The sequence below is a fragment of the Dendrobates tinctorius genome, unplaced genomic scaffold, assembly GCF_039654945.1.
Source record: "Dendrobates tinctorius isolate UK_male_01 unplaced genomic scaffold, ASM3965494v1 ptg000275l, whole genome shotgun sequence".
In the NCBI taxonomy this organism is placed as follows: Eukaryota; Metazoa; Chordata; class Amphibia; order Anura; family Dendrobatidae; genus Dendrobates; species Dendrobates tinctorius.
In genome coordinates, this window is record NW_027361942.1 from 155,001 (window position 1) to 437,500 (window position 282,500).

The 282,500-nt window shown below is 48.1% G+C and overlaps 1 protein-coding gene and 1 long non-coding RNA gene across 3 annotated transcripts; one reads left to right on the plus strand and one right to left on the minus strand.

The window, feature by feature from the left end:
- Positions 1-72,298: 72,298 nt before the first annotated feature.
- LOC141072546 (uncharacterized) lies at positions 72,299-201,617 on the minus strand. 2 transcript variants are annotated; one of them, XR_012226697.1, is made up of 8 exons: positions 201,569-201,617; positions 176,384-176,464; positions 120,535-120,632; positions 120,377-120,455; positions 120,183-120,280; positions 119,942-120,059; positions 77,472-82,130; positions 72,299-77,391 (listed from the first exon to the last, which is right to left on the minus strand). XR_012226697.1 is itself a non-coding variant. In XM_073559811.1 (7 exons), the coding sequence occupies exons 2-7, from the start codon at positions 176,433-176,435 to the stop codon at positions 80,815-80,817; spliced, it is 1,761 nt and encodes a 586-aa protein (XP_073415912.1). In that variant the 5' UTR covers positions 176,436-176,464; positions 201,569-201,617; the 3' UTR covers positions 72,299-80,814. The 2 variants fall into 2 exon arrangements, 1 of the variants encoding a protein (XP_073415912.1); XM_073559811.1 differs by having other exon boundaries at positions 72,299-82,130.
- Positions 201,618-223,442: 21,825 nt separating this feature from the next.
- On the plus strand, positions 223,443-227,511 carry LOC141072547 (uncharacterized). Its single transcript, XR_012226698.1, has 2 exons — positions 223,443-224,036; positions 226,325-227,511. It is a non-coding gene; the product is annotated as an uncharacterized lncRNA (long non-coding RNA).
- Positions 227,512-282,500: the final 54,989 nt, after the last annotated feature.

Genomic DNA, 282,500 nt, shown 5'->3' on the forward strand with positions numbered 1-282,500 from the left:
GAAGAGTGCAGTGTGGCACTTTTTTGAACTAAATCCTCATGATCAGGCCAAGGTTATCTGTAAGAAGTGCGCAAAGACCTTTAGCCGAGGGAAAAATCTGAAAAATTTGAATACCAGTTGCATGCTTAGACATTTAACCAGCATGCACTTGCAAGCGTGGACACAACACCAAACCTCAAGTGCCACATGTGCAACTGATCACAACGAAGGTAGTCAGCAACGCTACATTGTTTCCCCCACTGTAAGCCCACCGGTTAGCACAGCAGCAAATGTTGAGGTGTCGTTGCAAGACCACAGCAGTCAGGGAATCCCACTGTTATATCAACGAAAGACTGAATCTAGGCCATCAGAAAGAACACCAACTCCATCACCATCATCAACCCTCTCTCAGTCCGCCCTGTCCACCGCTACTTCCACCATATGCAGCTCTCAAGTCCAGCTCACCCTCCCAGACACTATGAGTAGGTCAAGAAAGTACTCAGGCTCTCATCCGCGTACACTGGGTTTGAACGCCCACATTGCCAAACTAATCTCGTTTGAGATGATGCCCTTTCGGTTGGTGGAAAGCGCAGCTTTCCGCGAACTCATGGCCTATGCAGTACCACCCTATGACCTACCCAGTCGCCACTTCTTCTCTCGCAAAGCCATCCCAGCCCTGCACCATCATGTGAAAGACCGCATTGTCCATGCACTCAAGCAGTCAGTGAGCGGAAAGGTGCACCTCACAACTGATGCATGGTCCAGTCGGCATGGCCAGGGCCGTTACGTGTCCATCACTGCGCACTGGGTTAATGTGGTGGATGCAGGGTCCACAGGGGACAGCGGTGGTGGGACAGTGCTGCCTAGCCCACGGTATAGGAAACAGTTGGCTGTAGGCGTTCGACCCTCCTCCTCCTCCTCCTCCAGAAGCGAAAGCTCGTCCACAGAGCGCAGTCGTACGAGCACTCCATCTGCAGCTGCCACTGTTGCACACGATGTGTCCCCCTATCGAGCAGCTAGTGGAAAGCGTCAGCAGGCTGTGTTGCAGATGATGTGTTTGGGCGACAGACACACCGCCGAGGTGCTGGCCGAGTACTTGAAGCGACAAACTGAGTCATGGCTGGGCAGTGTACATCTTGAGGCAGGCAAGGTAGTTAGTGATAACGGCCGTAATTTTGTGGCAGCCATAGCCCTTTCAAAACTCAGCCACATACCTTGCTTGGCTCACACCTTGAACCTGGTGGTGCAGTGCTTCCTCAAAAATTATCCGGAGTTAACAGCCCTGCTCCAGAAGGTGCGAAGACTGTGCGCGCACATCCACCGGTCGCCTGTACACTCCGTTCGTATGCAGAAGCTGCAGCGATTGCTCCACCTTCCCAACCACCGCCTCATTATCGACATTGCAACAAGGTGGAACTCCACCCTGCACATGGTGGAGCGGCTGTGCGAGCAGAGGCAGGCCATAATGCATTTGTGGGAGGATACACGGCCAGGCACTTTGAGAGCAGACATGGAGTTGACAGGTGTGCAGTGGTCGAAGCTGAAAGACCTTTGTAAAGTCCTTCAGTGTTTTGAGGAATGCACATGGCTGGTAAGCGCAGACGACGCCATCCTAAGCATGAGCATCCCACTTATGCGTCTGCTCATGCAAACTTTGACGCACCTTAAGGAGCAGGCGTCTGCAGCCAATGTTGATGAGGAGGAAGAGGAGGAGGGAATCCTTGATGACATTCAGCCATTGTCTGCTCAGGGACCTCTCCTGGACGAGGTGGAGGAAGAAGAGGAGGAGGAGGATGATGATGGGGATGATTACTTAGGGGAGGAGGATGCATCTCGTGGGGCAAGTGAAAATGTTGGCGTGGCAAGGTCTGGTACAGGGTTTGTGCGTGACTGGAGGGATGTGGATTTGCCAGAAAGTGCTCCTCCACCCAGCACTCGCAGTGCATCATTGACACCGGGAACATTGACCCACATGTCAGATTATGCCTTGCGGATCCTAAAAAGGGACCCCCGCATTGTCAAAATGATGAACGATGACGACTACTGGTTGGCCAGCATCCTGGATCCACGCTATAAAGACAAATTACAAAACATCATGCCACAGGAGAACCTTGACCTAATATTGGCTAATAAACAAGCAACTCTGGAAAATCGGTTGCTTGAGGCATTCCCAGCACACAGCAGCGGTGATGGTTCTCACACGAGCCGTACGGGCCGGGGGCAGCTTGGCAGAGGTGTTCGTGGTGCACACAGCAGAAGTGGCGTTGGAGACAGGGGTTTCATGACAATGTTGTGGACTGATTTTTCAAATACCGCTCACACAACTGGTAATACTGCATCGATGGAAAGTGACAGGAGACAGCAGTTGTCAACTATGGTTACAAACTACTTTTCCTCCCATATCGATGTTCTTCCACACAGGTCATTCCCCTTTGACTATTGGGCCGCTAAACTGGACACCTGGCCTGAATTGGCGCAATATGCCTTACAGGAGCTCGCTTGCCCAGCTGCAAGTGTGCTATCGGAAAGAGTCTTCAGTGCAGCTGGATCAATCCTGACAGAAAAAAGGACCCGTCTGTCAACCCAAAATGTGGATGATCTAACCTTCATTAAAATGAACCACGCATGGGTTTCCAAGGATTTTGTCCCACCTTCCCCTGATGACACATAGGGTGACAGAAAAATGGCTTGCTTTGGTCCACCTCTTCCTGGTACTTCACCTATTTCGCCTTTTGCATCAGCTGAATGTCCAACATCAACATATGCCACTTTCTAAAACTCCATAACTGTGCTGCCTCCCCCCCCATGGCCGGGGTCACCACCTAGCGCACGACACCGTGCGAGTGCCGTTGCCCTGGACAGGTGGGTAGGCCGACTCTTGGGCGCGGGCACTGGCACAGGGTCCCTCATAGTGCAATCAAGTGTCTCTGACGGTGGTGGTGCACACCCGCCGTCAGACACACCGCCGTACTATGAGGGGCCCAGTGCCAGTACCGACGCCCACGAGTGGGCCCCCCTTGCTTGGGCAGGGCCCCAGCATTTGCAATCTTTACCTCTCCCTGCTCCTCCGCTGTGTAATCTGGGCCGTCAAATCCATACTGTGCCTGACACCGTCTGAGCCTGCCTCCTGATGTATAGACATATACTTTGAATGTGAGGAATGTGGAAAACCACAGAAGAAATGCGACTCTGGATCCGTAGTATAAACATATTAAGCATCTTTATTAGACAAGGACAAAAAGAGGACAACTAGAGGACATGTGCAAATAGCAACCAAAGTGCAAGTAGTGCAAAGTACAGATCAAGCAATCCAGCCCTGGTCAAACCCAGTACCAGAATAAACCATTGTTCATATTCATGATTAACAGAAAATGAGGAGGTAAATACAGCACATAAAAAAACTTAACCATGAGAGGTGAGTAAGGCTGTTCACATATATGAAAAACCAAAAGGGAAGGTCCCAATATACTCAAATATACACACAGCCTCCCCCCCTCTCGAGCTGTGGTGTCATTGACCTTTTTGTTAAAGTAGTTAGCAATGAATTTCTCAAGTTGCCGCAATATATTCAGAGGGACAGAAACGTTTGAGTTATCTGAAGAGTCTCCCTGATGTTGTGATTAAGCCGGCGGACAAGGGGGGAAACATCGTGCTGTGGCCCAGACCAATGTATGAAAGAGAAGCCATACGTCAGCTCTCTAACACTACTTGTTACAAGAGACTGACTTTTAACCCCTTGTCCGCCTACTGTGCACGACTGAAGGGGATCCTTACTAGAGCTAGGGATGCCGATGTTATTTCTGGGGAACTCTTCACAGCATTAACTGTTGCTGAACCTATGATACCAACCTTTTATCTCCTCCCCAAGATTCACAAAAACATACAGTGTCCCCCAGGTAGACCCATAGTCTCTGGGCGGGGGGGCTACTTGGAGTGTATTAATCAGTGGCTGGATTTTCTTTTCCAGCCACTTGTGGAAGATTTGCCATCCCACCTCAGAGATACAAATCAACTGTTACGGAAAATGGATGGTCTTACTTTGGAGGATGATACATTTCTGATCACTATGGACGTTGAGTCGTTATATACGAATATCCGCCATAGTGACGGATTACGTGCAGTTGATTTCTTTCTCTCCACATCCAATTTTTCGCCACGTTTCAGGACTTTTGTCCTGGAAATTCTAGAATTTGCCCTTACGCATAATTTTTTTACGTTCAGGGGGTCTTTCTTCCTGCAGCTCCAAGGGACTGCGATGGGGGCGGCCTTTGCGCCTTCGTACGCCAACCTGTTCCTGGGGCTGTGGGAGAGAGACCTCCTGATGTCAGACCGTCTGTCATCTATGGAGCGCGTCCCATTGTGGACGCGCTACATAGATGACATTTTATTGATCTGGCAAGGGGATATAGGGTCACTGGAAAAGTTCATTTTGGAATTAAATGGTAATGACCTTAATATTCACCTTACGGCTTCGTATGATCTAGGTAGGGCAGAATTTTTGGATGTTCTGTTGAGGAGGGGTCCGGAAGGGAGGATACAGACCACTATCTACAGAAAACCTACTGCTACAAACATGGTCCTACATGCATCCTCCTCACACCCCACCCATATGGTACGCTCTGTACCGATAGGTCAATTTCTACGCCTTAGACGCCTATGCTCAACAGAAGAGGAGTTTGAGGTTCAAGCAAAGGATCTGAGGGGTCGTTTTGCAGAAAGGGGTATAGTAATAGGTCAATTAAAAGGGCCTATCTGCGGGCTAAACATAGTAATAGAGATACTCTCTTGTATAAAATCGATGATGAGGTTGGGAAATCAGAGATAGCGAGATTTATTACAACCTTTAATGCCCAGTCTGATCAGGTACGTGAGATTTTAAAGAAATCTTGGAATATCCTGCAGACGGACCCCATCTTAGCGAGGATCATCCCAGACAAACCACAAATAACTTTCAGGAGAGCGAGAAATCTACCAGACCATCTTGTACGGAGCCACTACGTTGGAGATCCACCTAAGACTTTCTTGGATAATTTTATTCGTAGTAAGAAGGGTGGTAGTGCGGCCTGTTGTCACTGTGTGGCGTGTGAAAATATGATCAGTGATAATAAATTTACGGATTCTACAGGGCAGAAAAAATATAAGATTGAGAAAAATATCAACTGCCTATCCCGTAATGTGGTATATTATGCCACATGCCCGTGCTCCCTGATCTATGTAGGTCTTACGACCAGACAATTGAAGGTTAGGATCAGGGAGCATGTGCTGGGCATACAGGCCGCAGCCAATGAGGAGGAGGTGCACTTGTTGAAGACTCTACCGAGACACTTCAAGTTGCACCATAATTGTGACAGCAGTGGTCTTAAATTTAAGGGTATTGACATGGTAGATATGGGGATTCGGGGTGGTAAAATCTCCCAACGTCTAGCTCAAAAAGAAACGCGTTGGATCTGGACGCTAAATACGGTACATCCCAATGGATTAAATGAAAGTTTATCGTATGTTTCATTTCTTTGATCTCAGTCTCGCGTTTCGGGACTGTGCTTTGGTATACCATGATGTGGTAGTTTTTATGTATTGGTTTTAATTTTGTTTTCTTTTAAGTTTATTATTAGGATCGGGTGTACGGGGTCGTTTTGGGATATAAATCTATCGCTCAAGATTACTAAGAAGGCATCTTATGGCACTCACGGAAGAATCTTGAGAAAAGTTCTGCTTGCATTCATCTTGGATATGGATTGGGGGCCGTAGACGTTCGGGAGATGGATGATGTGTTCATCGGTTGTCTCTTTTTTTGAAGACTTCGCATGGACTATTGATGATAGGGCCTTTTTTATATATAGTTTGGCTTTGGTTTTTCTCCTCTTTTTTTGTTTGTGTGTATGTGTATATGTATATTTGTATGTATATATGTATGTGTATGTATACATATGTGTGTGGAGTATATTGTATTATGGGGTGTTTCAATTTTTTGTTATATATATCTATACAGATTTCATAAGGTTTTATTGACCTTTAAATTATGGTCAGTATATATTTATAAGGGCTACATGTATATCCAATGTGATTGTAAATGTATATTGTGGCTAGTTGATATTCTCCTAATGATAGTATATGCAAGAATACTGTTATTCTGATTAGATATTATGTTATTCATGGGGTATAAGATGGTCCTGGTTTTTCCCTCCCCTCTCCCTCCCTCTTTTTCTTTTTCTTCTTCCCTTTTTCTTTCCCCCTACCTCCCCTTTTTTAATTTTTATTGTGATGTGGTTTGTTTGAAGATGTTTGTTTGGGCCTTTGCCCTATTGTAATATGTCCGCCGAGGTCACAAGTGCCGCGCATGCGCGCCCGCGGCTCCTGCTGTATGACGTGCCCAGCCAATGTCGGGCTTTGGATCACGTGGGCCCGTGTGTTTCCGGCCGCGTCAGTGGTGGGAGGCGCTTCTGCAGCGGCGCTGCGGGCGGCGCGTCCGCGGCACTTCCGGTGTGCACATATAAATGTGGGCACCGTGTATCCTTCACTCATGCCCCCTGAGGAAGGAGCTTTAGAGCTCCGAAACGCGCGTCGGGGAGTCGAGTAGTCCGCCCGGTCATCCTGAACTAGTGAGGTAATGTTTTGATGTGTAGTAACCCTTTGAGGGTAGGCTGTGTGTATATTTGAGTATATTGGGACCTTCCCTTTTGGTTTTTCATATATGTGAACAGCCTTACTCACCTCTCATGGTTAAGTTTTTTTATGTGCTGTATTTACCTCCTCATTTTCTGTTAATCATGAATATGAACAATGGTTTATTCTGGTACTGGGTTTGACCAGGGCTGGATTGCTTGATCTGTACTTTGCACTACTTGCACTTTGGTTGCTATTTGCACATGTCCTCTAGTTGTCCTCTTTTTGTCCTTGTCTAATAAAGATGCTTAATATGTTTATACTACGGATCTAGAGTCGCATTTCTTCTGTGGTTTTCCACATTCCTCACATTGTAAGTTTTGAGCGACTGATCCTTGATGGTCCGGTGTTTGCTGCACCTGTGTGTCAATCCATGACATACAGGATGCAACACTTTATCATTGCTGTTTTGTGTTATATATTTTGAATGTGTACGCTATCCATACATGTTATCTGGGGATACGGTACCCTTTCTAACCTTTGTGCAATCACGTGCAATCCATACTGGGCCTAACACCGTCTGAGCCTGCCTCCTGAGACATATATTTTGAATGTGTACGCTATCCATACATGTTATCTGGGGATACGGTACCCTTTCTAACCTTTGTGCAATCACGTGCAATCCATACTGGGCCTAAGACCGTCTGAGAATGATAGATGGGGCCCACCATACACTGGAACATTCCAAAGGTGGACATCAGACACTGGAGCAGCATTTACAGGGCCCATTATACACTAGAGCATTAGAAATGGGGCCCATTATGTTTGGAGCATTATTTGGGCCCATAAGACAGTAGAGCTTCATCCATGGGGACCAACATATACTGTAGCATTATGTGGAGCTCATCATATACTGTTTCAAACATTATATGGGACCAATGATTCTGTATGGAGAAATAGATGGGCCTCGTCATGAGATGTAAAAAGTGAGGTATTTTTCATTGTACTATACCGCTATTTCTCTGCCGTATCGGAGCATGATGAGTTGTGGTATTATGTGTTAAAGGGGCGCTCTTTCGCCCAGGGCACATGAAAACCTGCAGCCAGCCCTCCCCCCCACAACTTTAGCCAAATAACCCCCATTTTTCAGTGCGTAACTTGTATTATGAAGTTAATTAAGGTTGACAAGCTTAAGTAAGAAGAATTGATGCTTTTGGCATTCAAATGGGCACTGTAGGTGTGTTTCCTGTCCTCTCACTGCCGACTTTTATTCCCCATTGACTTACATTGGGTTTCGTGTTTCGGGACGACCCCGACTTTTCCCTATAATCGGACGATCTTGCTCGACCCGACTTTTGGAAAAGTCGGGTTTCACGAAACGAAACGCGACCCTAAAAAACCAAAAGTCGCTCAACTCTAGTCTTTAGGCTATGTAGTTCTCCGGCTGTGATCGAGGGGTCTAGGGCACTGTAGGAACCCCCCACGGCTACTGCTAGTTGTTGTGGATAGGTTCAGGTGTTTGCAATCCGATAGCTGCCAACCTCTCTGTTTTTTTCTGGACTTAGCTAGTATTTTGTTTTTTTCCTCCTTTGGTGACTCATCATAACAGAACTTTTTACCAAGGTGTAACGGGGTCTACGCAAGCTGGGGTACCTCTTTCAGTACCACCCCATGTTTTCGGAGGTCCGCTCTGCGTTGGCTGGAGTCTGAATGAATGACGCCGGCTGGATTTCCTTGGTTACATGGGCGCATATAAAAGATCACTGCTTCTCCACGTATTTCCAGTCTGACAACACTTCACTCACAGGGCACAGAATATATCACACAGATACAGAGGGCAGGCCAATAGAAAAGCGATATTTACTGTGGGAATTACAAAGGTGGGGGGAGGGCAGACAAAAGGAGAATATCATGTCCCTTCTGCCCAGGGGTGCAGCCTGTGGGCTGATGCACTAGAGATATGCATCTCCCATGGAACCTATTATACATACATATAACTGCACAACATATTCTGGGTGCTGAGTGGTTCTGTAACACGTAACACGGCTTCCCTTTTCAGCGACGCGATCGGCATACACAGTCTGATCCTCAACGGATCGGTTTGGGGATGACCCAAGTTTATGGGGTTGGTAAAAGTTCCGTTTGTCGACTTAGTCCATCGGCGTTACCATTTTGTTTGCCGGGTCTGTGGTGGATGGTGAAGTCCAGAGGTTGTAGGGCTAAACTCCACCGCAGCAATCTGGCGTTGTCTCCGGAGACCCGATTAAGCCAGACTAGGGGATTATGGTCCTATAGGAGGGAAACTGTCGTCCATACAAATATGGTTGCAACTTCTTGAGTGCCCATACTACCGCCAGGCACTCCTTCTCGATGGCCGCATAGCTTACTTCATGGGGCAGTAGTTTCCGACTCAGGTAAGCTACCGGGTGTTCTTGGCAGTCTGGCCCGACTTGGCTCAGTACTGGCCCCAATCCAAAGATAGAAGCGTCTGTGTGAACAAGGAAACGTTTAGTTGGATCGGGTGCGGCCAATACAGGGGTATTGGTGAGGGCGTCCTTTAGTTGGCGGAAGGCTTCCTCACACTCTGAGGTCCAGGTTACCTGGCGGGGTTGGTTCTTACGGGTCTGATCAGTGAGGGGCTTGGCTATGCTGCTGTAATTGGGAACGAATTTCCTGTAATACCCCGCTGTCCCTAGAAACGCCATGACCTGGGTTTTAGTGCGTGGGATGGGCCATTTGGCTATGGCCTCAATCTTGGCTGGTTCTGGTCGCTGTTTCCCACTTTCCACCCAATGCCCTAAATACTGAACCTCTGCTTTGCCCACGTGACACTTGTTTGGGTTCAGAGTGATTCCAGCCTGGTGGATCCTGTCCAATACTGTCTCTAGGTGATTTAGATGCTCTTCCCATATCGCACTGTAGATGGCGATGTCGTCCAGGTAGGCACAAGCATAGTCCTGGAGACCATCCAGAAGCCGGTCAGCCAGCCTTTGGAAGGTCGCCGGGGCATAACTCGAAACTGGAATAAGTCGAACGGGGTGACAAATGCCGACTTGGGAATAGCGTCAGGACTAAGGGGAATCTGCCAGTAGCCTTTGCATAGATCGATGGTGGTCTGCATAGATCGATGGTGGTCAAATACTTTGCCCCCGCCAGCCGGTCTATCAACTCATCCACACGCGGCATGGGATATGCATCCGTCACTGTTTTCTCATTGAGCTTACGATAGTCTACACAAAACCGTGTAGTCCCATCCTTCTTGGGCACTAACACTACGGGGGATGTCCAGGGACTATCTGACTCTTCTATGACCCCTAAACGCAGCATCTCTTGAATCTCTTGTCACATCCCCTCTCGTACAGACTCAGGGACGCGGAAGGGGTTTTGTCGCAGGGGGGTCTGATCCTGGGTCTCAACCTTGTGTTGTGCCAGGCGAGTGTACCCCGGTCTCTCTGAAAACATCCTCTGTCGCAGCCTCAACAACGCCTCCGCCTGCTGTCTCTCCCGGGGGCCTAGGTCTTCGCCCAAGTGTACCTGGTCCCATGTTTTAGACTGAGTTCTTTCCCCTAAGACATCCGGCAAGGGAAGTCCGGCTAAATCCTCTGCTTCAGGTGCACAGATGGCCACTACCTCTTCAGGGCGCTCCCGGTAGGGCTTCAGCATATTCACGTGGAACATGCGGATAACCCTGGGGTCGTTACAATCAGCGACATTATAGGTTGTGTCGGCTATTTTCCCCACTTCCTGGTAGGACCCCTGCTGTGCAGCTTGAAACTTATTCTGCTTAGTAGGCTCTAACACCAGGACCTTCTGTCCTATTTCCAAAGTGCGCTCTCTGGCCCTCCGTTCGTACCATATGCGCTGGCGCCGCTGGGTAGGTCCTGGTAAAAGTCCCAATGAGCTGTTTTAATGTCCCATTAAAGCGTTCACATAACCCATTGGTTTGTGGGTGGTACGGGCGCTTCTAATGAACTTTACGCTGCACAGCTTCCACAGTTGGTTGGTCACCTCTGCTGTAAACTGGGTACCCTGGTCCGAGATAATCTCCCGGGGAAATCCAACCCGTGAGAAAACCTGGAGCAGGGCGGCCGCCACCGTCTCTGCCAGTATGTTAGGTAATGCAACCGCCTCTGGATACCGTGTGGCATAATCTACCACTGTCAATATATACTTTTTCCCGGGCGGACTGGATTTGGCTAACGGCCCTATCAGATCGACCGCTACTCGGCTAAATGGTTCCTCCACAATAGGGAAGGGGCGTTATTTGGCCTTGCATCGATCCCCCCTCTTGCCAATTCGCTGACAACTGTCACAGGTCTGGCAGTACTGACGAATATCATAGGTTACCCCGGCCAAAAGAAGTTTTGTGTCAGACGATGCCTGGTGCGACTGACGCCGAAGTGCCCGGCCAAGGGTATATCATGAGAGATTCGCAGTAACTCCTGCCTATACTTCTTGGGAACTACCAGCTGTTGTTTTATAGTGGGGCTCTTCCCTGTGTGGTGCTGCTCTGTGATCCGGTAGAGGAGTCCCTGCTTCCATACAAACTGTTCCCCTTCCAGTACTCCTCTCCCCTCCTTCGCCTTCCCACGATATCCCTCTAATGAAGGATCCTCAATTAACTCCCTCTTAAATTCATCTGGGGTGGCCCAAGAAATGTGTCTGGCTATGGGAATACATGTAGGGCTGGGATGTCTTACCTGGGCCTCCTCTGAGTGTGATTCCGCCTCAGCAGCTCGAGCTTGTCTCCGGGTGGTCACAGGATAGGTCTCAGCCAGAGGGGCCACCGAGAATGCAGACAACGTGGGCCCCAAGTCATTTCCCAGCAAGACGTCTGCAGGCAAATCCTCCATCAAGCCGACCTCAACAAGGCCATCCCCGACTCCCCAGTTCAGGTGAATCCTGGCAGTAGGTAGTCGATGTATAGCTCCCCCTGCTACACAGACTTCCACTGTCCGGTCCGTCTTCTCTTGGTCCCGGACGAGATGAGGCTTCACAAGGGTCAAAGTTGCTCCGGAATCTCTTAGTCCCTGCATACGTTTCCCATTAACCCACACGACCTGTCGAGGTTGTTGTCGATTATCTGCCCGGGCTGCCTGCACGGGGTCTACTTCATGCAGCACTTCCTCCATCTCTTCCAGCCCTTGGTTAGTCGTAGCCCCCAATGCCGGGTCAGCTTCGCCTTGGTAGCAGTGTACAGCAGCCCGGCTGAAGGGAGCTGTTCCCGCCTTTGGCCACTGGGTATGCTGAGTCCGGTTGGGACATTGTCTATGCAGGTGGCTCAGCTGACGACAGGTGTGGCATCGCTCCCCAGGGGGACTGTGGTAGGCTGGGTTTCTAGCTGGTCCCCCTACAATCTTCGGTGGTTTGGGGCACTCCAGGTCCATGGGCGGGCCCCTAGTGACCACCTTTGATCCGGACAACTGCGGCCTCCTGGCATCATGATGTTCATCGGCCAGACGAGCGCCTTCCTCCAGAGTCATTGGCCGCCTGTCCCGAAGCCATTCCTGTGTCTCGGGGGTTAGTCCATTAAAGAATCGTTCTAACAGGAATTACAAAGGTGGGGGGAGGGCAGACAAAAGGAGAATATCGTGTCCCCTCTGCCCAGGGGTGCAGCCTGTGGGCTGATGCATTAGGGACATGCATCTCACATAGAACCTATTATATATACATACTGTATAACTGCACAACATATTCTGGGTGCTGAGTGGTTCTGTGACACGTAACACAAGGCACATCAGCTCTATGTTCACAGACAGAAAAATGAAGCATATCAAGAAAAAAACACTGTCCCTACTGTGAAACATGGAGGAGGCTCTGTTATGTTCGGGGGCTCCTTTGCTGCATCTGGCACAGGGTGTCTAGAATCTGTGCAGGGTACAATTAAATCTCAAGATTATCAATGGATTCTAGAGAGAAATGTGCTGCCCAGTGTCAGAAAGCTTGCTGTCTGTTGCAGGCCATGGGATTTGCAACAGGATAATGACCCAAAACACATAGCTAAAAAGACCCAAGAATGGCTAAGCGGAGAACATTGGACTATTCTGAAGTGGCCTTCTATGAGCCCTGACCTAAATCCTATTGAGCATCTTTGGAAAGAGCTGAAACATGCCATCTGGAAAAGGCAACCTTCAACCACGAGACAACTGGAGCAGTTTGCCCTTGAGGAGTGGCCAAAATACCTGTCGAGAGGCGCAGAAGTCTCATTGACAGGTACAGGAATCGTCTGAATGCAGTGATTGCCTCAAAAGGTTGTGCAACAAAATATTAAGTTAAGGAACCATCATTTCTGTCCAGGCCGATTTCATGAGGTTTATTTATTTTTTAAATTCTGTGGAAGCCTGGCTGAAAAGCAATGTCTGACTCTCATCTGTTCAATTTCACAGATTTTTTATTTATTACTAGCTGAAGAGCCCGGCGTAGCCCGGACATAGTAACTGACTGTGGTTAGTTATAACAAATTATAATGATCATATTGCACATAAAAACATTTCACATCATATATTCAACACTACAGATCTGCAAAACAAATTAACTAAACGATTACCCAAGTATTGATAGGATTTTATTTTCAATTCATTCAAGATTTTTGGTTTTTCCTTTCGGTCCAAAGATGAACAGATTTTTGGCCGTTCCATTTTTGGCAGTAGAGATGCTTCTGTCTAGGAAGTCTTCATTTTCTTTGAGTTTCAAAGTTGCAATTCTTTCTTCCAGACCCCGCATCTTTTCTTCTAAAAGGGCCAGTAGTCTACACTTCTGGCAGGTGAAGTTGGATTCTTCATCTGGTCCATCTGTGAACATGTAGCACATATTGCAGCTCACCATGTAAGTTGCCATGTTGCTCCTAGATCCTGCTGACTTGCTGTGTAATCTGCTGTGTTTTTTCCTTCTTGTTTAATCTACTCAATCAGCCATGTTTTCTTGCAATAATGTCCTAGAGGCAAAAATTTGCGCGCCTTAAGGCACGCGGTTAGGTGATGCTTTCCAAGCAGCTGTCCCGGCTGTACCCAACGATCTTCTTGCTGAGGGAGGCTCTTCGCTTATCCCAGAAGGCACCTGGAATATGCAAATTGGCCTCCTCAAGCTTCAATTCCTGCTTTCATAAGTCCTGGTGTGATAAGCCCGGGTGAGGTATGTCCTTTTGCTTAGTCTGGGACAACACAGTACGCACTTGGTGCAAATCACACTTGTGGAGTGAGCACAGATGAAGGACCTCTGCGCCCTTCTGCACAGTTTCGACATGGCTACTAAAATAGTTAGCGCTGACAATGCCATCATCAACATCACTATTCCGGTCATCTATATGCTGGAGAAAACCTGGAATAGTCTGCGGGAGGAGGCAGTGGTCCCAGAGGAGTGGATGCAGAAGGGATAACAATATCTCTAAGGTCCGGACTGTCGTCATACAGGTGGGTGCCATGGGAAGGTGGTTTACAGTGATTGCTGGGGGGTCATGGTACTAGACAATCTGTTAGTGAAGGTGCAAAAGCCGAGGAACAAATGGAGGAGGACGACGAGGAGGAAGAGATGATGGGCATACAACAGTTGAGATATGAAGAGGATAATGATCCCCTCTATGTTGTCCATTGTTGGCGGGAGGGGGACTGGGGAAGCAAGCTAGAGTGTTACCCCACCACCAACACTATGGACTTGGACCTCATGGAAATGCCAGACACATGATGGTCTTCTTGTCACACTATCTGCAACTTGATGATGTTAGGATTTAAAATAGTGCTGACTACTGGGTTGCCACTTTGTTAGATCCACAGTACAGGAGTAAATTTTTCCAGATGCTTCCCCACTGGAAGCAATTTTAAGAGTGTTTTTCCTCAAAACAGCAGTGAGGAACACAGTGTGCATCGCAGTTATAGACTTTCAACTCCGGGAATGTTGGGTCATTAATGCAAAAACAATAGCAGCAGCAGTGTACTAGGCAGAAGCAATTTCTTTAAATGTTTTCACAAATTGTTTAGACCGACCTGTGCACCAGCAGAAGGTAGCCAGTACAAATTTGACACGCTGTGAATGAATGGAGAGGATGGTGCAGGAGTACCAAGAGCTCAATATCAAATGCCTAATCAATTGTTTAGCATACTCCATTCCAGTAATCTATTTCTGATGATGGTGCTTTCATGATAGAAAGTAGAGTCATCAGAACAGGTTTGTCTGGCCCGTAACAATTCTCCATAAAGAATGGCTCGCGTTGCTTGTTGCGGATGACAACTGGCACATGGTAGAATTGTGTTGTCAGAAATATCTTTTCTGTAAAGTGATGTTTCTACTGTGCCAAAAGATGGGTCTCCTGTTTATAAAAGGTCATAAAAAGACACCTGGCTACCAGGGGGACCTGGGATGAAATGCAAATTGTACTCATTAGTGTTCAAGAAGGTGAGAAAATTTGGGACTATCAATGTGTCGCCAGACCACATGAAAAGGAGGCCATCCATATATCGGCCGTGGCATATCAGATTGGGAAAAACGATTGCTGGTGTTGAACATGAAGGTTTCTTCCCACCAAGCCATGAAAATAAACACTGGAGAAAGTATGTATGTCGAATCCATCAGGGCACCCTGTGTTTGTACGAAAAACTCTGAATTAAACATGAAAAAATTATGGCAAAATTGTTTGAGCTCTTTTGTATAATTACTGTAATGATTTAAGTGATGAGGTATGGCTATCATGGCTACTGTATAGGGGATTGCTATCATGGCTACTGTATGGGGATTGCTATCATGGCTACTGTATGGGGAATAGCTATCATGGCTACTGTATGGGGAATAGCTATCATGGCTACTGTATGGGGAATGGCTATCATGGCTACTGTATGGGGGATTGCTATCATGGCTACTGTATGGGGAATAGCTATCATGGCTACTGTATGGGGAATAGCTATCATGGCTACTGTATGGGGAATAGCTATCATGGCTACTGTATGGGGAATAGCTATCATGACTAGTCTATGGGGAATAGCTATCATGACTAGTCTATGGGGAATGGCTATCATGGCTACTGGCTATCATGGCTACTGTACAGGTGAATGGCTATCATGGCTACTGTATGGGGAATAGCTATCATGACTAGTCTATGGGGAATGGCTATCATGGCTACTGGCTATCATGGCTACTATATAGGAAATGGCCATCATGGCTACTGTATGGGGAATGGCTATTAGAGTTGAGCGACTTTTGGTTTTTTAGGGTCGCGTTTCGTTTCGTGAAACCCGACTTTTCCAAAAGTCGGGTCGAGCAAGATCGTCCGATTATAGTGAAAAGTCGGGGTCGTCCCGAAACACGAAACCCAATGTAAGTCAATGGGGAATAAAAGTCGGCAGTGAGAGGAGGACAGGAAACACCTACAGTGCCCATTTGAATGCCAAAAGCATCAATTCTTCTTACTTAAGCTTGTCAACCTTAATTAACTTCATAATACAAGTTACGCACTGAAAAATGGGGGTTATTTGGCTACAGTTGTGGGGGGGAGGGCTGGCTGCAGGTTTTCATGTGCCCTGGGCGAAAGAGCGCCCCTTTAACACATACCACAACTCATCATGCTCCGATACGGCAGAGAAATAGCGGTATAGTACAATGAAAAATACTTCACTTTTTACATCTCATGACGAGGCCCATCTATTTCTCCATACAGAATCATTGGTCCCATATAATGTTTGAAACAGTATATGATGAGCTCCACATAATGCTACAGTATATGTTGGTCCCCATGGATGAAGCTCCACTGTCTTATGGGCCCAAATAATGCTCCAAACATAATGGCCCCATTTCTAATGCTCTAGTGTATAATGGGCCCTGTAAATGCTGCTCCAGTGTCTGATGTCCACCTTTGGAATGTTCCAGTGTATGGTGGGCCCCATCTATCATTCTCCAGAGTATAGTGCTCCCCAAAAATTGCTGTCCCAACATTGAAAACAATCAAATAAGTCTCCTCGCTAGGGAATCCCTGTACTTGTCTGGACAGGTGCTGTAGCTTGCTTAACAGCTCGCCAGCCGTTCTCACGCCCAGTATGGATTACACGTGATTGCACAAAGGTTAGAAAGGGTACCGTTTCCCCGGATAACATGTATGGATAGCGTACACATTCAAAATATATGTCTCAGGAGGCAGGCTCAGACGGTGTTAGGCCCAGTATGGATTGCACATGATTGCACAAAGGTTAGAAAGGGTACCGTATCCCTGGATAACATGTATGGATAGCGTACACATTCAAAATATATGTCTCAGGAGGCAGGCTCAGACGGTGTCAGGCACAGTATGGATTTGACGGCCCAGATTACACAGCGGAGGAGCAGGGAGAGGTAAAGATTGCAAATGCTGGGGCCCTGCCCAAGCAAGGGGGGCCCACTCGTGGGCGTCGGTACTGGCTCTGGGCCCCTCATAGTACAGCGGTGTGTCTGACGGCGGGTGTGCACCACCACCGTCAGAGACACTTGATTGCACTATGAGGGACCCTGTGCCAGTGCCCACGCCCAAGAGTCGACCTACCCACCTGTCCAGGGCAACGGCACTCGCACGGTGTCGTGCGGTAGGTGGTGACCCCGGCCATGGGGGGGGAGGCAGCACAGTTAGGGAGTTTTAGAAAGTGGCATATGTTGATGTTGGACATTCAGCTGATGCAAAAGGCGAAATAGGTGAAGTACCAGGAAGAGGTGGACCAAAGCAAGCCATTTTTCTGTCACCCTATGTGTCATCAGGGGAAGGTGGGACAAAATCCTTGGAAACCCATGCGTGGTTCATTTTAATGAAGGTTAGATCATCCACATTTTGGGTTGACAGACGGGTCCTTTTTTCTGTCAGGATTGATCCAGCTGCACTGAAGACTCTTTCCGATAGCACACTTGCAGCTGGGCAAGCGAGCTCCTGTAAGGCATATTGCGCCAATTCAGGCCAGGTGTCCAGTTTAGCGGCCCAATAGTCAAAGGGGAATGACCTGTGAGGGAGAACATCGATATGGGAGGAAAAGTAGTTTGTAACCATAGTTGACATCTGCTGTCTCCTGTCACTTTCCATCGATGCAGTATTACCAGTTGTGTGAGCAGTACTTGAAAAATCAGTCCACAACATTGTCATGAAACCCCTGTCTCCAACGCCACTTCTGCTGTGTGCACCACGAACACCTCTGCCAAGCTGCCCCCAGCCCGTACGGCTCGTGTGAGAACCATCACCGCTGCTGTGTGCTGGGAATGTCTCAAGCAACCGATTTACCAGAGTTGCTTGTTTATTAGCCAATATTAGGTCAAGGTTCTCCTGTGGCATGATGTTTTGTAATTTGCCTTTATAGCGTGGATCCAGGATGCTGGCCAACCAGTAGTCGTCATTGTTCATCATTTTGGCAATGCGGGGGTCCCTTTTTAGGATCCGCAAGGCATAATCTGACATGTGGGCCAATGTTCCCGTTGTCAATGATGCACTGCGAGTGCTGGTTGGAGGAGCACTTTCTGGCAAATCCACATCCCTCCAGTCACGCACAAACCCTGTACCAGACCTTGCCACGCCAACATTTTCACTTGCCCCACGAGATGCATCCTCCTCCCCTAAGTAATCATCCCCATCATCCTCCTCCTCCTCCTCTTCTTCCTCCACCTCGTCCAGGAGAGGTCCCTGAGCAGACAATGGCTGAATGTCATCAAGGATTCCCTCCTCCTCTTCCTCCTCATCAACATTGGCTGCAGACGCCTGCTCCTTAAGGTGCGTCAAAGTTTGCATGAGCAGACGCATAAGTGGGATGCTCATGCTTAGGATGGCGTCGTCTGCGCTTACCAGCCGTGTGCATTCCTCAAAACACTGAAGGACTTTACAAAGGTCTTTCAGCTTCGACCACTGCACACCTGTCAACTCCATGTCTGCTCTCAAAGTGCCTGGCCGTGTATCCTCCCACAAATGCATTATGGCCTGCCTCTGCTCGCACAGCCGCTCCACCATGTGCAGGGTGGAGATCCACCTTGTTGCAATGTCGATAATGAGGCGGTGGTTGGGAAGGTGGAGCAATCGCTGCAGCTTCTGCATACGAACGGAGTGTACAGGCGACCGGCGGATGTGTGCGCACAGTCTTCGCACCTTCTGGCGCAGGGCTGTTAACTCCGGATAATTTTTGAGGAAGCACTGCACCACCAGGTTCAAGGTGTGAGCCAAGCAAGGTATGTGGCTGAGTTTTGAAAGGGCTATGGCTGCCACAAAATTACGCCCGTTATCACTAACTACCTTGCCTGCCTCAAGATGTACACTGCCCAGCCATGACTCAGTTTGTCGCTTCAAGTACTCGGCCAGCACCTCGGCGGTGTGTCTGTCGCCCAAACACATCATCTGCAACACAGCCTGCTGACGCTTTCCACTAGCTGCTCGATAGGGGGACACATCGTGTGCAACAGTGGCAGCTGCAGATGGCGTGCTCGTACGACTGCGCTCTGTGGACGAGCTTTCGCTTCTGGAGGAGGAGGAGGAGGAGGAGGAGGGTCGAACGCCTACAGCCAGCTGTTTCCTATACCGTGGGCTAGGCAGCACTGTCCCACCACCGCTGTCCCCTGTGGACCCTGCATCCACCACATTAACCCAGTGCACAGTGATGGACACGTAACGGCCCTGGCCATGCCGACTGGACCATGCATCAGTTGTGAGGTGCACCTTTCCGCTCACTGACTGCTTGAGTGCATGGACAATGCGGTCTTTCACATGATGGTGGAGGGCTGGGATGGCTTTGCGAGAGAAGAAGTGGCGACTGGGTAGGTCATAGCGTGGTACTGCATAGGCCATGAGTTCGCGGAAAGCTGTGCTTTCCACCAACCGAAAGGGCATCATCTCAAACGAGATTAGTTTGGCAATGTGGGCGTTCAAACCCAGTGTACGCGGATGAGAGACTGAGTACTTTCTTGACCTACTCATAGTGTCTGGGAGGGTGAGCTGGACTTGAGAGCTGCATATGGTGGAAGTAGCGGTGGACAGGGCGGACTGAGAGAGGGTTGATGATGGTGATGGAGTTGGTGTTCTTTCTGATGGCCTAGAATCAGTCTTTCGTTGATATAACAGTGGGATTCCCTGACTGCTGTGGTCTTGCAACGACACCTCAACATTTGCTGCTGTGCTAACCGGTGGGCTTACAGTGGGGGAAACAATGTAGCGTTGCTGACTACCTTCGTTGTGATCAGTTGCACATGTGGCACTTGAGGTTTGGTGTTGTGTCCACGCTTGCAAGTGCATGCTGGTTAAATGTCTAAGCATGCAACTGGTATTCAAATTTTTCAGATTTTTCCCTCGGCTAAAGGTCTTTGCGCACTTCTTACAGATAACCTTGGCCTGATCATGAGGATTTAGTTCAAAAAAGTGCCACACTGCACTCTTCCTACTTTGGCAGACATTTTGCGGCCTAGCACGCTGTGATCTTTTGACCCTCTGGACAAGCTGTCCAGCAACTCTTTTGATGTTTGGAACCTGTCTTTGGAGTGCTCCGGGCCTGCCAGATAACAGCTGTTGCGATGTCGATGTCTGCTGTGGATGCTCCTCATCTGAGCTATTGGAAGCAGCACCCTCTTCCCCCAATGGATGCCAATCTGGGTCAACAACTGGGTCATCCATCACCTCCTCTTCTATGTCATGTGCACCTTCCTCTGTGTCACCGTGTATGGTGGTATAGTGTGCGGGAAGGGGCACCTGAGTCTCATCAGGGTCAGAATCTGGCTCTGTACACTGCGAGGACAATGTAGTGCTCTGAGTGAATGTACCAGCAGAATCATCCATCAGCGGCTGTGCATCAGTGCACTCCATGTCAGATTCATCTTGGCCTGGGTAATTCACCATTTCACTTGATAATCCAGGCATGGTATGTGAAAACAGCTCCATGGAGTAATCAGTAGTATGGCCTGCGTCATCCTTCAATCTTGGTTGGGCTGAAGGACACAAGGAAAAGTGTGGTTCATGAACATGAGCCTCCAATGACGACTCAGTGCTTTTACTTTTTACAACTGAAGAAGAGGAGGCGATAGAGCTGGAGGCTGAGTCAGCAATGTAAGACAAAACTTTTTCCTGATGCTCTGGCTTTAAAAGCGGTTTGCCAACTCCTAGAAAACTAAGCGTTCGAGGCCTTATGTAGCCAGACGATGACGCAGGGTCAGCACATCCTGCATTCGGTCCTATTTTGCTCTTGCCACTACCATCAGATCCACCACCAACACCATCATTACCAGCTGCCAACCCCCGCCCAATTCCACGGCCTCTTCCACCAGCCTTCCTCATTTTTTGTAGAAATGTAGACAAAATCCAACAAACTATAAAGTAATGTAAAACAAGGTACAAGGTGTCTATAGGACAGGGGAGATTTTGAATTTCTGCACACACTTTTGGACACTGGACACTTTTGGATTGTGTGAGGCCCACTGATATCTGAGCGCTATGTGACAGGCTCGATGGCACAGCTGTGACAAAAGTGACTAGAGGATAAGGGAGATTTTGAATCTCTGCACACACTTTTGGACACTGGACACTTTTGGATTGTGTGAGGCCCACTGATATCTGAGCGCTATGTGACAGGCTCGATGGCACAGCTGTGACAAAAGTGACTAGAGGATAAGGGAGATTTTGAATTTCTGCACACACTTGTGGACAGTGGACACTTTTGGATTGTGTGAGGCCCAATGAATATCTGAGCGCTATGTGACAGGCTCGATGGCACAGCTGTGACAAAAGTGACTAGAGGATAAGGGAGATTTTGAATTTCTGCACACACTTGTGGACAGTGGACACTTTTGGATTGTGTGAGGCCCACTGATATCTGAGCGCTATGTGACAGGCTCGATGGCACAGCTGTGACAAAAGTGACTAAAGGATAAGGGAGATTTTGAATCTCTGCACACACTTTTGGACACTGGACACTTTTGGATTGTGTGAGGCCCACTGATATCTGAGCGCTATGTGACAGGCTCGATGGCACAGCTGTGACAAAAGTGACTAGAGGATAAGGGAGATTTTGAATCTCTGCACACACTTTTGGACACTGGACACTTTTGGATTGTGTGAGGCCCACTGATATCTGAGCGCTATGTGACAGGCTCGATGGCACAGCTGTGACAAAAGTGACTAGAGGATAAGGGAGATTTTGAATTTCTGCACACACTTGTGGACAGTGGACACTTTTGGATTGTGTGAGACCCACTGATATCTGAGCGCTATGTGACAGGCTCGATGGCACAGCTGTGACAAAAGTGACTAGAGGATAAGGGAGATTTTGAATCTCTGCACACACTTTTGGACACTGGACACTTTTGGATTGTGTGAGGCCCAATGAATATCTGAGCGCTATGTGACAGGCTCGATGGCACAGCTGTGACAAAAGTGACTAGAGGATAAGGGAGATTTTGAATTTCTGCACACACTTGTGGACAGTGGACACTTTTGGATCGTGTGAGGCCCACTGATATCTGAGCGCTATGTGACAGGCTCGATGGCACAGCTGTGACAAAAGTGACTAGAGGATAAGGGAGATTTTGAATCTCTGCACACACTTTTGGACACTGGACCCTTTTGGATTGTGTGAGGCCCAATGAATATCTGAGCGCTATGTGACAGGCTCGATGGCACAGCTGTGACAAAAGTGACTAGAGGATAAGGGAGATTTTGAATTTCTGCACACACTTGTGGACAGTGGACACTTTTGGATTGTGTGAGGCCCACTGATATCTGAGCGCTATGTGACAGGCTCGATGGCACAGCTGTGACAAAAGTGACTAGAGGATAAGGGAGATTTTGAATCTCTGCACACACTTTTGGACACTGGACACTTTTGGATTGTGTGAGGCCCACTGATATCTGAGCGCTATGTGACAGGCTCGATGGCACAGCTGTGACAAAAGTGACTAGAGGATAAGGGAGATTTTGAATTTCTGCACACACTTGTGGACAGTGGACACTTTTGGATTGTGTGAGGCCCACTGATATCTGAGCGCTCTGTGACAGGCTCGATGGCACAGCTGTGACAAAAGTGACTAGAGGATAAGGGAGATTTTGAATCTCTGCACACACTTTTGGACACTGGACACTTTTGGATTGTGTGAGGCCCAATGAATATCTGAGCGCTATGTGACAGGCTCGATGGCACAGCTGTGACAAAAGTGACTAGAGGATAAGGGAGATTTTGAATTTCTGCACACACTTGTGGACAGTGGACACTTTTGGATTGTGTGAGGCCCACTGATATCTGAGCGCTATGTGACAGGCTCGATGGCACAGCTGTGACAAAAGTGACTAGAGGATAAGGGAGATTTTGAATCTCTGCACACACTTTTGGACACTGGACACTTTTGGATTGTGTGAGGCCCAATGAATATCTGAGCGCTATGTGACAGGCTCGATGGCACAGCTGTGACAAAAGTGACTAGAGGATAAGGGAGATTTTGAATTTCTGCACACACTTGTGGACAGTGGACACTTTTGGATTGTGTGAGGCCCACTGATATCTGAGCGCTATGTGACAGGCTCGATGGCACAGCTGTGACAAAAGTGACTAGAGGATAAGGGAGATTTTGAATCTCTGCACACACTTTTGGACACTGGACACTTTTGGATTGTGTGAGGCCCAATGAATATCTGAGCGCTATGTGACAGGCTTGATGGCACAGCTGTGACAAAAGTGACTAGAGGATAAGGGAGATTTTGAATTTCTGCACACACTTTTGGACAGTGGACACTTTTGGATTGTGTGAGGCCCACTGATATCTGAGCGCTATGTGACAGGCTCGATGGCACAGCTGTGACAAAAGTGACTAGAGGATAAGGGAGATTGGATTGCTTTTAAAAAAGCAGTTTGTGGAGCAGTGGGTAAACAGCAATGCAGGAATGTCAGGAAGCCTTAGAAGGCAGCCCAACAACCAACACCACTGATACACCACTATATAGCCTCCCCTTGCACTGCACATACAGTGACTGGTGTGTTGTGCAGGCCAAATTGCTAGCAGCAGAAGCAGGTTTTTTTTCTTCTCAGCAGGACAAAAAAAAAAAATTGGGATTGCTTTTAAAAAAGCAGTTTGTGGAGCAGTGGGTAAACAGCAATGCAGGAATGTCAGGAAGCCTTAGAAGGCAGCCCAACAACCAACACCACTGATACACCACTATATAGCCTCCCCTTGCACTGCACACACAGTGACTGGTGTGTTGTGCAGGCCAAATCGCTAGCAGCAGAACCAGTTTTTTTGTCTTCTTCCCTGCCTAACGCTCTCCCTACAGAATCAGCAGCAACCTCTCCCTATACTAAGATCGGCAGAAGTAAGATGGCGGTCGGCGTGCACGCCCTTTTATACCCCCTGTGACGCCCACCAAAGCAAGCCAATCACTTGCATGCCCTTCTGAAAGATGGTGGTGACCCGTGCCTATGTCATCACGTTGCCCACAGTGTCCGTGGATCCTGATTGGCTGAAAAAGAGCGCAAAACAAACTTTTGAAACGCGACTTTGGCGCGTAAGTCGCCGACCTCGTGGCCGACCTCATCCTAGGGTCGGGTTTCGTTTCATGAAACCCGACTTTGCCAAAAGTCGGCGACTTTTGAATTTTTTCGACCCGTTTCGCTCAACTCTAATGGCTATCATGACTAGTCTATGGGGAATGGCTATCATGACTAGTCTATGGAGAATGGCTATCATGGCTACTGGCTATCATGGCTACTGTACAGGTGAATGGCTATCATGGTTACTGTACAGGTGAATGGCTATCATGGCTACTATATAAGAAATGGCCATCATGGCTACTATATAGGAAATGGCTATCATGGCTACTGTATGGGGAATGGCTATCATGGCTAGTCTATGGAGAATGGCTATCATGGCTACTGTACAGGTGAATGGCTATCATGGCTACTATATAGGAAATGGCCACCATGGCTACTGTATGGGGAATGGCTATCATGACTAGTGTATGGAGAATGGCTATCATGGCTACTGGCTATCATGGCTACTGTACAGGTGAATGGCTATCATGGCTACAATATAGGAAATGGCCATCATGGCTACTGTATGGGGAATAGTTATCATGACTAGTGTATGGAGAATGGCTATCATGGCTACTGTACAGGTGAATGGCTATCATGGCTACTATATAGGAAATGGCCATCATGGCTACTGTATGGGGAATGGCTATAATGACTAGTGTATGGAGAATGGCTATCATGGCTACTGGCTATCATGACTACTGTACAGGTGAATGGCTATCATGGCTACTATATAGGAAATGGCCATCATGGCTACTGTATGGGGAATAGCTATCATGACTAGTCTATGGGGAATGGCTATCATGGCTAATGGCTATCATGGCTACTGTACAGGTGAATGGCTATCATGGCTACTATATAGGAAATGGCCATCATTTCCATCATCACACCTTTGGCCTGGGACAGCTCATAGAATCTCATGGCTTTCAGTATCATCTTTATGCTGATGACACACAGATCTACATCTCTGGACCAGATATCACCTCCCTACTAACCAGAATCCCTCAATGTCTGTCCACTATTTCATCCTTCTTCTCCACTAGATATCTGAAACTCAACATGGACAAAACAGAATTCATCATCTTTCCCCCATCTCACGTGACCCCCCCTACGAACCTATCAATTACAGTAAATGACTGCCCACTCTCCCCAGTCCCACAAGCTCGCTGCCTCGGAGTAATCCTTGACGCTGATCTCTCCTTCAAACCACATATCCAAACCCTTTCCACTTCCTGCCGACTTCAACTCAAAAATATTTCACGCATCCGTTCATTCCTCACCCAAGAATCTGCAAAAACCCTAGTCCATGCCCTCATCATCTCTCGCCTTGACTACTGCAACCTCATGCTCTGTGGCCTCCCCTCAAACACTCTCGCACCCCTCCAATCTATTCTAAACTCTGCTGCCCGACTAATCCACCTGTCCCCCCGCTATTCCCCAGCTTCTCCCCTCTGTCAATCCCTTCACTGGCTCCCAATTGCCCAGAGACTCCATTACAAAACCCTAACCATGACATACAAAGCCATCCACAACATGTCTCCTCCATACATCTGTGACCTCGTCTCCCGGTACTTTCCTGCACGCAACCTCCGATCCTCACAAGATCTCCTTCTCTACTCCCCTCTTATCTCCTCTTCCCACAATCGCATACAAGATTTCTCTCGCGCATCACCCCTACTCTGGAACTCTCTACCACAACATATCAGACTCTCACCTACCATCGAAACCTTCAAAAAGAGCCTGAAGACCCACCTCTTCCGACAAGCCTATAACCTGCAGTAACCACCGATCGACCAAACCGCTGCACGACCAGCTCTACCCTCGCCTACTGTATTATCACCCATCCCTTGAAGATTGTGAGCCCTCGCGGGCAGGGTCCTCTCTCCTCCTGTACCAGTTATGACTTGTATTGTTTAAGATTATTGTACTTGTTTTTATGTATACCCCTCCTCACATGTAAAGCGCCATGGAATAAATGGCGCTATAACAATAAATAATAATAATAATAATAATAATAATCATGGCTACTGTATGGGGAATAGCTATCATGACTAGTCTATTGGGAATGGCTATGGTGGCTACTGTATGAGAAATGGCTATGGTGGCTACTGTATGGAAAATGGCTTCATGGCTACTGTATGAGAAACGGCTATCATGGCTACTGTTTGATAAATGGCTATGGTGGCTACTGTATGATTGGCTATCATGGCTACTGTATGGGGGATGGCTACTATATGGGAAATGGACATCGTGGCTACTGTATAGGGGATGGCTATCATGGCTACTGTATAGGGGATGGCTATCATGGCTACTGTATAGGGGATGGCTATCAAGGCTACCGTTTGGAGAATGGCTATCATGAATACTGTATGACAAAATGACTATGGAGGCTACTGTATGGAGAATGGCTTTCATGGATACTCCATGAGGAATGGCTAAAGAGAAGATCTGAAGTTGGAGGTTGAAAGATTCACCTAGGCAGGTTAATGATGCAACTATTTTTTATTCCATACATCCATGGTTTTTCAACAAATCTAGGCAAATAGCCATAATACATTGCCCCCCGTCCACAAGACCCTTTCCACAGGGCCGGTAGTCCCACTGCCCACATACAAGGCGATACTGACTGTCTCCCAACTTTTGTTTGGCCTACAGATTTAGTATCTCCCACCAGTATAGTCTGTAGTCATAGTCCACGCTACTCTAGACGACAAATAACACAACCAACGCCCATGTATCCAGGATCAACAATCCTTAAGAAAGTTCATGAAATCCAGATGACAGATCCCTCAACCATAGCCATGGGATCCAGCCACGCCAGCAACGGATTTCCAAAATTTCATAGACCATCCATCTTCCTCAGCCAGGATCCTCTCCCTTCGAAGTCCTCGAAAAAAAAACGCCCGACTAAACCTTTTTCTTCCCCCTTAAACATTTTCCTTTAGCTCACGGTAAGAAGCATATTCCATATGACCACCTTGTGGCATTCCATGTGAGACCCCCTGTAGTGACAGATCCCCTGGGTCTACAATCCCCATCCACACAACGGGCCTAAGGCTGGAAGAACAATTGATTGAGACCCTGAGATACAGATGTGATTGATAGGATGATTGCTTTACATTTATCTTTGGCAACCTCCTGTGTGGCCGTAAGTATACATAAGATCCAACCTGTTCACCTTCCTGTGCTTACTGTCACTGAATGGAAACACTGATTCCTGAGGCTAAACTGACGAGCAAGAAAATCTCTAATAAAACACAACAATATTAATGCAACGGGAGCTCCGTGTGGAAAAAGTCTGCATCTCGTAGAACTGTGAACTCCACTCTACGGGCATTGGTCCAATAGTCTTTAGTAAGCAGATCGCTTCTCAAACTCCTGCCCCACTCTTTCAGCATGGGCTGTGCCCCACTACACCTAATACCTGGTTGTGTCTCCCTACACCTAATACCTGGTTGTGTCTCCCTACACCTAATACCTGGTTGTGTCCCCCTACACCTAATACCTGGTTGTGTCTCCCTACACCTAATACCTGGTTGTGTCTCCTTACACCTAATACCTGGTTGTGTCTCCCTACACCTAATACCTGGTTGTGTCCCCCTACACCTAATACCTGGTTGTGTCTCCTTACACCTAATACCTGGTTGTGTCTTCCTACACCCAATACCTGGCTGTGTCCCCCTACACCTAATGCCTGGCTGTGTCCCCTACACCTAATACCTGGTTGTGTCTCCTTACACCTAATACCTGGTTGTTTCTTCCTACACCTAATACCTGGCTGTGTCTTCCTACACCTAATACCTGGTTGTGTCTCCTTACACCTAATACCTGGTTGTGTCTCCCTACACCTAATACCTGGCTGTGTCTTCCTACACCTAATACCTGGTTGTGTCTTCCTACACCCAATACCTGGCTGTGACCCCCTACACCTAATACCTGGCTGTGTCCCCCTACACCTAATACCTGGCTGTGTCTCCTTACACCCAATACCTGGCTGTGTCCCCCTACACCTAATACCTGGTTGTGTCTTCCTACACCTAATACCTGGCTGTGGCTCCTTACACCTAATACCTGGCTGTGTCTCCTTACACCTAATACCTGGTTGTGTCCCACTACACCTAATACCTTGTTGTGTCTCCCTACACCTAATACCTGGTTGTGTCTCCTTACACCTAATACCTGGTTGTGTCTCCCTACACCTAATACCTGGTTGTGTCCCCCTACACCTAATACCTGGTTGTGTCTCCTTACACCTAATACCTGGTTGTGTCTCCCTACACCTAATACCTGGTTGTGTCCCCCTACACCTAATACCTGGTTGTGTCTCCTTACACCTAATACCTGGTTGTGTCTCCCTACACCTAATACCTGGTTGTGTCCCCCTACACCTAATACCTGGTTGTGTCTCCTTACACCTAATACCTGGTTGTGTCTCCCTACACCTAATACCTGGTTGTGTCCCCCCTACACCTAATACCTGGTTGTGTCTCCTTACACCTAATACCTGGTTGTGTCTCCCTACACCTAATACCTGGTTGTGTCTCCCTACACCTAATACCTGGTTGTGTCTCCTTACACCTAATACCTGGTTGTGTCTCCCTACACCTAATACCTGGTTGAGTCCCCCTACACCTAATACCTGGTTGTGTCTCCTTACACCTAATACCTGGTTGTGTCTCCCTACACCTAATACCTGGTTGTGTCCCCCTACACCTAATACCTGGTTGTGTCCCCCTACACCTAATACCTGGTTGTGTCTCCCTACACCTAATACCTGGTTGTGTCTCCTTACACCTAATACCTGGTTGTGTCCCCCTACACCTAATACCTTGTTGTGTCCCCCTACACCTAATACCTGGTTGTGTCTCCTTACACCTAATACCTGGTTGTGTCCCCCTACACCTAATACCTTGTTGTGTCCCCCTACACCTAATACCTGGTTGTGTCTCCTTACACCTAATACCTGGTTGTGTCCCCCTACACCTAATACCTGGCTGTGTCTTCCTACACCCAATACCTGGCTGTGTCCCCCTACACCTAATACCTGGCTGTGTCCCCCTACACCTAATACCTGGCTGTGTCTCCTTACACCTAATACCTGGCTGTGTCCCCCTACACCTAATACCTGGTTGTGTCTTCCTACACCCAATACCTGGCTGTGTCCCCCTACACCTAATACCTGGCTGTGTCCCCCTACACCTAATACCTGGCTGTGTCCCCCTACACCTAATACCTGGCTGTGTCTCCTTACACCTAATACCTGGTTGTGTCCCCCTACACCTAATACCTGGTTGTGTCTTCCTACACCCAATACCTGGCTGTGTCCCCCTACACCTAATACCTGGCTGTGTCCCCCTACACCTAATACCTGGCTGTGTCCCCCTACACCTAATACCTGGCTGTGTCTCCTTACACCTAATACCTGGCTGTGTCCCCCTACACCTAATACCTGGCTGTGTCCCCCTACACCTAATACCTGGCTGTGTCTCCTTACACCTAATACCTGGTTGTGTCCCACTACACCTAATACCTTGTTGTGTCCCCCAACACCTAATACCTGGTTGTGTCTGCTTTCACCTAATACTTGGCTGTGTCTTCCTACACCTAATACCTGGTTGTGTATTCCTACACCCAATACCTGGCTGTGTCCCCCTACACCTAATACCTGGCTGTGTCCCCCTACACCTAATACCTGGTTGTGTCCCACTACACCTAATACCTTGTTGTGTCCCCCAACACCTAATACCTGGTTGTGTCTGCTTTCACCTAATACTTGGCTGTGTCTTCCTACACCTAATACCTGGTTGTGTCCCCCTACACCTAATACCTGGTTGTGTCTCCTTACACCTAATACCTGGCTGTGTCTTCCTACACCTAATACCTGGTTGTGTCTTCCTACACCCAATACCTGGCTGTGTCCCCCTACACCTAATACCTGGCTGTGTCTCCCTACACCTAATACCTTGTTGTGTCCCCCTACACCTAATACTTGGTTGTGTCTCCTTACACCTAATACCTGGTTGTGTCCCCCTACACCTAATACCTTGTTGTGACCCCCTACACCTAATACCTGGTTGTGTCTCCCTACACCTAATACCTTGTTGTGTCTCCCTACACCTAATACCTGGTTGTGTCTCCTTACACCTAATACCTGGCTGTGTCCCCCTACACCTAATACCTGGCTGTGTCCCCCTGCACCTAATACCTGGCTGTGTCTCCTTACACCTAATACCTGGCTGTGTCTTCCTACATCGATGACCTGGTTGTGTCTTCCTACACCTAATACCTGGCTGTGGCTCCTTACACCTAATACCTGGCTGTGTCTCCTTACACCTAATACCTGGTTGTGTCCCCTACACCTAATACCTGGTTGTGTCTCCTTACACCTAATACCTGGTTGTGTCCCCTACACCTAATACCTGGCTGTGTCTCCTTACACCTAATACCTGGTTGTGTCCCCCTACACCTAATACCTGGTTGTGTCCCCTTACACCCAATACCTGGCTGTGTCTCCTTACACCTAATACCTGGTTGTGTCCCCTACACCTAATACCTGGTTGTGTCTCCTTACACCTAATACCTGGTTGTGTCCCCTACACCTAATACCTGGCTGTGTCTCCTTACACCTAATACCTGGTTGTGTCTCCTTACACCCATTACCTGGCTGTGTCTCCTTACACCTAATACCTGGTTGTGTCCCCTACACCTAATACCTGGCTGTGTCTCCTTACACCTAATACCTGGTTGTGTCTCCTTACACCCAATACCTGGCTGTGTCTCCTTACACCTAATACCTGGTTGTGTCCCCTACACCTAATACCTGGCTGTGTCTCCTTACACCTAATACCTGGTTGTGTCCCCTTACACCCAATACCTGGCTGTGTCTCCTTACACCTAATACCTGGTTGTGTCCCCTACACCTAATACCTGGTTGTGTCTCCTTACACCTAATACCTGGTTGTGTCCCACTACACCTAATACCTTGTTGTGTCTCCCTACACCTAATACCTGGTTGTGTCTCCTTACACCTAATACCTGGTTGTGTCTCCCTACACCTAATACCTGATTGTGTCTCCCTACACCTAATACCTGGCTGTGTCTTCCTACACCTAATACCTGGTTGTGTCTTCCTACACCCAATACCTGGCTGTGTCCCCCTACACCTAATACCTGGCTGTGTCCCCCTACACCTAAAACCTGGCTGTGTCTCCTTACACCTAATACCTGGTTGTGGCTCCTTACACCTAATACCTGGCTGTGTCTTCCTACACCTAATACCTGGTTGTGGCTCCTTACACCTAATACCTGGTTGTGTCTCCTTACACCTAATACCTGGTTGTGTCCCACTACACCTAATACCTTGTTGTGTCCCCCAACACCTAATACCTGGTTGTGTCTGCTTACACCTAGTACCTGGTTGTGTCTCCCTACACCTAATACCTGGCTGTGTCTTCCTACACCTAATACCTGCTTGTGTCTTCCTACACCCAATACCTGGCTGTGTCCCCCTACACCTAATACCTGGCTGTGTCCCCCTACACCTAATACCTGGCTGTGTCTCCCTACACCTAATACCTTGTTGTGTCCCCCTACACCTAATACCTGGTTGTGTCTCCTTACACCTAATACCTGGTTGTGTCCCCGTACACCTAATACCTTGTTGTGTCCCCCTACACCTAATACCTGGTTGTGTCTCCTTACACCTAATACCTGGTTGTGTCTCCCTACACCTAATACCTGGTTGTGTCTCCTTACACCTAATACCTTGTTGTGTCCCCCTACACCTAATACCTGGTTGTGTCTCCTTACACCTAATACCTGGTTGTGTCTTCCTACACCCAATACCTGGCTGTGTCCCCCTACACCTAATACCTGGCTGTGTCCCCCTACACCTAATACCTGGCTGTGTCTCCTTACACCTAATACCTGGCTGTGTCTTCCTACATCGATGACCTGGTTGTGTCCCCCTACACCTAATACCTGGTTGTGGCTCCTTACACCTAATACCTGGCTGTGTCTCCTTACACCTAATACCTGGTTGTGTCCCCCTACACCCAATACCTGGCAGTGTCTCCTTACACCTAATACCTGGTTGTGTCCCCTACACCTAATACCTGGTTGTGTCTCCTTACACCTAATACCTGGTTGTGTCCCCTACACCTAATACCTGGCTGTGTCTCCTTACACCTAATACCTGGTTGGTCCCCCTACACCTAGTACCTGGTTGTGTCCCCTTACACCCAATACCTGGCTGTGTCTCCTTACACCTAATACCTGGTTGTGTCCCCTACACCTAATACCTGGTTGTGTCTCACTACACCTAATACCTTGTTGTGTCTCCCTACACCTAATACCTGGTTGTGTCTCCTTACACCTAATACCTGGTTGTGTCTCCCTACACCTAATACCTGGTTGTGTCTCCTTACACCTAACACCTGGTTGTGTCCCCTACACCTAATACCTGGCTGTGTCTCCTTACACCTAATACCTGGTTGTGTCCCCCTACACCTAATACCTGGTTGTGTCCCCCTACACCTAATACCTGGTTGTGTCTCCTTACACCTAATACCTGGTTGTGTCCCCCTACACCTAATACCTTGTTGTGTCTCCCTACACCTAGTACCTGGTTGTGTCCCCTTACACCCAATACCTGGCTGTGTCTCCTTACACCTAATACCTGGTTGTGTCCCCCTACACCCAATACCTGGCAGTGTCTCCTTACACCTAATACCTGGTTGTGTCCCCTACACCTAATACCTGGTTGTGTCTCCTTACACCTAATACCTGGTTGTGTCCCCTACACCTAATACCTGGCTGTGTCTCCTTACACCTAATACCTGGTTGGTCCCCCTACACCTAGTACCTGGTTGTGTCCCCTTACACCCAATACCTGGCTGTGTCTCCTTACACCTAATACCTGGTTGTGTCCCCTACACCTAATACCTGGTTGTGTCTCACTACACCTAATACCTTGTTGTGTCTCCCTACACCTAATACCTGGTTGTGTCTCCTTACACCTAATACCTGGTTGTGTCTCCCTACACCTAATACCTGGTTGTGTCTCCTTACACCTAACACCTGGTTGTGTCCCCTACACCTAATACCTGGCTGTGTCTCCTTACACCTAATACCTGGTTGTGTCCCCCTACACCTAATACCTGGTTGTGTCCCCCTACACCTAATACCTGGTTGTGTCTCCTTACACCTAATACCTGGTTGTGTCCCCCTACACCTAATACCTGGTTGTGTCCCCCTACAACTAATACCTGGTTGTGTCTCCTTACACCTAATACCTGGTTGTGTCCCCCTACACCTAATACCTGGTTGTGTCCCCCTACACCTAATACCTGGTTGTGTCCCCCTACACCTAATATCTGGCTGTGTCTCCTTACACCTAATACCTGGTTGTGTCCCCTACACCTAATACCTGGCTGTGTCTCCTTACACCTAATACCTGGTTGTGTCCCCTACACCTAATAACTGGTTGTGTCCCCCTACACCTAATACCTGGTTGTGTCTCCTTACACCTAATACCTGGTTGTGTCCCCCTACACCTAATACCTGGCTGTGTCCCCCCTACACCTAATACCTGGTTGTGTCCCCCTACACCTAATACCTGGTTGTGTCCCCCTACACCTAATATCTGGCTGTGTCTCCTTACACCTAATACCTGGTTGTGTCCCCTACACCTAATACCTGGCTGTGTCTCCTTACACCTAATACCTGGTTGTGTCCCCTACACCTAATAACTGGTTGTGTCCCCCTACACCTAATACCTGGTTGTGTCTCCTTACACCTAATACCTGGTTGTGTCCCCCTACACCTAATACCTGGCTGTGTCCCCCTTACACCTAATACCTGGTTGTGTCTCCTTACACCTAATACCTGGTTGTGTCTCCCTACACCTAATACCTGGCTGTGTCTCCTTACACCTAATACCTGGATGTGTCCCCCCTACACCTAATACCTGGCTGTGTCTCCTTACACCTAATACCTGGCTGTGTCCCCCTACACCTAATACCTGGCTGTGTCTCCTTACACCCAATAACTGGTTGTGTCCCCCTACACCTAATACCTGGTTGTGTCTCCCTACACCTAATACCTGGTTGTGTCCCCCTACACCCAATACCTGGCTGTGTCCCCCTACACCTAATACCTGGCTGTGTCTCCTTACACCTAATACCTGGATGTGTCCCCCCTACACCTAATACCTGGCTGTGTCTCCTTACACCTAATACCTGGCTGTGTCACCCTACACCTAATACCTGGCTGTGTCTCCTTACACCCAATAACTGGTTGTGTCCCCCTACACCTAATACCTGGTTGTGTCTCCCTACACCTAATACCTGGTTGTGTCCCCCTACACCTAATACCTGGCTGTGTCCCCCTACACCTAATACCTGGCTGTGTCTCCTTACACCTAATACCTGGCTGTGTCTCCTTACACCCAATAACTGGATGTGTCCCCCTACACCTAATACCTGGTTGTGTCCCCCTACACCTAATACCTGGTTGTGTCTCCCTACACCTAATACCTGGTTGTGTCTCCCTACACCTAATACCTGGTTGTGTCTCCCTACACCTAATACCTGGATGTGTCCCCCCTACACCTAATACCTGGCTGTGTCTCCTTACACCTAATACCTGGCTGTGTCACCCTACACCTAATACCTGGCTGTGTCTCCTTACACCCAATAACTGGTTGTGTCCCCCTACACCTAATACCTGGTTGTGTCCCCCTACACCTAATACCTGGTTGTGTCTCCCTACACCTAATACCTGGTTGTGTCTCCCTACACCTAATACCTGGTTGTGTCCCCCTACACCTAATACCTGGTTGTGTCTCCCTACACCTAATACCTGGTTGTGTCCCCCTACACCCAATACCTGGCTGTGTCCCCTTACACCTAATACCTGGCTGTGTCTCCTTACACCTAATACCTGGCTGTGTCTCCTTACACCTAATACCTGGTTGTGTCCCCCTACACCTAATACCTGGTTGTGTCCCCCTACACCTAATACCTGGTTGTGTCTCCTTACACCTAATACCTGGTTGTGTCTCCCTACACCTAATACCTGGTTGTGTCTCCTTACACCTAATACCTGGCTGTGTCTCCTTACACCTAATACCTTGTTGTGTCTCCTTACACCTAATACCTGGTTGTGTCTCCCTACACCTAATATCTGGTTGTGTCTCCCTACACCTAATACCTGGCTGTGTCTCCTTACACCTAATACCTTGTTGTGTCTCCTTACACCTAATACCTGGTTGTGTCTCCCTACACCTAATACCTGGTTGTGTCTCCTTACACCTAATACCTGGATGTGTCCCCCCTACACCTAATACCTGGTTGTGTCTCCTTACACCTAATACCTGGTTGTGTCTCCCTACACCTAATACCTGGTTGTGTCTCCTTACACCTAATACCTGGTTGTGTCCCCTTACACCTAATAACTGGTTGTGTCCCCCTACACCTAATACCTGGCTGTGTCCCCTACACCTAATACCTGGTTGTGTCTCCTTACACCTAATAACTGGTTGTGTCCCCCTACACCTAATACCTGGCTGTGTCCCCTACACCTAATACCTGGCTGTGTCTCCTTACACCTAATAACTGGTTGTGTCCCCCTACACCTAATACCTGGCTGTGTCTTCCTACACCTAATACCTGGCTGTGCCCCACTACACCTAATACCTGGTTGTGTCTCCCTACACCTAATACCTGGTTGTGTCTCCCTACACCTAATACCTGGTTGTGTCTCCTTACACCTAATACCTGGTTGTGTCTCCCTACACCTAATACCTGGTTGTGTCTCCATACACCTAATACCTGGTTGTGTCTCCCTACACCTAATACCTTGTTGTGTCTCCTTACACCTAATACCTGGTTGTGTCTCCCTACACCTAATACCTGGTTGTGTCTCCCTACACCTAATACCTTGTTGTGTCTCCTTACACCTAATACCTGGTTGTGTCTCCCTACACCTAATACCTGGTTGTGTCTCCATACACCTAATACCTGGTTGTGTCTCCCTACACCTAATACCTGGTTGTGTCTCCCTACACCTAATACCTGGTTGTGTCTCCCTACACCTAATACCTGGTTGTGTCTCCATACACCTAATACCTGGTTGTGTCTCCCTACACCTAATACCTTGTTGTGTCTCCTTACACCTAATACCTGGTTGTGTCCCCCTACACCTAATACCTGGTTGTGTCTTCCTACACCCAATACCTGGCTGTGTCCCCCTACACCCAATACCTTGTTGTGTCCCCCTACACCTAATACTTGGTTGTGTCTCCTTACACCTAATACCTGGTTGTGTCCCCCTACACCTAATACCTTGTTGTGTCCCCCTACACCTAATACCTGGTTGTGTCTCCTTACACCTAATACCTGGCTGTGTCCCCCTACACCTAATACCTGGCTGTGTCCCCCTGCACCTAATACCTGGCTGTGTCTCCTTACACCTAATACCTGGCTGTGTCCCCCTGCACCTAATACCTGGCTGTGTCTCCTTACACCTAATACCTGGTTGTGTCTTCCTACACCTTATACCTGGTTGTGTCTCCTTACACCTAATACCTGGCTGTGTCTCCTTACACCTAATACCTGGCTGTGTCCCCCTACACCTAATACCTGGCTGTGTCTCCTTACACCCAATAACTGGTTGTGTCCCCCTACACCTAATACCTGGTTGTGTCTCCCTACACCTAATACCTGGTTGTGTCCCCCTACACCCAATACCTGGCTGTGTCCCCCTACACCTAATACCTGGCTGTGTCTCCTTACACCTAAAACCTGGCTGTGTCTCCTTACACCCAATAACTGGTTGTGTCCCCCTACACCTAATACCTGGTTGTGTCTCCCTACTCCTAATACCTGGTTGTGTCCCCCTACACCTAATACCTGGTTGTGTCTCCCTACACCTAATACCTGGTTGTGTCCCCCTACACCCAATACCTGGCTGTGTCCCCCTACACCTAATACCTGGCTGTGTCTCCTTACACCTAATACCTGGTTGTGTCTCCCTACACCTAATACCTGGTTGTGTCCCCCTACACCTAATACCTGGTTGTGTCCCCCTACACCTAATACCTGGTTGTGTCTCCTTACACCTAATACCTGGTTGTGTCTCCCTACACCTAATACCTGGTTGTGTCTCCTTACACCTAATACCTGGCTGTGTCTCCTTACACCTAATACCTTGTTGTGTCTCCTTACACCTAATACCTGGTTGTGTCTCCCTACACCTAATATCTGGTTGTGTCTCCCTACACCTAATACCTGGCTGTGTCTCCTTACACCTAATACCTTGTTGTGTCTCCTTACACCTAATACCTGGTTGTGTCTCCCTACACCTAATACCTGGTTGTGTCTCCTTACACCTAATACCTGGATGTGTCTCCTTACACCTAATACCTGGTTGTGTCCCCCTACACCTAATACCTGGTTGTGTCTCCTTACACCTAATACCTGGTTGTGTCTCCCTACACCTAATACCTGGTTGTGTCTCCCTACACCTAATACCTGGTTGTGTCTCCTTACACCTAATACCTGGTTGTGTCCCCCTACACCTAATACCTGGTTGTGTCTCCCTACACCTAATACCTGGTTGTGTCTCCCTACACCTAATACCTGGTTGTGTCTCCCTACACCTAATACCTGGTTGTGTCTCCTTACACCTATTGCCTGGTTGTGTCTCCTTACACCTAATACCTGGTTGTGTCTCCTTACACCTAATACCTGGATGTGTCCCCCCTACACCTAATACCTGGTTGTGTCTCCTTACACCTAATACCTGGTTGTGTCTCCCTACACCTAATACCTGGTTGTGTCTCCTTAGACCTAATACCTGGTTGTGTCCCCTTACACCTAATAACTGGTTGTGTCCCCCTACACCTAATACCTGGATGTGTCCCCTACACCTAATACCTGGTTGTGTCTCCTTACACCTAATAACTGGTTGTGTCCCCCTACACCTAATACCTGGCTGTGTCCCCTACACCTAATACCTGGCTGTGTCTCCTTACACCTAATAACTGGTTGTGTCCCCCTACACCTAATACCTGGCTGTGCCCCACTACACCTAATACCTGGTTGTGTCTCCCTACACCTAATACCTGGTTGTGTCTCCCTACACCTAATACCTGGTTGTGTCTCCTTACACCTAATACCTGGTTGTGTCTCCCTACACCTAATACCTGGTTGTGTCTCCTTACACCTAATACCTGGTTGTGTCTCCTTACACCTAATACCTGGTTGTGTCCCCCTACACCTAATACCTGGTTGTGTCTCCCTACACCTAATACCTGGTTGTCTCCCCCTACACCTAATACCTGGCTGTGTCCCCCTACACCTAATACCTGGCTGTCTCCCCCTACACCTAATACCTGGTTGTGTCCCCCTACACCTAATACCTGGTTGTGTCTCCCTACACCTAATACCTGGTTGTGTCTCCCTACACCTAATAGCTTGTTGTGTCTCCCTACACCTAATACCTTGTTGTGTCTCCTTACACCTAATACCTGGTTGTGTCTCCCTACACCTAATACCTGGTTGTGTCTCCCTACACCTAATACCTGGTTGTGTCTCCTTACACCTAATACCTGGTTGTGTCTCCTTACACCTAATACCTGGTTGTGTCCCCCTACACCTAATACCTGGTTGTGTCTCCCTACACCTAATACCTGGTTGTGTCTCCCTACACCTAATACCTGGTTGTGTCTCCCTACACCTAATACCTGGCTGTGTCTCCCTACACCTAATACCTTGTTGTGTCTCCCTACACCTAATACCTGGTTGTGTCCCCCTACACCTAATACCTGGTTGTGTCTCCCTACACCTAATACCTTGTTGTGTCTCCCTACACCTAATACCTGGTTGTGTCCCCCTACACCTAATACCTGGTTGTGTCTCCCTACACCTAATACCTGGTTGTATCCCCCTACACCTAATACCTTGTTGTGTCTCCCTACACCTAATACCTGGTTGTGTCTCCCTACACCTAATACCTGGTTGTGTCCCCCTACACCTAATACCTTGTTGTGTCTCCTTACACCTAATACCTGGTTGTGTCTCCCTACACCTAATACCTGGTTGTGTCTCCCTACACCTAATACCTGGTTGTGTCTCCCTACACCTAATACCTGGTTGTGTCTCCCTACACCTAATACCTGGTTGTGTCTCCCTACACCTAATACCTGGTTGTGTCTCCCTACACCTAATACCTGGTTGTGTCCCCCTACACCTAATACCTTGTTGTGTCTCCCTACACCTAATACCTTGTTGTGTCTCCTTACACCTAATACCTGGTTGTGTCTCCCTACACCTAATACCTGGTTGTGTCCCCCTACACCTAATACCTTGTTGTGTCTCCCTACACCTAATACCTTGTTGTGTCTCCCTACACCTAATACCTTGTTGTGTCTCCTTACACCTAATACCTGGTTGTGTCTCCTTACACCTAATACCTGGTTGTGTCTCCCTACACCTAATACCTAGTTGTGTCTCCTTACACCTAATACCTGGTTGTGTCTCCCTACACCTAATACCTGGCTGTGTCCCCCTACACCTAATACCTGGTTGTGTCTCCTTACACCTAATACCTGGTTGTGTCTCCCTACACCTAATACCTGGTTGTGTCTCCTTACACCTAATACCTGGTTGTGTCTCCCTACACCTAATACCTGGTTGTGTCTCCCTACACCTAATACCTGGTTGTGTCTCCCTACACCTAATACCTGGTTGTGTCTCCCTACACCTAATACCTGGTTGTGTCTCCTTACACCTAATACCTGGTTGTGTCTCCCTACACCTAATACCTGGTTGTGTCTCCCTACACCTAATACCTGGTTGTGTCTCCCTACACCTAATACCTGGTTGTGTCTCCCTACACCTAATACCTGGTTGTGTCTCCCTACACCTAATACCTGGTTGTGTCTCCCTACACCTAATACCTGGTTGTGTCTCCTTACACCTAATACCTGGTTGTGTCTCCCTACACCTAATACCTGGTTGTGTCTCCCTACACCTAATACCTGGTTGTGTCTCCCTACACCTAATACCTGGTTGTGTCTCCTTACACCTAATACCTGGTTGTGTCTCCCTACACCTAATACCTGGCTGTGTCCCCCTACACCTAATACCTGGTTGTGTCTCCTTACACCTAATACCTGGTTGTGTCTCCCTACACCTAATACCTGGTTGTGTCTCCTTACACCTAATACCTGGTTGTGTCTCCCTACACCTAATACCTGGTTGTGTCCCCTCACACCTAATACCTGGTTGTGTCTCCCTACACCTAATACCTGGTTGTGTCTCCCTACACCTAATACCTGGTTGTGTCTCCTTACACCTAATACCTGGTTGTGTCTCCCTACACCTAATACCTGGCTGTGTCCCCCTACACCTAATACCTGGTTGTGTCTCCTTACACCTAATACCTGGTTGTGTCTTCCTACACCTAATACCTGGTTGTGTCTCCTTACACCTAATACCTGGTTGTTTCTCCCTACACCTAATACCTGGTTGTGTCCCCTCACACCTAATACCTGGTTGTGTCTCCCTACACCTAATACCTGGTTGTGTCTCCCTACACCTAATACCTGGTTGTGTCTCCCTACACCTAATACCTGGTTGTGTCCCCTCACACCTAATACCTGGTTGTGTCTCCCTACACCTAATACCTGGTTGTGTCCCCCTACACCTAATACCTGGTTGTGTCCCCCTACACCTAATACCTGGTTGTGTCTCCCTACACCTAATACCTGGTTGTGTCCCCTCACACCTAATACCTGGTTGTGTCTCCCTACACCTAATACCTGGTTGTGTCCCCTCACACCTAATACCTGGTTGTGTCCCCTCACACCTAATACCTGGTTGTGTCCCCCTACACCTAATACCTGGTTGTGTCCCCCTACACCTAATACCTGGTTGTGTCTCCCTACACCTAATACCTGGTTGTGTCCCCTCACACCTAATACCTGGTTGTGTCTCCCTACACCTAATACCTGGTTGTGTCTCCCTACACCTAATACCTGGTTGTGTCTCCTTACACCTAATACCTGGTTGTGTCTCCCTACACCTAATACCTGGTTGTGTGCCCCTGCACTGGTCATCTGTTATTAGGGACCATGTCATATCTTTAGCCTGTTATTGGGTCAGCAAGAAAAGGCCCAAAAAATAACCAGATACAAATAAATAAATTGTAAAATTATGCAGAATCTGCTCTATATAAAACCATAACTATTGTGATATGGTGGATAAAACTGACAGCCCCGTGTGCTGCGCTCTACCTCTACTGAACCCAAGTTAGTCAGTGACTAATAAGGAAAGTTCCACAGTAAATGATACAAATGAGTTTGGCTCCTGATCCCCAGAAGCATTGCCCGGGAGGCCCAGCACCCTGTGACTTCTGTGTACACAGCAGACATTTCCTCTTGGGCCGGGCACAGGAGGAAGCTGCCACCGATGGGTAAATACAGGAAAGCTCTCATGAGCACGTCTACCTCCGTCCTTCACATTCATCGCCCCTGGCATTTCCATGTGCCAGACATTAAGAATGATCTGCATCATTTCTGTGTATCCAAGCCTCATACAATGTCAATACAGGAAGAGGACAGCATGTATGTCCTAGCACAGACTGATCTTCATGCCAGGATAAGGGGCCTTCATCTGAAATTGAAGACCATCAGACTTAGGCTACTTTCACACATCAGGTTTTCGGCGTCAGGCGCGATCCGGCGTCGTGCCGGAATGCCGGATCCGGCAAATGTTTTGTAAAACCTGATGTGCCGGATCCGGTTTTCTGCCGGATCCGTCTTGTTCTTGACAGACAAAACCGGATCCGTCTCATCCGGTTCATCCGTTTTTCTATCCGTTTTTCGACGGATTACGCCGGATCTGGTTTTTAAAATTGACCCTTGTGGCCTTCCGAACGGGATTGGCTACTGGAAAACTATATATAGCATGTTCCTACAGCCCTTCTTTGACAGGTTGTAGTGGGCAGAGCTACTGAGCATGCTCAGACCAAAAAAACCGGATCCGGCCACCGGATCCGGCTTTCGCCGGATAAGGCGCATTGCGGCGCTCATAGGCTTTCATTGTGTGAAAAAGAAGGACGCGCCGGATCCGGCGTGTCCGGCTTTTTCGCCAGAGACAAAAAACGTTACAGTAGCCGTTTTTTCCAGACGCCGGATCGCGACACATTGCCAGATCCGGCGAAAACCGGATGAAACGCATGGCCATCCGGCGCGATCCAGCGCAAATGCAAGTCAATGGGGGGGAAACCGGATCCGGCATTGCATTTCGCCGGATCCAGTTTCTGTCAAAAGCGCCGGATCGCGCCTGACGGCGAAAACCTGATGTGTGAAAGAGGCCTAACCATCTCTCTACATGTCTGTACAGCGTCATTCTTCATACATCTCATGATCAGTTGTCCATCACACCGTCCTCTCTACATGCGTACACAGTATCAGCCCTCATACATCACCTCCTCACTATGTGTCCATCACACCGTCCTCTCTACAAGTGTACACAGGATCAGCCCTCATACATCACCTCCTCACTATGTGTCCATCACACCGTCCTCTCTACAAGTGTACATAGTATCAGCCCTCATACATCACCTCCTCACTATGTGTCCATCACACCGTCCTCTCTACAAGTGTACATAGTATCAGTCCTCATACATCACCTCCTCACTATGTGTCCATCACACCATCCTCTCTACAAGTGTACATAGTATCAGCCCTCATACATCACCTCCTCACTATGTGTCCATCACACCGTCCTCTCTACAAGTGTACATAGTATCAGCCCTCATACATCACCTCCTCACTATGTGTCCATCACACCATCCTCTCTACATGTGTACATAGTATCAGCCCTCATACATCACCTCCTCACTATGTGTCCATCACACCGTCCTCTCTACAAGTGTACATAGTATCAGCCCTCATACATCACCTCCTCACTATGTGTCCATCACACCATCCTCTCTACATGTGTACATAGTATCAGCCCTCATACATCACCTCCTCACTATGTGTCCATCACACCGTCCTCTCTACAAGTGTACACAGTATCAGCCCTCATACATCACCTCCTCACTATGTGTCCATCACACCGTCCTCTCTACAAGTGTACATAGTATCAGCCCTCATACATCACCTCCTCACTATGTGTCCATCACACCATCCTCTCTACATGTGTACATAGTATCAGCCCTCATACATCACCTCCTCACTATGTGTCCATCACACCATCCTCTCTACATGTGTACACAGTATCAGTCCTCATACATCACCTCCTCACTATGTGTCCATCACACCGTCCTCTCTACATGTGTACACAGGATCAGCCCTCATACATCACCTCCTCACTATGTGTCCATCACACCGTCCTCTCTACAAGTGTACATAGTATCAGCCCTCATACATCACCTCCTCACTATGTGTCCATCACACCGTCCTCTCTACAAGTGTACATAGTATCAGCCCTCATACATCACCTCCTCACTATGTGTCCATCACACCATCCTCTCTACATGTGTACATAGTATCAGCCCTCATACATCACCTCCTCACTATGTGTCCATCACACCATCCTCTCTACATGTGTACATAGTATCAGCCCTCATACATCACCTCATCACTATGTGTCCATCACACTGTCCTCTCTACATGTGTACACAGTATCAGCCCTCATACATCACCTCCTCACTATGTGTCCATCACACCGTCCTCTCTACATGTATACACAGTATCAGCCCTCATACATCACCTCCTCACTATGTGTCCATCACACCATCCTCTCTACATGTGTACATAGTATCAGCCCTCATACATCACCTCCTCACTATGTGTCCATCACACCGTCCTCTCTACATGCGTACACAGTATCAGCCCTCATACATCACCTCCTCACTATGTGTCCATCACACCGTCCTCTCTACATGTGTACACAGGATCAGCCCTCATACATCACCTCCTCACTATGTGTCCATCACACCGTCCTCTCTACAAGTGTACATAGTATCAGCCCTCATACATCACCTCCTCACTATGTGTCCATCACACCGTCCTCTCTACAAGTGTACATAGTATCAGCCCTCATACATCACCTCCTCACTATGTGTCCATCACACCATCCTCTCTACATGTGTACATAGTATCAGTCCTCATACATCACCTCCTCACTATGTGTCCATCACACCATCCTCTCTACATGTGTACATAGTATCAGCCCTCATACATCACCTCCTCACTATGTGTCCATCACACTGTCCTCTCTACATGTGTACACAGTATCAGCCCTCATACATCACCTCCTCACTATGTGTCCATCACACCGTCCTCTCTACATGTGTACACAGTATCAGCCCTCATACATCACCTCCTCACTATGTGTCCATCACACCATCCTCTCTACATGTGTACATAGTATCAGCCCTCATACATCACCTCCTCACTATGTGTCCATCACACCGTCCTCTCTACATGTGTACATAGTATCAGCCCTCATACATCACCTCCTCACTATGTGTCCATCACACCGTCCTCTCTACATGTGTACATAGTATCATCCCTCATACATCACCTCCTCACTATGTGTCCATCACACCGTCCTCTCTACATGTGTACACAGTATCAGCCCTCATACATCACCTCCTCACTATGTGTCCATCACACCGTCCTCTCTACATGTGTACATAGTATCAGCCCTCATACATCAACTCCTCACTATGTGTCCATCACACCATCCTCTCTACATGTGTACATAGTATCAGCCCTCATACATCACCTCCTCACTATGTGTCCATCACACCGTCCTCTCTACATGTGTACACAGTATCAGCCCTCATACATCACCTCCTCACTATGTGTCCATCACACCATCCTCTCTACATGTGTACATAGTATCAGCCCTCATACATCACCTCCTCACTATGTGTCGATCACACCGTCCTCTCTACATGTGTACACAGTATCAGCCCTCTTACATCATCTCCTCACTATGTGTCCATCACACCGTCCTCTCTACATGTGTACACAGTATCAGCCCTCATAAATCACCTCCTCACTATGTGTCCATCACACCGTCCTCTCTACATGCGTACACAGTATCAGCCCTCATACATCATCTCCTCACTATGTGTCCATCACACCGTCCTCTCTACATGTGTACACAGTATCAGCCCTCATACATCGTCTCCTCACTGTGTCCATCACATCGTCCTCTCTACATGTGTACACAGTATCAGCCCTCATACATCATCTCCTCACTATGTGTCCATCACACCATTCTCTCTACATGTGTACACAGTATCAGCCCTCATACATCACCTCCTCACTATGTGTCCATCACACCGTCCTCTCTACATGTGTTCACAGTATCAGCCCTCATACATCACCTCCTCACTATGTGTCCATCACACCATCCTCTCTACATGTGTTCACAGTATCAGCCCTAATACATCACAACCTCACTATGTGTCCATCACACCGTCGTCTCTACATGTGTACACAGTATCAGCCCTCATACATCACCTCCTCACTATGTGTCCATCACACCATCCTCTCTACATGTGTTCACAGTATCAGCCCTCATACATCACAACCTCTCTATGTGTCCATCACACCATCCTCTCTACATGTGTACACAGTATCAGCCCTCATACATCACCTCCTCACTATGTGTCCATCACACCGTCCTCTCTACATGTGTACACAGTATCAGCCCTCATACATCACCTCCTCACTATGTGTCCATCACACCATTCTCTCTACATGTGTACACAGTATCAGCCCTCATACATCACCTCCTAACTATGTGTCCATCTCACCGTCCTCTCTACATGCGTACACAGTATCAGCCCTCATACATTACCTCCTCACTATGTGTGCATGACACCATCCTCTCTACATGTGTTCACAGTATCAGCCCTCATACATCACAACCTCACTATGTGTCCATCACACCGTCCTCTCTACATGTGTACACAGTATCAGCCCTCATACATCACCTCCTCACTATGTGTCCATCAAACCATCCTCTCTACATGTGTTCACAGTATCAGCCCTCATACATCACAACCTCACTATGTGTCCATCACACCGTCCTCTCTACATGTGTACACAGTATCAGCCCTCATACATCACCTCCTCACTATGTGTCCATCACACCGTCCTCTCTACATGTGTACACAGTATCAGCCCTCATACATCACCTCCTCACTATGTGTCCATCACACCATTCTCTTTACATGTGTACACAGTATCAGCCCTCATACATCACCTCCTAACTATGTGTCCATCTCACCGTCCTCTCTACATTCGTACACAGTATCAGCCCTCATAGATTACCTCCTCACTATGTGTCCATCACACCGTCCTCTCTACATGTGTACACAGTATCAGCTCACATACATCACCTCCTCACTATGTGTCCATCACACCGTCCTCTCTACATGTGTACACAGTATAAGCCCTCATTCATCATCTCCTCACTATGTGTCCATCACACCGTCCTTTCTACATGTGTACACAGTATCAGCCCTCATACATCACCTCCTCACTGTGTCCATCACACCTTCCTCTCTACAAGTGTACATAGTATCAGCCCTCATACATCACCTCCTCACTATGTGTCCATCACACCATCCTCTCTACATGTGTACATAGTATCAGTCCTCATACATCACCTCCTCACTATGTGTCCATCACACCATCCTCTCTACATGTGTACATAGTATCAGCCCTCATACATCACCTCCTCACTATGTGTCCATCACACTGTCCTCTCTACATGTGTACACAGTATCAGCCCACATACATCAACTCCTCACTATGTGTCCATCACACCGTCCTCTCTACATGTGTACACAGTATCAGCCCTCATACATCACCTCCTCACTATGTGTCCATCACACCATCCTCTCTACATGTGTACATAGTATCAGCCCTCATACATCACCTCCTCACTATGTGTCCATCACACCGTCCTCTCTACATGTGTACATAGTATCAGCCCTCATACATCACCTCCTCACTATGTGTCCATCACACCGTCCTCTCTACATGTGTACATAGTATCATCCCTCATACATCACCTCCTCACTATGTGTCCATCACACCGTCCTCTCTACATGTGTACACAGTATCAGCCCTCATACATCACCTCCTCACTATGTGTCCATCACACCGTCCTCTCTACATGTGTACATAGTATCAGCCCTCATACATCAACTCCTCACTATGTGTCCATCACACCATCCTCTCTACATGTGTACATAGTATCAGCCCTCATACATCACCTCCTCACTATGTGTCCATCACACCGTCCTCTCTACATGTGTACACAGTATCAGCCCTCATACATCACCTCCTCACTATGTGTCCATCACACCATCCTCTCTACATGTGTACATAGTATCAGCCCTCATACATCACCTCCTCACTATGTGTCCATCACACCGTCCTCTCTACATGTGTACACAGTATCAGCCCTCATACATCATCTCCTCACTATGTGTCCATCACACCGTCCTCTCTACATGTGTACACAGTATCAGCCCTCATACATCACCTCCTCACTATGTGTCCATCACACCGCCCTCTCTACATGCGTACACAGTATCAGCCCTCATACATCATCTCCTCACTATGTGTCCATCACACCGTCCTCTCTACATGTGTACACAGTATCAGCCCTCATACATCGTCTCCTCACTGTGTCCATCACACCGTCCTCTCTACATGTGTACACAGTATCAGCCCTCATACATCATCTCCTCACTATGTGTCCATCACACCATTCTCTCTACATGTGTACACAGTATCAGCCCTCATACATCACCTCCTCACTATGTGTCCATCACACCGTCCTTTCTACATGTGTTCACAGTATCAGCCCTCATACATCACCTCCTCACTATGTGTCCATCACACCATCCTCTCTACATGTGTTCACAGTATCAGCCCTAATACATCACAACCTCACTATGTGTCCATCACACCGTCGTCTCTACATGTGTACACAGTATCAGCCCTCATACATCACCTCCTCACTATGTGTCCATCACACCATCCTCTCTACATGTGTTCACAGTATCAGCCCTCATACATCACAACCTCACTATGTGTCCATCACACCGTCCTCTCTACATGTGTACACAGTATCAGCCCTCATACATCACCTCCTCACTATGTGTCCATCACACCGTCCTCTCTACATGTGTACACAGTATCAGCCCTCATACATCACCTCCTCACTATGTGTCCATCACACCATTCTCTCTACATGTGTACACAGTATCAGCCCTCATACATCACCTCCTAACTATGTGTCCATCAAACCATCCTCTCTACATGTGTTCACAGTATCAGCCCTCATACATCACAACCTCACTATGTGTCCATCACACCGTCCTCTCTACATGTGTACACAGTATCAGCCCTCATACATCACCTCCTCACTATGTGTCCATCACACCGTCCTCTCTACATGTGTACACAGTATCAGCCCTCATACATCACCTCCTCACTATGTGTCCATCACACCATTCTCTTTACATGTGTACACAGTATCAGCCCTCATACATCACCTCCTAACTATGTGTCCATCTCACCGTCCTCTCTACATTCGTACACAGTATCAGCCCTCATAGATTACCTCCTCACTATGTGTCCATCACACCGTCCTCTCTACATGTGTACACAGTATCAGCTCACATACATCACCTCCTCACTATGTGTCCATCACACCGTCCTCTCTACATGTGTACACAGTATCAGCCCTCATTCATCATCTCCTCACTATGTGTCCATCACACCGTCCTTTCTACATGTGTACACAGTATCAGCCCTCATACATCACCTCCTCACTGTGTCCATCACACTTTCCTCTCTACATGTGTACACAGTATCAGCCCTCATACATCACCTCCTCGCTATGTGTCATCACACCGTCCTCTTTACATGTGTACACAGTATCAGCCCTCATACATCACCTCCTCACTATGTGTCCATCACACCGTCCTCTCTACATGTGTTCACAGTATCAGCCCTCATACATCACCTCCTCACTATGTGTCCATCACACCGTCCTCTCTACATGTGTACACAGTATCAGCCCTCATACATCACCTCCTCACTATGTGTCCATCACACCGTCCTCTCTACATGTGTACACAGTATCAGCCCTCATGCATCACCTCCTCACTATGTGTCCATCACACCGTCCTCTCTACATGTGTTCACAGTATCAGCCCTCATACATTACCTCCTCACTATGTGTCCATCATACCGTCCTATCTACATGTGTACACAGTATCAGCCCTCATACATCATCTCCTCACTGTGTCCATCACACCGTCCTCTCTACATGTGTACACAGTATCAGCCCTCATACATCACAACCTCACTATGTGTCCATCACACCGTCCTCTCTACATGTGTACACAGTATCAGCCCTCATGCATCACCTCCTCACTATGTGTCCATCACACCGTCCTCTCTACATGTGTACACAGTATCAGCCCTCATACATCACCTCCTCACTATGTGTCCATCACACCATCCTCTCTACATGTGTTCACAGTATCAGCCCTCATACATCACAACCACACTATGTGTCCATCACACCGTCCTCTCTACATGTGTTCACAGTATCAGCCCTCATACATCACCTCCTCACTATGTGTCCATCACACCGTCCTCTCTACATGTATACACAGTATCAGCCCTCATACATTACCTCCTCACTATGTGTCCATCACACCGTCCTCTCTACATGTGTACACAGTATCAGCCCTCATACATCATCTCCTCACTATGTGTCCATCACACCGTCCTCTCTACATGTGTACACAGTATCAGCCCTCATGCATCACCTCCTCAATATGTGTCCATCACACCGTCCTCTCTACATGTGTACACAGTATCAGCCCTCATACATCACCTCCTCACTATGTGTCCATCACACCGTCCTCTCTACATGTGTTCACAGTATCAGCCCTCATACATCACAACCTCACTATGTGTCCATCACACAGTCCTCTCTACATGTGTACACAGTATCAGCCCTCATACATCACCTCCTCACTATGTGTCCATCATACTGTCCTCTCTACATGTGTACACAGTATCAGCCCTCATACATCATCTCCTCACTGTGTCCATCACACCGTCCTCGCTTCATGTGTACACAGTATCAGCCCTCATACATCACCTCCTCACTATGTGTCCATCACACCGTCCTCTCTACATGTGTACACAGTATCAGCCCTCATACATCACCTCCTCACTATGTGTCCATCACACCGTCCCCTCTACATGTGTACACAGTATCAGCCCTAATACATCACCTCCTCACTATGTGTCCATCATACTGTCCTCTCTACATGTGTACACAGTATCAGCCCTCATACATCACCTCCTCACTATGTGTCCATCACACCGTCCTCTCTACATGTGTACACAGTATCAGCCCTCATACATCACCTCCTCGCTATGTATCCATCACACCATCCTCTCTACATGTGTACACAGTATCAGCCCTCATACATCACCTCCTCACTATGTGTCCATCACACCGTCCTCTCTACATGTGTACACAGTATCAGCCCTCATACATCACCTCCTCACTATGTGTCCATCAAACCTTCCTTTCTACATGTGTACACAGTATCAGCCCTCATACATCACCTCCTCACTATGTGTCCATCACACCGTCCTCTCTACATGTTTACACAGTATCAGCCCTCATTCATCACCTCCTCACTATGTGTCCATCACACCGTCCTCTCTACAGGTGTACACATTATCAGCCCTCATACATCACCTCCTCACTATGTGTCCATCACACCATCCTCTCTACATGTGTACACTATCAGCCCTCATACATCACCTCCTCACTATGTGTCCATTACACCGTCCTCTCTACATGTGTACACAGTATCAGCCCTCATACATCACCTCATCACTATGTGTCCATCACACCGTCCTCTCTACATGTGTACACAGTATCAGTCCTCATACATCAAATCCTCACTATGTGTCCATCACACCGTCCTCTCTACATGTGTTCACAGTATCAGCCATCATACATCATCTCCTCACTATGTGTCCATCACACCGTCCTTTCTACATGTGTACACAGTATCAGCCCTCATACATCACCTCCTCACTATGTGTCCATCACACCGTCCTCTCTACATGTGTACACAGTATCAGCCCTCATACATCATCTCCTCACTATGTGTCCATCACACCGTCCTTTCTACATGTGTACACAGGATCAGCCCTCATACATCATCTCCTCACTATGTGTCCATCACACCGTCCTTTCTACATGTGTACACAGTATCAGCCCTCATACATCACCTCCTCACTATGTGTCCATCACACCGTCCTCTCTTCATGTGTACACAGTATCAGCCCTCATACATCATCTCCTCACTATGTGTCCATCACACCGTCCTTTCTACATGTGTACACAGGATCAGCCCTCATACATCATCTCCTCACTATGTGTCCATCACACCGTCCTCTCTACATGTGTACACAGTATCAGCCCTCATGCATCACCTCCTCACTATGTGTCCATCACACCGTCCTCTCTACATGTGTTCACAGTATCAGCCCTCATACATCATCTCCTCACTGTGTCCATCACACCGTCCTTTCTACATGTGTACACAGTATCAGCCCTCATACATCACCTCCTCACTGTGTCCATCACACCTTCCTCTCTACATGTGTACACAGTATCAGCCCTCATACATCACCTCCTCACTATGTGTCCATCACACCGTCCTCTCTACATGTGTACACAGTATCAGCCCTCATACATCACCTCCTCACTATGTGTCCATCACACCATCCTCTCTACATGTGTACACAGTATCAGCCCTCATACATCACCTCCTCACTATGTGTCCATCACACCGTCCTCTCTACATGTGTACACAGTATCAGCCCTCATACATCACCTCCTCACTATGTGTCCATCACACCGTCCTCTCTACATGTGTACACAGTATCAGCCCTCATACATCACCTCCTCACTATGTGTCCATCACACCGTCCTCTCTACATGTGTACACAGTATCAGCCCTCATACATCACCTCCTCACTTTGTGTCCATCACACCGTCCTTTCTACATGTGAACACAGTATCAGCCCTCATACATCACCTCCTCACTGTGTCCATCACACCTTCCTCTCTACATGTGTACACAGTATCAGCCCTCATACATCACCTCCTCACTGTGTCCATCACACCGTCCTCTCTACATGTGTACACAGTATCAGCCCTCATACATCACCTCCTCACTATGTGTCCATCACACCGTCCTCTCTACATGTGTACACAGTATCAGCCCTCATACATCACCTCCTCACTATGTGTCCATCACACCGTCCTCTCTACATGTGTACACAGTATCAGCCCTCATACATCACCTCCTCACTTTGTGTCCATCACACCGTCCTTTCTACATGTGAACACAGTATCAGCCCTCATACATCACCTCCTCACTATGTGTCCATCACACCTTCCTCTCTACATGTGTACACAGTATCAGCCCTTATACATCACCTCCTCACTGTGTCCATCACACCTTCCTCTCTACATGTGTACACAGTATCAGCCCTCATACATCACCTCCTCACTGTGTCCATCACACCTTCCTCTCTACATGTGTACACAGTATCAGCCCTCATACATCACCTCCTCACTATGTGTCCATCACACCGTCCTCTCTACATGTGTTCACAGTATCAGCCCTCATACATCACCTCCTCACTATGTGTCCATCACACCGTCCTCTCTACATGTATACACAGTATCAGCCCTCATACATTACCTCCTCACTATGTGTCCATCACACCGTCCTCTCTACATGTGTACACAGTATCAGCCCTCATACATCATCTCCTCACTATGTGTCCATCACACCGTCCTCTCTACATGTGTACACAGTATCAGCCCTCATGCATCACCTCCTCAATATGTGTCCATCACACCGTCCTCTCTACATGTGTACACAGTATCAGCCCTCATACATCACCTCCTCACTATGTGTCCATCACACCGTCCTCTCTACATGTGTTCACAGTATCAGCCCTCATACATCACAACCTCACTATGTGTCCATCACACAGTCCTCTCTACATGTGTACACAGTATCAGCCCTCATACATCACCTCCTCACTATGTGTCCATCATACTGTCCTCTCTACATGTGTACACAGTATCAGCCCTCATACATCATCTCCTCACTGTGTCCATCACACCGTCCTCGCTTCATGTGTACACAGTATCAGCCCTCATACATCACCTCCTCACTATGTGTCCATCACACCGTCCTCTCTACATGTGTACACAGTATCAGCCCTCATACATCACCTCCTCACTATGTGTCCATCACACCGTCCCCTCTACATGTGTACACAGTATCAGCCCTAATACATCACCTCCTCACTATGTGTCCATCATACTGTCCTCTCTACATGTGTACACAGTATCAGCCCTCATACATCACCTCCTCACTATGTGTCCATCACACCGTCCTCTCTACATGTGTACACAGTATCAGCCCTCATACATCACCTCCTCGCTATGTATCCATCACACCATCCTCTCTACATGTGTACACAGTATCAGCCCTCATACATCACCTCCTCACTATGTGTCCATCACACCGTCCTCTCTACATGTGTACACAGTATCAGCCCTCATACATCACCTCCTCACTATGTGTCCATCAAACCTTCCTTTCTACATGTGTACACAGTATCAGCCCTCATACATCACCTCCTCACTATGTGTCCATCACACCGTCCTCTCTACATGTTTACACAGTATCAGCCCTCATTCATCACCTCCTCACTATGTGTCCATCACACCGTCCTCTCTACAGGTGTACACATTATCAGCCCTCATACATCACCTCCTCACTATGTGTCCATCACACCATCCTCTCTACATGTGTACACAATCAGCCCTCATACATCACCTCCTCACTATGTGTCCATCACACCGTCCTCTCTACATGTGTACACAGTATCAGCCCTCATACATCACCTCATCACTATGTGTCCATCACACCGTCCTCTCTACATGTGTACACAGTATCAGTCCTCATACATCAAATCCTCACTATGTGTCCATCACACCGTCCTCTCTACATGTGTTCACAGTATCAGCCATCATACATCATCTCCTCACTATGTGTCCATCACACCGTCCTTTCTACATGTGTACACAGTATCAGCCCTCATACATCACCTCCTCACTATGTGTCCATCACACCGTCCTCTCTACATGTGTACACAGTATCAGCCCTCATACATCACCTCCTCACTATGTGTCCATCACACCGTCCTCTCTTCATGTGTACACAGTATCAGCCCTCATACATCATCTCCTCACTATGTGTCCATCACACCGTCCTTTCTACATGTGTACACAGGATCTGCCCTCATACATCATCTCCTCACTATGTGTCCATCACACCGTCCTCTCTACATGTGTACACAGTATCAGCCCTCATGCATCACCTCCTCACTATGTGTCCATCACACCGTCCTCTCTACATGTGTTCACAATATCAGCCCTCATACATCATCTCCTCACTGTGTCCATCACACCGTCCTTTCTACATGTGTACACAGTATCAGCCCTCATACATCACCTCCTCACTATGTGTCCATCACACCGTCCTCTCTACATGTGTACACAGTATCAGCCCTCATACATCACCTCCTCACTATGTGTCCATCACACCGTCCTCTCTTCATGTGTACACAGTATCAGCCCTCATACATCATCTCCTCACTATGTGTCCATCACACCGTCCTTTCTACATGTGTACACAGGATCAGCCCTCATACATCATCTCCTCACTATGTGTCCATCACACCGTCCTCTCTACATGTGTACACAGTATCAGCCCTCATGCATCACCTCCTCACTATGTGTCCATCACACCGTCCTCTCTACATGTGTTCACAATATCAGCCCTCATACATCATCTCCTCACTGTGTCCATCACACCGTCCTTTCTACATGTGTACACAGTATCAGCCCTCATACATCATCTCCTCACTATGTGTCCATCACACCATTCTCTCTACATGTGTACACAGTATCAGCCCTCATACATCATCTCCTCACTGTGTCCATCACACCGTCCTCTCTACATGTGTACACAGTATCAGCCCTCATACATCACAACCTCACTATGTGTCCATCACACCGTCCTTTCTACATGTGTACATAGTATCAGTCCTCATACATCACCTCCTCACTATGTGTCCATCACACCATCCTCTCTACATGTGTACATAGTATCAGCCCTCATACATCACCTCCTCACTATGTGTCCATCACACTGTCCTCTCTACATGTGTACACAGTATCAGCCCTCATACATCACAACCTCACTATGTGTCCATCACACCGTCCTTTCTACATGTGTACACAGTATCAGCCCTCATACATCACCTCCTCACTATGTGTCCATCACACCGTCCTCTCTAAATATGTACACAGTATCAGCCCTCATACATCATCTCCTCACTATGTGTCCATCACACCGTCCTTTCTACATGTGTACATAGTATCAGTCCTCATACATCACCTCCTCACTATGTGTCCATCACACCATCCTCTCTACATGTGTACATAGTATCAGCCCTCATACATCACCTCCTCACTATGTGTCCATCACACTGTCCTCTCTACATGTGTACACAGTATCAGCCCTCATACATCACAACCTCACTATGTGTCCATCACACCGTCCTTTCTACATGTGTACACAGTATCAGCCCTCATACATCACCTCCTCACTATGTGTCCATCACACCGTCCTCTCTAAATATGTACACAGTATCAGCCCTCATACATCATCTCCTCACTATGTGTCCATCACACCGTCCTCTCTACATGTGTACACAGTATCAGCCCTCATACATCACCTCCTCACTGTGTCCATCACACCTTCCTCTCTACATGTGTACACAGTATCAGCCCTCATACATCACCTCCTCACTATGTGTCCATCACACCGTCCTCTCTACATGTGTACACAGTATCAGCCCTCTTACGATGGACTTCTCGCAAGAGATGGGATACACCTCACAAAATCTGGGAAACACACATTCGCCAGAAGACTTGCCACACTCATCAGGAGGGCTTTAAACTAGAAGAAGAGGGGACGGGAGGAGAAACAGCCGACAAGAACATGCAGCAGAAGGACAAACTAATCAAGGATACTAGATGTGGTAAAGAGGACCCAAGACAGGGCACTCAGAAGGAAGCTAAGAAAAAGGAAGCAAAACTTCTTTCCTGCATGCTGACCAACGCAAGGAGCCTGACCAATAAGAGTGAAGATCTGGAGTTGGTAATGTATGAGGAAAAATACGACCTAGTAGGAATAACTGAGACATGGTTAGACGACAGCTATGACTGGGCGGGTAACTTGCCAGGATATGATTTGTTTAGGAGGGATCGTAAAAAAAGGAAAGGGGGCAGAGTCTGTCTATATATAAAGCCCACACTAAGAGAAGATATACAAGAGGGAAATGAAGAGGTGGATTCTCTATGGGTGGAGATACAAGGAGGGAAAAGTAATAAAATCCTCATAGGGGTTTGTTATAAGCCTCCAAATATAACAGAAACCACTGAGAATGTATTATTGAAACAAATAGACAAAGCAGCAAATCCCAATGAGGTGATTATTATGGGGGACTTCAACTACCCCGACATAGACCGGGAAACCGAAACCTGCGGATCTCAGAAAGGAAACCAATTTCTGTCAGTGACCAAGGATAATTATCTGTCACCACTTGCGCAGGGCCCAACTAGAGGGACGGCCCTTCTGGACTTAATGTTAAGCCACAGGCCAGATAGAATAACAGAAGTCCGAGGCGATGGCACCGAGGGAACAGTGACCACAATATAACACAATTCCACTTGTCCTTCAGTAAGGTGCCCTGGAAGGGGGTCACGAAAACGCTGGATTTCAGGAAAGCAAAGTTTGATCAGCTTAGAGAGGACCTTCCCCGAACTGATTGGGACAATGTCCTCAAAAATAGGAGCACAGAAAATAAATGGGAAATATTTAAATCAGTTTTACACCCCCACTGCGAGCTAGCCATACCGTACAGAAATAAAAGGGCTAGGAACAGGAGAACACCAATGTGGCCAAATAAGGGTGTAAAAAGGGCAATAAATAACAAGAACAAGGCATTTAGGAAGCTAAAACAAGAAGGCAATGAAGAAGCATTAAAGAGTTATAGAGAAAAAAATAAAATGTGTAAAAAACAAATACATTTAGCAAAAGTGGAAACTGAGAGACTCATTGCTAAGGAAAGTAAAACAAACCCCAAACTATTCTATAATTATATAAACAGTAAAAAGATTAAAATTGATGGTGTCGGCCCTTTAAAGAACAATGAGGGTGAAATCATAGAGAGCGATGTGGGAAAAGCTAATGTTTTAAATACTTTTTTCTCAACAGTGTTCACACAGGAAAAGGATTTGCCAGAGGAAATGCAGAGTGATAATGTAAACTCCCCATTAAGTATTACCTGCCTAACCCAGGAAGAAGTGCAGGACCGCCTTAGTAAGATGAAAAGGGACAAATCACCAGGCCCTGATGGCATTCACCCTCGGGTATTAAGGGAGTTAAGTAATGTGATAGACAGGCCTCTATTCCTTATATTTATAGACTCTATAGAAACAGGATCTATTCCTTTTGATTGGCGGCAAGCAAATGTGGTACCAATATTCAAAAAGGAGTGTAAAAGGGAACCTGGAAACTATAGGCCGGTAAGCTTAACATCTGTGGTGGGTAACATTTTTGCAGGGTTTCTAAGGGATTCCATTATGGAATATCTCAATGTTAATAAATGTTTAACTCCATATCAACATGGATTTATGAAGGATCGCTCCTGTCAGACTAACCTGATCAGCTTCTATGAGGACGTAAGCTCTCAAATGGACCCAGGAGAATCATTGGATGTCATTTATCTCCACTTCTCTAAAGCATGTGACACTGTCCCACATAAAAGATTGGTCAGTAAGAGGAGAAAGCTTGGGCTAGGGGAAAATGTGTGTAGATGGGTAGGTAGCAGGCTGAGTGATAGAAAACAAAGAGTGGTTATTAATGGGGCATCCTCAGATTGGGCCAGGGTTACTAGTGGGGGACCACAGGGGTCTGTATTGGGCCCCCTACTATTTAATATATTTATTAATGATCTAGTGGATGGCTTACACAGTAAAATATCAGTATTTGCAGATGATACAAACCTATGTAAGGTGTTGTGAGTTCATTTTTCCCTTCACCATTGAGGTCTGATGAACTCCCTCCTCTGGTGAAGGAAGGTAGTGAGGCTGATTACCAAATACCTGGGCAACTAGATGATGACTGGGTGGCTGGAATTGAGGACTGGATATAAGGCAGCCGACGCCCTTCTTTCTGGCTGGTGATCCTGCTGGATTCTTGGAGACCAGTCTGATTCCTGCGTCTCAAAGCTAAGTTTGTCTGCTCTGCTTTGTACACTTCAGTTTTGATTTGGTTTTGCCTTGTTTTTTGGAAATTCTGCCATCCCTGGCTGGGGGTGAGCTGAATTCCATTTTTGTCTCTGATCTGTTGATCTTTTGCTCTGTCTTCAGAATATACCTGAGTGCTGATATAGTCTTTTGAAGCCTAGCGACTTCAGGGCCTGTTTTTCCTATCAGTCGGTTGGCACATTTTGGATAGGGTTTTTGCGGGTGGCAGACAGCACCTTTCCTATCCTGTCCTATTTAGTTAGCTTGGGCCCCATCATTTGCTCAACCTATCTTTCTATCTGTGTTAGTGTTTTCATCTTGCTTCACCGTCATTATATGTTGGGGGCTGCCTATTGCTTTGGGGTCTGCTCTGGGGCAGTTTAGTTTTTCCCCTTTCTGTCTTTAGGCTATGTAGTTCTCCGGCTGTGATCGAGGGGTCTAGGGCACCGTAGGAACACCCCACGGCTACTGCTAGTTGTTGTGGATAGGTTCAGGGGTCTGCAATCCGATAGCTGTCAACCTCTCTGGTTTTTTCTGGACTTAGCTAGTATTTTGTTTTTTTCCTCCTTCGGTGACTCATCATAACAGAATCACCAGCCATACCACAGATCCTAGGGTACTCAATAGCAGGAGAGAATAGTAAAAAAAAAAAAAAAAGTGCCAGAATTTTTTTTTTTTTTGCATATTTTTTCCTATATATCTCTGAGGCCGTAGGGGGAATTTTTCTCTCAATGGAGATGAAGCAATTGCCTGATCATGTGGAGCAGCTCGCTGCTGAAGTGCGGGGAATTTCCGCCTATCTTGCTCATTCACATGCTGCTGAACCAAAGATTCCTACTCCTGATGTGTTTTTTGGGGATCGGTCTAAATTCTTGAATTTCAAGAATAATTGTAAATTATTTTTTGCCTTGAAGCCTAACTCGTCGGGGAACTCCGCGCAGCAGGTTAGAATTGTCATCTATTTGCTGCACGGCGATCCCCAGGATTGGGCGTTTTCTTTGAAACCTGATGATCCTATTCTGAATAATGTGAACACAGTTTTTCAAGCCTTGGGGTTGTTGTATGATGAACCTAATGCTATTGATCAGGCTGAAAAGACCCTGTTGGCATTAAGCCAGGGTCGAGATTCGGCAGAGTTGTACTGTCAAAAATTCCGAAAGTGGGCGGTCCTTACTACCTGGAATGATGGTGCCTTAGCAGCCCTCTTTCGGAAGGGTTTGTCAGAAACTGTAAAAGATACTATGGTGGGATTTCCTGTTCCCTCTGGTCTTGACGATTCTATGTCATTAGCCATTCAGGTGGATCGGTGTTTACGTGAACGCAAAACTACACGAGAGATGTTGCCACCTGTTGAACAAATGCCTGAACCTATGCAATGTGATAGAGTTTTGTCTAGGGCGCAACGTCAGGAGTTCAGAAGGCGTAATTAGGGATGAAGGAAGCAGTAAGCCTCCGAAACGCGTAGGATTGGTTGTTGGTTCTGTCAGTCTTTCTAAGCCGGTCACGTGACTCAACACGTGACTGTGACGTCATGCAAGGTCCTGTACCTTGCCGGCATTAACTGCGTCCCCCGCTGTATGTTCCACTACTAACTGGTAGCGCAACAACTGGGGGAATTGGGCGACTGCTACCGGCCGGAGCATCGCCCGGTATCATAATAGAGGTGACCCCTTTTTGGACTTTACCCAGCACTAGCCTGCATTCTTTCGGACCGTGCATTTTTGGACTGAGAAATATACCACCACTGGTATTCATCAAAATCTATTAGGAGAGAAGTTGCTATGTGCTGAATCCAAGACCGCCATTATCGCCCATGGTATGAACAGTAACCTGGACGGTCAGTATGATGTCTTTTCCTTGGTGATAGATGCATTCATGTATATTGGACATTGCGATTGAGTGTATTTTTTTAAACTGTTATATAGTTTTTATAGCGAGATATATATTTATAATACACCCCCACAGTTATTAAGGGGTATTATTATTATTTTTGCGTACAGACGTATATATAAATTTCTTGGCATTTATTTACTTTCTTTAGAAGAGAGTGGTTCTATGTGGCTATCACTAGCGCAAATTCCTGCTTTATTTTTAATTGTTTTAATATTCAGACAAATAGGTGGCATAGTCTGTCAATTTGCAGCTGTCATACCCCCACTCAGCGCCGTTGGTTGTTAAAAAACTATTTTTTCTTCTGGCAATTACTCTGATCTGCTCCCTGTCCACATTTTCCGCCAAGGCTTTTGTGGATTCGGGAGCAGCTCTGAACCTGATGGACTTGGATTTTGCTAAACGTTGTGGATTTCCTATGACGCCTCTGCGGACGCCTATCCCTTTGAGGGGTATTGATGCTACTCCTTTGGCGAAGAATAAACCTCAGTTTTGGACCCAGGTGGTAATGCGGGTCGCCCCAGACCATCAAGAAAATTGCAGATTTTTGGTGTTGCATAATTTGCATGATACCATTGTTCTGGGGTTTCCCTGGTTGCAAATCCATAATACAGTTCTGGATTGGAAATCTTTGTCTGTGGTGAGTTGGGGTTGTCGGTGTGCCCTTAGTGATGCTCTTGTTTTCTCCACCTCTCCCCAGTCGCATGATGTTCCTGACTATTTGGCGGACTTTTATGATGCATTTAGTGAGAATGAGTCTGCGTCTTTGCCTCCTCATAGGAGTTATGACTGTGCAATTGAGCTGAACCCGGGGTGTAAATTCCCCAAGGGTCGGCTCTTCAATTTATCTGTACCCGAGCACGAGGCTATGCGATCCTATATTAAGGAGGCATTGGAGAAGGGTCATATTAGACCATCCTCTTCACCCTTAGGTGCTGGGTTTTTTTTCGTGGCTAAAAAGGATGGTTCATTAAGGCCTTGTATTGACTATCGTGCCCTCAACAAAATTACTGTTAAATATCAGTATCAGGTACCCCTGATTTCTGATCTATTCTCCAGAGTTAAAGGTGCTTTCTGGTTTACCAAGCTTGACCTCAGGGGGGCGTATAATCTTATTCGCATTAAACATGGGGATGAATGGAAGACGGCGTTTAATACTCCAGAGAGACATTTTGAGTACCTGGCGATGCCTTTTGGGCTCACTAATGCCCCTTCTGTCTCCCAGTGCTTCATGAACGATATATTCCGAGACTTTGTGGATAAATTTTTGATTATCTATCTGGATGATATTTTGATCTTCTCCTAGAATTGGGACTCTCATGTGGAACATGTTCGGACTGTGTTCCGGATTTTGAGGGAGAATTCCCTGTATGTCAAGGGATCGAAATGCCTTTTTGGGGTACAGAGGATTTCATTTTTGGGATTTATTTTGTCTCCGTCAACTATTGAAATGGACCCGGCCAAGGTACAAGCCATTTATGATTGGGTTCAGCCCACTTCTTTGAAGGCCCTCCAGAAGTTTTTGGGTTTTGCTAATTTTTATCGGAAATTTATAGCTAATTTTTCTGGTATTGCCAAGCCATTGACTGATTTGACTAGGAAGGGTGCTGATGTGCTGAATTGGTCTCCGGAGACTGTTTCTTCCTTTCAGGAGCTGAAGCGAAGATTCACTTCTGCTCCGGTTTTGCGGCAACCTGATGTCTCACTCCCGTTTCAGGTGGAGGTGGACGCTTCTGAGATTGGTGCAGGAGCGGTGTTGTCCCAAAAAGATCCTGTGACATCTAAAATGAATCCTTGTGCTTTCTTTTCCCGAAAGTTCTCCCCATCCGAACGTAACTATGATGTGGGGAATCGGGAACTGTTGGCCATGAAATGGGCATTTGAGGAGTGGAGACATTGGTTGGAGGGAGCCAAACACCAAGTCGTGGTCCTTACTGACCACAAGAATTTGATTTACCTGGAGTCGGCCAAGCGCTTGAATCCTAGATAGGCTAGGTGGGCCTTGTTTTTCACACGTTTTGATTTTGTGGTCTCTTTTCTTCCGGGCACTAAGAATGTCAAGGCAGACGCCCCCTCTAGGAGTTTCCTTGCTGATTCCCCTGTTGTGACTAAGCCTGCTACCATCTTAGGTTAGGGGGTAGTTCTTTCTTTCTGCCATCTCGCCCGATTTGAAACGTGCTCTGGAAGAGTTTCAGGAGGACAAACCTGAGCGTTGTCCCAGTGGAAAGTTGTATGTTACTGGCCAGTGGAGGAAGAGAGTGATGTCTGAAGTTCATTGCTCTGCATTGGCTGGTCATCCAGGTATTTTTGGTTCTAGACATCTGGTGAGTCACTCTTTTTGGTGGCCCGCCTTGTCTCATGATGTCAGGAATTTTGTGCAGTCCTGTGGGACTTGCTCCTGGTCTAAACCTTGTTCTCGCTCTAGTGGCTTGTTGATGCCTTTGCCGGTGCCCAGGAGTAGAGTTGAGCGACTTTTGGTTTTTTAGGGTCGCGTTTCGTTTCGTGAAACCCGACTTTTCCAAAAGTCGGGTCGAGCAAGATCGTCCGATTATAGGGAAAAGTCGGGGTCGTCCCGAAACACGAAACCCAATGTAAGTCAATGGGGAATAAAAGTCGGCAGTGAGAGGAGGACAGGAAACACACCAACAGTGCCCATTTGAATGCCAAAAGCATCAATTCTTCTTACTTAAGCTTGTCAACCTTAATTAACTTCATAATACAAGTTACGCACTGAAAAATGGGGGTTATTTGGCTACAGACTGTGGGGGGGGAGGGCTGGCTCCAGGTTTTCATGTGCCCTGGGCGAAAGAGCGCCCCTTTAACACATACCACAACTCATCATGCTCCGATACGGCAGAGAAATAGCGGTATAGTACAATGAAAAATACTTCACTTTTTACATCTCATGATGAGGCCCATCTATTTCTCCATACAGAATCATTGGTCCCATATAATGTTTGAAACAGTATATGATGAGCTCCACATAATGCTACAGTATATGTTGGTCCCCATGGATGAAGCTCCACTGTCTTATGGGCCCAAATAATGCTCCAAACATAATGGGCCCCATTTCTAATGCTCCAGTGTATAATGGGCCCTGTAAATGCTGCTCCAGTGTCTGATGTCCACCTTTGGAATGTTCCAGTGTATGGTGGGCCCCATCTATCATTCTCCAGAGTATAGTGCTCCCCAAAAATTGCTGTCCCAACATTGAAAACAATCAAATAAGTCTCCACGCTAGGGAATCCCTGTACTTGTCTGGACTCCTCGTCGTCCCCATCTTCCATCTCACTGCACAGTATTTCAACCTTGCAAGTGCTGTGATCCTGAGCAAGCAGGGGGGGCCCACTCGTTGGCGACGGCACTGGCACAGGGCCCCTGATAGTACGGTGGTGTGTCTGATGGCGGGTGGGCCGAACCTGCACTTTCATCTGCAGCTTCCTCTTTGTCACTGTGTAAGATGGAACTGTATATGGGAAGGGTAACCTGAGTTTTATCAGGGTCAGATTCAGGCCGTGTAGCGTGCGAGGGGAATGTAGTGGTCTGGGTCAATGTACCAGCAGATTCATCGAGCAGTGGCTGGGCATCAGTGCACTTGTGTCGCCCCCAGGAGTACGGTCGCCACAGTGGCATTACCTTCTTCCTAGGGAGTGTGATGTCATGCTTGGGAGCAACGAACGATCTCTCTAGCAGGTTAACTGATTGGGCGGCATTATTCCCACGAGTCATGACCCTCCAAACAGCGTTCATGAAGGCAAAGTGTTTGTTTTACGTGGGCAGTATGGTTGCAAAGCTGAACCTTAAAGGAATGTCCAGAAGGGCACCACCAGGAGTGGAGCCTACGGTTAAATTCGACTCCACCTGGGAAACCTCAACCATGCCAGCTACAGAACAGATGCACACATTGCAAGCTTAATTCCGTTAACGAACGAGACTCCGTCATGCCCCGCGGTCCGAGTCCGGCTTACTAGAGGGACACGTGAGGCTCTGGAACATGAGATTGGCCAATAACTGGTGTGTCATGCCCTTACATGTCCGTGGCTGCATGTGCGCTACACTGCAAAGGCCAGCGTTTGTCGCTTACAGGTGCAGATAACCCGCTGAACAACGTTAGTGATGGGGATCACTGATTACAATTATTACCCGCGAACAATGATTTCCCAGTAAGTGCAGGTCAACCGCAGTTCCGGAATTAGGCCTAACCGTCATTCCTGAAAAAATGAAAAACTTACGTGTGCAAACCACAGGTGCTGTAGCTTGCTTAACAGCTCGCCAGCCGTTCTCACGCCCAGTATGGATTACACGTGATTGCACAAAGGTGAGAAAGGGTACTGTATCCCTGGATAACATGTATGGATAGCGTACACATTCAAAAGATATGTCTATACATCAGGAGGCAGGCTCAGACGGTGTTAGGCCCAGTATGGCTTGCACGTGATTGCACAAAGGTTAGAAAGGGTACCGTATCCCCGGAAAACATGTATGGATAGCGTACACATTCAAAATATATGTCTATACATCAGGAGGCAGGCTCAGACGGTGTTAGGCCCAGTATGGATTGCACGTGATTGCACAAAGGTGAGAAAGGGTACCGTATCCCCGGATAACATGTATGGATAGCGTACACATTCAAAATATATGTCTATACATCAGGAGGCAGGCTCAGACGGTGTCAGGCACAGTATGGATTTGACGGCCCAGACTACACAGCGGAGGAGCAGGGAGAGGTAAAGATTGCAAATGCTGGGGCCCTGCCCAAGCAAGGGGGGCCCACTCGTGGGCGTCGGTACTGGCACTGGGCCCCTCATAGTACGGCGGTGTGTCTGACGGTGGGTGTGCACCACCACCGTCAGAGACACTTGATTGCACTATGAGGGACCCTGTGCCAGTGCCTGCGCCCAAGAGTCGGCCTACCCAACTGTCCAGGGCAACGGCACTCGCACGGTGTCGTGCGGTAGGTGGTGACCCCGGCCATGGGGGGGGAGGCAGCACAGTTAGGGAGTTTTAGAAAGTGGCATATGTTGATGTTGGACATTCAGCTGATGCAAAAGGCGAAATAGGTCAAGTACCAGGAAGAGGTGGACCAAAGCAAGCCATTTTTCTGTCACCCTATGTGTCATCAGGGGAAGGTGGGACAAAATCCTTGGAAACCCATGCATGGTTCATTTTAATGAAGGTTAGATCATCCACATTTTGGGTTGACAGACGGGTCCTTTTTTCTGTCAGGATTGATCCAGCTGCACTGAAGACTCTTTCCGATAGCACACTTGCAGCTGGGCAAGCGAGCTCCTGTAAGGCATATTGTGCCAATTCAGGCCAGGTGTCCAGTCCACAGCATTGTCTTGAAACCCCTGTCTCCAACGCCACTTCTGCTGTGTGCACCATGAACACCTCTGCCAAGCTGCCCCGGCCCGTAAGGCTCGTGTGAGAACCATCACCGCTGCTGTGTGCTGGGAATGCCTCAAGCAACCGATTTACCAGAGTTGCTTGTTTATTAGCCAATATTAGGTCAAGGTTCTCCTGTGGCATGATGTTTTGTAATTTGCCTTTATAGCGTGGATCCAGGATGCTGGCCAACCAGTAGTCATCATCGTTCATCATTTTGGCAATGCGGGGGTCCCTTTTTAGGATCCGCAAGGCATAATCTGACATGTGGGCCAATGTTCCCGGTGTCAATGATGCACTGTGAGTGCTGGTTGGAGGAGCACTTTCTGGCAAATCCACATCCCTCCAGTCACGCACAAACCCTGTACCAGACCTTGCCACGCCAACATTTTCACTTGCCCCACGAGATGCATCCTCCTCCCCTAAGTAATCATCCCCATCATCATCCTCCTCCTCCTCTTCTTCCTCCACCTCGTCCAGGAGAGGTCCCTGAGCAGACAATGGCTGAATGTCATCAAGGATTCCCTCCTCGTCAACATTGGCTGCAGAAGCCTGCTCCTTAAGGTGCGTCAAAGTTTGCATGAGCAGACGCATAAGTGGGATGCTCATGCTTAGGATGGCGTTGTCTGCGCTTACCAGCCGTGTGCATTCCTCAAAACACTGAAGGACTTTACAGAGGTCTTTCAGCTTCGACCACTGCACACCTGTCAACTCCATGTCTGCTCTCAAAGTGCCTGGCCATGTATCCTCCCACAAATGCATTACAGCCTGCCTCTGTTCGCACAGCCGCTCAACCATGTGCAGGGTGGAGTTCCACCTTGTTGCAATGTCGATAATGAGGCGGTGGTTGGGAAGGTGGAGCAATCGCTGCAGCTTCTGCATACGAACGGAGTGTACAGGCGACCGGCGGATGTGCGCGCACAGTCTTCGCACCTTCTGGAGCAGGGCTGTTAACTCCGGATAATTTTTGAGGAAGCACTGCACCACCAGGTTCAAGGTGTGAGCCAAGCAAGGTATGTGGCTGAGTTTTGAAAGGGCTATGGCTGCCACAAAATTACGGCCGTTATCACTAACTACCTTGCCTGCCTCAAGATGTACACTGCCCAGCCATGACTCAGTTTGTCGCTTCAAGTACTCGGCCAGCACCTCGGCGGTGTGTCTGTCGCCCAAACACATCATCTGCAACACAGCCTGCTGACGCTTTCCACTAGCTGCTCGATAGGGGGAAACATCGTGTGCAACAGTGGCAGCTGCAGATGGAGTGCTCGTACGACTGCGCTCTGTGGACGAGCTTTCGCTTCTGGAGGAGGAGGAGGGTCGAACGCCTACAGCCAACTGTTTCCTATACCGTGGGCTAGGCAGCACTGTCCCACCACCGCTGTCCCCTGTGGACCCTGCATCCACCACATTAACCCAGTGCGCAGTGATGGACACGTAACGGCCCTGGCCATGCCGACTGGACCATGCATCAGTTGTGAGGTGCACCTTTCCACTCACTGACTGCTTGAGTGCATGGACAATGCGGTCTTTTACATGATGGTGGAGGGCTGGGATGGCTTTGAGAGAGAAGAAGTGGCGACTGGGTAGGTCATAGCGTGGTACTGCATAGGCCATGAGTTCGCAGAAAGCTGCGCTTTCCACCAACTGATAGGGCATCATCTCAAACGAGATTAGTTTGGCAATGTGGGCGTTCAAACCCAGTGTACGCGGATGAGAGACTGAGTACTTTCTTGACCTACTCATAGTGTCTGGGAGGGTGAGCTGGACTTGAGAGCTGCATATGGTGGAAGTAGCGGTGGACAGGGCGGACTGAGAGAGGGTTGATGATGGTGATGGAGTTGGTGTTCTTTCTGATGGCCTAGATTCAGTATTTCGTTGATATAACAGTGGGATTCCCTGACTGCTGTGGCCTTGCAACGACACCTCAACATTTGCTGCTGTGCTAACCGGTGGGCTTACAGTGGGGGAAACAATGTAGCGTTGCTGACTACCTTCTTTGTGATCAGTTGCACATGTGGCACTTGAGGTTTGGTGTTGTGTCCACGCTTGCAAGTGCATGCTGGTTAAATGTCTAAGCATGCAACTGGTATTCAAATTTTTCAGATTTTTCCCTCGGCTAAAGGTCTTTGCGCACTTCTTACAGATAACCTTGGCCTGATCATGAGGATTTTGTTCAAAAAAGTGCCACACTGCACTCTTCCTACTTTGGCAGACATTTTGCGGCCTAGCACGCTGTGATCTTTTGACCCTCTGGACAAGCTGTCCAGCAACTCTTTTGATTTTTGGAACCTATCTTTGGAGTGATCCGGGCCTGCCAGATAACAGCTGTTGCGATGTCGATGTCTGCTGTGGATGCTCCTCATCTGAGCTATTGGAAGCAGCACCCTCTTCCCCCAATGGATGCCAATCTGGGTCAACAACTGGGTCATCCATCACCTCCTCTTCAATGTCATGTGCACCTTCCTCTGTGTCACCGTGTATGGTGGTATAGTGTGCGGGAAGGGGCACCTGAGTCTCATCAGGGTCAGAATCTGGCTCTGTACACTGCGAGGACAATGTAGTGCTCTGAATGAATGTACCAGCAGAATCATCTATCAGCGGCTGTGCATCAGTGCACTCCATGTCAGATTCATCTTGGCCTGGGTAATTCACCATTTCACTTGATAATCCAGGCATGGTATGTGAAAACAGCTCCATGGAGTAATCAGTAGTATGGCCTGCGTCATCCTTCAATCTTGGTTGGGGTGAAGGACACAAGGAAAGGTGTGGTTCATGAACATGAGCCTCCAATGACGACTCAGTGCTTTTACTTTTTACAACTTCAGAAGAGGAGGCGATAGAGCTGGAGGCTGAGTCAGCAATGTAAGACAAAACTTTTTCCTGATGCTCTGGCTTTAAAAGCGGTTTGCCAACTCCTAGAAAACTAAGCGTTCGAGGCCTTATGTAGCCAGACGATGACGCAGGGTCAGCACCTCCTGCATTCGGCCCGAATTTTGCTCTTGCCACTACCATCAGATCCACCACCAACACCATCATTACCAGCTGCCAACCCCCGCCCAATTCCACGGCCTCTTCCACCAGTCTTCCTCATTTTTTGTAGAAATGTAGACGAAATCCAACAAACTATATAGTAATGTAAAACAAGGTACAAGGTGTCTATAGGACAGGGGAGATTTTGAATTTCTGCACACACTTGTGGACACTGGACACTTATGGATTGTGTGAGGCCCACTGAATATCAGAGCGCTATGTCACAGGCTCGATGGCACAGGTGTGAAAAAAGTGACTACAGGATCACAGAGATTTTGAATTTCTGCACACACTTGTGGACACTGGACACTTATGGATTGTGTGAGGCCCACTGAATATCACAGCGCTATGTCACAGGCTCGATGGCACAGGTGTGAAAAAAGTGACTACAGGATAAGGGAGATTTTTGAATTTCTGCACACACTAGTGGACACTGGACACTTTTGGATTGTGTGAGGCCCACTGAATATCAGAGCGCTATGTCACAGGCAGAAATTGGCTAGTGTATCACAAACTACAAGGTGTATGTAGAATTGGGCAGAATAGGAATCTCCCTAGATTGTAGGTCTGTAAGAACGGAACAAGTCCTCCACTTATCCTTCCACAGTGACACACAGATAGCTTCACTGTGGCCGTGATAACAGCCGTTACACGGTACTGAGAGGAGCGTGCACGTACACGGCTGTCCGGTGTACGTAAAATTGTCAAGCTCCGTGTTTTTTTAAGTATACGGACTGACACACGCTGTCTCTCTCTAGTTTTGAATGTGATCAAACAGCAAATATATTTAACTGTTTGAAAGCTAGACAAAACTAGTAGGTGCAGGTCTGTAAGAACGGAACATGTCCTCGACTTATTCTCACAGAGTGACACACAGATAGCTTCACTGTGGCTGTGATAACAGCCGTTACACGGTACTGTGTGAGGAGCGTACACCGCTGTATGGTGTGAAAAAATGCACGCTCAGTACCTCAGCAGGACAAAAAAAAAAAATTGGGATTGCTTTTAAAAAAGCAGTTTGCAGAGCAGTGGGGAAACAGCAATGCAGCTGTCAGGAAGCCTTAGAAGGCAGCCTAACAACCAACACCGCTGATCCACCACAATATAGCCTCCCCTTGCACTGCACACACAGTGACTGGTGTGTTGTGCAGGCCAAATTGCTAACAGCAGAAGCAGTTTTTTTTTCTTCTTCCCTGCCTAACGCTCTCCCTGCAGAATCAGCAGCAGCAACCTCTCCCTATGCTAAGATCGGCAGAAGTAAGATGGCGGTCGGCGTGCACGCCCTTTTATAACCCCTGTGACGCCCACCAAAGCAAGCCAATCACTTGCATGCCCTTCTGAAAGATGGTGGTGACCCCTGCCTATGTCATCACGTTGCCCACAGTGTCCGTGGATCCTGATTGGCTGAAAAAGAGCGCAAAACAAACTTTTGAAACGCGACTTTGGCGCGTAAGTCGCCGACCTTGTGGCCGACCTCATCCTAGGGTCGGGTTTCGTTTCATGAAACCCGACTTTGCCAAAAGTCGGCGACTTTTGAAATTTTTCGACCCGTTTCGCTCAACTCTAGTAATGAAGCTGTTACCAGTCGGGGGAGCACAGCTGCGTCTTCTGTAACCGAGCTCCGCGCTGATGACTCTGGGCGGGATGACTCAGGGACGGGGGCAGGGGCCTCGCTCAACTCTGCGTACACCATAGGACCCTCCGCGGCCAGACCTTCCGATACGCTGGAGGCTGCGTGCCGCGGCAGAATGGTGGGGGCCGCTTGTGAAGCCACCGGCAGGGCCAGGGGAACTCTCACCTTCCCCGGCTCCGCGGCCTCCATTACGTCACCACGTGGCTCTTCCCGCAGTCTCTGCTCCTCAACTCGTTGTCCCGCGGGGCTAGCCTTCAGGCTCAGGGACTCCGCGGGGAAGTTCTCCGCCGGTATCAATGGCGGCCGCTCCTTCTGGCTCCGCACAGGCTCCGCTTCCTGCCCGTGGATCTGAAGATGACGTCTTCTGGCGCAGCTCAGTATCCCACCGCCATTGCCACTCCAGGCGGCCGATGCTCCAACACCCGCAGCGTCTCATACCGTCCGGTGGGCAGCAATCGAATGGCGCCAAGCAGCCACACCCAAGCTTTTCTTCGGTGTCACTCCCTCTGTGGGGTGGGGTGTCGGCAGGCCTCTCCACCCACCTGTCAGGGTCCAATATATGGAAGTGTTGGTCTCTGGGCACATTCCGCTTCCCTTTGGGGTACGTTGGAGGGGGTCCCAGTCCATTCTGAACAACTGCGAACACCCGGACCTCTCCTCTACGCTGAAGCATTACCGCCATACTGCACAGTACCTGGTACCGCCCCGGATTCTCTGCTGGCCACACAGATCAGCCACAGCGCTCCCCATTTGTATTCCACAGGTAGGTAATTTGTAATCCACAGGTGACTGTAATCCAAGCAGAGTAATCCAAGTCTTTTTCCATTCTTTGAGGCAGGTCTGCAGCAGAAGATGACGTATTAGCGGCGTTGATCCTGCCAACTACGCCAAGTGTAGGGTCGGTGGGCCGAGCTGGGGGTGGTCCCTCTCTTAGCGTGCAGAGATGTAACAGAGACACGATGGAGGCAAATGTCGGGTACAACAGGTCCAAGTTTTATTCTCTCTTGCCGCCCACTTGACGGCCTCCGCAGTGCACTGCACTTCAATGCACTTCTTCACTTTACTTATCGGTCCTCCGTACCCAGAGCCGCTTCCCGCACACCGTACTTTACACTGGGGACGTGTATGTATACACCGTTCACTCTTCAATGCTCCTGTCAGATCCGTCACTGTGGCCGCCTTAGGCCCGTAAACCAACAGTACTTCTACTGATCAGTCATCTCTCTCAATACGGTATGCTTTACCTCCGTGCCTTGTCTTTTCTGCGGTACTTTCCTGTCAGGACCACCCCCCTGATGTTCTCTCTCCTCAGTTCCCCCTGCTTTGGTTTTCCTCAGAGTGCACAAACTGTCGTAGTCCTCCTGTCACTTGAGCTCCCCCTGGGGACTGGAACTTTCTGGAACCCTCCCTCAAATTTATATTTTTCCTGGTTCCCTGTAACTCCGCCCCCATGACCAACGGTTTCCTAAGCCTCAAGCTGATGTCAAGTCCTTTGCTCGCACTCCTCCCTGCCCTCTAATGGTCAACCCAAGGTACTGCATGTCCACTACACTTTCCTAGCTGTTTCCCCACTGTAGTAACTGACAACTATCTGAACTGTGCAAACCTTTCCTTCTCTATACTGACAGGACCGTCCGTCCGGTCACCTTCCCTACATACACATCTCCAATCATACAGACGTCTGTGGTGGTCACACATCCCTGATCATACAGACAGACCATTGACCTCTGTGGTGCAGTTATTGAACTCCGCACACATTTATACATTTTCTACAGTCACAATGTTCTATAATAAAGAGAAAACTAATAAAAAATACAGAGCTGTTTTCTGGGGTTCAGAGACATGATGCTGCAGAAGAGACATTGTTGATCTCCACACATCCACAGCGGGAATGCTTCAACATGACGAAGGAAAAAAAGATATTGTGTCGACATAAGAGTCTGTTATAATCAGATGGGGGCTATAGACTGGAGACCATGGACAGATATGACAGTTTATCAGTTGGGTGTCATCACCATCAATGCATCACAGTATACCCAACCAGTCAATGGTAGTAGCCAGATTCTGACCATGTGACCAAGTCTCCCATCTTGGCATGTGCAATGTGACCATGTCTTCCCTCCCACCTGTTGTGAGGAATGTGACTATGTCTTCCCCTCAGATATGGCCAAAGTGACCATGTCTTACCTTGCCCCCTGGTATGAGCAAAGTGGATGCTTTCACCTACCCATCCAAGGGGTATGGACAATGTGACTGTCTCCTTACAACCCTCCATGTCTGGGTAATTTGACAGGGGCCCCCCTTCAGGTATGGGCAATGTGACCATTTCTCCCCCCTTTGGTATGGACAATGTGACTGTCTCCTTACAACCCTCCATGTCTGGATAATTTGACAGTGTGTCCCCTTTCAGTTATGGGCAATGTGACCATGACTACCCACCAGGTTTATTGGCAATATGACATCTCCCCCTTGGGTATGGGCAATGTGACCACATCTCCCTCTTGGGTATGGGCAATCAATGTGGTGATTCCTGCCCCTCCGGTATGGGCAATGTGACCATGATGCCCCACCTCTGTTGTAGTCAATACGACCATTTCTCCCGCTCCAGTATGGGCAATGTGACCATTGTTACCCCCTTTCATATGGGCAATCAATGTGGTCATTCCTGCCCCTCCGGTATGGGCAATGTGACCATTTCTCCCCCCTTTGGTATGGGCAATGTGACCATTTCTCCCCCCTTTGGTATGGGCAATGTGACCATTTCTCCCCCCTTTGGTATGGGCAATGTGACCATTTCTTCCTCCGCTCTTAAGGTACGGTCACACTTTGCGATGTATCAGTGATCCCGACCAGTGATATGACGCGGTCAGGATCGCTGGTGCATCGCTAAGTGGTCACTAGTGAGCTGCCACACAGGCAGACCTCACCAGCGACATCGCAGGGGTCGGGGGTCGCTACTTACCTGTCAGACGCGGAGATCCTGCGTCCTCCCGCCCGCGTCCACGTGTCGCTCGTCTCTCCACAGGAAGCGCCGCAGGAAGCTGACGACGAGAAGCGGTCCTGGACGTTCTCGGGCGATCAGCGATAACCAGCGGGGAGCGGTCGTAGGTAAGTATCACACACAGCGATGTTGCTAGCAATGTCGCTATAACGTCACAAGTTATAGCGATATTGCTAGAGATATGCTTAGTGTGACAGTACCTTTAGGCTGGTATCACATTTGCGTCTGTGTGTGCAGCGTTTGATCCGCATAGATCTGCATGCGTCATGCGTACATATATTTAACATGGTGTACGCAGGGACATGCGTTTGCATGCGTTCGCTTATGGATGTGTACGCATGCACCATTTCGTGGTCTGTGGTGGGGTCCGGCGAACGCAACATGTTGCATCTTTTGAGGCGTCAAAACTCCATTAAATATGCGCAGGCATGCGCATGCAAATGAGTGCATAAAAAAACGCATTACTGTCTACAGGAACGCATTGGTATGCAATGACATGCGTACGCTTGCGTTCGATACGCATGCGTTATTCAGAATGAGCAGGTCCAGGAAATGGTTTATTCCACCCCCAAAACAAAGCTGTATAAAAAAAAGGGTGTGGGCACTGGAAGTCCAGCACTCTCCAGCCTCTGGAGGCGATAGTTACTGCTTTGCTGATCTGAAGACTCTGGATTTCACTCTGGATGTGAGTATAGGAGCTATGAAATGTCTGTCTGTTTCTCTCACTGCAGTCCTCACGTCTGTCTCTCTTGCAGCATTCCTCATCAAGATGTCCTCCAGTGAAGAGCAGACCTCCCAGAGTGGACAGGACTGATGAAGTGAGGACATTTGCTACTGATTGGTAAGTATTGACTGTCAATATGACACATGTGGTAAAATCATGTATTTTTTTACAGAACAGTTCCAGTTCGGCAGAGCAGGAGCTGACTCAGGCCCAAGTTCAGGTGGAAAGACGGCGTGTAAGTATTCTTGCCGGTTTTTGTTTTATCTTTACAACTATATTAATGTGTTTCTTTGATTTGTAGGTTCCACATCATGAAGCCACCATTGACAGTGACCTCCTAATCACATTGGTGCATGATCGAGTTCCGTTGTGGGACACCTGGGATCAGCGACACTCGGACACTGTTGTCATTCGGCGGCTATGGGATGACGTGGCCAGATCGCTGTTGGATGATTGGGACCATGCCAGGCCACAAGTCAGAAAGGATTTTTGTAAGTATTGCAATGTGGTCTGATGCGGCAGTGAACCTGTAAAGGTGCATTGTTTTACAATTTCTTTTTCCCCCTTCACAGTGAAGAGAGTCAAAGTCCGGTGGCATTCGATGAAGGATCGCTTCAATAAGGACATGAGAGAGGAGAGTCGGGTTCGAAGTGGTGCTGCTCAAACTATTTCAAAATACAAGTACCATCGTAGTCTCTCCATCCTGAGGCCTGTGGTTGGTCATTGAACGTAAGTATTTTTGTGCTGTATTCCGTGATATAACATCTGAATTTTTCTTTTCCTCGGGATATGTTGGCGCTTTAAATATTTTTTTTGTAGTAATGTTTTTCATTTCTTTTTCAAATAGAACCTGGAGCAGCACCGCTGAAACACGATCGTCCTCTGTTGGAGTGGCCACTCATCGAACAGCCACTGAACAGTCCCAATCATCCACCAGCGATGCAGCAAGTGGGCAGGCTTCACAGGCTGGAGAACAGGAAGCTGGTCCTTCAGGTTTTCCCCTGTTCCAGTCCTCTGCCACAGGTTTTTTTTTGCTCTTCTCGCCAGCGGCAGAAGGCCTGGAACTGGCCACTCATGTCCAAGTTTGTTGACATAGGCTTGGTCATACAGAATAGCCTAAAGGCCATTGGAGACAGACTGAAAAGTGGGTTCGCGCATGTAAACTCACTTTTCAAGGAAGTCAACCTTCGCCTTGACCGCCTGGAAGCCGACCTTCAGAGACCGGCACAACATTTTTTTGGCTATAGAGAGTGGCATGTCGGAAAACCTTACACCTGATCTCTAGCTGAATGTGCTGCAGGCCTGCCATGCTGCTTACAGCCAGGCTGTGCAGACTCGGTACTTTCAGCAGCCACACATGGCATTTCCGGCTGTTCCACCAATATCCAGGTTCACCACCATGCCGAGTCCTGCTGCACACCTGTCTCAAGCCACCACCATGCTGAGTCCTGCTGCACATCATTCTACCTCCACCACCATGCCAAGTCCTACTGCATACCAGTCTACCTCCACCACCATGCCGAGTCCTGCTGCATGCCTGTCTACCTCTACCACCATGATGAGTCCTGCTGCATGCCTGTCTACATCCACCACCATGGTGAGTCCTGCTGCACACCAGTCTGCCTTCACCACCAGGCCGTCCTGCTGCACACCAGTCTACCTCCACCACCTTGACGAGTCCTGCTGCACACCAGTCTACCTTCACCACCATGACTAGTCCTGCTGCACACCAGCCTCAAGCCATCACTCCCACCCTCCAAAATAAACAAACAGAAGGCCAGTACCAGTTCAGCACAGCAAACCAAGAAGACTACAACCATCAAACGTACCCCCAAAACTCTCCTACCACCTCCACCCTCACCTTCCCATGTGTCTGTTTTCTAATTTGTCTCTCTCTTCCCACGATTCCATTTCTAATCTGTCTACTTCCATCCTTGACCTCTCCCACACATTTTTTAGGGCCTTCCCCTGGAACTCCTTCATCATCCACACGTTAGCCAATCATCCCAGCTCCACACCCATGTCCATAATATTTCACCCTCCCACATGCCCTAAAGCTAATTTTTTATTGTTTGCACATTCACAGTGTTCTTTATCTCTGTATGCGCCGTCGCCGCAAACACACACTTATGTGTATTGTATTGTTGAGGGAATTTGGAACAGGTGTTTCACTATAGGTTTTTTATTATTAAAGTTAGCAAACATTACAGGAAAATTTTAACATTACAGGTACATTTTAGCAGCTTAAACCATTTGGTCTTGCCATGCCAGACGTCCATTATCAGAAACAAAGTATGCAGCAAATGTTTCCCTCATTTGGGCAACTTCCACTGAAGTCCTCAGAGGGTGATCTTGGTAATCACGCAATGTGGTAGTAACAGGTTCCTCTAGTTCTAAGTTTGATCGCTCTTTGTGCAGAATAACACACGCTTTCACAACCTCATTTATAGTATCATTTTTTAGATTAATGGCTGTTCCCAAAATGCACCATTTAGAGACCAGCAATCCAAAGGCAAACGCCACAGTTCTTCGTGCCCTTGTCAAGTTGGTAGTTGTAAATGTTTTTTGTGTGATTTAAGTCCCGACTTGAGTAAGGTTTTAGGAGGTTGGCACACATTTGTAACGCTTCATCCCCAACCACAACAAACGGCATTGGCCGTCCTTCAGTGTTCGGAAGAGGTCATGGCTGTGGAAAATTGAAATAATTTCCATAAAAACATTGGCCCATGTCAAAGTTTTTAAAAGTCTGAGAGTCATTTCTTCGTCAAAATGAGCCAATGTTGTCTACAGTCAGCATCTGCAATCGCCATCAGAACAATAGAAAAGTATTTTTTATAATTAAAACACTCGGAACCACTTCCAACTGGTTTCTTAATGCGAATGTGTTTGCCATCCACAGCCCCCAAACAGGAAAATTACAAATGTCCATAAATTTTGCAGCATTTTCCAGCCACAGTTCAGTTGTGGGTTGGGGGAGGAATTCTGCATGTAGAACGTCACATAACGTACAGCAGGTGTCTGCAACAATCCCAGAAAGGGTGGACACTCCAATCCGGAATTGGAAATGGAGAGAGGATAAGGTCTCTCCGGTAGCCAGGAATCTGCGGAACAGAAAATGGAAAAATCAATAGATGGCTTTTAGAACAATAATGACAGGTGTTTCTTTTTCAAAATTACGTACCTTAGAGTCACCAACAGACGTTCCTCAGCAGGAATTGCTCGCCGTAGCTGTGTGTATCCTGCCTGGTGATGGATCCTCGCACACGTTGCAGCAACTCATCGAATCTCTCTTCCGACATCCTCGTGTAGTTGAAAAACTTCTCAGGGTTTGCACGCAGCTAGTGTACGAGTGGTAGGCTCCACGGCTCTCTTGGACTTCAACGATGGGGTGTTGCCAGTCGTCTTCTCCGTCTTTCTCTTTTTCTTTCTTTATAACAAGCCACAGCAAAGGCATAAGCCAAATTCAAATCCAAATCCAGATTACGATATAAGCTGTCCATGCGAAGATCCATCTTGCAGCAGGATACTGCAGCAAAAGATGAGGATTTCATCTGTACAAGGGTCTATATATAGAGAACGTCTATGAGACACACCCATTGGATGTGGCTTGTGTCAAGGAAATTCTCCTGGAAAAGCATTGTCCTATCAAAAGCATGCGCATAATTAACGCAAACGCATGCAAACGCGTTTTTTGACGACGTATGTAAGATGATGATGAAAAAAATGCCGCTTTAGCATGCGTTTTGACATGCGTTTGCGCATGCAGATGATACGCTGCGCACATATACGTAAATGTGAACCAAGCCTTATAGGCAAAGTTACCATTTCTCCCCCCTTTGGTATGGGCAATGTGCCCATTCCTCCTCCCTTTTGTAGGGCAATGTGACCATTTCTTCCCCCTTTTGTATGGGCAATGTGACCATTTCTCCCCCCTTTTGTATGGGCAATGTGACCATTTCTCCCCCCTTTTGTATGGGCAATGTGACCATTTCTCCCCCCTTTTGTATGGGCAATGTGACCATTTCTCCCCCCTTTTGTACGGGCAATGTGCCCATTCCTCCTCCCTTTTGTACGGGCAATGTGACAATTTCTCCCCCCTTTTGTATGGGCAATGTGACAATTTCTCCCCCCTTTTGTATGGGCAATGTGACCATTTCTCCCCCCTATTGTATGGGCAATGTGACCATTTCTCCCCCCTTTTGTATGGGCAATGTGACCATTTCTCCCCCCTTTTGTATGGGCAATGTGACCATTTCTCCCCCCTTTTGTATGGGCAATGTGACCATTTCCCCCCCTTTTGTATGGGCAATGTGACCATTTCCCCCCCTTTTGTATGGGCAATGTGACCATTTCCCCCCCTTTTGTATGGGCAATGTGACCATTTCTCCCCCCTCTGCTGTGGGCAATGTGACCATTTCTCCCCCTTTTTGTATGGGCAATGTGCCCATTCCTCCTCCCTTTTGTACGGGCAATGTGACCATTTCTTCCCCCTTTTGTATGGGCAATGTGACCATTTCTCCCCCCTTTTGTACGGGCAATGTGCCCATTCCTCCTCCCTTTTGTACGGGCAATGTGACCATTTCTCCCCCCTTTTGTATGGGCAATGTGACCATTTCTCCCCCCTTTTGTATGGGCAATGTGACCATTTCTCCCCCTTCTGCTATGGGCAATGTGACCATTTCTCCCCCCTTTTGTAGGGGCAATGTGACCATTTCTCCCCCCTTTTGTATGGGCAATGTGACCGTTTCTCCCCCCTTTTGTATGGGCAATGTGATCATTTCTCCCCCCTTTTGTAGGGGCAATGTGACCATTTCTCCCCCCTTTTGTATGGGCAATGTGACCTGTTATGTGTTACGGAACCACTTAGCACCCAGAATATGTTGTGCAGTTATATGTATAATAGGTTTCATGGGAGATGCATGTCCCTAATGCATCAGCCCACAGGCTGTGCCCAGCCCCCCCCCCACCTTTGTAATTCCCAGTGTAAATATCGGCAGGCTCCGGCCACCTGCGGCTATTGTAATGTATGTCTGGCCTGCCGCATTTCTATTGGCCTGCCCTCTGTATCTGTGTGATATATTCTGTGTCCTGTGAGTAAAGTGTTGTCAGACTGGAAATACGTGGAGAAGCAGTGATCTTTTATATGCGCCCATGTAACCAAGGAATTCCAGCCAGCGTCCTTCATTCAGACTCCAGCCAAAGCAGAGTGGACCTCCGGAAACACGGGGTGGTACTGAAAGAGGTACCTGAGATTGGAAGACCCCGTTACATTACCATTTCTTCCCCCTTTTGTATGGGCAATGTGACCATTTCTCCCCCCTTTTGTATGGGCAATGTGACCATTCCTCCCCCCTCTGCTGTGGGCAATGTGACCATTTCTTCCCCTTTTTGTATGGGCAATGTAACCATTTCTCTCCCCTCTGCTATGGGCAATGTGACCATTTCTCCCCCCTTTTGTATGGGCAATGTGACCATTTCTCCCCCCTCTGTTATGGGCAATGTGACCATTTCTCCCCCCTCTGCTATGGGCAATGTGACAATTTCTCCCCCCTTTTTTTGGGCAATGTGACCATTTATCCCCTTCTATTATGGGTAATGTGACCATTTTGACCTCTCTGGGATGGGCAATGTGACCATTTCTCCCCTTTTGTATGGGCAATGTGACCATGTTGACCACTCCGGGACGGGCAATGTGACCATATTGACCTCTCTGGGATGGGCAATGTGACCATGTTGACCTCTCTGAGGTGGGCAATGTGACCATGTTGACCTCTCTGAGGTGGGCAATTTGACCATGTTGACCTCTCTGAGATGGGCAATGTGACTATGTTGACCTCTCTGGGATGGGCAATGTGACCATGTTGACCTCTCTGGGATGGGCAATGTGACCATGTTGACCTCTCTGGGATGGGCAATGTGACCATGTTGACCTCTCTGGGATGGGCAATGTGACCATGTTGACCTCTCCGGGATGGGCAATGTGACCATGTTGGCCTCTCTGGGATGGGCAAAGTGACCATGTTGACCTCTGTGGTATGGGAAAAGTGACCATGTTGACCTCTGTGGTATGGGCATGGTGACGATGATTCCCTATAGTTACTTGCAATGTGACCATTTCTCACATAGTGACTCATTTTGTTAAAGTGTTTCTATATTTTTAATTTTCGTTTGTTCTCTTCCATTTCTTCCTGGAGTTTATAGTTTGTGTATGTCCTCTCCAAAGACTGTCAATAAGTGGCTACACAGAAGTCACCCTCCTACGTGGATGGTGTAATAATACAGCTATGGCATCTTAGACGTCACCCCGGAACTAATGGTACATAGGTCTGGATCCCAGTCACACACTCAGGTGTAGTGTCCTTCTCTATAAAAGTGCATATAGTCTGTATGTGACAATCACAATGAGGAAGTTTCACGGTGGCTGATCTGACCGCGCTGACGGATGACTACCGACACTTGGACTGCATGCCAGGCTTCAGATGCATGCTGCAGATGTCATAGGTCTTTCACTCTTTGTTGGACCGCTACATGTAGGAGTTTTCCACAGAGTGGGTCTTTTGATGGGTCACAAGCTGATAGCTCCAGCAGAAGCTCCGCCCACATTCAATGCAGGTGTACGGTTTCTCCCCAGTGTGGACACGCTGATGTCTGACGAGCTGATAACTCCAGCTGAAGTTCTTCCCACATTGCAAACAAGTGTATGGCTTCTCCCCAGTGTGGGTTCTCTGGTGTTTATTATAATCAGAGTTGCGACTAAAGTTCTTTCCACAGAGCATGCACTGGAAAGGCTTCTCGTCACTGTGGGTGACACGGTGTCGGTCACAGCCCACCTTATCAATGAAACACTTTCCACATTCTGGGCAGGTGTATGGTTTTTCCCCTGTATGTATCCTCTGGTGAGTAACCAGCACAGACCTCTGGCTGAAGCTCTTCCCACAAGCAGTACATGTGTATGGCTTCTCTCCAGTGTGTATTCTCTGGTGCATGACCAGCTTGGAGCTCTCGCTGAAGCTCTTACCACACTCATTGCAGGTATACGGCCGTTCCCCGGTGTGAGTTCTCTTGTGTGTGATGAGATGGGAGCGTACACTGAAACTCTTCCCGCAGTCACTACATGAATACGGACGCTCTCCGGTGTGCGTTCTCTGATGAATAACCAGCTTAGAGCTTTCACTAAAGCTTTTTCCGCACTCGATACATGTGTATGGCCGTTCACCCGTGTGGGTCCTCTGGTGGCGGACTAGTTGGGAACTTTCACTGAAGCGTTTGCCACAGTCTTGACAAGTGAACGGCTTTTCTCCTGTGTGTATCTTATGGTGCCGAATGAGCAGCGAGCAGGACGTGAAGCCCTTGCCACACTCCATACATGGGTACGGTCTCTCCCCTGTGTGGTTTCGGTGATGCTGAATAAGCAAAGACTTTTGGCTAAATCTCTTTCCACACACAGTGCAAAGGAATGGCTTCGCCTTTGCGCTGTTTCTCTTTTGTGAGCTCAGTGGCCGATCTGTAGGTTTTGGCACATGTGATGCCACAGAAGAATCCTCACTAACACTGTGAGTCTCTGTCTTCATAGATACCGGGGTGCGACCCTTAGATGTACTTATTATGGGGTCATGTCCCCCGACTGGTTTCCCTTCAGTGAGCATAGACCCCGCAAGGCTGGAGTGCACATCGCTATCGTGAAGGTGGTTGAGGAATTCATTACATTTTAGTAGATGTAAGGAAAGTCTCTCTGGGGAGCTCGTGGTCAGCTTGCGATGGGTTTTGGCTGGTTTCCGTCGTCTCCTCGGTGGCTCTCTCTTCAGACATGTGCTGCCAGCTCCATCAGTAGCGAAGGTTTCTGTGGGATAAACATGATAATTATTATCATCCAGGCAGTAATGAGCCAGCACTAAGAACCGTGTCTATGGGATGAGTGTAATGGCGGAGTGTCCTGGAGAAGACATCTGAGACTGCCGCTCTAATGAGTCACCACATCAGTGACCGGCGACATCTGGGACTATAAAGCACAAAAGAATTAAAGCTGCAGTCTGTAACACTATAGTATGAAAACATGGAATATATGAAATCCTAGAAAATAGTAAAAATGGAGATACTTAGCACATAAATTGGCCAATTCATGAGGACCCAGCAGCCAGCGACAAGGCGATCTTCTCTGCTGAGAACCTATCTAATGTGATTCCTCTCCCAATTACATGGGTAGGAGAGTGCAGCTTTAATATTTCAGTTAAATATAGAAGAAGCTCTCTTAGATTGTATCTGTTCACACCTGTTTAATCGTTTGGAAGTGACGGTCAGTTTTTGATCTTTAGACAATAAAGCACATATATATTCTGCATGGAAATGTGATGACCCATGGCACATCCACACATGGCTGACGATGTACACAAGCTCCGGTACAGGATGGAGGTCTGTGTCACGTACTTTATATCTCAGGCCCTGTTCACACTGCGCTTCTTAGTGTTTTAATGGATTCAAGGATTATGCAACAAGGCCATAGACTGCAATGGCACCACCAGAATTTCATCCAAAAAAGAGTCTGTAGTTATCAGTAAGGGTGGCCTGTGGGGGTGGTGATGCACTGCTCCACGTGGGGGTATGGGTAAGATTTAATGGAGCCATATTGTCTTGATCTTAAAGTCGTACACACACCCTTGGTTATAAGAGAGCCTTTTGCTATTGATGTTATCTTCCTTAATTATGAAGTTATGACAAATTGTATATCTGGCATCTGAGGTTACTTCGGTGGCTACACGGAGTGAGATGGCAATGAGTATAGTGGCACGGGCACTTTATGGCGGCTCTGGTCATCCATTTGACTTCCCACCACTAACAACCATTTGTGGCCAGTGCATTCTTTATACCTGTTATACCTGTCAAGTACGTTCTTTGAAGTTCTTTATAACTTTTTACGTTCTTGTGAGGATATGGTCACTTACTAAAAACAATAGGACAAATGGGCGCAGAGCGGAGTTCTCTAAAAGATACACTTTTTCCAGCACAGAGCACTGGTTGCATCGATATTGTTGTGTTTTATTAGATACTAAAGTAGATGGGGAGGGCGGTAATGTCCCGATGGGGGCAGGCTTTCTCTCCCCCCATGTGGTCACCCACCTATCCACGCTCTCTCTCCCCATGTGCTGACTTCTCCTGTCTGCGCTCTCTTCTGTGACCTGTCTACCCCATGTGCTGTCCCCTTGTCTGCTGTCTCTCTCCTTCCTGTGCTGTCCCGTTTGAGCTGTCTCCCCCTGTGCTCCGTCTCTCTCCCCCATCTGTTGTCTTCCCCTCACATGTCATCTCTTCTTTGATCTGTGTACCCCATGTGCTGGCAGGGGAGGAAGCAAAAGACAATACTGACATTACAGCAGGGGATCACAGAGGATACATTTTGTGAGATAATCAGATATTGTTTAAAAACGGTGAAATATTTTACCCCACAAAATGAATCCTCTGTGATCCCCTGCTGTAATGTCAGTACTGTCTTTTGCTTCTTCCCCTGCCCAGGAGATGAGGTATGCTCCGCACACAGACAATTTCTAAAAAGGAACTTTCGTTCGTGGGAGCACTCCTTTAATGGGACCGGCTTCCTCTGCCTGTAGACACGTCACGCATCTGCCGTCGGGATCAACCGAATGATTCACTGCGCCTGCGCTCCTCCTGTACAAAGATGGCGGCGGTCAGTTAATCATTCGGCTGATCTCGCCAGTGGCATGTTCGCGACGGTGTTCTATTGGTGGTACCGCACAAGAGGCTGTGTATGTGTGTGGTGCGTACGACGTATATAGTGTGTGTGTGTACAGCGTATACAGTGTGTGTGTGGTGCGTACGACGTATATAGTGTGTGTGTACAGCGTATACAGTGTGTGTGTGGTGCGTACGACGTATATAGTGTGTGTGTACAGCGTATACAGTGTGTGTGGGGTGCGTATGGAATATACAGTGTGTGTGGTGCGTACGACGTACAGTGTGTGTGTGTACAGCGTATAGTGTGTGTGTGGTGCGTACGACATATAAAGTGTGTGTTTACAGCGTCTACAGTGTGTGTGTGGTGCGTACGACGTATAAAGTGTGTGTGCACAGCGTATACAGTGTGTGTGTGGTGCGTACGACATATAAAGTGTGTGTTTACAGCGTCTACAGTGTGTGTGTGGTGCGTACGACGTATAAAGTGTGTGTGCACAGCATATACAGTGTGTGTGATGCATACGGCGTATACCGTGTGTGTGTGTGGTGCGTACGACGTACATAGTGTATGTGTACAGCGTATACAGTGTGTTTGTGGTGCATACGACGTATATAGTGTGTGTGTACAGCGTATACAGTGTGTGTGTGTGGTGCGTACGACGTATAAAGTGTGTGTGTGTACAGCGTCTACAGTGTGTGTGTGGTGCGTACGACGTATAAAGTGTGTGTGCACAGCGTATACAGTGTGTGTGGTGCATACGGCGTATACCGTGTGTGTGTGTGGTGCGTACGACGTACATAGTGTATGTGTACAGCGTATACAGTGTGTTTGTGGTGCATACGACGTATATAGTGTGTGTGTACAGCGTATACAGTGTGTGTGTGGTGCGTACGACGTATAAAGTGTGTGTGTGTACAGCGTCTACAGTGTGTGTGTGGTGCGTACGACGTATAAAGTGTGTGTGCACAGCGTATACAGTGTGTGTGTGGTGCGTACGACGTATAAAGTGTGTGTGCACAGCGTATACAGTGTGTGTGGTGCATACGGCGTATACGCGTATACAGTGTGTGTGTGTGTGGTGCGTATGGAATATACAGTGTGTGTGTGGTGCGTACGACGTACATAGTGTGTGTGTACAGCGTATACAGTGTGTGTGTGGTGCATACGACGTATATAGTGTGTGTACAGCGTATACAGTGTGTGTGGTGCGTACGATGTACAGCGTCTACAGTGTGTGTGTGGTGCGTACGACGTATAAAGTGTGTGTGCACAGCGTATACAGTGTGTGTGGTGCGTACGGCGTATACAGTGTGTGTGTGTGGTGCGTATGGAATATACAGTGTGTGTGTGGTGCGTACAACGTACATAGTGTGTGTGTACAGCGTATACAGTGTGTGTGGTGCATACGATGTATATAGTGTGTGTGTTGTGTGTACGGCGTATACAGTGTGTGTGCGGTGTGTATGGAATATACAGTGTGTGTTGTGCGTACGGCGTATATAGTGTGTGTGGTGTTTCCATATTGAGACATCCATCACTTGGGTGTCCCAATATGGCGGCCGGTGATCTTCTGCCGCTTGGAATCCTGGGATCCGGACACATCTGGGCGGAACAGGATGTGAAGACATTACATGTATATACTGGATTTTCTTTCTTGTCAGTCCACACTCGGGAATCAAAGTTTCTATTCAGTGACAGTAAGTAGAGGAAGACGAGCAGGTGACATCTTATGTGCAGCTAAGGCCAGACAGGAGATTGCCAACGGTAAATGTAAAGCACTCATCCTATCACAGTCACATCCGTATCTCAGGGTCTCCCTTCCATTGCGCTCCCAACCCTAGACCCATTGTGTGGATGGGGATTATAGACCCCGGGGAGCCGTCACCACAGGGGTCTCACAGACAGCCCCAGCTGATGGAAGAGGCTTCATTCTGTGAGCCAAAGGAAAATGTTTCAGGGGAGAGAGAAAAAGACACCAGGGATGAATCAGGCAGTTGTTGGAGGGAGTTCGAAGGGAGAGGATCCAAGCTGGGATGGATGGATGGTCTATGGAGTTTTGGAGACCTGTCGTCAGCTGTGCTGGATCCTCCTGCTACAGTTGAGGGATCTGTCATCTGGATTTAACAAATTTTCTTAAGGATTGTTGATCCTGGATACATGGACGTCGGTTGTGATATTTGTCATCTGGAGGATTCTGGTCTGTGACTACAGACTATACTGGCGGGAGATACGAAATCTGTGGGCCAACCAAAAGTTGTGAGACAGTGAGTATCACCTGATACCTGGACAGTGGGACTGTCAGCCCTGGGGAGGGGATCTCATGGACTCAGGGACATTGTATGTTGGCCATCTACTTGGATTTGCTGTACAACCATGGATGGATGGAATAAAAAAATAGATGTTTTTGCAGCATAAGGATGGCTCGTTTCACCTGCATGGAGAGCTCCTTTGACCGCATGTTTCCTTCACACCTTCCAAATGCAAGCACCACACCTCAAATCAACTCCAGGCCTTCTATCTGCTTAATTGAGAATGACATAACGAGGGGATTGCCCACACCTGTCCATGAAATAGCCTTGGAGTCAGTTGTCCAATTACTTTTGGTCCCTTTAAGAACAGGGTGGCACATGTTAAGGAGCTGAAACTCCTAAACCCTTCCACCAATGTTAATGTGGATACCCTCAAATGAAAGCTGAAAGTCTGAACTTCAACTGCATCTGAAGCGTTTTGTTTAGAATTCACTGTGGTAATGTCTAGAGCCAAAATTAGAAAAATGTTGTCTCTGTCCAAATATATATGGACCTAACTGTACCTTTATACCGGTTATACCTTTTATACATTCTTTATACCATATTATCACAAATATTCCCCAAGAAAAATTATGGCTATAACAATGACACCTCTGTAACTCTAGATGCAATACTATGGTACATAATTCTTCTAGCTAATTCATAGCAAAAAGAAACAACGAGTGTTTAGGAAAAATATGAAAACAATTTTATTGGAATACGTTAAAAATACATATTAGACAGAGTTTCCCACTATGCAGGGAACCAAGGGGTTAATCCAAGAATTTCACGCCTCCTGAGGAAGAAGCGGTGAAACGCGCGTTGGGGCGGCAGGCCTGGGGAATCCTTCATTACATATCAGTTGTAAGTACAGTGCATTGCACATTTACATGCATCTTTACTTGGGCCACAGTTCTAGCACTGGCAATAATATATTGCTGTCCATTTACAATGGGCTTTTCTAAATTGTACTATCCAGTTTGTATAGCTTTTCTTGCCGGCACTGGAAGATGGTATGATATGTCATTGTCAGTATAGTGATTAAGCTTTATTTGCACAAGCACTTATGGCACTTTAAACGGGGCCCTATTATGTAAAGAGCTTTTTTCTTAGTGGAGAATTTGCATTACATATACTAACATTGAAAAATATCACAGGAAGCCTGTATGTTGATATCATATATTTTTAGCTAGTTCTTCACTATTTGTACTGCCTATTCTTGGATTAACTCCTTGGTTCCCTGCATAGTGGGAAACTCTGTCTAATATGTATTTTTAACGTATTCCAATAAAATTGTTTTCATATTTTTCCTAAACACTCGTTGTTTCTTTTTGCTATGAATTAGCTAGAAGAATTATGTACTATTCTTTATACCAGTAATACCTTTATACCTGTGATATAGAAGGTTTGCCTTCATATCCCTTTAACTGCCTTTAATTCTTCATTTGCCTTTTGCCTTTCATTTATTCTTATGACGCTGCAGTTTGGCTGTCTCCTCTTCAAGGTAAATACGCTTCTTATCATATATGTTCTCAATAGTCAGCCACAACGTGTTCTGGGTACATTGTAAACAAGGTATGACCCTGAGGTGATGGTGGGTGATGGTGGGGGCCACATGAGCTCCATAGAATCACATATTGTTATAAATGGTATAAATGATTGCCTTGTATTTCATTACGTCAGATAAAGTGATTTGCGTACGGCCCGTGTGCAGTCTCCTTTGTCTCCAAGCGCTTGTAAATTAAGGGCGTAAACTCCTAATTCGGCCTCACTGGTGATCTGGCAGATCTGACTCTGGGTCAGAACGAAAACAGCTACGACAGTTTGACGCCCAACGGGGACCGTGGAAACCAGCCTATGCGGAATCCGTATGTGGGAGCTGCCTGGGAGGTTGGACATGCGGAATCCGTATGTGGGAGCTGCCTGGGAGGTTGGACATGCAGAATCCGTATGTGGGAGCTTCCTGGGAGGTTGGACATGCAGAATCCGTATGTGGGAGCTTCCTGGGAGGTTGGACATGCAGAATCCGTATGTGGGAGCTTCCTGGGAGGTTGGACATGCAGAATCCGTAGGTGGGAGCTTCCTGGGAGGCTGGACATGTAGAATCCGTATGTGGGAGCTTCCTGGGAGGTTGGACATGCAGAATCCGTATGTGGGAGCTTCCTGGGAGGTTGGACATGCAGAATCCGTATGTGGGAGCTTCCTGGGAGGTTGGACATGCAGAATCCGTAGGTGGGAGCTTCCTGGGAGGCTGGACATGTAGAATCCGTAGGTGGGAGCTTCCTGGGAGGTTGGACATGCAGAATCCGTAGGTGGGAGCTTCCTGGGAGGTTGGACATGCGGAATCCGTATGTGGGAGCTGCCTGGGAGGTTGGACATGCAGAATCCGTATGTGGGAGCTGCCTGGGAGGTTGGACATGCAGAATCCGTATGTGGGAGCTTCCTGGGAGGTTGGACATGCAGAATCCGTAGGTGGGAGCTTCCTGGGAGGTTGGACATGCAGAATCCATATGTGGGAGCTGCCTGGGAGGTTGGACATGCAGAATCCGTAGGTGGGAGCTTCCTGGGAGGTTGGACATGCGGAATCCGTATGTGGGAGCTGCCTGGGAGGTTGGACATGCAGAATCCATAGGTGGGAGCTTCCTGGGAGGTTGAACATGCAGAATCCGTAGGTGGGAGCTTCCTGGGAGGTTGGACATGCAGAATCCGTAGGTGGGAGCTTCCTGGGAGGTTGGACATGCAGAATCCGTAGGTGGGAGCTTCCTGGGAGGTTGGACATGCGGAATCCGTAGGTGGGAGCTTCCTGGGAGGTTGGACATGCGGAATCCGTATGTGGGAGCTGCCTGGGAGGTTGGACATGCAGAATCCGTATGTGGGAGCTTCCTGGGAGGTTGGACATGCAGAATCCGTAGGTGGGAGCTTCCTGGGAGGTTGGACATGCAGAATCCGTAGGTGGGAGCTTCCTGGGAGGTTGGACATGCAGAATCCGTAGGTGGGAGCTTCCTGGGAGGTTGGACATGCAGAATCCGTAGGTGGGAGCTTCCTGGGAGTTTGGACATGCAGAATCCGTAGGTGGGAGCTTCCTGGGAGGTTGGACATGCGGAATCCGTATGTGGGAGCTGCCTGGGAGGTTGGACATGCAGAATCCGTAGGTGGTAGCTTCCTGGGAGGTTGGACATGCAGAATCCGTAGGTGGGAGCTTCCTGGGAGGTTGGACATGCAGAATCCGTAGGTGGGAGCTTCCTGGGAGGTTGGACATGCAGAATCCGGCTGCAGCAGGTGAGAACATTTATTCTTACACTGATTTTGCAATCTCTCTCTGGATTTCTACATATCTCTGGGTCTTGCTGATTACTGTTATATGTCTTATTGCAAGGTATTTTTGCACATTTGTCATTCTGTGCTTTTTGTTTGTATATCTCTGGGTAAGGCAGTACAACACGGTTCAAAAGAACCCACATCGCCAGAGAGCGGTGAGTATGTCCGTAGGAGAGTTGAATAATAGAATAATAATAATTGTCATCTGTATTATCTGTCAATCTGTTCTGGCAATATACTAATATACAGTGGCATTTAAAAGTTTGGGCACCCCTGGTCAAAATTACTGTTATTGTGACCAGTTAAGCAAGTTGAAGATGGAATGACCTCTAAAAGGGCTAAAGTTAAAGATGACACATTTTCTCTGTATTTTAGGCCAAAAAAATTATATATTGTCATTTTTTACATTTTAAAAATTACAATAAGGAAAATAGGCCAATGCAAAAGTTTGGGCACCCTGCATAGTTAGTACCTAGTAACACTCCCTTTTAAAATATCACAGCTTGTAAACGCTTTTAGTAGCCAGCCAAGAGTCTTTCAATTCTTGTTTGATGGATTTTCATCCATTCTTCCTTGGAAAATTCTTCCATTTCTGTGAGATTCCTGGGTCGTCTTGCATGCACTGCTATTTTGAGGACTAGCCACAGATTTTCAATGATGATCGAATCGGGGGACTGTGAGGGCCATTGAAAAACCTCTAGCTATCCCCTTTTGAGCTAGTCTATTGTGGATTTTGATGTGTGTGATCATCATCCATTTGTAGAAGCCATCCTGCTTTCAAATTCAGCTTTTTTACACATGGTGTTATGTTTGCATCAGGGGGAGGGGGAGACAGGGCAAAAGCTTAGAACAAGGATGAATGCTCATCGTCACACAATAAGAGAAAAAAGAATGGATCTACCTGTGGCAAAACATTTCTGTATCCCTGATCACAGCAACATGGATATGAAATTACTGGTATTGAAAGGTAACTTCAAGTCTCAGAGAGAGAGAAGAGTTTGGGAGTATAAATTTATGACGAACTTTGACACTCTCAGTGCTGGAATGAATGTGTCGCATGGATTTATGTCTTTTTACATCAATTAAGGAATTTCCTTTTAAAACCTTGCGGGGCAACACAGAACTAGACCCCAATCAGAGGACCATAAAACATCCGGACTCCTTATCTATGAACTGGTCCAATGTTTATATTTATGTTTCTCCCTCTCCCATATTGATAGCTCTGCTTCACGTCACTTGTCTTATCTATTGCATTTTTTCTAGGCTGTATTGTGCATAAATATGTGACTTCAGATTTTGTATTAGTCTAGCCTGATGAAGAGACCTGAGTAGTCTCGAAAGCTTGCAATGTATTATCATCTTTTCAGTTAGCCATTAAAAGGTATCAACTACTGAGGACTCTCAATTCTGAGTATTTTTCATGTTTGCATCAAGAATTTGTTGAAATTTCATTGACTCCATTCTTCCCTCTACCTGTGAAATGTTCCCTGTGCCATTGTCTGCAACACAACTCCAAAGCATGATTGATCCATCCCCATGCTTAATGGTTGAAGAGATGTTCTTTTCCTGAAATTCTATGCAATTTTTTCTCTGCACATACCTTTGATCATTGCGACCAAAGAGTTTTATTTTAACTTCAATGATTCACAGGACTTGTTTCTAAAATGCATTGGGCTTGTTTAGATGTTCTTTTGCATACCTCTGATGCTATATTTTATGGTGAGGGTGCAGGAGAGGTTTTCTTCTGATGACTCTTCCATGAAGGCCATATTTGATAAGGTGTCTCTGAACAGTAGAACAATTACCACAATTCCAGAATCTGCTAAATCTTTCTGAAGGTCTTTTGCAGTCAAGTGGGGGATCTGATATTCCTTTCTAGCAATCCTACAAGCAGCTCTCTCTGAAATTTTGCTTGGCCTTCCAGACCTTATCTTGACCTCCACTGTTCCTGTAAACTGCTATTTCTGAATTACATATTGAACTGAGGAAAGGACAATTTGAAAACGCTTTGCTATCTTCTTATAGCCTTCTCCTGCTTTGTGGGCCTCCACCATTTTCATTTTCAGAGCGCTAGGCAGCTGCTTAAAAGAACCCATGGTGGCTGTTTTTTCGCACAAGGTTAGAGGAGGCTATGTGTTTTTAAACCTGTGGAATCTGCATCAGCTGGCCTTTCCTAACATTGAGGGTGAACAAGCCATATCCCTTACAGGCTAAGTAAGGTCTGAAACCTTGGTCAAAGTTATCTGAGCACACAAATCTCCAAAGGTGCCCAAACTTTGGCATCGGACCATTTTTCTTTTTGTAATTTTTAAAATGTGAAAAAATTACAATGTGTATTACTTTTTAGCCTAAAATACAAAACAAATGTGTCATCTGTAACTTTAGGCCTTTTAGAGATCATTTTATCTTCAACTTGCTTAACTGTTCACAATAACAGTAATTTTGACCAGGGGTGCCTAAACTTTTGCATGCCACTGTACTAACTGGTTGTGTACTGGTGTACTGTGTAGCACAGAGCTGAGATAGACTCCGTGCAGTGTTGATTTTGGATTGGCAGTAAATCATATGAGGCTGTATTTTGCATAGGGCTGTGGCTTTTGGTTGTTTTGGTTTTTGTTGATTCTTGTTGTGTAAGAAGTTCGCTTTGGTGTTCTCAGAGTGTCAGTGGACACTGCTGTAGTTTAAGGTGTCAAATCCAAAGTGCAAGATAGGCAGGCTGTGTGAATCCTTGTATGTATGTCTATGAGAACCTCTGAATGAGATGAGAGATGAGTAATTGAGTATAAGGGATAAACATAAATCCCCAATTGATGAGGGGTTCCAATTAGGATTGGTCCTCTGTGTGTGACAGAGGACATTATTCAACTCACTTTGAGCTGAATCAGGCGGGGTGATTGAGATAAGGGATTTTTGTTATCTTCTCTTTGTACAATTAAATGACCACTGAAAAGTGAAAGGAAAATATCACTGAATGAGCACGCATGAATGAATCATCACACATCATTTTGTGTCCAGAGATTGTTACCTTTCTAGTTCTTGTGGGAGATCCCGGACAGATGCGTTACAGATATTTCAATCTACATCTTAGACTGAATGAATTGAGGAATGATATAGCTCGTGTTATATGTGACATTACATTGTAAAGGTTCCTGGATGCATTTGGCCAGAGAAGGGCAAGGCTCGGTTACTCACATTATACAGTTACCTGCTCTTACAGTGAAATCCCGTGATTTTGAGGGTTTTTGTAGAAATTGATTTTGATTAAGTCTAAAGAACTACTGCATTCTGTTACTGTGTGAAGGACACTACATTTCTAAAATTCTGATGGGAGGGGGGAATGATGCCCCTGCGCGGTTCTCCTCTCTTATCTACGCTGAGTGTCCAAAGGGAGGATTCACGGAGCTGCGCTCAAGATTCTCTGTAGCTCTGTCCTTGGTGTAATGCTCCCTAGGAGATTTGTGCATTTTAAAGCAACAGTACTTAATTGAAGTGGAATGAAATTTTGTAAGTTGAAGTTGGAAGTTGAAAGTAAAATATGGTGCCTAAATTAGAAGGAAATTGTAAGTGATTGTTTGATCATGAATGTGTTTGAACCTGCTTCTAGTTGTGTGATTGATTTATAACAAATTGTGTATCAACAGAGGAGGTAGCCGACTGCACGGCTGATAAAGTAGGTCAGAGGCCTATCACACCTGGGCCTTCTAACTTTAGTCAGCGGGTTTTTGGTTGTGGGTGAGAGGCGAGGGCGAGGAGCCCTCTGGATATACCTTGGCAGGCTCACTCTGACTTGCTATGTGTGGCCTGTAAGACAGAGGTCCAGACACACAGAAGGGCATTTCAGAAGAAAGGTGAGCTGTGTAAGTTGAAGCAGCCTTCCCACAATCCATGGACCTGGGCTGGAAGGAAAAAGGCCTATTCCTATTCTAGCCAGCTGATCTAATGGGTGAGAGGCAGAGAGCCTTCTCGTTACATCCTGTAGGTCTACCGGGTGAGAGGCAAGGAGCCTTCCCACTACACCTTGGCAGGCTCTCTCTGACTTGCTACATGTGGCCGCCCGTAGATAAGGTTAGGCACACTAGAGGGGCATTTCAGAATAAAGGTGGGCTGTCGGAAGAAAAAAGTTGAAGCCATGGGCAACGTTTTTCTGTGTGCAGTCAGGGCCTCCCAATGGGATTCCACCGATATGCAGATTGTAAAACACAGAGAAGAAAGGAAGCAGTAAAACAGGTAGAACCAATATTGAAAAAGGCCAAAATGCCAGAGTGTGAATGTTTGGATGTACAAAAAAAGGCACAGACAAGGGAAGAAAATAGCAAGTGAATGAATGATGCTTAAGAATGTGCAGCAGTGTGGAAGGTGTATTATGAATGTTTTGATTGACAAAGTTTAACCAGAGACCCAGACAAAACAGATGGACTTGTAAACACTGTGATCAGACTCAGACAAACCCAGACTGAATAGCTACTTGTGTGACCTGTGCTACTGACCTAAGCGAATTGCACTAAATCCTATCCCGACAAGATCATAAGAAGCTGACATAATAGTGTGGATATTGGGTAGTGGGGACATTGACCTTCGAGGAGTAAGCTGACAGTAGACATCAGACGACAAACCCCATCAGGACCTAGAAGGGCGACTAGAATAAGAAAGATGCAGGTGTATTATCCCTGGAGCCCCTCTGACCAGCTAGCTTTGCTGAAGCAGTTGCCTGACCCTGAGGACCAACCATTCCCGATTTACAGACACATAAAGGAAGTACAGCAGACATGTAAGTGTACCTGGGCAGACCTAGAGAGGTTGGTGAGTTTAAAGGCAGGTGACGCACTAGGACATATAATTAAGACACACACAGATGTGACAAAGAATCAGGCTTGGGGCATGGATGATAAATCTGCACGGTCTGGGGAGACGTACTGTGAGTCACTAAGACAATGGGCTACAGTGGAACAATCAGAGCAGTCCGTACTCCTGACTAACGAGACACAGCAAAAAGGAGAGAGGGTAGAGATGTACTTTGGACGGGTCCAGCTGAAATGGGCAGACATGGGGTACAGTGGAACAATCAGAGCAGTCCGTACTCCTGACTAATGTGACACAGCAAAGAGGAGAGAGGGTAGAGATGTACTTTGGACGGTTACAGCTGGAATGGGCAGACATGGGGTACAGTCACATAAACCCACTTGATGTTAGAATACTGGTGAATGCATTCATTGACGGTATGAACAAAGACTTACGAGACGCAGTACAGACAGCCAGACCTGAATGGAGACATGTAGATCCGAAAAGACCTCCTTAAGGTGGCTAAAGAAGTTGAGCAAACAAGGACAATAAGACGACCTGTCATGTATGCTGGAGCACAAGGAAAAAAGTGGAGACGTAATAAGGGACCTAGGGACCTAGAAACAGTGAGGTGCTGGGATTGTGGTACTTACAAAACTTATTGTTAGTGACAATACCCCTATGAATTTACTGGGAGCAGATGTGCTGAGTGCGATCCCGGCCACCATACAGTACTCTCCTGAGGGTATTACAGTCACAAGTCCCCTCTCAGATAAACATTTGGGTAAGATTGCGGCAATAGTATATATGACAAAAGCGGTGAAACTAACACCTGACACCAAAATGCCTGAGGATGAGGAAATGGGACAGGGGCCCGACACTGTTTGGGCAAGGGGGGAAAAACTGATGTGGGTCGGCTGCCCATTCCCCCTGTCATGATTAAAATGAAAGAAGGAACCACTCCCCCTTGTTTAGAGCAATAGCCCTTGAGCCTAGCCAAATCAATGGCCCCGAGCAGAGATATTAGAGAGTATGTTAAGGCCAGGGTTCCCCTGCGACACCACTTTGTATCCCATTATGAAAAAGGACCGAAGGGTTCCCCTGACACTCACAGGATGGTTCCTGACTATTAATGATGATACAGTGAGTGTGACCGCAATCCTCCCTGATCCACACACACAATACTGTCACAGATCCCAGTGATGTCAGAATGGTTCACAGTCATTGATTTAGCAGGTGCATTCTTCTCTGTACCCCTGCACCCTGACTGTCAGTATCTTTCTCCTTTACTCATAGAGGTGAACAATATTGTTGGAAAATCCTCCCACAAGGAGGAAAGAAATCCCTGTCATCTATTCAGCAGCAATGGCAGGGGTCCTTGAGTAGTGGCCATCACCTCATGCACAGGTAGTACTTTTGCAGTACGTGGATGACCTTTTGCTGTTCTGCCCGGACCAGAGGTCCTTCAGGGAAGCCACAGTCTCCTTGCTATGTTTTTTGGCACAAAAGGGTTGCAAGGTCTCACGTGACAAATTACAGCATTACAAACAAAAGGTGACATTTGTTGGGACATTGTATTGCCGAAGGGACGAGACAGCTGACAGGAAACAGGCAATTCAAGATCTCCCTCTACCCAGGTCACATCAGCATCTACGCACCTTCCTAGGCTTGGTGACCTACTGCAGGCCTTGGATAAGGTCCGCTTCACAAATATTCCAACCACGTTATGACTGCTTGTCATCAGACCCATATGACCTCACTCAAGAAGCAATTGATTCCTTCCATTCTCCAAACTGCTCATTGTGTGAGCCCCAGCCTTAGGCATTCCCAACTATGACCAGCCATTTTTCCTGTTTTGCACAGAGGAGGGAGGACATGCTACCGCAGTACTGACACAACAACATGGAGGTAAACAGAGACCAATAGCTTACTACCCAGCACAATTAGACCCAGTGATCAGAGGGTCACCTACGTGTGTCCGTGCGGTAGGAGCAGCGGCACTACTACTAGGAAAGGCATGTGAGATCACACTGACGTGTCCTTTGACAATCTATTCCCCACATGACATCCATGCCATACTCGTACAAGTTCTACCAAAACATCTGTCTATGGCCAGACAGCTCCGACTTGAGTGCGCTCTACTAATTCCTGAGTATGTCACCCTCAAAAGGTGTAACGTTCTGAATCCAGCCGCCCTCCTGCCTGTGGAATCAGAAAACGGGGAATTGGTGACCGTACTAGCGAGTGAGGAAGGATACTTTGACATGACGCATGAACATGTCTGCATAGAACTGTTCCTAATGCAGATTTTGAGTTTTTTGTAGATGGCCCCAGATACCACCAGGATGGACGATTCTACACTGGATATGCAGTAATATCCTCACATGAGGTAATCCGAGCGGAACCACTCTCTCCTCACATGTCCGAACAGGAGGCAGAGTTGAAGGCACTCACTGAGGCGTGTAGAGTGCCTGACTTCTATACCAGGAAAGATCTTTGAACAAATTATTAAACAACATGTATGTCAGTACCTGGATAAGAATGAAGTGATCAAACAGAGTCAGCATGGGTTTGTAACTAATAAGTCATGTCAGACTAACTTAATTTCCTTCTATGATGGAATCACTGATTGGGTGGATCAAGGAAATGCTGTAGATATAGTATATCTTGACTTCAGCAAAGCATTTGACAAAGTCTCTCATACAATCCTTATTGAAAAAATGACTAAGTATGGAATGGACAAGGCAACTGTTAGGTGGATTCATAGCTGGCTTAGTGATCGGACCCAAAGAGTGGTCGTAAATGGCTGCACATCCAGTTGGAAGAATGTCTCAAGTGGAGTACCACAGGGCTCTGTCCTGGGCCCTGTATTGTTCAACATCTTTATCAACGATTTAGATGAAGGAATTGAGGGTAAACTGATTAAATTTGCTGATGACACAAAGCTAGGAGGGATAGCTAATACTAGAGAAGAGAGAGAGAGGATTCAAAAAGATATAAATAAACTGGAGAAGTGGGCAGCAACTAACAGAATGGTTTTTAACAGGGAGAAATGCAAAGTACTACATCTGGGCAATAAAAATGAAAAAAGCATATATAGAATGGGAGGAATAGGGCTAAGTGACAGCACATGTGAAAAAGACTTGGGTATACTAATAGATCACAGACTGAATATGAGTCAACAGTGTGATGCAGCAGCAAAAAAGGCAAATGCAATTCTAGGATGTATTAACAGAAGCATACAGTCTAGATCACGTGAAGTAATTATTTCCCTCTACTCCTCTTTGGTCAGACCTCATCTGGAATATTGTGTCCAGTTTTGGGCACCACATTTTAAAAAAGACATCAACAAACTGGAGCAAGTTCAGAAAAGAGCGACCAAAATGGTGACCGGTCTGCAAACCCTGTCTTATGAGGAAAGGTTGCAGGATTTGGGAATGTTTAGTTTGCAAAAGAGAAGACTGACAGGAGACTTAATAGCTGTCTACAAATATCTAAAGGGCTGTCACATTGTAGAAGGATCAACTTTATTCTCATTTGCACAAGGAAATCTAGAAGCAATGGGATGAAACTGAATGGGAGGAGACACAGATTAGATATTAGAAAAAACTTTTTGACAGTTAGAGTGATCAATGAGTGGAACAGGCTGCCACGAGAAGTGGTGAGTTCTCCTTCAATGGAAGTCTTCAAACAGAGGCTGGACAGACATCTGACTGGGATGATTTAGCGAATCCTGCTTTGAGCAGGGGGTTGGACCAGATGGCCCAGGAGGTCCCTTCCAACTCTACGATTCTATGATTCTATGAGGTAAAGTCGCTCATATTTACACCGATTCGAATTATGCATGGAGAATAGCCCATGATTATGGCCCTATCTGGAGAAGCAGAGCGTTCCTTACATCAGCCGGTAAGCCCATTGACCCCTTCACGACCAATGACGCCACATAGGTGTCATGAAAGTCGATACCAATCCGACCAGTGACGCCTATGTGGCATCATGAGAAGACCGCGCTCCTGCGGGTCACCGACCCGCCGTTGCAGGGCGACCCAGACTTCACCCCGGGGGGATGGCGTCGTCCCCCCGGGGATACGATCACTCCTAGTGACCTTTTAGTCAACCCCCCTCAGATCTGATTGGAGCTAGCGTCCTTGTGACACTAGCCCTCCAATCAGATGTGGAGGGGCGGAGTATAATGATGGCTGCCTCCTTCCTCAGCTTCATCCCGTCTGTGGAAGCTGAGGAAGGACGTGACTGACCGCTGTTCTGCCCCGTGATTGCCGCCGCCGCTGACGCCAATCTAAGTATACACCGGCTCTCCCCCACCGCCTGTTTCCATCCCCCCAACCTCTGATCACCACCCCCCTGCACCACTGATAATCTCACCTGCTGCTGCCAGCTCCTCAGCCCCTTTCTCCTGTGCCTGACTGCCCCCTCCTGCCCCCCCTCCCGTGATCACCTCTCAGCCCCCTGATTTAACCCCTGCCTCCCTGGTTAACCCCTGCCTCTCTGATCAACCCCTGCTGCTGCTGCATATCCACCTCCAACTCCTCAGCCCCCTTCTGCCCCCCCCACGCCTGTCAGCCCCTTTCTGCCCTGGTGATCATCCCTCAGCCCCAGTGATCACCCCTGATCACGCCCTGCCCTCCTGATCACCCCCCAGATCTAGCTCCTCAGCCCCCTCCTGCTCCCCTGCACCTGACAGCCCCCTTCTGCCCCCTGATCATCCCCTGCCCCCGGTGATCATCCCCCTGCTGCTGCTGCATCTCCTCTGTCCCGCGCGCTCCTGACAGCTCCCTCCTGCCCCCCGCGCGCCTGACAGCTCCCTCCTGACAGCCACCTCCTGAAGTAAAGTTTCACCAAACACTCGCACACTATAATAAAGCTTCTTTACACACGCACACACACCACACGCACAATGTCCCAGTCATCCCAGTCCCAAAGGGTCTACTCGGTTGAGGAGGCATATGAAATTATTGCCTCCGAAACTGATAGTGAGAGGACCCCACCTTTCTCTATTCCTCCCACTCTTCCTCTTCCAGCGACACATACTCACTACCACCAAGATGTCGCAGGACGAGAAATCGTCCAGGGCCCAGGGAGGAAGAATTGGAGGCCTTGGAGGAAGAGTCGGGTACCTTGGAGGAAGTCCCACAGCCAAATGTGAGTTTTCCCCAACCTAGTGCTAGTCACGCCCAACCTAGCACTAGGTCTCCCTCCTGGACCCCCGTCCCTGAAAATTTTGCTCCACGGATTCCTGATTTTCTTCCCCAATCAGGAATCCAGTTCGAGACTGCCAACTTCAGGGAAATAGACTTTTTCAAAGTCTTTTTCTCTGAGTCAATCGTCAGTCTCATGGTGGAGCAAACAAACTTGTACGCACAGCAATTTTTGGCCCAACACCCAATTTCTTCATTCTCTACTTAGAGTCCCGTGGACTCTGTAGAAATGATTAAATATTGGGGACTGGTCCTTCTGTGAAGAAACCAGAAATTTGCCAATACTGGAGTACTATATTTTATATCAAACTCCAGTATTTGGCATGGTTATGAGTCGCAGACGTTTTGAGGCAATTCATAAATTTCTTCATTTCAGGGACAACACTGACAGCCTTCCCCGCGAAGACCCGAATTTTGATAGACTGTTCAAAATTCAGCCGGTCATCGAACACTTCAGCAACAAGTTTTCTGAAGTGTACATTCCCGAAAGAGAAATTTGTGTGGATGAATCCTTCGTCCACTACAAAGGGAGGCTTCAGTTCCGTCACTACCTGCCCAGCAAACGGGCGAGGTACGGGATGAAACTCTACAAGCTGTGTGAGAGTACCTCAGGGTACACTCTCAGCTTTAGAGTTTATCAAGGAAAGGACCCCAAGATCCAGCCCCCAGAATGTCCACCTGCTCTGGGGGTGAGTGGGAAAATAGTGTGGGATTTGGTCCACCCAATGCTTGATAAAGGTGACCATCTGTACATTGATAACTTTTATACAAGCTTCACACTATTTCAATCCCTCTCTGCCAGAGCTACCGTCGCTTGCTGTACCGTGTGCAGAAACCAGAAGGGTCTCCCTTTGTCGCTAGTTGAGCAGCCTCTCCGAAAGGGTGAGAGCCGAGCCCAATGTAGCGGCAACATGCTTGTGGTCAAGTTCAAAGACAAAAGAGAAGTCTTTATCTTGACCACAATCCATGGTCCACGCACCACGGCCACCACCGTTCGAGGTACCCCAGCACAAGTCCACAAACCAGATTGTGTCCTGGCGTACAACCAACGCATGGGGGGAGTTGATCTTTCTGATCAAGTCCTCCAGCCCTATAGTGCCATGCGGAAGGCGAAGGTGTGGTACAAAAAACTGGCTGTGCACATCGTACAAATGGCACTGTATAACGCATGCGTGCTATCACGATGTGCAGGCCAGAACCACGCCTTCCTCGAGTTCCAGGAGGCGGTGATAAAGGCCATGATTTTTGGAGACGAGAACGGAGCGCAGCCCAGCACTCCTGGAACTCAAGTTTCCCGTATGGTACCAGGGCAACATTTTCCCCTTGAGGAGAGAAAAAAAAAAAAAGGTGCCAGGTGTGCTATAAAAGGGGGACAAGAAGGGAAACTCGTTTCCAATGTGAAACGTGTCCTGACAAACCTGGACTGTGTTTGAATGAATGTTTCAGAATTCATCACATGTCCGTGGACTAAACCATCCTGACATTCCCCTACAGAACTCGCCCACACCAGCCTGACATACACAACACCACACACACCTCCCTGACGTACACTACGCACACCAACCTGACGTAGTGTACGTCAGGTTGGTGTGTTTGGCGTAGTGTACATCAGTTTGGGGTGTGTGTGTGGTGTATACTATACCACACACACCAACCTGACGTACACTACATACTTCCCATAAGCGACATGGTGTCCGCTAATGATTGGAGCGAGTTTTCTATTCAAAAAGTCAAACGGCGCTCCATCCTTTCTGAGCCCTGCCGTGCCCCCAAACAGTGGTTTATGACCATATATGAGGTATCGGTGCACTCAGGAGAAATTGCCCAACAAACTTTAGGATCCATTTTATCCTGCTGCCCATGTGAAAATGAAAAAATTGAGGCTAAAACAAAAATTTTGTGAAAAAAAAAGTACTTTTTCTTTTTTACGGATCAATTTGTGAAGCACCTGGGGATTCAAGGTGCTCACTATACATCTAGATATGTTCCTTGGGGGGGTCTAGTTTCCAAATACACAGATTAGATATTAGAAATAACTTTTTGACAGTTAGAGTGATCAATGAGTGGAACAAGCTGCCACGAGAAGTGGTGAGTTATCCTTCAATGGAAGTCTTCAAACAGAGGCTGGACAGACATCTGACTGGGATGATTTAGCGAATCCTGTTTTGAGCAGGGGGTTGGACCAGATGGCCCAGGAGGTCCCTTCCAACTCTACGTTTCTATGATTCTATGAAAATGGGGTCACTTGTGGGGGAGCTCCAATGTTTAGGCACACAGGGGCTCTCTGTTATGAGCTCATTTTCTGCTCCACCAGCTGGGAGTTCCCCTTCCGTTCTCCCTCTGGTGGTGACAGGAGGTAGGGAGGTTGGTTTAAGTGGTAGTGATCTGCCACCTGACGAGGAGGATAATGATTGGATCTCTGGAGTATCAGACTGGATATAAGACAGCCGACGCCCTATCCTGTTGCTGGTGATTCAGTCTGTTTCTCAGGTCTTGGACTTCAGCTCTGCTCCAGTCATCTCAAGTTAAGTTTGTTTTTGCTAATGTTCACACTTGCTCTTGTTGGTCAACTCAGTTTTCTGTGTGGTCAGCCTGCCCGGCTGGGGGCTATGCTGAACTTCCACTCTTCTTTATCTGTATTTGGCAATTTGCCTTTTTGTCCCTTATTAGATTGGCCTCTTTTTGCTCTGTCTCAGAATATTCCAGAGTGCTGATATAGTTACCAACCTCTCTGGTTTTCTGCGACTTAGTGTGTTTTGCTTTTTTTCCTCCCCGGTGACCCATTCATAACAGCTTTCCAAATGCGACATGGCAACAGCTAACAATTGGAGCTAATTTTCCATTCAAAAAGTCAAATGGCGCTCCTTCCCTTCCGGGCCCTGTCGTGCGCCCAAACAGTGGTTTATGACCACATATGAGGTATCGGTGTACCCAGGAGAAATTGCCCAACAAATTTTAGGATCCATTTTATCCTGTTGCCCATGTGAAAATGAAAAAAATTGAAGCTAAAACAAAATTTTTGTGAAAAAAAGTACTTTTTCTTTTTTACGGATCAATTTGTGAAGCACCTGGGGGTTCAAATTGCTCATTATGCATCTAGATAAGTTCCTTGGAGGGTCTAGTTTCCAAAATGGGGTCACTTGTGGAGGAGCTCCAATGTTTAGGCACACAGGGGCTCTCCAAACGCGACATGGCAAGCGCTAAATATTCCAGCATATTTTCCATTCAAAAAGTCAAATGGCGCTCCTTCCCTTCTGAGCCGTGCCGTGCGCCCAAACAGTGGTTTATGACCACATATGAGGTATCGTTGCACTCAGGAGAAATTGCCCAACAAATTTTAGCATCCATTTTATCCTGTTGCCCATGTGAAAATGAAAAAATTGATGCTAAAAGAAAATTTTTGTTGGAAAAATTAAAATGTACATTTTTTCCTTCCACGTTGCTTTAGTTCCTGTGAAGCACCTGAAGGGTTAATAATCTTCTTGAATGTAGTTTTGTGTAGCTTGAGGGGTGCAGTTTTTAGAATGGTGTCACTTTTGGGTATTTTCTGCCATATAGACCCCTCAAAGTGACTTCAAATGTGAGGTGGTCCCTAAAAAAAATGGTTTTAAAAATTTTGTTGTAAAAATGAGAAATCGCTGGTCAACTTTTAACCCTTATAACTTCCTAACAAAAAAATATTTTGTTTCCAAAATTGTGCTGATGTAAAGTAAACATGTGGGAAATGTTACTTAGTAACTATTTTGTGTCATATAACTCTCTGGCTTAACAGAATAAAAATTCAAAATGTGAAAAAACTGCAAAATTTTAGCCAAATGTCTGATTTTTTCACAAATAAACACAAAAATTATCGACCTAAATTTACCACTAACATGAAGCCCAATATGTCACGAAAAACAATCTCAGAATCGCTAGGATGCGTTGAAGCGTTCCAGAGTTATTACCTCATAAAGGGACAGTGGTCAGAATTGCAAAAAAAGGCCAGGTCATTAAGGTCAAAATAGGCTTGGTCATGAAGGGGTTAAAAATGCAGAGCTGGTGAAACAATTGATGGAGGCATTGATGTTACCAGTCCAGGTTGGCATTGTCAAGGTAAAAGCACACACAAAGGTGACTCCGTGGAGGTAGAGGGCAATAGAAGGGCGAACGAGGCTGCTAAAGTAGCACAAGGCGGCCTAGAGAGAGCAGTGGACGGTGGCGGGGAGTCAGCGTATTCCAGCCACATTGGGTCTAGATGTCCTGAAATCCCTCCGGCAACAGGCTGCTCAAACAGAGAAGGTACACCGAGGGAGACTGGGAGCGGAGCTGAACTCAAATGGAGTATGGGAGAATAAGGATAAATTGTGCCCACCAAAGTCCCTGTTCCCAATCATGGCACAAGCAGCTCATGGCCCCACTCACACCTCAAAAAGTCACATGTGTGCCATGGTAGATGCCTTCTGGATCGCTCCTGGTTTGTTACGTAAACGCGAACCTTGTACAATCATGCCTCATCTGTGCACAGCACAACCCAGGTAAAACAGTAAAAGTCCCTAAGAAAGCGACACCTAGGCCTCTCTACCCGTTTCAGAGACGGCAGATTGACGACATACAGCTACCAAGGTAGGATTGTATGCAAATATCCTAGTATGTGTAGATCTCTTCTCTGGTTGGCCGGAAGCCTATCCGGTAAAATGTGCAAATGATAAAACGACTGCAGACAAACTGATGAAAGAACTGATCTGCAGGTATGGTGTCCCAGAAGCCACAGAAACAGATAGGGGTACACACTTCACGGGAGAAATAATGAGGGAAGTCATGCAGGCCCCGGGTGTACAGCAAACATTTCATACACCATATAGGCCACAAAGTAGTGGGAAAGCGGAAAGACTAAATGGGACACTGAAAATTCAAAAGGCCATGGCAGACACAGGAAAGAGCTGGGTAGAGCCATGGCAGACACAGGGAAGAGCTGGGTAGAGCCACGGCAGACACAGGAAAGAGCTGGGTAGAGCCATGGCAGACACAGGGAAGAGCTGGGTAGAGCCATGGCAGACACAGGGAAGAGCTGGGTAAAGCCATGGCAGACACAGGAAAGAGCTGGGTAGAGCCATGGCAGACACAGGGAAGAGCTGGGTAGAGCCATGGCAGACACAGGAAAGAGCTGGGTAGAGCCATGGCAGACACAGGGAAGAGCTGGGTAGAGCCATGGCAGACACAGGGAAGAGCTGGGTAGAGCCACGGCAGACACAGGAAAGAGCTGGGTAGAGCCACGGCAGACACAGGGAAGAGCTGGGTAGAGCCACGGCAGACACAGGAAAGAGCTGGGTAGAGCCATGGCAGACACAGGATAGAGCTGGGTAGAGCCATGGCAGACACAGGAAAGAGCTGGGTAGAGCCATGGCAGACACAGGATAGAGCTGGATAGAGCCATGGCAGACACAGGGAAGAGCTGGGTAGAGCCATGGCCGACACAGGGAAGAGCTGGGTAGAGCCATGGCAGACACAGAATAGAGCTGGGTAGAGCCACGGCAGACACAGGATAGAGCTGGGTGGAGCCACGGCAGACACAGGATAGAGCTGGGTAGAGCCACGGCAGACACAGGAAAGAGCTGGGTAGAGCCACGGCAGACACAGGATAGAGCTGGGTAGAGCCATGGCAGACACAGGAAAGAGCTGGGTGGTGCCATGGCAGACACAGGAAAGAGCTGGGTAGAGCCATGGCAGACACAGGAAAGAGCTGGGTGGTGCCATGGCAGACACAGGAAAGAGCTGGGTAGAGCCATGGCAGACACAGGAAAGAGCTGGGTAGAGCCATGGCAGACACAGGAAAGAGCTGGGTAGAGCCATGGCAGACACAGGAAAGAGCTGGGTGGTGCCATGGCAGACACAGGAAAGAGCTGGGTAGAGCCATGGCAGACACAGGAAAGAGCTGGGTAGAGCCATGGCAGACACAGGAAAGAGCTGGGTAGAGCCATGGCAGACACAGGAAAGAGCTGGGTAGAGCCATGGCAGACACAGGGAAGAGCTGGGTAGAGCCATGGCAGACACAGGATAGAGCTGGGTAGAGCCACGGCAGACACAGGATAGAGCTGGGTGGAGCCACGGCAGACACAGGATAGAGCTGGGTAGAGCCACGGCAGACACAGGAAAGAGCTGGGTAGAGCCATGGCAGACACAGGAAAGAGCTGGGTAGAGCCATGGCAGACACAGGAAAGAGCTGGGTAGAGCCATGGCAGACAGGAAAGAGCTGGGTAGAGCCATGGCAGACACAGGGAAGAGCTGGGTAGAGCCATGGCAGACACAGGATAGAGCTGGGTAGAGCCACGGCAGACACAGGATAGAGCTGGGTGGAGCCACGGCAGACACAGGATAGAGCTGGGTAGAGCCACGGCAGACACAGGAAAGAGCTGGGTAGAGCCATGGCAGACACAGGATAGAGCTGGGTAGAGCCATGGCAGACACAGGGAAGAGCTGGGTAGAGCCATGGCAGACACAGGATAGAGCTGGGTAGAGCCACGGCAGACACAGGATAGAGCTGGGTGGAGCCACGGCAGACACAGGATAGAGCTGGGTAGAGCCACGGCAGACACAGGAAAGAGCTGGGTAGAGCCATGGCAGACACAGGAAAGAGCTGGGTAGAGCCATGGCAGACACAGGAAAGAGCTGGGTAGAGCCATGGCAGACAGGAAAGAGCTGGGTAGAGCCATGGCAGACACAGGGAAGAGCTGGGTAGAGCCACGGCAGACACAGAATAGAGCTGGGTAGAGCCACGGCAGACACAGGATAGAGCTGGGTGGAGCCACGGCAGACACAGGATAGAGCTGGGTAGAGCCACGGCAGACACAGGAAAGAGCTGGGTAGAGCCATGGCAGACACAGGATAGAGCTGGGTAGAGCCATGGCAGACACAGGAAAGAGCTGGGTGGTGCCATGGCAGACACAGGAAAGAGCTGGGTAGAGCCATGGCAGACACAGGAAAGAGCTGGGTGGTGCCATGGCAGACACAGGAAAGAGCTGGGTAGAGCCATGGCAGACACAGGAAAGAGCTGGGTAGAGCCATGGCAGACACAGGAAAGAGCTGGGTAGAGCCATGGCAGACACAGGAAAGAGCTGGGTAGAGCCATGGCAGACACAGGAAAGAGCTGGGTAGAGCCATGGCAGACACAGGGAAGAGCTGGGTAGAGCCATGGCAGACACAGGAAAGAGCTGGGTAGAGCCATGGCAGACACAGGAAAGAGCTGGGTAGAGCCATGGCAGACACAGGAAAGAGCTGGGTGGTGCCATGGCAGACACAGGAAAGAGCTGGGTAGAGCCATGGCAGACACAGGAAAGAGCTGGGTAGAGCCATGGCAGACACAGGAAAGAGCTGGGTAGAGCCATGGCAGACACAGGAAAGAGCTGGGTAGAGCCATGGCAGACACAGGAAAGAGCTGGGTAGAGCCATGGCAGACACATGAAAGAGCTGGGTGGTGCCATGGCAGACACAGGAAAGAGCTGGGTAGAGCCATGGCAGACACAGGATAGAACTGGGTAGAGCCATGGCAGACACAGGAAAGAGCTGGGTAGAGCCATGGCAGAGACAAGAAAAAGCTGGGTAGAGGTATGGCAGACACAGGATAGAGCTGGGTAGAGCCATGGCAGACACAGGATAGAGCTGGGTACAGCCATGAAAGACACAGGAAAGAGCTGGGTAGAGCCATGGCAGAGACAGGAAAGAGCTGGATAGAGCCATGGCAGACACAGGAAAGAGCTGGGTAGAGCTATGGCAGACACAGGATAGAGCTGGGTAGAGCCATGGCAGACACAGGGAAGAGCTGGGTACAGCCATGGCAGACACAGGGAAGAGCTGGGTAGAGCCATGGCAGACACAGGATAGAGCTGGGTAGAGCCACGGCAGACACAGGATAGAGCTGGGTGGAGCCACGGCAGACACAGGATAGAGCTGGGTAGAGCCACGGCAGACACAGGAAAGAGCTGGGTAGAGCCATGGCAGACACAGGATAGAGCTGGGTAGAGCCATGGCAGACACAGGGAAGAGCTGGGTAGAGCCATGGCAGACACAGGATAGAGCTGGGTAGAGCCACGGCAGACACAGGATAGAGCTGGGTGGAGCCACGGCAGACACAGGATAGAGCTGGGTAGAGCCACGGCAGACACAGGAAAGAGCTGGGTAGAGCCATGGCAGACACAGGAAAGAGCTGGGTAGAGCCATGGCAGACACAGGAAAGAGCTGGGTAGAGCCATGGCAGACACAGGATAGAGCTGGGTAGAGCCATGGCAGACACAGGAAAGAGCTGGGTAGAGCCATGGCAGACACAGGATAGAGCTGGATAGAGCCATGGCAGACACAGGGAAGAGCTGGGTAGAGCCATGGCCGACACAGGGAAGAGCTGGGTAGAGCCATGGCAGACACAGAATAGAGCTGGGTAGAGCCACGGCAGACACAGGATAGAGCTGGGTGGAGCCACGGCAGACACAGGATAGAGCTGGGTAGAGCCACGGCAGACACAGGAAAGAGCTGGGTAGAGCCACGGCAGACACAGGATAGAGCTGGGTAGAGCCATGGCAGACACAGGAAAGAGCTGGGTGGTGCCATGGCAGACACAGGAAAGAGCTGGGTAGAGCCATGGCAGACACAGGAAAGAGCTGGGTGGTGCCATGGCAGACACAGGAAAGAGCTGGGTAGAGCCATGGCAGACACAGGAAAGAGCTGGGTAGAGCCATGGCAGACACAGGAAAGAGCTGGGTAGAGCCATGGCAGACACAGGAAAGAGCTGGGTGGTGCCATGGCAGACACAGGAAAGAGCTGGGTAGAGCCATGGCAGACACAGGAAAGAGCTGGGTAGAGCCATGGCAGACACAGGAAAGAGCTGGGTAGAGCCATGGCAGACACAGGAAAGAGCTGGGTAGAGCCATGGCAGACACAGGGAAGAGCTGGGTAGAGCCATGGCAGACACAGGATAGAGCTGGGTAGAGCCACGGCAGACACAGGATAGAGCTGGGTGGAGCCACGGCAGACACAGGATAGAGCTGGGTAGAGCCACGGCAGACACAGGAAAGAGCTGGGTAGAGCCATGGCAGACACAGGAAAGAGCTGGGTAGAGCCATGGCAGACACAGGAAAGAGCTGGGTAGAGCCATGGCAGACAGGAAAGAGCTGGGTAGAGCCATGGCAGACACAGGAAAGAGCTGGGTAGAGCCATGGCAGACACAGGATAGAGCTGGGTAGAGCCACGGCAGACACAGGATAGAGCTGGGTGGAGCCACGGCAGACACAGGATAGAGCTGGGTAGAGCCACGGCAGACACAGGAAAGAGCTGGGTAGAGCCATGGCAGACACAGGATAGAGCTGGGTAGAGCCATGGCAGACACAGGGAAGAGCTGGGTAGAGCCATGGCAGACACAGGATAGAGCTGGGTAGAGCCACGGCAGACACAGGATAGAGCTGGGTGGAGCCACGGCAGACACAGGATAGAGCTGGGTAGAGCCACGGCAGACACAGGAAAGAGCTGGGTAGAGCCATGGCAGACACAGGAAAGAGCTGGGTAGAGCCATGGCAGACACAGGAAAGAGCTGGGTAGAGCCATGGCAGACAGGAAAGAGCTGGGTAGAGCCATGGCAGACACAGGGAAGAGCTGGGTAGAGCCACGGCAGACACAGAATAGAGCTGGGTAGAGCCACGGCAGACACAGGATAGAGCTGGGTGGAGCCACGGCAGACACAGGATAGAGCTGGGTAGAGCCACGGCAGACACAGGATAGAGCTGGGTGGAGCCACGGCAGACACAGGATAGAGCTGGGTAGAGCCACGGCAGACACAGGAAAGAGCTGGGTAGAGCCATGGCAGACACAGGATAGAGCTGGGTAGAGCCATGGCAGACACAGGAAAGAGCTGGGTGGTGCCATGGCAGACACAGGAAAGAGCTGGGTAGAGCCATGGCAGACACAGGAAAGAGCTGGGTGGTGCCATGGCAGACACAGGAAAGAGCTGGGTAGAGCCATGGCAGACACAGGAAAGAGCTGGGTAGAGCCATGGCAGACACAGGAAAGAGCTGGGTAGAGCCATGGCAGACACAGGAAAGAGCTGGGTAGAGCCATGGCAGACACAGGAAAGAGCTGGGTAGAGCCATGGCAGACACAGGGAAGAGCTGGGTAGAGCCATGGCAGACACAGGAAAGAGCTGGGTAGAGCCATGGCAGACACAGGAAAGAGCTGGGTAGAGCCATGGCAGACACAGGAAAGAGCTGGGTGGTGCCATGGCAGACACAGGAAAGAGCTGGGTAGAGCCATGGCAGACACAGGAAAGAGCTGGGTAGAGCCATGGCAGACACAGGAAAGAGCTGGGTAGAGCCATGGCAGACACAGGAAAGAGCTGGGTAGAGCCATGGCAGACACAGGAAAGAGCTGGGTAGAGCCATGGCAGACACATGAAAGAGCTGGGTGGTGCCATGGCAGACACAGGAAAGAGCTGGGTAGAGCCATGGCAGACACAGGATAGAACTGGGTAGAGCCATGGCAGACACAGGAAAGAGCTGGGTAGAGCCATGGCAGAGACAAGAAAAAGCTGGGTAGAGGTATGGCAGACACAGGATAGAGCTGGGTAGAGCCATGGCAGACACAGGATAGAGCTGGGTACAGCCATGAAAGACACAGGAAAGAGCTGGGTAGAGCCATGGCAGAGACAGGAAAGAGCTGGATAGAGCCATGGCAGACACAGGAAAGAGCTGGGTAGAGCTATGGCAGACACAGGATAGAGCTGGGTAGAGCCATGGCAGACACAGGGAAGAGCTGGGTACAGCCATGGCAGACACAGGATAGAGCTGGGTAGAGCCATGGCAGACACAGGGAAGAGCTGGGTAGAGTCATGGCAGACACAGGATAGAGCTGGGTACAGCCATGGCACACACAGGAAAGAGCTGGGTAGAGTCATGGCAGACACAGGATAGAGCTGGGTAGAGCCATGGCAGACACAGGGAAGAGCTGGGTAGAGCCATGGCAGACACAGGGAAGAGCTGGGTAGAGCCACGGCAGACACAGGAAAGAGCTGGGTAGAGCCATGGCAGACACAGGGAAGAGCAGGGTAGAGCCATGGCAGACACAGGGAAGAGCTGGGTAGAGTGCTTGCCTCTTGCACTCTTTTCAGTCAGACACACTCCAAATAGAAAGACAGGCTTGTCTCCTTCTGAAGTCCTGTTTGGTAGTGCACCAAAGACTGGTCTGTACTTCCCACAGGTGCTACAAATGCCACTCGGTTCTATGACAGCCTACGTCCAGGCCTTGCAGGAAAGACTTAATGTGGTGTATAAACGTGTTCTCATACATTCCAGATCCTAACGCCAGTGCAGATGTGCACCAGCTGAATCCAGGTGATTGGGTGGTTATACGCAGACACGTGAGAAGGAGCCTGGACCCACGATTTGACGGCCCCTTCCAAGTCCAGCTGACCACATCCACTTCAGTAAAACTTGAGGGAAAGTCCACCTGGATCCACGCCAGTCACTGCAAGAAGGTCCTGTCAACAGCAGAATGACTGTACTCCTCATCACCTTGCTGGCAGTGACAGGGTTACTGCACTCTACAGAGACACAGGACAAACTCTTAAATGCTGACTGGGACAACAAACTTATTCGGCATCATGCTCTTCTTATAAAGGACAGAAACCGAAGGACTGTTGGATCTGTCCACACAGCCCAGTATCTGCGAGGACCATGACGTACTTGACCTTACCTCTGGAGCCACGGGAGGTATTAACCCCACACTGCATACATGAGACTTGGACTCAATCTAGGTGTGCCCCGTGATATATCTGCCTCATTGGCTGTAATCGGATGGGCCACTAATCCCTGGTTTCAGTTTAATATAACGCGGCCTAAGGTACAAATGGGGTGGCGGGAATATGATTCAGATATCGGAGATATGGTCGCCAGGAGGAGGACTGAGATCCCTCACTCAGACCCAATTCCCAATGATGGACGGTGGTTCAGTCTTCAACACACTGGAGCAGACACCTGTGGTGAGGACAATAATTGCTTCCGCATATACACTCGCGATCAGACACAGGTTAATGATACGGTGTACCAAGATGGTGTTGAAGGCTGTAAATCATCTACAGGTAAAATAATAAGGAAAGAAAGGGGTAAATGTACATCTGGTATAAGGGGAAAACAAATGAATAATACTCGGTGCGCCCATAAGCCCTTTCTTGGATTTTTGGCATTTTGCAGACTTGTATGCAAATTTTGTTGTTTTGCTTATTGTTTTATGTAGCCGTAAAAGCGCTAATATATGTATTACTTAAGCTACTGGATAATGTATGCATAAAAAAAGAATCTAAGGCTGAATCTTCTGTAGTGTATCATAGACCCCAGGTGGCCATTGCTGATGGGGAAGGTGAATGTCCACACTGAGGGTGGATGGGAGAAGCAGGGAGGAAGCTCCCTTACGGGTACTAGACCCATGAGACAGTAGCTCCTTTGTGGACGTCAGCTGACCCTGTGGCAAAGGTTATACCATTTACAAAAGGGGGGAATTGATATAGAAGGGTTAATGGTTTGCTTTTATATCCCTTTAACTCCCTTTAATACTTCAATTGCCTTTTGCCTAATAATGCTAGAATTATTCTTGTGTAGACTAGTAGTCTCTGTTTCAAGGAGACTATACTTGTTATCATATTTGTTCTCAATAGTCAGCAACAACATGTTCTGGGTACATTGTAAACAAGGTATGACCCTGAGGGGTGGAGGCTACATGAGCCACATAGAGTTACATATTGTTGTAAATGGTATAAAGTGATTTGCGTACGGCCCATGTGTGTGCAGTCTCCTTTGTTTCTAAGAGCTTGTAAATTAAGGGCGTAAACTCCTAATTGTCAGGAACACCACACTGTACTTGCTCTCTGAGCCAGTGCGCGTGTCCTGAGTGTCAGCACCGGCGTGCAGCCTCCGCTGAGCAGTGACTCACTCGCAATGTAGGGGTACCGGGGTCAGGTACAGCCAGAAAGTACCGATGCACAGGACCTGTGGATGCTGAAGTTTAGGAAGCCAGCATAGGACCTATGGTCATGTGAATGGTCATGTGACTGCAAGGGGGCGGGGCTTAGCGTCCTGCACACAGAGAAGGAAGAGAACTCAGAGTCCAAGCAGAAGTCATGCACAGTACAGACCAGCGAGGTACAGGAGAGATAAACAGACGGGAGGTCAGACAAAGCCAAAGGTCATACACAGGGTCACAGTACAGTACCAGGGAGGAGACAGAGCGGATAATCAGGGCCAAGCAGAGATCAAAACCAAACAGACATAGGAGGTACCAGGCAGAATCCAAAGCAATATCCAGGGAACAGACCGAGTCATACACAGAGAATCAAGTAACCAGAACACAGCACTAACACACTCAGGGGTCACCACACAATGCCAAGGGCGAAAGTATAACTGACAGGGATGGGAGCGTCCTGAGGCTATAAGAAGCCTCCCCCAGAACCAGGGAGAGGCCACAATCATAGCCCCAGGTGTGCAGGTAAGCCTGCACCGGGATCACAACCTTTAACCCCAGAAATGCCAGTCATCAGCACTGGTTCCAAACATTAACCCCACGTGTGCGAGTCAAACCCGCACTGAGATCATGACAGTACCCCCCTCTCAACGGGGGGCCTCTGGACCCCCAGGCTTGCCCGGGTACTTAGCATGGAAAGCCCGCACCAGGCGATCAGCATGCATCAACCGGGCTGGTACCCAGGACCTGTCCTCCGGTCCATACCCCTTCCAATGAACCAGGTACTGTACCGACCGCCGTACCAACCTGGAATTTACGATATGACCAACCTCGTACTCCACCTGCCCCTTGACCAAAACCGGAGGAGCAGCAGACTCGGAGTCTCCCCGGACTGCTTCAAAAGGTTTCAGTAGAGATTTGTGGAAGACGTTAGGGATCTTGAAAGAGGGTGGAAGGCACAGCCTATACGCCACTGGTTTGATTTTTTCCACAATCTTGTACGGGCCAATGAATTTGGGTCCCAACTTGGCTGACGGAATCTTTAACTTAATGTTTCGCGTGGAGAGCCAAACTTTCTCTCCCACCCGAAACATGGGACCAGGTGTTCGTTTCCTGTCCGCGAAATACTTATACCTGCCTTGAGACCTAGATATACTCCGCTGAACTTCTGCCCATGTATCTTTTAACCGCTGAACAGAGTCCTCAGCCCCGGGGCACCCCGAATCCAGACGAGAAAACTCACCAAAATGAGGACTGAACCCATAGTTAATCAAGAAAGGGGACCTACCAGTGGATTGACTCACCCGACTATTGAAGGCAAATTCAGCCAACGGCAGTGCATCACACCAGTCATTCTGTCTAGCAGAGGTTAGACACCGGAGGATCTGTTCCAGGGACTGGTTAGTGCGCTCCGTCTGCCCATTGCTCTCAGGATGGTATGCAGACGAAAAGGACAGAGACATACCTAATTTTTTGCAGAAAGCACGCCAAAACTTAGCCACAAACTGCACACCACGATCAGACACCACATTCAGGGGTACCTCATGCAACCGGATGACATGCTGCACAAACAACCTGGACAACGTCTCAGCTGACGGTAGTGCGGACAGGGGTACGAAATGAGCCTGCTTAGAAAACCTGTCCACCACTACAGATTGGTAACAAAATCCATGGATAAATGAGTCCATGGCCTTTTGGGCACTGCCAAGGGTATCAGCTCCCCTGCCGGCCGGCTATGAGAGCTTTTAGAACGAGCGCAGACCCCACAACCAGCAGTGCGGATTTATCACATAACTCAAAATCATTAAACCCCCATTGAACAATCTCCCCTGTTTTCCAGTTAATAACTGGGTTATGGCGTTGGAACCAGGGCATGCCCAACACCAACCCTGCAGGTAGATTGTCCAGCACAAAACAACTTATGTTTTCCACATGAATAGCGCCCACTCTGAGTGAAAACATATCAGACATAAAGAGAATTCCCTCCTTAGTGAGGGGAGATGAGTCAATGGCCATCACCTTGATCGGAACCTTGAGCCTAACTGTCCCTATCTTGCAGTGTGTGACCAATTGGGAGTCAATGAGGTTAATAGATGATCCACAGTCGACGAAGGCTGTAGAGGAAAAAGAACTACCGTCCACAAATAGTTCCACAGGCAGTAATACTTTAGAAAACGAGGAAAATGGTACCTGAGGGTCTGAGCAGCCTCCCCGTTGACTACCCAGACCTAGTCGTTTCCCGCCGACCGGGTTTGAAGACGGGCAATTCGGGCACTCCCTTTTCCAATGTCCCGTTTTACCGCAGTAAAAGCATAACTGCTTGTCCTTCCGGCGTTTCCTCTCCGTATCCTTCAGGGAGAGGGCGCCTACATCCATGGGCTCAGGGGCAGTCTCTTTTCCACTGGGGAACAATGGAGTATCCACCTGCATCACCCCTCTGGCCCGCAGCCTGCGGTCCATCCGGACGGCCTGGGTCATGGTGTCCTCGAGAGAGTTAGGTGGGGGATGTAACGCCAAGGCATCCTGCAGCTGCTCGGACAAGCCTCTGCGAAAGAGTCCTCGGAGTGCGGCGTCGCTCCAAGAGACCTCTGCGGCCCAGCGGCGGAATTCAGTACAAAACCACTCAGATGAGTGTTTCCCCTGACAGACACTCATCACCATGTCCTCTGCCAATCGCTCTCGGTCAGGTTCATCATAAATGTGCCCGAGGGCCTCAAAGAATGCGTTCACTGACATACGTTCAGGAGCAGAGGAAGACAGAGAGAAAGCCCATGCTTGCGGAGCCCCCCGAAGTAGGGAAATAATGACCCCCACCCTCTGGAACTCATCCCCGGAGGAGCGGGGCCTTAGAGAAAAAAAAAGCTTGCATCCTTCTCTGAAAGACCGGAACTCCTTTTTATCCCCTGAGAAAAGGTCTGGTAATTTGACCGGAGATTCGGGGGACGCTAATGACACATCCCTACCCCCAGAACCAGAAGCCCCTGCATCGACAGCCCCCTGCACAGTAACCACCAACTGTTGCTGGGTCTGGGCCATCGTGCGCTGTTCCACATTGAGCTTATGGAACATTTGGGTCAGGTGCTTGACCTGATCAGACAAGGCTTGTATGGGATCCATGAGGATAACACACACTTTTTTTTTTTTTCTGAAGAAAAAAAAACTGAAATGGTCAGTTATAATGTCAGGAACACCGCACTGTACTTGCTCACTGAGCCAGTGCGCGTGTCCTGAGTGTCAGCGCCGGCGTGCAGCCTCCGCTGAGCAGTGACTCACCCGCAATGTAGGGGTACCGGGGTCAGGTACAGCCAGAAAGTACCGATGCACAGGACCTGTGGATGCTGAAGTTTAGGAAGCCAGCATAGGACCTATGGTCATGTGAATGGTCATGTGACTGCAAGGGGGCGGGGCTTAGCGTCCTGCACACAGAGAAGGAAGAGAACTCAGAGTCCAAGCAGAGGTTATGCACAGTACAGACCAGCGAGGTACAGGAGGGATAAACAGACGGGAGGTCAGACAAAGCCAAAGGTCATACACAGGGTCACAGTACAGTACCAGGGAGGAGACAGAGCGGATAATCAGGGCCAAGCAGAGATCAAAACCAAACAGACATAGGAGGTACCAGGCAGAATCCAAAGCGATATCCAGGGAACAGGCCGAGTCATACACAGAGAATCAAGTAACCAGAACACAGCACTAACACACTCAGGGGTCACCACACAATGCCAAGGGCGAGAGTATAACTGACAGGGATGGGAGCGTCCTGAGGCTATAAGAAGCCTCCCCAGAACCAGGGAGAGGCCACAATCATAGCCCCAGGTGTGCAGGTAAGCCTGCACCGGGATCACAACCTTTAACCCCAGAAATGCCAGTCATCAGCACTGGTTCCATACATTAACCCCACGTGTGCGAGTCAAACCCGCACTGAGATCATGACACTAATCTGGCCTCACTGGTGATCTGGCATATCTGACTCTAGGTCAGAACGAAAACAGCTACAACACCAGTTATACCTTTATGCATTCTTTATACCTGTTATATGGTTATACGTTCTTTATACCTGTTATACCTTTATGCATTCTTTATACCGGTTATATCTTTATACCCGTTTATACGTTCTTTATACCTGTTACACCTTTATACGTTCTTTATACCTGTTACACCTTTATACGTTCTTCATACCTGTTATACCTTTATGCATTCTTTATACCTGTTATATCTTTATACCTGTTTATACATCCCTACCAATCAATCTACTGGAGATCAGAGCAATCTACGTCTCCCTTCTGCACTGGCAGGACCTCCTCGCAGGACATCTGGTTAGCATTCAGTCAGATGCCACGGCATACTTAAACCACCAGGGTGGAACAGGCAGCAGATCTGTTTTGGAGGAGGTTTCCAGGATCCTAGTCGGGGCAGAAAATCACGTAACAGCAATCTCGGCTGTTCACATTCTGGGAGTAGAAAACTGGGCCGCCGACTTTCTAAATCGCCAGGGTCTTGCCTCAGGCGAGTGGTCAAACAACCCCAAAGTTTTTGACCAGACCTGTCAGAAATGGGGCACCCCCCAACGTAGATTTGATGGCATCTCAGAAGAACACAAATGTGCCCCACTTTATAGTCAGGTCTCACGATCCTCTGGCAATTGGTCAGGATGCCCTGGCCCCTTCTTGGTCTCTCTTTCGCCTTCTATATCTCTTCCCTTAATTCTGCGGGTCATCAAGAAGATAAAGTCAAAAGAAGTACCCACAATTCTGATGGCTCCAGACTGGCCCAGACATGCCTGGTATGCACAGCTAGCAAACATGCTCGCAGACACCCCTTGGAAACTTCCAGACCGTCTGGATCTTCTTTCGCAGGGTCCCCTCTTCCATCAGAATTCTCATTTGCTGAGGCCATCGTTCTGAAGGAAGCAGGGTTTCCACCTCAGGTCATACAGACCATGAACTGTGAAAATGGAAAAAAATATATTTTTCCCACAAAAATGTTGTTTTAGCTCCAATTTTTTTTTCACTTTCTTAAGTATAGCCAGAGAAAGTGGACCCCAAAATGTGATGTGCAATTTCTCCTGAGTACACCGATACCCCATATGTGGGGGAACACTACTTTTGAGGCACAGTGCAAAGCTCAGAAGGGAAGAGGCGCCACATTGGAGTTCAGATTTGCTGGAATGGTTTGAGGGGGCCATGTCACCCTGGCAGAGCCCCTGAGGGGCCAGAACACCAGAAACCCCCCATATCTGATACGATTTTACAAACTATAACTCTCAATGTATTAATCTAGGGGTGCACGGAGCATATTGACACCACATGTGCCTCACAGAATTTTATAAAATTAGGCAGTGAAGAAAAAATAATTACAATTTTGCCACAAAAATTTTGTTTTAGACCCAGATTTTACATTTTCATAAGAGGAAATGGGTGAAAAATAGCACCAAAATTTGTCACGCAATTTCATGCTGAACGTGGAAATAACCCATATGTGGCTTTACACTACTGCTTAACCATATGGCGAGACTCGGCAGGGACGGAACGCTATTTGGAGAACTCCATATACAGAGCCCCTAAGGCAGTGGTGGCGAACCTGTGGCACGCGAGCCCTCCCGGTGTGCACAAGCGCCGTCTCCTCCAAATTGGCGCCATCACCACTATCCTCAGCCTGCTCGTCATGTCACTCACCACTAGCGCCACGGCCACTCTCCTCTGTCTCCCATCAGCTGAAGGTGGAAATCATCTCCGTCACTGAGGGGTTAAGTCTGTTTTACTTTTTTTTTTCTCGCTTTATTTTTTTTCTTATTCTAAGGGCTCGTTCACACTAGTGTATAACTTGGACCAGTGTTCTACAATCTGCCGATTTATTCTCAGCTCATTTGTCCCTGAAATCTGATGGGTGCAAGAAAAAGCTTCGATGCCAAACGGAGAATCAGGAGAAGGTCCGATGGGTCCGGTCACGAGCAGGAAACTGTAAATGGCCGCGTGAAGGGTTAATAACTGTACCGATTGTACACGACCCAAGGATGGGACGAGCACCAAAGAGACTCGCTTGGACTGATCAGACCAGTGGTTTCCTTTCATGGACCTCATCTCAATCACAATGTGGCCATATTATAACAAAGTACACAGAAATGGTTTGTGGGGTTTTTTAAATTTTGACCGTATAACGCATTTTTCCATCTGTCCTGTGCTGTACATGTCAGCCCCTAATTACGCCCCTCCGGGTTCTATCTACCCTCCAAACAAAAAACACAAAAACTGAGCTTGGTTTGAGTTGGTATACAGGCAGCACATAAAGCATAGAAAACCTACAAGAAGCAAAATGGACATAAAGCTGCTGGAACTCATTAGGTAAAACCACAAGGGCATTTAATGCCACAGGGCTCCTAGTAACACTGTGATGAAAAATAACAGCGTAACCGCCATCTCGCTGTCGGCAAGGTGCAGGACCAGGGTCTCCTCGCCGACGGTGGGACGGCTTTTGTGCTGTTTCTGATCAAAAACAAAGAACCCTGTGTTATTGAAATTCACTTTTGCGTTTGACTTATTTAGTTACAGCAGGGTTTATGTCCATTTTGCTTCTTGTAGGTTTTGTCCATTTACCCACCAGTTACCGCGTGAACCGATATGGGTTTAGAGGCGCTGCGTGCTATGTACCAGGGGTACAGGGTGGCTACAGATGTTTCACACCTCTTTGTAGATACAAGATCGGAATTCTGTTTACGATAAAGCAATTCTCCACCCCAAAACAGAGGAGTGACTAAACATTTGTCACGTACTGTCACCTACCTGGTGTCCTCTGCTGTCCTCCAACTGTGTTCTGATTCTCCTACATCCAAGATGGCCTCCATAGCGACAGGCGACAGCCGTATGTCTGACCCACACCTCCATAACATGGCACTTCCTACTTACCACAGGGCTGACTGGATGTAGAGGGACCAGAATGCCGGCTTCAGTGTAGGAGTCAGTGGGAGGTAAACAGAGGAGACAGGTAGGACGACTCTACATGTGACATGTGTCATCACTCGTCAGCACCAGGCAGAAGCTGCTACATCACCAGGATCCAAAGAACAGGGAGATTCATTACCTATAACACAAGCTCAGTCATTTATATGTCAGCACAGGACTCGTGGAAGTAAAATATGGACGGAAAGGCTGGAAGGAATATTAACAAAAGGTAAAGAAACTAAATCTGTGCTTCCAAAATCATTAAGAAGAGGTGTGAAGGCGGCCTCGTTATTCATCAGTGCACCGCTGGACTCCACAGGAGCAGCCGCGCCATCACCGGACGCTTCTGCTGTGATGTGGACAGCGGATAAAGCTTCACTGCACCAGAGACTCCACACGATATCACATGCCCGTCGTCATCCCATGCCCATCGTCGTCGTACGCCCGCCATTATTACATACCTGTGGAAACATTTACCGGAATGTCCTCCTTCCAGTCACGCACACATGGCTGATCCCCCCTCGTCATCGCTTCTTCTTCTGTCTCATCCTTCACTTTATTCTTAGTCGGATATTTCTCCTGATATATCAGATGTAACAATCAGCACAATACAAGAAACCACCAAAATCTATGACATCTATGACCTCGATCAGAAATGTCCCCCTCATATACAGATCCGGTACAGGGCTCAGCGCCGTCTACCTGATGATCCTTCATGATGCTGTGATTCTCCTCTGGACAGTCCCGAGAATACAGAGAACGGGAACATCTCTCTGGTGGATTCCTTTCCACAACTCCATCTGTAAAGAAAACACAGTAACGGAATAGATTGTGTCATGAGATGATGGAAGTAGTAGCAGGTGACCACTGAACACATGACAGTCTCCCCTCCTCACCCTGCTGATCGGTCCATATAGCAATCGCCTCTTGTTCTCCATCTATAGGTTCAATCTTAATATCAATCAGATCTTCACCCTAAAAAGTAAAATGTAAGATGAACTCAGATCCTATCACTTCATGGTCAGATGTTGGGGGGGACTTCAGTGTCATCTACCTGATGACTCTCCGGGATGTTGCGATTGTCCTCTGGACTGTCCTGGGGATACAAAAGACGGGGACATCTCTCTGATGGATTTCTCCTCCTGGATCCATCTGTGGAGACACACAGACTGAATACATGACCTGCCATGTATCTGTTTATATATGAGACACGTCTCTCAGAACCGGTAACTATAGGTTTATGTATCAGGGACTAAACTATATTCTTGTGATCCTCACCACCGGTACCGAGGTCCCAGCACATTGTGGAAACAAACATGAAGTGATAATCAGTGAGGCCAAAGCCTAATGGTCTCTGCTCTGCACTCAGAGGATGAGGACCCTGAGGAGAGGGACAGAGAAGACCCTTATCAATCAGATGGAGGAGCCGTACCGAGAAACAGAACTTCTCCAAGTTTCGTCTCCACCAGGGATGGAACCACAGAGGAGCTGGAGAAAGCTCCACATTTCGATCCATCTGTTTCTTCTCTCCTAATTCACCATTATGGAGATGGGGGAAGGACGGTTACCATTTATCAATGATTGTTTTTTGAGACACTCATGATGTCACCATGAGGACACGGCCTCCCTCCTGGACAGGATACTCTGGGATCATTAAGAGGAGAGAACCTGCCGCCATCATATTAAAAGACGAGTTACTAAGTTTTTATTACTAAGGGCAGCACGGTGGCTTAGTGGTTAGCGCTGCAGCCTTGCAGCGCTGGAGTCCTGGGTTCGAATCCCACCAAGGACAACATCTGCAAGGAGTTTGTATGTTCTCCCCGTGTTTGCGTGGGTTTCCTCCCACATTCCAAAGACATACTGCTAGGGAATTTAGATTGTGAGCCCCATCGGGGACAGTGATGATAATGTGTGCAAACTGTAAAGCGCTGCGGAATATGTTAGCGCTATATAAAAATAAAGATTATTATTATTATTTATTGTGCTTTAACCCTTTCACTACCTATAACATATAGGTACGCCCTGGCAATTGTGACAGCACAGGAGCTATACTCTCGCAATCTCCGCTGGGAGCTCGGTTTACGTGATAGCAGAGATTGTTCTATAAATGCCAGGAGCGGTGCCCGTACGGCAACATTTAGGAGGCTGGGAGAGGGAGTTCCCTCTCTCTGTTCCGATCGGTGCCACCGCAACATCAATGCAAGAGCCTGATGGTCGTCATGGCAACCTCAGCGTGTGTGTGACGTCCGTCTGGTATGAGTCTGGGCTGCAGTAAGACAGCACCCCGAGCAACCCTGAGACCCTTTACCCCTATACAGGGATCTGGAATTACAGCAGAGCCCAGGAGGTAGCTGTCTGTATAAGAGCAGCGGACCAGAGCAGGATGGACGCCAGGAAGGGGTTAAAAAACGGGACCAAAAGCGTAGTCAGGAGTCCAAGTCTAAACCAGGCGGGCAGCAGAGGTACAAAAATGGCAGACAGTAGCAGAGTCAAAATCCAGGCCAAGGTCAGAGTCATAAACCGGGAGGGAGGCAGAGGAACAAAATCGTTAGGCAGGAGCAGAGTCAGAAATCCAGGCTAAGGTCAGAGTCAAAGATAGCAAATAACACACTAGCACATCGGGGAAACCAAGACTATATCTGGCGGGCTGCAGGCCAGGCCCCAAGGTATTTGAAGGATCAGGCTATCCCTCACAGGCTCACAGTCTGATGACGCCATTCGGACCGCCCCCAGGACCAGGCCAGATGGTGATGCACCAACTCCTTCATGACTGACAGAGGAGCGGAGCCTGCATCCACCAGATGTCTGCGCAGGAGCCCCTTCTCTGCCACCACCACCCACAGGCGAACCACGGCGCCCCCTAGTAGTCGAGGCAGGAACAGCCGTCCTCGAGTCTGACGGCGACATGACAGTCCGGCGCCTCCCAGTGGCTGAGGCAGGAACAGCAGTCCCTGTGTATGACTGCGACGTGACAGTACCCCCCCCCCTTCTAAGAGGGGCCTCCGGACCCTCAAAACCTGGTTTGTTAGGGTGAAGGTGAAATTTCCTGATCAACCCTTTGGCATGAATGTCACCAGCAGGGACCCAGGACCTCTCCTCCAGACCGTAGCCCTTCCAGTGCACCAGATACTGAACAAACCCTCTCACTAAGCGGGAATCAAGGATACACTGGACTTCATATTCCAAGGCACCCCCGACCAAAACTGGTGGAGGAGGGGACTGGATTGGATGAATTGGAGAGCGGTACAATTTGAGGAGAGACTTGTGGAAAACATTTGGCAGTTTGAATGATTGAGGGAGTTTCAGACGAAAAGCTACTGGGTTAATCACCTCAATAATTTCATATGGACCAATGAACCTGGGACCCAGTTTGGCAGACGGCACTTTAAGCCTAATATTCCTGGTAGAAAGCCAGACTTTGTCTCTAACTCCCAGGTGCGGCCCTTTGGATCGCCGTCTGTTAGCAGCCGAAGCTTGTCTAACCTGAGCCCCTTTCAAGTTTGTGTTCACTTCTGACCAAATCGTCTTTAACTGATGTATAGATCTTTCTACCCCAGGGAGCTCTGACATTTTAGCAGAGAATGAACCAAAGCATGGGTGCAAACCAAGATTGCAGAAACATGGATTTTTGTGAGTACTCACCGTAAAATCCTTTTCTCCGAGACGCTCATTGGGGGACACAGATACTGTGGGTGCATGCTTCTGCCGCTAGGAGGCTGACACTAAGTGAAAAAAAGAGGTTAGCTCCTCCTCCGCAGTATACACCCTCGCCCCTATTGCGGGCGGAAATCAGTTTGGTGCCAAAGCAGTAGGAGGACAACAAATCAGCCTTAATACAGGTACAACATGTCCAAAGGAAAACACCACCCTTATATCAAATAAGTAAACGCATATTCATTTAAACAAGAGCCAACTGGCTAATAGGGTGGGTGCTGTGTCCCCCAATGAGCGTCTCGGAGAAAAGGATTTTACGGTGAGTACTCACAAAAATCCATGTTTCTCCTTCGTCTCATTGGGGGACACAGATACTGTGGGACATCCTAAAGCAGTCCCTCGGTGGGAGATTGACTCACCGATCCAAGCTACATTCACCTCCTGTTTAATGGTGCGCCACCGTTGCTTGGAGAATCCTTCTACCCAGGCTTGCATCCGCCGAGGTCTGAGCATGGATATTATGTTTGGCAAATGTGTACAGGCTGGACCAGGTTGCTGCCTTGCAAACCTGTTCCGTCGAAGCCTGATGCCGAAGCGCCCAAGAGGCGCCCACTGCCCGAGTAGAGTGCGCTCTGATCCCTGCTGGAATCGGCGTGCCTCTAATGCAGTAGGACTCCTGAATAGTCAAACAAATCCATCTGGCTATGATCGACTTTGAGGCAGCGAGTCCCTTCCTGCGTTCTTCAGGGAGCACGAAAAGCGTGTCCGTCTGAGGAAAGGGTGCCGTCCGTGACACGTACCTCCGGAGGGCTCTTACCAGGTCTAACGTGTGAAGAGCCTTCTCCCACACGGTGCACCGGTGCTGGAAAAAAATGAAGGCAAAACAACATCTTCATTGATGTGAAAAAGAGGACACGACCTTCAGCAGAAAAAGAGGGGCTGGTCTGAGGACCACCTTATACCTATGGAAAGTGAGGAACGGAGCTCGGCAGGATAGAGCCGCCAGCTCTAAAACCCGCCTGATGGAAGAGATGGCCACTAGGGGAACAACTTTCCAGGAAAGGTATCCTGAAACAGTTCCAGTGGAGCTTCCTGCAGAACGCTTAAGACCATGTTAAGAACCCAGGCGTCTCTCGGCGCCATATAGGGAGGTATCAAGTGGAACACTCCCCGGATGAAAAGTTTTCACCTGCAAATTGGTAGTAACCCTGCACTGGAACTGGACGGATAAGGCCGACATTTGTCTCCTGCAGAAACCTGGGCAAAGCCTGAGTCCAATGCTCTACCGACTGAGCTATCCGGGCTCTCTGAGCCCGGCTGGAGAAAAACCAAGACGTTGGAGATCCAGAATCTTAGCGGAGAAACACCGCGCCTCGACATCAAGCAAAGAACACCTTCCAGGTGTGGTGGTAAATTCATGCTGAAGCAGGCCTCCGGGCACTAATCATTGTAGCGACCACCTTGCTCCCGAACCCTGCCTGGGTTAGAATCCGAGATTCAACGGCCCTGCCGTCAAACACAGGGTCCCCGAGTTCGGGTGGCAAATTGGCCCTTGAGACGGTAGATCTGGACGCTCTAGCAGGCGCCCAGGAACGTCGGCGAGCAGCTGCCTTAGATCTGCGTACCACGCTCGACGGGGCCAGTCTGGGGCCAGCAGAATCGCCGGCCCCCCTTCCGTCTTGATCCCTTTGCTGACTCTCGGGAGTAGTGGCAGTGGGGGAAATAGATATGGGAGGCAAAACTGGTTCCATGGCAGAACCAATGCGTCCCCCGCGAATGCCTGCGGGTCCCTGGCCCGAGAGACATATGTGGGCACTTTGGCATTCACTCTGGAAACCGTCAGGTCCACATCCGGAGCTCCCCACAGTTGACAAATCTGTTGAAGAACTTCGGGATGTAGAGACCACTCTCCGGATGCAAGACCCTGCCGGTTGAGGAAGTCTCCCGCCCAATTTTCCACTCCCGGGATGTGGACAGCCAAAATCACCGAGTGGTTTGCTTCGCCCCACTGAAGAATGTGCTCCACCTCGCGCATGGTTGTTCTGCTGCGGGTGCCCCCCTGACGAATTATGTAAACCACCACCGTGGCGATGTCCGATAGAATCCGGACGGGACGGCATGCTAGCAAGTGATGAAACCTCTGCAGAGCCAGCCGAATTGCTCGTATCCCCCAATAAGTTGATCGGGAGGCGTGCCTCCTGTGGCGACCACCGTTTCTGGGTTGTGTGGTGGCGAAACACCGCTCCCCAACCGAGGAGACTGACGTCAATTGTCATTATCAGCCCATGACATGGGGGGAAAGGTTCCCCTAGGCCAGAGAGGAACTGGTTATCCACCATCCGAGCGACTGCCTGACTTGAGAGGACAGTTTGCACCGCCGATCGAGCGTGAAAGGATTCTTGTCCCAGGCTGACACGAGGCGTGCTGCAGAGGGTGAAGGAAGGAACTGGACGAAAGGTATCGCTTCGATTGCTGCCACCATTTTCCCTAGGATCCTTATCGTGGATCGGATGGTATGAGGGACTGGTTGGCGTAGTGTCCGGACTCCCTGCCGGAGACTAGCGCCCTTTCCTGAGGGAGAATTATCAACCCTCAACAAGTGTCGAAGATCATCCCTAGGAAGGAGATCCTCTGAGCTGGCACAAGGGATGATTTCTTTGCATTGACCAACCATCTAAGCGGCAAGAGTATCTAGCGTGATGTTGACACCTTCCTCACATGCCCGTATTGACGGGCCCTTGACCAAGAGGTCGTCCAGATAAGGCAAGACGACTATGCCTCGAGAATGCATTGTGGCCCTGACAATTGCCAAAACCTTTGTGAACACTCTGGGAGCCGTGGCTAGCCCGAAGGGTAGCGCTACGAACTTAAAATGCTGAACGCTGATGGCGAAGCGTAGCCGCCTCTGATGAGGAGGAAAAAATGGGAATATGCAGAAAAGCGTCATGGCTGTCAATTGAGGCCAAATATTCTCACTGTTCCATGACCGCTATGACTGAACGGAGAGACTCCATCCGGAAATGTCTGATCCTGATAAATTTGTTCAGGAGCTTTAGGTCCAAAACAGGCCTGACAGACCCGTCCTTTTTGGGGACCGCAAAAAGGTTTGAATAGAACCCCTGAGCTCTTCCATGTTCCGGCACTGGAACAATCACTCCGTTGTGCAGGAGCGGCTTGATGGCACCCAATAGAGCCCTTACCTGGGTATCCACCCTGGGAAGCCGGGAAGGAAAAAACCTTCTTGGAGGGTATCTGACAAATTCTATTTTGTAACCTGAGGACACCAACTCTTTTACCCATGCGTCGTGAGCAATGTTGGCCCAGACGTGGTGAAAACAGAGTAGGCAGCCGCCCACTTGCTGGTGTCGTCTGGTAAAGATCTCAAGTCATTTGGCCGATGATCCTTAGGATCTGGGTCCCCTCGATCTGGCCTCTTGAGCACGCATTCTCCCCAATGGGTTGGGTCTATATGACCTGCCGCTCCCTATCCTGGTTGGGGCGGCCTGAGGTGGCGGAATTGGGCCCCGTAGTCCACCCGGAGTCTTTTAACACATGACCCCAGACTGTCTCCTATTCGGGTCCCGGACCAGGCTCAGGCTGCTTAGCGGCCGCCACCTGACCAATGCCGTCACACCCGGCCTAGAATGGCCGGTGGCACTGCGAAAGGCCCGAAAACGTGCCTGAACCGGGTGACGAAAAAATGATCTAACCTTCTGTTGGAGGAGAAACACGCTCCTTCCTCCTGTGGAGTCGGAGATAAGTTGATCCAAAAATAGTCAGCCGCACTGATCAGGCAGGGACGTCAAGGACTTCTTGGAAGTAGAATCGGCCCGCCATGTCCTCAACCATTGGGCTCTTCAGATAGAGATTGCATTAGCGGCAGCAAGTGCTGAACAATTGGCCGCATCCAAAAACGCATTCATTACATAATCTCCGGCTATCGTCATCTGACCTGTGACCTCCGAGATCTCTGCAGGTAGGTCCTGCTCCTGCGCGACCTTGTTTAATGTTTCTGACTATGATATCATAGCCTTGGCTACCCAAGTTGCTGCGAACGAGGGAGCGAGTGCAGACCCTGACGCCTCATATACTGAACGAGCTAGGCTCTCAATAAGGCAGTCCGTGGGATCTTTAATCGAGGAAACCCTAGGGACAGATAACAGGGTCTTAGTGGCCAGGCATGAAACCGGAGGATCCACTATTGAGGATTCCATCCATTGTTTACGGAGGTCTGGAGCAAACGGATAACGCATTTCGAGTGCCCTTTAACCCGTGAAAAATGCCTTTTTGGACGTTCTCTGTGCCGCTGTACTATGTCCTCAAACTCAGGGTGAGAGGAAAAAATTCTGTGCGGCTGCTTCACTCGTTTACATACAACTTTATGCCCCGTAGCCGCTGCGGTATCATCCTCAATCCCCAGGGTCTGATTGATGGCTTCTATGAGGCTGTCCACTGTTTCACGTGACTCTGGAGTGTCCAGGTCAATGGGCTCGTCTGAGTTGCAATCTGAGGTCTGCTTGCTATCATCCACTGGTGACAGGGAGCGAGAAGCAGATCTTACGGATGCCAAAGGCACCGGATGGACTGGGAGACACCGTGTGGATTTGTTTCCCCCGAGTCTGCCTGGAGTGAGGGCGGCCCCTGCAGGCCGGAGGCTCCTGTGAGGTGGATGTTCCCCCTAAAGGCGGCGAAACACTGTCCCTGCCCCTATCTGGGGCCTGAAGGGATTCTATTGCTCTCATAAGCGACACCATGTACTGTGACAGTGATCGGGCCCACTCCGGGGGCACCGGATGGACTGGGCGACACCGTGTGGATTTGTTTCCCCCGAGTCTGCCTGGAGTGAGGGCGGCCCCTGCAGGCCGGAGGCTCCTGTGAGGTGGATGTTCCCCCTAAAGGCGGCGAGACACTGTCCCTGCCCCTATCTGGGGCCTGAAGGGATTCTATTGCTCTCATAAGCGACACCATGTACTGTGACAGTGATCGGGCCCACTTCGGGGGATTTGACACATTGGTCGCGGTCGCAGGGGAGGGCTCCTTGGCGCGTTTGGATTCGCAGACTTCGCATAAACGCTGCTCTGCGCCCGCGGAAACGCAGTCCGACAAGAGATGCATGCCGCGTAAAAGAACGTGTGCGTCTTTGCTTTTTTCGGACATGCTGTATCTGTCCACTGCCGGGGATATGGGGAAGAGGTAGCTCCTCGTTTTTCCCTAGCATGGCCTCTCGGGCAGCACATACCCCAGTCCTGCGCCCCCCCGACCAGGATGCTTACTTTAAATCGTGCGCCGAAGCCGGGGACTCGATTTTTACCGCCGCCGAGTGCGGGGCGGGCTGCCGGAAGTGACACGCGGCCCCGAGGGCGGAACTTTCGGCCGCAGCCTAGCTCCGGCCGAAGCTGCGGCCTCAGTTTTTCCCCTACCCGACCGGGGTGGGGGTGGGGGGGCGCAGTACCAAAAAATGGTGCTACTGACCGGCACAGCGTTCCTGTCCTGACGGATCCAGTCCTTCTCTTGCATGCTTGTGGACGCCGCCTGCTGCGGCTGTGGGCTCCAGCCCGAAATCTTCGCAGGAGCCCTCCCCGACCCTCTCCTCACCGATGATCTTCTTCAGCCTGAGCGCAGGTATGTGAGGGGGTCTTTGATAAAAAACAGGACGCTGCAGGCACCCTAGCTCCATCTAACCCCTTCAGGGTGTGAGGAGAGGGACCGTCCGCCACCTTGCAGCACCGCCGTCTAGCGTTGGTGGAGCAGTGGGGGCCGCACAGACTAGTCTTGTGCCTCTGTGCAAGCCCATGGTTTCAATACCTAGGGGTGGACAGGGCTAAGTCTGGCATAATGTCCCACGTCGCGGGAAAGGATACATGGAGGGACACTCGCACGTGCTTGCCCGTTGATGGTTTGGGGAAATCGGATCCTTTCAATAGGATGCGTTGCCCCTGTCTCATCTTCATAAAATAACAAACAAAAATAGAAGTCTGGGGAAAAAGTCCCAGATATGTTCCTCGGTGCGGGAAAGGATACGTGGAGGGACACTCGCACGTGCTCGCCCGTTGATGGTTTGGGGAAATCGGATCCTTTCAATAGGATGCGTTGCCCCTGTCTCATCTTCATAAAATAACAAACAAAAATAGAAGTCTGGGGAAAAGTCCCAGATATGTCCCTCGGTGCGGGAAAGTATACACGGAGACGATACTCAACGCGTGCTCGCCCGTTGATGGTTTGGGGAGATCGGACCCTTTCAATAGGATCCGTCGCCCCTGTCTTATCTTCATGGTAAACTAGAAAAAAAATAGTCTAGAGAGATCCAGACTGTGTGTGCCTCCATAGGACACTAAGCAAAAAACTGATTTCCGCCCGCAATAGGGGCGAGGGTGTACACTGCGGAGGAGGAGCTAACCTCTTTTTTTCACTTAGTGTCAGCCTCCTAGCAGCAGAAGCATACACCCACAGTATCTGTGTCCCCCAATGAGACGAAGGAGAAAAAAGGGGTAGTCTTGATGGACTCCTGGTACAGATTATTCAGGGCGAACTCTGCTAACGGCAGATGTTCCACCCAATCGGACTGATGCTTGCTCAGACACATAACAACGGAGATATTGTTCCAGAGCTTGGTTGGTGCGCTCTGACCATTGGTTTCAGGGTGATAGGCAGAGAAGAAAGACATTTCAATGCCAATGCGTTTGCAGAATGCCCTCCAAAATTTCGAACGAACTGGGTACCCCTGTCGGACACAATATTCACAGGAGCGCCATGCAGACGTACAACATGAATAATCAACAGTTTGCTTAGGGTTTCGGAATTAGGTAGTCCAGACAGAGGAACAAAATGACACTGCTTACTGAACCTATCCACCACCACTCAGATACACGTCTTCCCTTCTGAGGGCGGTAGGTCAGTAATAAAGTCCATGGAGATGTGGGTCCATGGACTCTCAGGGGTAGGCAAGGGCTGGAGCCAGCCAGCAGGGTGATTATGGGGAGACTTAGTGCGAGCACAGATTTCACAAGCCAGTACATAGTCCTTACAATCGTTTACTACAGTTGGCCACCAGAAATTCCGCATACCAGAGAAGAATCACGTCAGAGCCCTGTGCCCTCCGTATACCAGAGAAGAATCACGTCAGAGCCCTGTGCCCTCCGTATACCAGAGAAGGATCACATCAGAGCCCTGTGCCCTCCGTATACCGGAGAAGAATCACGTCAGCCCTGTGCCCTCCGTATACCAGAGAAGAATCACGTCAGAGCCCTGTGCCCTCCGTATACCAGAGAAGAATCACGTCAGAGCCCTGTGCCCTCCGTACACCAGAGAAGGATCACGTCAGAGCCCTGTGCCCTCCGTATACCAGAGAAGAATCACGTCAGAGCCCTGTGCCCTCCGTATACCAGAGAAGAATCACGTCAGAGCCCTGTGCCCTCCGTATACCAGAGAAGAATCACGTCAGAGCCCTGTGCCCCCTATATACTGGAGAAGAATCACGTCAGAGCCCTGTGCCCTCCATATACCAGAGAAGAATCACGTCAGAGCCCTGTGCCCTCCGTATACCAGAGAAGAATCACGTCAGAGCCCTGTGCCCTCCGTATACCGGAGAAGAATCACGTCAGAGCCCTGTGCCCTCCATATACCAGAGAAGAATCACATCAGAGCCCTGTGCCCTCCGTATACGAGAAGAATCACGTCAGAGCCCTGTGCCCTCCGAATACCAGAGAAGAATCGCATCAGAGCCCTGTGCCCTCCGTATACCAGAGAAGAATCACGTCAGAGCCCTGTGCCCTCCGTATACCAGAGAAGAATCACGTCAGAGCCCTGTGCCCTCCGTATACCGGAGAAGAATCACGTCAGAGCCCTGTGCCCTCCGTATACCAGAGAAGAATCACGTCAGAGCCCTGTGCCCTCCGTATACCAGAGAAGAATCACGTCAGAGCCCTGTGCCCTCCGTATACCAGAGAAGAATCACGTCAGAGCCCTGTGCCCTCCGTATACCGGAGAAGAATCACGTCAGAGCCCTGTGCCCTCCGTATACCGGAGAAGAATCACGTCAGAGCCCTGTGCCCTCCGTATACCAGAGAAGAATCGCGTCAGAGCCCTGTGCCCTCCGTATACCAGAGAAGAATCACATCAGAGCCCTGTGCCCTCCGTATACCAGAGAAGAATCACGTCAGAGCCCTGTGCCCTCCGTATACCGGAGAAGAATCACGTCAGAGCCCTGTGCCCTCCGTATACCAGAGAAGAATCACGTCAGAGCCCTGTGCCCTCCGTATACCAGAGAAGAATCACGTCAGAGCCCTGTGCCCTCCGAATACCAGAGAAGAATCACGTCAGAGCCCTGTGCCCTCCGTATACCGGAGAAGAATCACGTCAGAGCCCTGTGCCCTCCGTATACCAGAGAAGAATCACGTCAGAGCCCTGTGCCCTCCGTATACCAGAGAAGAATCACGTCAGAGCCCTGTGCCCTCCGTATACCGGAGAAGAATCACGTCAGAGCCCTGTGCCCTCCGTATACCGGAGAAGAATCACGTCAGAGCCCTGTGCCCTCCGTATACCGGAGAAGAATCACGTCAGAGCCCTGTGCCCTCCGTATACCGGAGAAGAATCACGTCAGAGCCCTGTGCCCTCCGTATACCAGAGAAGAATCACGTCAGAGCCCTGTGCCCTCCGTATACCGGAGAAGAATCACGTCAGAGCCCTGTGCCCTCCGTATACCGGAGAAGAATCACGTCAGAGCCCTGTGCCCTCCGTATACCAGAGAAGAATCACATCAGAGCCCTGTGCCCTCCGTATACCGGAGAAGAATCACATCAGAGCCCTGTGCCCTCCGTATACCGGAGAAGAATGACGTCAGAGCCCTGTGCCCTCCGTATACCAGAGAAGAATCACGTCAGAGCCCTGTGCCCTCCGTATACCAGAGAAGAATCACGTCAGAGCCCTGTGCCCTCCGTATACCGGAGAAGAATCACGTCAGAGCCCTGTGCCCTCCGTATACCGGAGAAGAATCACGTCAGAGCCCTGTGCCCTCCGTATACCAGAGAAGAATCACGTCAGAGCCCTGTGCCCTCCGTATACCGGAGAAGAATCACGTCAGAGCCCTGTGCCCTCCGTATACCGGAGAAGAATCACGTCAGAGCCCTGTGCCCTCCGTATACCGGAGAAGAATCACGTCAGAGCCCTGTGCCCTCCATATACCGGAGAAGAATCACGTCAGAGCCCTGTGCCCTCCGTATACCAGAGAAGAATCACGTCAGAGCCCTGCGGCCTCCCTGCGCTCTGACGTGACAAAGAAAGAAGATCATTCAGACGTGCCGCGGCCATGTGGAGACATAAAGGACTTCCCCGGGCTGAACGAAGGAAGCTGAAATCCCAGAGTTAATACACAGAGGAGACTGGTAAGCGGCCACACGGAATCCCAAGCTCACGCGCTCTCAGGTGGCTGACAACCCCGAGTCAGCCGGGACAACAGCGCACGGAGCGAGACATTGAAAAAGAATAAGCGGCTAACAAGAGGAGCCCAGAGGTGGGCCAGGGACACATCTCCCAATAAATAAATCGTGGAGTTGGGGGGGGCTTTGTCACTGCTCTCAATACAACTCCCCCCACTGACAGTTCAGTATTATGGCGGCAGACGGCAGCAGCAAATACACTGACAGCTGTCAAATCGGCGGAGGTTCAGAGCGCCACTTCTTACCCTCTCTCTGTTGTGAGGAGGTCATTTTAACACTTTACTGAGCCTTTTACTATCTCTGTTTCTGTCCCGGTTAGTGCTCCAGGGGTAGGAGCAATTTATTATTAACCCTTGGCTGTCTCTCTCTTGTTCTGATTATATTTAAAAGACCAATACTCTCTGAGACTAAAGGCTGACAATACCAATGACAATACAAAGCGAGTAAAATATAAGCGTATTGTGGTTCTTATATACCGCCATTAAATGGGTAAATTCTCATTTTCCCTCAATACTCAAATAATTCTGATACCATGATAATTGGTTAACTATATCACTTCTAATACCATATTAGTTGGCTAACCCTTTATCCCATAAATTCTCTAAGACCCTATTAACCTCACAGTAAAGCCATCCATCACCATACTAGCTGGTTAAATATTGCTAATATCATTTTCATTGGTTTCGCCTCCTTCCTATTTCTAATACCTTAATAGTTGGTTCACAACATAGAGAATGAGCCGTACGGATTCAAAGACAAAGGCTACAAACAAGATCCCAGAAGGACAAAGACTTCGATCGTACCCCCTCCATGGACGCCGTTAATACACTGAACCCACTTTTATTAAAAAAGGAGAAGAGCAGGCGTCTGATAAAACCACCAGATCACCTCTGGAAGATAATAGTGACATTAATACATCTGACTCTACCAAAACAAAAACTCCGCTCTCCAACTATCTAATGAAATGGACACATCTTTCTCTGCCAAAAGGAAGGAACCGGGGGAGAAATTCGCCTCGCAACGTAACATCAAAGGTGATGGTTCGGAAGACTCTTCCTCTTTTTCACCCAACCCCAGCCCTAAGTGAAGGTTAAAAAGCGTAGACCGCAAAGATTCCGTCAAAATAGATAAAAACACCATTGAACTCTATAGGGCTAGTCTCGCCGAAAAAATAGACTAGAACCTAAGGGTTTCCATGGAAAAGCAAACTAAAATATTTCAAGAGACACTTGAATTATTCAATAAAGGATTGGAAAACCACGAAACAAGACTGACGGAAGTGGAGGAAAAGACGGATGCCACGATGAAGGGAAACCAACAGTTTAAATCGGATATAAATTAAAATGGCGGATTTGGAGGCTAGAAATAGAGGAAATAACGTCAAAATAAGAGGCATTCCTGAATCCGTCTCTCCTAGCCATCTTGCTGACTGTGTCAAAACTGTATTCAAGGAAATTATTCCATCTCTGTCTGATCTGTTACTAGACAGGATTCACAGGTTGCCCAAACCGCTAAAAGATCTCCCCATTAAGGCTGTGTACCCACGCAAGTGGTTTTTTCTCGTTTTTTAAGGGTTTTTATCGGCAAAAATGCTTAAAAAACACTTACAAGAAGCATTCCATTCATTTTAATGAATTCCGCACTTTTTATGCACATTGATGCGGTTTTTTTTCCGCGAAAAAACGCATCGCGGTAAAAAACCGCAACATGCTCATTAATTTTGCGGAAAAATCTGCATTTCTAGCTATATTCTATGAGCAGGAGGATTCTCCTGCAAAAATCGCACAAAAAAACGCGTGTTTTTCCTGGGAAGGAGTCTGTTTGTTTCTGCATACGTGGGTACATAGCCTAAAGAGATCAAAGTAGGGTCAGGGACAGTGGAGGATTCCCGGAACCCTATGGCCACCTAAGATTCTTCGCGGATCTCTCAAAAGATACAATAGAAGGAAGAAAAAAGTTCAAGGACGTAACAATACCCCTAAGAGGCACTGAAATCCCATATAAATGGAGTTTCCCCCTGAAAAGGGAAAACTAAGGCCTTGTTTTCACCTGAGGAAGGCCTGGAAATCTTGAAATCAATTAAAACAGGCCAAATGGAATGATTCTTCTGGTCCAACTAACCCCAATTGAGAAGCATACCTGCTATTCTCTCCAGAACTGTCTTTTCTTTGATATAAAATGGACTTAATAGCAGGCCTAAATGTCTAGTAGTTCTACGAGATTTCATATTTATGTAGAGTTTCTGCCTCCTTCCTACTATACCCTTGAGGATGATCTTCGGGGCTTATTTCCTCAGACTTACCGCAACAAAGAAGAGTCTGCGGGTGTAGTCTCCTTCTGGAGGACTTTGTTACAGTTAAAAATATCGTTTATTGAGATGCTTTATTGTATTTTAGGATATTGCATTTCCACATTTGTTATATACTATGAGTTTTAATGTGAAATTAATTTGTCTAAATACTTTGTGTGACAGTACATTCCAAGGTTTTCCCTAATTTTTATTTCTGTTCCTTCCTTTGGGTTGATCCTCCAAAAAAATGAAATTACAATTATTGCCATACAGCGTCAGAGGGCTTAACAGTCCTAGAAAACGCTTCACGATTCGCAGTGAGATGAATAGGTCTCACTCCGACGTTGTGTGCCTTCAAGAAACTAAATTTACAAATAACTCCCTCAATATTTTTCAGACAAAAATTTCCCAAATATTTTTCAGTCTTCTGGTCCAAGGAAAAAAGCCGGGGTGATCACTATGACAAAAAATTCTCTTCCATTTGAATTGCTAGAAGACGTCAAAGATGAGAAGGGCCACTTCCACATTTTGATTTGCAATTGGAATAGTTCCACCTACACATTCGTAAACACTTACTGTACGTCCCTAATAAAGGCCAAATCAAGTTCCTAAACAAGCTTATGGAGAAAGTAAACTCAATTAAAAGAGGTTCTTCCTTGGTGATTTTAATATGGTTCCGGATGGCAAACTAGATTCCACTGCACCTAATAGATACACAGTACAGACCAAAAGTTTGGACACACATTCTCATTCAAAGAGTTTTCTTTATTTTCATGACTATGAAAATTGTAGATTCACTCTGAAGGCATCAAAACTATGAATTACCACATGTGGAATTATATAATTAACAAAAATGTGTGAAACAACTGAAAATATGTCTTATATTCTAGCTTCTTCAGAGAAGCCACCTTTTGCTTTGATTACTGCTTTGCACACTCTTGGCATTCTCTTGATGAGCTTCAAGAGGTAGTCACCGGAAATGGTCTTCCAACAGTCTTGAAGGAGTTCCCAGAGATCCTTAGCACTTGTTGGCCCTTTTGCCTTCACTCTGCAGTCCAGCTCACCCCAAACCATCTCGATTGGGTTCAGGTCTGGTGACTGTGGAGGCCAGGTCATCTGGCGTAGCACCCCATCACTCTCCTTCTTGGTCAGATAGCCCTTACACAGCCTGGAGGTGTGTTTGGGGTCATTGTCCTGTTGAAAAATAAATGATGGTCCAACTAAACGCAAACCGGATGGAATAGCATACCGCTGCAAGATGCTGTGGTAGCCATGCTGGTTCAGTATGCCTTCAATTTTGAATAAATCCCCAACAGTGTCACCAGCAAAGCCCCCCCACACCATCACACCTCCTCCTCCATGCTTCACGGTGGGAGCCAGGCATGTAGAGTCCATCTGTTCACCTTTTCTGCGTCGCACAAAGACACGGTGGTTGGAACCAAAGATCTCAAATTTGGACTCATCAGACCAAAGCACAGATTTCCACTGGTCTAATGTCCATTCCTTGTGTTCTTTAGCACAAACAAGTCTCTTCTGCTTGTGGCCTGTCCTTAGCAGTTGTTTCCTAGCAGGTATTTTACCATGAAGGCCTGCTGCACAAAGTCTCCTCTTAACAGTTGTTGTAGAGATGTGTCTGCTGCTAGAACTCTGTGTGGCATTGACCTGGTCTCTAATCTGAGCAAGCTGCTGTTAACCTGCAATTTCTGAGACTGGTGACTCGGATGAACTTATCCTCCGCAGCAGAGGTGACTCTTGGTCTTCCTTTCCTGGGGCGGTCCTCATGTCAGCCAGTTTCTTTGTAGCGCTTGATGGTTTTTGCCAATGCACTTGGGGACACTTTCAAAGTTTTCCCAATTTTTCAGACTGACTGACCTTCATTTCTCAAAGTAATGATGGCCACTCGTTTTTCTTTACTTAGCTGCTTTTTTCTTGCCATAATACAGATTCTAACAGTCTATTCAGTAGGACTATCAGCTGTGTATCCACCAGACTTCTGCACAACACAACTGATGGTCCCAACCCCATTTATAAGGCAAGAAATCCCACTTATTAAACCTGACAGGGCACACCTGTGAAATCAAAACCATTTCCGGTGACTACCTCTTGAAGCTCATCAAGAGAATGCCAAGAGTGTGCAAAGCAGTAATCAAAGCAAAAGGTGGCTACTTTGAAGAACCTAGAATATAAGACATATTTCAGTTGTTTCACACTTTTTTGTTAATTATATAATTCCACATGTGGTAATTCATAGTTTTGACGCCTTCAGAGAGAATCTACAATATTCATAGTCATGAAAATAAAGAAAACGCTTTGAATGAGAAGGTGTGTCCAAACTTTTGGTCTGTACTGTAAGTCAGAAACGTTCAACAACTGGCTATTTGGAAACGAGTTGTTCGACGTATTTTGATGCTTAAACACCACTTCAATAGAATTTAGCCATTTTTCAGACCCTCATCATTCGGCTTCCAGAAATGATCTGATCTTAACAGGTCTTCTCCTTTCCTAAATTCTCATTAGTCTCTATCCTCCCAAAATCTGTATCTGACCCCGCTCCAGTTATAAGTGAAATTACCAGAGGTGCAGCAATCAACAAACAATTTTTATGGAAATGCAGTTCCTCTCTGCCCCACATCCCTGGACCTTAAATGCAAAAATCTCTACGGCCATTAATATTACTTTAATGAGAACGGGGAAAATCTTACAACTCCGCTTTCCTGCTGGAACGCTCACAAAGCAGTATTGAGAGGTGTCCTAATCCAAATTTCTTCTAAATTGAAAAAATTAATAGAGAAGATCGCTACTTTACAAAACTTAATTAGGAATAAAGAGTTAGCCTTAGCCAATAATCCCTCGCCTTGGCCAATAATCCCTCGCCTTGGCCAATAATCCCTCGCCTTGGCCTCCTTCTCAGTCGGAACGCTCTAAACTCAGACAAGATCTGAAGGCTACAATTCTTTCCTTCTACGATTCGGCACTTAGACAATTCAAACAATACACAAAACTTAATCGCCCGTCTAGATATATGTCCAATAGGATTAAGAAACTGAGATTGACCAAATTCTCTCCCCAAAAGGCGATTCTTTATCCCACCCGCAAGATATTGTTAATGCATTTGCAAAATACTATCAGGAGAATCCCCAGAACCAACCAAATCCATCAGATCTCGAATCCTTTTATCATCTATGAACCTCCCTAGATTGAGTGAAGGAGACATCCGCGTTCTTTCTTCTCCTTTTATTAGGCACTATTAACCATCTGAAATCCTTCAAGCTTCCAGGCCCAGGTGGCTTCAACAATGATTATTATAAAGCTCCTGGAAACTTAATAGCCCCTCATTTCATGAAAATTCTCAATGTTGCTTCAAAAATTGGCCATTTCCCTGATGACATGTTAGAAGCAACTATTGTTCTGATACCAAAGCCTTCTACAGACCCAACTGAAAAATTATACACCTATTCTCTTAATCAAAACTGATTTGAAAATGCAAAAATCCTAGAAAATAGATTCAATCAATTTCTTCCCAAATTAACCTTAAATGATCAGATGGGATTCATCAGAAACAGACAAGCTGTCGATGGCACAAGGAGACTTATCAATCGGATAAAACTGATGAATTCAAGAAAGACTAACGCAACAATAATTTGCCGAGATGCAGAAAGGGCATTTGACCGCCTCAACTGGCAATCCTTACAAGCGGCCCTTCCCAAATGTGGCGTTCCTTCACACTTCCTGTCTACCATTATGGCATTATATTCCAATCCTAGAGCGAGAGTATAATCATCTCTCTAACCCTTGGAACAGGGGATGCCCATTATCTCCCTCACTCTTTGTTCTAGCCTTTAGCTCAGCTCACTAGGGAGGATTCGTGAATTCATGGGTTTAGTTCAGGATCCAAAGAGTTTAACATTGGTCTTTTGGCCGACGACATCATTTTGTCTATCTCTAGCCCTTATGATTCTTTAATAAAACTCCAACTTCAAGTTTTTGCAAAAGTCTCATATTTTAACCCCTTCATGACCCAGCCTATTTTCACCTTACTGACAGGGCCATTTTTTGCAATTCTGACCAGTGTCCCTTTATGAGGTAATAACTGAGGAACGCTTCAACAGATCCTAGAGATTCTGATATTGTTTTTTCATGACAAATTGGGCTTCATGTTAGTGGTTAATTTAGTTAGATAATTTTTGCGTTTATTTGTGAAAAAAAATCAGAAATTTGGCAAAAATTTTGAACATTTCGCAATTTTCAAATTTTGAATTTTTATTCCGTTAAACCAGAGAGTTGTGTGACACAAAATAGTTAATAAGTAACATTTCCCACATGTCTACTTTACATCAGCACAATTTTGGAAACAAATTTTTTTTTGTTAGGAAGTTATAAGGGTTAAAAGTTGACCAGCGATTTCTCATTTTTACAAGAAAATTTACAAAACCATTTTTTTAAGGACCACCTCACATTTGAAGTCACTTTGAGGGTGTGAGGTAGTGCTGCCATCTACTTAGGGGATTCTCGCTTGCAGTGAACAGAAACCATTCCGGCAAAGGATTTTCCAACAAATCATACAATCCTTGCGGTTTATTCACGCCTCATTAACCTCAGCAGCAACAGAAAGTTCACTTAACAGCATTACCAGCATAGCGTCCATTATAATGCTTCACTCTTACTATCAGTGTCCAGTACGGAGGCTCTCTTAGCCTCACAATTATCTCACCCAAGTCAGGGCTCCTCCAGGGAACTCTCAGGCACATATCGCCATTGCTCACAGCCAATTCACACGTGCTGTCAGGCAGGAAGTTCCATCTCTGCAGGACCTTCCACACTGGACCAACCAGGTCCCAGCATTCACCACATGTGACCAACCCTGGCCACATTATATGGTCTATAGCCACACCCACCGGGTCACGTGACTATGACCTCATCACAGGTCCTTCACACATTCACATAGTCTTTTACTAAAGGCGTTTTCAGCCACACACCTGGGTGGGTTTGTAGGTAACCGGCCCACCCAACTCCCGAGTTCCCGGCAGACTTCTCCCTTATATCTTGAAATAACCCCTCAGCAATACCATCGCTGATCAATACGCATAAGTAAGTCTCCATCTCAAAGTCACCCACTTTGAGATACATAACCATCCTTCAGGATTCTGCCACTCATCCTTTCTCTTGGAACCTCCACACAACGCCCCCTAGCGGACATAGTGGTTACTACACTACATATCTCACCCCTCTGTTCAAACTTGTGGGGTTGAACACACAACATTACATCAGGCTCTCGAGACCGGGCACTCATCACACCTTGCCCCACAGGTCGAGAGAACCTTTTCCAAGTGTCATACGGCCTCTTCTCTACGTTAGGCCTCCCCCGCCCCCAGCGGTCTTGATCTTTGACCCTCCAGTTATAGTCTGTCTGCGTCATCAGACACGGTCCAGTCACCACCTTCCTCTCTCTGTTTGTTCCGTTCCCCGACCAGCTCCCCCGGTTGGTACGGTCATCAGTCCTAATCAGGCCTACTGTCTGGCCTGAGTCTGATTCATTCAGGGTCTCACAGGAACTACGGTCTCTTAACGTCATCCTGCCAGTCAAGCTACCACTTGCTGACATTCTTCGGCCATCTGCGCTGTCACTTCTTGGCGGAACTCTTCGAGTTCTTACATCTGGTTGAGTTGCAGGCGGCCTCCACCTGGTATTCCGTACTTCTTTATTAATTCGCCGGCGGTCCTGCCTGAACTGCTTGATCTCTTGCAGGTACCTCACTCGATACTCCAAGAGCATCTGAAAGTCTCTCAGGCTCTCCATGGAGCCAACTACCAGGATGGGAATCCTACCCAGCTCACTGGATACTTGGTCTTCATCATCAGGAGGGATCCTCACTCTCACCACACCGGAGATATTCACAAGGTCTTGCATTACTTTCCCGGACTTTCCAATGATCCTCCCAATCAGAGCTTTGGGTACCGGCACCACATCTTTCCGCAAACCCAGCTGATCCATAGCCTTCCTTGCTACCTCTAGGCGTCGAGCAGCCTTAACATTACTCTGCCTGACCCGCTGTTTGGTGTGGAAACATTGTAGATGTATCTCTTTCAGGATAGCTACTCGGTTTGATGTATCCTCTCTGTCCGATACTATCACCAACTGCCGAGTCTCAGGTGCCCAGTGCACCTCACACGCCTTGACCGCCTCCTTGAAAGCCTCATGCACACCTTCCTCCGCACAGGCTTCTTGCATGTCCTCTGGTACGTCAATCACAAACTGGAAGGTTGTGGTCTTGCTCTCTTCCTGGACCGAAGGCTCTAGCTTTACCACGGACACTTCCCTCACTACAGTTGACCCGACCGGGTGACTATCTTCCTCAGTTCTTAACTCACCAGCTTCACCCGATTTGACCACTTCATGACCCTTTGCCACGAGGGCTACTGGCTGTTCTGCCCTGATATCACTTGCGCTCACCCGCGGTAAGTCTTCATCCAACTTCTCCCGCAGAAGACTTTTAACTACTCCTCTGAGTTCTTCCATTTCTTCTGTAAGGGTCTTGTTCACATTTTGTCACGCTGACAGGTGACTTCTGAGATCCAAGACTTCTTTCTCGAGCTCCTTCACTCTGTGATCGGCCGTTTGTCTCATCACACTTTCACGTTCGAGATGATCCCTTACTGTCTCTTTTATTGACTGTATCTCCTGCTCTAGTTCTCTTTTGGCCAGTATGTGTTGCACTACTACTTCTTTAATCATATCGTCAAAAGGTACCCCTGGGTTAGTCCCGTCAGTCGAGTAAACCCCCCAGTTACCCTCTGACTGTGTCTCTACTCCCGTTATCTTCTCGACCAGGTTACCATTTGTCCTGTCACGATTTTCAGTCAGCACAGCACTAGATTCTGTCCTAGGGGTGGCTACTGGTAATAACACGTCACAGTCACACCACACCGTCCGGTGAACCCCCAAGGCACTCTCTTTTCATGTGTCAGCTCTGCTCTTTTGGTTTACCACCCCCTTCTCCTTCACACTGAGGTACCCTTCAGGTGACGTCAGGTTAGTAAATTCGTCCGACGCCATCCTTTCTCCGGTTGCCCCTAAGTCTGGCCTGTTCACATTAGGAGGCGTCAGCGTCTCAGTGTCTGCTAGCCCTACAGTAGACACGTCTCTATCCTCCTGGCATAGGTCATCAAACCTGACCAAGTCCCGGCCACACTCCAAGGCATAAACTAAGTCTGGTGGTATACTGCCACCTTGGCACTTACTGCCTCCGAACTCCTTAAACATTACTCTGTCTACCGCACAGTTCACTGTGACCTCATGTGCACAGCAAACCAGGACCATTTTCTCGGTCAGACAGAGATTGAGAGGAGTTCCTACCAGAGTCACCTGACTCTGAGTCCAGCCGTCCCGATATCCCTTCCCGGTGTAGCATCACGGTACACACTTGCGGCCCGTCATCATTCGGAAAGAATATCCCACATTCTGGAAATGACATACCTATACACTGCGGTACTCCAGACATACCCACTGAGTCACCCAGTGCTGTCATTCCTTCAAACTTGGCCCCTTTCTGGACCACCACCCGACTTTGGGTTGCCGCCCGCTCCCAGGACTCCACCCCTTTTTGGGTTACCACCCCGCTTTGGGTCACCGCCCTCTTCTGGGACTCCACCCCCTTTCGGGATCTCCCCATGTCCGTTAAACCGGTCTTCTCAGACCACAGTTCATGTCTTAACGATACCACACAAGTCCTTGTTGGCACCACCACAGCTCCTGCTGTCACCGATAACCGACACCACCGGCTGCTGTTCACACACACAGAGGCTGGAGTCACTGCAGCTCCTGCTGCGCCGTCTTCGTGGACCCGCCGATCCACCGGAAGCTGCTTGTCACCTTCGTGACCCCACTGAGCCACATCAAGCCGCTTGTCACCTTCTTGACTCCCACTGAGCCACCGCCGGCTGAGTTGAGAAAAGAAGAAAAGAAAAACACCACACAAAAAAACTCAAACTCATGTGTCCTTTCTGTGTGCTATTCAGGACGTACTGTCTCCGCCTGAGACCGTCCAACACACAGGGCGCACCGGGTGCTATTCAGAGAGCGATCCTCTTCCCAGGGTTTCCCAACACACCGGCCACACCAACACAAAACTCACATGTGCTGTCTGTGTGCTATTCAGGACGCACCTTCTCCGCCTGAGACCGTCCAACACACAGGGCGCACCGGGTGCTATTCAGGGAGCCGACCCTCTTTCCAGGGTTTCCCAACACACCGGCCTCACCAGGTCCAGGGGCTTAACGGGAGCTATTCAGGACATCCGTCTCGGCCTGAGACTGCCCAACACTTACGCCTCACCAGGTCCAAGGTCATACCACGTGCTCCAGGGATCTTCCCAACACTGACCCTCCAGGACCTTGCTCACTGAACCCTCCAGGAACACAGTCTTTCCCACTGACCCAGGTCAGTACCACACAAACACCAGTCTGTTGCCTGTGTCGGCCAAACAGGTTCTCGTGTACCTCTTATCCGCAGAGGCACCCTATAGCAATCACCAGTCTCTTTCTCCTGAGGAAACGGCCGCACTGGGCTCACCGATCAGGACAGTGCCTTACTCACTAGGCCGCCCCACGGTTCAAGAACCACAGCCGGGCAGTGGCTTCCTCGTCAGCCTTCCCGGCTCAGCGTTGCCAGCACTGCAACATACGCCTTTGGAAACCGTTGCCCTTAGCAACCGAAACTTTGCAGTCCTCTTCCGTTGCTCCCAGCAACAACGCTACAACAATGCCCATAGCTTTCTCCACCAAATGTGAGGTAGCGCTGCCATTTACTTAGGGGATTCTCGCTTGCAGCAAACAAAAACCAGTTCCGGCACAGGATTTTCCAACAAATTATACAGTCCTTGCGGTTTATTCACGCCTCATAAACCACAGCAGCAACAGAAAGTTCACTTAACAGCATTACCAGCATAGCGTCCATTATAATGCTTCACTCTGGTTACCAATATCCAGTACGCAGGCTCTCTTAGCCTCACAACGGTCTCAAACAAGTCAGGGCTCCTCATGCGGCTGCAGCATTCCGCACACGTTCATTCCCTCCAGGGAACTCTCAGGCACACATCGCCATTGCTCACAGCCACTTCACACGTGCTGTCTGGGAGGAAGCTCCATCTCTGCAGGACCTTCCACACTGGACCAACCAGGTCCCAGCATTCACCACGTGACCTACCCTGGCCACATTATATGGTCTATAGCCACACCCACCGGGTCACGTGACTATGACCTCATCACAGGTCCTTCACACACCCACATAGTCTTTTACTACAGGCATTTTCAGACACACCCCTGGGTGGGTTTGTAGGTAACCGGCCCGCCAAACTCCCGAGTTACCAAGAGACTTCTCCCTTATATCTTGAAATAACACTTCAGCAATATCATTGCTGATCAATACACATAACTAAGTCTCCATCTCAAAGCCAACCACTTTGAGATACACAACCATCCTTCAGGATTCTGCCACTCATCCTTTCTCTTGAAACCTCCACACAGCGCCCCCTAGCGGACATAGTGGTTACTACACCACAAGGGATCTTGTTATGAATGGGTCACCGAGGAAAAAAAAAAGCAACACATGCTAAGTCTCAGAAAACCAGAGAGGTTGGTAACTATGCAGATTGCAGATCCCTGATCTTAACACACAACTAGCAGCAGTCGGGGAGCGTGCCTACGATGATCCTGGACGCCTCGTCACAACCGGAGAGCTAAATAAGCCTAAAGTAAGAAAAGAGGAAAACTAACTCCCCCAGAGCAGACCCCAAAGGAAAGACAGCCCCCCACATGTATTGACGGTGAAGCAAGATGAAAACACAAACAAAGGCAGAAAAATAGGCTGAGCAAACGATGGGGCCAAACTAACTTGAAAGGACAGGAAAGGAAAGATACTGTCTGCAATCTGCCAAAAAACCCTACCCAAAATAATGTCCAACACTTCTGATAACAAAATTAACCCTGAAGTCACTAGACTTCTCCCACTATATCAGCACTCTGAAACATTCTGAGACAGCAAAAAAGAGGCCAATCTAATAAAGGACAAAAAGGCAAATTGGCAAATACAGATAAATAAGAGTGGAAGTTCAGCACAGCCCAGCCGGACTGGCTGACCACAAAAAAAACCGAGTTGACCAACAAGAGCAAGTGTCAACATTAGCAAAAACAAACTTAACTTGAGAAGACTGGAGCAGAGCTGAAGTCCAAGACCTGAGAAGCAGACTGAATCACCAGCAATTGGATAGGGCGTCGGCTGTCTTATATCCAGTCTGATACTCCAGAGATCCAATCATTATCCTCCTCATCAGGTGGCAGACCATTACCAATTAAACCAATCTCACTACCACCTGTCACCCCACCAGAGGGAGAACGGAAGGAGAACTCCCAGCTGGTGAAGCAGAAAAGGAGCTCATAACAGTACCCCCCCTTGAGGAGGGGTCACCGAACCCTCATCCATGCCACCAGGCCGATCAGGATGGGCCCGGTGAAAAGCACGAACCAATTTATTGTCATGAATATCCGAGGCAGAGACCCAAGAATTATCCTCCTGGCCATAACCCTTCCATTTGACCAAATACTGGAGTCTCCATCTGACCAAACGAGAATCCAATATTTTCTCTACCTCATATTCCACATTGCCTTTAACCAAAACAGGGTCAGGAGGTGCTGCCACAGGAACTACTGGCTCAACATACCTCTTCAACAGTGATTTGTGAAATACGTTATGGATTTTGAATGTAACTGGAAGAGCCAATCGAAAAGTAACAGGATTAAGAATCTCCAAAATCTTATAAGGTCCAATAAATCTTGGCTTAAATTTTGGAGATGCAATTTTCATAGGAATATTCTTAGACGACAACCAAACCATATCACCCACTTTAAACCGGGGACCAATGGTCCTATGCCGGTTGGAAAAACGCTGGGCCTTTTCCTGAGAGAGTGACAACTTATCCACCACTTGGTCCCATATCTGCTGCATTCTCACAACCACAGTGTCCACACCTGGGCAGGACGAAGATTCCACTTGTCCTGAAGAGAATCGAGGATGAAACCCAAAATTACAGAAAAAGGGTGACATCAAAGTGGCAGAACTAGCTCCATTGTTCAGCGCAAATTTGGCCAAGGGCAAAAATGAGACCCAATCATCTTGATCAGCAGATATAAAACATCTTAAATAAGACTCCAGGGTCTGGTTTGTTCTCTCAGTTTGCCCATTGGTCTGGGGATGAAACGCGGAGGAGAAGGATAACTGAATTCCCAGATTGGAACAAAAGGCTTTCCAGAATCTGGAAACAAACTGGACCCCTCTATAGGACACAATGTTCTCAGGAATCCCGTGTAACCGAACCACCTGTTGTAAAAACAAGGGTACCAACTCAGGGGAAGATGGCAACTTTGGGAGTGGTACAAGATGGACCATCTACGAAAATCTATCACAAATCACCCAGATAACAGTCATTCTCTGAGAGACAGGAAGATCAGAAAAAAAATCCATTGAGATATGGGTCAATGGTCTCTTGGGCATCGGGAGGGGCATCAGCAACCCACTAGAACGAGAACAGGGTTTAGACCGAGAACAAGTCCCACAGGACTGTACAAACTTCCTGACGTCAGGAGATAAGGCAGGCCACCAAAACGACCGACTCACCAAATCTCTAGTACCAAAAATACCTGGATGACCAGCCAATGCGGAGCAATGGACTTCAGACACCACTCTCTTTCTCCACTGGTCAGGAACCTACAATCTTCCCATAGGGCAACGCTCAGGTTTACGCTCCAGAAATTCCTCCAGGACGCGTCTCAAATCGGGAGAAATGGCAGAAACAACAACCCCCTCACCTAGGATAGTAGTAGGCTCAGTCACATTAAGAGAATCAGCAAAGAAACTCCCGGAAAGGGCGTCTGCCTTAACATTCTTAGTGCCCGGAAGAAAAGAGACCACAAAATTAAAACGCGTGAAAAACAAGGCCCATCTAGCCTGTCTAGGATTCTAGCGTTTAGCCGACTCCAGATAAATCAGATTCTTGTGATCGGTGAGGACTACAAATTGATGTCTAGCTCCCTCCAACCAATGTCTCCACTCCTCAAATGCCCATTTCATGACCAACAATTCCCGATTCCCCACATCATAGTTGCGTTCAGATGGGGAGAACTTTCGAGAAAAGAAGGCACAGGGATTCATCTTAGAAGTCACAGGGTCTTTTTGGGACAAAACAGCTCCTGCACCAATCTTAGAAGCGTCTACCTCCACTTGAAATGGAAGTGAGACATCAGGTTGCCGTAGAACTGGAGCTGAAGTAAATCTCCGCTTAAGCTCCTGAAATGCTGAGACAGCCTCAGGAGACCAATTCAGCACATCAGCTCCCTTCTTGGTCAGATCAGTCAGTGGTTTGACAATACTAGAAAAATTACCTATAAATTTATGAAAAAAATTAGCAAAACCCAAAAACTTCTGGAGGGCCTTCAAAGAAGTAGGCTGAACCCAATCATAAATGGCCTGTACCTTTGCCGGGTCCATTTCAATAGTCGATGGAGACAAGATAAATCCCAAAAATGAAATCCTCTGTACACCAAAGAGGCATTTCGATCCCTTAACAGGGAATTCTCCCTCAAAATCCGGAACACAGTCCGGACATGTTCCACATGGGAATCCCAATCACTAGAAAAGATCAAAATATCATCCAGATAGATGATCAAAAACTTATCCACAAAGTCTCGGAAAATATCATTCATAAAGGATTGGAAGACAGAAGGGGCATTAGTGAGCCCAAAAGGCATCACCAGGCACTCAAAATGTCCCTCCGGAGTATTAAACGCCGTCTTCCATTCATCCCCGTGCTTGATGCGAATAAGATTATACGCCCCCCTGAGGTCAAGCTTAGTAAACCAGCAGGCACTCTTAACTATGGAGAATAAATCAGACATCAGAGGTAACGGGTACTGATATTTAACCATCATCTTGTTAAGGGAACGATAGTCAATACACGGTCTTAATGAACCATCTTTCTTGGCCACAAAAAAAAACCCAGCGCCTAAAGGTGACGAGGATGGTCTAATATGACCCTTCTCCAATGACTCCTTAATATAGGATCGCATAGCATCATGTTCGGGTACAGATAAGTTGAAGAGCCGACCCTTGGGAAATTTACACCCAGGCATCAACTCAATTGCACAGTCATAACTCCTATGAGGAGGCAAAGACGCAGACTCATTCTCACTAAATACATCAGAGAATTCAGCCAGATAATCAGGAATATCATGAGACTGAGGAGAGGTGGAGAAAACAGGAGCGTCCCTAAGAACACACTGACAACCCCAACTCACCACAGACACAGATTTCCAATCCAAAACTGGGTTATGAGTTTGCAACCAGGGGAAACCCAGAACAATAGTATCATGCAAATTATGCAGCACCAAAAATTTACAATTTTCTTGATGGTCTGGGGCAACTCGCATTATCACCTGGGTCCAAAACTGAGGTTTATTCTCCGCCAAAGGAGTAGCATCAATACCCCTCAAAGGAATAGGCGTCTGTAGAGGCGTCATGGAAAAACCACAACGTTTGGCAAAGTCCAAATCCATCAGATTCACAGCTGCTCCTGAATCCACAAAAGCCTTCGTGGAAAATGTGGACAAGGAGCAGATCAGAGTAATTGCCAAAAGGAACTTAGGTTGTACACTGCCCACAGCAAATGTGTGTGCAAAACGTTTCTCTCATTTAGGGCAGACAGAAATAGTATGAGAGGCGTCTCCACAGAAAAAACACAGCTTATTACGCCTTCTAAACTCCTGACGTTGTGCCCTAGACAAAACCCCATCACATTGCATAGGTTCAGACGTTTGTTCAACCAGGGCTGTGGAGTCAGTAAGCCACAGTTGCGACTCCGGCTCCGACTCCTTCATAAATGACCAATTCATAACAACAAATTTACAGTTGTAAAATATTAAACATCGTGCTTATTCAGTTTCTCACCATCATAAGTAATCAGACCACTTAGAGCAAAAACTACATTTATTAGAATACAATTAGAATATAGCAAATAACTTTTATAAACTTTTCTAAACTGTAAGTAAATATGCAATAAACACTTTTATGCAGTTAATAAAAAGAAATCTATAAATTTGTCCTCAGAAAAAGTATTGCCTCTGTCAGATCCTCCTTCATGGATGCCCTCAAATCTGATCTAATTATTTTGAGAGCAGAGAACAACCTCTCTACACTGACTTGTGTTGGTGGCAAAGCAGTAACCACTCGGGCAACATCTCTGACAATGTCAGGATACAGAGGAATCGCTTGTTGCACTGTTATTTTTGATGAACGGTCAAATTTCTCAATTTCTTTTAGTGCACATGAAAAATTCTGCTGAAATGTACTGGCTGTGTTCCTTGATGGGGATGACTCTTCATCTATGCGGGAACGCTTTGCACGGTCCTTGTGATCCAAATATTTTTCGAAATTAAATTCTTCATCAGTTGATGATGAGGGTGAAGATGTGGCAGGACGACCAAATTCTTCTTGTTCCTCCTGACTGTTCTGCAACCCTTTCATCCTTACTGCTATTTCAAACAGAGCTTCTTTTCCTTTACTTAGCTGTTGATCATCTAGAAGAATCCGATGCATTGGGTCTACATAAACAGCTGCCAAAAGAATGTTATTTTGTAATAGTAGCTCCTCTCTCCGTTTCATTGATGTAGCAATGCCACTTGCAATTAACCCTCCTCTTTGGGACAGGCGAAACATCAGGTTCTTCCACTCCTTTAAGAAAATACCTGGAGTTAAGTCCTCTGCTTGTAATTTTTTAGTCACTGTAAATGGGTGCTCTAGCAATTTTTCCAGCTCAGTCACCTGATTCCACTGACTTTCATTTAGCGTCAGTTGAGGGTTAGCCATGTCTACAGGAAAGGTTTTCAGTTCAACCAAGCGCTGAATCATTAAGTAAGTACTGCCCCATCGTGTGGCTTGATCAATAATTGCCCCTTTTCCAGCACGTCTCTTCAAAATTGAGTCAACTTTAGGGGTTCTGGCAACAGTAGCCAATTTTCTCACCTTGCCAATCAGTGCAGCAGCATGTCCTTCTTGCAGACTGTCTCTTATAGCCAGCTGTAGCGTATGCACAACACAGCGCATGTGATGAATGAAAGAACATATTGACACAGTTTCAACAAGATCATCTAAACTATCATGTTGCTGTTCATCTGAAGCAACTTCAGTTTACTCCTCAGTTACAATACTGTGTTCCTCTATTTCACACATTTCTGTGTCTGTGGACCCAGAATGTTCTTCTAGCTGCTGGTCACCATCATTACTCTCATTCATTAGCTTAATACTACTTATCATATTTGAAGCATTGTCAGTTACGACAGAAAGAACTTGCTCTTTTTTAAGTTCATAGTCTTGCAGAACCTTTTCCACCAAGACCTGGAGAAACTCACTGGTGTGATGAGCTTTGGTGTCTTTTACTGCCAATGTCTTGGTAACTATTTCATTTTTGTCACAAACAAATCGGACATTGATGGCAAAATAGTTCACTCTGTGACGTGTGCAGGCATCCATTTTAAGAAACAGAAAGCGTCCCTTGAGAGTTTTTTTAAGTTCTTCCTTTTGTTTAAAAGCTTCTTCGATTACTAATTTTCTAATACTCTCTCTCTCCAGAGAAACACCAAGCTTGCGGGCCATTTCCCCATTCAGACACATAAAAGCTGGTCGTGAAAATAATGAAATAGGCACACTATCCTTTACAACAAGCTCTATGATCTGTTTTTTAAATGTATCTACTGTCATTGTCACAGTAACTTTGTCACTGACAAAATATCTTGCAACTGATGGCTGCAAAGTTCTCTGCTCCTGTTCGGCTGGAAGAGCTGGGCACTGGTTCATTGGTTTGGATGCAGTCTTTCTCATCCACTGCTTTCAGTACTTCTGGATGAAAGCGCTGTAAATGTCTCTTTAGATTAGAAGCTCTGGTAGGAGCATTTTTATCTTTGCCTGAATATGCACTCATCTTGGCTTCACAGCATTTGTTTTCGTCTGGATCATTTGTCATACACTGACAGACATAATGTTTTCTATCTTGAGTGATGGTGAAATGTTCAAATACAGCTGATTTAATGTGATGCTTCTTTGACATTCTCAGGTTTTTAATTCTGCATTCACAATCCAAATGACAACTGTTTTTCCTAAAAACAATTGTACAAAATTATTGCCAGGTCGTACAACTGATATGCTGGTCAGTAATACTGTTATTATTCCTCATGTACTCACAGTTAACTGATGCAAAGTTTGTTGAAAGGATAATACTTCTTACAGTCTTCCTCTTCTGAGTAGCAGGCAGCTGTGAGATGCTTGGAAGACGCACACCTAGTATGATCTAGTCTAGAGGAGGAGCTTTACTACTAAGAATTTGCAACACATTTTCACTTTCAGTTTCATACATTGTAAGTAGGGGGGTTGGGGCAGCATGAGGTTAACCAAGTATAAGATTAGATAAGGGCAGTGGAGAACAGTGACACACAAGAAGTAAGAAATGTCTATCTCCAGCAGAACAGCTTATCACTATTGTTCATAGTTTGATAGAACATATATATTTGAGTAACATTTATAAAATTCATATGAAAGTTCAATTATGAAATATTAATACATTTTTTTTAAAGCTGGGGTCGGAGTCGGTACATTTCTACCGACTCCGACTCCAACCAAAACTAACTACGACTCCGACTCCACGACTCCGACTCCACAGCCCTGTGTTCAACAGGTGGCAGCGCCTCCCGTGTAGTTTTACGTTCACGTAAACGCCGATCAACTTGAATGGCTAATGACATAGAGCCATCCAGACCAGAGGGAACAGGAAATCCCACCATAACATCTTTTACAGTCTCTAATAAACCTTTCTGAAAGAGAGCTGCCAATGCACTATCATTCCATGTAGTAAGGGCCGCCCACTTTAGGAATTTTTGACAGTATAACTCTGCAGGATCCTGACCCTGGTCTAATGCCAACAGGGTTCTCTCAGCTTGATCAACGGCATTAGGTTCATCATACAACAACCCCAAAGCCTGAAAAAATGCATCCACATTAGTCAGAATAGGATTTTCAGGTGTCAGAGAAAAAGCCCAATCCTGGGGATCGCCGCACAGCAAGGAGATGACAATTTTAACCTGCTGCACAGAGCTCCCCGATGAGTTAGGCTTCAAGGCAAGAAATAATTTACAATTATTCTTAAAATTCAGAAATTTAGACCGATCCCCAGAAAACACATCAGGAGTAGGGATCTTAGGTTCAGCAGCATGTGACTGAATGAGGTAGGTGGAAATTCCCTGTACTTCAGCAGCAAGTTATCATTGAATCGTAGAGTTTGAAGGGACCTCCTGGGCCATCTGGTCCAACCCCCTGCTCAAAGCAGGATTCGCTAAATCATCCCAGTCAGATGTCTGTCCAGCCTCTGTTTGAAGACTTCCATTGAAGGGGAACTCACCACTTCTCGTGGCAGCCTGTTCCACTCATTGATCACTCTAACTGTCAAAAAGTTTTTTCTAATATCTAATCTGTGTCTCCTCCCATTCAGTTTCATCCCATTGCTTCTAGTCTTTCCTTGTGCAAATGAGAATAAAGATGATCCTTCTACAATGTGACAGCCCTTTAGATATTTGTAGACCGCTATTAAGTCTCCTCTCAGTCTTCTCTTTTGCAAGCTAAACATTCCCAAATCCTGCAACCTTTCCTCATAAGACAGGGTTTGCAGACCGGTCACCATTCTGGTTGCTCTTTTCTGAACTTGCTCCAGTTCTGAAGTTACTCCACACGATCAGATAATTGCTTAATCTCCATTAGGAAAAAAAATCCTCCTACGGCCCCAGAGAAAAAGAGGAAAAAATATACAAAAAAAAAAAAAAAACACCAGAGGGAGAACGGAAGGAGAACTCCCAGCTGGTGGAGCAGAAAATGAGCTCATAACAGGGTCTATATGGCAGAAAATACCCAAAAGTGACACCATTCTAAAAACTGCACCCCTCAAGGTGCTCAAAACCACATTCAAGAAGATTATTAACCCTTCAGGTGCTTCACAGGAACTAAACGTGGAAAGAAAAAATGGATATTTTAATTTTTCCAACAAAAATTTTCTTTTAGCCTCAGCTTTTTCATTTTCACATGGGCAACAGGATAAAATGGATCCTAAGATTTGTTGGCAATTTCTCCTGAGTACACTAATACCTCATATGTGGTCATAAACCACTGTTTGAGCACACGGCAGGGCCCGGAAGGGAAGGAGCGCCATTTGACTTTTTGAATGGAAAGTTAGCTCCAATTGTTAGCGGACACCATGTCGTGTTTGGAGAGCCCCTGTGTGCCTAAACTTTGGAGCTCCCCCACAAATGACCCCATTTTGGAAACTAGACCCCCTAAGGAACTTATCTAGATGTGTGGTGAACACTTTGAACCCCCAGGTGCTTAACAGAAGTTTATAACGTCTGGGCGTGAAAATAAAAAAATAATTTTTTTCCCACAAAAATAATTTTTTAGCCCCCAATTTTTTATTTTCCCAAGGGTAATAGGAGAAATTAGACCCCCAAAGTTGTTGTGCAATTTTTCCTGAGTACGCTGATATCCTATATGTTGGGGTAAACCACTGTTTGTGCACACGTCAGGGCTTGGAAGGGAGGAAGCACCATGTCGCGTTTGGAGACCCCCTGATGTGCCTAAACAGTGGAAACCCCTCAATTTTAACTCCAACTCTAACCCCAACAAATCCTAACCACAACCCTAACTCCAACACATCTCTAACCCTAATCCCAACCCTAACCCAAACACACCCCTTACCCTAATGCCAACCCAAACCATAACCCTAACCACAAGCCTAACCCTAACCCCAAATCTAACACCAACACACACCTTGTCCGATGCTGCAGTAGCAAAGTCACCCCCCCGGGGTGAAGCACAAAGGCCCTGTACCTGCGGGTCGGGTGACCATTCATTGACCCCAGTCACCTGACCCGCAGGGGGTTTTCAAGTCATGACACAGCATACAGTATGCGTCATTGGTTGGATTGGCACCGACTTTCATGACGCATACGCTGTGTCACTGGTCGGTAAGGGGTTAAAATTAACACATTAAAATCAAAAATTCCCCCTTTTAATCTAAACAATCTTCAAATAGAAGAAATCAAACAAATTTCTCTCTGGAGCTGGTCAGAAGGCAACGTAACCTACCTTGGTCTTAAATGCAACAGAAATGTGAAGTCCCCGATTCCCAGAAACTTCGAGTCCCCGATCAAAGCCCTTTCTGAAGATCTGTCCTTATATGGGGATAGAGAGCGGGATCGGTGGGGGAAATCACGGCTTTCAAATGCTTTATCGTGCCCAAGATGTTATATGTATTCCGATCACTCCCATTGGCAATTTCTACTGCACTTTTAACGAGTTTGCAAACAAGGATAAATTCCTTCATCGGGGGCAATAGAAAAGCCAGAATAGCACAAAATCTATAATATAACGCTGTAAGCGTCACTCTGTCCGAAGCCTTTATAGACTGCGCAAGCGCGACACGCCTGCGCAGTCAGGCTCCAGACAGAGTGATGCAGCCAGCGGTGAGGAGTGTGTATGGCGCCGGAGATGGCGGTACCGTACACACTGCATACCGCCATCTCCGACGCCATACTTACCTGACCGGGAGGAGCGTTGCCGCGGCGCTTCTCTTCGGCCAGAGACCGGGGCAGGAGTGCGGCTGGAATCACGCACGCGCATAGCGCGATCCGGCGCCATTTTACTGAAGACACACTTGCAGTGATCTCCTGCCCCGGTCTCCAGGAGAACGTGACAGCGCTGGAGCAAAGGAAAGGGTGAGTATAAATGTTTTTTTTTTTGTATGTGTGTAGTATTAATAGGAGTGAGGGGACCATGCATACCAGGATTGGGAGTGAGGGGACCATGCATACCAGGATAGGGGGGTGAGGGGACCATGCATACCAGGATTGGGAGTGAGGGGACCATGCATACCAGAATTGGGGGTGAGGGGACCATGCATACCAGGATTGGGAGTGAGGGGACCATGCATACCAGGATAGGGGGGTGAGGGGACCATGCATACCAGGATTGGGAGTGAGGGGACCATGCATACCAGAATTGGGGGTGAGGGGACCATGCATACCAGGATTGGGAGTGAGGGGACCATGCATACCAGGATAGGGGGGTGAGGGGACCATGCATACCAGGATTGGGAGTGAGGGGACCATGCATACCAGAATTGGGGGTGAGGGGACCATGCATACCAGGATTGGGAGTGAGGGGACCATGCATACCAGGATAGGGGGGTGAGGGGACCATGCATACCAGGATTGGGAGTGAGGGGACCATGCATACCAGAATTGGGGGTGAGGGGACCATGCATACCAGGATTGGGAGTGAGGGGACCATGCATACCAGGATAGGGGGGTGAGGGGACCATGCATACCAGGATTGGGAGTGAGGGGACCATGCATACCAGGATTGGGAGTGAGGGGACCATGCATACCAGGATAGGGGGGTGAGAGGACCATGCATACCAGGATTGGGGGGTGAGAGGACCATGCATATCAGGATTGGGAGTGAGGGGACCATGCATACCAGGATTGGGGGGTGAGGGGACCATGCATACCAGGATTGGGAGTGAGGGGACCATGCATACCAGAATTGGGGAGTGAGGGGACCATGCATACCAGAATAGGGGGGTGAGGGGACCATGCATATCAGAATAGGGAGTGAGGGGACCATGCATACCAGGATAGGGGGGTGAGAGGACCATGCATACCAGGATAGGGGGGTGAGGGGACCATGCATACCAGGATTAGGAGTGAGGGGACCATGCATACCAGGATAGGGGGGTGAGAGGACCATGCATACCAGGATAGGGGGGTGAGAGGACCATGCATACCAGGATTGGGGGGTGATGGGACCATGCATACCAGGATTGGGGGGTGAGGGGACCATGCATACCAGGATAGGGGGGTGAGAGGACCATGCATACCAGGATAGGGGGGTGAGAGGAGCATGCATACCAGGATTGGGGGTGAGGGGACCATGCATACCAGGATTGGGGGGTGAGGGGACCATGCATACCAGGATTGGGGGGTGAGGGGACCATGCATACCAGGATTGGGGGGTGAGGGGACCATGCATACCAGGATTGGGGGTGAGGGGACCATGCATACCAGGATTGGGGGGTGAGGGGACCATGCATACCAGGATTGGGGGTGAGGGGACCATGCATACCAGGATTGGGGGGTGAGGGGACCATGCACACCAGGATTGGGGGGTGAGGGGACCATGCATACCAGGATTGGGGGTGAGGGGACCATGCATACCAGGATTGGGGGTGAGGGGACCATGCATACCAGGATTGGGGGTGAGGGGACCATGCATACCAAGATTGGGGGTGAGGGGACCATGCATACCAGGATTGGGGGGTGAGAGGACCATGCATACCAGGATTGGGGGGTGAGGGGACCATGCACACCAGGATTGGGGGGTGAGGGGACCATGCATACCAGGATTGGGGGTGAGGGGACCATGCATACCAGGATTGGGGGGTGAGGGGACCATGCATACCAGGATTGGGGGGTGAGAGGACCATGCATACCAGGATTGGGGGGTGAGAGGACCATGCACACCAGGATTGGGGGGTGAGGGGACCATGCATACCAGGATTGGGGGGTGAGGGGACCATGCATACCAGGATTGGGGGGGTGAGGAGACCATGCATACCAGGTTTGGGGGGTGATGGGACCATGCATACCAGGATAGGGGGATGAGAGGACCATGCATAGCAGGATTGGGGGGGTGAGGGGGCCATGCATACCATGATTGGGGGGGGTGAGGAGACCATGCATACCAGGTTTGGGGGGTGAGGGGACCATGCATACCAGGATAGGGGGATGAGAGGACCATGCATAGCAGGATTGGGGGGGTGAGGGGACCATGCATACCAGGATTGGGGGGGTGAGGAGACCATGCATACCAGGTTTGGGGGGTGAGGGGACCATGCATACCAGGATAGGGGGATGAGAGGACCATGCATAGCAGGATTGGGGGGGTGAGGGGGCCATGCATACCATGATTGGGGGGTGAGGGGACCATGCATACCAGGATTGGGGGGTGAGAGGACCATGCATACCAGGATTGGGGGGTGAGGGGACCATGCACACCAGGATTGGGGGGTGAGGGGACCATGCACACCAGGATTGGGGGGGTGAGGGGACCATGCATACCAGGATAGGGGGGTGAGAGGACCATGCATACCAGGATAGGGGGGTGAGGAGACCATGCATACCAGGATAGGGGGGGTGAGGAGACCATGCATACCAGGATAGGGGGTGAGGGGACCATGCATACCAGGATTGGGGGGGGTGAGATGACCATACATACCAGGATTGGGGGGTGAGAGGACCATACATACCAGGATTGGGGGGTGAGGGGACCATGCATACCAGGATAGGGGGTGAGGGGACCATGCATACCAGGATTGGGGGGGTGAGGGGACCATGCATACCAGGTTTGGGGGGTGAGGGGACCATGCATACCAGGTTTGGGGGGTGAGGGGACCATGCATACCAGGATAGGGGGATGAGAGGACCATGCATAGCAGGATTGGGGGGGTGAGGGGGCCATGCATACCATGATTGGGGGGTGAGGGGACCATGCATACCAGGATTGGGGGGTGAGGGGACCATGCATACCAGGATTGGGGGGTGAGGGGACCATGCACACCAGGATTGGGGGGTGAGGGGACCATGCACACCAGGATTGGGGGTGAGAGGACCATGCATACCAGGATTGGGGGGGTGAGGGGACCATGCATACCAGGATAGGGATGAGGGACTACCATGCATACCAGGATTGGGGGGTGGCAGCACATAGCAGGATGGGAGACGATATACCAATAAAAATGCTCGCCACCCGGGCGTAGAACGGGTTCATAACTAGTATTTTATATAATCACAAATGGTTAGGGGTGCTGGACTACCGAACCTCTCGGCATATCACCATGCCATTTTGATAAAACAAAGTCTTTTCTGGTGGCCACACGCAGAATACCCAGCTTGGTGTGATCTGGAGCACTTTTTTTTTTATAAATAACAAACCCCTTAATCGCCTTATTTTAGACTTATTAATGCTTAAAAAGAAGTCTCAATTCTAACCCCATTTTTCATTCCATTCAGGAAGCTTGGAAAAAGTTATCTAGGCCCAAAAGGGGAGATAATAAATTTGATTCCTTAAAAAATCTTAAACTCCCTCCCATTTGTTCAGTTTATAACCAAATGATAGATCCTCTCTGTTGGAATCTGGGGTAATCAAACGTAAAGATTTTCGTGGAGACGCGGCTTGTCATTCGTTCTGTTTTATTTAAAAAACAGTTTAAAATTTCTTTCTCATCATTTTGCCAATATTTAAGATCAAATTGAAAACTTTCTACATATTAAACCTCGAATCTCTGAACCAACGGTTCATCTTATCAATAATAATGGTCACAGCATTTTATGGAGTATTGAATATACACTGCTCAAAAATATAAAGGGAACACTCAAACAACAGAATCTAACTCAAGTAGATCAAACTTCTGTGAACTCAAACTGTCCACTTAGGAGGCAACACTGATTGTCAATCAATGTCACATGCTGCTGTGCAAATGGAATAGATAACAGATGGAAATTATTGGCAAATATCAAGACACCCTCAATAAAGGAGTGGTTCTGCAGGTGGGGACCACAGACCACATCTCAGTACCAATGCTTTCTGGCTGATGTTTTGGTCACTTTTGAATGTTGGCTGTGCTTTCACACTCATGGTAGCATGAGACGGACTCTACAACCCACAAGTGGCTCAGGTAGTGCAGCTCATCCAGGATGGCACATCAATGCGAGCTGTGGCAAGAAGGTTTGCTGTGTCTCTCAGCATAGTGTCCAGAGGCTGGAGGCGCTACCAGGAGACAGGCCAGAAAATCAGGAGACGTGGAGGGGGCCGTAGGAGGTCAACAACCTAGCAGCAGGACCGCTACCTCTGCTTTTATGCAAGGAGGAGCACTGCCAGAGCACTGCAAAATGACCTCCAGCAGGCCACAAATGTGCATGTGTCTGCACAAACGGTTAGAAACCGTCTCCATGAGGATGGTCTGAGTGCCCAACGTCCACAGATGGGGGTTGTGCTCACAAACCAATTCTTCACCTGCTGCTAATATGTACATTCTGCCTCCTAAAGATCGCAGTAAGGCTGAGCACACATTTATCTTGCGCTCTGCGTTGAGCACTTACACCGGAGATTCCGTGTAAATCTCTGAAATACAGGATTCAGACGGAACCACCGGCGGAAGATTCCCTTTAATGAGGCAGATGGAGGCACTGCGGGCGCCATAGGACCTGTGAACCGGCGGTGTCCATCTTTTTGCATAAAAGTGCCATCTGTCACAGTTTTGTATACGCCTGAAAAGGACAGCGCTGAACGGAGGCCAGACGGAGTCCAGAGTAACTCTGCTGCCTCATTATAGTGAACGGATCCCTCGGGGGTTTCATCTGTCACATCACTCGGAGATTTAGATAGAAACTTCAAAGTAAGTGCTCAGCGTACAGCTCCGGTAAATGAGATCACAAACACTATGTAAAATGTTCCCAATTCAAAAAAAAGCAAGTCCCTACTGAGGTCTGTCATCTGTTAAACGAAAATATAGGGGGCTTCCATGTTATTGGTAGTACAAAGGTTCTGGAAAAGCAAAATGGCTCCTCCCCCCCACCTAATAAAAAAAACAACACCCAATTCTGTTCCCCAAATCCTAATGCCCCCTTCCTCTCTTCTGAGCCCCAGTGTGCCTAAAACACATTTATCTTCCACATGTTTGACATTTCTGTAGCGAGGAGAACCCGCCAAATTCACAGGGTCCATTTCTCCAGAAGGATGAACTGGGTGCAATGAACAGGCACTACAATATACTGGGCACTACAACGTACGGGCACTACAAGGGCAGATTTTTAATACTTACTCAGCAACATCCTTTGTTGCTTGTTTCTGGAAAACACTCATGGAGTCAAAATCATAAGTACACCCGTAGAAAAATTCCTAGAGGGGTGCAATTACCAAAATGTGGTCACTTGATGGAGAATTCTTCTCTCTTCACTGAAACTTAGGGGCGCTGAATATGAAGTCAGCAAACTATTCTACGATAATTTGTTCTCCAAGAGTCAAACAGCACTCCGTCCCTCCATATAATAATAATATATAATAATAATAATAATTTTTATTTATATAGCGCCAACATATTCCGCAGCACTTTACAATTAAGCGGGGACATGTACAGACAATAAATTCAATGCAAGTTAAGACAATTTAAACAGTGACATTAGGAGTGAGGTCCCTGCTCGCAAGGAAATGGGGGGACACAGTAGGTGAAAAGTGCCTGTTATTTCAGGTCTGGCAATTATAATAGGGATTTTCATATAAAGCTGCATGATCCGGTCATCAGCCCGTGTGTTTAAGGGCAATAGTCAAGTATCAAAGGCAGTTATCGTGTGCATGGAGGGTGTGGAGACAGATGAATAGTAGGGTGCAGATTCAGAATAATATTTGGAAGGAGGGAACAGGGCAAAGTTAGTTTACTGAGTAGTTGATGTGGTAGGCTTGTTTGAAGAGATGGGTTTTCAAAGCACGCTTGAATAGGTCGGGGCTAGGTATCAGAATGATCGTCTGGGAAAGTGCATTCCAGTGAGCCGGGGCAGCACGAGAGAAGTCTTGGAGACGGAGGTGCGAGGTTCGGATTACGGGGGATGTTAGTCTTAGGTCATTTGTAGAATGGAGGGCACGTGTAGGGCAATAGACAGAGATGAGAGAGGAGATATAAGGCGGTGCAGAACAGTGGAGAGCTTTGTGGGTGACAGAGATGAGTTTATACTGGACCCTGAAGCAAATAGGTAGCGAGTGTAAGGACTGGCACAAGATGGAGGCATCGGTGAAGCTGCTGGACAGAAATATGACCCTGGCTGCCGCATTCAAGATCGATTGGAGAGGAGAAAGTTTGGTAAGAGGGAGACTGATCAGAAGAGAGTTGCAGTAGTCCAGACGAGAATGAATAAGAGCAACAGTAAGAGTCTTAGCAGTTTCAAAGGTGAGAAAAGGTCGGATTCTGGAGATGTTTTTAAGATGCAGGTGACAAGAGCGAGTGAGTGATCGGATATAGGGAGTAAAGGAAAGTTCAGTGTCGAATATGACTGTTATGTGTTACAGAACCACTCAGCACCCAGAATATGTTGTGCAGTTATATGTATGTATAATAGGTTCTATGTGAGATGCATGTCCCTAATGCATCAGTTCACAGGCTGCGCCCCTGGGCAGAGGGGACACAATATTCTCCTTTTGTCCGCTCTCCCCCCACCTTAGTAATTCCCACAGTAAACATCGGCAGGCTCCGGCCACCTGCGGCTTTTGTAATGCATGTCTGGCCTGCCGCTTTTCTAATGGCCGGCCCTCTGTATCTGTGTGATATATTCTGTGTCCTGTGAGTAAAGTGTTGTCAGACTGGAAATACATGGAGAAGCAGTGATCTTTTATATGCGCCCATGTAACCAAGGAATTCCAGCCTGCGTCATTCATTCAGACTCCAGCCAACACAGACCGGACCTCCGAAAACACAGGGTGGTACTGAAAGAGGTACCCCAGATTGGTAGACCCCGTTACACTGGTGGCAGCAGCGGGATATGATACCCCTTCTACAGGAGGAAAGGAATGAATGGAAAACAACTACCAGAAGTTAAAGAGGACTACATTAAAAGATCTGGTGGAAGCCCGAGGGATGATCGCCAGCAACAAAACAAAAGCGGATTTGATAGCAGCCATCATGGAACACGACAGTGTAGCGCCCCCCAATGTGAAGGTGGAGGAGACCGAATTCCAGAGGGAGGTAAAGAACAGACTGGCGTTCTATGGCCCAAACCCTGCAGTGGAGATCATACGAGAGGTAATGGCTGATGTGCGTACTGATCTGAAGGAAAAGATGGCCGAGCGGACCAGGATAGAGCTTGCCAAGATGGAGATGGCAGAGCGGACCAAAGTTGAGCTGGCCAAGATGGAGATGGCAGAGCGGAGAGAGGAGAGTCAGCGAGCAGGGGGAGCTCTGGCCTTCGACCAGGTACCTTCAACAGTAAGCCACAAAAAGATCCAGTATAATGCCTTCCAACAGTTGGGGGAGGCAGAAGAAGACATTAATGGCTTTCTGCAGGACTTTGAGCGGCAGTGTGCCCTTCATCAAATGAAGCCGGAGGAACGGGCTCAGATTCTGGCCAGCAAGCTGACAGGCCGGGCAGCGGACGCCTATCGCACAGTAACTGATGAGGAATGTATGGACTATGAACGGATCAAAGAAGTGATCTTGGTCCAGTATGCGCTGACACCAGAGGCCTACCGCCAAAAGTTCCGCGGACTTATAAAACGCATAACCGATACCCACACTGAATGGGCCTGTAAATTACGGCGGTCACTGCTACAGTGGGTACAAGGGAGCCAAGCAACCACTAAGGAGGACGTCCTCCAGCTCTTCTTGTTAGAACGATTCTTTAATGGACAAACCCCCGAGACACAGGAATGGCTTTGGGACAGGCGGCCAACGACTCGAGGAAGCTGCTCGTCTGGCCAATGAACATCATGATGCCAGGAGGCCGCAGTTGTCCGGATCAAAGATGGTCACTAGGGGCCCGCCCATGGACCTGGAGGGCCCCAAACCACCGAAGATTGTAGGGGGACCAGCTAGAAACCCGGCCTACCACAGTCCCCCTGGGGCACGATGCCACACCTGCCGTCAGCTGGGCCACCTGCAAAGACAATGTCCCAACCGGACCCAGCATACCCAGTGGCCAAAGGCGGGAAGAGCTACCTTCAGCCGGGCTGCTGTACACTGCTACCAAGGCGAAGCTGACCCGGCATTGGGGGCTATGACAAACCAAGGGGTGGAAGAGATGGAAGTGCTGTATGAAGTAGACCCCGTGCAGGCAGCCCGGGCAGAGCATCAACAGGTCGTGTGGATTAATGGGAAACGTATGCAGGGACTAAGAGATTCCAGAGCAACTTTTGACCCTTGTGAAGCCTCATCTCGTCCGGTACCAAGAGAAGACGGACCGGACAGTGGCAGTCCGTGTAGCAGGGGGAGCCATACATCGACTGCCCACTGCCAGGATTCACCTGAACTAGGGAGTCGGGGATGGACTTGTTGAGGTCGGCTTGATGGAGGATTTGCCTGCAAACGTCTTGCTGGGAAATGACTTGGGGCCCATGTTGTCTGCATTCTCGGTGGCCCCTCTGGCTGAGACATATCCTGTGACCACCCGGAGACAAGCTCGAGCTGCAGAGGCAGAATCACACTCAGAGGAGGCCCAGGTAAGACAACCCAGCCCTACACGTATTCCCATGGCTAGACACATTTCTTGGGCCACCCCAGATGAATTTAAGAGGGAGTTACTTGAGGATCCTTTATTAGATGGATATCGTGGGAAGGCACAGGAGGGGAGAGGGGTACTGGAAGGGGAGCAGTTTGTATGGAAGCAGGGACTCCTCTACCGGATCACAGAACAGCACCACACAGGGACGAGCCCCACTATAAATCGACACCTTGTAGTTCCCAAGAAGTATAGGCAGGAGCTACTGCGAATCTCTCATGACATACCGTTAGCCGGGCACTTCGGCGTCAGTCGCACCAGGCATCGTCTGACACAAAACTTCTTTTGGCCGGGGGTAACCTATGATGTTCGTCAGTACTGCCAGACCTGTGACAGTTGTCAGCGCATTGGCAAGAGGGGGGATCGATGCAAGGCCAAATTACGCCCCCTCCCCATTGTGGAGGAACCATTTAGCCGAGTAGCGGTCGATCTGATAGGGCCGTTAGCCAAACCCAGTCCGTCAGGGAAAAAGTATATATTGACAGTGGTAGATTATGCCACACGGTATCCAGAGGCGGTTGCGTTACCTAACATACTGGCAGAGACGGTGGCGGCCGCCCTGCTCCAGGTTTTCTCACGGGTTGGATTTCCCAGGGAGATTATCTCGGACCAGGGTACCCAGTTTACAGCAGAGGTGACCAACCAACTGTGGAAGCTGTGCGGCGTAAAGTCCATTAGAAGCGCCCCGTACCACCCGCAAACCAATGGGTTGAGTGAACGCTTTAACGGGACATTAAAACAGCTCATTGGGACTTTTACCAGGACCTACAAGGACTGGGAGAAATTCTTGCCACACCTCCTGTTTGCCTATCGGGAGGTGCCCCAAGAATCCACAGGGTTCTCCCCGTTCGAGCTGGTATACGGGAGACGGGTAAGGGGACCCCTAGACTTAGTGCTGGAACACTGGGAAGGGGAGGGCCTCATAGAAGGGGTACCTATTGTACCCTATGTGCTGGAATTCCGGGACCGCCTACAGGAGCTGACTCAGGCTGTACGTGAGAACATGCAGGCGACCCAGTGGCGCCAGCGCGTATGGTACGATCGGAGGGCCAGAGAGCGCACCTTGGAAATAGGACAGAAGGTCCTGGTGTTAGAGCCCACTAAGCAGAATAAGTTTCAAGCTGCATGGCAGGGGCCCTACCAGGTAGTGGGGAAAATAGCCGACACAACCTATAATGTCGCCGATTGTGACGACCCCAGGGTTATCCGCATGTTCCACGTGAATATGCTGAAGCCCTACCGGGAGCGCCCTGAAGAGGTAGTGGCCATCTGTGCACCTGAAGCAGAGGATTTAGCCGGACTTCCCTTGCCGGATGTCTTAGGGGAAAGGACTCAGTCTAAAACAAGGGACCAGGTACACATGGGTAGGCCCCCGGGAGAGACAGCAGGCGGAGGAGTTGTTGAGGCAGTGACAGAGGATGTTTTCGGGGAGACCACTCGCCTGGCACAACATAAGGTTGAGACCCAGGATCAGACCCCTCTGCGACAAAACCACTTCCGCGTCCCTGAGTCTGTACGAGAGGGGATGCGACAAGAGATGCTGCGTTTAGGGGTCATTGAAGAGTCAGATAGTCCCTGGGCATCCCCCGTAGTGTTAGTGCCCAAGAAGGATGGGACTACACGGCTTTGTGTAGACTATTGTAGGCTCAATGAGAAAACAGTGACGGATGCATACCCCATGCCGCGTGTGGATGAGTTGTTAGACCGGCTGGCGGCGGCAAAGTATTTGACCACCATCGATCTATGCAAAGGCTACTGGCAGATTCCCCTTAGTCCTGACGCTATTCCCAAGTCGGCATTTGTCACCCCGTTCGGCTTATTCCAGTTTTGAGTTATGCCATTCGGGATGAAGAATGCCCCGGCGACCTTCCAAAGGCTGGCTGACCGGCTTCTGGATGGTCTCCAGGACTATGCTTGTGCCTACCTGGACGACATCGCCATCTACAGTGCGACAAGGGAAGAGCATCTAAATCACCTAGAGACAGTATTGGACAGGATCCACCAGGCCGGAATCACCCAGAACCCAAACAAGTGTCACGTGGGCAAAGCAGAGGTTCAGTATTTAGGGCATTGGGTGGGAAGTGGGAAACAGCGACCAGAACCAGCCAAGATTGAGCCCATAGCCAAATGGCACACCCCACGCACTAAAACCCAGGTCATGGCGTTTCTAGGGACAGCGGGGTATTACAGGAAATTCGTTCCCAATTACAGCAGCGTAGCCAAGCCCCTCACTGATTTGACCCGTAAGAACCAACCCCGCCAGGTAACCTGGACTTCAGAGTGTGAGGAAGCCTTCCGGCAACTAAAGGACGCCCTCACCAATACCCCTGTATTGGCCGCACCCGATCCAACTAAACGTTTCCTGGTTCACACAGACGCTTCTATGTTTGGATTGGGGGCAGTACTGAGCCAAGTCGGGCCGGACAGTCAAGAACACCCGGTAGCTTACCTGAGTAGGAAACTACTGCCCCGTGAAGTAAGCTATGCGGCCATCGAGAAGGAGTGCCTGGCGGTAGTATGGGCACTCCAGAAGTTGCAACCATATTTGTATGGACGACAGTTTTCCCTCCTAACGGACCATAATCCCCTAGTCTGGCTTTATCGGATCTCCGGAGACAACGCCAGATTGCTGCGCTGGAGTTTAGCCCTACAACCTCTGGACTTCACCATCCACCACAGACCCGGCAAACAAAACGGTAACGCCGATGGACTAAGTCGAGAAACAGAACTTGTACCAACCCCATAAACTTCGGTCATCCCCAAACCGATCCGTTGAGGATCAGACTGTGTATGCCGATCGCGTCGCTGAAAAAGGGAGCCGTGTTACGTGTTACAGAACCACTCAGCACCCAGAATATGTTGTGCAGTTATATGTATGGATAATAGGTTCTATGTGAGATGCATGTCCCTAATGCATCAGCATTCCCCTTTTGTCCGCCCTCCCCCCACCTTTGTAATTTCCACAGTAAACATTGGCAGGCTCCGGCCACTGCGGCTTTTGTAATGCATGTCTGGCCTGCCGCTTTTCTATTGGCCGGCCCTATGTATCTGTGTGATATATTCTGTGTCCTGTGAGTAAAGTGTTGTCAGACTGGAAATACGTGGAGAAGCAGTGATCTTTTATATGCGCCCATGTAAAAAAAGGAATTCCAGCCAGCGAGATTCATTCAGACTCCAGCCAACGCAGAGCGGACCTCTGAAAACACGGGGTGGTACTGAAAGAGGTACCCCAGCTTGGTAGACCCCGTTACAAATGGTCTCTGCAATTTTGCTCACTTTAATGCATATTGTGAAAATAACTTTGTTTCATATGATTTTTTTCTTATTTTCCTTTTTCTCGTTTAATATATTGCACTTATGTTTTATGGCACAACAGCGTTTCACATTCACTATCTCCACGGTTATTTATGCCATCTGTGCGTCATTCCGGTGCGCATGCGCCCTGAGTCTCACCCTTGCCTCTGGTGACGTGGACATGGGAGCCTTGTACGCACGTGCCGTCTCCATGACGACGCGGCTTGCTTGTTCTCCGCGTCCGCTGAATCCCTGGCAAGTATGGTGGCTACAGATTCACAACGCATGCGCTAACAGTGCGGTCTGACGTATCGATGACTAATACCCTCATGTGTTTTAATTATGGCCACACATATTGATTGGACACGCGTTCCTATATATATCCAGCCTGTCCCTCCCTGTCCACACACCTCCTGATGAAGTGAGACATGAAACGTGCGTCGGGGTGAATTTAGCAGCCACTGGTCTGATGCAAGTTTTAGTTCACAAATGTCTTTATACATGAGATTAATTATGGCCCATAATGCCCGGCTCACGGTGTAGGGCACATTCTTTTCCTGGGCACATTTACTTAGTTTCTTGCATATTTATTTAGGCAATACACTTTTTTGCACATGCATTGAAATTTGTCTTATTTATAATTATGCACCGGTTATTAATTGGACACATTTGGTAGGTTTTTGCATACATATGGAAACTGTACACATTTATGATACATGCCTTTTTTTCCTCTCAGTATGCACCAGTCATCTAGTTTGTCCTAAGGGAGTTCTCTCATTGTACATTTCTGCTTTACTTTACATTTTTTACTTCCATCCTCCATGGTATTTTGTAGACGGCTTTTCTTGCACATATACCTTTTTTATTGCGGATTTTGCACACATGGACTAAGAAGGGAATTGTGCAATTATTTGATACATGGTGTATTTTATATGCCAGGCCAACTTTATTTGTTTGTGGACATTTTTGTAATACATTACCGATTGGGTGCAGCCTCATGACCTGAAGGGGTTGCAGCGATTTCTGGGCTTCGCTAATTATTATAGGAAGTTCATTAAAGGGTTCTCGCAGGTGGTGAAACCCTTGACGGACCTCACTCTTAAAGGGGGAGATGTAAAAAATTGGTCCGTGGCCGCAAAAGATTCCTTCCTTACACTAAAGAAGTGTTTTACTACAGCCCCTGTGTTGGTACCACCCGATTCGTCAAGACCTTTTATCGTCGAGGTCGACGCTTCGGAGGTGGGGGCAGTATTGTCACAGGGCCCCTCTACCCTGACTAACCTCAAACCCTGTGCCTTTTTCTCTAAGAAGTTCTCGTCGGCCGAGAGAAACTATGATGTCAGTAACAGGGAATTGTTAGCGGTTAAATTGGACTTCGAAGAATGGAGGCATTTTTTGGAGGGGGCCGCTCATCCCATTACGGTCGTCACTGATCATAAAAACCTGGCCTATATCGAGTCTGCTAAGAGATTGACCCCCAGACAGGCTCGGTGGGCACTTTTTTTTTTCTCAATTTCATTTCACCATCACGTTCCGACCAGGGTCTAAAAATGTAAAGGCGGATGCCTTATCCCGAAGTTTTGATTCTGTGTCCCCTCCAGAACCTCCTTCCTCTATTCTTCAACCGGGAGTGGTTGTAGCCGAAATCTCCTCTGAGTTACAGAGAGAGATTCTGGAAGCACAAGCTCCCAGGAATAAACCCCCAGGTAAATTGTTTGTACCCGAACAATTCTGTCCCACACTCCTCCAAGAATTTCATGACTCTGTGTTAAGTGCACACCCTGGTATTGCAGCTACCCGGGGGGCAGTAGCTAGGGGTTTTTGGTGGCCCTCTATGGGTACTGATATAAAAAGGTTTGTGAATACTTGTGGGGTGTGCGCGCGCTCTAAAAGCTCTCAGGTCCGGCCGGCCGGGGAATTGGTGCCTTTGCCAATTCCGGATAAACCATGGACACACCTGTCCATGGACTTTATCACTAACCTTCCACCTTCCAAGGGCAACTCAGAGGTATGGGAAGTGGTTGATAGATTTTCTAAGCAAGCCCACTTTGTGCCATTACCTGCATTACCATCCGCTGAAACCTTGGCCCGCTTGTTTATACAGCACATTGTTCGACTGCATGGAGTGCCTGTGAACGTGGTGTCGGACAGGGGTGTGCAATTTGTGGCCAGGTTTTGGAGAGCGTTTTGTATGAAGTTGGGGGTCACGTTGTCATTCTCCTCTGCCTATCACCCGAAATCCAACGGACAAACAGAATGCACCAACCAGTCATTGGAGCAGATTCTGAGATGCCTGGCCTCCTCCAGACAGGAAGACTGGTGTGAAGTATTACCCATGGCAGAATTTGCATTCAACTGTTGTATTAATCAGTCTACCGGAAAGTCTCCCTTTCTGGTCAATTATGGGTTTGTTCCGCAGTTTGGGGAATTTTCCCGTATGGATTCGGATTGCCCTGGTGCCGAGGGGATGGTACAACAGTTAAAAGCCCTCTAGAGGGAGGTGCAGGGGAACATCTCCAAAGCCCAGAAGAAGTTCAAACATTTTGCGGACGGAGGAGGGGGTTGGGTCCTGCGTTGCCAGTGGGGGAAAAGATCTGGTTGTCCACCCGTAACGTCAAACTTAAGATACCCTCTATGAAGTTGGGCCCAAAATTTATTGGCACATACAAGATTGTAGAGGTGATCAACCCGGTGGCATACATACTACAGATGCCTACCTCCTTCAAAATATCTAACGTCTTCCACAGGTGCCTTAGGTGCCGTACCCACTGTATATAGTCCAATACCGCATTATATAGTGTAGTCTCCATGGGCTTCAGTGGAAGCCCCAAATGGCAGCGACGGGGGCTTCAAGAGGCACAAGGATGTCAGTGGAACCAATTGGGTCCCCGAAGTCGCTTCACATGTGCTGATGCACCAGTGCGCATTTCAATTACATGCCGCTGTCAGAGACTAACAGCAATGTATAAATGGTTAACAGCCGCGGCTGTTAAAGACAGATATTGCGAATTTAATAGAGGCCGTATCTGTAATGTGTCCAGACAGCTCTGCTCCCCGACAAACAATCACCCCTGAAACCACATACATGTGGTATTATGTGATATTGCATTAAGGGGTTAAAAGAATTTTATTTAGTAAGTTTTGAGAAGAGATGTCTGAAAGAGACATGATTAGCTTGTACAACTTAATAAATGGCCTAAACAAAATGTCTGGTCATAAGCTGTTTCATGTAAAACCCCCTCAAAAGACATGGCGGCATCCCTCTATCTGGACACAGATGAATTCAATTTCCAGAGGAGACACGGAGGCACTCCCTCACTCCCTCAGTCTGGGGTAAGACAGGTTCAATCTCCAGATGCGACAAGGGATGCTCCCTCAGTCTGGGAAAATAAAGGATAAATCTCCAGAGGAGACAAGCGGGCACTCCCTCCATCTGAAGAAAGGAAAGTTTAATCTCCAGAAGAGACAAGGGGGAGCACCCTCAGTCTGAAGAAAAACAGAATCAGTCACCAGAGGAGACAAGGGGGGCACTCACTCTATCTGAATAAAGGCAGGTTCAATATCCACAGGAGACAAGGGGGCGCTTCATCAATCTGAGAAAAGACAGGTTCAGTGGCCAGAGTATACAAGGTGGCGCTCCCTCAGTCTGAGGAAAGACAGGTTCGGTCACCAGAGGAGACAAGATGGTAACTCCCTTCTTAGGAAGTAAGGCAGGTTCAATCTCCAGAGTAGACAAGGGGGCGCTTCCTCAGTCTGAAGAAAACAAGTTCAGCCACCAGAGGAGACAAGGGGGCACTCCCTCCATCTGAAGAAAGACAGGTTCAATCTCCAGAGGGGACAAGGGATGCTCCTTCAGTCTGAGGAAAGGCAGGTTCAATCTCCAGAGGAGACAAGGGGGCACTCCCTCCATCTGAAGAAAGACAGGTTCAATCTCCAGAGGGGACAAGGGATGCTCCTTCAGTCTGAGGAAAGGCAGGTTCAATCTCCAGAGGAGACAAGGGGGCACTCCCTCCATCTGAACAAAGTCAGGTTCAATCTCCAGAGGAGACAAGGGGTCGCTCCCTCCCTCTGAAGAAAGTCAGGTTCAATCTCCAGAGGAGACAAGGGGGCACTCCCTCCATCTGAAGAAAGTCAGGTTCAATCTCCAGAGGAGACAAGGGGTCGCTCCCTCCCTCTGAAGAAAGTCAGGTTCAATCTCCAGAGGAGACAAGGGGTCGCTCCCTCCCTCTGAAGAAAGGCAGGTTCTGTCACCAAAGGAGACAAGGGGCGCTCATTCCATATGAAGAAAGGCAGGTTCAATCTCCATAGGAGACAAGGGGCACTCCCTCAGCCTGAGGAAAGTCAGGTTCAATCTCCAGAGGAGACAAGGGGTCGCTCCCTCCCTCTGAAGAAAGGCAGGTTCTGTCACCAAAGGAGACAAGGGGCGCTCATTCCATATGAAGAAAGGCAGGTTCAATCTCCATAGGAGACAAGGGGCACTCCCTCAGCCTGAGGAAAGGCAGGTTCAATCTCCAGAGGAGACAAGGGGGCACTCCCTCCATCTGAAGAAAGTCAGGTTCAATCTCCAGAGGAGACAAGGGGCGCTCACTCAGTATGGTAACAGACAGGTTCAGTCACCAGAGGAGACAAGGGGCGCTCACTCAGTATGGTAAAAGACAGGTTCAGTCACCAGAGGAGACAAGGGGCGCTCACTCAGTATGGTAAAAGACAGGTTCAGTCACCAGAGGAGACAAGGGGCGCTCCTTCCATCTGAAGAAAAACACTTTTTTTACTATTATTTAAAAAGAAAATAACAAATTTGTATATGTGTAAAGTTCTTTTCAAAATATTTGGTCCAGTGGATGGACCCTCAGTATCAGGAGGTAGCTTTGCTGGGGCTCACCGTAGCAGGCCTTGCGGCTGAACATACACCCCTTTATCCTCTCCCATCCCTCGATTAAACTTGGTGGACATTTGTCTTTTTCCCACCATATAAAGCATGTATCTCCAGAGTGACGTCATCATCAGGTCACTTTCCCTGCTGGGACATTTCAATCCTTTATTGGATGCCCCCTGACCGGGGTGTCCCAATGTCCCTTGCTTCTCCTTATCCCTTCACTTCCCCCTGCTCCTCCTCCATTTGTACCCCCTTATAAAGGATGTCCCAGCCTCTTACTGCCTCTCTCCCCACAGCAGTGGACCCGGAGGCTGCGCTGTCCCACCCTCGCGCCCTTACCTTTTATTTGTCACAGTGTTTTGATTGATATGTGGTTTTTGGTGTTCCCGTCACAGCGGCGGTCAGATTGTTGTACCATAAGAGGTTTGTATGTACGAAGTCGGACTTGTGCCGCCGGGAGTCCGGCTGGGCGTACCGATTCGTACCTATTCTTATGGACAATTGTGCCTTACCGGTTATTTGATACTTACGTGCTGGGCACGCCCCTTTTGCTGTGACCGACCTTCATCCATTAACCCCTTGACGTCCAATGACAGACACAGTCCGTCATTAGACGCCTCACCCTCTTTGGTGCGGGCTCCGGCGATGAGCCTGCACCTTTTCCGGGACATGACAGCTGATCTGATTCACCTGCGATCCGCGATTCACAAGCGGCTGTTAACATGTTAAATGCTGCTGTCAAGCTTTGCTGCTGTTGGGTCGCCGATGGGTTGGCATGACAACCCGGGGTCAGGAGAAGACCCGTGTGGTTTTCATTGCTGCTTTGCTATTAGCGCCACCGAGTGGTTGCCACTCATAGCAAGTGAGCATTTCTGATGTATCAGAGGCGATCACACCAGTTCAGCTTCAAGTCTCCCATGCAGGAGACCCTAACCCTAACGGAGCATGCAAAAAGTAAAAAAAAAAAAAAAAAAAAAAAAGGTTTAAAAATATTAAAAAAAATATATGTAAAAAGGTCAAATCACCCCCCCTTTCGCCCTATTCAAAATAAAACAATAAAATATATATATATACACACACACACATATTTGGTATCGCCGCGTTCAGAATCGCCCGATCTATCATTAACAAAATAAGAATTAATCCAATCGGTAAACGGCGTAGCGAGAAAAAAAACAAACACCAGAATTAGGTTTTTTTGGCTGCTGAAACATTGCAATAACGGGTGATCAAAAGATCGTATCTACACCAAAGTGGTGTCAATAAAAACGCCAGCTCGGCGCACAAAAAATAAGCCCTCACCCGGCCCCAGATCACGACAAATGGAGACGCTACGGGTTCGGAAAATGGATTTTTTTTTTGCAAACTTAGGAATTTTTTTTAACCACTTAGATAAAAAAAAAAGAACGGAGAGCTGTGTCTATGAACTCGCAATGACCGGGAGAATCATAATGGCAGCTCCAGCATTTCGTAAAGTGTGGGATTGCACCTTTTTTGCAATTTCACCGTACTTGGAAATTTTTCCAGTTTTCTGTTACATGACATGGTCGATCAAAAGTACAACTCGTCCCGCAGAAAACAAGCCCTCACACGGCCATATTGACGGGAAAATAAAGAGAGTTATGGCTCTGGAAAGAAGGGGACCGAAAAACAAAATCGCAAAACCAAAAATACCCCTGGCCGTTAAGGGGTTAAATGAAAAAAGTGTTTGGCTAAATGTGTGTGTTTTGACCAAAAAGGAAATACACATGGCACTCGCCGGTTAAAATCGTCTTCATTCTATTTCTTTGTTGGTGAAGTTGCTTTGGAGCGGACCCGGCTATGGAGAACGTCCTCTACCGCACGCTCTCTTAGGCGGAGTTCACACTGGCATGGGCACAATGTTGGAGATAAATGTGTGTCTTGTCTTTTATCACATGGGACACGCCGGGGAGAAAACATGGCTTTGTGGGTCTCACCAGTCTGAGTCCCCGGACTGTTCGACCCCCTCTTTGGTTGGAAATTGATGGAGTCTGTGAGGTCGGCAGTCAGACCATTACGACTCGGGTGCAGCAAATGTATGAACAGGGTCATGGACCCACCTGGGCTAACGCTGCGCGCGTCACCCTTTCAGAACCGTAGGCACATAGACCCCACAAGACGTCTGTGATATATGTCAGCAGATACAGCACATCCCACAGAAGATCAGGCAGCACACAAAAGGAGGACGTAAAAACGGAGGGTGCACAAAGGAAGGTCGCACACAGAAGGGCGTACAAATGGAGGGACATACAAACGGAGGGGCGCACAAAAGGGCGTACAAAAAGAGAGGCGCACACTGGAGGGCCTACAGAAGGAGAGTGCACCCAGGAGGGCTGCATACAGGAGGGTCGTACAAAAGGAGGGGTGCATACGGGAGGGCCTACAGAAGGAGAGTGCACCCAGGAGGGCTGCATACAGGAGGGTCGTACAAAAGGAGGGGTGCATACAGGAGGGTCGTACAAAAGGAGGGGTGCATACGGGAGGGCATACAGAAGGAGAGTGCACCCAGGAGGGCTGCATACAGGAGGGTCGTACAAAAGGAGGGCTGCATACAGGAGGGTCGTACAAAAGGAGGGGTGCATACGGGAGGGCATACAGAAGGAGAGTGCACCCAGGAGGGCTGCATACAGGAGGGTCGTACAAAAGGAGGGGTGCATACGGGAGGGCATACAGAAGGAGAGTGCACCCAGGAGGGCTGCATACAGGAGGGTCGTACAAAAGGAGGGGTGCATACGGGAGGGCCTACAGAAGGAGAGTGCACCCAGGAGGGCTGCATACAGGAGAGTCGTACAAAAGGAGGGGTGCATACGGGAGGGCCTACAGAAGGAGAGTGCACCCAGGAGGGCTGCATACAGGAGGGTCGTACAAAAGGAGGGGTGCATACAGGAGGGTCGTACAAAAGGAGGGGTGCATACGGGAGGGCATACAGAAGGAGAGTGCACCCAGGAGGGCTGCATACAGGAGGGTCGTACAAAAGGAGGGGTGCATACGGGAGGGCATACAGAAGGAGAGTGCACCCAGGAGGGCTGCATACAGGAGGGTCGTACAAAAGGAGGGGTGCATACGGGAGGGCATACAGAAGGAGAGTGCACCCAGGAGGGCTGCATACAGGAGGGTCGTACAAAAGGAGGGGTGCATACGGGAGGGCCTACAGAAGGAGAGTGCACCCAGGAGGGCTGCATACAGGAGAGTCGTACAAAAGGAGGGGTGCATACGGGAGGGCCTACAGAAGGAGAGTGCACCCAGGAGGGCTGCATACAGGAGGGTCGTACAAAAGGAGGGGTGCATACAGGAGGGTCGTACAAAAGGAGGGGTGCATACGGGAGGGCATACAGAAGGAGAGTGCACCCAGGAGGGCTGCATACAGGAGGGTCGTACAAAAGGAGGGGTGCATACGGGAGGGCCTACAGAAGGAGAGTGCACCCAGGAGGGCTGCATACAGGAGGGTCGTACAAAAGGAGGGGTGCATACAGGAGGGTCGTACAAAAGGAGGGGTGCATACGGGAGGGCATACAGAAGGAGAGTGCACCCAGGAGGGCTGCATACAGGAGGGTCGTACAAAAGGAGGGGTGCATACGGGAGGGCATACAGAAGGAGAGTGCACCCAGGAGGGCTGCATACAGGAGGGTCGTACAAAAGGAGGGGTGCATACAGGATGGCATACAGAAGGAGAGTGCACCCAGGAGGGCTGCATACAGGAGGGTCGTACAAAAGGAGGGGTGCATACGGGAGGGCCTACAGAAGGAGAGTGCACCCAGGAGGGCTGCATACAGGAGAGTCGTACAAAAGGAGGGGTGCATACGGGAGGGCATACAGAAGGAGAGTGCACCCAGGAGGGCTGCATACAGGAGGGTTGTACAAAAGGAGGGGTGCATACGGGAGGGCATACAGAAGGAGAGTGCACCCAGGAGGGCTGCATACAGGAGAGTCGTACAAAAGGAGGGGTGCATACGGGAGGGCATACAGAAGGAGAGTGCACCCAGGAGGGCTGCATACAGGAGGGTCGTACAAAAGGAAGGGTGCATACGGGAGGGACACCGAGTGTAATCCCCGTCCACTTGGAAACTCTGGGTGCCAGTAACTGCCATGTATAGAGCGATTTTCTTTTGATCTCGTGTGTTGTAGACATTCTGACTTTTTGTATTTGTCATTGTAAGGACACAGGGTTATCTGGTCACTGGTGCGGGTGGAAATTATTCTTAATTATGCCAGACGCATTGTTCCTTAGTTCAGTGTGTCTGGGGAGGACGGTATGTCCAAATGTTTGTGGCCGGTATGTCCGACTTCAACATTCCCAAATTGTTACAAGTATGAGAAAATGCTTTGTTGATAACAAACGAGGAGCAAGGAAAGTCTGACCCACGGGACCGGGAAGACCAGTCTGACCCACGGGACCGGGAAGACCAGTCTGACCCACGGGACCGGGAAGACCAGTCTGACCCACGGGACCGGGAAGACCAGTCTGACCCACGGGACCGGGAAGACCAGTCTGACCCACGGGACCGGGAAGACCAGTCTGACCCACGGGACCGGGAAGACCAGTCTGACCCACGGGACCGGGAAGACCAGTCTGACCCACGGGACCGGGAAGACCAGTCTGACCCACGGGACCGGGAAGACCAGTCTGACCCACGGGACCGGGAAGACCAGTCTGACCCACGGGACCGGGAAGACCAGTCTGACCCACGGGACCGGGAAGACCAGTCTGACCCACGGGACCGGGAAGACCAGTCTGACCCACGGGACCGGGAAGACCAGTCTGACCCACGGGACCGGGAAGACCAGTCTGACCCACGGGACCGGGAAGACCAGTCTGACCCACGGGACCGGGAAGACCATGCCACAAGAGGACAGTGGTGATAGTCGTGATACCAACCAGTACACAAAGCCTGCGGCCGCCGCTCCGTCAGCTCCTCTGCATCCTGCATGGTTCCTCCTATCAGGATTCATGTGTCCACTGCAAAAACACAAAGGTTCATAGAGTTAGAAAAACTGGGGAAAGTGTGACCATGTGACCAAAGAGCGATCACCATGTCGCCATATATAGAGAGGTAGATGCCTTATAGTGCCGGCGTTAGGTGCAGTCAGACCAGGCAGCTGCCTAGGGCTCCCGCTCCCCCAAGGGCCCCCAGCTAGTGGCACATCGCGCAGCCGCTATGGGGCCCCTGTGAGGCAGGGGGGCCCGCCTGCCCCCGGCGCCGAATCCCCCGCCACTGCATTGAACTATACCAGCGTCATAGACACCGGTCAGCTCCCTCTCCCATCATTACCTGCTCTGCCTCTGACACACAGTGGGTGCGCGATGACGTCATCGTGCTCTCACTGTGTGTGCAAGAGGTGAGGAGTGTGTTCTTTTTTTTTTTTAATATATCAGTGTGAGTACTGGACTGTGGGGCCATTCGGGGGGGGCAGCTATATACTATGCTGGGCCATATACCATGCTGGGCTATATGTACCATGTGGTGCTGGGCTATATACCATGTGGTGTGCTGAGTTATATACCATGTGGTGCTGGACTATATACCATGCTGGGCTATATACCATGTGGTGTGCTGGGCTATATACCATGTAGTACTGGACTATATACCATGCTGGGCTATATACCATGTGGTACTGGACTATATACCATGCTGGGCTATATATACCATGTGGTGTGCTGGGCTATATACCATGTGGTGCTGAGCTATATACTATGCTGGGCTATATACCATGTGGTGCTGGACTATATACTATGCTGGGCTATATACCATGTGGCGCTGGGCTATATACCATGTGGTGCTGAGCTATATACTATGCTGGGCTATATACCATGTGGTGCTGGACTATATACCATGTGGTGTGCTAGGCTATATGCCATGTGATACTGGACTATATACTTTACCATGCTGGGCTATATACAGTGGGGCAAAAAAGTATTTAGTCAGTCAGCAATAGTGCAAGTTCCACCACTTAAAAAGATGAGAGGCGTCTGTAATTTACATCATAGGTAGACCTCAACTATGGGAGACAAACTGAGAAAAAAAAATCCAGAAAATCACATTGTCTGTTTTTTTTTTCATTTTATTTGCATATTATGGTGGAAAATAAGTATTTGGTCAGAAACAAGCAATCAAGATTTCTGGCTCTCACAGACCTGTAACTACTGGACTATATACCATGCTGGGCTATATACCATGTGGTACTGGACTATATACCATGCTGGGCTATATACCATGTGGTACTGGACTATATACCATGCTGGGCTATATACCATGCTGGGCTATATACCATGTGGCGCTGGGCTATATACCATGCTGGGCTATATACCATGTGATGCTGAGCTATATACTATGCTGGGCTATATACCATGTGGTGCTGGACTATATACCATGTTGGGCTATATACCATGTGGTGTGCTGGGCTATATGCCATGTGATACTGGACTATATACTTTACCATGCTGGGCTATATATACCATGTGGTGTGCTGGGCTATATACCATGCTGGGCTACATACCATGTGGTGCTGAGCTATATACTATGCTGGGCTATATACCATGTGGTGCTGAGCTATATACTAAGCTGGGCTATATACCATGTGGTGCTGAGCTATATACTATGCTGGGCTATATACCATGTGGTGCTGAGCTATATACTATGCTGGGCTATATACCATGTGGTGTGCTGGGCTATATGCCATGTGATACTGGACTATATACTTTACCATGCTGGGCTATATATACCATGTGGTGCTGGACTATATACCATGCTGGGCTATATACCATGTGGTGCTGAGCTATATACTAAGCTGGGCTATATACCATGTGGTGCTGAGCTATATACTATGCTGGGCTATATACCATGTGGTGCTGAGCTATATACTATGCTGGGCTATATACCATGTGGTGCTGAGCTATATACTATGCTGGGCTATATACCATGTGGTGCTGGACTATATACTATGCTGGGCTATATACCATGTGGTGCTGGACTATATACCATGCTGGGCTATATACCATGTGGTGCTGAGCTATATACTATGCTGGGCTATATACCATGTGGTGCTGAGCTATATACTAAGCTGGGCTATATACCATGTGGTGCTGAGCTATATACTATGCTGGGCTATATACCATGTGGTGCTGAGCTATATACTATGCTGGGCTATATACCATGTGGTGCTGAGCTATATACTATGCTGGGCTATATACCATGTGGTGCTGGACTATATACCATGCTGGGCAATATACCATGTGGTGCTGGGCTATATACCATGCTGGGCTATATACCATGTGGTGTGCTGGGCTATATAACATGCGGTGCAGTAACCACTTTGTCCGTTAGGGGGCGCTGTGTGGATGTCCCAGGAGACAGGATGAATGGCAGAATACTGAATGGCCTTTATGTATCTCAAAGTGGGTGGCTTTGGGATGGAGACTTATGTGTTGTTCAGCAGTGATACTGCTGAGGTGTTGTTTCAATGTGTAAGGGAGAAGTCTCCAGGTAACTAGAGAGATGGGCGTTCCTGGTTACCTACAAACCCACCCAGGGGGTGTGTTTAAAGCACTATTGTAAAGAGTGTGTAAAGGCTTCAAGGACCTGTGATGAGGTCAGTCATGTGACCCGGTGGGCGTGGCTACGGACCATATAATGTGGCCAGGGTAGGTCACATGGGGGTGAATGCTGGGACCTGGTTGGTCCAGTGTGGAAGGTCCCGCTGAGATGGGGCTTCCTGCCTGACTGCACGTGTGGACGCTGTGAGGAATGGCTGCAAGTGCCTGAGAGTTCCCTGGAGGGAATGAATGTCTGCAGTATGGAGAAGCAGCCATGAGAGAACCCTGACGGGGTGAGATATAACTGTGAGGCTGGAAAGCCTGCGTATTGGACATTGCTAAGAGAGTGAAGCTCTGTCATGGACGCTATGCCATTAAGTGAACTTTATGTTGCTTGCTTTGGTTTATTCTGCTGAATAAACTGCATGGAGTTATGGTTTTGTGGAAAACCTGTGCCGGATCTGATTTATTAGCTGCCAAGCGAGTATCCCCTACCCGAATAACAGCGCTACCTCACAGGGGTTACAGTATATTCTATGGGGGGCTGTATTCTATTCTATGGGGGGTGATTGCATCATACTCTATGAGGGGGCTACATTATACTCTATGCGGGGGCTACATTGTATTCTATGAGGGGCTAGATTATATTGTATGAGGGGGCTACATTATACTGTATGGCGGGGCTGCATTATATTCTATGGGGGCAGCATTATACTCTATGAGGGGGTTGCCATATATTCTATGGAGGGGCTGCATTATATTCTATGGGGGGTTACATTATATTCTGTGGAGTGGCTGTATTATACTCAGAGGGGGCAGCTGCATTATGCTCTAAGAGGAGGCTGCATTATACTATAAGAGGGGGGCAGCATTATATCCTATGGGGGTTACATTATATTGTATGGCGGGGCTGCATTATACTCTGTGGGGTGGCTGCATTATGCTATATGTGGGCTGCATTATACTGTGGGCGCACGGTGGATATGTGGAGTGGAATGGAACTTCACGTGGGAAATCTCTACATTTCTGTTTTCTTCAGAACAGATGAGGTGCAGAGCGCACATTAATGAGAAAAAAATGAACTTTTTTGCATTTACCAAATGGCTGCAATGAAAGAAAGAAAAATGTAAAGGGGTCGGAATACCAAGACAGGTTATTACACCTGGGGTTATTCTTAGGGGTGATCTTATTACAATGTATAAATATATGCGGGGACAGTACAGAGACCTTTCTAATGATCTTTTTACTCTTAGACCTGTGACGGGGACAAGGGGGCATCCTCTACGTCTGGAGGAAAGAAGGTTTTAGCATACTCACAGACGCGGATTCTTTACTGTAAGAGCAGTGAGACTATGGAACTCTCTGCCATATGATGTTGTAATGAGTGATTCCCTACTAACATGTAAGAAGGGACTGGATGCCTTTCTTGGAAAGTATAATATTACAGGGTATATACACTAGTCTCCTTAATATTGCGTTGATCCAGGGAGCTAGTCTGACTGCCGTATGTGGAGTCGGGAAGGAATTTTTTTCCCCAATGTGAAGCTTACTGTTTGCCACATGGGGTTTTTTTGCCTTCCTCTGGATCAACATGTTAGGGCAAGTTAGGATAGGATATGGGGTGAACTAGATGGACTTAAAGTCTCCCTTCAACCTTAATAACTATGTTACTTTCCGAACACACTGTATACATGGCGTCTCCCCCCTCTATATACGGCGTCTCCCCCCTCTATATACGGCGTCTCCCCCCCTCTATATATGGCGTCTCCCCCCCTCTATATTCAGTGTCGCCCCCCTCTATATTCAGTGTCTTTCCCTCCATATTCAGTGTCGCCCCCTCTATATTCAGTGTCGCCCCCTCTATATTCAGTGTCGCCCCCTCTATATTGAGTGTCTTTCCCTCTATATTCAGTGTCTCTCCCTCTATATTCAGGGTCTCCCCCCTCTATATTCAGGGTCTCCCCCCTCTATATTCAGTGTAGCCCCCCTCTATATTCAGTGTCGCCCCCCTCTATATTCAGTGTCTTTCCCTCCATATTCAGTGTCGCCCCCTCTATATTCAGTGTCTCTCCCTCTATATTCAGGGTCTTTCCCTCTATATTCAGTGTCTCTCCCTCTATATACAGGGTCTCCCCCTCTATATTCAGGATCTCCCCCTCTATATTCAGGGTCTCTCCCTCTATATTCAGGGTCTCTCCCTCTATATTCAGTGTCTCTCCCTCTATATTCAGTGTCTCTCCCTCTATATTCAGTGTCTCTCCCTCTATATTCAGGGTCTCCCCCTCTATATTCAGGGTCTTTCCCTCTATATTCAGGGTCTCCCCCTCTATATTCAGTGTCTCTCCCTCTATATTCAGTGTCTCTCCATCTATATTCAGTGTCTCTCCCTCTATATTCAGAGTCTTTCCCTCTATATTCAGAGTCTTTCCCTCTATATTCAGTGTCTCTCCCTCTATATTCAGTGTCTCTCCCTCTATATTCAGTGTCTCTCCCTCTATATTCAGTGTCTCTCCCTCTATATTCAGGATCTCCCCCTCTATATTCAGGGTCTCCCCCTCTACATTCAGGGTCTTTCCCTCTATATTCAGGGTCTCCCCCTCTATATTCAGTGTCTCTCCCTCTATATTCAGTGTCTCTCCCTCTATATTCAGGGTCTTCCCCTCTATATTCAGGGTCTTTCCCTCTATATTCAGTGTCTCTCCCTCTATATTCAGTGTCTCCCCCTCTATATTCAGGGTCTCTCCCTCTATATTCAGGGTCTCTCCCTCTATATTCAGGGTCTCCCCCTCTATATTCAGGGTCTCCCCCTCTATATTCAGGGTCTCCCCCTCTATATTCAGAGTCTCCCCCTCTATATTCAGAGTCTCCCCCTCTATATTCAGTGTCTCTCCCTCTATATTCAGTGTCTCTCCCTCTATATTCAGGGTCTCCCCCTCTATATTCAGGGTCTCCCCCTCTATATTCAGGGTCTTTCCCTCTATATTCAGGGTCTCCCCCTCTATATTCAGGGTCTTTCCCTCTATATTCAGTGTCTCTCCCTCTATATTCAGTGTCTCTCCCTCTATATTCAGGGTCTCCCCCTCTATATTCAGGGTCTCCCCCTCTATATTCAGGGTCTTTCCCTCTATATTCAGGGTCTCCACCTCTATATTCAGTGTCTCTCCCTCTATATTCAGTGTCTCTCCCTCTATATTCAGGGTCTCTCCCTCTATATTCAGGGTCTCTCCCTCTATATTCAGTGTCTCTCCCTCTATATTCAGTGTCTCTCCCTCTATATACAGTGTCTCCCCCTCTATATTCAGGGTCTCTCCCTCTATATTCAGTGTCTCTCCCTCTATATTCAGTGTCTCTCCCTCTATATTCAGGATCTCCCCCTCTATATTCAGGGTCTCCCCCTCTATATTCAGGGTCTCCCCCTCTATATTCAGGGTCTTTCCCTCTATATTCAGTGTCTCTCCCTCTATATTCAGTGTCTCTCCCTCTATATTCAGTGTCTTTCCCTCTATATTCAGGGTCTCCCCCTCTATATTCAGGGTCTTTCCCTCTATATTCAGTGTCTCTCCCTCTATATTCAGTGTCTCTCCCTCTATATTCAGGGTCTCCCCCTCTATATTCAGAGTCTTTCCCTCTATATTCAGTGTCTCTCCCTCTATATTCAGGGTCTCTCCCTCTATATTCAGTGTCTCTCCCTCTATATTCAGTGTCTCTCCCTCTATATCCAGGGTCTCTCCCTCTATATTCAGGGTCTCCCCCTCTATATTCAGGGTCTCCCCCTCTATATTCAGTGTCTCTCCCTCTATATTCAGGGTCTCTCCCTCTATATTCAGTGTCTCTCCCTCTATATTCAGGGTCTTTCCCTCTATATTCAGTGTCTCTCCCTCTATATTCAGTGTCTCTCCCTCTATATTCAGTGTCTCCCCCTCTATATTCAGTGTCTCCCCCTCTATATTCAGTGTCTCTCCCTCTATATTCAGGGTCTTTCCCTCTATATTCAGTGTCTCCCCCTCTATATTCAGTGTCTCCCCCTCTATATTCAGTGTCTCTCCCTCTATATTCAGGGTCTTTCCCTCTATATTCAGGGTCTCCCCCTCTATATTCAGTGTCTCCCCCTCTATATTCAGTGTCTCTCACTCTATATTCAGTGTCTCTCCCTCTATATTCAGTGTCTCCCCCTCTATATTCAGTGTCTCTCACTCTATATTCAGGGTCTCCCCCTCTATATTCAGAGTCTCCCCCTCTATATTCAGTGTCTCTCCCTCTATATTCAGTGTCTCTCCCTCTATATTCAGGGTCTCCCCCTCTATATTCAGTGTCTCTCCCTCTATATTCAGGGTCTCTCCCTCTATATTCAGGGTCTCCCCCTCTATATTCAGGGTCTCCCCCTCTATATTCAGTGTCTCTCCCTCTATATTCAGTGTCTCTCCCTCTATATTCAGGGTCTCCCCCTCTATATTCAGGGTCTCCCCCTCTATATTCAGGGTCTTTCCCTCTATATTCAGTGTCTCTCCCTCTATATTCAGTGTCTCTCCCTCTATATTCAGTGTCTCTCCCTCTATATTCAGGGTCTCCCCCTCTATATTCAGGGTCTCCCCCTCTATATTCAGTGTCTCTCCCTCTATATTCAGTGTCTCTCCCTCTATATTCAGGGTCTCCCCCTCTATATTCAGGGTCTCCCCCTCTATATTCAGGGTCTTTCCCTCTATATTCAGTGTCTCTCCCTCTATATTCAGTGTCTCTCCCTCTATATTCAGGGTCTCTCCCTCTATATTCAGGGTCTCCCCCTCTATATTCAGGGTCTCCCCCTCTATATTCAGTGTCTCTCCCTCTATATTCAGTGTCTCTCCCTCTATATTCAGGGTCTCCCCCTCTATATTCAGGGTCTCCCCCTCTATATTCAGGGTCTTTCCCTCTATATTCAGGGTCTCCCCCTCTATATTCAGTGTCTCTCCCTCTATATTCAGGGTCTCTCCCTCTATATTCAGGGTCTCCCCCTCTATATTCAGGGTCTCCCCCTCTATATTCAGTGTCTCTCCCTCTATATTCAGTGTCTCTCCCTCTATATTCAGGGTCTCCCCCTCTATATTCAGGGTCTCCCCCTCTATATTCAGGGTCTTTCCCTCTATATTCAGTGTCTCTCCCTCTATATTCAGTGTCTCTCCCTCTATATTCAGGGTCTCTCCCTCTATATTCAGGGTCTCCCCCTCTATATTCAGGGTCTCCCCCTCTATATTCAGTGTCTCTCCCTCTATATTCAGTGTCTCTCCCTCTATATTCAGGGTCTCCCCCTCTATATTCAGGGTCTCCCCCTCTATATTCAGGGTCTTTCCCTCTATATTCAGTGTCTCTCCCTCTATATTCAGTGTCTCTCCCTCTATATTCAGTGTCTCTCCCTCTATATTCAGGGTCTCTCCCTCTATATTCAGGGTCTCTCCCTCTATATTCAGGGTCTCTCCCTCTATATTCAGTGTCTCTCCCTCTATATTCAGTGTCTCTCCCTCTATATTCAGGGTCTTTCCCTCTATATTCAGTGTCTCTCCCTCTATATTCAGTGTCTCTCCCTCTATATTCAGTGTCTTTCCCTCTATATTCAGTGTCTCTCCCTCTATATTCAGTGTCTCCCCCTCTATATTCAGTGTCTCTCCCTCTATATTCAGGGTCTTTCCCTCTATATTCAGTGTCTCTCCCTCTATATTCAGTGTCTCCCCCTCTATATTCAGTGTCTCTCCCTCTATATTCAGGGTCTTTCCCTCTATATTCAGGGTCTCCCCCTCTATATTCAGTGTCTCCCCCTCTATATTCAGTGTCTCCCCCTCTATATTCAGTGTCTCTCCCTCTATATTCAGGGTCTTTCCCTCTATATTCAGGGTCTCTCCCTCTATATTCAGTGTCTCCCCCTCTATATTCAGTGTCTCTCACTCTATATTCAGGGTCTCCCCCTCTATATTCAGAGTCTCCCCCTCTATATTCAGTGTCTCTCCCTCTATATTCAGTGTCTCTCCCTCTATATTCAGGGTCTCCCCCTCTATATTCAGGGTCTTTCCCTCTATATTCAGTGTCTCTCCCTCTATATTCAGTGTCTCTCCCTCTATATTCAGTGTCTTTCCCTCTATATTCAGTGTCTCTCCCTCTATATTCAGTGTCTCCCCCTCTATATTCAGTGTCTCCCCCTCTATATTCAGGGTCTTTCCCTCTATATTCAGTGTCTCTCCCTCTATATTCAGTGTCTCCCCCTCTATATTCAGTGTCTCTCCCTCTATATTCAGGGTCTTTCCCTCTATATTCAGGGTCTCCCCCTCTATATTCAGTGTCTCCCCCTCTATATTCAGTGTCTCCCCCTCTATATTCAGTGTCTCTCCCTCTATATTCAGGGTCTTTCCCTCTATATTCAGGGTCTCTCCCTCTATATTCAGTGTCTCCCCCTCTATATTCAGTGTCTCTCACTCTATATTCAGGGTCTCCCCCTCTATATTCAGAGTCTCCCCCTCTATATTCAGTGTCTCTCCCTCTATATTCAGTGTCTCTCCCTCTATATTCAGGGTCTCCCCCTCTATATTCAGTGTCTCTCCCTCTATATTCAGGGTCTCTCCCTCTATATTCAGGGTCTCCCCCTCTATATTCAGGGTCTCCCCCTCTATATTAAGTGTCTCTCCCTCTATATTCAGTGTCTCTCCCTCTATATTCAGGGTCTCCCCCTCTATATTCAGGGTCTCCCCCTCTATATTCAGGGTCTTTCCCTCTATATTCAGTGTCTCTCCCTCTATATTCAGTGTCTCTCCCTCTATATTCAGGGTCTCCCCCTCTATATTCAGGGTCTCCCCCTCTATATTCAGGGTCTCCCCCTCTATATTCAGTGTCTCTCCCTCTATATTCAGTGTCTCTCCCTCTATATTCAGGGTCTCCCCCTCTATATTCAGGGTCTCCCCCTCTATATTCAGGGTCTTTCCCTCTATATTCAGTGTCTCTCCCTCTATATTCAGTGTCTCTCCCTCTATATTCAGGGTCTCTCCCTCTATATTCAGGGTCTCCCCCTCTATATTCAGGGTCTCCCCCTCTATATTCAGTGTCTCTCCCTCTATATTCAGTGTCTCTCCCTCTATATTCAGGGTCTCCCCCTCTATATTCAGGGTCTCCCCCTCTATATTCAGGGTCTTTCCCTCTATATTCAGGGTCTCCCCCTCTATATTCAGTGTCTCTCCCTCTATATTCAGGGTCTCTCCCTCTATATTCAGGGTCTCCCCCTCTATATTCAGGGTCTCCCCCTCTATATTCAGTGTCTCTCCCTCTATATTCAGTGTCTCTCCCTCTATATTCAGGGTCTCCCCCTCTATATTCAGGGTCTCCCCCTCTATATTCAGGGTCTTTCCCTCTATATTCAGTGTCTCTCCCTCTATATTCAGTGTCTCTCCCTCTATATTCAGGGTCTCTCCCTCTATATTCAGGGTCTCCCCCTCTATATTCAGGGTCTCCCCCTCTATATTCAGTGTCTCTCCCTCTATATTCAGTGTCTCTCCCTCTATATTCAGGGTCTCCCCCTCTATATTCAGGGTCTCCCCCTCTATATTCAGGGTCTTTCCCTCTATATTCAGTGTCTCTCCCTCTATATTCAGTGTCTCTCCCTCTATATTCAGTGTCTCTCCCTCTATATTCAGGGTCTCTCCCTCTATATTCAGGGTCTCTCCCTCTATATTCAGGGTCTCTCCCTCTATATTCAGTGTCTCTCCCTCTATATTCAGTGTCTCTCCCTCTATATTCAGGGTCTTTCCCTCTATATTCAGGGTCTTTCCCTCTATATTCAGGGTCTTTCCCTCTATATTCAGGGTCTCTCCCTCTATATTCAGGGTCTTTCCCTCTATATTCAGTGTCTCCCCCTGTATATTCAGTGTCTCTCCCTCTATATTCAGTGTCTCTCCCTCTATATTCAGTGTCTCTCCCTCTATATTCAGGGTCTCTCCCTCTATATTCAGGGTCTTTCCCTCTATATTCAGTGTCTCTCCCTCTATATTCAGGGTCTTTCCCTCTATATTCAGGGTCTCTCCCTCTATATTCAGGGTCTTTCCCTCTATATTCAGTGTCTCTCCCTCTATATTCAGGGTCTCTCCCTCTATATTCAGGGTCTCTCCCTCTATATTCAGGGTCTCTCCCTCTATATTCAGTGTCTCTCCCTCTATATTCAGGGTCTTTCCCTCTATATTCAGTGTCTCCCCCTGTATATTCAGTGTCTCCCCCTCTATATTCAGTGTCTCTCCCTCTATATTCAGTGTCTCTCCCTCTATATTCAGTGTCTCTCCCTCTATATTCAGGGTCTTTCCCTCTATATTCAGGGTCTTTCCATCTATATTGAGGGTCTCCCCCTCTATATTCAGGGTCTTTCCCTCTATATTCAGGGTCTTTCCCTCTATATTCAGGGTCTTTCCATCTATATTCAGGGTCTTTCCCTCTATATTCAGTGTCTCCCCCTGTATATTCAGTGTCTCCCCCTCTATATTCAGTGTCTCTCCCTCTATATTCAGTGTCTCTCCCTCTATATTCAGTGTCTCTCCCTCTATATTCAGGGTCTTTCCATCTATATTCAGGGTCTTTCCATCTATATTCAGGGTCTTTCCCTCTATATTCAGGGTCTTTCCCTCTATATTCAGGGTCTTTCCCTCTATATTCAGGGTCTCTCCCTCTATATTCAGGGTCTTTCCCTCTATATTCAGTGTCTCCCCCTGTATATTCAGTGTCTCCCCCTGTATATTCAGTGTCTCTCCCTCTATATTCAGTGTCTTTCCCTCTATATTCAGGGTCTCTCCCTCTATATTCAGTGTCTCTCCCTCTATATTCAGGGTCTCTCCCTCTATATTCAGGGTCTTTCCCTCTATATTCAGTGTCTCCCCCTGTATATTCAGTGTCTCTCCCTCTATATTCAGTGTCTCTCCCTCTATATTCAGTGTCTTTCCCTCTATATTCAGGGTCTCTCCCTCTATATTCAGTGTCTCTCCCTCTATATTCAGGGTCTCTCCCTCTATATTCAGGGTCTTTCCCTCTATATTCAGTGTCTCTCCCTCTATATTCAGGGTCTCTCCCTCTATATTCAGTGTCTTTCCCTCTATATTCAGTGTCTTTCCCTCTATATTCAGTGTCTCTCCCTCTATATTCAGGGTCTCTCCCTCTATATTCAGGGTCTCTCCCTCTATATTCAGGGTCTCTCCCTCTATATTCAGGGTCTCTCCCTCTATATTCAGGGTCTTTCCATCTATATTCAGGGTCTTTCCATCTATATTCAGGGTCTTTCCCTCTATATTCAGTGTCTCCCCCTGTATATTCAGTGTCTCCCCCTCTATATTCAGTGTCTCTCCCTCTATATTCAGTGTCTCTCCCTCTATATTCAGGGTCTTTCCATCTATATTCAGGGTCTTTCCATCTATATTCAGGGTCTTTTCCTCTATATTCAGGGTCTTTCCCTCTATATTCAGGGTCTTTCCCTCTATATTCAGGGTCTCTCCCTCTATATTCAGGGTCTTTCCCTCTATATTCAGTGTCTCCCCCTGTATATTCAGTGTCTCTCCCTCTATATTCAGTGTCTCTCCCTCTATATTCAGGGTCTCTCCCTCTATATTCAGGGTCTCTCCCTCTATATTCAGGGTCTTTCCCTCTATATTCAGTGTCTCTCCCTCTATATTCAGGGTCTTTCCCTCTATATTCAGTGTCTCTCCCTCTATATTCAGGGTCTCTCCCTCTATATTCAGGGTCTCTCCCTCTATATTCAGGGTCTCTCCCTCTATATTCAGTGTCTCTCCCTCTATATTCAGTGTCTCTCCCTCTATATTCAGAGTCTCCCCCTCTATATTCAGTGTCTCCCCCTCTATATTCAGTGTCTCTCCCTCTATATTCAGTGTCTCTCCCTCTATATTCAGTGTCTCTCCCTCTATATTCAGTGTCTCCCCCTCTATATTCAGTGTCTCTCCCTCTATATTCAGTGTCTCTCCCTCTATATTCAGGGTCTTTCCATCTATATTCAGTGTCTCTCCCTCTATATTCAGTGTCTCTCCCTCTATATTCAGTGTCTCTCCCTCTATATTCAGTGTCTCCCCCTCTATATTCAGTGTCTCTCCCTCTATATTCAGTGTCTTTCCCTCTATATTCAGGGTCTTTCCCTCTATATTCAGGGTCTCTCCCTCTATATTCAGGGTCTTTCCCTCTATATTCAGTGTCTCCCCCTGTATATTCAGTGTCTCTCCCTCTATATTCAGTGTCTCTCCCTCTATATTCAGTGTCTCTCCCTCTATATTCAGGGTCTTTCCCTCTATATTCAGGGTCTCTCCCTCTATATTCAGGGTCTTTCCCTCTATATTCAGTGTCGCCCCCTCTATATTGAGTGTCTTTCCCTCTATATTCAGGGTCTCTCCCTCTATATTCAGTGTCTCTCCCTCTATATTCAGGGTCTCTCCCTCTATATTCAGGGTCTCTCCCTCTATATTCAGGGTCTTTCCCTCTATATTCAGGGTCTTTCCCTCTATATTCAGGGTCTCCCCCTCTATATTCAGTGTCTCCCCCTCTATATTCAGTGTCTCTCCCTCTATAGTCAGTGTCTCCCCATCTATATTCAGTGTCTCTCCCTCTATATTCAGTGTCTCTCCCTCTATATTCAGTGTCTCTCCCTCTATATTCAGGGTCTCTCCCTCTATATTCAGTGTCTCTCCCTCTATATTCAGGATCTCCCCCTCTATATTCAGGATCTCCCCCTCTATATTCAGGATCTCCCCCTCTATATTCAGGATCTCCCCCTCTATATTCAGGATCTCCCCCTCTATATTCAGTGTCTCCCCCTCTATATTCAGGGTCTCCCCCTCTATATTCAGGGACTCCCCCTCTATATTCAGGGTCTCTCCCTCTATATTCAGGGTCTCTCCCTCTATATTCAGTGTCTCTACCTCTATATTCAGGGTCTCTACCTCTATATTCAGGGTCTCTCCCTCTATATTCAGGGTCTCTCCCTCTATATTCAGGGTCTCTCCCTCTATATTCAGGATCTCCCCCTCTATATTCAGGATCTCCCCCTCTATATTCAGTGTCTCTCCCTCTATATTCAGGGTCTCTCCCTCTATATTCAGGGTCTCTCCCTCTATATTCAGTGTCTCTCCCTCTATATTCAGTGTCTCTCACTCTATATTCAGGGTCTCTCCCTCTATATTCAGGGTCTCACTCTATATTCAGTGTCTCTCCCTCTATATTCAGGGTCTCTCCCTCTATATTCAGGGTCTCTCCCTCTATATTCAGGGTCTCTCCCTCTATATTCAGTGACTCTACCTCTATATTCAGGGTCTCTCCCTCTATATTCAGGGTCTCTCCCTCTATATTCAGGGTCTCTCCCTCTATATTCAGGGTCTCTCCCTCTATATTCAGGGTCTCCCCCTCTATATTCAGGGTCTCCCCCTGTATATTCAGTGTCTCACTCTATATTCAGTGTCTCTCCCTCTATATTCAGTGTCTCTCCCTCTATATTCAGTGTCTCCCCCTCTATATTCAGTGTCTCTCCCTCTATATTCAGGGTCTTTCCCTCTATATTCAGGGTCTTTCCCTCTATATTCAGTGTCTCTCCCTCTATATTCAGTGTCTCTCCCTCTATATTCAGTGTCTCTCCCTCTATATTCAGTGTCTCTCCCTCTATATTCAGGGTCTTTCCCTCTATATTCAGTGTCTCCCCCTGTATATTCAGTGTCTCTCCCTCTATATTCAGTGTCTCTCCCTCTATATTCAGTGTCTCTCCCTCTATATTCAGTGTCTCTCCCTCTATATTCAGGGTCTCTCCCTCTATATTCAGGGTCTTTCCCTCTATATTCAGTGTCTCCCCCTCTATATTCAGTGTCTCTCCCTCTATATTCAGTGTCTCTCCCTCTATATTCAGTGTCTCCCCCTGTATATTCAGTGTCTCTCCCTCTATATTCAGTGTCTCTCCCTCTATATTCAGTGTCTCTCCCTCTATATTCAGGGTCTTTCCCTCTATATTCAGGGTCTCCCCCTGTATATTCAGTGTCTCTCCCTCTATATTCAGGGTCTTTCCCTCTATATTCAGGGTCTCTCCCTCTATATTCAGTGTCTCTCCCTCTATATTCAGTGTCTCCCCCTCTATATTCAGTGTCTCTCCCTCTATATTCAGTGTCTCTCCCTCTATATTCAGGGTCTCTCCCTCTATATTCAGGGTCTCCCCCTCTATATTCAGGGTCTCTCCCTCTATATTCAGTGTCTCTCCCTCTATATTCAGTGTCTCTCCCTCTATATTCAGGGTCTCCCCCTCTATATTCAGGGTCTCTCCCTCTATATTCAGTGTCTCTCCCTCTATATTCAGTGTCTCTCCCTCTATATTCAGTGTCTCTCCCTCTATATTCAGGGTCTCTCCCTCTATATTCAGGGTCTCTCCCTCTATATTCAGGGTCTCTCCCTCTATATTCAGTGTCTCTCCCTCTATATTCAGTGTCTCTCCCTCTATATTCAGTGTCTCTCCCTCTATATTCAGGGTCTTTCCATCTATATTCAGTGTCTCTCCCTCTATATTCAGTGTCTCTCCCTCTATATTCAGTGTCTCTCCCTCTATATTCAGTGTCTTTCCCTCTATATTCAGGGTCTTTCCCTCTATATTCAGGGTCTCTCCCTCTATATTCAGAGTCTTTCCCTCTATATTCAGGGTCTTTCCCTCTATATTCAGGGTCTCTCCCTCTATATTCAGGGTCTCTCCCTCTATATTCAGTGTCTCTCCCTCTATATTCAGTGTCTCTCCCTCTATATTCAGTGTCTCTCCCTCTATATTCAGTGTCTCTCCCTCTATATTCAGTGTCTCTCCCTCTATATTCAGGGTCTTTCCATCTATATTCAGTGTCTCTCCCTCTATATTCAGTGTCTCCCCCTCTATATTCAGTGTCTCTCCCTCTATATTCAGTGTCTTTCCCTCTATATTCAGGGTCTTTCCCTCTATATTCAGGGTCTCTCCCTCTATATTCAGGGTCTTTCCCTCTATATTCAGTGTCTCCCCCTCTATATTCAGTGTCTCCCCCTCTATATTCAGTGTCTCTCCCTCTATATTCAGGGTCTTTCCCTCTATATTCAGGGTCTCTCCCTCTATATTCAGGGTCTTTCCCTCTATATTCAGTGTCTCTCCCTCTATATTCAGTGTCTCTCCCTCTATATTCAGTGTCTCCCCCTCTATATTCAGTGTCTCTCCCTCTATATTCAGGGTCTTTCCCTCTATATTCAGGGTCTTTCCCTCTATATTCAGGGTCTCTCCCTCTATATTCAGGGTCTTTCCCTGTATATTCAGTGTCTCCCCCTCTATATTCAGTGTCTCCCCCTCTATATTCAGTGTCTCTCCCTCTATATTCAGTGTCTCCCCCTCTATATTCAGTGTCTCCCCCTCTATATTCAGTGTCTCTCCCTCTATATTCAGTGTCTCCCCCTCTATATTCAGTGTCTCTCCCTCTATATTCAGTGTCTCTCCCTCTATATTCAGGGTCTCTCCCTCTATATTCAGGGTCTCTCCCTCTATATTCAGGGTCTCTCCCTCTATATTCAGGGTCTCTCCCTCTATATTCAGGGTCTCTCCCTCTATATTCAGTGACTCTACCTCTATATTCAGTGTCTCTCCCTCTATATTCAGGGTCTCTCCCTCTATATTCAGGGTCTCTCCCTCTATATTCAGGGTCTCTCCCTCTATATTCAGGGTCTCCCCCTCTATATTCAGGGTCTCTCCCTCTATATTCAGTGACTCTACCTCTATATTCAGGGTCTTTCCCTCTATATTCAGTGTCTCTCCCTCTATATTCAGTGTCTCTCCCTCTATATTCAGTGTCTCTCCCTCTATATTCAGTGTCTCTCCCTCTATATTCAGTGTCTCCCCCTCTATATTCAGTGTCTCTCCCTCTATATTCAGTGTCTCCCCCTCTATATTCAGTGTCTCCCCCTGTATATTCAGTGTCTCTCCCTCTATATTCAGTGTCTCTCCCTCTATATTCAGTGTCTCTCCCTCTATATTCAGGGTCTTTCCCTCTATATTCAGGATCTCCCCCTCTATATTCAGTGTCTCCCCCTCTATATTCAGTGTCTCTCCCTCTATATTCAGTGTCTCTCCCTCTATATTCAGTGTCTCCCCCTCTATATTCAGTGTCTCTCCCTCTATATTCAGTGTCTCTCCCTCTATATTCAGGGTCTCTCCCTCTATATTCAGGGTCTCTCCCTCTATATTCAGTGTCTCTCCCTCTATATTCAGTGTCTCTCCCTCTATATTCAGTGTCTCTCCCTCTATATTCAGTGTCTCTCCCTCTATATTCAGTGTCTCCCCCTCTATATTCAGTGTCTCTCCCTCTATATTCAGTGTCTCCCCCTCTATATTCAGTGTCTCTCCCTCTATATTCAGTGTCTCTCCCTCTATATTCAGGGTCTCTCCCTCTATATTCAGGGTCTCCCCCTCTATATTCAGTGTCTCTCCCTCTATATTCAGGGTCTCCCCCTCTATATTCAGGGTCTCTCCCTCTATATTCAGGGTCTCTCCCTCTATATTCAGGGTCTTTCCCTCTATATTCAGTGTCTCCCCCTGTATATTCAGTGTCTCTCCCTCTATATTCAGTGTCTCTCCCTCTATATTCAGTGTCTCTCCCTCTATATTCAGTGTCTCTCCCTCTATATTCAGGGTCTTTCCCTCTATATTCAGGGTCTCCCCCTGTATATTCAGTGTCTCTCCCTCTATATTCAGGGTCTCTCCCTCTATATTCAGTGTCTCTCCCTCTATATTCAGTGTCTCCCCCTCTATATTCAGGGTCTCCCCCTGTATATTCAGTGTCTCTCCCTCTATATTCAGGGTCTCTCCCTCTATATTCAGTGTCTCTCCCTCTATATTCAGTGTCTCCCCCTCTATATTCAGTGTCTCTCCCTCTATATTCAGTGTCTCTCCCTCTATATTCAGGGTCTCCCCCTCTATATTCAGGGTCTCTCCCTCTATATTCAGGGTCTCTCCCTCTATATTCAGTGTCTCTCCCTCTATATTCAGGGTCTTTCCCTCTATATTCAGGGTCTTTCCCTCTATATTCAGGGTCTCCCCCTGTATATTCAGTGTCTCTCCCTCTATATTCAGTGTCTCTCCCTCTATATTCAGTGTCTCTCCCTCTATATTCAGTGTCTCCCCCTCTATATTCAGGGTCTCCCCCTGTATATTCAGTGTCTCTCCCTCTATATTCAGGGTCTCTCCCTCTATATTCAGTGTCTCTCCCTCTATATTCAGTGTCTCCCCCTCTATATTCAGTGTCTCTCCCTCTATATTCAGTGTCTCTCCCTCTATATTCAGGGTCTCCCCCTCTATATTCAGGGTCTCTCCCTCTATATTCAGGGTCTCTCCCTCTATATTCAGTGTCTCTCCCTCTATATTCAGTGTCTCTCCCTCTATATTCAGTGTCTCCCCCTCTATATTCAGTGTCTCTCCCTCTATATTCAGTGTCTCTCCCTCTATATTCAGGGTCTCCCCCTCTATATTCAGGGTCTCTCCCTCTATATTCAGGGTCTCTCCCTCTATATTCAGTGTCTCTCCCTCTATATTCAGGGTCTCTCCCTCTATATTCAGGGTCTCTCCCTCTATATTCAGGGTCTCTCCCTCTATATTCAGGGTCTCTCCCTCTATATTCAGTGTCTCCCCCTCTATATTCAGTGTCTCCCCCTCTATATTCAGTGTCTCCCCCTGTATATTCAGTGTCTCTCCCTCTATATTCAGGGTCTCTCCCTCTATATTCAGGGTCTCCCCCTCTATATTCAGTGTCTCCCCCTCTATATTCAGTGTCTCCCCCTCTATATTCAGTGTCTCTCCCTCTATATTCAGGGTCTTTCCATCTATATTCAGTGTCTTTCCCTCTATATTCAGGGTCTCTCCCTCTATATTCAGTGTCTCCCCCTCTATATTCAGTGTCTTTCCCTCTATATTCAGGGTCTTTCCATCTATATTCAGTGTCTCTCCCTCTATATTCAGTGTCTCCCCCTCTATATTCAGTGTCTCCCCCTGTATATTCAGTGTCTCTCCCTCTATATTCAGGGTCTCTCCCTCTATATTCAGTGTCTCTCCCTCTATATTCAGTGTCTCTCCCTCTATATTCAGGGTCTCTCCCTCTATATTCAGTGTCTCTCCCTCTATATTCAGTGTCTCTCCCTCTATATTCAGTGTCTCCCCCTCTATATTCAGTGTCTCCCCCTCTATATTCAGTGTCTCCCCCTGTATATTCAGTGTCTCTCCCTCTATATTCAGGGTCTCTCCCTCTATATTCAGGGTCTCCCCCTCTATATTCAGTGTCTCCCCCTCTATATTCAGTGTCTCTCCCTCTATATTCAGTGTCTCTCCCTCTATATTCAGGGTCTTTCCATCTATATTCAGTGTCTCTCCCTCTATATTCAGTGTCTCCCCCTCTATATTCAGTGTCTCCCCCTCTATATTCAGTGTCTCTCCCTCTATATTCAGTGTCTCTCCCTCTATATTCAGGGTCTTTCCCTCTATATTCAGTGTCTCCCCCTCTATATTCAGTGTCTCTCCCTCTATATTCAGTGTCTTTCCCTCTATATTCAGGGTCTTTCCCTCTATATTCAGTGTCTCTCCCTCTATATTCAGTGTCTCTCCCTCTATATTCAGGGTCTTTCCCTCAATATTCAGTGTCTCTCCCTCTATATTCAGGGTCTCTCCCTCTATATTCAGTGTCTCTCCCTCTATATTCAGTGTCTCCCCCTCTATATTCAGTGTCTCCCCCTCTATATTCAGGGTCTCTCCCTCTATATTCAGGGTCTCCCCCTCTATATTCAGTGTCTCTCCCTCTATATTCAGGGTCTCTCCCTCTATATTCAGGGTCTTTCCCTCTATATTCAGGGTCTTTCCCTCTATATTCAGGGTCTCTCCCTCTATATTCAGGGTCTCTCCCTCTATATTCAGTGTCGCCCCCCTCTATATTCAGTGTCTCCCCCTCTATATTCAGTGTCTCTCCCTCTATATTCAGGGTCTTTCCCTCTATATTCAGGGTCTTTCCATCTATATTCAGTGTCTCCCCCTCTATATTCAGTGTCTCCCCCTCTATATTCAGTGTCTCTCCCTCTATATTCAGTGTCTCCCCCTCTATATTCAGTGTCTCTCCCTCTATATTCAGTGTCTCCCCCTCTATATTCAGGGTCTTTCCCTCTATATTCAGGGTCTTTCCATCTATATTCAGTGTCTCCCCCTGTATATTCAGTGTCTCCCCCTCTATATTCAGTGTCTCTCCCTCTATATTCAGTGTCTCCCCCTCTATATTCAGTGTCTCTCCCTCTATATTCAGTGTCTCCCCCTCTATATTCAGTGTCTCCCCCTCTATATTCAGTGTCTCTCCCTCTATATTCAGGGTCTTTCCATCTATATTCAGTGTCTCCCCCTGTATATTCAGTGTCTCCCCCTCTATATTCAGTGTCTCTCCCTCTATATTCAGTGTCTCCCCCTCTATATTCAGTGTCTCTCCCTCTATATTCAGTGTCTCTCCCTCTATATTCAGGGTCTTTCCCTCTATATTCAGTGTCTCCCCCCTCTATATTCAGGGTCTTTCCCTCTATATTCAGTGTCTCCCCCTCTATATTCAGTGTCTCTCCCTCTACATTCAGTGTCTCTCCCTCTATATTCAGGGTCTTTCCCTCTATATTCAGGGTCTCTCCCTCTATATTCAGGGTCTCTCCCTCTATATTCAGGGTCTTTCCCTCTATATTCAGGGTCTCCCCCTCTATATTCAGGGTCTCTCCCTCTATATTCAGGGTCTTTCCCTCTATATTCAGTGTCTCCCCCCTCTATATTCAGGGTCTTTCCCTCTATATTCAGTGTCTCCCCCTCTATATTCAGTGTCTCTCCCTCTATATTCAGGGTCTCTCCCTCTATATTCAGGGTCTTTCCCTCTATATTCAGGGTCTTTCCATCTATATTCAGTGTCTCCCCCTCTATATTCAGTGTCTCTCCCTCTATATTCAGTGTCTCCCCCTCTATATTCAGGGTCTCTCCCTCTATATTCAGGGTCTTTCCCTCTATATTCAGTGTCTCCCCCCTCTATATTCAGGGTCTTTCCCTCTATATTCAGTGTCTCCCCCTCTATATTCAGTGTCTCTCCCTCTACATTCAGTGTCTCTCCCCTCTATATTCAGGGTCTCCCCCTCTATATTCAGTGTCTCTCCCTCTATATTCAGGGTCTCCCCCTCTATATTCAGGATCTCTCCCTCTATATTCAGGGTCTCTCCCTCTATATTCAGGGTCTCTCCCTCTATAATCAGGGTCTCTCCCTCTATATTCAGGGTCTCTCCCTCTATATTCAGTGTCTCCCCCCTCTATATTCAGGGTCTCTCCCTCTATATTCAGGGTCTCTCCCTCTATATTCAGGGTCTCTCCCTCTATATTCAGTGTCTCTCCCTCTATATTCAGTGTCTTTCCCTCTATATTCAGTGTCTCCCCCTCTATATTCAGTGTCTCTCCCTCTATATTCAGGGTCTCCCCCTCTATATTCAGTGTCTCTCCCTCTATATTCAGGGTCTCTCCCTCTATATTCAGTGTCTTTCCCTCTATATTCAGTGTCTCCCCCTCTATATTCAGTGTCTCTCCCTCTATATTCAGGGTCTCCCCCTCTATATTCAGTGTCTCTCCCTCTATATTCAGTGTCTCTCCCTCTATATTCAGTGTCTTTCCCTCTATATTCAGTGTCTCTCCCTCTACATTCAGTGTCTCTCCCCTCTATATTCAGGGTCTCCCCCTCTATATTCAGTGTCTCTCCCTCTATATTCAGGGTCTCCCCCTCTATATTCAGGATCTCTCCCTCTATATTCAGGGTCTCTCCCTCTATATTCAGGGTCTCTCCCTCTATAATCAGGGTCTCTCCCTCTATATTCAGTGTCTCTCCCTCTATATTCAGTGTCTCCCCCCTCTATATTCAGGGTCTCTCCCTCTATATTCAGTGTCTCTCCCTCTATATTCAGGGTCTCTCCCTCTATATTCAGGGTCTCTCCCTCTATATTCAGTGTCTTTCCCTCTATATTCAGTGTCTCCCCCTCTATATTCAGTGTCTCTCCCTCTATATTCAGTGTCTCTCCCTCTATATTCAGGGTCTCCCCCTCTATATTCAGTGTCTCTCCCTCTATATTCAGTGTCTCTCCCTCTATATTCAGTGTCTCTCCCTCTATATTCAGGGTCTCTCCCTCTATATTCAGTGTCTCTCCCTCTATATTCAGTGTCTCCCCCTCTATATTCAGTGTCTCTCCCTCTATATTCAGTGTCTCTCCCTCTATATTCAGGGTCTCTCCCTCTATATTCAGGGTCTCTCCCTCTATATTCAGTGTCTCTCCCTCTATATTCAGTGTCTCCCCCTCTATATTCAGTGTCTCCCCCTCTATATTCAGTGTCTCTCCCTCTATATTCAGTGTCTCCCCCTCTATATTCAGTGTCTCTCCCTCTATATTCAGGGTCTTTCCCTCTATATTCAGTGTCTCTCCCTCTATATTCAGGGTCTTCCCTCTATATTCAGTGTCTCTCCCTCTATATTCAGTGTCTCCCCCTCTATTTTCAGTGTCCTCTCCCTCTATATTCAGGGTCTTTCCCTCTATAATCAGTGTCTCTCCCTCTATATTCAGGGTCTCTCCCTCTATATTCAGTGTCTCTCCCTCTATATTCAGTGTCTCCCCCTCTATATTCAGTGTCTCTCCCTCTATATTCAGTGTCTCTCCCTCTATATTCAGTGTCTCCTCCCTCTATATTCAGGGTCTCTCCCTCTATATTCAGTGTCTCTCCCTCTATATTCAGTGTCTCCCCCTCTATATTCAGTGTCTCCCCCTCTATATTCAGTGTCTCTCCCCTCTATATTCAGTGTCTCCCCCTCTATATTCAGTGTCTCTCCCTCTATATTCAGGGTCTTTCCCTCTATATTCAGTGTCTCTCCCTCTATATTCAGGGTCTCTCCCTCTATATTCAGTGTCTTTCCCTCTATATTCAGGGTCTTCCATCTATATTCAGTGTCTCCCCCTCTATATTCAGTGTCTCTCCCTCTATATTCAGTGTCTCCCCTCTATATTCAGTGTCTCTCCCCTCTATATTCAGGGTCTCTCCCTCTATATTCAGTGTCTCTCCCTCTATATTCAGTGTCTCTCCCCTCTATATTCAGGGTCTTTCCCCTCTATATTCAGGGTCTCCCCCTCTATATTCAGTGTCTCTCCCTCTATATTCAGGGTCTCTTCCCTCTATATTCAGGGTCTTTCCCTCTATATTCAGGGTCTCTCCCTCTATATTCAGGGTCTTTCCCTCTATATTCAGTGTCTCTCCCTCTATATTCAGTGTCTCCCCCTCTATATTCAGGGTCTTCCCTCTATATTCAGTGTCTCCCCTCTATATTCAGTGTCTCTCCCTCTATATTCAGGGTCTTCTCCCTCTATATTCAGGGTCTCTCCCTCTATATTCAGGGTCTCTCCCTCTATATTCAGGGTCTTTCCCTCTATATTCAGTGTCTCTCCCTCTATATTCAGTGTCTCTCCCTCTATATTCAGTGTCTCCCCCTCTATATTCAGGTCTCTCCCTCTATATTCAGTGTCTCCCCCTCTATATTCAGTGTCTCTCCCTCTATATTCAGGTCTCTCCCCTCTATATTCAGTGTCTCCCCCTCTATATTCAGTGTCTCTCCCTCTATATTCAGTGTCTTTCCCTCTATATTCAGGGTCTCTCCCTCTATATTCAGTGTCTTTCCCTCTATATTCAGTGTCTCTCCCTCTATATTCAGGGTCTCTCCCTCTATATTCAGGGTCTTTCCCTCTATATTCAGTGTCTTTCCCTCTATATTCAGTGTCTCTCCCTCTATATTCAGGGTCTTCTCCCTCTATATTCAGTGTCTTTCCCTCTATATTCAGTGTCTCTCCCCTCTATATTCAGTGTCTCTCCCCTCTATATTCAGGGTCTTTCCCCTCTATATTCAGTGTCTTTCCCTCTATATTCAGGGTCTCTCCCTCTATATTCAGGGTCTCTCCCTCTATATTCAGTGTCTTTCCCTCTATATTCAGTGTCTCTCCCTCTATATTCAGGGTCTCTCCCTCTATATTCAGTGTCTTTCCCTCTATATTCAGTGTCTCTCCCTCTATATTCAGTGTCTCTCCCTCTATATTCAGGGTCTTTCCCTCTATATTCAGTGTCTCTCCCTCTATATTCAGGGTCTCTCCCTCTATATTCAGGGTCTCTCCCTCTATATTCAGTGTCTTTCCCTCTATATTCAGTGTCTCTCCCTCTATATTCAGGGTCTCTCCCTCTATATTCAGTGTCTTTCCCCTCTATATTCAGTGTCTCTCCCTCTATATTCAGTGTCTCTCCCTCTATATTCAGGGTCTCTCCCTCTATATTCAGTGTCTTTCCCTCTATATTCAGTGTCTCTCCCTCTATATTCAGGGTCTCTTCCCTCTATATTCAGTGTCTTTCCCTCTATATTCAGTGTCTCTCCCTCTATATTCAGGGTCTCTCCCTCTATATTCAGGGTCTCTCCCTCTATATTCAGTGTCTTTCCCTCTATATTCAGTGTCTCTCCCTCTATATTCAGTGTCTCTCCCTCTATATTCAGGGTCTTTCCCTCTATATTCAGTGTCTTTCCCTCTATATTCAGTGTCTCTCCCTCTATATTCAGGGTCTCTCCCTCTATATTCAGGGTCTTTCCCTCTATATTCAGGGTCTCTCCCTCTATATTCAGTGTCTCTCCCTCTATATTCAGTGTCTCTCCCTCTATATTCAGGGTCTTTCCCTCTATATTCAGTGTCTTTCCCTCTATATTCAGTGTCTCTCCCTCTATATTCAGGGTCTCTCCCTCTATATTCAGGGTCTTTCCCTCTATATTCAGTGTCTCTCCCTCTATATTCAGTGTCTCCCCCTCTATATTCAGTGTCTCTCCCTCTATATTCAGGGTCTTTCCCTCTATATTCAGTGTCTCTCCCTCTATATTCAGGGTCTTTCCCCTCTATATTCAGTGTCTCTCCCTCTATATTCAGGGTCTCTCCCTCTATATTCAGTGTCTCTCCCTCTATATTCAGGATCTCCCCCTCTATATTCAGTGTCTCCCCCCTCTATATTCAGTGTCTTTCCCTCTATATTCAGTGTCTCCCCCTCTATATTCAGTGTCGCCCCCCTCTATATTCAGTGTCGCCCCCCTTTATATTCAGTGTCTCTCCCTCTATATTCAGTGTCTCTCCCTCTATATTCAGTGTCTCTCCCTCTATATTCAGTGTCTCTCCCTCTATATTCAGTGTCGCCCCCTCTATATTCAGTGTCTTTCCCTCCATATTCAGTGTCGCCCCCTCTATATTCAGTGTCGCCCCCTCTATATTCAGTGTCGCCCCCTCTATATTCAGTGTCTTTCCCTCCATATTCAGTGTCGCCCCCTCTATATTCAGTGTCGCCCCCTCTATATTCAGTGTCGCCCCCTCTATATTCAGTGTCGCCCCCTCTATATTCAGTGTCGCCCCCCTCTATATGTTCTATCTTCCTCTATCACACAGACACAGTCTCTCCATTACCTCTCTGCTCCTCCTCCCTCCTCCTCTCAGGTCATGTGACTATCCTGACATCACTTCCTCAATGTATTTTGTATCAGCTTTATTTACAATGAACACAGAACAGTCTGAAGGATCAGCTGTGTACAGAGGAGACTGTGTGTACAGATCCCCCCCAGTGTCACCATCTCCAGTGTACGGTGTATATATATACGTGTGTGTACAGGGCTGTGTGATCCCCCAGTGTCACCATCTCCAATTTACGGTGTATATATACGTGTGTGTACAGAGCTGTGTGATCCCCCAGTGTCACCATCTCCAGTGTACGGTGTATATATACGTGTGTGTACAGAGCTGTGTGATCCCCCAGTGTCACCATCTCCAGTGTACGGTGTATATATATACGTGTGTGTACAGAGCTGTGTGATCCCCCAGTGTCACCATCTCCAGTGTACGGTGTATATATATACGTGTGTGTACAGAGCTGTGTGATCCCCCAGTGTCACCATCTCCAGTGTACGGTGTATATATATACGTGTGTGTACAGAGCTGTGTGATCCCCCAGTGTCACCATCTCCAGTGTACGGTGTATTTATACGTGTGTGTACAGAGCTGTGTGATCCCCCAGTGTCACCATCTCCAGTGTATGGTGTATATATACGTGTGTGTACAGAGCTGTGTGATCCCCCAGTGTCACCATCTCCAGTGTACGGTGTATATATACGTGTGTGTACAGAGCTGTGTGATCCCCCCAGTGTCACCATCTCCAGTGTACGGTGTATATATATACGTGTGTGTACAGAGCTGTGTGATCCCCCAGTGTCACCATCTCCAGTGTACGGTGTATATATATACGTGTGTGTACAGAGCTGTGTGATCCCCCAGTGTCACCATCTCCAGTGTATGGTGTATATATACGTGTGTGTACAGAGCTGTGTGATCCCCCAGTGTCACCATCTCCAGTGTACGGTGTATATATACGTGTGTGTACAGTGCTGTGTGATCCCCCCCAGTGTCACCATCTCCAGTGTACGGTGTATATATACGTGTGTGTACAGAGCTGTGTGATCCCCCAGTGTCACCATCTCCAGTGTACGGTGTATATATACGTGTGTGTACAGAGCTGTGTGATCCCCCAGTGTCACCATCTCCAGTGTACGGTGTATATATACGTGTGTGTACAGAGCTGTGTGATCCCCCAGTGTCACCATCTCCAGTGTACGGTGTATATATATACGTGTGTGTACAGAGCTGTGTGATCCCCCAGTGTCACCATCTCCAGTGTACGGTGTATATATACGTGTGTGTACAGAGCTGTGTGATCCCCCAGTGTCACCATCTCCAGTGTACGGTGTATATATACCTGTGTGTACAGAGCTGTGTGATCCCCCAGTGTCACCATCTCCAGTGTACGGTGTATATATATGTGTGTGTACAGTGCTGTGTGATCCCCCCCAGTGTCACCATCTCCAGTGTACGGTGTATATATACGTGTGTGTACAGAGCTGTGTGATCCCCCAGTGTCACCATCTCCAGTGTACGGTGTATATATACGTGTGTGTACAGAGCTGTGTGATCCCCCAGTGTCACCATCTCCAGTGTACGGTGTATATATACGTGTGTGTACAGAGCTGTGTGATCCCCCAGTGTCACCATCTCCAGTGTACGGTGTATATATACGTGTGTGTACAGAGCTGTGTGATCCCCCAGTGTCACCATCTCCAGTGTACGGTGTATATATACGTGTGTGTACAGAGCTGTGTGATCCCCCAGTGTCACCATCTCCAGTGTATGGTGTATATATATACGTGTGTGTACAGTGCTGTGTGATCCCCCCCAGTGTCACCATCTCCAGTGTACGGTGTATATATACGTGTGTGTACAGAGCTGTGTGATCCCCCAGTGTCACCATCTCCAGTGTACGGTGTATATATACGTGAGTGTACAGAGCTGTGTGATCCCCCAGTGTCACCATCTCCAGTGTACGGTGTATATATACGTGTGTGTACAGAGCTGTGTGATCCCCCAGTGTCACCATCTCCAGTGTACGGTGTATACATACGTGTGTGTACAGAGCTGTGTGATCCCCCAGTGTCACCATCTCCAGTGTACGGTGTATATATATACGTGTGTGTACAGAGCTGTGTGATCCCCCAGTGTCACCATCTCCAGTGTACGGTGTATATATACGTGTGTGTACAGAGCTGTGTGATCCCCCAGTGTCACCATCTCCAGTGTACGGTGTATATATACCTGTGTGTACAGAGCTGTGTGATCCTCCAGTGTCACCATCTCCAGTGTACGGTGTATATATACGTGTGTGTACAGAGCTGTGTGATCCCCCAGTGTCACCATCTCCAGTGTACGGTGTATATATACGTGTGTGTACAGAGCTGTGTGATCCCCCAGTGTCACCATCTCCAGTGTATGGTGTATATATACGTGTGTGTACAGAGCTGTGTGATCCTCCAGTGTCACCATCTCCAGTGTACGGTGTATATATACGTGTGTGTACAGAGCTGTGTGATCCCCCAGTGTCACCATCTCCAGTGTACGGTGTATATATACGTGTGTGTACAGAGCTGTGTGATCCCCCAGTGTCACCATCTCCAGTGTACGGTGTATACATACGTGTGTGTACAGAGCTGTGTGATCCCCCAGTGTCACCATCTCCAGTGTACGGTGTATATATATACGTGTGTGTACAGAGCTGTGTGATCCCCCAGTGTCACCATCTCCAGTGTACGGTGTATATATACGTGTGTGTACAGAGCTGTGTGATCCCCCAGTGTCACCATCTCCAGTGTACGGTGTATATATACCTGTGTGTACAGAGCTGTGTGATCCTCCAGTGTCACCATCTCCAGTGTACGGTGTATATATACGTGTGTGTACAGAGCTGTGTGATCCCCCAGTGTCACCATCTCCAGTGTACGGTGTATATATACGTGTGTGTACAGAGCTGTGTGATCCCCCAGTGTCACCATCTCCAGTGTACGGTGTATATATACGTGTGTGTACAGAGCTGTGTGATCCTCCAGTGTCACCATCTCCAGTGTACGGTGTATATATACGTGTGTGTACAGAGCTGTGTGATCCCCCAGTGTCACCATCTCCAGTGTACGGTGTATATATACGTGTGTGTACAGAGCTGTGTGATCCTCCAGTGTCACCATCTCCAGTGTACGGTGTATATATACGTGTGTGTACAGAGCTGTGTGATCCCCCAGTGTCACCATCTCCAGTGTACGGTGTATATATACGTGTGTGTACAGAGCTGTGTGATCCCCCAGTGTCACCATCTCCAGTGTACGGTGTATATATACGTGTGTGTACAGAGCTGTGTGATCCCCCAGTGTCACCATCTCCAGTGTACGGTGTATATATATACGTGTGTGTACAGAGCTGTGTGATCCCCCAGTGTCACCATCTCCAGTGTACGGTGTATATATACGTGTGTGTACAGAGCTGTGTGATCCCCCAGTGTCACCATCTCCAGTGTACGGTGTATATATACGTGTGTGTACAGAGCTGTGTGATCCCCCAGTGTCACCATCTCCAGTGTACGGTGTATATATACGTGTGTGTACAGAGCTGTGTGATCCCCCAGTGTCACCATCTCCAGTGTACGGTGTATATATACGTGTGTGTACAGAGCTGTGTGATCCCCCAGTGTCACCATCTCCAGTGTATGGTGTATATATACGTGTGTGTACAGAGCTGTGTGATCCCCCAGTGTCACCATCTCCAGTGTACGGTGTATATATACGTGTGTGTACAGAGCTGTGTGATCCTCCAGTGTCACCATCTCCAGTGTACGGTGTATATATACGTGTGTGTACAGAGCTGTGTGATCCCCCAGTGTCACCATCTCCAGTGTACGGTGTATATATACGTGTGTGTACAGAGCTGTGTGATCCTCCAGTGTCACCATCTCCAGTGTACGGTGTATATATACGTGTGTGTACAGAGCTGTGTGATCCCCCAGTGTCACCATCTCCAGTGTACGGTGTATATATACGTGTGTGTACAGAGCTGTGTGATCCCCCAGTGTCACCATCTCCAGTGTACGGTGTATATATACGTGTGTGTACAGAGCTGTGTGATCCCCCAGTGTCACCATCTCCAGTGTACGGTGTATATATACGTGTGTGTACAGAGCTGTGTGATCCCCCAGTGTCACCATCTCCAGTGTACGGTGTATATATACGTGTGTGTACAGAGCTGTGTGATCCCCCAGTGTCACCATCTCCAGTGTACGGTGTATATATACGTGTGTGTACAGAGCTGTGTGATCCTCCAGTGTCACCATCTCCAGTGTATGGTGTATATATACGTGTGTGTACAGGGCTATGTGATCCTCCAGTGTCACCATCTCCAGTGTACGGTGTATATATATACGTGTGTGTACAGAGCTGTGTGATCCCCCAGTGTCACCATCTCCAGTGTACGGTGTATATATACGTGTGTGTACAGAGCTGTGTGATCCTCCAGTGTCACCATCTCCAGTGTACGGTGTATATATACGTGTGTGTACAGAGCTGTGTGATCCCCCAGTGTCACCATCTCCAGTGTACGGTGTATATATACGTGTGTGTACAGGGCTGTGTGATCCCCCAGTGTCACCATCTCCAGTGTACGGTGTATATATACGTGTGTGTACAGTGCTGTGTGATCCCCCAGTGTCACCATCTCCAGTGTATGGTGTATATATACGTGTGTGTACAGAGCTGTGTGATCCCCCAGTGTCACCATCTCCAGTGTACGGTGTATATATACGTGTGTGTACAGTGCTGTGTGATCCCCCAGTGTCACCATCTCCAGTGTACGGTGTATATATACGTGTGTGTACAGTGCTGTGTGATCCCCCAGTGTCACCATCTCCAGTGTACGGTGTATATATACGTGTGTGTACAGAGCTGTGTGATCCCCCAGTGTCACCATCTCCAGTGTACGGTGTATATATACGTGTGTGTACAGGGCTGTGTGATCCCCCAGTGTCACCATCTCCAGTGTACGGTGTATATATACGTGTGTGTACAGAGCTGTGTGATCCCCCAGTGTCACCATCTCCAGTGTATGGTGTATATATACGTGTGTGTACAGTGCTGTGTGATCCCCCAGTGTCACCATCTCCAGTGTACGGTGTATATATACGTGTGTGTACAGAGCTGTGTGATCCCCCAGTGTCACCATCTCCAGTGTACGGTGTATATATACGTGTGTGTACAGAGCTGTGTGATCCTCCAGTGTCACCATCTCCAGTGTATGGTGTATATATACGTGTGTGTACAGAGCTGTGTGATCCCCCAGTGTCACCATCTCCAGTGTACGGTGTATATATACGTGTGTGTACAGTGCTGTGTGATCCCCCAGTGTCACCATCTCCAGTGTACGGTGTATATATACGTGTGTGTACAGTGCTGTGTGATCCCCCAGTGTCACCATCTCCAGTGTACGGTGTATATATACGTGTGTGTACAGAGCTGTGTGATCCCCCAGTGTCACCATCTCCAGTGTATGGTGTATATATACGTGTGTGTACAGAGCTGTGTGATCCCCCAGTGTCACCATCTCCAGTGTACGGTGTATATATATACGTGTGTGTACAGTGCTGTGTGATCCCCCAGTGTCACCATCTCCAGTGTACGGTGTATATATACGTGTGTGTACAGAGCTGTGTGATCCCCCAGTGTCACCATCTCCAGTGTACGGTGTATATATACGTGTGTGTACAGAGCTGTGTGATCCCCCAGTGTCACCATCTCCAGTGTACGGTGTATATATACGTGTGTGTACAGTGCTGTGTGATCCCCCAGTGTCACCATCTCCAGTGTACGGTGTATATATATACGTGTGTGTACAGAGCTGTGTGATCCCCCAGTGTCACCATCTCCAGTGTACGGTGTATATATACGTGTGTGTACAGAGCTGTGTGATCCCCCAGTGTCACCATCTCCAGTGTACGGTGTATATATATACGTGTGTGTACAGAGCTGTGTGATCCCCCAGTGTCACCATCTCCAGTGTACGGTGTATATATACGTGTGTGTACAGTGCTGTGTGATCCCCCAGTGTCACCATCTCCAGTGTATGGTGTATATATACGTGTGTGTACAGAGCTGTGTGATCCCCCAGTGTCACCATCTCCAGTGTACGGTGTATATATACATGTGTGTACAGAGCTGTGTGATCCCCCAGTGTCACCATCTCCAGTGTATGGTGTATCTATACGTGTGTGTACAGAGCTGTGTGATCCCCCAGTGTCACCATCTCCAGTGTATGGTGTATATATACGTGTGTGTACAGAGCTGTGTGATCCCCCAGTGTCACCATCTCCAGTGTACGGTGTATATATACGTGTGTGTACAGAGCTGTGTGATCCCCCAGTGTCACCATCTCCAGTGTACGGTGTATATATACGTGTGTGTACAGCGCTGTGTGATCCTCCAGTGTCACCATCTCCAGTGTACGGTGTATATATACGTGTGTGTACAGAGCTGTGTGATCCTCCAGTGTCACCATCTCCAGTGTACGGTGTATATATACGTGTGTGTACAGCGCTGTGTGATCCCCCAGTGTCACCATCTCCAGTGTGCGGTGTATATATACGTGTGTGTACAGAGCTGTGTGATCCCCCAGTGTCACCATCTCCAGTGTACGGTGTATATATACGTGTGTGTACAGAGCTGTGTGATCCCCCAGTGTCACCATCTCCAGTGTACGGTGTATATATACGTGTGTGTACAGAGCTGTGTGATCCCCCAGTGTCACCATCTCCAGTGTACGGTGTATATATACGTGTGTGTACAGCGCTGTGTGATCCTCCAGTGTCACCATCTCCAGTGTACGGTGTATATATACGTGTGTGTACAGAGCTGTGTGATCCTCCAGTGTCACCATCTCCAGTGTACGGTGTATATATACGTGTGTGTACAGAGCTGTGTGATCCCCCAGTGTCACCATCTCCAGTGTACGGTGTATATATACGTGTGTGTACAGCGCTGTGTGATCCTCCAGTGTCACCGTCTCCAGTGTACGGTGTATATATACGTGTGTGTACAGAGCTGTGTGATCCTCCAGTGTCACCATCTCCAGTGTACGGTGTATATATACGTGTGTGTACAGCGCTGTGTGATCCCCCAGTGTCACCATCTCCAGTGTACGGTGTATATATACGTGTGTGTACAGAGCTGTGTGATCCCCCAGTGTCACCATCTCCAGTGTACGGTGTATATATATACGTGTGTGTACAGAGCTGTGTGATCCCCCAGTGTCACCATCTCCAGTGTACGGTGTATATATACGTGTGTGTACAGTGCTGTGTGATCCCCCAGTGTCACCATCTCCAGTGTACGGTGTATATATACGTGTGTGTACAGAGCTGTGTGATCCCCCAGTGTCACCATCTCCAGTGTACGGTGTATATATACGTGTGTGTACAGAGCTGTGTGATCCCCCAGTGTCACCATCCCCAGTGTACGGTGTATATATACGTGTGTGTACAGAGCTGTGTGATCCCCCAGTGTCACCATCTCCAGTGTACGGTGTATTTATATACGTGTGTGTACAGAGCTGTGTGATCCCCCAGTGTCACCATCTCCAGTGTATGGTGTATATATACGTGTGTGTACAGAGCTGTGTGATCCCCCAGTGTCACCATCTCCAGTGTATGGTGTATATATACGTGTGTGTACAGAGCTGTGTGATCCCCCAGTGTCATCATCTCCAGTGTACGGTGTATATATACGTGTGTGTACAGAGCTGTGTGATCCCCCAGTGTCACCATCTCCAGTGTACGGTGTATATATACGTGTGTGTACAGAGCTGTGTGATCCCCCAGTGTCACCATCTCCAGTGTACGGTGTATATATACGTGTGTGTACAGTGCTGTGTGATCCCCCAGTGTCACCATCTCCAGTGTACGGTGTATATATACATGTGTGTACAGAGCTGTGTGATCCTCCAGTGTCACCATCTCCAGTGTACGGTGTATATATACGTGTGTGTACAGTGCTGTGTGATCCCCCAGTGTCACCATCTCCAGTGTACGGTGTATATATACGTGTGTGTACAGAGCTGTGTGATCCCCCAGTGTCACCATCTCCAGTGTACGGTGTATATATACGTGTGTGTACAGAGCTGTGTGATCCTCCAGTGTCACCATCTCCAGTGTACGGTGTATATATACGTGTGTGTACAGGGCTGTGTGATCCTCCAATGTCACCATCTCCAGTGTACGGTGTATATATACGTGTGTGTACAGTGCTGTGTGATCCCCCAGTGTCACCATCTCCAGTGTACGGTGTATATATACGTGTGTGTACAGAGCTGTGTGATCCTCCAGTGTCACCATCTCCAGTGTACGGTGTATATATACGTGTGTGTACAGAGCTGTGTGATCCCCCAGTGTCACCATCTCCAGTGTACGGTGTATATATATACGTGTGTGTACAGGGCTGTGTGATCCCCCAGTGTCACCATCTCCAGTGTACGGTGTATATATACGTGTGTGTACAGAGCTGTGTGATCCCCCAGTGTCACCATCTCCAGTGTACGGTGTATATATACGTGTGTGTACAGAGCTGTGTGATCCCCCAGTGTCACCATCTCCAGTGTATGGTGTATATATACGTGTGTGTACAGAGCTGTGTGATCCCCCAGTGTCACCATCTCCAGTGTACGGTGTATATATACGTGTGTGTACAGAGCTGTGTGATCCCCCAGTGTCACCATCTCCAGTGTACGGTGTATATATACGTGTGTGTACAGAGCTGTGTGATCCTCCAGTGTCACCATCTCCAGTGTATGGTGTATATATACGTGTGTGTACAGAGCTGTGTGATCCCCCAGTGTCACCATCTCCAGTGTACGGTGTATATATACGTGTGTGTACAGCGCTGTGTGATCCCCCAGTGTCACCATCTCCAGTGTACGGTGTATATATACGTGTGTGTACAGAGCTGTGTGATCCCCCAGTGTCATCATCTCCAGTGTACGGTGTATATATACGTGTGTGTACAGAGCTGTGTGATCCCCCAGTGTCACCATCTCCAGTGTATGGTGTATATATACGTGTGTGTACAGAGCTGTGTGATCCCCCAGTGTCATCATCTCCAGTGTACGGTGTATATATACGTGTGTGTACAGAGCTGTGTGATCCCCCAGTGTCACCATCTCCAGTGTACGGTGTATATATACGTGTGTGTACAGAGCTGTGTGATCCCCCAGTGTCACCATCTCCAGTGTACGGTGTATATATACGTGTGTGTACAGAGCTGTGTGATCCCCCAGTGTCACCATCTCCAGTGTACGGTGTATATATACGTGTGTGTACAGAGCTGTGTGATCCTCCAGTGTCACCATCTCCAGTGTACGGTGTATATATACGTGTGTGTACAGTGCTGTGTGATCCCCCAGTGTCACCATCTCCAGTGTACGGTGTATATATACGTGTGTGTACAGAGCTGTGTGATCCCCCAGTGTCACCATCTCCAGTGTACGGTGTATATATACGTGTGTGTACAGTGCTGTGTGATCCCCCAGTGTCACCATCTCCAGTGTACGGTGTATATATATACGTGTGTGTACAGGGCTGTGTGATCCCCCAGTGTCACCATCTCCAGTGTACGGTGTATATATACGTGTGTGTACAGAGCTGTGTGATCCCCCAGTGTCACCATCTCCAGTGTACGGTGTATATATACGTGTGTGTACAGAGCTGTGTGATCCCCCAGTGTCACCATCTCCAGTGTATGGTGTATATATACGTGTGTGTACAGAGCTGTGTGATCCCCCAGTGTCACCATCTCCAGTGTACGGTGTATATATACGTGTGTGTACAGAGCTGTGTGATCCCCCAGTGTCACCATCTCCAGTGTACGGTGTATATATACGTGTGTGTACAGAGCTGTGTGATCCTCCAGTGTCACCATCTCCAGTGTATGGTGTATATATACGTGTGTGTACAGAGCTGTGTGATCCCCCAGTGTCACCATCTCCAGTGTACGGTGTATATATACGTGTGTGTACAGCGCTGTGTGATCCCCCAGTGTCACCATCTCCAGTGTACGGTGTATATATACGTGTGTGTACAGAGCTGTGTGATCCCCCAGTGTCATCATCTCCAGTGTACGGTGTATATATACGTGTGTGTACAGAGCTGTGTGATCCCCCAGTGTCACCATCTCCAGTGTATGGTGTATATATACGTGTGTGTACAGAGCTGTGTGATCCCCCAGTGTCATCATCTCCAGTGTACGGTGTATATATACGTGTGTGTACAGAGCTGTGTGATCCCCCAGTGTCACCATCTCCAGTGTACGGTGTATATATACGTGTGTGTACAGAGCTGTGTGATCCCCCAGTGTCACCATCTCCAGTGTACGGTGTATATATACGTGTGTGTACAGAGCTGTGTGATCCCCCAGTGTCACCATCTCCAGTGTACGGTGTATATATACGTGTGTGTACAGAGCTGTGTGATCCTCCAGTGTCACCATCTCCAGTGTACGGTGTATATATACGTGTGTGTACAGTGCTGTGTGATCCCCCAGTGTCACCATCTCCAGTGTACCGTGTATATATACGTGTGTGTACAGAGCTGTGTGATCCCCCAGTGTCACCATCTCCAGTGTACGGTGTATATATACGTGTGTGTACAGTGCTGTGTGATCCCCCAGTGTCACCATCTCCAGTGTACGGTGTATATATACGTGTGTGTACAGAGCTGTGTGATCCCCCAGTGTCACCATCCCCAGTGTACGGTGTATATATACGTGTGTGTACAGAGCTGTGTGATCCCCCAGTGTCACCATCTCCAGTGTATGGTGTATATATACGTGTGTGTACAGAGCTGTGTGATCCCCCAGTGTCATCATCTCCAGTGTACGGTGTATATATACGTGTGTGTACAGAGCTGTGTGATCCCCCAGTGTCACCATCTCCAGTGTACGGTGTATATATACGTGTGTGTACAGAGCTGTGTGATCCCCCAGTGTCACCATCTCCAGTGTACGGTGTATATATACGTGTGTGTACAGAGCTGTGTGATCCCCCAGTGTCACCATCTCCAGTGTACGGTGTATATATACGTGTGTGTACAAAGCTGTGTGATCCCCCAGTGTCACCATCTCCAGTGTACGGTGTATATATACGTGTGTGTACAGAGCTGTGTGATCCCCCAGTGTCACCATCTCCAGTGTACGGTGTATATATACGTGTGTGTACAGCGCTGTGTGATCCCCCAGTGTCACCATCTCCAGTGTACGGTGTATATGTACGTGTGTGTACAGCGCTGTGTGATCCCCCAGTGTCACCATCTCCAGTGTACGGTGTATATATACGTGTGTGTACAGAGCTGTGTGATCCTCCAGTGTCACCATCTCCAGTGTACGGTGTATATATACGTGTGTGTACAGGGCTGTGTGATCCTCCAATGTCACCATCTCCAGTGTACGGTGTATATATACGTGTGTGTACAGTGCTGTGTGATCCTCCAATGTCACCATCTCCAGTGTACGGTGTATATATACGTGTGTGTACAGTGCTGTGTGATCCCCCAGTGTCACCATCTCCAGTGTACGGTGTATATATACGTGTGTGTACAGAGCTGTGTGATCCCCCAGTGTCACCATCTCCAGTGTACGGTGTATATATATACGTGTGTGTACAGGGCTGTGTGATCCCCCAGTGTCACCATCTCCAGTGTACGGTGTATATATACGTGTGTGTACAGAGCTGTGTGATCCCCCAGTGTCACCATCTCCAGTGTACGGTGTATATATACGTGTGTGTACAGAGCTGTGTGATCCCCCAGTGTCACCATCTCCAGTGTATGGTGTATATATACGTGTGTGTACAGAGCTGTGTGATCCCCCAGTGTCACCATCTCCAGTGTACGGTGTATATATACGTGTGTGTACAGAGCTGTGTGATCCCCCAGTGTCACCATCTCCAGTGTACGGTGTATATATACGTGTGTGTACAGAGCTGTGTGATCCTCCAGTGTCACCATCTCCAGTGTATGGTGTATATATACGTGTGTGTACAGAGCTGTGTGATCCCCCAGTGTCACCATCTCCAGTGTACGGTGTATATATACGTGTGTGTACAGCGCTGTGTGATCCCCCAGTGTCACCATCTCCAGTGTACGGTGTATATATACGTGTGTGTACAGAGCTGTGTGATCCTCCAGTGTCACCATCTCCAGTGTATGGTGTATATATACGTGTGTGTACAGAGCTGTGTGATCCCCCAGTGTCACCATCTCCAGTGTACGGTGTATATATACGTGTGTGTACAGAGCTGTGTGATCCTCCAGTGTCACCATCTCCAGTGTATGGTGTATATATACGTGTGTGTACAGAGCTGTGTGATCCCCCAGTGTCACCATCTCCAGTGTACGGTGTATATATACGTGTGTGTACAGCGCTGTGTGATCCCCCAGTGTCACCATCTCCAGTGTACGGTGTATATATACGTGTGTGTACAGAGCTGTGTGATCCCCCAGTGTCATCATCTCCAGTGTACGGTGTATATATACGTGTGTGTACAGAGCTGTGTGATCCCCCAGTGTCACCATCTCCAGTGTATGGTGTATATATACGTGTGTGTACAGAGCTGTGTGATCCCCCAGTGTCATCATCTCCAGTGTACGGTGTATATATACGTGTGTGTACAGAGCTGTGTGATCCCCCAGTGTCACCATCTCCAGTGTACGGTGTATATATACGTGTGTGTACAGAGCTGTGTGATCCCCCAGTGTCACCATCTCCAGTGTACGGTGTATATATACGTGTGTGTACAGAGCTGTGTGATCCCCCAGTGTCACCATCTCCAGTGTACGGTGTATATATACGTGTGTGTACAGAGCTGTGTGATCCTCCAGTGTCACCATCTCCAGTGTACGGTGTATATATACGTGTGTGTACAGTGCTGTGTGATCCCCCAGTGTCACCATCTCCAGTGTACGGTGTATATATACGTGTGTGTACAGAGCTGTGTGATCCCCCAGTGTCACCATCTCCAGTGTACGGTGTATATATACGTGTGTGTACAGTGCTGTGTGATCCCCCAGTGTCACCATCTCCAGTGTACGGTGTATATATACGTGTGTGTACAGAGCTGTGTGATCCCCCAGTGTCACCATCCCCAGTGTACGGTGTATATATACGTGTGTGTACAGAGCTGTGTGATCCCCCAGTGTCACCATCTCCAGTGTATGGTGTATATATACGTGTGTGTACAGAGCTGTGTGATCCCCCAGTGTCATCATCTCCAGTGTACGGTGTATATATACGTGTGTGTACAGAGCTGTGTGATCCCCCAGTGTCACCATCTCCAGTGTACGGTGTATATATACGTGTGTGTACAGAGCTGTGTGATCCCCCAGTGTCACCATCTCCAGTGTACGGTGTATATATACGTGTGTGTACAGAGCTGTGTGATCCCCCAGTGTCACCATCTCCAGTGTACGGTGTATATATACGTGTGTGTACAAAGCTGTGTGATCCCCCAGTGTCACCATCTCCAGTGTACGGTGTATATATACGTGTGTGTACAGAGCTGTGTGATCCCCCAGTGTCACCATCTCCAGTGTACGGTGTATATATACGTGTGTGTACAGCGCTGTGTGATCCCCCAGTGTCACCATCTCCAGTGTACGGTGTATATGTACGTGTGTGTACAGCGCTGTGTGATCCCCCAGTGTCACCATCTCCAGTGTACGGTGTATATATACGTGTGTGTACAGAGCTGTGTGATCCTCCAGTGTCACCATCTCCAGTGTACGGTGTATATATACGTGTGTGTACAGGGCTGTGTGATCCTCCAATGTCACCATCTCCAGTGTACGGTGTATATATACGTGTGTGTACAGTGCTGTGTGATCCTCCAATGTCACCATCTCCAGTGTACGGTGTATATATACGTGTGTGTACAGTGCTGTGTGATCCCCCAGTGTCACCATCTCCAGTGTACGGTGTATATATACGTGTGTGTACAGAGCTGTGTGATCCCCCAGTGTCACCATCTCCAGTGTACGGTGTATATATATACGTGTGTGTACAGGGCTGTGTGATCCCCCAGTGTCACCATCTCCAGTGTACGGTGTATATATACGTGTGTGTACAGAGCTGTGTGATCCCCCAGTGTCACCATCTCCAGTGTACGGTGTATATATACGTGTGTGTACAGAGCTGTGTGATCCCCCAGTGTCACCATCTCCAGTGTATGGTGTATATATACGTGTGTGTACAGAGCTGTGTGATCCCCCAGTGTCACCATCTCCAGTGTACGGTGTATATATACGTGTGTGTACAGAGCTGTGTGATCCCCCAGTGTCACCATCTCCAGTGTACGGTGTATATATACGTGTGTGTACAGAGCTGTGTGATCCTCCAGTGTCACCATCTCCAGTGTATGGTGTATATATACGTGTGTGTACAGAGCTGTGTGATCCCCCAGTGTCACCATCTCCAGTGTACGGTGTATATATACGTGTGTGTACAGCGCTGTGTGATCCCCCAGTGTCACCATCTCCAGTGTACGGTGTATATATACGTGTGTGTACAGAGCTGTGTGATCCCCCAGTGTCATCATCTCCAGTGTACGGTGTATATATACGTGTGTGTACAGAGCTGTGTGATCCCCCAGTGTCACCATCTCCAGTGTACGGTGTATATATACGTGTGTGTACAGAGCTGTGTGATCCCCCAGTGTCACCATCTCCAGTGTACGGTGTATATATACGTGTGTGTACAGAGCTGTGTGATCCCCCAGTGTCACCATCTCCAGTGTACGGTGTATATATACGTGTGTGTACAAAGCTGTGTGATCCCCCAGTGTCACCATCTCCAGTGTACGGTGTATATATACGTGTGTGTACAGAGCTGTGTGATCCCCCAGTGTCACCATCTCCAGTGTACGGTGTATATATACGTGTGTGTACAGCGCTGTGTGATCCCCCAGTGTCACCATCTCCAGTGTACGGTGTATATGTACGTGTGAGTACAGCGCTGTGTGATCCCCCAGTGTCACCATCTCCAGTGTACGGTGTATATATACGTGTGTGTACAGAGCTGTGTGATCCTCCAGTGTCACCATCTCCAGTGTACGGTGTATATATACGTGTGTGTACAGGGCTGTGTGATCCTCCAATGTCACCATCTCCAGTGTACGGTGTATATATACGTGTGTGTACAGTGCTGTGTGATCCCCCAGTGTCACCATCTCCAGTGTACGGTGTATATATACGTGTGTGTACAGAGCTGTGTGATCCTCCAGTGTCACCATCTCCAGTGTACGGTGTATATATACGTGTGTGTACAGGGCTGTGTGATCCCCCAGTGTCACCATCTCCAGTGTACGGTGTATATATACGTGTGTGTACAGAGCTGTGTGATCCCCCAGTGTCACCATCTCCAGTGTACGGTGTATATATACGTGTGTGTACAGAGCTGTGTGATCCCCCAGTGTCACCATCTCCAGTGTATGGTGTATATATACGTGTGTGTACAGAGCTGTGTGATCCCCCAGTGTCACCATCTCCAGTGTACGGTGTATATATACGTGTGTGTACAGAGCTGTGTGATCCCCCAGTGTCACCATCTCCAGTGTACGGTGTATATATACGTGTGTGTACAGAGCTGTGTGATCCTCCAGTGTCACCATCTCCAGTGTATGGTGTATATATACGTGTGTGTACAGAGCTGTGTGATCCCCCAGTGTCACCATCTCCACTGTACGGTGTATATATACGTGTGTGTACAGCGCTGTGTGATCCCCCAGTGTCACCATCTCCAGTGTACGGTGTATATATACGTGTGTGTACAGAGCTGTGTGATCCCCCAGTGTCACCATCTCCAGTGTACGGTGTATATATACGTGTGTGTACAGAGCTGTGTGATCCTCCAGTGTCACCATCTCCAGTGTATGGTGTATATATACGTGTGTGTACAGAGCTGTGTGATCCCCCAGTGTCACCATCTCCAGTGTACGGTGTATATATACGTGTGTGTACAGAGCTGTGTGATCCCCCAGTGTCACCATCTCCAGTGTATGGTGTATATATACGTGTGTGTACAGAGCTGTGTGATCCTCCAGTGTCACCATCTCCAGTGTATGGTGTATATATATACGTGTGTGTACAGAGCTGTGTGATCCCCCAGTGTCACCATCTCCAGTGTACGGTGTATTTATACGTGTGTGTACAGAGCTGTGTGATCCTCCAGTGTCACCATCTCCAGTGTACGGTGTATATATACGTGTGTGTACAGGGCTGTGTGATCCTCCAATGTCACCATCTCCAGTGTACGGTGTATATATACGTGTGTGTACAGTGCTGTGTGATCCCCCAGTGTCACCATCTCCAGTGTACGGTGTATATATACGTGTGTGTACAGAGCTGTGTGATCCTCCAGTGTCACCATCTCCAGTGTACGGTGTATATATACGTGTGTGTACAGAGCTGTGTGATCCCCCAGTGTCACCATCTCCAGTGTACGGTGTATATATATACGTGTGTGTACAGGGCTGTGTGATCCCCCAGTGTCACCATCTCCAGTGTACGGTGTATATATACGTGTGTGTACAGAGCTGTGTGATCCCCCAGTGTCACCATCTCCAGTGTACGGTGTATATATACGTGTGTGTACAGAGCTGTGTGATCCCCCAGTGTCACCATCTCCAGTGTATGGTGTATATATACGTGTGTGTACAGAGCTGTGTGATCCCCCAGTGTCACCATCTCCAGTGTACGGTGTATATATACGTGTGTGTACAGAGCTGTGTGATCCCCCAGTGTCACCATCTCCAGTGTACGGTGTATATATACGTGTGTGTACAGAGCTGTGTGATCCTCCAGTGTCACCATCTCCAGTGTATGGTGTATATATACGTGTGTGTACAGAGCTGTGTGATCCCCCAGTGTCACCATCTCCAGTGTACGGTGTATATATACGTGTGTGTACAGCGCTGTGTGATCCCCCAGTGTCACCATCTCCAGTGTACGGTGTATATATACGTGTGTGTACAGAGCTGTGTGATCCCCCAGTGTCACCATCTCCAGTGTACGGTGTATATATACGTGTGTGTACAGAGCTGTGTGATCCCCCAGTGTCACCATCTCCAGTGTACGGTGTATATATACGTGTGTGTACAGAGCTGTGTGATCCCCCAGTGTCACCATCTCCAGTGTACGGTGTATATATACGTGTGTGTACAGAGCTGTGTGATCCCCCAGTGTCACCATCTCCAGTGTATGGTGTATATATACGTGTGTGTACAGAGCTGTGTGATCCTCCAGTGTCACCATCTCCAGTGTATGGTGTATATATATACGTGTGTGTACAGAGCTGTGTGATCCCCCAGTGTCACCATCTCCAGTGTACGGTGTATTTATACGTGTGTGTACAGAACTGTGTGATCCCCCAGTGTCACCATCTCCAGTGTACGGTGTATATATACGTGTGTGTACAGAGCTGTGTGATCCTCCAGTGTCACCATCTCCAGTGTATGGTGTATATATACGTGTGTGTACAGAGATGTGTGATCCCCCAGTGTCACCATCTCCAGTGTACGGTGTATATATACGTGTGTGTACAGAGCTGTGTGATCCCCCAGTGTCACCATCTCCAGTGTACGGTGTATATATACGTGTGTGTACAGAGCTGTGTGATCCCCCAGTGTCACCATCTCCAGTGTATGGTGTATATATACGTGTGTGTACAGAGCTGTGTGATCCTCCAGTGTCACCATCTCCAGTGTATGGTGTATATATATACGTGTGTGTACAGAGCTGTGTGATCCCCCAGTGTCACCATCTCCAGTGTACGGTGTATTTATACGTGTGTGTACAGAACTGTGTGATCCCCCAGTGTCACCATCTCCAGTGTACGGTGTATATATACGTGTGTGTACAGAGCTGTGTCATCCTCCAGTGTCACCATCTCCAGTGTATGGTGTATATATACGTGTGTGTACAGAGATGTGTGATCCCCCAGTGTCACCATCTCCAGTGTATGGTGTATATATACGTGTGTGTACAGAGCTGTGTGATCCCCCAGTGTCACCATCTCCAGTGTATGGTGTATATATACGTGTGTGTACAGAGCTGTGTGATCCCCCAGTGTCACCATCTCCAGTGTATGGTGTATATATACGTGTGTGTACAGAGCTGTGTGATCCCCCAGTGTCACCATCTCCAGTGTACGATGTATATATACGTGTGTGTACAGAGCTGTGTGATCCCCCAGTGTCACCATCTCCAGTGTATGGTGTATATATACGTGTGTGTACAGAGCTGTGTGATCCCCCAGTGTCACCATCTCCAGTGTACGGTGTATATATACGTGTGTGTACAGAGCTGTTTGATCCCCCAGTGTCACCATCTCCAGTGTACGGTGTATATATACGTGTGTGTACAGAGCTGTGTGATCCCCCAGTGTCACCATCTCCAGTGTACGGTGTATATATACGTGTGTGTACAGAGCTGTGTGATCCTCCAGTGTCACCATCTCCAGTGTACGGTGTATATATACGTGTGTGTACAGAGCTGTGTGATCCCCCAGTGTCACCATCTCCAGTGTACGGTGTATATATACGTGTGTGTACAGCGCTGTGTGATCCCCCAGTGTCACCATCTCCAGTGTACGGTGTATATATACGTGTGTGTACAGAGCTGTGTGATACCCCAGTGTCACCATCTCCAGTGTACGGTGTATATATACGTGTGTGTACAGAGCTGTGTGATCCTCCAGTGTCACCATCTCCAGTGTATGGTGTATATATACGTGTGTGTACAGAGCTGTGTGATCCCCCAGTGTCACCATCTCCAGTGTACGGTGTATATATACGTGTGTGTACAGAGCTGTGTGATCCCCCAGTGTCACCATCTCCAGTGTATGGTGTATATATACGTGTGTGTACAGAGCTGTGTGATCCTCCAGTGTCACCATCTCCAGTGTATGGTGTATATATATACGTGTGTGTACAGAGCTGTGTGATCCCCCAGTGTCACCATCTCCATTGTACGGTGTATATATACGTGTGTGTACAGAACTGTGTGATCCCCCAGTGTCACCATCTCCAGTGTACGGTGTATATATACGTGTGTGTACAGAGCTGTGTGATCCCCCAGTGTCACCATCTCCAGTGTATGGTGTATATATACGTGTGTGTACAGAGCTGTGTGATCCCCCAGTGTCACCATCTCCAGTGTATGGTGTATATATACGTGTGTGTACAGAGCTGTGTGATCCCCCAGTGTCACCATCTCCAGTGTACGGTGTATATATACGTGTGTGTACAGAGCTGTGTGATCCCCCAGTGTCACCATCTCCAGTGTACGGTGTATATATACGTGTGTGTACAGAGCTGTGTGATCCCCCAGTGTCACCATCTCCAGTGTATGGTGTATATATACGTGTGTGTACAGAGCTGTGTGATCCCCCAGTGTCACCATCTCCAGTGTATGGTGTATATATACGTGTGTGTACAGAGCTGTGTGATCCCCCAGTGTCACCATCTCCAGTGTATGGTGTATATATACATGTGTGTACAGAGCTGTGTGATCCCCCAGTGTCACCATCTCCAGTTTACGGTGTATATATATGTGTGTGTACAGAGCTGTGTGATCCTCCAGTGTCACCATCTCCAGTGTACGGTGTATATATACGTGTGTGTGCAGAGCTGGGTGATCCCCCAGTGTCACCATCTCCAGTGTACGGTGTATATATACGTGTGTTTACAGGGCTGTGTGATCCCCCAGTGTCACCATCTCCAGTGTACGGTGTATATATACGTGTGTGTACAGAGCTGTGTGATCCCCCAGTGTCACCATCTCCAGTGTACGGTGTATATATACGTGTGTGTACAGGGCTGTGTGATCCCCCAGTGTCACCATCTCCAGTGTACGGTGTATATATACGTGTGTGTACAGAGCTGTGTGATCCCCCAGTGTCACCATCTCCAGTGTATGGTGTATATATACGTGTGTGTGCAGAGCTGTGTGATCCCCCAGTGTCACCATCTCCAGTGTATGGTGTATATATACGTGTGTGTGCAGAGCTGTGTGATCCCCCAGTGTCACCATCTCTAGTGTACGGTGTATATATACGTGTGTGTACAGAGCTGTGTGATCCCCCAGTGACACCATCTCCAGTGTACGGTGTATATATACGTGTGTGTACAGAGCTGTGTGATCCCCCAGTGTCACCATCTCCAGTGTACGGTGTATATATACGTGTGTGTACAGAGCTGTGTGTGTCATGATTTGCAGTCTTGCCCTGTCCTGTATTTTGTATAATATGTCATTTAACTTTCCTCTGGTTCATTTGCTGTAAATTAACCATGTCTCCTTCCCCCAATACTTTGCAATGTCTTGTGATGTACCTGGACCATAATCTAATTTAGGCTTGTGTCAACAGCTAGTGGAACTTTGGCTATTGTTTTCCTAAGCAGAAGATAACCTACAATACACATCCTGTAGACTAAGTGGAGCCCTTACATTTCTAGAATCTTCTGATGGACCAAACCATTGAATAGTAGGTGTGACCCCTACCCCCCTTCAGATGGACTGATCCCAGGAGCCCTGACAATACATTCTTGCTTTAAGATCAGATGTGAGTTGGATGCTAAAAGAGAAGGACGAGGCTGTCTGAGGAAGCTTCGGCCTCTGTGTGATCGTGGTGGATTTCTGGGACTCTTAAAGGACTATGGTTTTGTGATCTGGCACAAGGATTGTCGGGAGGTGCCCCCGAATCAGTTTCCTGTGGACTTATTTTGGGACTCTGCAAATTACCTTCGTGTTGTTCCTGTTTTTTGGTCAATAAATCTGTTGGATTATTCCCAGGCCTGTTGTCCCTCCTTGCTCTGGAGAATACTCCCGTCACAAACTGGTGGCAGCGGTGGGATCAGAGCAGAAGGAATGGAGGACTACGGCCCATCGACATCTGGAACCAGCACCGCAGAGTACAAGAACTGGACTGCGGTGAACCTACAAACAAAGGCCCGTGAACTGGGAGTCAGCTACAAGGGACTCTCCAAGGAGCAGCTGATTGAGGCTTTGGAAGCAGTTCACCTGCAAGATGATGCTGAGGAAGGATCCTCACAGCAAAGAGAGGAAAGGCGGCAGTCGGAGGTAAATACCCAAAAAAGTCAGTGGGTTGTGTGGTACGAGGAGGAGATGGCCTTGCTGGGAGAAGAGGCTACCATAGAAGATAAGAGGGAGGTCATGCGCACAGCCAAGGAGAGGCAGCGCAGGATGGAGGAGAGGGCAATGCTGGAAAGGGAGCGCGTCCGACATCTTGTGGGGCTCTTAGAGGGTGGAGCTGCCGCAGCCTATAGAGCTATGGACCCTCGGTTGAACTGTGAGTATACGGAGATTAAACAGACTATTCTAGAACATTATGCTGTGACCCCAGACACTTACAGGACTCAGTTCCGTACTTTAGCCTGTGATGAGGAAGTGTCCTTCAAGATGTATGCTCACAAACTCAAACATATATGTCATCGCTGGCTGGAGGCAGAGGAGGCAATAACCTGGGAAACGTTCCTGCAGGTCATCCTAAAAGAGCAGTTTTATTTTAAGTGCCCCGCTGAGATCCGGGAATGGGTGCGTGAAAGGAGACCAGCAACAGTGGAGGAAGCTGCAGCTCTAGCTGATGAGGCTCTCACCATCAAGCCTCAGTGGAAAAAATTACTACTCAGGGAGAAAAACACTACCAGCCCCCCAACGCTGGCGGCCCCTGGTCCTTCTGCCTCCAATATTCACCATCCCACTAGACCATCAACTCATGGTGACCTTCGTGTGACTGTGCCTCGCGTTACTCCTGCTCCACCTTTGGGACTACGACGTGGAGGAAGAATCCCAGAGCGCAGATGCTATGGATGTGGGCAGCCCGGGCATATGCAATTCCAATGTCCAGGTGTACGGAGGCAGAACACCTACAGACCGCCTTTGCCTGTTCATTATCTACAGACCCCCTCACCTGGAGAAGAGATGGATTCAGTGCCTGAGGACTTGCCAAGTGACTCTGATATCCTGGCTTCCCTACCAGGAGTCTATGGGGTGCGAGCCCCAGCCACCTGTTCTTCTGATCTTCAGCACAAACATCTACAGGAGGTCGTGCTGGATGGTCAAAAAGTTGTTGGCTTCCGTGACACTGGGGCTTTTCTCACCATAGCCGATCCCCGAGTAATTCAACCAGAAGCAATTCAAAAGGGACCAGGAATTGCCATTGAATTGGCTGGAGGTACCCAGAGATATATTCCAAGAGCGAGTGTGACCCTGGATTATGGCTTTGGGGCCAAACAATGCATGGTCGGTGTGATGAGCGGCCTCCCTGCAGACGTTCTTCTAGGAAATGATGTGGGGAATCTTCATTGCCACTTTGTCGGTGCGGTAACCCGAAGTCAAGCCAAGAGAGCAGCAAATGTGGACGTGTACAACCCATCCATGGAAATGAGGCCACCAGAACTGCCGTCACAGCCGGTGAGTGATTCTTCTTGTGGGGATAATATGAATGTTACCTGGGATAAAGTTCAGTTTAGACAAGAAGTGGAGACTGACCCCACCCTAGCTAGTTTTAGAGCTCGAGCTGAAATAGGGCAGCTAGGGGAGAATGGAGAAAGAATTATCAGAGAAAATGGACTTCTGTATCGGGTTACCAATGCCGACTCCCTAGATAAGCCCTGGACTTATAGCAAACAGCTGATTGTTCCTCAGAAATACAGAATTCCCCTATTACACCTTGCTCATGATATTCCTACTGCTGGCCATCAAGGCAAAACCCGCACCGAGAGGCGATTGACTCAATCTTTCTATTGGCCTGGGATTTCCCAAGCAGTGGCGCATTTCTGCCGAACTTGCGACATATGTCAGCGTAGAGGGCGACCCGGAGATCACCCAAAGGCACCCCTGCAACCGCTCCCTATAATAGAAGAACCCTTTCAAAGAGTAGCTGTTGATATCATTGGACCTCTGGCTAAACCAAGTAAATCTGGAAAGCAGTACATTCTCACTGTTGTGGACTATGCCACCCGATATCCAGAAGCGGTGGCCTTGTCAAGTATTTCTGCAGCCAAGGTGGCCGAGGCCCTGGTTACCATTTTCACCAGAGTAGGATTTCCCAGTGAGATCTTGTCGGACCAAGGCTCCCAGTTCATGTCAGAGCTGGTCCAGTGTCTGTGGCGCACCTGTGGAGTACGAGCGATCCGCACGACCCCGTATCATCCCCAAACAAATGGACTTTGTGAACGATTTAATGGCACTCTGAAGAATATGCTGAGGGCCTTCACTGACAGAGATTCAAACTGGGAGAAGTACCTACCCCATCTCTTGTTTGCCTATCGGGAAGTTCCCCAGGAGTCCACTGGGTTCTCCCCCTTTGAACTACTCTTTGGAAGAAAGGTCCGAGGACCCTTAACCCTGCTCAAGGAATACTGGGAGGGGCAAGTTGAAGATACAGGGGCCCCTGTTGTCCCTTATGTCCTAAAGCTGCGAGAAACCCTGGCCCAACTTGCTAGTTTTGCCCAGAGTCATGTGCGGATGGCTCAAACCAGACAGAAGACATGGTATGACCGTAAAGCACGCTACCGGGAGTTTGTAGAAGGACAACAGGTCTTAATGATTGTTCCCCATCGGCAGAATAAACTGCAGACAACATGGGAGGGTCCCTTCCGGGTTCTCAGAAAACTGAATGACACCAATTACCTTCTTGCTTTAGATGATCAGGGGCTAAGACAAAAGACTGTCCATGTGAATATGATTAAGGAGTACCATGACCGGACCCTTCCAATGATAGCAAGCTGTCGGCTAGCTTCAGAGGACGGTCAAGAGGATGAGGACTCCCTACCTGATCTCGTGGAAGCAGCGAGAGCCCCATCCACTGTGGAACAGGTTCCTCTGGGAGATCACCTGGATTCCTTACAGAAAAACCAGATGCTGGGAGTGCTTCAACAGAGACGTGCTGCTTTCTCATCCCAACCAGGCCGAACCACCGTCACCCAACATCATGTGGACACTCAGGGCATCCGTCCCATACAACAGGCTCCTTACCGGGTACCTGAATCAGTTCGAAACACCATGCAGCACGAACTGGAGGAGATGCTACAGCTTGGGGTAATCCAGGCCTCCCATAGCCCTTGGGCCTCTCCTGTGGTGTTAGTACCCAAGAAGGATGGGAGTACTCGATTTTGTGTGGACTATCGACGACTAAACGACCATACCGTCAGTGATCCTTACCCAATGCCTCGTATTGACGAACTTCTAGACCGACTGGCTGGATCCCGATATGTCACTATCTTTGATCTCAGTAAGGGATACTGGCAAATCCCTCTGACGGAGGAGGGGAGAGAACGGTCCGCTTTTATAACCCCCTTTGGTCTGTATGAATTCCTAAATATGCCCTTTGGAATGAAGAATGCCCCGGCCACCTTCCAGAGAATGGTGGACCAGATCCTCCGGGGATGTGGTGACTTTGCTTGTGCCTACTTGGATGATATCGCTATCTTCAGCCAGACGTGGGAGGAACATCTGAACCAAGTAGCCGTTATTCTTGACCTGCTTCTTGCAGCAGGCCTAACCATTCGACCAGATAAATGCCAATTGGGGATGGGTGAAGTCCAGTACCTAGGGCATAGAGTAGGAGGAGGGAAGCTCCGTCCCGAACCTGCCAAAATCCAGGCTATTAGAGACTGGCCTGTACCCCAAACTAAGAAACAAGTTATGGCTTTTTTGGGCACTGCCAGTTATTACCGAAAATTTGTTTCTCATTTCAGCACTGTGGCCAAGCCTCTTACCGACCTGACCAAGAAAACGATGCCCCGGCTGGTGATCTGGACTCCAGCCTGTGATGAGGCTTTTAACCAGCTGAAGGACGCTCTGGTCTGTGACCCTGTTCTGGCTGCTCCAGACTACAAGAGGAGATTCATTGTGCAGACGGACGCCTCTGCTTATGGACTGGGAGCTGTCCTCAGCCAGGTGAATGCAGCTGGGGACGAGCACCCCATTGCCTACCTCAGCCGGAAACTGCTGGACCGAGAAGTGGCCTATGCAACTGTTGAAAAAGAATGTCTGGCTGTAGTGTGGGCCCTTAGGAAACTAAGGCCGTATCTGTATGGACGAGAATTCACTGTCATTACTGATCACAATCCCCTCACCTGGCTGAACAGAGTCTCTGGGGACAATGGACGCTTACTACGATGGAGCCTGGCACTGCAGCCCTATAACTTTACCATACAGTATAGAAGAGGCAGCCAACACCAAAATGCAGATGGACTGTCCAGGCAAGAGGAGCCCTGAGTCCTGTCAGCCATGCCTGTGTGTACTTAACCAGTGACCTGTAGAGGTCCCTAGTACGTACACAAATTGGGAGGGGAAGGGATTGTCATGATTTGCAGTCTTGCCCTGTCCTGTATTTTGTATAATATGTCATTTAACTTTCCTCTGGTTCATTTGCTGTAAATTAACCATGTCTCCTTCCCCCAATACTTGCAATGTCTTGTGATGTACCTGGACCATAATCTAATTTAGGCTTGTGTCAACAGCTAGTGGAACTTTGGCTATTGTTTTCCTAAGCAGAAGATAACCTACAATACACATCCTGTAGACTAAGTGGAGCCCTTACATTTCTAGAATCTTCTGATGGACCAAACCATTGAATAGTAGGTGTGACCCCTACCCCCCTTCAGATGGACTGATCCCAGGAGCCCTGACAATACATTCTTGCTTTAAGATCAGATGTGAGTTGGATGCTAAAAGAGAAGGACGAGGCTGTCTGAGGAAGCTTCGGCCTCTGTGTGATCGTGGTGGATTTCTGGGACTCTTAAAGGACTATGGTTTTGTGATCTGGCACAAGGATTGTCGGGAGGTGCCCCGAATCAGTTTCCTGTGGACTTATTTTGGGACTCTGCAAATTACCTTCGTGTTGTTCCTGTTTTTTGGTCAATAAATCTGTTGGATTATTCCCAGGCCTGTTGTCCCTCCTTGCTCTGGAGAATACTCCCGTCACAGTGTGATCCCCCAGTGTCACCATCTCCAGTGTACGGTGTATATATACGTGTGTGTACAGAGCTGTGTGATCCCCCAGTGTCACCATCTCCAGTGTACGGTGTATATATACGTGTGTGTACAGAGCTGTGTGATCCCCCAGTGTCACCATCTCCAGTGTACGGTGTATATATACGTGTGTGTACAGAGCTGTGTGATCCCCCAGTGTCACCATCTCCAGTGTACGGTGTATATATACGTGTGTGTACAGAGCTGTGTGATCCCCCAGTGTCACCATCTCCAGTGTACGGTGTATATATACGTGTGTGTACAGAGCTGTGTGATCCCCCAGTGTCACCATCTCCAGTGTACGGTGTATATATACGTGTGTGTACAGAGCTGTGTGATCCCCCAGTGTCACCATCTCCAGTGTACGGTGTATATATACGTGTGTGTACAGAGCTGTGTGATCCCCCAGTGTCACCATCTCCAGTGTACGGTGTATATATACGTGTGTGTACAGGGCTGTGTGATCCCCCAGTGTCACCATCTCCAGTGTACGGTGTATATATATACGTGTGTGTACAGAGCTGTGTGATCCCCCAGTGTCACCATCTCCAGTGTACGGTGTATATATACGTGTGTGTACTGAGCTGTGTGATCCCCCAGTGTCACCATCTCCAGTGTACGGTGTATATATACGTGTGTGTACAGAGCTGTGTGATCCTCCAGTGTCACCATCTCCAGTGTACGGTGTATATATACGTGTGTGTACAGGGCTGTGTGATCCCCCAGTGTCACCATCTCCAGTGTACGGTGTATATATACGTGTGTGTACAGAGCTGTGTGATCCCCCAGTGTCACCATCTCCAGTGTACGGTGTATATATATACGTGTGTGTACAGAGCTGTGTGATCCCCCAGTGTCACCATCTCCAGTGTACGGTGTATATATACGTGTGTGTACAGAGCTGTGTGATCCCCCAGTGTCACCATCTCCAGTGTACGGTGTATATATACGTGTGTGTACAGAGCTGTGTGATCCTCCAGTGTCACCATCTCCAGTGTACGGTGTATATATACGTGTGTGTACAGAGCTGTGTGATCCCCCAGTGTCACCATCTCCAGTGTACGGTGTATATATACGTGTGTGTACTGAGCTGTGTGATCCCCCAGTGTCACCATCTCCAGTGTACGGTGTATATATACGTGTGTGTACAGAGCTGTGTGATCCCCCAGTGTCACCATCTCCAGTGTACGGTGTATATATACGTGTGTGTACAGAGCTGTGTGATCCCCCAGTGTCACCATCTCCAGTGTACAGTGTATATATACGTGTGTGTACAGAGCTGTGTGATCCTCCAGTGTCACCATCTCCAGTGTACGGTGTATATATACGTGTGTGTACAGAGCTGTGTGATCCCCCAGTGTCACCATCTCCAGTGTACGGTGTATATATACGTGTGTGTACAGAGCTGTGTGATCCCCCAGTGTCACCATCTCCAGTGTACGGTGTATATATACGTGTGTGTACAGAGCTGTGTGATCCCCCTGTGTCACCATCTCCAGTGTACGGTGTATATATACGTGTGTGTACAGAGCTGTGTGATCCTCCAGTGTCACCATCTCCAGTGTACGGTGTATATATACGTGTGTGTACAGAGCTGTGTGATCCCCCAGTGTCACCATCTCCAGTGTACGGTGTATATATACGTGTGTGTACAGAGCTGTGTGATCCTCCAGTGTCACCATCTCCAGTGTACGGTGTATATATACGTGTGTGTACAGAGCTGTGTGATCCTCCAGTGTCACCATCTCCAGTGTATGGTGTATATATACGTGTGTGTACAGAGCTGTGTGATCCTCCAGTGTCACCATCTCCAGTGTACTGTGTATATATACGTGTGTGTACAGAGGAGACTGTGTGTACAGATCCCCCCAGTGTCACCATCTCCAGTGTACGGTGTATATATACGTGTGTGTACAGAGCTGTGTGATCCCCCAGTGTCACCATCTCCAGTGTACTGTGTATATATACGTGTGTGTACAGAGCTGTGTGATCCCCCAGTGTCACCATCTCCAGTGTACGGTGTATATATACGTGTGTGTACAGAGCTGTGTGATCCTCCAGTGTCACCATCTCCAGTGTACGGTGTATATATACGTGTGTGTACAGAGCTGTGTGATCCCCCAGTGTCACCATCTCCAGTGTACGGTGTATATATACGTGTGTGTACAGGGCTGTGTGATCCTCCAGTGTCACCATCTCCAGTGTACGGTGTATATATACCTGTGTGTACAGAGCTGTGTGATCCCCCAGTGTCACCATCTCCAGTGTACGGTGTATATACACGTGTGTGTACAGGGCTGTGTGATCCCCCAGTGTCACCATCTCCAGTGTACGGTGTATATATACGTGTGTGTACAGAGCTGTGTGATCCCCCAGTGTCACCATCTCCAGTGTACGGTGTATATATACGTGTGTGTACAGAGCTGTGTGATCCCCCAGTGTCACCATCTCCAGTGTACGGTGTATATATACGTGTGTGTACAGAGCTGTGTGATCCCCCAGTGTCACCATCTCCAGTGTACGGTGTATATACACGTGTGTGTACAGGGCTGTGTGATCCCCCAGTGTCACCATCTCCAGTGTACGGTGTATATATACGTGTGTGTACAGAGCTGTGTGATCCTCCAGTGTCACCATCTCCAGTGTACGGTGTATATACACGTGTGTGTACAGGGCTGTGTGATCCCCCAGTGTCACCATCTCCAGTGTACGGTGTATATATACGTGTGTGTACAGAGCTGTGTGATCCCCCAGTGTCACCATCTCCAGTGTACGGTGTATATATACGTGTGTGTACAGAGCTGTGTGATCCCCCAGTGTCACCATCTCCAGTGTACGGTGTATATATACGTGTGTGTACAGAGCTGTGTGATCCCCCAGTGTCACCATCTCCAGTGTACGGTGTATATATACGTGTGTGTACAGAGCTGTGTGATCCCCCAGTGTCACCATCTCCAGTGTACGGTGTATATATACGTGTGTGTACAGAGCTGTGTGATCCCCCAGTGTCACCATCTCCAGTGTACGGTGTATATATGCGTGTGTGTACAGAGCTGTGTGATCCCCCAGTGTCACCATCTCCAGTGCACGGTGTGTATATACGTGTGTGTACAGAGCTGTGTGATCCTCCAGTGTCACCACCTCCAGTGTACGGTGTATATATACGTGTGTGTACAGAGCTGTGTGATCCCCCAGTGTCACCATCTCCAGTGTACGGTGTATATATACGTGTGTGTACAGAGCTGTGTGATCCCCCAGTGTCACCATCTCCAGTGTACGGTGTATATATACGTGTGTGTACAGAGCTGTGTGATCCTCCAGTGTCACCATCTCCAGTGTACTGTGTATATATACGTGTGTGTACAGAGGAGACTGTGTGTACAGATCCCCCCAGTGTCACCATCTCCAGTGTACGGTGTATATATACGTGTGTGTACAGAGCTGTGTGATCCCCCAGTGTCACCATCTCCAGTGTACTGGGTATATATACGTGTGTGTACAGAGCTGTGTGATCCCCCAGTGTCACCATCTCCAGTGTACGGTGTATATATACGTGTGTGTACAGAGCTGTGTGATCCTCCAGTGTCACCATCTCCAGTGTACGGTGTATATATACGTGTGTGTACAGAGCTGTGTGATCCCCCAGTGTCACCATCTCCAGTGTACGGTGTATATATACGTGTGTGTACAGAGCTGTGTGATCCCCCAGTGTCACCATCTCCAGTGTACGGTGTATATATACGTGTGTGTACAGGGCTGTGTGATCCTCCAGTGTCACCATCTCCAGTGTACGGTGTATATATACCTGTGTGTACAGAGCTGTGTGATCCCCCAGTGTCACCATCTCCAGTGTACGGTGTATATACACGTGTGTGTACAGGGCTGTGTGATCCCCCAGTGTCACCATCTCCAGTGTACGGTGTATATATACGTGTGTGTACAGAGCTGTGTGATCCCCCAGTGTCACCATCTCCAGTGTACGGTGTATATATACGTGTGTGTACAGAGCTGTGTGATCCCCCAGTGTCACCATCTCCAGTGTACGGTGTATATATACGTGTGTGTACAGAGCTGTGTGATCCCCCAGTGTCACCATCTCCAGTGTACGGTGTATATACACGTGTGTGTACAGGGCTGTGTGATCCCCCAGTGTCACCATCTCCAGTGTACGGTGTATATATACGTGTGTGTACAGAGCTGTGTGATCCTCCAGTGTCACCATCTCCAGTGTACGGTGTATATACACGTGTGTGTACAGGGCTGTGTGATCCCCCAGTGTCACCATCTCCAGTGTACGGTGTATATATACGTGTGTGTACAGAGCTGTGTGATCCCCCAGTGTCACCATCTCCAGTGTACGGTGTATATATACGTGTGTGTACAGAGCTGTGTGATCCCCCAGTGTCACCATCTCCAGTGTACGGTGTATATATACGTGTGTGTACAGAGCTGTGTGATCCCCCAGTGTCACCATCTCCAGTGTACGGTGTATATATACGTGTGTGTACAGAGCTGTGTGATCCTCCAGTGTCACCATCCCCAGTGTACGGTGTATATATACGTGTGTGTACAGAGCTGTGTGATCCCCCAGTGTCACCATCTCCAGTGTACGGTGTATATATACGTGTGTGTACAGGGCTGTGTGATCCCCCAGTGTCACCATCTCCAGTGTACGGTGTATATATACGTGTGTGTACAGAGCTGTGTGATCCCCCAGTGTCACCATCTCCAGTGTACGGTGTATATATACGTGTGTGTACAGAGCTGTGTGATCCTCCAGTGTCACCATCTCCAGTGTACGGTGTATATATACGTGTGTGTACAGAGCTGTGTGATCCCCCAGTTTCACCATCTCCAGTGTACGGTGTATATATACGTGTGTGTACAGAGCTGTGTGATCCCCCAGTGTCACCATCTCCAGTGTACGGTGTATATATACGTGTGTGTACAGAGCTGTGTGATCCCCCAGTGTCACCATCTCCAGTGTACGGTGTATATATACGTGTGTGTACAGAGGTGTGTGATCCTCCAGTGTCACCACCTCCAGTGTGCGGTGTATATATACGTGTGTGTACAGAGCTGTGTGATCCCCCAGTGTTACCATCTCCAGTGTACGGTGTATATATACGTGTGTGTACAGAGCTGTGTGATCCCCCAGTGTCACCAACTCCAGTGTACGGTGTATATATACGTGTGTGTACAGAGCTGTGTGATCCTCCAGTGTCACCATCTCCAGTGTACGGTGTATATATACGTGTGGGTACAGGGCTGTGTGATCCCCCAGTGTCACCATCTCCAGTGTACGGTGTATATATATACGTGTGTGTACAGAGCTGTGTGATCCCCCAGTGTCACCATCTCCAGTGTACGGTGTATATATACGTGTGTGTACAGAGCTGTGTGATCCCCCAGTGTCACCATCTCCAGTGTACGGTGTATATACGCGTGTGTACAGAGCTGTGTGATCCTCCAGTGTCACCATCTCCAGTGTACGGTGTATATATACGTGTGTGTACAGAGCTGTGTGATCCCCCAGTGTCACCATCTCCAGTGTACGGTGTATATATACGTGTGTGTACAGAGCTGTGTGATCCTCCAGTGTCACCATCTCCAGTGTACGGTGTATATATACGTGTGTGTACAGAGCTGTGTGATCCCCCAGTGTCACCATCTCCAGTGTACGGTGTATATATACGTGTGTGTACAGAGCTGTGTGATCCTCCAGTGTCACCATCTCCAGTGTACGGTGTATATATACGTGTGTACAGAGCTGTGTGATCCCCCAGTGTCACCATCTCCAGTGTATGGTGTATATATACGTGTGTGTATAGAGCTGTGTGATCCCCCAGTGTCACCATCTCCAGTGTACGGTGTATATATACGTGTGTGTACAGAGCTGTGTGATCCCCCAGTGTCACCATCTCCAGTGTACGGTGTATATATACGTGTGTGTACAGAGCTGTGTGATCCCCCAGTGTCACCATCTCCAGTGTACGGTGTATATATACGTGTGTGTACAGAGCTGTGTGATCCCCCAGTGTCACCATCTCCAGTGTACGGTGTATATATACGTGTGTGTACAGAGCTGTGTGATCCCCCAGTGTCACCATCTCCAGTGTACGGTGTATATATACGTGTGTTTACAGAGCTGTGTGATCCCCCAGTGTCACCATCTCCAGTGTACGGTGTATATATACGTGTGTGTACAGAGCTGTGTGATCCTCCAGTGTCACCATCTCCAGTGTACGGTGTATATATACGTGTGTGTACAGGGCTGTGTGATCGTCCAGTGTCACCATCTCCAGTGTACGGTGTATATATACGTGTGTGTACAGAGCTGTGTGATCCTCCAGTGTCACCATCTCCAGTGTACGGTGTATATATACGTGTGTGTACAGAGCTGTGTGATCCCCCAGTGTCACCATCTCCAGTGTATGGTGTATATATACGTGTGTGTACAGAGCTGTGTGATCCCCCAGTGTCACCATCTCCAGTGTACGGTGTATATATACGTGTGTGTACAGAGCTGTGTGATCCCCCAGTGTCACCATCTCCAGTGTACGGTGTATATATACGTGTGTGTACAGAGCTGTGTGATCCTCCAGTGTCACCATCTCCAGTGTACTGTGTATATATACGTGTGTGTACAGAGGAGACTGTGTGTACAGATCCCCCCAGTGTCACCATCTCCAGTGTACGGTGTATATATACGTGTGTGTACAGAGCTGTGTGATCCCCCAGTGTCACCATCTCCAGTGTACTGTGTATATATACGTGTGTGTACAGAGCTGTGTGATCCCCCAGTGTCACCATCTCCAGTGTACGGTGTATATATACGTGTGTGTACAGAGCTGTGTGATCCTCCTGTGTCACCATCTCCAGTGTACGGTGTATATATACGTGTGTGTACAGAGCTGTGTGATCCCCCAGTGTCACCATCTCCAGTGTACTGTGTATATATACGTGTGTGTACAGAGCTGTGTGATCCCCCAGTGTCACCATCTCCAGTGTACGGTGTATATATACGTGTGTGTACAGGGCTGTGTGATCCTCCAGTGTCACCATCTCCAGTGTACGGTGTATATATACCTGTGTGTACAGAGCTGTGTGATCCCCCAGTGTCACCATCTCCAGTGTACGGTGTATATACACGTGTGTGTACAGGGCTGTGTGATCCCCCAGTGTCACCATCTCCAGTGTACGGTGTATATATACGTGTGTGTACAGAGCTGTGTGATCCCCCAGTGTCACCATCTCCAGTGTACGGTGTATATATACGTGTGTGTACAGAGCTGTGTGATCCCCCAGTGTCACCATCTCCAGTGTACGGTGTATATATACGTGTGTGTACAGAGCTGTGTGATCCCCCAGTGTCACCATCTCCAGTGTACGGTGTATATACACGTGTGTGTACAGGGCTGTGTGATCCCCCAGTGTCACCATCTCCAGTGTACGGTGTATATATGCGTGTGTGTACAGAGCTGTGTGATCCTCCAGTGTCACCATCTCCAGTGTACGGTGTATATACACGTGTGTGTACAGGGCTGTGTGATCCCCCAGTGTCACTATCTCCAGTGTACGGTGTATATATACGTGTGTGTACAGAGCTGTGTGATCCCCCAGTGTCACCATCTCCAGTGTACGGTGTATATATACGTGTGTGTACAGAGCTGTGTGATCCCCCAGTGTCACCATCTCCAGTGTACGGTGTATATATACGTGTGTGTACAGAGCTGTGTGATCCCCCAGTGTCATCATCTCCAGTGTACGGTGTATATATACGTGTGTGTACAGAGCTGTGTGATCCTCCAGTGTCACCATCCCCAGTGTACGGTGTATATATACGTGTGTGTACAGAGCTGTGTGATCCCCCAGTGTCACCATCTCCAGTGTACGGTGTATATATACGTGTGTGTACAGGGCTGTGTGATCCCCCAGTGTCACCATCTCCAGTGTACGGTGTATATATATGTGTGTGTACACAGCTGTGTGATCCCCCAGTGTCACCATCTCCAGTGTACGGTGTATATATACGTGTGTGTACAGAGCTGTGTGATCCCCCAGTTTCACCATCTCCAGTGTACGGTGTATATATACGTGTGTGTACAGAGCTGTGTGATCCCCCAGTGTCACCATCTCCAGTGTACGGTGTATATATACGTGTGTGTACAGAGCTGTGTGATCCTCCAGTGTCACCACCTCCAGTGTGCGGTGTATATATACGTGTGTGTACAGAGCTGTGTGATCCCCCAGTGTTACCATCTCCAGTGTACGGTGTATATATACGTGTGTGTACAGAGCTGTGTGATCCCCCAGTGTCACCATCTCCAGTGTACGGTGTATATATACGTGTGTGTACAGAGCTGTGTGATCCTCCAGTGTCACCATCTCCAGTGTACGGTGTATATATACGTGTGTGTACAGGGCTGTGTGATCCCCCAGTGTCACCATCTCCAGTGTACGGTGTATATATATACGTGTGTGTACAGAGCTGTGTGATCCTCCATTGTCACCATCTCCAGTGTACGGTGTATATATACGTGTGTACAGAGCTGTGTGATCCCCCAGTGTCACCATCTCCAGTGTATGGTGTATATATACGTGTGTGTATAGAGCTGTGTGATCCCCCAGTGTCACCATCTCCAGTGTACGGTGTATATATACGTGTTTGTACAGAGCTGTGTGATCCCCCAGTGTCACCATCTCCAGTGTACGGTGTATATATACGTGTGTGTACAGAGCTGTGTGATCCCCCAGTGTCACCATCTCCAGTGTACGGTGTATATATACGTGTGTGTACAGAGCTGTGTGATCCCCCATTGTCACCATCTCCAGTGTACGGTGTATATATACGTGTGTGTACAGAGCTGTGTGATCCCCCAGTGTCACCATCTCCAGTGTACGGTGTATATATACGTGTGTGTACAGAGCTGTGTGATCCCCCAGTGTCACCATCTCCAGTGTACGGTGTATATATACGTGTGTGTACAGAGCTGTGTGATCCTCCAGTGTCACCATCTCCAGTGTACGGTGTATATATACGTGTGTGTACAGGGCTGTGTGATCCTCCAGTGTCACCATCTCCAGTGTACGGTGTATATATACGTGTGTGTACAGAGCTGTGTGATCCTCCAGTGTCACCATCTCCAGTGTACGGTGTATATATACGTGTGTGTACAGAGCTGTGTGATCCCCCAGTGTCACCATCTCCAGTGTACGGTGTATATATACGTGTGTGTACAGAGCTGTGTGATCCCCCAGTGTCACCATCTCCAGTGTACGGTGTATATATACGTGTGTGTACAGAGCTGTGTGATCCCCCAGTGTCACCATCTCCAGTGTACGGTGTATATATACGTGTGTGTACAGAGCTGTGTGATCCCCCAGTGTCACCATCTCCAGTGTACGGTGTATATATACGTGTGTGTACAGAGCTGTGTGATCCCCCAGTGTCACCATCTCCAGTGTACGGTGTATATATACGTGTGTGTACAGGGCTGTGTGATCCCCCAGTGTCACCATCTCCAGTGTACGGTGTATATATACGTGTGTGTACAGAGCTGTGTGATCCCCCAGTGTCACCATCTCCAGTGTACGGTGTATATATACGTGTGTGTACAGAGCTGTGTGATCCTCCAGTGTCACCATCTCCAGTGCGCGGTGTATATATACGTGTGTGTACAGAGCTGTGTGATCCCCCAGTGTCACCACCTCCAGTGTGCGGTGTATATATACGTGTGTGTACAGAGCTGTGTGATCCCCCCAGTGTCACCATCTCCAGTGTACGGTGTATATATACGTGTGTGTACAGAGCTGTGTGATCCCCCCAGTGTCACCATCTCCAGTGTATGGTGTATATATACGTGTGTGTACAGAGCTGTGTGATCCCCCAGTGTCACCATCTCCAGTGTACGGTGTATATATATACGTGTGTGTACAGAGCTGTGTGATCCCCCAGTGTCACCATCTCCAGTGTACGGTGTATATATACGTGTGTGTACAGAGCTGTGTGATCCCCCAGTGTCACCATCTCCAGTGTACGGTGGATATATATACGTGTGTGTACAGGGCTGTGAGATCCCCCAGTGTCACCATCTCCAGTGCACGGTGTATATATATACGTGTGTGTACAGAGCTGTGTGATCCCCCAGTGTCACCATCTCCAGTGTACGGTGTATATATACGTGTGTGTACAGAGCTGTGTGATCCCCCAGTGTCACCATCTCCAGTGTACGGTGTATATATATACGTGTGTGTACAGGGCTGTGTGATCCCCCAGTGTCACCATCTCCAGAGTACGGTGTATATATATACGTGTGTGTACAGAGCTGTGTGATCCCCCAGTGTCACCATCTCCAGTGTACGGTGTATATATACGTGTGTGTACAGAGCTGTGTGATCCCCCAGTGTCACCATCTCCAGTGTACGGTGTATATATACGTGTGTGTACAGAGCTGTGTGATCCCCCAGTGTCACCATCTCCAGTGTACTGTGTATATATACGTGTGTGTACAGAGCTGTGTGATCCCCCAGTGTCACCATCTCCAGTGTACGGTGTATATATACGTGTGTGTACAGAGCTGTGTGATCCTCCAGTGTCACCATCTCCAGTGTACGGTGTATATATACGTGTGTGTACAGAGCTGTGTGATCCTCCAGTGTCACCATCTCCAGTGTACGGTGTATATATACGTGTGTGTACAGCGCTGTGTGATCCCCCAGTGTCACCATCTCCAGTGTACGGTGTATATATACCTGTGTGTACAGGGCTGTGTGATCCCCCAGTGTCATCATCTCCAGTGTACGGTGTATATATACGTGTGTGTACAGAGTTGTGTGATCCCCCAGTATCACCATCTCCAGTGTACGGTGTATATATACGTGTGTGTACAGCGCTGTGTGATCCTCCAGTGTCACCATCTCCAGTGTACTGTGTATATATACGTGTGTGTACAGGGCTGTGTGATCCCCCAGTGTCATCATCTCCAGTGTACGGTGTATATATACGTGTGTGTACAGAGCTGTGTGATCCCCCAGTGTCACCATCTCCAGTGTACGGTGTATATATACGTGTGATTACAGGGCTGTGTGATCCCCCAGTGTCATCATCTCCAGTGTACGGTGTATATATACGTGTGTGTACAGAGCTGTGTGATCCTCCAGTGTCACCATCTCCAGTGTACGGTGTATATATACGTGTGTGTACAAAGCTGTGTGATCCCCCCAGTGTCACCATCTCCAGTGTACGGTGTATATATACGTGTGTGTACAGAGCTGTGTGATCCTCCAGTGTCACCATCTCCAGTGTACGGTGTATATATACGTGTGTGTACAGAGCTGTGTGATCCCCCAGTGTCACCATCTCCAGTGTACGGTGTATATATACGTGTGTGTACAGAGCTGTGTGATCCTCCAGTGTCACCATCTCCAGTGTACGGTGTATATATACGTGTGTGTACAGAGCTGTGTGATCCCCCAGTGTCACCATCTCCAGTGTACGGTGTATATATACGTGTGTGTACAGAGCTGTGTGATCCCCCAGTGTCACCATCTCCAGTGTACGGTGTATATATACGTGTGTGTACAGAGCTGTGTGATCCCCCAGTGTCACCATCTCCAGTGTACGGTGTATATATACTTGTGTGTACAGAGCTGTGTAATCCCACAGTGTCAACATCTCCAGTGTACGGTGTATATATACGTGTGTGTACAGAGCTGTGTGATCCTCCAGTGTCACCATCTCCAGTGTACGGTGTATATATACGTGTGTGTACAGAGCTGTGTGATCCCCCAGTGTCACCATCTCCAGTGTACGGTGTATATATACGTGTGTGTACAGAGCTGTGTGATTCTCCAGTGTCACCATCTCCAGTGTACGGTGTATATATACGTGTGTGTACAGGGCTGTGTGATCCTCCAGTGTCACCATCTCCAGTGTACGGTGTATATATACGTGTGTGTACAGAGCTGTGTGATTCTCCAGTGTCACCATCTCCAGTGTACGGTGTATATATACGTGTGTGTACAGAGCTGTGTGATCCCCCAGTGTCACCATCTCCAGTGTACGGTGTATATATACGTGTGTGTACAGGGCTGTGTGATCCCCCAGTGTCACCATCTCCAGTGTACGGTGTATATATACGTGTGTGTACAGAGCTGTGTGATCCCCCAGTGTCACCATCTCCAGTGTACGGTGTATATATACGTGTGTGTACAGAGCTGTGTGATCCTCCAGTGTCACCATCTCCAGTGCGCGGTGTATATATACGTGTGTGTACAGAGCTGTGTGATCCCCCAGTGTCACCACCTCCAGTGTGCGGTGTATATATACGTGTGTGTACAGAGCTGTGTGATCCCCCCAGTGTCACCATCTCCAGTGTATGGTGTATATATACGTGTGTGTACAGAGCTGTGTGATCCCCCAGTGTCACCATCTCCAGTGTACGGTGTATATATATACGTGTGTGTACAGAGCTGTGTGATCCCCCAGTGTCACCATCTCCAGTGTACGGTGTATATATACGTGTGTGTACAGAGCTGTGTGATCCCCCAGTGTCACCATCTCCAGTGTACGGTGGATATATATACGTGTGTGTACAGGGCTGTGTGATCCCCCAGTGTCACCATCTCCAGTGCACGGTGTATATATATACGTGTGTGTACAGAGCTGTGTGATCCCCCAGTGTCACCATCTCCAGTGTACGGTGTATATATACGTGTGTGTACAGAGCTGTGTGATCCCCCAGTGTCACCATCTCCAGTGTACGGTGTATATATATACGTGTGTGTACAGGGCTGTGTGATCCCCCAGTGTCACCATCTCCAGAGTACGGTGTATATATATACGTGTGTGTACAGAGCTGTGTGATCCCCCAGTGTCACCATCTCCAGTGTACGGTGTATATATACGTGTGTGTACAGAGCTGTGTGATCCCCCAGTGTCACCATCTCCAGTGTACGGTGTATATATACGTGTGTGTACAGAGCTGTGTGATCCCCCAGTGTCACCATCTCCAGTGTACTGTGTATATATACGTGTGTGTACAGAGCTGTGTGATCCCCCAGTGTCACCATCTCCAGTGTACGGTGTATATATACGTGTGTGTACAGAGCTGTGTGATCCTCCAGTGTCACCATCTCCAGTGTACGGTGTATATATACGTGTGTGTACAGAGCTGTGTGATCCTCCAGTGTCACCATCTCCAGTGTACGGTGTATATATACGTGTGTGTACAGCGCTGTGTGATCCCCCAGTGTCACCATCTCCAGTGTACGGTGTATATATACCTGTGTGTACAGGGCTGTGTGATCCCCCAGTGTCATCATCTCCAGTGTACGGTGTATATATACGTGTGTGTACAGAGTTGTGTGATCCCCCAGTATCACCATCTCTAGTGTACGGTGTATATATACGTGTGTGTACAGCGCTGTGTGATCCTCCAGTGTCACCATCTCCAGTGTACTGTGTATATATACGTGTGTGTACAGGGCTGTGTGATCCCCCAGTGTCATCATCTCCAGTGTACGGTGTATATATACGTGTGTGTACAGAGCTGTGTGATCCCCCAGTGTCACCATCTCCAGTGTACGGTGTATATATACGTGTGTGTACAGGGCTGTGTGATCCCCCAGTGTCATCATCTCCAGTGTACGGTGTATATATACGTGTGTGTACAGAGCTGTGTGATCCTCCAGTGTCACCATCTCCAGTGTACGGTGTATATATACGTGTGTGTACAAAGCTGTGTGATCCCCCCAGTGTCACCATCTCCAGTGTACGGTGTATATATACGTGTGTGTACAGAGCTGTGTGATCCTCCAGTGTCACCATCTCCAGTGTACGGTGTATATATACGTGTGTGTACAGAGCTGTGTGATCCCCCAGTGTCACCATCTCCAGTGTACGGTGTATATATACGTGTGTGTACAGAGCTGTGTGATCCTCCAGTGTCACCATCTCCAGTGTACGGTGTATATATACGTGTGTGTACAGAGCTGTGTGATCCCCCAGTGTCACCATCTCCAGTGTACGGTGTATATATACGTGTGTGTACAGAGCTGTGTGATCCCCCAGTGTCACCATCTCCAGTGTACGGTGTATATATACGTGTGTGTACAGAGCTGTGTGATCCCCCAGTGTCACCATCTCCAGTGTACGGTGTATATATACTTGTGTGTACAGAGCTGTGTAATCCCACAGTGTCAACATCTCCAGTGTACGGTGTATATATACGTGTGTGTACAGAGCTGTGTGATCCTCCAGTGTCACCATCTCCAGTGTACGGTGTATATATACGTGTGTGTACAGAGCTGTGTGATCCCCCAGTGTCACCATCTCCAGTGTACGGTGTATATATACGTGTGTGTACAGAGCTGTGTGATTCTCCAGTGTCACCATCTCCAGTGTACGGTGTATATATACGTGTGTGTACAGGGCTGTGTGATCCTCCAGTGTCACCATCTCCAGTGTACGGTGTATATATACGTGTGTGTACAGAGCTGTGTGATTCTCCAGTGTCACCATCTCCAGTGTACGGTGTATATATACGTGTGTGTGCAGAGCTGTATGATCCCCCAGTGTCACCATCTCCAGTGTACGGTGTATATATATACGTGTGTGTACAGGGCTGTGTGATCCCCCAGTGTCACCATCTCCAGTGTACGGTGTATATATACGTGTGTGTACAGAGCTGTGTGATCCTCCAGTGTCACCATCTCCAGTGTACGGTGTATATATACGTGTGTGTACAGGGCTGTGTGATCCTCCAGTGTCACCATCTCCAGTGTACGGTGTATATATACGTGTGTGTACAGAGCTGTGTGATCCTCCAGTGTCACCATCTCCAGTGTACGGTGTATATATACCTGTGGGTACAGCGCTGTGTGATCCCCCAGTGTCACCATCTCCAGTGTACGGTGTATATATACGTGTGTGTACAGAGCTGTTTGATCCCCCAGTGTCATCATCTCCAGTGTACGGTGTATATATACGTGTGTGTACAGAGCTGTGTGATCCCCCAGTGTCACCATCTCCAGTGTACTGTGTATATATACGTGTGTGTACAGAGCTGTGTGATCCCCCAGTGTCACCATCTCCAGTGTACGGTGTATATATACGTGTGTGTACAGAGCTGTGTGATCCCCCAGTGTCACCATCTCCAGTGTACGGTGTATATATACGTGTGTGTACAGAGCTGTGTGATCCCCCAGTGTCACCATCTCCAGTGTACGGTGTATATATACGTGTGTGTACAGAGCTGTGTGATCCTCCAATGTCACCATCTCCAGTGTACGGTGTATATATATACGTGTATGTACAGAGCTGTGTGATCCCCCAGTGTCACCATCTCCAGTGTACGGTGTATATATATACGTGTGTGTACAGAGCTGTGTGATCCTCCAGTGTCACCATCTCCAGTGTACGGTGTATATATACGTGTGTGTACAGAGCTGTGTTATCCCCCAGTGTCACCATCTCCAGTGTACGGTGTATACATACGTGTGTGTACAGAGCTGTGTGATCCTCCAATGTCACCATCTCCAGTGTACGGTATATATATACGTGTGTGTACAGAGCTGTGTTATCCCCCAGTGTCACCATCTCCAGTGTACGGTGTATACATACGTGTGTGTACAGAGCTGTGTGATCCCCCAGTGTCACCATCTCCAGTGTACGGTGTATATATACGTGTGTGTACAGAGCTGTGTTATCCCCCAGTGTCACCATCTCCAGTGTACGGTGTATATATACGTGTGTGTACAGGGCTGTGTGATCCTCCAATGTCACCATCTCCAGTGTACGGTGTATATATATACGTGTGTGTACAGAGCTGTGTGATCCCCCAGTGTCACCATCTCCAGTGTACGGTGTATATATATACGTGTGTGTACAGAGCTGTGTGATCCCCCAGTGTCACCATCTCCAGTGTACGATGTATATATATACGTGTGTGTACAGAGCTGTGTGATCCCCCAGTGTCACCATCTCCAGTGTATGGTATATATATACGTGTGTGTACAGAGCTGTGTGATCCCCCAGTGTCACCATCTCCAGTGTACGGTGTATACATATGTGTGTGTACAGAGCTGTGTGATCCCCCAGTGTCACCATCTCCAGTGTACGGTGTATATATACGTGTGTGTACAGGGCTGTTTGATCCCCCAGTGTCACCATATCCATTGTACGGTGTATATATACGTGTGTGTACAGAGCTGTGTGATCCCCCAGTGTCACCATCTCCAGTGTACGGTGTATATATACGTGTGTGTACAGAGCTGTGTGATCCCCCAGTGTCACCATCTCCAGTGTACGGTGTATACATACGTGTGTGTACAGGGCTGTGTGATCCTCCAATGTCACCATCTCCAGTGTACGGTGTATATATATACGTGTGTGTACAGAGCTGTGTGATCCCCCAGTGTCACCATCTCCAGTGTACGGTGTATATATATACGTGTGTGTACAGAGCTGTGTGATCCCCCAGTGTCACCATCTCCAGTGTATGGTGTATATATACGTGTGTGTACAGAGCTGTGTGATCCCCCAGTGTCACCATCTCCAGTTTACGGTGTATATATACGTGTGTGTACAGAGCTGTGTGATCCCCCAGTGTCACCATCTCCAGTGTACGGTGTATATATACGTGTGTGTACAGAGCTGTGTGATCCCCCAGTGTCAACATCTCCAGTGTGCGGTGTATATATACGTGCGTGTACAGGGCTGTGTGATCCCCCAGTGTCACCATCTCCAGTGTACGGTGTATATATACGTGTGTGTACAGAGCTGTGTGATCCCCCAGTGTCACCATCTCCAGTGTACGGTGTATATATATACGTGTGTGTACAGAGCTGTGTGATCCCCCAGTGTCACCATCTCCAGTGTACGGTGTATATATACGTGTGTGTACAGAGCTGTGTGATCCCCCAGTGTCACCATCTCCAGTGTGCGGTGTATATATACGTACGTGTACAGGGCTGTGTGATCCCCCAGTGTCACCATCTCCAGTGTACGGTGTATATATACGTGTGTGTACAGAGCTGTGTGATCCCCCAGTGTCACCATCTCCAGTGTACGGTGTATATATACGTGTGTGTACAGAGCTGTGTGATCCCCCAGTGTCACCATCTCCAGTGTACGGTGTATATATACCTGTGTGTACAGCGCTGTGTGATCCTCCAGTGTCACCATCTCCAGTGTACGGTGTATATATACCTGTGTGTACAGCGCTGTGTGATCCCCCAGTGTCACCATCTCCAGTGTACGGTGTATATATACCTGTGTGTACAGAGCTGTGTGATCCCCCAGTGTCACCATCTCCAGTGTACGGTGTATATATACCTGTGTGTACAGCGCTGTGTGATCCTCCAGTGTCACCATCTCCAGTGTACGGTGTATATATACATGTGTGTACAGCGCTGTGTGATCCCCCAGTGTCACCATCTCCAGTGTACGGTGTATATATACGTGTGTGTACAGGGCTGTGTGATCCTCCAGTGTCACCATCTCCAGTGTACGGTGTATATATACGTGTGTGTACAGGGCTGTGTGATCCTCCAGTGTCACCATCTCCAGTGTACGGTGTATATATACGTGTGTGTACAGGGCTGTGTGATCCTCCAGTGTCACCATCTCCAGTGTACGGTGTATATATACGTGTGTGTACAGAGCTGTGTGATCCCCCAGTGTCACCATCTCCAGTGTACAGTGTATATATACGTGTGTGTACAGAGCTGTGTGATCCCCCAGTGTCACCATCTCCAGTGTACGGTGTATATATACGTGTGTGTACAGAGCTGTGTGATCCCCCAGTGTCACCATCTCCAGTGTACGGTGTATATATACGTGTGTGTACAGAGCTGTGTGATCCCCCAGTGTCACCATCTCCAGTGTACGGTGTATATATACGTGTGTGTACAGAGCTGTGTGATCCTCCAATGTCACCATCTCCAGTGTACGGTGTATATATATACGTGTGTGTACAGAGCTGTGTGATCCCCCAGTGTCACCATCTCCAGTGTACGGTGTATATATATACGTGTGTGTACAGAGCTGTGTGATCCTCCAGTGTCACCATCTCCAGTGTACGGTGTATATATACGTGTGTGTACAGAGCTGTGTTATCCCCCAGTGTCACCATCTCCAGTGTACGGTGTATACATACGTGTGTGTACAGGGCTGTGTGATCCTCCAATGTCACCATCTCCAGTGTACGGTGTATATTTACGTGTGTGTACAGAGCTGTGTGATCCCCCAGTGTCACCATCTCCAGTGTACGGTGTATACATACGTGTGTGTACAGAGCTGTGTGATCCCCCAGTGTCACCATCTCCAGTGTACGGTGTATATATACGTGTGTGTACAGGGCTGTTTGATCCCCCAGTGTCACCATATCCATTGTACGGTGTATATATACGTGTGTGTACAGAGCTGTGTGATCCCCCAGTGTCACCATCTCCAGTGTACGGTGTATATATACGTGTGTGTACAGAACTGTGTGATCCCCCAGTGTCACCATCTCCAGTGTACGGTGTATACATACGGGTGTGTACAGGGCTGTGTGATCCTCCAATGTCACCATCTCCAGTGTACGGTGTATATATATACGTGTGTGTACAGAGCTGTGTGATCCCCCAGTGTCACCATCTCCAGTGTACGGTGTATATATATACGTGTGTGTACAGAGCTGTGTGATCCCCCAGTGTCACCATCTCCAGTGTATGGTGTATATATACGTGTGTGTACAGAGCTGTGTGATCCCCCAGTGTCACCATCTCCAGTGTATGGTGTATATATACGTGTGTGTACAGAGCTGTGTGATCCCCCAGTGTCACCATCTCCAGTGTACGGTGTATATATACGTGTGTGTACAGAGCTGTGTGATCCCCCAGTGTCACCATCTCCAGTGTACGGTGTATATATACGTGTGTGTACAGAGCTGTGTGATCCCCCAGTGTCACCATCTCCAGTGTACGGTGTATATATACGTGTGTGTACAGAGCTGTGTGATCCCCCAGTGTCACCATCTCCAGTGTACTGTGTATATATACGTGTGTGTACAGAGCTGTGTGATCCCCCAGTGTCACCATCTCCAGTGTACGGTGTATATATACGTGTGTGTACAGCGCTGTGTGATCCCCCAGTGTCACCATCTCCAGTGTACGGTGTATATATACGTGTGTGTACAGAGCTGTGTGATCCCCCAGTGTCACCATCTCCAGTGTACGGTGTATATATACGTGTGTGTACAGAGTTGTGTGATCCCCCAGTGTCAACATCTCCAGTGTACGGTGTATATATACGTGTGTAAACAGAGCTGTGTGATCCCCCAGTGTCACCATCTCCAGTGTACGGTGTATATATACGTGTGTGTACAGAGCTGGGTGATCCCCCAGTGTCACCATCTCCAGTGTACGGTGTATATATACGTGTGTGTACAGAGCTGTGTGATCCCCCAGTGTCACCATCTCCAGTGTACGGTGTATATATACGTGTGTGTACAGAGCTGTGTGATCCCCCAGTGTCACCATCTCCAGTGCACGGTGTATATATACGTGTGTGTGCAGAGCTGGGTGATCCCCCAGTGTCACCATCTCCAGTGTACGGTGTATATATATACGTGTGTGTACAGCGCTGTGTGATCCCCCAGTGTCACCATCTCCAGTGTACGGAGTATATATACGTGTGTGTACAGTGCTGTGTGATCCCCCAGTGTCACCATCTCCAGTGTACTGTGTATATATACGTGTGTGTACAGCGCTGTGTGATCCCCCAGTGTCACCATCTCCAGTGTACGGTGTATACATACGTGTGTGTACAGAGCTGTGTGATCCTCCAGTGTCACCATCTCCAGTGTACGGTGTATATATACGTGTGTGTACAGTGCTGTGTGATCCCCCAGTGTCACCATCTCCAGTGTACGGTGTATATATACGTGTGTGTACAGAGCTGTGTGATCCCCCAGTGTCACCATCTCCAGTGTACGGTGTATATATACGTGTGTGTACAGAGCTGTGTGATTCTCCAGTGTACGGTGTATATATACGTTTGTGTACAGGGCTGTGTGATCCCCCAGTGTCACCATCTCCAGTGTACGGTGTATATATACGTGTGTGTACAGGGCTGTGTGATCCTCCAATGTCACCATCTCCAGTGTACGGTGTATATATACGTGTGTGTACAGAGCTGTGTGATCCCCCAGTGTCACCATCTCCAGTGTACGGTGTATATATATACGTGTGTGTACAGAGCTGTGTGATCCCCCAGTGTCACCATCTCCAGTGTACGGTGTATATATACGTGTGTGTACAGAGCTGTGTGATCCCCCAGTGTCACCATCTCCAGTGTACGGTGTATACATACGTGTGTGTACAGAGCTGTGTGATCCCCCAGTGTCACCATCTCCAGTGTACGGTGTATATATACGTGTGTGTACAGTGCTGTGTGATCCCCCAGTGTCACCATCTCCAGTGTACGATGTATATATACGTGTGTGTACAGAGCTGTGTGATCCCCCAGTGTCACCATCTCCAGTGTACGGTGTATATATACGTGTGTGTACAGAGCTGTGTGATTCTCCAGTGTACGGTGTATATATACGTTTGTGTACAGGGCTGTGTGATCCCCCAGTGTCACCATCTCCAGTGTACGGTGTATATATACGTGTGTGTACAGGGCTGTGTGATCCTCCAATGTCACCATCTCCAGTGTACGGTGTATATATACGTGTGTGTACAGAGCTGTGTGATCCCCCAGTGTCACCATCTCCAGTGTACGGTGTATATATATACGTGTGTGTACAGAGCTGTGTGATCCCCCAGTGTCACCATCTCCAGTGTACGGTGTATATATACGTGTGTGTGCAGAGCTGGGTGATCCCCCAGTGTCACCATCTCCAGTGTACGGTGTATACATACGTGTGTGTACAGAGCTGTGTGATCCCCCAGTGTCACCATCTCCAGTGTACGGTGTATATATACGTGTCTGTGCAGAGCTGGGTGATCCCCCAGTGTCACCATCTCCAGTGTACGGTGTATATATATACGTGTGTGTACAGAGCTGTGTGATCCCCTAGTGTCACCATCTCCAGTGTACGGTGTATATATACGTGTGTGTACAGAGCTGTGTGATCCCCCAGTGTCACCATCTCCAGTGTACGGTGTATATATATACGTGTGTGTACAGAGCTGTGTGATCCCCCCAGTGTCACCATCTCCAGTATATGGTGTATATATACGTGTGTGTACAGAGCTGTGTGATCCCCCAGTGTCATCATCTCCAGTGTACGGTGTATATATACGTGTGTGTACAGAGCTGTGTGATCCCCCCAGTGTCACCATCTCCAGTGTACGGTGTATATATACGTGTGTGTACAGAGCTGTGTGATCCCCCAGTGTCATCATCTCCAGTGTACGGTGTATATATACGTGTGTGTACAGAGCTGTGTGATCCCCCCAGTGTCACCATCTCCAGTGTACGGTGTATATATACGTGTGTGTACAGAGCTGTGTGATCCTCCAGTGTCACCATCTCCAGTGTACGGTGTATATATACGTGTGTGTACAGAGCTGTGTGATCCCCCAGTGTCACCATCTCCAGTGTACGGTGTATATATACGTGTGTGTACAGGGCTGTGTGATCCCCCAGTGTCACCATCTCCAGTGTACGGTGTATATATACGTGTGTGTACAGAGCTGTGTGATCCCCCAGTGTCACCATCTCCAGTGTACGGTGTATATATACGTGTGTGTACAGAGCTGTGTGATCCCCCAGTGTCACCATCTCCAGTGTACGGTGTATATATACGTGTGTGTACAGAGCTGTGTGATCCCCCAGTGTCACCATCTCCAGTGTACGGTGTATATATACGTGTGTGTACTGAGCTGTTTGATCCCCCAGTGTCACCATCTCCAGTGTACGGTGTATATATATACGTGTGTGTACAGAGCTGTGTGATCCCCCAGTGTCACCATCTCCAGTGTACGGTGTACATATACGTGTGTGTACAGAGCTGTGTGATCCCCCAGTGTCATCATCTCCAGTGTACGGTGTATATATACGTGTGTGTACAGAGCTGTGTGATCCCCCAGTGTCACCATCTCCAGTGTACGCTGTATATATATGTGTGTGTACAGAGCTGTGTGATCCCCCAGTGTCACCATCTCCAGTGTACGGTGTATATATATACGTGTGTGTACAGCGCTGTGTGATCCCCCAGTGTCACCATCTCCAGTGTACGGAGTATATATACGTGTGTGTACAGCGCTGTGTGATCCCCCAGTGTCACCATCTCCAGTGTACGGTGTATATATACGTGTGTGTACAGTGCTGTGTGATCCCCCAGTGTCACCATCTCCAGTGTACGGTGTATACATACGTGTGTGTACAGAGCTGTGTGATCCCCCAGTGTCACCATCTCCAGTGTACGGTGTATATATACGTGTGTGTACAGAGCTGTGTGATCCCCCAGTGTCACCATCTCCAGTGTACGGTGTATATATACGTGTGTGTACAGAGCTGTGTGATCCCCCAGTGTCACCATCTCCAGTGTACGGTGTATATATACGTGTGTGTACAGAGCTGTGTGATCCCCCAGTGTCACCATCTCCAGTGTACGGTGTATATATACGTGTGTGTACAGAGCTGTGTGATCCCCCAGTGTCACCATCTCCAGTGTACGGTGTATATATATACGTGTGTGTACAGTGCTGTGTGATCCCCCAGTGTCACCATCTCCAGTGTACGGTGTATATATACGTGTGTGTACAGAGCTGTGTGATCCCCCAGTGTCACCATCTCCAGTGTACGGTGTATATATACGTGTGTGTACAGCGCTGTGTGATCCCCCAGTGTCACCATCTCCAGTGTACGGTGTATATATACGTGTGTGTACAGCGCTGTGTGATCCCCCAGTGTCACCATCTCCAGTGTACGGTGTATACATAAGTGTGTGTATAGAGCTGTGTGATCCCCCAGTGTCACCATCTCCAGTGTACGGTGTATATATACGTGTGTGTACAGAGCTGTGTGATCCTCCAGTGTCACCATCTCCAGTGTACGGTGTATATATACGTGTGTGTACAGAGCTGTGTTATCCCCCAGTGTCACCATCTCCAGTGTACGGTGTATACATACGTGTGTGTACAGGGCTGTGTGATCCTCCAATGTCACCATCTCCAGTGTACGGTGTATATATATACGTGTGTGTACAGAGCTGTGTGATCCCCCAGTGTCACCATCTCCAGTGTACGGTGTATATATATACGTGTGTGTACAGAGCTGTGTGATCCCCCAGTGTCACCATCTCCAGTGTACGGTGTATATATATACGTGTGTGTACAGAGCTGTGTGATCCCCCAGTGTCACCATCTCCAGTGTATGGTATATATATACGTGTGTGTACAGAGCTGTGTGATCCCCCAGTGTCACCATCTCCAGTGTACGGTGTATATATACGTGTGTGTACAGGGCTGTTTGATCCCCCAGTGTCACCATATCCATTGTACGGTGTATATATATGTGTGTGTACAGAGCTGTGTGATCCCCCAGTGTCACCATCTCCAGTGTACGGTGTATATATACGTGTGTGTACAGAGCTGTGTGATCCCCCAGTGTCACCATCTCCAGTGTACGGTGTATACATACGTGTGTGTACAGGGCTGTGTGATCCCCCAGTGTCACCATCTCCAGTGTACGGTGTATATATATATGTGTGTGTACAGAGCTGTGTGATCCCCCAGTGTCACCATCTCCAGTGTACGGTGTATATATATATGTGTGTGTACAGAGCTGTGTGATCCTCCAATGTCACCATCTCCAGTGTACGGTGTATATATATATGTGTGTGTACAGAGCTGTGTGATCCCCCAGTGTCACCATCTCCAGTGTACGGTGTATATATATATGTGTGTGTACAGAGCTGTGTGATCCCCCAGTGTCACCATCTCCAGTGTACGGTGTATATATATACGTGTGTGTACAGAGCTGTGTGATCCCCCAGTGTCACCATCTCCAGTTTACGGTGTATATATACGTGTGTGTACAGAGCTGTGTGATCCCCCAGTGTCACCATCTCCAGTGTACGGTGTATATATACGTGTGTGTACAGAGCTGTGTGATCCCCCAGTGTCACCATCTCCAGTGTGCGGTGTATATATACGTGCGTGTACAGGGCTGTGTGATCCCCCAGTGTCACCATCTCCAGTGTACGGTGTATATATACGTGTGTGTACAGAGCTGTGTGATCCCCCAGTGTCACCATCTCCAGTGTACGGTGTATATATATACGTGTGTGTACAGAGCTGTGTGATCCCCCAGTGTCACCATCTCCAGTGTACGGTGTATATATACGTGTGTGTACAGAGCTGTGTGATCCCCCAGTGTCACCATCTCCAGTGTGCGGTGTATATATACGTGTGTGTACAGAGCTGTGTGATCCCCCAGTGTCACCATCTCCAGTGTACGGTGTATATATACCTGTGTGTACAGCGCTGTGTGATCCTCCAGTGTCACCATCTCCAGTGTACGGTGTATATACACTCACTGGCCACTTTATTAGGTACACCTGTCCAACTGTGTGTTAAGACTTAATTTCTAATCAGCCAATCACATGGCGGCAACTCAGTGCATTTAGGCATGTAGACATGGTCAAGACAATCTCCTGCAGTTCAAACCGAGCATCAGTATGGGGAAGAAAGGTGATTTGAGTGCCTTTGAACGTGGCATGATTGTTGGTGCCAGAAGGGCTGGTCTGAGTATTTCAGAAACTGCTGATCTACTGGGATTTTCACGCACAACCATCTCTAGGGTTTACAGAGAATGGTCCGAAAAAGAAAAAAAATCCAGTGAGCGGCAGTTCTGTGGGCGAAAATGCCTTGTTGATGCCAGAGGTCAGAGGAGAATGGGCAGACTGGTTCGAGCTGATAGAAAGGCAACAGTGACTCAAATTGCCACCCGTTACAACCAAGGTAGGCAGAAGAGCATCTCTGAACGCACAGTGCGTCGAACTTTGAGGCAGATGGGCTACAGCAGCAGAAGACCACACTGGGTACCACTCCTCTCAGCTAAGAACAGGAAACTGAGGCTACAATTTGCACAAGCTCATCGAAATTGGACAGTAGAAGATTGGAAAAACGTTGCCTGGTCTGATGAGTCTCGATTTCTGCTGCGACATTCGGATGGTAGGGTCAGAATTTGGCGTAAACAACATGAAAGCATGGATCCATCCAGCCTTGTATCAACGGTTCAGGCTGGTGGTGGTGGTGTCATGGTGTGGGGAATTTTTTCTTGGCACTCTTTGGGCCCCTTGGTACCAATTGAGCATCGTTGCAACGCCACAGCCTACCTGAGTATTGTTGCTGACCATGTCCATCCCTTTATGACCACAATGTACCCAACATCTGATGGCTACTTTCAGCAGGATAATGCGCCATGTCATAAAGCTCGAATCATCTCAGATTGGTTTCTTGACCATGACAATGAGTTCACTGTACTCAAATGGCCTCCTCAGTCACCAGATCTCAATCCAATAGAGCATCTTTGGGATGTGGTGGAACGGGAGATTCGCATCAGGGATGTGCAGCCGACAAATCTGCGCCAACTGTGTGATGCCATCATGTCAATATGGTCCAAAATCTCTGAGGAATGCTTCCAGCACCTTGTTGAATCTCTGCCACGAAGAATTGAGGCAGTTCTGAAGGCAAAAGGGGGTCCAACCCGTTACTAGCATGGTGTACCTAATAAAGTGGCCAGTGAGTGTATACGTGTGTGTACAGGGCTGTGTGATCCTCCAGTGTCACCATCTCCAGTGTACGGTGTATATATACGTGTGTGTACAGAGCTGTGTGATCCTCCAGTGTCACCATCTCCAGTGTACCGTGTATATATACCTGTGTGTACAGCGCTGTGTGATCCCCCAGTGTCACCATCTCCAGTGTACGGTGTATATATACGTGTGTGTACAGAGCTGTGTGATCCCCCAGTGTCACCATCTCCAGTGTGCGGTGTATATATACGTACGTGTACAGGGCTGTGTGATCCCCCAGTGTCACCATCTCCAGTGTACGGTGTATATATACAGTGCCTACAAGTAGTATTCAACCCCCTGCAGATTTAGCAGGTTTACACATTCGGAATTAACTTGGCATTGTGACATTTGGACTGTAGATCAGCCTGGAAGTGTGAAATGCACTGCAGCAAAAAAGAATGTTATTTCTTTGTTTAATTTTTTTTTAAATTGTGAAAAGTTTATTCAGAGGGTCATTTATTATTCAACCCCTCAAACCACCAGAATTCTGTTTGGTTCCCCTAAAGTATTAAGAAGTATTTCAGGCACAAAGAACAATGAGCTTCACATGTTTGGATTAATTATCTCTTTTTCCAGCCTTTTCTGACTATTTAAGACCCTCCCCAAACTTGTGAACAGCACTCATACATGGTCAACATGGGAAAGACAAAGGAGCATTCCAAGGCCATCAGAGACAAGATCGTGGAGGGTCACAAGGCTGGCAAGGGGTACAAAACCCTTTCCAAGGAGTTGGGCCTACCTGTCTCCACTGTTGGGAGCATCATCCGGAAGTGGAAGGCTTATGGAACTACTGTTAGCCTTCCACGGCCTGGACAGCCTTTGAAAGTTTCCTCCCGTGCCGAGGCCAGGCTTGTCCGAAGAGTCAAGGCTAACCCAAGGACAACAAGGAAGGAGCTCCGGGAAGATCTCATGGCAGTGGGGACATTGGTTTCAGTCAATACCATAAGTAACGTACTCCACCGCAATGGTCTTCGTTCCAGACGAGCCCGTAAGGTACCTTTACTTTCAAAGCTTCATGTCAAGGCTCGTCTACAGTTTGCTCTTGATCACTTGGAGGACTCTGAGACAGACTGGTTCAAGGTTCTCTGGTCTGATGAGACCAAGATCGAGATCTTTGGTGCCAACCACACACGTGACGTTTGGAGACTGGATGGCACTGCATACGACCCCAAGAATACCATCCCTACAGTCAAGCATGGTGGTGGCAGCATCATGCTGTGGGGCTGTTTCTCAGCCAAGGGGCCTGGCCATCTGGTCCGCATCCATGGGAAGATGGATAGCACGGCCTACCTGGAGATTTTGGCCAAGAACCTCCGCTCCTCCATCAAGGATCTTAAGATGGGTCGTCATTTCATCTTCCAACAAGACAACGACCCAAAGCACACAGCCAAGAAAACCAAGGCCTGGTTCAAGAGGCAAAAAATCAAGGTGTTGGAGTGGCCTAGTCAGTCTCCTGACCTTAACCCAATTGAAAACTTGTGGAAGGAGCTCAAGATTAAAGTCCACATGAGACACCCAAAGAACCTAGATAACTTGGAGAAGATCTGCATGGAGGAGTGGGCCAAGATAACTCCAGAGACCTGTGCCGGCCTGATCAGGTCTTATAAAAGACGATTATTAGCTGTAATTGCAAACAAGGGTTATTCCACAAAATATTAAACCTAGGGGTTGAATAATAATTGACCCACACTTGTATGTTTAAAATTTATTAAAATTTAACTGAGCAACATAACTTTTTGGTTTGTAAGATTTATGCATCTGTTAATAAATCCTGCTCTTGTGTGAAGTTTGAAGGCTCTAACTTATTTGCATCTTATCAAACCTGCTAAATCTGCAGGGGGTTGAATACTACTTGTAGGCACTGTACGTGTGTGTACAGAGCTGTGTGATCCCCCAGTGTCACCATCTCCAGTGTACGGTGTATATATACCTGTGTGTACAGCGCTGTGTGATCCTCCAGTGTCACCATCTCCAGTGTACGGTGTATATACACTCACTGGCCACTTTATTAGGTACACCTGTCCAACTGTGTGTTAAGACTTAATTTCTAATCAGCCAATCACATGGCGGCAACTCAGTGCATTTAGGCATGTAGACATGGTCAAGACAATCTCCTGCAGTTCAAACCGAGCATCAGTATGGGGAAGAAAGGTGATTTGAGTGCCTTTGAACGTGGCATGATTGTTGGTGCCAGAAGGGCTGGTCTGAGTATTTCAGAAACTGCTGATCTACTGGGATTTTCACGCACAACCATCTCTAGGGTTTACAGAGAATGGTCCGAAAAAGAAAAAAAATCCAGTGAGCGGCAGTTCTGTGGGCGAAAATGCCTTGTTGATGCCAGAGGTCAGAGGAGAATGGGCAGACTGGTTCGAGCTGATAGAAAGGCAACAGTGACTCAAATTGCCACCCGTTACAACCAAGGTAGGCAGAAGAGCATCTCTGAACGCACAGTGCGTCGAACTTTGAGGCAGATGGGCTACAGCAGCAGAAGACCACACTGGGTACCACTCCTCTCAGCTAAGAACAGGAAACTGAGGCTACAATTTGCACAAGCTCATCGAAATTGGACAGTAGAAGATTGGAAAAACGTTGCCTGGTCTGATGAGTCTCGATTTCTGCTGCGACATTCGGATGGTAGGGTCAGAATTTGGCGTAAACAACATGAAAGCATGGATCCATCCAGCCTTGTATCAACGGTTCAGGCTGGTGGTGGTGGTGTCATGGTGTGGGGAATTTTTTCTTGGCACTCTTTGGGCCCCTTGGTACCAATTGAGCATCGTTGCAACGCCACAGCCTACCTGAGTATTGTTGCTGACCATGTCCATCCCTTTATGACCACAATGTACCCAACATCTGATGGCTACTTTCAGCAGGATAATGCGCCATGTCATAAAGCTCGAATCATCTCAGATTGGTTTCTTGACCATGACAATGAGTTCACTGTACTCAAATGGCCTCCTCAGTCACCAGATCTCAATCCAATAGAGCATCTTTGGGATGTGGTGGAACGGGAGATTCGCATCAGGGATGTGCAGCCGACAAATCTGCGCCAACTGTGTGATGCCATCATGTCAATATGGTCCAAAATCTCTGAGGAATGCTTCCAGCACCTTGTTGAATCTCTGCCACAAAGAATTGAGGCAGTTCTGAAGGCAAAAGGGGGTCCAACCCGTTACTAGCATGGTGTACCTAATAAAGTGGCCAGTGAGTGTATACGTGTGTGTACAGGGCTGTGTGATCCTCCAGTGTCACCATCTCCAGTGTACGGTGTATATATACGTGTGTGTACAGAGCTGTGTGATCGTCCAGTGTCACCATCTCCAGTGTACCGTGTATATATACCTGTGTGTACAGCGCTGTGTGATCCCCCAGTGTCACCATCTCCAGTGTACGGTGTATATATACGTGTGTGTACAGAGCTGTGTGATCCCCCAGTGTCATCATCTCCAGTGTACGGTGTATATATACGTGTGTGTACAGAGCTGTGTGATCCCCCAGTGTCACCATCTCCAGTGTACTGTGTATATATACGTGTGTGTACAGAGCTGTGTGATCCTCCAGTGTCACCATCTCCAGTGTACGGTGTATATATACGTGTGTGTACAGAGCTGTGTGATCCCACAGTGTCACCATCTCCAGTGTACGGTGTATATATACGTGTGTGTACAGGGCTGTGTGATCCCCCAGTGTCACCATCTCCAGTGTACGGTGTATATATACGTGTGTGTACAGAGCTGTGTGATCCCCCAGTGTCACCATCTCCAGTGTACGGTGTATATATACGTGTGTGTACAGAGCTGTGTGATCCCCCAGTGTCACCATCTCCAGTGTACGGTGTATATATACGTGTGTGTACAGAGCTGTGTGATCCCCCAGTGTCACCATCTCCAGTGTACAGTGTATATATACGTGTGTGTACAGAGCTGTGTGATCCCCCAGTGTCACCATCTCCAGTGTACGGTGTATATATACGTGTGTGTACAGAGCTGTGTGATCCCCCAGTGTCACCATCTCCAGTGTACGGTGTATATATACGTGTGTGTACAGAGCTGTGTGATCCCCCAGTGTCACCATCTCCAGTGTACGGTGTATATATACGTGTGTGTGCAGAGCTGTGTGATCCTCCAATGTGACCATCTCCAGTGTACGGTGTATATATATACGTGTGTGTACAGAGCTGTGTGATCCCCCAGTGTCACCATCTCCAGTGTACGGTGTATATATATACGTGTGTGTACAGAGCTGTGTGATCCTCCAGTGTCACCATCTCCAGTGTACGGTGTATATATACGTGTGTGTACAGAGCTGTGTTATCCCCCAGTGTCACCATCTCCAGTGTACGGTGTATACATACGTGTGTGTACAGGGCTGTGTGATCCTCCAATGTCACCATCTCCAGTGTACGGTGTATATTTACGTGTGTGTACAGAGCTGTGTGATCCCCCAGTGTCACCATCTCCAGTGTACGGTGTATACATACGTGTGTGTACAGAGCTGTGTGATCCCCCAGTGTCACCATCTCCAGTGTACGGTGTATATATACGTGTGTGTACAGGGCTGTTTGATCCCCCAGTGTCACCATATCCATTGTACGGTGTATATATACGTGTGTGTACAGAGCTGTGTGATCCCCCAGTGTCACCATCTCCAGTGTACGGTGTATATATACGTGTGTGTACAGAGCTGTGTGATCCCCCAGTGTCACCATCTCCAGTGTACGGTGTATACATACGGGTGTGTACAGGGCTGTGTGATCCTCCAATGTCACCATCTCCAGTGTACGGTGTATATATATACGTGTGTGTACAGAGCTGTGTGATCCCCCAGTGTCACCATCTCCAGTGTACGGTGTATATATATACGTGTGTGTACAGAGCTGTGTGATCCCCCAGTGTCACCATCTCCAGTGTATGGTGTATATATACGTGTGTGTACAGAGCTGTGTGATCCCCCAGTGTCACCATCTCCAGTGTATGGTGTATATATACGTGTGTGTACAGAGCTGTGTGATCCCCCAGTGTCACCATCTCCAGTGTACGGTGTATATATACGTGTGTGTACAGAGCTGTGTGATCCCCCAGTGTCACCATCTCCAGTGTACGGTGTATATATACGTGTGTGTACAGAGCTGTGTGATCCCCCAGTGTCACCATCTCCAGTGTACGGTGTATATATACGTGTGTGTACAGAGCTGTGTGATCCCCCAGTGTCACCATCTCCAGTGTACGGTGTATATATACGTGTGTGTACAGAGCTGTGTGATCCCCCAGTGTCACCATCTCCAGTGTACGGTGTATATATACGTGTGTGTACAGAGCTGTGTGATCCCCCAGTGTCACCATCTCCAGTGTACTGTGTATATATACGTGTGTGTACAGAGCTGTGTGATCCCCCAGTGTCACCATCTCCAGTGTACGGTGTATATATACGTGTGTGTACAGAGCTGTGTGATCCTCCAGTGTCACCATCTCCAGTGTACGGTGTACATATACGTGTGTGTACAGAGCTGTGTGATCCCCCAGTGTCACCATCTCCAGTGTACGGTGTATATATACGTGTGTGTACAGCGCTGTGTGATCCCCCAGTGTCACCATCTCCAGTGTACGGTGTATATATACGTGTGTGTACAGAGCTGTGTGATCCCCCAGTGTCACCATCTCCAGTGTACGGTGTATATATACGTGTGTGTACAGAGCTGTGTGATCCCCCAGTGTCACCATCTCCAGTGTACGGTGTATATATACGTGTGTGTACAGAGCTGTGTGATCCCCCAGTGTCACCATCTCCAGTGTACGGTGTATATATACGTGTGTAAACAGAGCTGTGTGATCCCCCAGTGTCACCATCTCCAGTGTACGGTGTATATATACGTGTGTGTACAGAGCTGGGTGATCCCCCAGTGTCACCATCTCCAGTGTACGGTGTATATATACGTGTGTGTACAGAGCTGTGTGATCCCCCAGTGTCACCATCTCCAGTGTACGGTGTATATATACGTGTGTGTACAGAGCTGTGTGATCCCCCAGTGTCACCATCTCCAGTGTACGGTGTATATATACGTGTGTGTGCAGAGCTGGGTGATCCCCCAGTGTCACCATCTCCAGTGTACGGTGTATATATATACGTGTGTGTACAGCGCTGTGTGATCCCCCAGTGTCACCATCTCCAGTGTACGGAGTATATATACGTGTGTGTACAGTGCTGTGTGATCCCCCAGTGTCACCATCTCCAGTGTACGGTGTATATATACGTGTGTGTACAGCGCTGTGTGATCCCCCAGTGTCACCATCTCCAGTGTACGGTGTATACATACGTGTGTGTACAGAGCTGTGTGATCCCCCAGTGTCACCATCTCCAGTGTACGGTGTATATATACGTGTGTGTACAGTGCTGTGTGATCCCCCAGTGTCACCATCTCCAGTGTACGGTGTATATATACGTGTGTGTACAGAGCTGTGTGATCCCCCAGTGTCACCATCTCCAGTGTACGGTGTATATATACGTGTGTGTACAGAGCTGTGTGATTCTCCAGTGTACGGTGTATATATACGTTTGTGTACAGGGCTGTGTGATCCCCCAGTGTCACCATCTCCAGTGTACGGTGTATATATACGTGTGTGTACAGGGCTGTGTGATCCTCCAATGTCACCATCTCCAGTGTACGGTGTATATATACGTGTGTGTACAGAGCTGTGTGATCCCCCAGTGTCAGAATCTCCAGTGTACGGTGTATATATATACGTGTGTGTACAGAGCTGGGTGATCCCCCAGTGTCACCATCTCCAGTGTACGGTGTATACATACGTGTGTGTGCAGAGCTGGGTGATCCCCCAGTGTCACCATCTCCAGTGTACGGTGTATACATACGTGTGTGTACAGAGCTGTGTGATCCCCCAGTGTCACCATCTCCAGTGTACGGTGTATATATACGTGTCTGTGCAGAGCTGGGTGATCCCCCAGTGTCACCATCTCCATTGTACGGTGTATATATACGTGTGTGTACAGAGCTGGGTGATCCCCCAGTGTCACCATCTCCAGTGTACGGTGTATATATACGTGTGTGTGCAGAGCTGGGTGATCCCCCAGTGTCACCATCTCCAGTGTACGGTGTATACATACGTGTGTGTACAGAGCTGTGTGATCCCCCAGTGTCTCCATCTCCAGTGTACGGTGTATATATATACGTGTGTGTACAGAGCTGTGTGATCCCCCAGTGTCACCATCTCCAGTGTACGGTGTATATATATACGTGTGTGTACAGAGCTGTGTGATCCCCCAGTGTCACCATCTCCAGTGTACGGTGTATATATACGTGTGTGTACAGAGCTGTGTGATCCCCCAGTGTCACCATCTCCAGTGTACGGTGTATATATATACGTGTGTGTACAGAGCTGTGTGATCCCCCAGTGTCATCATCTCCAGTGTACGGTGTATATATACGTGTGTGTACAGAGCTGTGTGATCCCCCAGTGTCACCATCTCCAGTGTACGGTGTATATATATACGTGTGTGTACAGAGCTGTGTGATCCCCCAGTGTCACCATCTCCAGTGTATGGTGTATATATACGTGTGTGTACAGAGCTGTGTGATCCCCCAGTGTCACTATCTCCAGTGTACGGTGTATATATACGTGTGTGTACAGAGCTGTGTGATCCCCCAGTGTCACCATCTCCAGTGTATGGTGTATATATACGTGTGTGTACAGAGCTGTGTGATCCCCCAGTGTCACCATCTCCAGTGTATGGTGTATATATACGTGTGTGTACAGAGCTGTGTGATCCCCCAGTGTCACCATCTCCAGTGTATGGTGTATATATACGTGTGTGTACAGAGCTGTGTGATCCCCCCAGTGTCACCATCTCCAGTGTATGGTGTATATATACGTGTGTGTACAGAGCTGTGTGATCCCCCAGTGTCATCATCTCCAGTGTACGGTGTATATATACGTGTGTGTACAGAGCTGTGTGATCCCCCAGTGTCACCATCTCCAGTGTACGGTGTATATATATACGTGTGTGTACAGAGCTGTGTGATCCCCCAGTGTCACCATCTCCAGTGTACGGTGTATATATACGTGTGTGTACAGAGCTGTGTGATCCCCCAGTGTCACCATCTCCAGTGTACGGTGTATATATATACGTGTGTGTACAGAGCTGTGTGATCCCCCAGTGTCATCATCTCCAGTGTACGGTGTATATATACGTGTGTACAGAGCTGTGTGATCCCCCAGTGTCACCATCTCCAGTGTACGGTGTATATATATACGTGTGTGTACAGAGCTGTGTGATCCCCCAGTGTCACCATCTCCAGTGTATGGTGTATATATACGTGTGTGTACAGAGCTGTGTGATCCCCCAGTGTCACCATCTCCAGTGTATGGTGTATATATACGTGTGTGTACAGAGCTGTGTGATCCCCCCAGTGTCACCATCTCCAGTGTATGGTGTATATATACGTGTGTGTACAGAGCTGTGTGATCCCCCCAGTGTCACCATCTCCAGTGTATGGTGTATATATACGTGTGTGTACAGAGCTGTGTGATCCCCCAGTGTCATCATCTCCAGTGTACGGTGTATATATACGTGTGTGTACAGAGCTGTGTGATCCCCCAGTGTCACCATCTCCAGTGTACGGTGTATATATACGTGTGTGTACAGAGCTGTGTGATCCCCCAGTGTCACCATCTCCAGTGTACGGTGTATATATACGTGTGTGTACAGCGCTGTGTGATCCCCCAGTGTCACCATCTCCAGTGTACGGTGTATATATACGTGTGTGTACAGAGCTGTGTGATCCCCCCAGTGTCACCATCTCCAGTGTATGGTGTATATATACGTGTGTGTACAGAGCTGTGTGATCCCCCAGTGTCACCATCTCCAGTGTACGGTGTATATATACGTGTGTGTACAGAGCTGTGTGATCCTCCAGTGTCACCATCTCCAGTGTACGGTGTATATATACGTGTGTGTACAGAGCTGTGTGATCCTCCAGTGTCACCATCTCCAGTGTACGGTGTATATATACGTGTGTGTACAGAGCTGTGTGATCCTCCAGTGTCACCATCTCCAGTGTACTGTGTATATATACGTGTGTGTACAGAGCTGTGTGATCCCCCAGTGTCACCATCTCCAGTGTACGGTGTATATATACGTGTGTGTACAGGGCTGTGTGATCCCCCAGTGTCATCATCTCCAGTGTACGGTGTATATATACGTGTGTGTACAGAGCTGTGTGATCCCCCAGTGTCACCATCTCCAGTGTACGGTGTATATATACGTGTGTGTACAGAGCTGTGTGATCCCCCAGTGTCACCATCTCCAGTGTACGGTGTATATATACGTGTGTGTACAGAGCTGTGTGATCCCCCAGTGTCACCATCTCCAGTGTACGGTGTATATAAACGTGTGTGTACAGAGCTGTGTGATCCCCCAGTGTCACCATCTCCAGTGTATGGTGTATATATACGTGTGTGTACAGAGCTGTGTGATCCTCCAGTGTCACCATCTCCAGTGTACGGTGTATATATACGTGTGTGTACAGAGCTGTGTGATCCCCCAGTGTCACCATCTCCAGTGTACGGTGTATACATACGTGTGTGTACAGAGCTGTGTGATCCCCCAGTGTCACCATCTCCAGTGTACGGTGTATATATACGTGTGTGTACAGGGCTGTTTGATCCCCCAGTGTCACCATTTCCAGTGTACGGTGTGTATATATACGTGTGTGTACAGAGCTGTGTGATCCCCCAGTGTCACCATCTCCAGTGTACGGTGTATATATACGTGTGTGTACAGAGCTGTGTGATCCCCCAGTGTCACCATCTCCAGTGTACGGTGTATACATACGTGTGTGTACAGGGCTGTGTGATCCTCCAATGTCACCATCTCCAGTGTACGGTGTATATATATACGTGTGTGTACAGAGCTGTGTGATCCCCCAGTGTCACCATCTCCAGTGTACGGTGTATATATATACGTGTGTGTACAGAGCTGTGTGATCCCCCAGTGTCACCATCTCCAGTGTATGGTGTATATATACGTGTGTGTACAGAGCTGTGTGATCCCCCAGTGTCACCATCTCCAGTGTACGGTGTATATATACGTGTGTGTACAGAGCTGTGTGATCCCCCAGTGTCACCATCTCCAGTGTACGGTGTATATATACGTGTGTGTACAGAGCTGTGTGATCCCCCAGTGTCACCATCTCCAGTGTGCGGTGTATATATACGTGTGTGTACAGAGCTGTGTGATCCCCCAGTGTCACCACCTCCAGTGTGCGGTGTATATATACGTGTGTGTACAGAGCTGTGTGATCCCCCAGTGTCACCATCTCCAGTGTACGGTGTATATATACGTGTGTGTACAGAGCTGTGTGATCCCCCAGTGTCACCATCTCCAGTGTGCGGTGTATATATACGTGTGTGTACAGAGCTGTGTGATCCCCCAGTGTCACCATCTCCAGTGTACGGTGTATATATACGTGTGTGTACAGAGCTGTGTGATCCCCCAGTGTCACCATCTCCAGTGTATGGTGTATATATATACGTGTGTGTACAGAGCTGTGTGATCCTCCAATGTCACCATCTCCAGTGTACGGTGTATATATACGTGTGTGTACAGAGCTGTGTGATCCCCCAGTGTCACCACCTCCAGTGTGCGGTGTATATATACGTGTGTGTACAGAGCTGTGTGATCCCCCAGTGTCACCATCTCCAGTGTACGGTGTATATATACGTGTGTGTACAGAGCTGCGTGATCCCCCAGTGTCACCATCTCCAGTGTGCGGTGTATATATACGTGTGTGTACAGAGCTGTGTGATCCCCCAGTGTCACCACATCCAGTGTGCGGTGTATATATACGTGTGTGTACAGAGCTGTGTGATCCCCCAGTGTCACCATCTCCAGTGTACGGTGTATATATACGTGTGTGTACAGCGCTGTGTGATCCCCCAGTGTCACCATCTCCAGTGTACGGTGTATATATACGTGTGTGTACAGAGCTGTGTGATCCCCCAGTGTCACCACCTCCAGTGTGCGGTGTATATATACGTGTGTGTACAGAGCTGTGTGATCCCCCAGTGTCACCATCTCCAGTGTACGGTGTATATATACGTGTGTGTACAGAGCTGTGTGATCCCCCAGTGTCACCATCTCCAGTGTACGGTGTATATATACGTGTGTGTACAGCGCTGTGTGATCCCCCAGTGTCACCATCTCCAGTGTACGGTGTATATATATACGTGTGTGTACAGAGCTGTGTGATCCCCCAGTGTCACCATCTCCAGTGTATGGTGTATATATACGTGTGTGTACAGAGCTGTGTGATCCCCCAGTGTCACCACCTCCAGTGTGCGGTGTATATATACGTGTGTGTACAGAGCTGTGTGATCCTCCAGTGTCACCATCTCCAGTGTACGGTGTATATATACGTGTGTGTACAGAGCTGTGTGATCCCCCAGTGTCACCACCTCCAGTGTGCGGTGTATATATACGTGTGTGTACAGAGCTGTGTGATCCTCCAGTGTCACCATCTCCAGTGTACGGTGTATATATACGTGTGTGTACAGAGCTGTGTGATCCCCCAGTGTCACCATCTCCAGTGTACGGTGTATATATACGTGTGTGTACAGAGCTGTGTGATCCCCCAGTGTCACCACCTCCAGTGTGCGGTGTATATATACGTGTGTGTACAGAGCTGTGTGATCCCCCAGTGTCACCATCTCCAGTGTGCGGTGTATATATACGTGTGTGTACAGAGCTGTGTGATCCCCCAGTGTCACCATCTCCAGTGTATGGTGTGTATATATACGTGTGTGTACAGGGTTGTGTGATGTATGTGGAGGTCAATTAGGGATCGCTTCAAGTGGGACTTCAACAAAGAGATGCAGGCCCCGAGTGGATCTGGAGGACGCAGGAATAAATACAAATATGCACAAGCCCTGTGGTTCCTCCCGGTGATGATGGTGAGCATAACCCATTTATGAAGTCACAATGTTTACATGTGTAAAGCTAAGATATGTCGGTAAAGTATGATGTTTCTGGAACACTCTAGAATCTCCCATTTCACTCTACTGAGGACATTGTAGCCGGTCATAGTCGCAGCATCCTCCCTCCTTAACAGCTCTGTGTCTGCATTGGTTATAGGACACTTCCTCTGCAAGCATTTGTCCTCCGCAGCTATCTGCCTGTGTGCAGCTCTGTGAAACCTGAAACTTCAGTGAGAATTCCTCTTTCTCCCCTTCCCCCCTGCAAGGGATGTTAATTAAGCTGAGTGGAAAGAGTGTCTTTGGCCTGGCCATGAGGCTGGATACAGGTATAGGAAAGATTAAAAGCGGCTCTAGCGTGCACTTCGCTCGTGACAGAGATATAAAACTCACATCTCTGCGTAGGCAACGAAACCAACTATCTAATCCCTAATTTTCACGGTTCTAACCCCTCCAGAAACTGAGATGGATTGCTCCCAAATGGAGTGTCCTAATTACGGCATGCTTGGTATTGTCTTATTGGATTCGATAAATTGAGAACAATGAGACCATCGGTGTGTTTATACGCGCTTCCCTCATTAAGATATAGTTATTTTAAGTTTTACAGTGAATTTGCAACTTGGAGAAAGGGGGGATGAACTTCTCCAGACTGCCCCTTTCATGATGTAACCGACCCTAGGCTATAAGATATCCCTCCCTTACAATTCTTCAGTTGAAGCTGGAGTTTTGATGCTGAAAAGACCTGCAGATGTCCGGGGATGTCTGGCTAAGCGGCCCATCCCCCTTGCCACACATGGTTTGCCTAATACCAACTAAGCACATGTAAGTGTACTTTCTGCTTTCACCCCTGTTATTTTTATATTTGCCTTGTACATATTTAATGTCTCAACTTTGTAACAACTTTTATCTATGTAATCACTGCTCACCTTTTGGGAATAAATGATAAATTTATCAGTTTGTCTCCATGCTCTAAGAAACGAACTATGGGCCCTTTTTTAGATAATCGATACTAATTTGGGGATTTGCCACGGACCCTCTTAATTCTTTGATTTAAGTGAATCGTGGCTGGTGACAGCGTGGTGTGTTCGGTTGGTTGGGCTAGTTGGCAGTACGGAAGGGTCTTATATGCTGAATGAGTGGCTGTGGGCAGAGCATTGATAATTCCCTTACTGCAGTAGTCTAATCACCTGTGCACATCAAGCAGCCCGTCTGGCGACTAATTATCCTAGGTGTAGTTCCCTGACTGACCTGAGGGTAAGGGGGGCACCAGAGAGCTGCGAGTTCCAAATTGGAACTGAGAAAGTGGGATATCCATAAATCCCCGCAGTTCTTGGAAGGTTGTTAGCAGTGATGGGGCATCCAAAATACCCCCCTGCGATAAATTGTCAGGGCAAGATTAGCTTGCTGTATTTTTGTCACAAGGTGGCAGTGGTGGGATAACTAAGATAAGCCCCCACTGTGCCTGTGATAGCCATGTGCCGGCAGTGCGTCGTGTCCCTCCTTCCGCTGACATACCGGTGTCAGAGGTGGGATCGTGACATATTGGTGGCACAGGGTGCGCTTTCATCACAACATGTCTAACCAACCTTACTTTTGGGTTTCAGCCATGGCAATGCAAGATCAATATATTATTTTTTTTTATTTCCTTTCACAGCACTTTTGTAGCATTTGAGACCCTACTGCAGAGTTGGACCCCTCTGGAGCGATCCCACAGGAGTCTGCCACCGGGGACCACGTTGAGCGACCCGACCTGTCTGACCCTTCGTCTGCCCCTTCCTTCACTTCTGGTCCCTCGGCCCCATCCATCAGTGCTGGAGCATCTGGGCAAACTTTGTTACAAGAAGCTGCTGATGACGAGGTAGCTTTCCCTTTACCTCACCCCTTTGACAATGCCGCCACCTCAAGAACACCTTTGAGTTCTGGTCGGCAGCGCCTGAGGGGTCAGGGCTCCCGAATTCTTGCATCTGAATGCATCCTTCCAGAACGCAATCAAACTTTTGGCCGAGCAAGTGACTGCTGGGTTCAACATGTTGAAGACCAGCATCCTTGAATTCGGCAGTTGTATGGATAGGATGCATTCAGATGCAAGTAGAGTGCTGAATCACCTTTATTTTCAGTCGGTCCTCTCAAGCATGGAACATCTAACTCCTAACCAGCAGATGCATGTAATGCAAGGCTGCCAGGCTGCTCTAGCACAGGCCATCTCCCAAGCCCCTAGACCTACCACATTAGTTCCTCCCACACATTCCCCCATCCACTGTCCTTCCCAATCCTTCCCAGTACCCAACTCCTTGCCGTTACCAAAATCCATCCCAATTCCAGAATCCTTCCGAATCCCAGAATCTGTCCCAATTCCAGAGTCTGTCCCAGTACCACATGCCTTCCCCACAGTTTCCTTCCCCATCACATCTTCCTTCCCCGGCCTAGCTTCATATTCCTTCCCCGGCCCAGCTTCCTGGAGTGTATAATTTCCCACACCTTCCCCCAACACAACCCCCCCACCCAATCTGTCCTCCCTGCTCAACCTCATGTTTTCTCCCCACCTTCCACTTCTGATCAACTCCAACCCAGTCGCTAGAGCCGAGCCGTGTGTTTAGGAGGTGTATGTAGCCGAGCCGTGTGTGTAGGAGGTTTACGGAGCCGAGCCGCGTGTGTACGAGGTGTACGGAGCGGAGCCGCGTGTGTATGAGGTGTACGAGCTGAGCTGTGTGTGTACAAGGTGTACGGAGCAGAGCTGCTTGTGTACAAGGTGCACGGAGCGGAGCCACACGTGTGTACGAGGTGTATGGAGCAGAGATCATAGAATCATAGAATCGTAGAGTTGGAAGGGACCTCCTGGGCCATCTGGTCCAACCCCCTGCTCAAAGCAGGATTCGCTAAATCATCCCAGTCAGATGTCTGTCCAGCCTCTGTTTGAAGACTTTCATTGAAGGAGAACTCACCACTTCTCGTGGCAGCCTGTTCCACTCATTGATCACTCTAACTGTCAAAAAGTTTTTTCTAATATCTAATCTGTGTCTCCTCCCATTCAGTTTCATCCCATTGCTTCTAGTCTTTCCTTGTGCAAATGAGAATAAAGTTGATCCTTCTATAGAATCATAGAATCGTAGAGATGTGTGTGTGTATTTTGGCATGGGGGGGGCCCCATTTGAAAGTCCGCACCAGGGCCCATAACTTTGTAGTTACGCCACTGGGTAAAAACATTGTGAGTTTACAAAAAAATGCTGCCAACTTTGTGGAATGCACAAAACTTGGTTTAATACAAAAAACCTGGTATAATCACAAGTGTGCGTGGTACAAAACTGGTTACTAAACACATGGTTTAATCACAAAGCAATAACTATGGTACTCCCAACATACATTATCTCACAACACAAACATATCATACCATGTCATCCTGCCAATCTACTCTTCCTTCAGGTGACATAAAGTACTCAGCAAATTTATCCCTCATTCTTGAAACTGCAACAGCACTCTGAAATGTTATATTTTGATAATCACGCAATGTGGTTTCAGACACATTTTCCTCCATGGAAACTTGTTCCTTGGATATGACAAAATTGTGCAGGACCACACAAGCCTTCACCACCTCATCCACAGTGTCAGTTTGCAGTTTGATAGCGGTCAGCAGGACTCGCCATTTTGCTGTTAGAATCCCGAAGGCGCACTCCACCACTCACTCTGCGCGCTCGTATTAAGCGATAGTTAAATATTCTTTTCCTTTGCGGCAATCCACTACTTCCATACGGCTTGAGCAGGTGTGGTGAAAGTTGAAAGACCTCATCTTCGACACACACAAATGGCAATGGTGGCCCAGAGGTTCCAGGAAGTGGTCTTGGAGGTGGAAAATCAATTGTGTCTCCGTATAAATGACCACACATTGCAGACATTTTAAAAACCTGCGAATCATTTGAGTGGCCATAGGCCCCAATATCCACCGTGATGAATGTGCATTGGTCGTCGGCAATGGCCATCAGTACAATTGAGAAATACTTCTTAGGCCGGGGTCACACTAACCGACGCAAAATACGGTCCGTAGTTTACAGGCTTAATACGGATGAATGACCCCTAAATAGTGCTCCGTATGTCATCCATAAACAAGGTGTGGTCGCGTATTTTGCGCATGTCAGCATCCGTATGGAATCCGTATTGCGAGATTTTCTCGCAGGCTTGCAAAATGGACATTTAACGGTTTTGAGGCCTGCTAACTATTTAAATCATTAGACTGCACCCTATTTATTGGCTCAGGAACAGGTGGCTGCCTCCATTCTGTCCATTTGTGACCTTGTCTTCACTAGGTGTGTTGCTGTTGTATGTGCAACATGGCAGACAGTCTGACTTTCAACACAACTGAGCAGGTTCTCTTCAACTGGCTTTTGTCACGCCGCTTTGGCCAACCATACCCAGTGATAGTGGATCCGCGGAGGAGGAGACGCATGTGGGTCCATCCACTTTTGAGGCAATGACTCACAAGAGGTCATTTTCACCGCCTCTATTCCTCTCTGCGGGAGCATCCTGCAAAATTCTACCAATACTGTCGCATGAGCCTTGCAACATTTGATCGACTCTTGGAGACAGTGCGCCCTGGGATAACCTTTCAGGACACAAGGATGCGCAAAGCTATATCTGCAGAGGAGCGACTTCTACTCACAATACGGTATGTACTACACAACCACATTCTCTATGTTCATAATGTGTAGGCCAAAGTATGTAGATATTGCTTCATGGACTAAGATTAATGCCCTCATCTTAGTCCAGATATGTTGAAACTTACAGACCAGAATGTTATGTGTAATATGTACTGAATGTCACGCAGTCATTGTGTGACCAAATATGTGTGTTAGTAGATATGAAATCCTAGCAAGTTTGGTATGTATGGACCTGTTTCATGGGTAATTTGTGCATTCTAAAATCTTCCATTTCTGTTGTTCTTCAGCTTCCTGTCCACTGGCCTGTCTTATGCCGCCCTCCACCATGAGTTTCTCATTGGAAGATCTACCATTTCTGGCATAGTGAGGTCGACATGTAGTGAAATATGGTCAAGACTACATCAAGTCGTCATGCCCGAGCCCAGGATGGAAGACTGGTTGAGGATATCAAGGGACTTTGAGGAGGACTGCCAGTTTCCTAATTGTATTGGGGCCCTTGATGGCAAACATATCCGGTGCGTAAGCCGCCGAACTCAGGCTCCCAATTCTTCAATTATAAACAATACTTTTCTGTTGTATTGTTGGCTCTGGCCGACCCTCAATACAAGTATATAATTGTTGACATTGGGGCCTATGGAAGGACGGGAGACTCTAGAGTCTTCAATACTTCCATAATGGCTCGGCGGCTACGCACCAACCAGTTGGATCTACCACCACCACGCCAGCTACCAGGCTCCCCTGAAGAATCAGTCCCTTATGTCCTTGTGGCAGATGAGGCGTTTCAGTTAACGCGCAATGTCATGAGGCCATATCCCCGGCGCAACCTTGACCACCGGCGCAGAATTTTTAACTTGCGCCTATCACGTGCTCGGCGACTGGTGGAATGTTCCTTTGGCATTCTTTGTGCCAAATGGCGGGTACTCCAGTCTGCCATTCAGCTGAGTGAACAAAATGTTAATGAAGTAGTTAAAGCCTGTGTGGTTCTTCATAACTTCACCAGGATACATGATTGCTCCTCCTCTGATGGTGTTGTGCGTAGGCCGGACAATGCGCGTAGGGTGAGACCACCTATCAACCCTCAACGTAGACCGCTCTCTGGCCTCAAAGTGCGTGATATTTTCACTAATTACTTTATGGCACCTGAGGGGGAAACTTCTTGGCAAGAGCATGCTGTGTCTATGTTAGAATATATTGGTTTGTGTGTCTAAATATATATATTTCTTCCCCTTCTGATTCTATGACTGTTGAATTGCATTGGTAAGCGCATGTTAGTGTGCTGACATGGTTTGTTAGAATTGAGACAGAGACGTAAAATGTAGTAGACAAATGTTTACTTTTGCCTTTTTTTTGGCTTTTTTTTTTTAAAGCAAAACATATTCTTGCCATATCAGAAATGTGGCAATGGCCCAAATTGGCCTTTTAGCAGATGTGAACATTGTGTCACAATAACATTTTCACACATAGAAAACACCAAAAATAATATGAGGCACTAACATAATGGAAACATTATAAATGTTGGTACGTTGGGGGAGGAGAAGGCGGAAGACCAGCCTGTGTTTGCTGCTGGCTACTTTGCCCAACTTGCCCATCGCCCTGTGTGGGGGCATACTGTTGCCCATGATGTGGGTAGTGTACTGCCTCCTGGGATTGGGCTTGGTACTGGCCAGAGTGATACTGGAGAGGGGCCTCTTGTTGGGGCTGGTAGGCCCGTGTCTTATACCCACCAATATAGCCATGTTGTCCCCAACCAGGTTGGGACCAGCCTCCAACACTGGGTGGGAAAAAGTGGCCATATTGGTGAGGTTGGCTAGAGCCAGACATGTGGCTGCTGTCGTAAAGGTTGGGTAGGGGGAGGAAGGGGGTGAGGTTTAGGCCCACGTATTTGAGGATCCTCAGAGCCTGCTTGAGCAAGCATGTGTGTGGGGTGTCTAAGGCGCATTAGATTTCTGGGTGAAAGCTGCCACCTCTCCAGATATTCAAATAATTCATATGGGGTATTGGGGTGTATGCTTGCATCAAGCAGGATCTGAAAACATCCTCGAATACGGAGCCTCACCTCACTGGAAAGGGCCTGAAGATAACGGGCCAGGCTGCGTGAGTATGCCTCCTCGCCATCATCATTATTGACTCTAGACAGATAGTTGAGGACCCCTGTGTCCACATTGGTACGGGTATCTTGGGCAGGGATATGGCGCCTTCTTCTTCCTCGCTGGGATGGTCCAGCAGGCTGTGGGGAGCCCCGGATCTGGGCAGTTGGGCTTCTGCTCATGTTGCCCTGCTCCTCCTGTATGGCTGATGGTGCAGCAGCAGACGGTCCTGGTTGTGGATGTGGTCCTGGTGGTGGGGTTTGTGGTGCAGGCAATGGGTTTTCCTGAGAGGATTCTTCACCCATGCTTCTTGTAGGGGGAGAAGATGGGCCAGCCACCTCATCCCCTACAGGATCAATGATGGGCTCTGTATCTGAGCCAGTTCCTCGCTCCGTAAGGTTGGACTGAGTTCTGTTATGAAATAGAACAGAGCCAAAAATAAATCAATATTTTTGGCCCTGTAAAGTATTTGTGTAATGTGGTGTGAGGTAGCTACTTACGGTCTCAGATCCAGAATAGGAGCGAGGAAGGAGAGGCGGTCATAATAGATGTATTTCCTCTTTATGTAGCCCGCATCCCCACTCCTGGACCGCTGCTGACGTTCCCGCCTGTATTGGTCGCGGATGCTGCGCCAGCGTCTCCTCACATCTTCCACTGCAATGTGACAGGAAATATTCTCAATTTCACATATTTGATAGGTCAAATTTGCTACCAGTAGCCTAGGCATGTGGCCTGCTTTCTACCCAGGGTGGCATATCTAATTGGGGCATCCAGGCCAGATACACAGGGTCAGAATAGTTCAGGGATCAAGTAGCTACACTTAATAACTTGGTTGGCTAGGAGGATGAGGAGCTTGTGAGCTGGGCCAAATTATGGCAGTGTCAAACCATGTGTCACATCCAAATCTACCAGCCTCATGAGGAAAAAAGTACAAGCACAGGAAGGGGGGGGGGCTGATTCTATATGCATGTTTAGACAGTTTTTGGGTTGTACTTACTCAGTTTCTGCTGCTCCTCACGTGGCCGATCACCAAAATCATGGAACATCTGGCGACATGTGCGCCTCCATGACGCCTCCTTTCTTGCCCAGTTGGCATAATGGGCATCAGATTGGTCCCAGAGTTCTGGCCGCTCCTGCACTAACACAATCAACATCTCCACATTCAGAAAATATGGCGCCATGACGCTGATGTACTCCGTGGAGGCGTACTTCCTGGATGTCTGGAGCGCTTTTTGAGCTCATTTGCATGTCTAAGCTTCCTGATGATGAATTGGGCCATTTCCTGGCAGCAGCCAAAAGACCTGCGTATTTCTCGCAGGTTACACGTGTGGTCCGTGTGTCATCCGTATTTTTTGCGCACCCATAGACTTGCATTGGCGTATTACTGGCGTAGTACGCTGACAATCGCAGCATGCAGCGATTGGCACGGACCGTAGATACGGCTGATGGGAGCTGCCCCATAGAGAATCATTGGTCCGTGTGTAATGCGTGCTTTTAACGCCTCACACTCGTCCGTATTCCTCTCTAGTGTGACCCCGGCCTTATAGTTGAAATATTCGGAGCCCGATCCAGCAGGTTTAACAATCCTTATGTGCTTCCCATCAACTGCACCCAAGCAATTTGGAAACTGGCATGTCTCTTGAAAATTATCAGCAATCTCCAGCCACCTCTCCGGTGTTGGATGTGGGATGTTCTCCTCCTGTAGAGAATCCCACAATGCACGGCAGGTCTGTATTACTATGCCTGATAGGGTGGAAATTCCAAGCTGGAATTGATAATGTAGGGAGGAAAAGGATTCTCCAGTTGCAAGGAATCTGTTCAAAAAGGCAAAGACAGGTATGTATAGGTATGTTATATTACAGGTATGTATAGCATAGTTTACACATTAAAAACCTATGTCTATAGATCAGGAGGCAGGCTCAGACGGTCTCAGGCCCAGTATGGATTTGACCAGATTGTACAAAGTTGAGAAAGGGTACATTATCACTGGATAGCAGGTGTATATATAGCATAGTTAAAACATTTAAAATCTCCGTGTTCTCAGTATGGATTAGACAACAATCTAAAAAGTAGAAAAAAGGAAATGTATTTGAATATACACTTTTGGTGGTATTTTTTAATCTTCATTTATATTTCTGTCTCAGTAAGACAGTCCAGACTCTCCGCAATAGGAAATGAGATGCATACAATTACTGACAAAGTCTAGTGATTGCAGAAATCTAGAAATTAAGAATCACGGGAAAAACTTCCATCACAATTCTCAGAGGCGATGCTGACCCTCAATTAATTAATGCGTGGAGACAGCGAAAACATTTCTTTGTGAAGAAAGTGTTGCTGTATCGCAGTACAGTTGATCCCATCGCCGTTACTCGTATCCATATAATTGTTATCACAGGGAGAGATGTAAACATGGTGCTCACTGCCTATCATGATCTGTCACGTAAGTTTGGAGTGCAAAAGACAGAAGCCACAGGCCGTAGGCGATTCTATGGGATTGGCATGAGAGGACACATTTAAAAATGTGCGCCGGAATGTCACACGTCTGTGAGTAGGAAAACTGTGAAAGCTGATGATAAACCACCACTGCATGTCACTGTGAGTCGATGTCCATAAGAAATGGAAGCCATTGATCATCTGAAGCTAGAACCCGGCCAGCAGGACAGGGCATAGCTATGTCTTACCCATCATCTTCTATCAGTTCACAAAATTTGTAGTGGCAGTCCCAGTGAAGGATTTGACAGACAAGACTACACAGCGGAGGAGCAGGGAGAGGTAAACATTGCAAATGCTGTGGCCCTGCCCAAGCAAGGGGGGCCCACTCGTGGGCATCGGTACTGGCACTGGGCCACTCATAGTACGGCGGTGTGTCTGACGGTGGGTGTGCACCCCCACCGTCAGAGACACTTGATTGCAGTATGAGGGACCCTGTGCCAGTGCCCGCGCCCAAGAGTCGGCCTACCCACCTGTCCAGGGCAACGGCACTCGCACGGTTGCGTGCGCTAGGTGGTGACCCCGGCCATGGGGGGGGGGAAGCAGCCCAGTTAGGGAGGTTTACAAAATGGCATATGTTGATGTGGGACATTCAGCTGCTGCTAAAGGCGAAATTGGTCAAGTCCGAGGAAGAGGAGGACCAATGCAAGCCATTTTTCTGGCAACCTATGTGTCATCAGGGTAAGGTGTGACAAAATCCTTGGGAACCCATGCATGGTTCATTTTAATGAAGGTTAGATCATCCACATTTTGGGTCGACAGACGGGTCCTTTTTTCTGTCAGGATTGATCCAGCAGCACTGAAGACTCTTTCCGATAGCACACTTGCAGCTGGGCAAGCGAGCTCCTGTAAGGCATATTGCGCCAATTCTGGCCAGGTGTCCAGTTTAGCGGCCCAATAGTCAAAGGGGAATGACCTGTGTGGGAGAACATCGATATGGGACGAAAAGTAGTTTGTAACCACAGTTGACAACTGCTGTCTCCTGTCACTTTCCATCGATGCAGTATTACCAGTCGTGTGAGCGGTACTTGAAAAATCAGTCCACAACATTGTCATGAAACCCCTGTCTCCAACGCCACTTCTGCTGTGTGCACCACGAACACCTCTGCCAAGCTGCCCCCGGCCCGTATGGCTCGTGTGAGAACCATCACCGCTGCTGTGTGCTGGGAATGCCTCAACCAACCGGTTTACCAGAGTTGCTTGTTTATTAGCCAATATTAGGTCAAGGTTCTCCTGTGGCATGATGTTTTGGAATTTGCCTTTATAGCGTGGATCCAGGATGCTGGCCAACCAGTAGTCGCCATCGTTCATCATTTTGGCAATGCGGGGGTCCCTTTTTAGGATCTGCAAGGCATAATCTGACATGTGGGCCAATGTTCCCGGTGTCAATGATGCACTGCGAGTGCTGGGTGGAGAAGCACTTTCTGGCAAATCCACATCCCTCCAGTCATGCACAAACCCTGTACCAGACCTTGCCACGCCAACATTTTCTCTTGCCCCACGAGAAGCATCCTCCTCCCCTAAATAATCATCCCCATCATCATCCTCCTCCTCCTCTTCCTCTTCTTCCTCCACCTCGTCCACGAGACTTCCCTGACCAGACAATGGCTGACTGTCATCAAGGCTTCCCTCCTCCTCTTCCTCCTCGGCTGCAGACGCCTGCTCCTTAATGTGCGTCAAAATTTGCATGAGCAGACGCATAAGTGGGATTCTCATGCTTATGATGGCGTCGTCTGCGCTTACCAGCCGTGTGCATTGCTCAAAACACTGAAGGACTTTACAGAGGTCTTTCAGCTTCGACCACTGCACACCTGTCAACTCCATGTCTGCACTCAAAGTGCCTGGCCGTGTATCCTCCCACAAATGCATTATGGCCTGCCTCTGCTCGCACGGCCGCTCAACCATGTGCAGGGTGGAGTTCCACCTTGTTGCAACGTCGATAATTAGGTGGGGTTTGGGAAGGTGGAGCAATCGCTGCAGCTTCTACATATGACTGGAATGTACCGGCGACCGGTGGATGTACGAGCACAGTCTTCGGACCTTATGGAGCAGGAATGTTAACTCCGGATAATTTTTGAGGAAGCACTGCACCACCAGGTTCAAGGTGTGAGCCAGGCAAGGTATGTGTGTGAGTTTTGAAAGGGCTATGGCTGCCACAAAATTACGGCCGTTATCACTAACTACCTTGCCTGCCTCAAGATGTAGACTGCCCAGCCATGACTCAGTTTGTCGCTGAAAGTAGTCGGCCAGTACCTCCGCGGTTTGTCTGTCGCCCAAACACATCATCTTCAACACAGCCTGATGACACTTTCCACTAGCTGCTCGATAGGGGGACACCTCGTGTGCAACACTGGCAGCTGCGGATGGAGTGCTCGTGCGACTGCGCTCTGTGGACGAGCTTTCGCTTCTGGAGGAGGAGGAGGGTCGAATGCCTACAGTCAACTGTTTCCTATACCGTGGGCTAGACAGCACTGTCCCACCACCGCTGTCCCCTGTGGACCCTGCATCCACCACATTAACCCAGTGCGCAGTGATGGACACGTAACGGCCCTGGCCATGCCTACTGGACCATGCATCCTTTGTGAGGTGCACCTTTCCACTCACTGATTGCTTGAGTGCATGGACAATGCGGTCTTTAACATGATGGTGGAGGGCTGGGATGGCTTTGCGAGAAAAGAAGTGGCGACTGGGTAGGTCATAGCGTGGTACTGCGTAGGCCATGAGTTTGCGGAAAGCTGCGCTTTCAACCAAGCGATAGGGCATCATCTCTAACGAGATTAGTTTGGCAATGTGGGCGTTCAAACCCAGTGTACGCGGATGAGAGGATGAGTACTTTCTTGTCCTACTCATAGTCTCTGGTAGGGTGAGCTGGACTTGAGAGCTGCATATGGTGGAAGTAGCGGTGGACAGGGCGGACTGAGAGTGGGTTGATGATGGTGATGGATTTTGACCGTCTGGCCAAGCCGTCCTGCAACTCTTTTGGTTTTTGTAACCCGTTTTTGGACTGCTCCGGGCCTGCCAGATAACAGCTGTTGCGATGTCAATGCCTGCTGCGGATGCTCCTCCTCATCTTGTGAGCTATTTCCAGTGGCACCCTCTTCCCCCAATGGATGCCAATCTGGGTCAACAACTGGGTCATCCATCACCTCCTCTTCAATATCATGTGCACCTTCCTCTGTGTCACCGTGTATGGTGTTATAGTATGCGGGAGGGGGCACCTGAGATTCATCAGGGTCAGATTCTGACTCAGTACACTGCGAGGACAATGTAGTGCTCTGAGTGAATGTACCAGCAGATAAATCTAGCAGTGGCTGTGCATCAGTGCACTCCATGTCAGATTCATCTTGGACTGGGGAATTCACGATTTGACTTGATAACCCAGGCATGGTATGTGAAAACAGCTCCATGGAGTAATCTATAGTGTGGCCTGCCGCATCCTTCAATTTTGGTTGGGGTGAAGGACACAAGGAAAGGTGTGGTTCATGACCATGAGCCTCCAATGACGACTCAGTGCTTTTATTTTTTAAAACTTCAGAAGAGGAGGCGATAGAGCTGGAGGCTGAGTCAGCAATGTAAGCCAAAACATGTTCCTGAAGCTCCGGCTTTAAAAGCGGTTTACCTACTCCCAGAAAAGGGAGCCTTCGAGGCCTTGTGGAGCCAGACGATGACGCAGGGTCAACACCTCCTGCATTTGGTGCTATTTTGCTTTTGCCACTACCAGCAGATCCAACACCATCATTACCAGCTGCCAACCCCCACCCACTTCCATGGACTCTTCCACCACACTTCCTCATTTTTGGGGAAAATGTAACCAAAATACCACCAACTATATGGTACTGTAAAACAAGGTACAAGGTGTATATAGTAGTGGGGAGTATTTGAATCTCTCTACAGACTTCAGGACACAGTTGGATTCTGTCAGGCCCTGTGTATTTTACACCTCAAAGTAACAGACTGATTCTGGATGGTGTAAAAAAGGTGTATAGAGGACTGGGGAGAAATGGAATCTCTCTACAGACTTCAGGACACAGTTGTATTCTGTCAGGCCCTGTGTATATTACCCCTCAAAGTAACAGGCAGAAATTGCCTAGTGTATGACAAAGTACAAGGTGTATATAGAATTGGGCAGAATTGGAATCTCCCTAGAGTGTAGGTCTGTAAGAACGGACAAACTCCTCGGCTTTTCCTTACAGAGTCACACACAGCTTCAATTTGGCCGTGATAACAGCCGTTACACGGTACTGTGTGAGGAGCGTACACCGCTGTACGGTGTGTGAAAAAATGAACGCTCACTACCTCACCAGGACAAAACAATAAAATTTGGATTGCTTTTAAAAAAGCAGTTTGAACAGCAGTGTGCACACAGCAATGCAGCTAGCCTTAAAAGGCAGGCTAATCACCACCAGTGCTGCTGCACAAAGCAAAAATCTTCACCTTTCACTGCACAGTAACTACAGTGAAAAGCACTATCAGCAGAAGCGTTTTTTTTTTTCTTTTGGCCTTCCTAACGCTCTCCCTACAGAATCATCATCAGCAGCAGCTCTCCCTATTCTGAGATCAGCATAAGTAAGATGGCGGTCGGCGTGCACGCCCTTTTATACCCCCTGTGACGCCACACAAAGCAAACCAATCACTTGCATGCCCTTCTCAAAGATAGTGGTGACCGCTGCCTATGTCATCACGTTGCCCACAGTGTCCGTTCTTCCTGATTGGCTGAAAAAGGGCGCTAAAGCATCTTTTAAAACGCGACTTTGGCGTGATGTTTGCCGACCTCGTGGCCGACCTCACGCTAAGGTCGGGTTTCGTTTTATGAAACCCGACTTTGGCGAAAGTCGGCGACTTTTCAATTTTTTCGACCCGTTTCGCTCAACTCTAGTCAACAACTCTTCAGCATTGTGCGGTTTGTGACCTAAGCAAATTAGCTTCAGCACAGCCTGTTGCTGCTTGGCTGAGGCAGTGCTGCAGTGCTTCCAGCTTGTGACTGATGTGCTCATTTCAGAGATGGAGGCTGAAGAGGAGGAGGAGGTGCAGGAGCTGTAGACTGTGGGGGGCAACCCTGATAGACGTAGGGCCCGCAATCCTTGGCGTCGGGAGGACGTGTTCCATCCCAAGGTCTGACTGGATCCTGGCTTCCACTATGTTAGCCCAGTGTGCCGTCAGCGAGATGTACTGTCCCTGGCGACAAGCTCTTGTCCACGTGTCCGTGGTTAGGTGTACTTTCCCAGTAACTGCATTGTTGAGGGCATGGGTAATGTTGTGGGACACGTGCTTGTGTTATGCCGGGATGGCACAGGGTGAAAAATAGTGGCTGCAGGGGACCGAGTACCTAGGGACGGCCGCCGCATCAGGTTGCGGAAAGCTTCCGTTTCCACGAGCCTAAAAGGCAACATTTCGAGTGCAAGCAGACGACAAATGTGTGAATTTAGTAGTGTGGCCCGTATTTCCGCTTAGGCTCCATTGATTGGGTATAGACAACTGAAGGCTGCGCTGTGACAAGGACGTGGATGGGCTTGATGATGATGATGATGATGATTGATTATTATTATTATACATTTATATAGCGCCATTTATTCCATGGCGCTTTACATGTGAAAAGGGGAAATATAGACAAGTATAATAAACATGTGTAAGACAAGGGACACACAAGTACATAAGGAGAGGGGACCCTGCCCGCGAGGGCTCACAGTCTACAGGGATGGGTGAGGATACAGTAGGAGAGGGTAGAGCAGGTTGGGCGGTGGTTCAGTAGATGGTGCTATTTGACTGTGGGCAACAGCAGGTTCAGGGTAGGAGGCATCTTCGCATGCACCGTGGACAGGAGATTGGCTTGCACGCACAACAGTGGAAGAAGTAGTGGTGTCACGTGCAGATACTGTTCCTGGAGCCTGGGGTTGGGACCACAAAGTCGGGTGCTTTGCTGCCATGTGCCTGATCATGCTGGTGGTAGTAAGGCTGGTAGTTTTGCTACCCTTGCTGATGCAGGCATCGCAAGTGCTGCAAATAGCCTGTTTGGGGATATCAGCAGAGTCTTTAAAAAGACCTAACAGTTGGATTGGCAACTTCCATCATGTTAGTGCTGTGGGGAATGGTTGCCCGCCTTCTACAGCCACCACACTGCTTCTTCCTGCCTGTTGGGGTGCTATTCCTCCCTCCCCCTGTGTGCTGCTGTCCTCCTGCCAGGTTGGGTCAGTTACTATATCATCCACCATCTCGTCTTCCACTTCCGCACCCTGGTCCCCCTCCTGACTTTCCGGCAATTGTGTCTCATCGTCGTCCACCTCTTGTGACCGTGGCTGCTCAAATATTTGTGCATCGCTTCATGGAATCTCATCTCGCCCCGCTTCAAGTGGACCAGGCGAGAGGCACGAATCTATAAATGGAAAACTGAACAGCTCTTCGGAGTGTCCGAGTGTGGGATCAGTTGTCTCAGGGTATACAGCATGGTGGAAGGAAGGAGGATCAGGGTGAGGAATATGTCCAGATTCACGCCTACTCAGACTTCACCGTGTGGAAGACAGGGGGCTGGTGGCCATGTAACTGGAAATATTATCCGCTGTCCAACCAACAACCTTTTCACACTGCTCGAGCTTCAATAGTGCTGTCTTGCTGTGGTCCCCTAGGACTTTGGACACTAAGGTCCAGCGAGAAGATGTAGGTGTTTTTGGTGGCCCAATTTCAGCGTGTACCATCACATCCACTTCCCCGTCCCTTGCCACGTGCCCTGCACATTGTAAATGGACTAGAATATTAGACACGTTCACTACAAATGGCTGAATTGGGAGCAAATTTGTATGTGATACGTGTGCGGGATAACCACACTTTTACCTATCTGGACCGTAGTCAACAATGTTTTTTTCCTTATCAAATTGGTGTCAATAAGTCCGGTAACAGACTGCAAAAACACTAAAGTATGAGGCCTAAAATGCACAGATAGATGAGGCCTGGCACGGAGATACCACACTGCCAAATATGTGGCCTTTGTTAATGCAAACTAGTGCTGTACATAACTAGAGTGCCAGACAGCGAAAAAATGGAATTTAGGGCTAAAATGCACAAATTTTTAGCCCACGGATGTATGAGGCGTGTCACAGACACACCACACTGTAAAATGTGTGGCCTGTCTGTATTTTCTTTTTGGGTTCAGCAAAATGGTGTCAAGAAATTGTATAAGACACAAAAAAAAATTCTACTCCAGCGTACCACATAAAAATGACAGATTTCTCTGCCCACTCAAAAGTGATTTTTGGGACCCCTTTAAAATTGCTGGATTTTCCCGCTGTGCTAAGAAAAGGATCTGGCTGCATTGTGCATGCTGCGATTGTCACCGATTTTCGGATCGGATTCGCCAATGCAAGTCTATGGATGCGATTAAAAATCACATTGAAAACGCACCACACGTGTGACTTGCGATTAAATCGCAATGTCGAGGTAGCTATTTTGGGAGGGCTAAATTAACCCTTCACGGTTGAGCCAGTGATTTCCAAATTATTCCAGTGTTGCTAGCAACTCAAATGACCACATGGAGACGGGGGTCTCTGTACGGGAGGATCGAGGCAGATCACTGAGCCCCTTTATTTTAGTCACATCTTTTATAATCTTTTGCTTAATTATGCAAGGTTCTCAACTACCAATAGCATCATTTCACTTTGTAAGCCAATAATATTGCAATAAAACCGGAAACTACATATATGTCCATATCCAAATAGAAAGTAGTATAATGACATATTCTTCAGAGTTTTACACCCCCACAGCCCCTTATCTTTGTACCTGATGAGAACAGTCTGGTTTTATGACAGCCCATGCCAATTATAAAAATTTATCTTACAGCAACAAAAACGGAGAAACGAAACCTTCAGAGAATGGATAAAACAAAACTTCAGCTCTG

Coding starts and splice junctions, on each gene's coding strand:
- LOC141072546 (XM_073559811.1), bottom strand. CDS start 176,435: ATGCAGGATGCAGAGGAGCTGACGGAGCGGCGGCCGCAGGCTTTGTGT. Junction 120,281..120,376: donor TATATGGACCGATCAGCAGG/GTGAGGAGGGGA, acceptor TTTTCTTTACAG/ATGGAGTTGTGGAAAGGAAT. Junction 120,060..120,182: donor GCATCATGAAGGATCATCAG/GTAGACGGCGCT, acceptor CTGATATATCAG/GAGAAATATCCGACTAAGAA.